The sequence below is a fragment of the Python bivittatus genome, unplaced genomic scaffold, assembly GCF_059951505.1.
Source record: "Python bivittatus isolate LINGU-HERP-01145 unplaced genomic scaffold, Pbiv_v1 ctg000070_np1212, whole genome shotgun sequence".
In the NCBI taxonomy this organism is placed as follows: Eukaryota; Metazoa; Chordata; class Lepidosauria; order Squamata; family Pythonidae; genus Python; species Python bivittatus.
In genome coordinates, this window is record NW_028277034.1 from 11,850,306 (window position 1) to 12,099,038 (window position 248,733).

General features: G+C 36.2%; 2 protein-coding genes and 1 long non-coding RNA gene across 6 annotated transcripts; 2 read left to right on the forward strand and 1 right to left on the reverse strand.

The window, feature by feature from the left end:
* The first annotated feature begins 94,108 nt into the window (after positions 1-94,108).
* Positions 94,109-150,922, forward strand: GLRA3 (glycine receptor alpha 3). Its single transcript, XM_088132118.1, has 9 exons — positions 94,109-94,188; positions 110,768-110,895; positions 117,600-117,667; positions 126,087-126,310; positions 127,800-127,882; positions 141,945-142,082; positions 143,522-143,736; positions 144,531-144,677; positions 150,641-150,922. Exons 1-9 carry the CDS (start codon positions 94,118-94,120, stop codon positions 150,920-150,922), a joined length of 1,356 nt encoding a protein of 451 aa, XP_087988244.1. The 5' UTR covers positions 94,109-94,117.
* LOC148216844 (uncharacterized) lies at positions 110,886-200,081 on the reverse strand. Of its 4 annotated transcripts, none has more exons than XR_015794412.1 (5): positions 199,809-200,081; positions 170,789-170,951; positions 169,123-169,693; positions 114,890-115,000; positions 110,886-112,428 (listed from the first exon to the last, which is right to left on the reverse strand). It is a non-coding gene; the product is annotated as an uncharacterized LOC148216844 (long non-coding RNA). The 4 variants fall into 4 exon arrangements; XR_015794410.1 differs by having other exon boundaries at positions 169,123-169,699; XR_015794411.1 differs by lacking the exon at positions 170,789-170,951 and having other exon boundaries at positions 169,123-169,699.
* Positions 200,082-200,803: 722 nt separating this feature from the next.
* On the forward strand, positions 200,804-221,341 carry HPGD (15-hydroxyprostaglandin dehydrogenase). The gene is made up of 8 exons (XM_007432067.4): positions 200,804-200,936; positions 203,523-204,116; positions 205,061-205,184; positions 211,359-211,465; positions 214,669-214,765; positions 217,899-217,975; positions 219,241-219,404; positions 220,687-221,341. Exons 2-8 carry the CDS (start codon positions 204,024-204,026, stop codon positions 220,802-220,804), a joined length of 780 nt encoding a protein of 259 aa, XP_007432129.1. The 5' UTR covers positions 200,804-200,936; positions 203,523-204,023; the 3' UTR covers positions 220,805-221,341.
* The last annotated feature ends 27,392 nt before the right edge of the window (positions 221,342-248,733 follow it).

Consider the following 248,733-nt stretch of genomic DNA (forward strand, 5'->3'; position numbering starts at 1 on the left):
TTCCAGATTAGAAAAAAGATTATAACCAATTTCTAGCTCAGGATATTGATTAAAAAATCCAGCAGAGAGTAGTGAAATTGCTCAAATGTTATATAAAATAAAACAAAAACATGGATTTTTGTCATTTGAAGCTTAACAGCTATACAGCATTGAGAAGAAACTTACATTTTGAGGCTAGCTACAAGGTAACCTTTGAGTTTAGTAGGATTTATTCAGTACAGCTGCATGAAATCAATGCACATTCATCCAAGAAGAATTTTTTAGATGGGAGAAACTTCCAAAGAGGGAAATCAGCCCTGAAGACTGATCAGATATCATCTAGGGAAGTATGAACATGCCTGTTTAGCATAAAGTTGAATATTAGGAAAAACAGTCTGGGATGTGGAGTCATCTTAGTTTGAGTTTGGCATGTTTTTTGTTTAGAGGAATGGTCTAGCAATGGGAGAAAGGAACCCTGGACACATCATACATGATCAATCCAGGAAACCCTACAAAATCCTACAGAAAGTCCTACACTACTGTGAGTTCATAAAATGTTGCTACAAAAAGAATGTACAAAGCAAGACCACTAGCTATTATGTGTTCTTCTGAAACCAAATAACCACCCTTACCCCTTACCACCTTACCCCTAAGTGAACCAGTTAGTGTATATCTGAATACTTTATTAAAAATCTGGAAGAAAATTTAATGAAAATATGTGTTTATATTTCTACTATATTAGAGTAGAAAGAAAACAGACCAGATTTACAGATTCCTATGAAGAAATAAGGCAGTTTTACCTTATCACTTTATCCTAATCCCACTGATTATACATACTGTCTTCTTAAAAATATGGACAAATCATGTTTACCTAGGATAAAAAGAAGAAAATATAACAGATCAGATTCACTTAAATCAATAATCACTTAAATACATTGATCACAGAGGCTCTATTCCAGTATGATTAAGTTTAAATCAAACACAATATATCTAATTGCTCCAATGCTGTCACAACAAAACAGAAAGACTCAAAGGCATTTATGCCAGTGATAAACTTAAGAAAAGAATATTCAATTTGTAATGCAGGACAACTTAAGACTATTATTGTTGTTGTTGTTGTTATTGATTGCACAGTCAGCCAGATGTTTAGACTGGATTTGGCATTTTTATCCACCTATCAAATCCTTCCTAAGGACCTGGAATAGGCAGATGTTGCTGCTGCTGCTGCTGCTGCTGATTATTATTATTATTAATATTATCCACTCCCATAGACCTCTGGGTGACTTACAATACAAGTACAAAACAATAAAATCAGTTAAAAACATAGAATCCCACAGGCAGCCTGGACTAAAACAATCATAACAGTGACAAATCAAACCAAGCCAAACCAGGCCCCCCACAAACAGATCAACCTGGGAACTAAGCTAGGTCTTTGGTGCTTTTGGGAAACCTAGAAGAGAGGGCACTGTCCATATCTTGCAGGGGATGCTGTTCCAGATGGTGGGGACCATGGCAGATAAATATTTAATGGTGCCTGAAAGAAGAAAAATGCTATGGGAACTAGCAAGAGAAGTCCGCAAACCTTGCTTTACTTTACTCAACAGCAAAAATTAATATTGAAACAACTTTTTAATGAATGTCACTCACTTCAATCTCTTTTGGGTTTGTGAGCTATATTCATAAGAATTTCACAAGCATATTATGATTTGATTAATTAAGCATGATGTGTAGTTAATTAGAATTATGTTCTAATGTTGGACTTTTGGCAATCAGTGCTTTCCTTATTGAGCACAAGGAATTTTAATATGAAAATATGCATACAGACAAGTGCAAGAACTATTTTAAGAATATTAATTTCAATAAGTGGGAGTAAAAAGATAAATTTTATCTCCTGCATACTTATTTTATGGGTGTCATTGTTTCTTTTTAATAGGATTCAAACATTAATAATACATATGGAAAATTGTTTCATAAATGTGTTAGCCTACTTAGTTGCTGTCATAAATCAGATAGTAACCTTTAATTGTCTAACTCTTAGACCAGCTGCCTTCAAGAGGAAAAAGGATTGTATGGGAATTTACAAAAATATTATACCAAGCCTTATCTTTGGCATAACTAGCTTACTAGCACTTATACCGACTGGTAGGGAGTGTCCAATCTTAACTGCAAATTAAACAGGGAAATTCTGCATAAAAACCTGCTACCTACTATCTCAGAGCTTTCTCATTCTCTATAGCTGATGAATCATACAAGCAGGGAGGCCAGTTAGAAATCCAGTAATGGGATTCTAGAAAAATAAATTGTGACTTGACTTGAAAGAGGCTTTGCCCACACATTTTATTGGCTGAAACAGAGCATAAGCAACATGCATCACACATGCCCTGCAAAAGAAGATCTAGAGTGTCCAAGGCTGCTCAAGCCATTTTGAAATTTACTGCATAAAATCCCATGAATCCCATGCAGATATTTCAATCAATATAAATATGGCAATAATAAGAGAAATAACATTTTTCATTCTACATTGCTGAGTATTACCAACTTGAAGCAGCTGCCCCAGTCTAGCTAATGGCGGTCCTTGATTTGTTTTAGGTAAGAATGTTAGAGATTATGAATTGTCCCAAGGAAGGATTTGATGCCTGAAGGTCTTTCATTTACTGGGTTATCCAAATGATTCCTATAGCTTTCCTAAAGCTGCCTTGAGTCAGGGAGCAAATCAGATCATGCTTGGAGTAAAACCGGCTTTAGGTTATACTTGTGGCATACTGACCATAACATATGAAAACTGATTAGTACTGTTCTTACCAATAGCAAGAAATGTTTCATGTGGCATGGCAACAACAGACAAATAACCTGGTCTATACCTTCTCTATCTTACTGAAAAAAAATGTTATGAGACACCTTCAATTGAGCAAAGCCATGATATGAGGCCGAAGTCAGTATCTATTGGCTCATCTGGTGGCATGGATGGATGGGTAAAAATGAGATGAGTGTCAGAAAAAGTGAAGGGCCCATTCAGTGACCCAAGACATAATAAAGAGTTTTTGTCCACTATGTTATCTGGAAGTGAAAGTTGAATATGTCAGAAAAAACATAAAAGTTGAATGCAGAATCATAGGCTAAGAAGTGTATGTGTGTTAAAGCAAGACAATGAGCTCAATAAAAGTTCATTGAATGAAAAAGAGAGAGACCATTGAATAAGAAATATGTGGACGTGGTTTGGTTGTATGGAAAGAATGAGTGATGATCAACTTGCGAAACAGGTACATCAGGGAAGAGTGAATGGATGGAGAAGAGGGGGAAGACAGAGAAAGACATGGAGTTGATTTGATCCTTAAAAAGAGAGAAGTGGGAAGTACAAAGAACTGCAGGCAATAGAGGAAAGGGTGGATGGATGTGGTGGAAACAAGAATTGGTTGCAAGGACAGACAAGCATGGAGAGGGGCAGTGAGAACTCTCATTATGAACTCGATTTAGCCATGTTTCCTTGTCTTTTTCTTACATCCTGCCTTTAATTTGTTTCACTATTTCTTATGCTTCTTCTGCATACTGCCTAACTTTGCTTACCTGACTTGGAATAGCAGGATGGGCACGTATATAAGCATGAGTGTCCCTAAAGGCTGCAATATCTAGGCCTGCTCCTACCTCATGAAACTGTATGATCATCTGCACTATCTGTTTAAAAACAGAAGTGTTATGTTTCTACTTGCTCTGTTTTTCTAAGACAAATCTCTAGCCCCCTTCCAGCTGTCGATGGTTTTGTGTTCTAAATCTTGTTTAAGAATAATGGCTATAAGGAAGGCTAAAGAGAGTGTATGACTATTTCATTAGCACTGAGAGTGGAGTCTATAAAGCACTGTAAGGCATAATTAACCACAGTCATCTACAATTAGTATTGGGCTTTTGGCTATTCTTGTCTGTTAAAAAGAAAAAGAAAAAGCATGACCAAAAGCTTTTTACATATAGTGGCTTATAATAACTGCATTATGTGAGAGTTATTATTCTGTTTCACAAAAAATTTCTTGCTATAAGCAGAGCTTTTCACTATATAAGACTGCGGCAGCATGAAGGCCAAAAAGGATTTGCGAGAATGATGTATTATGGCATGAGGTTTCCTAGGCAATTGTTTGCTTCATCAGACACATGAAGTGAACAAAGAGGGTGGAAAGTATATCTAAATAGACATGGACCAAAATACACTGGAGGACAAAACAAACAAAGCCAGCCTAGAATGGTATCTCCTTCCTTTCATTTACAAAAGCCTAGAGTATTTAATTTAGTAGGTAATTCAGTCTTCCTGAACAGTGATGTTCTCCACCATTCCTAAGGAAGCAGCAATTTAGGGAATACAGAGCAGGGTTTACAGCACTCCGCTCTCTTTTCTCAAGGAACTTGCTGCCACCTTCCAGAATCTGCCACTGAAATGATTGCACAATGTATAATACAGACCTGCAACTGAATTAATCAACGTACTATGCATAAACAAATGGAGAACCTCTACGTATGTAGCAAGACCTCTTGTTCCCATGCAAACAGCAGCACAACCTTTCCAAACAAATTAGGAAAAAGAATGCATCACATGTTAACTGTTGAATAGATAAGAGATTGTACCTCACACATCCCAGGAAGATACGGCATCTTTGAACCCTGTATGAATGGTAGAGACAGTGTGTGCCTGTCTGTGTGGATACAACGGTGTTTTTTTCTCCCCTCTATTTTTAATGTACATATTTTGTATATTTTTTTCTAACTTATTTTTGTTTTTGAATGTGATTGTTACAAATGGTATACAAATGGTTTAAAAAAAAATGAATGAAAGGTTGTATGAGTGGTTGGTTGGATGGATGGATGGATGGTTGGTTGGATGGATGGATGGATGGACACAGTATATACATACATACATAAGCAAACACTCCTCCATAAGATTTAATGCTGGGTGCAATTACTTCAACAAGGCTTTTAATCTATTTTACTACAGTTTACTGTATAGAAGGAAGAAACAAAATTATCCAAACTGAAAGGTAGTAGAAATAGAAATATCCAAGGATTACTAACAATATTGTGATTTGTGAACCACTCCCTGAGCAAGTAGAAAAATCTGATTAGAAGAATTTTCTTTCTGATTCCCAAATTCACACACGCAGTGCAATGAACTGGTTATATCAAATCATTTTTTCACCATCTAGGCACAAGGAATATTTCCACAATTAAAATAAACTATGTACCAGCATTCAAGGAACAACTTTACAGCACAGCTCAGAAAGATAAACTGGCATGCAGCAAATATCAACCTAATCACCAGAAAATGAACTCTATATGGGTTCCCCAGAGAATTGCAATACAAATTAGAGTTTAGAACGCTTCCATTCATAGGTCCATGTTAAGATAATATGAAGTATCATCTACCATGAAATCTCAGACATAGAGAATGGGTTGCTATCAACTGAAACAATACTGACCGTCATAATCAAAGGAGCTGGCAAAGCATTTGTAATCAATATGTTTATAAAGATAGTTGTTCTTTTGAAAAGTTTTGAGATGTTGGCAAGCCAAAAGCCTATAACATCTCTAATCTTTTAGAAGAATACAGAATATTATATCTGTAACTATCATGTGACAACTTGTGCATAAGCTCATCTTCCTGGTTCCATCTTAAATTCACTTGGGGCATGATATGCAGTGGGGCATGATATGCACTTGGGGCAAAAATGCAGTGACATGAATATGGAGAATGAATTAATACATTAATTAGCAGGACTTAAAATCACTAATGACTAGGATCTGTGTCAAGGGAGTTTGCACCTAGGATCGTAGGAACTCTGGTTAACTTAAAGATTGAGTTCTTTTTCCTTTAATTTCTCCTGGAGGTGAAAGAGGAAATTCCACCAGGCCAAAAAAAAAAAAAAAAAAAGTTTATTTTCTGCCATAACATAAAGATATGAGGAGCTGTTAAGAGTCTAGGACAATGACTAAATCTCTATATAGAGGCATAATGATAGTTAATGGAAATAACAACTGTAGTCCACCATAATTTATTGAAGGCCAAGAAGCCATAATTGCCATTATATATAAAAATTGGGGCCACATTTTATCTCATGTCCAAATCTAATACTTTATCCCTAGATGATTAGTTATCTACCTTCAGACACAACTGGCAACAGTTCCTGGTGTTGCTGTGTGAACTACATCCTATTACATTTGGTCCGAATTCTTTTATCATAAACATGTAGGCTGAGCTACATAAGGCTTTATATAACTTACAGTGGCTTACAAAAGTATTTGTTCTTCTATGACTTCCTAAATTGCAGTTTGTCAGATTCTTAGACAACTGAATAGTCTAATAGTAGCAATAGTAAAAAGTAAACATTTTATTCTGATATACAGAATATAATGATGCTTACTACCTCTAGAATCTAGTTCAATCACAAATTCTCCAAGGGGGAAAAATGTATTTGACATTTGGAACAGATAACAAACCCACGAGCAAAATGCACTTGCTTTGCACTTTAGCAGACTATTTTAAAGAGAAAAATTATCTTCATACAAATGAATTGGAACCTATATATTCATTTTCCAGGAACTCCAAAAATGGAATAATATTTATTTTACTTCAAATAATGGACATATAAAATGATTCGTGTATCTTGAAAGTCAGTTTCTGGATGTATATTTTAGAAAGAAAGAGATAATACTGACAATGAAAAAAATAAGAGTGCAAGATAAAAAGGTTCAGATGAAAGAGGTATATGGACTATGTAATGCCTACAGTACATTTGCATATGCAAAAACCAAATTTGCAATACAATAATTGCAGTGACTTAATTGTCTAAATAACTCTCCAACAAATTCAATGGAATGGCAAGCTATGGGGCTTATTACTTCTGTAGCATGCCCTTGTTTCAAAGAATTTGGAAGAGTAGAAATAAGCAGACCTTTTCACCTTCACCCCACAAAACCAATTGGATATTTGAACCTGTCTACTGACCACTTGAAAACTCCTGAGAGTTTTCTGCTTAGTACTTCATCTATCCCACATCTTCATCTTTTCTGCTTAGTAGTTATCTTCCTCTTAGACAGAAAAGAATAATTATAGGACAAACATGAAATAGCAAGTGATTGAGTGATTTATAAAATATAGGAGAAGCACCTGTCCTGTCAAGTATGCATTGCTTCCAACAACTTTCATAGCTGTAGAACAAAGACTTGAACCTTATATTCTATGAATTATGGAACACATTATGCAGCTGCAGCTAGTGAAAACCTAGGGGATGGAGTAGATATGATATTATATTGTAGTGCATGTCTATGAGACAGCCAGTATTATACTCTTCAAGGCATCATAAGGTTTGTGTATTAATTGTCTCCAGCAGCAAAAGATAGTGCCAGTACCATATGGCAGAATGAAGAGAGGTCTACAAGGCTCCATCTTTTCAAAAACTATTGCTAGTTGCATTGAAATCCCTTTATGGATAGTGGCACAAGATGCTAATTAGTGAGGAGTTTGGATGATGAAGTACAATTATAGGAAAATACCATTTAAGATGGCCTTATTTTCTAACGATGATTTTTTTTAAAAAAAATATACAATTTTAGATCAGCTAAATATATACTGTATGCATCTTAATATGTAATTGTATCCTAAAATCTGCTCTTTCCAGAATTTTGCAGTGTGATTTTAGAGATCAATACAAAAATATACAAGAATGCAGTTTCTTATAGAAAATGCATATATTATTTATAAATAATACAATTATATTATTTATGAAAAAATATCTATAAGACATTATAGGAGTATATTATATCTATATATCTATATGTATGATTTCTGCCAATTTTATAAGTGGAGAAGAAAATAATTTGTAATCAAGAAGATGTAAGTAGTAAAACCAAAATGTATAGAATTGCCCATTCCTAATTGGCATTTTCCTAAATGTTCTACATTAATTTCATCCTTGGTTGTGAATATGATTATATAGTCCATGCTTTCCTATAGTATTTTTGATCATTTTCCTTAAGTATACTTCTATTTCACTGAAGTATTTATTTGTGCAAGAGTCTTTCGACCCATTTGAAAATGTATCTTCTCCTTCGCTGCAATTTAACATTTGTTTCTTCTTTGTGTCATTACTTAAAAGGTACAGAGTCTGTACTGTAACATTTGTGAACTTAGTTATCAAATTATAAAATGTCACTATAAATCTAAGTTTCGAATTTCTTGACCTCCACTATGTACCAAACAGATGTTTTCATGAAACTATTAAGTATAAAGAATGTCTTCTTTCCCTAGACTAATTAATTTTTCAAAGTGTTGAATCTATTTCCCTTTCTGAAAACATAATGCAAGGAAGTAAAGATTAATTAATTACATGACTGGAGATAATACTATTGATAATACTTAAATTTTAAAGAAATGTATATAACATGAAATGCATTTTTGTCCTGTTTCATTTACTACTTTTTAAAATAAGTTTCCTGGAATGTGCTTAAAATCCTAGTATAATTTTTTTCAGGACCAAGTTATATAAAAAAGATTCTTATACTGAGAATCTAGAAGGAGAATATTCTAATTCATTTGAAACCATTAATGGCTATGATAAGCCTTTGATAAGATTTGTTTAAACTTAGAAAGCTTAGAACATTAGCACAAGGCACTGAAATTTTGTTATTGAAGATTTTATTTATGAAACACCAGGAAATGTGAAAGATTGTGTTACATTTACAATTAGATACAATTACACTTAGATACAATTAGGGTACAAGAAGGGCACAGTATATGTATTAGGGCTGCATATAGTTATAAAGTTCCAAAAGACTTCCAGAAATTGTTACCATATTGTAATTTTCATGGCTAGCAGAAGCAGTTCTTAGTTACAGAATAGCTGTGGGATATGTGAGTCTGCTATTTTATTTGAACATCTTCCCTGGGTTCCCATTCTTCAATTAAACATAAAATGAAGATAGGAAGCTTTTTCAGATCATAAAGAAGAATCCAAATAAGTTAAAAAGAACTGTGAGCACCAGGGAAAAATAACCTCTTGAGAAACTGGAATATATTCTGGCACAGAATTGATGTTTTTCATTGGTGAGCTCACGAGAATGATTGATAATGAGATTGTGGCAAATATTTTTTTGTTCTTCATTTGGAATGCATGGGGAAAATTCTACTCCATGGGTTACAGATTTCAGTAATAAGTTAGTGAATGTAAGGTTCATAAAGGTCAGTTAATATGTTTCTGAGGCAATCAAGAGACAGCAGTTTGAGTTCTTTCCTCATGACACAAGATATTCAAATATAATAAGAAAAAGTTAGCTTCCTAGAGCTACTTGACCTGTTCCTTGATCACATGTAAATGAACTCTCTTGTTTGTTTCAGACCAGTCAGTCTCTCTTAGTCCAAAATAATTTTTACTTTTAGATCCCTTAGGTGTGATCACCTGGCATCACTATTTGTATAAGGAAAGATTTGCAATGAAATATGTTGAAGCCATTCCTGGAGATGCAAGCTGACTCCTATGGAAAAATCAAATAAATGTGTCTCATCTGTTTGGGACCCTACTACAATTTTTCAATATAGGTTATCCATGTTTGAGTTGTGTCAATATGTTAAGTGCGAAGAGAGGACTCTTTAGAAAAGACCTTGATGCTGGGAAAGATTGAAGGCAAAAGGAGAAGAGGATGGCAGAGGATGAGATGGTTAGATAGCATCACTGAGGCAATGAGCATGAAACTGAGCAAACTGAGGGAGGCAGTGAAGGACAGGAAGGCCTGGCGCAATATGGTTCATGGGGTCACGAAGAGTCTGACACGACTTAACGACTGAACAACAACAACAACAACATGTTAAGTACCACCACTTAGTCTGGGTGGACAGGGGAAAGTCTTTGATCTCTTTGGTTTTTTAACTTGTTTATATTGGATTGTTTTTTACCTGTTGTGAGCCACCCAGAGTCGCTTTGCTAGATGGGCAGCTATACAAATCGACATCATCATCATCATCATCATCATCATCATCATCATCATCATCATCATCATCATCATCTCTGCCCACAAATAATAAAGTGACTGAAAGCCTGTTTGCCTGTTTGATAACAGCTTTATCTATTCAGCCTCTGTATTTCCTCCATGATGCTTAGATCAGCCAAGATTACTCTTCCATTCAAAACACAGGATAGGGTTAAATGATGAATTATTATGTGACATACAGAACATCCTTCCTAAGCAAAATTTGTACTAGCCACAAAAGCAGTCTGTGTATACAGGCAGATTGTGATTGATGTGTCAAGAGAGCAAACCAAGCTAAAGAACAGATTCTACCCTTTCATGCTATGTCTGTTTCATTTAAACACAAAGAGAGTTCACATTGCAAAATACAGTACTAGTGGAGGACATCATAGATTTATTTGTATCCACAACCTATATATAAAATCCTAACTGCCTGTGCCTCTCTCTAAGAATTAATATCTTGGATAATGAAATAAAGTGAAGATGAGAATCTCACATTATGTTTTTCTGCAGACATTTCAAAGAAGCATCTACAGTAGTAAGAAAAATACATGAATCTAGAAACACATATCTTAGATATGCACGGTGCTGACCAGCCTCCTGATGGTTTACTAAACAGATCCTTCAAAGATCTTTCACTTCTGTTCATTCCTTTAAAGACACTTAACACACATAAGGATATGTTCAAGCACTGGATCGATTTAATTAGAACAAATCTCTTTACATTGATCATGAGTCTTGAAGAAGTACCATGTGGAAGCACCTTACTTATTTCCAACCCTTGTTTTTTGGGGGGGGGGGTTGCAATCCTATCTTCCTCTGACTACAAATGCTACTTGGAAATAGGAAACGCATGGAAATTGTGTTATGAGAATAAATACAATTTAATGTAATTTTTTAAAAAACCAAAGACACCCCTCCAAGGTCCCCCTAAACACAGAAAATACAGAATACCTTGACACCTATCTGTGCAGCATGTGTTTGGACTATTTGCATCATCTCACTACCCTCTGCAGCTGACTTCTCAAAAAAATAAAAGTTTGATGTGACCCACAGCCATAAAGCATTGCCCCACCTTTCCTTATTTCCTTATTTATTCATTTATTAGACATCTGAGAGAGAGAGAGAGAGAGAGAGAGAGAGAGAGAGAGAGAGAAGATATAAACAAAGAGAAATAAAAGTCAAGTAAAAAGAATAAGAGGATAAAATACAAATAGCAAAATACAAATAAATAAACTGTGCTTCTGAAACTCTGGAAATCAACTACAAGGTCAGATGTTAATCTTTCTGAATGCCCTAAAATACATGTTTGGACTTTAAATAAACATTCTAATAAGTAGGTTAATTGTTTTTCATGCCATAAACTGATGCAGAATGCATAGGGAATATGTAGTACAAAATGTCCAGAAAGCAGCCTTGCAATCATTTTTCTCTAGTAAAGAGGTTTTATTCATCCCAGCTGCACTCCAAGTGTAGTCAGCTGAAGTTAAAACACAACTGTTATTTGGTGCCTAATCAGGTCCATTTAGTTCTTTTGCTTCTCTAGACAAGTTCAAAGCAAATTTTGTTAAGAACACATTTTAAGTCTCCCATTGTGTCTCAGACATGGTTCTTCCCCATGAGGCCAGTATCAGTAGGACTGAAATCAAGGTCTGCTTATACGTTTTCACATATTGGGCCAAAATATATTTTGTCCCTCCGGATCTGACATGTTGGATCCTTACTGACAACTTTGGATCATCCTGGCTCAAAGCAATAGGCAAAAAACTGGACCTCTTTGGAAATGGTGAAGTAGTAGATTAAAGATACTGACATCCAAACCTGGCAGCTCTTGTCAAGGATATAGTCCTGACCAGCTATCTTCCTTAGACCTGCTATATACTTGAGTTTATTTACAATCCCTAAATATAGGAGAGCATTCTCCTTGGATCAATTTGTGGCCATCTACTGCAATCCTTGGGCCAGCACTCTCCAGAGTGGCTCCTGGATCAGCCCCTGAGGAGAAAGCCAAGAGATTGCCAGGACAGCACTGGTAGGTAAGCGTTCCGGACAGTTTAAGTTGCTACCAGGGTAGTTTTATACACCAGCAGGTTGTGCGCAAGGTTTAGGTGGCGGTTGCTTAGCCTGTCACTCCCCTTCCAAGCAGGATTCAGACAGGGGCTGGAGGATGGTGCCAGGGTTTCAAACCTCGCTGCTGGTTCTCCGTCCAAGTGGGATACGTGGTAGAAGCAGCTCTGTCAGATCCTTTTCCAAGGGAGGCAGGAGCAAGACAGAAGGATTTGGGAAGAAGCAAAAGCCAACCAGCATTATGAAGGTGAGTCCAGCCATGGTGCCTCCCTGGACCTAAGTAGAGTAATTGGATCCAGGTTGTCTGCAGTTGTACATGTTGTTTGTGTGGTCTGCATGTTATTTGTGAGTCCATGTCTTGTCTCATTTTTGTTGTTGTTGTTGCTCTGTGCAGTTGTACCTTGGACTTCCCAAGTGGATTTCTTAGAAAGCAAGGATGGGGGGCAGCCACCCTCTCCCCTCTCTCTCACTCTCAGTTGCTCTGGGCAGCCACACCTAGGACTTCCCAGGTGCATTTCTTGGAAAGCAAGAGTGTGGAGCAGCCCTTCTCTCTCACCCAACCCCCATCCCCAGAAGAGAGAGAAAGAGAGAGACTATTGGGGGAAAAAAAACCAGTCCAAGTTTTCCCCAGGTAGCCCTGGAACCTTTATGCTGCCAAAGTATGGCAAAGAGGCTATTAGAAATCGTTTATGGAGCACTTGGACAAAGGAATCTGCTGAGAAACAGTTCCTTGCGGAAGGAACGTTTAAGCTAAGAGAGATGACTTATTTAAAAAGAAAAAAAATGTTAAAAAAATTAATCTAGCAAACAGATGTGGAAAAATCTATTGTGGGAAGGAGAATGTCACTTTAAAGATGCTCCACAGCCAGTAAATACCGAAAGAAAGAAAGAAAGAAAGAAAGAAAGAAAGAAAGAAAGAAAGAAAGAAAGAAAGAAAGAAAGAAATCAAATGACCTCCAACTTGCAAGACAGTAACAAAAGCCTAAAGCAGCAAAATGAAAAGTTAAAGGAACAAGTTGCTGAGCTGTGGGGCCACACTGAACCATCTGCCCCACCTGTTCCTTTGTCTTCTCCTAAGTACCCCATGGAATCCCTTGAGACCATTTAGACAAGTTCTTGTGTGTGCTTCTTGCTCATTTCCCCTCTCAAATTCCTAGGTGCATGTTCCCCTTTTCCTTAGCTCTCCAGAATACAAGTCGGGAAATGAGATTTCTTTTCAAAGGATATGTTTAGACTTTGGAAACCTCCACCCCATAACTCTGGATTTCCCTAAGTTTCAGCCCCTCTAGCTGAAAATGTAAGGCTGCTCTTTCTCCTTAACTTTCCTCTTCTGATTTATGCCTTCCTTGCTGATTTCCTTGAAACTGCTCTACCCACTCCTTCAAGCTCCTATTAGAAGTCCCATCTCACCTCTCCATGTTTTCTCCTACATCTTTCAGCTTTCACCACCTTTGCACAGCCTCATCTCTGTTCCCCACTCTGTGCCCCTGGTTGCTCCACAAATTCCTATTGAACTAAGCTAGCAAAAAGGAAAAGGCACCACCAAGCATAGCAATAAGCAATAAAATCTGAATAATCTTTAACCAATGTTTCCCAAAACAAATATCTTCTACTGCAGCCATAGGATCATGATTATCATACTTAAACTTGCAAATGAGGGTGTGCTTCAATACAATAGTGCTATTGGAAATAACAGCATCTCGGCTTTTGCATCACTTTTCCACCTCTGAACCTTTTCCACCTCTGAACCTTTTCCACCTCTGAACCTTTTGTTAAGTGCAAAGAAGAGAACATCGCAAAGAGAACTGTCCTTTGCCTCCTAAATACCAATGTCTGTCAACACTTTAAACTTCTCAAAAGATTTCTTTACCTTCCCATTTATTCCATTTGTTTGTTTGTTTTTGTTTCTGAGTCACTTGCTGCCTTTTTTTTTTTATAGGACTCCATGCCTTTCCCTTAACTCTCTCTTCTGCAAGTCTGGATGGAATTTGAGTTTTCTAATCTCTTCAGGATGATCTGCTAAGAATGCCCAGTGACCCATAAAGCCCTGTTTCCACAGTTTTCTCCTTTACCCACAAACCTGGGCATAAGGGGCAAAAGGAGATAGAAGCTTATATTTTATTCCAGGATGAGCAGTCCAAATGCTCAGACACCACAAGATCAATCCTGATGACCAGACCAAAATTCCTGCATCCCTACCCCATGGCTTCCCAGATGGATGTGCGCTCTCCAGATGACCTCACTATGAACCACTCCATGAAGTGGCTACTTGACACCAGCTTCAGACCAGCCTTGGAGCTACCTCAAGTCTAAAACCAGATCAACATCAAGTCTTCAAGTTCTCAAGAGAGAACTGCTCCTGTCTGTGCTCCTGCACTCTGAAGATGCCGGTCACAGGTGGTGGCGAAACGTTAGGAAACAAAACTTCAAGAACATGGCCACACAGCCCGGAAGACCCACACCAGCCATCTTCAAGTATTCCTTGGCTTCACCTTCCAGTCAAAGTGGGAAAGAGCTCTGCAAAACGTCTTGGCTACCAGAAGGCTTCAGGTTAGGGAAAGCTAAAGTCCCTTTCTGCACACTCCCACCCAAATGCTGGTAAGGATCAAAGAAGGAACAGCTAAGGCATAAGAGGCTAAACTATAAATAAGATATATAAGATATAAATAAGTTTTTTCTCTCTCTCTGTCCCATTTGGTTTCTTTTTTTCTTTACCACTGAAGGCAAGAGCTCCCATTTTTGTAAACAGTGTCCCAAGTGTTCAAGCTGCCTTAGTCAAACAATTGCAACACCAAGAAAAGGAGTCTTCCAATGTCATGGAGACATTATTCTTGTTTCCCCAGCCAGGTTGTTAGACTGGGTGAGTGCTTGTTGCTCATTCGCTGAGTTGGCACACAAGCTTAGAGGGAACACATTGGAAGCTGGGAGGAAAGGAAGAGTTTGGGTTCTCCTTTTGCCTCCCCATCTGGCGTTTTAGCACAGGCATGCGGTAACATCCTCCTGAAGACAACATAAAAGCATCTGATTGCTGGGCCAGGGCTCTATGTCCATCCATGCCAGGGGAGGGATTCTCATGCTTTAGGTTAGCTCCAATAAAATGGCATGGAATTTTATATGATGAGCTCAGCCTGCAATATTACCATCATAACTTTGTGTTCAGTATTTATTTTAGAACAAGTCGCATGTGATACAGCTATAAGACAATTGGCTCCCTACATGTAGAAATGCTAGCTCTGGGCAAATAGTTTCCAGAACAGGTTACTTTTAGTCTACATCCTTGTAGCCAAAGATGGGGTTTGTGCAGTAACCAGGACAGAATACTGTACCTTTGTACCTGATGAAAGAAATCCATTCTGCATCTACAAGACCCCAAAAGCTGTAAGAAGGTATGGACTGAATGCTTTGACTTGGGAAATCATACTGATTGTTGGAATCACCTAAGGTATTACTTCAGTGGGACTCTGGAGGCTTGGACTTGATCTTTCTATCACCTTTTGAGCTGAAACATGGACTGGGGAAACTCTTGCAAGGACCAATTCTTCTAAGCCTCTCCCGAAAAGGAGAACAAAAATGAGAGACCTGTATTTGCATGTCCTGACCTGTCTCAGCCAACTGCTCATCATGCTTGACCACTTCAATATCTGGACTTGTGCCTGTAGTGCAACTTGACCTTGTGCCCAGAGGGACCCTGGGTAGAAATTTATAAGTGGACCTCAGGGGGGAATACATACATAATGAGATGGGTGGTGACAAATTTGATAAATAAATACATAAATAAAAGATGCAACTTTGGGGGCTGGGGATCAGATTTCAAGACAAGCTTATCTACAATTTGGGCTCTTTCACATTCATGGATATTGGGACAATTGTGAATTCCTCTGACCCATACCACCCCAACTTCACTCCCCCCTAAATATCCCACTCAGTGTCATCTTCTATAGTACCAGTATCTATTTCAGAAACCTCTCCTCCTACTCTGCTTGCATATATCGGTAAGCCCTTTCCTCAAAACCAAAGACCTTTGGCTATTCCTAGAGTCACTGCTAGAAGCAGCAAAAAGGGGGAATTGTGATGGGAAAAGAATAAAATAAGGCTGCAAACTCTTTACTTCCCCCCTTCCCCCTACCTCTTTTTCTACCCCCCTTGCCTTTCCTGTTGCAAACTCTTTTCCCCATTTCCCTCTGTTGTTTCCTGCCTCCCCCCCCCCCCCCACTTGCACATGTAAAACAGGACCGGTCCCAGGCTATCACATGACCCAAGAATGACCTTGTTTCTGCTGCTGAAATAGCCCTCTTAACACTATCACACTACAACAATGAGAGGGCCATCATCTGTCTGCTTAAGGATTTGTCCAGGGGGCAGCCTCTATGAGGACTTCTTTGTTAAGGAAGCGAGAAACCACAGGAATTCCATTCTTATTAAGAGCCCGCCCCTGCCTTCTATTCTCCTTGGCAATGGATTCCTTGACTCAGCTGCTTTGTTACAAAGCACAGTTTTTGTTTCACAAGAAAAAAAAAACCACTTGTCTCCTGTTTAACACCTATCTAAAACTTGCTCCCAAATCAGATCCCTCAGATTTCCCGGCTCTCAGTGTATAAAAATCTCTGCCTTTCTATGGTTCGGGGTCCCTCTTTCTTGGAAAGTAGGCACCCTATGATCCTTGCAAGGAACATGATTCTTCTCTTCAGTGTTGTGCTCTTCTCTTCAGCAAAAATTCCACGACAATGAGAAATTAGAAAAATGATATTATTCCAGACATTAAGGGTTGGCTTTTGGAAATGTGTAATTTGTCAGTTCTGGAAAAAGCAATATTTTTAACTCATCAAAGAATGAAGCAATATGTTCTTCTCTGGTATAGATTGTATGATATTTTAATACTGCAGTATATTTTTTTGTGATTGATTACAACATAGTGTTATAAGGTATCTTTCATAAACTAGTGACTGCCTAGTTTGCCACGTATCTTAGATGCTTAGTATTGCAATTGTTGAATTCTGTTAGGGTCTTTAAGGTACTTTTGTGGGAGGAGGGTGTCTTTTTTTCTTGGTTTGGTTAAATTTTATTCTAGTGTTGCTGTGTATTCTGCCCCCCTCCCCTTTTTCTTTTTCTTTTTGGTAATCTTATAAAAGAATCTGTTCAGTTGTAGTCCCAAAATGGTTTCCAATTATAATTGAATTTAACCCCTTTTCTAAGAGCCTTAGTCATATAATTTACTGTAGCAATCTGGGGCCTAACATTAAATAGGTATATAAGAAATTACTTTACTGAAAAAAACCCATATCCCACCCCAGCTTCTTTCCTTCTTTCAAGATAATTCTGCCCTTGCCTCTCTTCTCCTTTTCTTGCTTTCTCACCCTTCTGGATCTAAACCATTCCTGGCAATCATAATTCACCCATAAGAAATCACCCAATCTAATAGTCAGTACAGAAGTCAAAATGTGGAGGTGCTAGTAACATTTTCCACTGTATAAATGAAGTTTTTTTTTTTTTAGCAAAACAATTTAGAAGTTTTTTATTTAATCATATTTAAGAGCATTTTTAAAGCAACATCCATATACATATGCTCTGTCTAAATGTATTGGAATTTTTCATAATAAATTTGGTTGCTATTATAATTGTAAAGGTATTCCTGCATAAGTTTCTCTTTGATATAATTCTTGTGACTTGTTGGCTACATTGCTTAATGAAAGTAATACTTCTAAATTCGTATCATGGTAATTTTTAAATACATAAAGCCCTGTCCTTTTTCTTAATTAGGTTTCACAGATTAAAGGAACTAACCATATTAATTCCATTTATTTCCTTTGAATTCTATTTGCCAGCTATTTTTAAAGGTTCATTTCTTGATCAACAGACAATGCTGTATTTTAGTTGCATTATTTGTGCTCACTGTAGAAAATTGCCTGACTAATCTTATTGTGTTCTATGTGAAATGACTGAAAATTGCCTTGAACTGCCAAAACATCCTACATTACAATCTCCTCTAGGGGGGAGAAATCACATTTTTAAACTGAGTTGTTCCTAACCTTTTTTAAAGTGACTTTACTAACATTCAGTAGGCCTTTGAAAAGTTTAATTAACCAAGTCCTTGTAGTTTATGGATTTTACAGCATTTTGTCTTGCAATTATTCTTTGTCATATAATAATATTTTGTTTCACTGCTGAATCATAACAACTGTTGCACATGAAAATATCATTTAGGGAGGAAGGAGGTTATTATAAGAAAATTCAAATATCCTCATATATAGAATTCTGTTTCGTTCCTTTCCATGTGAAATAATGAAAATTATTAATTTATTAATTTACTAATATCTATCTATCTATCTATCTATCTATCTATCTATCTATCTATCTATCTCACATTTATATAGCCACCCATCTCACACATAGTGACTCTGGGTGGTGTACAACAATTGAATAAAAAAGCAAATAGATAAAAACGATCATTATAAAAGATAAAAAAGTGATTCTTAAAATGCAACATTATAAAAAAGTTTAAAAATTTTAAATTTTAAAATATACAAACCCCACAGAGAGACCAGAATATCAGTCATGGTGGAGCCATCTAAGACTGTCTCTGGTTCTCAAAGAACCCCAAGCCTGATGTCACAACCAGGTGTTGATGACACAACCGGAACTTCCTAAATGACAGCAGGGAAGGGGCCAGCCTCACTTCAGGGGGGAGAATGTTCCACAAGGAGGGAGCCACAGCAGAGAAGGCCCACCTCCTGGGACCCACCAATTGCAAGTCCCTGGCCATTGGAACATGTAGCATACCTTCCCTGCCAGATCTAATGGGATGGGCTGATGTGATTGATAATTAGACTATAATTGGTGATGACTAATTATAATCATTCTGATCTTACAAACTGGATCAGAAGAGAACCATTTTACCTACTTTAAACATCAAAAGTTAATAATGACTGAGTTGCACTAAGTCATGGTTTCTTTACATATAGTTTAGTCAATAGACCAGAATTGGCTGGTTTCACACAACACACTAAACTAAACTCAGACAAACAACATTATATGCTATACATATATAATGCATAAACCCAACCAAAATTTCACTGATAATTAAGATTTAAATTAGTGATGATCACATCTTAGTAATCAGTGAGAATTAACTTTTGATGGATTACAATCTTTATAACCTACACATGGAAGGAATACATAATCACATTTTTCAACTTTTTTTTAAACTGTCTGCTGGAAATAGTTGTTCTGAGCTATATTTTCATGAAATTCTACTATTCATGATAAGGGAGCAAAAAGATCAAATAGGCTTCCTCAGCTATTGTTATTTCATTCCTAGGATTAATTAAGCCTGTTGATGTGTGGAAACTAAAATTTGACTTTGACATTATCTGATCACCAAGACAGATACAATTTTCCTTGTTCAGTGATTTAGAAAATATACCCAAATCTAATATGGCAGAAATGAGAATCTGGGAGCTGGAATTTTTATAGAAGTGGAAAGATTTATATTTTTAGTTAAAGGATATGTATTACAGGCTTTCAGCATTCTGTTCCCAACAGTTATGCTTTGTTCTGAAGTGGTATAAAGCTCATTAAAATATATATATATTGCATATGAAAACAAAGGATACTTTGTGTAGGAAAGCAGCCTTTAGGACTGAAGGAATAAATGAGCTTTGTGATATAAAATGACAGTTTGCTGTACTTTAAAGCAAACAGAGCCTTTCCTTTGAGGTTGATCTTGGAACAAACATATACATGCAACATTCATATGGTTCCTCTAATGTTAGTTTTCCCCATGTTCTAAGAGGCTTACAATAAGCAGGGGGAAATGCAGAGGGCAGCTCCTGTTCTATTATTCTGTATGTTGTTTCTTATGATCCTTCCAAATACGCATGGCAAATACAGCCAGGCCATCATCCAGTCAGTTAATTTTTATTATAATCTGCTGACCAGACTTTTCAAGCTGAGTAATTCTAGCTTCATGTGTCTCAGTTACCAGCTCTGCAATGTTTTGATGTAAAGAAGCAAATTTTGATTTAAATTATCATGATTTATTTAAGTTATCCTCATTTCATCCTCAATACTTAGCAAGCATTGTGAAACTCATCAAGAATGTGCCTTATCTTTTTTTTTTTTTTTTTAATTTCGTATTAGAACTATCAGCCTGTCTTATTATGCAGAGGACATTTAAGGTGTAACATTTCAGGTATAATACTTTATACCTGTTATAAACTGTTGTTCAATTAATTGGAGTTAGTTCCATATAATTACTATAGGTCTAATGTTTCTATAAAAAATGTAATAATACAGGTTTTAATTATTTATTCAATTAATTATTGAATTTTGAATTATTTTAAATATTTGGGAGTAGTATCCTAAAGCGGCTTTCCTCATCTCTGGTTTAAGTAGACACTTTTTCTTTATCCCAAATAAAGTTTATGCTCAGCTGATGCAGAAATGTGCATGTAGTAAAAAATTAATATTACTTGATGCATATATCAACTGGGATACTTTTCTAGTGTAATACCTTTGACTTATAGCTAGTGAACTGATAATATATTAACATTTTTTATGGAACGAAAAATCATTTGTTTGTTTTGTTTTGTTTGTTTTTACATAAATTACAGTTATCATATAGTGATGTGAGGTTCACTTTTATCCTAGGACACATATTTCAGTTTCTTTGTTTTATCCTATTTCATACTGATTTCAGTTTGTTTGCGAACACACGTGATGAAGTCCGAAAACCATTATTGGCATAATCAGAGAGTTGCTCTGTAATACTCCTGACATAAGGACTGAGGCTGGCAAGATGGGAAACAGGTCTCCTGAGGCCAGAGAAAGCCACATGTAAATGTCTTACAATGGCAAGAATTTTTGGCCACAATTCTTTTGTATCTTCTCTATTAAAAGCTGCGTGTCACATTTGGAAGGAGTTATTTGCTAGCTTCTTTGGTGTTATAAAATATAATGTTTTTAAGCATGATGCTATGATTATATTGAATGTACGCTAATAGTTATTATTCAATATCGCTGACAATTTTGATAAAGCATGTTTGCTGTAACCTGAAGTGCCTAAAAGCATTCTTAATAAAGAAATAAAGTACAATTTTTGACCCTTATTCACATAACAAACTTACACTTTGTGATAATCCTAGTCTGAAAATAGTTCAGGGATGGATGGATGGATTGATTTGAAGTAATGAGCAAATAGGGAACTTAGGTCAGCTTACTGTCAATCAAGTTTTAAATCATCTAATTCATTGCAAGAGGAATTCAGATGGCACATATCTGACAGTATATTCAATTCAACTTCTTCTGATTATAAGCCTAGCAATACAAAAGGAAAAAAAAATATAAGGGCCTAGAAATTATGTTATATAAACATAACACTTTCAAGAACTTTTAAAATCTTGCTTGAGTCTTCCCTTTCTGTCTCAGGGTCCAAAAACAACAACAACAACCCCTAATTCACATGTTGAAAACAATAAATATCAAGCAATCCATACAGGTAGTCCTTGGTTAGCAACCACAATTGGGACCAGCAAACCAGTCACTAAACCAAATGGTCACTAAGTGGGATATCATGTGACTGCAACTGTGCTTTCCGGCTCAAAACTGACAAGAATAATCAGTTTCACACATTTAGTTTTTGTTTGCCTCTCAACTACTTCCCCACCCTTTGGAATGCTCACCCCAGCACTGGATAATTAACAAGAAGGGAATTAATGTTTGTATTTACATTCATTGGAGAGAAAGGGGTTAGAAGAGACTAAGCAGGCACACAATGGGGAATACACATTGAAAGCAATGTGCTGGTGCCAGCAGCCATGAGCACATTCAGCAAACAGCCAGTGTATTCCCATTCTGTGCCTGCTTACTCTCTTCTAATCCCTTCCTCTCCTATCTTTCTCCCCCCCCCCTCACCCCCCTTGCAGTGTGGAAAGATCTCTAGGAGGACGATGTTTCAAAAGTGAAGCAGCAACTTCCACCCAGGCATCTTTCATTCTGGATGGGGCTGCACTCCCCCAAACTGTAATGGTATGTGGGAAAAATCTTGGGAGACACAGCCAAGAGATGCTGCCTAGGGAATGGTCAGATAAGACACAGCATAGCCCACAGTTGGGTGGTGGGTGGGCCAAGAGGCTCAGAAGAGACCCTACCTAGTTACTTGGGCTCTAAAGGAGACGGGGGGGGGGCTAGAATTGTGCTTTCAGACCTGCAAAATCCTGTTAATGTAGCTTTACAGTCAAGTAGGTTAGCTCATCTGGTCATGTTTCCTGTCTGGTCTACTTAGTAAGCCTGACACAAACAAAATGGTGTACAATTTGGGGTTACTCCTAGATTCATGTCTCCTGTTCAAGGAACAGGTGGCAGCTAAGGCCAGGAGGACCTCCACACAGCTTCCTGTTGTGTGCCAACTGCACCCTGTCTTGGACCACAAGGCCCTTTTCACAGTCACTCATGCCTTGGTCACCTCTATTGTTGCAATGCATTTTACATGGGGCTGCCATTGAACAGCAGCCAGAACTGATAGCTGGTACAGAATGCAGTGCTGCAGGCAGTTATGTACACTGTTTGATCAGTGCATGTTACATTTCTGCTCTGCAAGCTGGATTGGTTGCCAGTATACTTCCAGGATCAATTCAAGGTGCTGGTTGCAACCTATAAAGTTCTTCATGGAATGGAGCTGGACTATTTGAGAAATCACCTCTTCCCAATTATGTCTAACTGCCCCATTAGGTCCAGTAGAAGAGGCACTCTCTGGATCCTGTCTCTTAGGGAGTGCTATCTAGCAGGACCTGGGAAGAGAGCCTTTTCTACCATGAAGTCCACCCTTCATATAATTTCCCCAGATATCAGACTGGTTCCAACCCTGCAGGCCCTTTGCTAGGCTTTAAAGGCACACATCTGTCACTGGGCTGGGACTCAGGCTGAGCCCATACAATTGTTATGTTGATTTATCATTGATGAGTTTGTTTTTCACCTGCTGTAGTTTATACATGTGCTACCTTTTCCTGTTTTTAAATATTGCTAGCTGCCCAGTCATGAACTTGACATATAAACTGAATAAATAAACAAATACATTTTTGCAATAAAAATCCCACAAGCTTTCTTGGAAAAGGAATTTGTTCAATATCCTGTAACTTCATTTATAATCATGGGATGACAGGTATCCAAAATATTAATCAAACTTGGAGTTATATTCATCTTAATCATATTTATTTTAGTTGAGATACCTAAACAAACTCTGGACCAGTGTTTTCAGCCTTGGCAATTTTAAGATGTGTGGACCTCAACTCCCAGAATGCTGGCTGGATAATTCTGGGAGTTGAAGCTCACACATCTTAAAGTTACCAAAGTTGAGAAACAGTGCTCTAGGCTATGTAGACAGACTTTCTTTCATTTACATTCAGACAGTTAAGAGACTTCTAATGCACCAAAATGTAAGAAGACTTAAGTTAATTGCACATTTATGCAATTTAGCTAGACAAGGAGCAAATGGGTTTTAGCACTTGAATTAGATACACATTTCCCAGAATAATTCCAATAAGACAATGAAAAGTGAAGCATTTTAGTTATGCATAATACCTAATACAGCAAGTCTCTTCATGATAAATGATCTTAATCAGAACAACAGCCTTAGATACCTGACCCTCTAAGCTGAAAAAGCATTTATTAAAAAAAAGATGACTCCTTAAACATTGGTAATGTCATATATATCTTTTGGTTAACAACATATCTTTGTATGTTTTCTAAACAATAAAACTATTTGAAATGATTGGAAATATAGCAATTGCTTTCACTGTTAATACACTGGGGCCACATAATTGTTTTATGAATATTACAGTTTAACTTAGCATTAAAGCTTGTTTCCATTTGCAAAGCTTTATAGCTGAAATAACAGCAAGGCTTTGGTATTTTTTCTCCTTATTGCAGGAATACTAAGGTTGTTTATTGCTGTGACCTGATTCTAAGCTAAGATTGCTGAATTAATTCTAATTTTCATGAACAGTTTATCATTTCATCAGGTAGCCTTCATTTGTAAAATTTCTTACATTTGGAATAATTCAGGGTTGGGAATCAATTCCCTTTTATTGCATAATCAGTGAAATGTGACAGGTGAAAATGTAAGTCCTTCTGAGAGACTTGCAATGGTGGTAAGACTTGCAAGCATGGAGGTAAGAAAGTATTTGTTCAATTACTTTCATGTGTTATCTTTTTATTCTACTTTCTGTTATAACAGAAGACGAGAGACTCATACTGAGAAAAACAAACAATCTGAAATCTTGTTTGGTTTCAGCAGTCCTGCTTGGACTATTGCTGATTATATTCAGAGAGTCTTGGGCTCAAGTACTCAGTCCCCAAGGATATGTTTTTCTCCTGTTGGTAGAGGGTGGTAGACTTTTTGCCCCTCCATGGAAGTGGCTGTGGTGCTGCTGATGTTAGGAGACCACGGAGCAGGGAAGAAAAACGGGATTCTTCTCTGCCGCTTGCCTCTCCCCATGCAGCCCAGCACAAATCCAGCAACTTTCCTGCTCCTCTTTACTTCTCTGCAGCTTTCCATACTTCTGGGCACTCTGGAGACTACTGTTGCTGCCTCAACAGTAAAATTGCCACCATACTCAAGGAGTGGTGTTTGCCTGGGGTGCAGGGGTGACTCAGAACTGGTAGCAGTGGTCTCCAGCAAGCATGGAGGTAAGGAAAGAGGTGCCAGCCAGGAAGGTGAAAGATCTGGCTTGTCTGTTGAGAGAGAGGAGGAGTGAGAAAACAGAGAAAGTAAAAGATTTCCTTTCCCTTTCTTGCATTTTCTTTCCCTGACTGGACATCCTTGCCCAGGCGCTTGGCAATGGCGGAGAAAGCCAGGCAGGCTGTACAGAGGTTACTATTGGTAATGAACCCCCCCCCCCACTCTCTCTCTCTCTCTCTCTCTGTGTGTGTGTGTGTGTCTTGCAAGGTTCTGTCTTTCCTGCAGCCAAAGCAGAAATGGCCACAGAGGCATAGAGCTGTGTGGACACATGGGAGTTGGTGGTCTTGCATTGGTCAACTGAAGCATGTTTGTCTTGTTTTCCAACAGAAAACATCAGTTTCCTGCTGGATCATCTTGGGAGTAAAAATATTTTTTCTCTTGTTCTCTCCTCCTAGATCATGACTGCTAAATTATGCTAAAGAATGGGAAGGCTGAAAAGCAGCGTGTAATTCATACCTTTCCATAGTTGAAAATTAACTACAATATGGAATTGTAGAAGACTGATCCAAAATTTGTCTCATTTCTCTTGGGATGTGATTGATCTTCCTGCTTTCTCTTTCTAATGCCTCTTCATATCCTAACCTATCTTTTTGGGGATCTTATGGAAAGGAAGAAGTGAGGGAAGGATTGCAGATTACAGGTAGTCCTTGCATTACAACAGTAATTGGACTGGAATTTCCATCACTAAGTGATGTGGTTGTAAAGTGTGATGTCAGGTGACCGCGCCGCTTAGTGATGACAATCCCGGCAGTTCCTATTGCTGTTGTTAAGCAACGACAGCAGGTCATTAAGCGAGGACCTCATGTGACTGGGACTTGCATTGCTTCATAATCATGGACTATAAGTGTAAAAAATCACCAGGAAAGTCACAATTCTGAAATGTTAGGAAATCACATCAAAATTCTTCTCTAAATATCTACCTTTTCCTAGTCATTGATGTTAATAGCCTCCTTTCTTCACTTAGGATATAAATATTAACAGCCTCATATATTCTTGATTAAAGAGTCTGCCTCATTTTGAGACCTATTGTTGAAGATCCATGTTTTTTATGAAATTTTAAAAAGTGCAGCATTTATTTGAAGAGCTACAGACAAGGTGACTAAAAGTTGCTGATATACACCCTCCAACTTCAACACACTCTTCTGGCTATTAACATTTGAACATCCTTTAAATTCCCTGAGACTGGGACTTAGCCTACTTTTTAAGAACCTAGTCTATAAATAAAAATGTTTTCACATATTTTTGAGTGAACCAAGTGGATACATGTAATAGCTTAGTGACAAATTCAATTTGTGCAGACCACTTTTCAAAAGAAGTGAACTAAAGCTTGGGTGTCTGAGAAAAAGTTGCATTAAAAAGCTGCAGTGATGCATAAGACCTAGTTATATATTAGACAGCTTATTATGCCTCAATGGGTTTTCAGAGAAGTATAAATTTATTTGGGGAAGGGAAGACCTGATTGTATATCAGCAAGAGAGAGAGTAATTCCTAGTATGTTACAGACATTATAGAAGAAAATAGAATACACAGTAAAAATATTTAGATTTGATATTCTGCATTACTGGAAAAACAAAAACATCCTGCAAAAGCATCTTGTAAATGCATGCAGTAAATTAATTAATATTGCTGCTTTTCAAACTTGATAATTCGTCATGGAAAATAGTTCCTTTAGATCTGTCACTATTTTAAGTCTTGTGGTTTTATCACACAGATAAATCTGAAAGCTGTTTTATGCTGTAAATGTTTGAAATCTTTTACGAGATAGAAAATTGAAATATTTAAAAGGGAAGTTTTAAATTCTTTGCTAATTGTATAAGACTGTTAGGAACAGGCAGATTTTAATCTTTCTTTGCTTTATTAGAGCTCCAAGGTCTCTAAATATAAGGATTTTGGGGTCAGAATGGTATTACCAGTACCAGAACCAAATAAAATTCTTCCCTAAAAAAGATCTGCTGTCTCTTACTAAAAAAAAAAAAATCTTCATTTTAGAAGCACCCTCTGAGCATAGTTTTTTTTTTAAAGATTCTTAGAGGCCTGGGGGGCATTGGAGCCCCAGTTCTCACTGTTATCTTTTATCAAGGTAGCTATTTTTCTACTATGTTTTCATTTTCATTGAATTCTCTGACCCAATAAATGGGGATGAGTAGGAATATCCAATATGCTGAAATAACTAACAAGATGATTTTTAAACTGGTTACTTTGGCCAGTTCGAAAGAACTTATAAGCCATTTCAAAATACTAAAACATATCTGATGGTACTTTATATATGATATCTAGAGCAATATCCCTATTAACTCATTAAAACAATTCTAAATTTGTGTCTATGTCTGTATTTATGGTCTGTGTGTGTATATAAAGACAGTATCTGTTATTTTTTTTTATTTGTTAAACGAATACTGTACTTCCTTATCTACTGCTGATCCCCCAGCTAATATCTCAGTAGATCAAGATCCTGGTTAGCTTGCAGGTTTCCTTATTTACTTGCCCGCTTCTGTTCCTTTCTGTCCCCACCTTCCCTTTCCCATCTGACCTCATTTTATTCAAAAAAGAAAAAGAAAAAAGAAAATTAAGGTGAACTTTTTGTCTTAATTTTGGCATGGCAACCTCTTTGTTAATTGCTTTTATAACTAGGGTTAACTTTTATGACCAACACAGCTGGAGTTCAGTGGCTTTGTCTAATCATAGCTTCATAAATCTGAAGCCATTAGCAGCATGGAAACATAGACATTTTTAAAATTTTTATTATGTTCTATTGCTTCAAAATGGTTAGTGGGTTCAATCCATAATACATTCATTTATTAGCTTTTGCTGATAACTGAATCTCAAAACAAATTTTTATGTTTTTTGTTTCTAATTTTAAGCTATTGGTCAAGAATATTGAAATACTGAATGTACAGAGTATACTGAAATGGCGTTTTTTAAAAGAATGGATTGAATTCAAACTTGTGCTATGTAGAATTTCTTGGATCAGAAGGAAAGAAAATAGCTGACTCCTTCAGCTTCTTATGCCCCTAAAATCTGGTTTGGTAAATTACAACATCTTTTGGCATAGTATGAATAGAGGGTCAGAAACTTGCTTCAGAAGAAATAATTGGTAATAAATAAACAAACAAACAAACAAACAACTTCCCTTCCACTATGTTCTACTGTAATTTGATCATTCTTGCCTAAATTTAGTCAAATGTCTGTTCTGGATGTATACTATTAATTTTGCCATTTCTGTGTATTCCCCAAGTTTGGTTTTCCACTCTGATATTATTGACAAAGTATCTCTTTTCCCATGTTGGGTCAAATTTGCCCTCACAGTTTTCAGCATAAATCTTAATTAATTATGATTTTTAAATATTTGTTCTGGAAATATTCCTAGTAGAAAAATCTGACATTTCAAATCAAGCTTTGTTTTGTTTTTTTTGTTTTTTTGATAATGCTGTATATTTCTTTCCAGTATTTTCAATTTTTTTTTACATGACCAACTCATATGATAAAATGTTCCTTCTGTATCACAACATCTATTATTATATAATTTGTCTATTTTTGCAATTATGGATGGAGTTGCATACCATCCGTAAAACATTCTCTACCAATTTTCCCTTAAATTATACCTTGGAGTTATAATAAAATACTTTAGGTTATTCTGTGTGTCTGGAGAAGACCACCAAAATGGGGGGGGGGGGGGGAATGAAAGGACAAAAGAAAAAATGAAAGAAGAAACTGTGATTTGGATATATCTGCCATTAAAAATCTTATGCTGTTCTATGTCTAGTAGAGCATTTGCTCATATTGAACAGGGACTCTCTCTATAGACAGTATGTACTCCATGGTTATTATCAAGGGGTTATTGAGCTAGTCCAGCCTGATCTGCAGGAACTTCTTGTTGAACTGACAACCCAACATAAGATCAGGCATATCCTCAAGAGAATAAGGTCTCTGCTTGATTCTCCTGGAGACCCACACAGTAGAATCCTGCTACCAGTTTGTCTTGAGCTGAAGCAGTAGTCTTGCTGTACTTGCTTCTCTGGGCCCCCGGCATGGATTCCTATAAAATAGCCCATAAAATAAAACTAGGTAAGGGTTCTGCCTGTCAGGTTAACTTGGTCTGCCCCTGTTCTCCTGGCTCAGAGAGTTGCAAATTATTGCTGAAAGTATTTTTTGCCTAATTTAGATCATACCCCTAGATGTTTCCTCCTCTCCAGAATATAATAACTTTAATTTAAAATACAAGGAACAAGCCAGCCAGTTTATCATGCTTATTGCTGTGCATATTACATTACCCTTAATAAGTTGCCTTAACTTCTGCCTCTAGTCAAACTATTTAATTCTCAGATATTGGGGTTATTAAGACAATATGAATTTCTATTAGAAACAGAAAAAGTTGTACTGTTTCTGTTTGTTACTTTTACCAAGGATAGTAATAACATATGTTGCTTAATGCCAATATGCAGTGAAAAAAAGAGGGGTATTTTGTGCAAAGACTACCCTTGGCATTTCTGCTAGACATCAGTCAAACATGATCATAAATACATCTCTTCTTGTTCTTGACAACTCTCAAAGAGTCTTATCTTTGTTGGAGGGCAAGTCTAAGAAAGAGTGAGACATTGATCATTCTTCCCCACATAGTGTTCTACAGATGTGCCCTTCAGATGCCCTATAGCGTCAATATTGTCCATGGCTGGTTCTGAGCACATTTATAAAGCCCCAGGCTAAGGAAGGTGTACTGATATTTTTCAGCTACATAGATTTTTCCAGCATAAAAAACAGAAAGCTGATGTCTTAAACATAGTTACAGCACAAACCACCCAAGAAGAAGAAGAAGAAGAAGAAGAAGAAGAAGAAGAAGAAGAAGAAGAAGAAGGAGAAGAAGGAGAAGAAGGAGAAGAAGGAGAAGAAGAAAGAAAGAAAGAAAGAAAGAAAGAAAGAAAAAGAAAAAAGAAAGAAAAAAAGAAAAAAAGAAAAAAAAGAAAAAAGAAAAACAGAACAAAACAAAACACACTGGCTGAAACATAGCCAAAAACTATGAACAAATTGATATTGTAATAGAGAGCAGCATTCTAGTATAAACTGGAATACTTTGCAGGGTCCAAGTATGAGTCTTTTCACACTCCTTCTGCACTTTTAGAAACCCAAGGAGTTTCCATAGGATTGTTTTACTTTGCTGCTAATAGTATTTCCATCTACGGAGAATTTATTGGCTGTTTTAATAACCTCAGTATTCTCCAGCATGCAGTAATAATAATAAATTGATGGCCTCAGGCAAAAAAGATTCTCACCCCTGTATTCATGCCAAAATTGTACAATCAATAACCAACAAGATAACAGTACTGCAGCGATATGTCCACCTCCAAAATAAAATCAGTTTCAATAGAACAAGCAAGACCAAAAAGCTGTTGAGAAAAGCACTCTCAAGCTATCACTTTCTGCTGCCAGAGGCTTTGAAAATTGATCTTGTCCTTAAAAGAGAAGCTGCAGATAAAGTTATTATCTACCAGCTAAAATGACAGCATGAGTCAACCCTAAAAGCATGGTTGTTGAGATTACGTTCTTTGCCTTAAAGGAATCAAAGTAAAATAATAATAATGTCATCAAGTTTCAGAAAGCTTTAAGAGCTCCAAGTAAATGCATGAATATTTGACAGAATATAAAATAAGAAAATAACCTGTCATACAGCCATGCTTATATCAATTCTTCATGGAAAAGGCAATCACTCAAAAATCTTGCTTAATTTCAACCCGAGAAACAAATATGTAAGGTTCCTGCTAAGGCAGGGGTTGACAATTTTTTTATTTTTAATAAATTAATTAATAATTTTAATCTGGAAACCACACTTTCACTTTTTAACCTCTCTAGTAGACGCAGGAAGCAGGTTCAGGGATATCATGAGATCACCGGAGAGATATATGATCAGATTGCTGAAATTAGCATTATAGCTTCTTACAGTACCTATAGACTTATATGGATTAGATTATCCTGCTCACTTTGCATCATCATTTTGTACATGTAGCCTTCATACTCCCTGAAAATGTTAAGTGCCACCAAAATTGTTCCATCTCTGCATTAAAGGGTCATATATCAGCTGATAGAGAGATGTCTAGGTCATAGTACTAGGCTAGATGTACCAATAGTTTGAGTACACTAGATAGACTCTTTTTCTTCCCCCAGTGGCACTTTGGTTGGTTAAAAACTTGAGTTAGAGTTTCCAAAAGTATCAATTAAATTTACACCAGCATGTGTTTCAACATTATGCTCATGAAAATAGCAGAGTAACCAATTAGTTAATGGAAATTCTTATATTTCAGCTTTGATTCTTGAGTATCTCCACAAGAGCAAAATGCTTTTATCCTCATCTTCAAATGAAGCTTGCAATGATATGGCAGAATCTTCATCTTATTTCCTTTCACTGCCACCCCTATAATTTACTATGAAACTGGGCATTAAATTCCATGATTTATTCATATGAAGAGAATGAGTTGAGAATGAGCTGATACTTGAACCTATTTTGACTGTCATATGTAGAAAAAATAGCAAAGTTCTTCTTGAGAAGGCTGTAAAATCTATAAAAATTGACTTTCTATTGTCACTAAAATACAAATTCCAATTAGCACAATGTATTTGGAACTGCATTGTAGAAATTGATAAAGTTGAACAGCCCAGTTATGCCTTAAATCTGTAAAAATAAAATTCACAATACATTGTTAACAGCACGTAGCATGTTGGATACTAACCTTCCTCAGAGAATAGAAAGAAGCAAAATATAATACTGTTGCAGAAACAGCTGGGGAAGGGAGAAATTTTGAGAAATTAGTTCCTACAACAACTTTTTCCAAAGCCTTAGGCATTCATATTCATTGGAAAGTTTGTGGTCCAGGAGCTGAAAAACCTAGTGGATACTTCATGTCATAAAATAATTTCCTGCACTGAATTATGGAATTATAGTTTCATAATAATGTTGGCTTCATTTGTGATGATGAAGATATGAGCAATGGAGAAATTATTATCTTGTAGTCTGAAATTTGATAACTAATCAGAATTATTAGAGGTATATTTCTTAATGTTAATAACATATGCAGCATAAATATTGCATACAATTTTTTTATATGATTGTAAAATAATTTGAGGTATAAGTCCTATTCAGGCAACTGTCTAAATGTGAAAAGTCTTGAAGCTATATAGAGGATGGGACTTGTAAAGTGGGTCTCTATTTATACCATTTATACTTGTTTTCCAGGTGCCCAGAAACAAAAGTAAACTTGTGTGCAAATGAATGTGAATACAGTTTCTCCTATTTAATTGATATGAGGAAGTAAGGGAGAACAAGGACCAGGATAAAGAAAAGAATAGCAATAGGATATGGTCCAGCCTGCATAGTCCTGCCCTATATCCAGTTGCAAATGCTCACTGGCCCTAGGAAATATCTGAACACCATTCAATTGGCAATCATTCATTCATTCATTCATTCATTCATTCATTCATTCATTCATTCATTCATTCATAATAACAAGAAAAGAAAAAAAAGGGAATAAAACACAAAAATACATACAGTGTCAAATAAAAACACATAACAAGTGCTTAAAAAAGAAATAAGTGAAAAGAATACAACAGAAAAGAACATATAAAATGTAATATGTTGTTACAATAATAAACACAATTCTATATATAATTTTCTAATAAAAACATTATATAAGTGTGTGTGTGTGTGTGTATTTCTAATACATTTATATAATTATCAGGCTTTTTTTCCCCTTTAACCTACTGCATGTTGCATAAATAAGTCCCATATTTCATTGTACTTAACCATACAAAGTCTATCTATGGAGGCAATCCATTCATAGGTGGCAAATGTAATCAAATCTTCAATCCGTTAAATAAATGGGGCCATATATTTATCTTTCTGATCTGAAATATAAGTCTTTTAGCTATAGTAAGGGCACAGAGAATCCATTTATGTTGTCCAGTTGTCAAATTCCATGTACTAGGTATACAATATTTAATTGGTTAAAAGTTGGAACTGAGTTGTCTTTTGAGCATATTAAACAGCATATTAAATCTACTGGTACTGTATCAAAGACAAGCCTTGTTTCTTAATATTTAATGTTTAAAAGGTTGTTTTTCTGTTCAAAGATTTGTCTCTTTTATAGAAATGTAAAATAACTTTTCAATTGGTATGCAATATTGTTGGAGAACTGTATCTAAGGGCAAAAATAGTTCCTCACAGTGGGTTGCTGGCTGAACATACGCTTTCAACATTGTCCTATATGATGAAGGAAATACAGGTGGGCATTTTATAATGTTTTTAGAACAGGGACATTATGTTCAATGTTCCCCTGCACAAGCTGTTAAAAATTCTATTACATATCAAATAAAAATAGTGGCAGCATAGGAAACCTTTGCTAACATAAATCTAAATGGAAATATTCAAAATTTGTAACCTATATAAAACAATACATAAATAAATAAATGGGCACAACAGAAAATAATAAAAGCATTCATGAATACATAAACTGAGTTGTAGTTGGAAAGTGGTGATATGAAGTTGATAAATCTTTGCCCTTAGTAAAATATAATATTTGAAATTACGAGCATATATGCAAGAAAACTGTAGATAGATGGTAGAAGATATGACCAAAAGAAACACACTACAAATGCATTTACATAAGAGAAAAATAAATACATGTATCCTTATGAGGCTTATTTGAGGAGGGCATACATTTCTGAGACTATAAGAGCTAATCACTTTAAAAATAAGCAATGTTATCTAAAGTTCAGAAGGGCAAAATTTGTATCTTCTCTGTTTGTTTGTTTGTTTGTTTGTTTATTTATTTATTTATTTATTTAGGTATGGTGGCTGTTGCCTCAATTGCAAATTTCCAAAAGTTGGAAGTTGATCCACCCTATTCTGTAGCTAATTATTTAAAATCATTGTTTTGTTCTTAACACTAAAGCATAACTATTGAAATTGTAAAATTAAGCCTATAGTTCTCAAGAACTGATTTCACAAAATGCCATCAAATCACACTTATGTCCTCTGCATATTTCTAAACTGAGGCCTCTCCATTTCTGAAAAAATTTAGAGTCGGTATTAACATAGTCAGGATTGAATTAAATACTGTACCTCTCATATACAGATGGTTGGTAAAGGAAAAAGCATTTTTTTCCCTAGCAAATGTAGCTGAAGAACTCATGTTGTATGTCAAGCTGTATTCTGAAATACAAAATGGCTAAACTTACAGTTTTTTAGGTGTAACTGATTTTTGTTTTTATGGCAGAAATTTAGTAGTTTTAGTTTTCCTGTGGAGTTGAATTCCTGGTCTAGTCCACCTGACACATACACATATGATTTATCCAAAATACCTATGGTGTAACGTATTGAGTACAGTGGTACCTCTACTTACGAACGCCCCTACTTACAAAATTTTCAAGATACGATCAGCTCCGGCCCCCAAAATTTACCTCTACTTACAAACTCGCCTCGACTTACGAGCCATTTTCTGCCTGTTCCACGTGGTCTGCGGCCATTTTTCCGCCCATTCCACATGGTCCGCGGCCATTTTTCCGCCCGTTCCACATGGTCCGCGGCCGTTTTTCCACCCCTGACACGTGGTCCGTGGCCATTTTTTCCGCCCTGCCACGTTGTCAGTGGCCGTTTTTCCTCCCCTGACGCGTGGTCCATGGATGCCGGAACGGATTAACGGTAATTACATTGAACCTTATGGGAAAATTTACTTCAACTTGCAACCAACTCAACTTGCGATCAGAGTCACAGAACGGATTAAGTTCGTAAGTAGAGGTACCACTGTACTACCAGAAATAAACATTTTCAGTGTTCCTCTAGAGTGATACCATTTAAATTGGTCCTCTGTGTAGCCAGAAGGACTTGTGTTTCCTTGCATGGTTGTCACATGGAAGAAATGTGGTTTGAAAAGACATCTCCTATATCCATGGCAAAACATACATTGAACCAGCTGCACTTATACATTGCACTGAACCATGTTTTGACTTAATGTAATGAAGTTACTACAGCCAGGGCAATAAGCTATGATTAAAAGAACCACGGTTTGGTGCTCAGAAGTCAGTTATTATTTGGCATCATAAGATCTCACAAAACCTTAATTTTATTTGAATGTCTATTACTTTATTCTTCCTGACCACAATTACATTAAAATGATGAAATGTGTGTAATGTGCATAATGACATCATGATGCAAACTCTGCTTTTGGTATTTGCATCATGATATCACAAACAAATAAGGAGTTTGGAGTTTGTGCTGTAACATTGCAATGCACATTTCACTTCCCCCTTACACACACTCTCAGGACACATATGAAAATATTTTTAAAACCGTCCAAAGGTAATTTATATGGAAGTTGCAGGATTCCAGATACCGCTCAATAATTCCAGAATATCTAAGAAGCACAGCCAATAGTGAAAGTTTCTGAAAGTTGTACTTCAACAACAGTGTGACTATCATGTTTTCCTATCCCTAGTACAGTCTAATAACAATTCATTTTCTGTGAACCAGTCATCACAATTAGACGATTCACATATAACAAGAAGATATCAGTATGCATGCGGAAACCTAAAGTCCAAAAATAAATTTAGCAGGAAAAAAAGAAAAAAACGTAAGAGAGTAACTCTTGTCTTCAGAGAGGGGGAACAAAAAACACAGTGCAATAAACATTAAGAATCAGTAACCAGTGCACGTTTAGTGTATTGTGGAGTCCTTGAGCTTGGTTGTTTCTCCCAAATGTTTTGTTACCCGGCTAGGTAACATCTTCAGTGCTAGCGAGAAAACAACCAAGCTCAGAGAACCCCAAGGACTCCACAGTTCCACTCTGAGCTACACATATTCACTTCTATTAGTTTAGTGTATGTTGGAGCATAACTTAAAAAATTGCAGAATAAGGATGATGGATTAGACTAGAGAAAGATATGACTGGCTAGTTGGCTCCCTGAATAAAATTGCTTGCAAACTCCATTTGTTCCCTCTCTCTTTAAAATCTTAAAAATGTTAAACACCACTCAGGTGAGATAATTCAGCACAGCAACTAGTGTCTAAAGTTACTGCAAAAGGAAAGACTACAGTTGTACACAACCAAGATATCATAAGTTTGGAAAGCAGTTTAGAGTCATCTAGTCTGACCAATGCTTAGTGCAGAAACTACTGGAGCATTTCTGACAGGTAACTGTCCAACTTCTATTTGAAGACCTCCAGCAAAGAAGAACCCACCACAATGGCAGCCTGTTCCTCTAGCTCAGGGTTCCTCAACATTGGCAATTTTAAGACGGGTGGACTTCCACTCCCAGAATTCTCCAGCCAGCAAGGCTTAAAGTTGCCAAGGTTGAGGAACCCTGCTCTAGCTTACAGCCTGAACAGTCAGAAAGTTTTTTTTCCTGATGTCTAGCTTGAATTTCCTTCCTTTTATTTTTAACGCAGTGATTCTGGGCCTAAGCTCTGGGGCAATAGATGATAAGTCCAATCCTTCTGTGTGATACACCTTTAAATATAAAAAGACTGCTATCCTATTTGTCATTGTCCTTTTGAAATCGTTATAGCATTCCAAGTGGGGTCTGACCAGGGTAGAGTAGTACAATTACTTCCCATGATCTAGACTCTATGCCTCTGTTAACCCTCACCCTCTTTTTTTTTAGCGGTAAAAAAAAATTCCACAATCAGAATTAGTGGGAATGGAAAACAAAAGATACTTACACAGACTTGAGCTAACTTGAGTTTTGACAGTTTACTTTGTATACACTCATAGAAAGAAAAAGCAGAGAATGCATTTACCTTTTACTATTACACAATGATTTTTTTTTAATGCAGCTATACTGTAAAGTTTTATAACTCTAAATTTTGTATGGTGTATGAGACAGAGTGTATATGAACTATTGTGTGAGACAGAGTACATATGAACTACTGTAGTGGTAGAGCTACTATAGATAAATAGACAAATATATATTGCAGGTGTTGGGGAAGATAACATTTTCCAATCACAGAGTTGGAAAGAACTAATCCAGGCTGCAATCCTAAACTTACCTATTTGTAAATAAATTTAGAATTATAATTCCCCATCAACCTATAACTGCTCAGCCAATTGAGCTTAACAACGATGTACAAAGTAGAGATTGACTTTGAGGTTTTGATTAAAATATACTTCTATATTAACAGTTATACTGCAAAACATTTAATCAGAATAACATATATTCATTAACCCAGGAATCTACTTTGGGATTCCAAAAGAAGCAACTACAAATAATTAGATCATTTGCCATGGGAACTGCTACATATAGGTACACTTTGTTGCTATGGCAAATGATACTTAACAAGCCTAAATGGCTGTGAACAAGAGAGCATATTATAGGTATACCTGCAGGAATAAATGCAATTTAAAGGTTTTGTGTTACATCTTTCCACCACAGCAATGTACTCCAAAATTCAGCAAAGTCAGTTCCAAACCACAGTTACTGTACATGACAGTGCTCTAAATCATTTATCATATTAATCATATTGTATATTGTATTACTAGTTGGTAAATGAGCGCTCCAGTGGGAATGGCCAGTCACAAAATATCCATTTATTATAGTAGAAATGATCAGATAGCACCCCACCACACCCTCTAGCTAGAATACGACTTTAATTTACCCTTTTTTCCCCTTTTCAGGACAAATAGACATATTTCTACAGAAAGCACTGAACTACAGTCTCTCTCTGTTTTATATTGTAGGAGTGCCTATTGGATCTACATAGGTATGGCCAGTATCTGGAAATAAAGAAAGTGTTGAAAATGATGCTTTGTAGCATGCCTGTTTCTAAATATTTCTTTATTTCAGTTTAAAAGCATTGCTAAAAACTGGTTGGGAGGAGCAAAGAGCCTGGTGGGAATCAAGGGAGGTGTTTTGGCCATCCTTTCTCATGCTGGCTCTCGTGTGATAAACATCAGAGTGAGAAAAGATGGCCTATAAGCATCATTAAGTCATCTAGAGAACAATTATGTTAAGGCCCTTCTGGACTTCCAGGCCCTCACTGAAGACATATTTTTAAGTTCTACTTTTGCAACAAGTTTGCAAAATTTTGAAGAATATGCATTTAATTATAACTACAGCAGATACAGAAAGCCAGTTTGGTGTAGTGGTTAAGAAATCAGGCTAGAAACCAGGAGACTGTGAGTTCTAGTCCCATCTTAGGTACAAAACCAGCTGGGTGACCTTGGGCCAGTCCTTCTCTCTCAGCCCTAGAAAGCAGGCAATGGCAAACCACTTCTGAAATCTTGCCAAGAAAACTTCAGGAACTTGTCCAGGCAGGAGTCAACAGTGACTTGAAGTCACACATGCAAACACACACACAGCAAAACAAAGCAAAAAAACAAACAAACAAAAACAAAAACAGCAGATGTGGTGTTTCATTAATTATATCGGAAGTATGCTAGGTCTTCTCTTGTCACTTGCATCTATAATATAGCAGCTTTATATGTGCAGTGGACACTGCTGCTGGATACAGGTGGAACAGTATTTATAGGCTCCTTATTTTTATATAAAATAACTGGCACATTTATATTTTAGTTGTTCATCAAATGAAATATCCAGTTATGGGTGAAAGAAAGGATGTCAGACAGAAACAATATATACACATATATATATTAATGCATATATATATTCAGCTCACCTATTGAAATTTATAGTCAGAATAAAAATATTTTATTAAGTAGATTTTTCTAACCTCTTTGGATGAAAACTAACACAATCCAGCCAGCAATCCCTCAATCTTAATGACTGATGATGTATCATCAAGTTGTTAACTTTTAGCGACCACATATATAGATTTTCTCCATGACAATCCTGTCCCTAATCCAGTCTTTCATATCTTCCAAGGGTGAACTCTTCATCACTGTAACTGGCCCATCCACCCTACTGCTGGTCATCTTTTTTTTTTTTTTCCCCCTTTCACTTTTCCTAACATTAGAGCATTTGGACATAATGTGTCCAAAGTGGGATAATTTGAGCCTGGCCATTTTTGACTCAAGTAAGAACTCTGGGCTGATTTGTTCTATGATCCATTTGATTATTTTCTTGGCTGTCCACGGTATCCTCAGGAGACTTCTCCAACACCAAAAGCATCAATACTCACCCTATCCTGTTTCTTCAAAGTCCAACTTTGACTTCCATAGACTGCCACAGGCAATACCACAGCTTGCATAATTCTGATCTTTAGCACTTCAGAAATGAAAAGATGATGAGATAGTTCTATGCGATTCCTTGGGGTCATTCCTGTAGGGGAGGTTGAAATAGTATTTATTGCTAATATGACCAAACTCAATAATTTGTATAATATTAAACTATAAAAAGCAAGTCTATTTCCTAGCTTTTATTGAACAAAGCTTGTTGTTTGTTATGGGCCAATTATATGAAGATGATGCAGGTAAACTTAAAAAAATTGTAGCCTATATTTGTAAATCCCTGGTCCAAATAGACAAAAAAAATGTTTTTATTCTTTGAATAGCAATGCAAACAATTCACTTCTTTTAGAAAGTGAAGTTAGTAATAACTTTGACCATACAAAGTTGTATGTAAGTAGAGTGGTGGCAATAATTTTATCAGGAACACCTCTGGGAATGAAATTGCACTGCATAATTTTGTTTCTATGGTCATAGACGCAATGGTCATTCGAGGTCAAGAAAAATGCTGGACAGTCTGCAGGAGTCTCTTCACAAGTATAATGTAAAAAAACAAGATAGAAATATAGATACTCAGCCTCTTTACCTCTGTTAAGGTAAAGCCATGCAACTTTTTATAAGTTTATCTACCTTTCCCATGTTCACTCCACTGATTTTCTCACAAATTATTTGGTTTGGCAAACATGTCGGTGGAATATTTGTTTCTCCATCACATGGGACCGCTTTCACATGTGAGTCAAATCAATCTCCTCAGATTTAAAAAGCGATATTTTGCATGCAGCAATTTTGCTCCCTTAAATTTAAACCTCTTTGTTTGTCAAATTTAAAGGGGAAATTTTATCCTGGAGTAGGACGTAGAAAGAAATCACTTGCATTTCTGCTCTAGATTGGTTTGTTTTGAAAGGTAACCAACTCTGACTACTATGGTAGGAAAAAATGAACTGCAGTAATACATAATTAAGTTGTAAAAGTTGCATATTATAGAAGAATCACTGTTCTACATGTTTATGACTTCAGAGAATAATTCCAGGATTCACTTTTTTGGGAGGGGGGTCTTATATTTTTCTTGAACTCTACTTTATAAAATAAACAGTCTTAACAAATAGGAAAGAATAGAGGGTCAGAATGCTAGAGATTCAAGCTAATTGGAAATTGAGCCCATGGGGGGATTTTAACTTCTTGTAATAAATGTAATCCTAGATTGTTCTTTAAATAAAGCATAGGTGTATAATACTATACAGATGGTCCTTGCCTACTGGCTGCTTGCTCAGTGACTGTTCAAAGTTACAATGGCACTGAAAAACGAGACTTATGACCAGTCCATGAAGTTGCAGCTGTCGCAGTGTCCCCACAGTCACATGATCACTATTCAGGCACTTGGCAAGTGGCATGGATTTACGACAGTCTCAGGGTCCTGTGGTCATGTGATCACCATTTGCAACCTTCACAGCCAGCTTCTGACAAGCAAAATCAATGGGGAAGCTGGCAGGAGGTTGCAAGTCGCGGTCACGTGATGTCACACTTAACAACCTGCAGTAATTTGCTTAACAACTCCAGTGAGAACTGATGTCATAAGTCAGTGCAGTCACGTGATGTTTCACTTAATGACTGTGCTGCTTAGCAATGGAATTGCCAGTCCCAATTGCAGTCAGTAACTGAGGACTATCTGTACTCATAGACTTCCAGAGGTTACTGGGTTGCATTAACCCACTATCACAGATTACTGATCAAGCTGGCTAGGATTCATCAATTGCCCTTCCTTACTTGAGATTGTGTTACGATTTTTCAGTTAAAAATAAAGTATCTGTATTACAATTTGTAATCTGTATTATACAACTACTGTATAATTTCCATTAGATAAATGTAACTGCTTACTAGCAAGTAATATAATTCTATAATTAAGAAATAAAACATTAACACAGGTTCATTTTGTTTTGATAATATTTATAATGGTGCAAATGGTATTTCAGTGTGCAAAAAAAGATTGCAAATCTTAGCGATTTCAGCAAAGAAGAGTAGGGCTATAATCTCTCACTCTATATAATTGATGTTTGGGGCAAAATAATTGATTTTTCAATAGAAATAGTTTTTTCTGATTTATTTTCAAGGAAAATATTTAAGCAGGAAACATCCTGGTAATCAAGAGAAAAAGCCAGGCTCTGGCAAAGGGAAAAGCGTTGCTCAGTGAAACATTCCCATCGCTGGATTCTCATCTACAGTATCTGTTGCTTTGTAGGTTGTGCCTGTTGCTGAACTGACATCAATGCAACACCAAGTTGATTGTCAGTGCCAATCACTTAGCAGAATGGACTAAGTTGCTGCCTTCTAACTCTTGAAACAGGCCATCAGTCTAATTAATGACATCAATTTGTTTTATTTGAATAAAGAACCTGTGATATGTTGATCAGTCCAACATATATACTAGTGCTGCATTCATTCATATGTTATTCTGTGACAGAAACTGTTTTGGTCAACTCCAGTATCTTTATGGAAAAGAAATCATTGGTGGATTTCTCCTACATTCCTGAGACACAACACTGAGGTTGACTGTTGTGAGTGTTTTGAGGTACAACACTGAGAGTTGTAATCCAGTCACATCTGTGCACCTACAGGGTTCATTTTCTGTGGTCCAGCATATAATGGTGTAATATTATCGATGTCTATTAATATGTGAGAATCACTGGATTCAGTTCTCAAATTAATTAATAGTAAAGTACTACAGCCAAAGTCTTTATGTAAACAACGTAGCTAGCAATGTCATTAAAGGACCTCTAGACAGCCTCATTTTTTTTTTAACTAGGAGAAAATCAATATCTTGTTTATATCAAAAGTACAGGAAAGTTGAAAGCAGTGTGCAACACTAAATGCAATATGTCCCTTGGCTCCAAATAGCCTCTGTGAATCACTCTTCCTTCCTTAATGGCCATTTCTGCTTTCGCTATGATAGAGACAGAACCACTCTGGCAACCCCTTTTTTTTACTTGGCTCCAGGTAATATAGACCTCACTGAGCAGAAAGGGCACTATTGCTATCAACTGCTCATTGGCCAGAAAGGAATTATTGCTATCAATAATCTCTTTGCAGCCTGCCTGGCTGTGTCTCCTGTTGCTAAACATCTGGGCTATTGCTACTGTTGGGCAACCAAGGAATAGGAATGGGGAAAGGGTTTCTCCATCTTTTCTGTTGCCTGCCCCTTTCCTCTGCCGCCGAGCACAGAACCTTTGCCTTCCCTGCCCCTTTTTTACCTTCCTGTAATTCTGCATTTGCTGGAGAACATCTCTGATGGCCTGACAGTAGCCATGGATCATTGCCACACTGGGTATTGTGTGGATCTTCTGAGGGTGGCAGTTAGCTGAGTCTGCTGATGTTGGGCAGAAGCAGTTATCTTCAGCAACCACAGATAGAAGGTTGATGAAGGTAAGCAAAGGGCAGAGAAGCAGGAAGGGTGAAGGATTGATGGTAGGCCTCAGTAGATAGGAGAAGAAGACTTTGTAGGAGGAAAAGAATCCTCTTCTTCTTCCCTCTTCCTCTTCTTCTTTCCTCTTTCCTCTTCCTGTTTGTCCCCAAACAAAAGCAGCAGTAACCTATTTCTTCCCATGTCTTTCATGCATCTGAACTATGTTGCCGCTTATCACATGAACCAACTCTTCACCCCATTTTTCTTTCCACAGTCTCTCACACCAAGATTCTACTAGCATGTGTCTGCTCTGCACCTTTTTGTGTATGACAATCTTGTATTTACGGCGGGACATTAAAGTTAGGGAAAAGGTGGATTAATATTGTGGACAAAACCCATCAGCTCAACATATTTTTCTGCTGAAATGCTCCTTCTCCATTGCTTTTCTCTAGTAAAGGAGAAAAACAACTGAAATGGTATTGTAAATGTTATTTATTTATTTGGCTGAAATCCTGTCAGGTCTTACCTTGTTAGGCTTCAGGAAATCTGTTAAAAACAAAACTAGGCAACAGGGCCTTCGAGTTACAGATGTCATCTATTTTTGTTGCTTTTTGATTAGTTGTTTTGTTTTGATCCATGCTTCAGTAATTACTTCTTGTCATGTAACATTGTTTATACTGTGAATATTTTATTGTTGTGATTCTAACCTGCTGCGAATCAATGATGGATGATAAATGGATGGATGGATGGATGGATGGATGGATGGATGGATGGATGGATGGAGAGAGAGAGAGAGTTAGATAGGCAGGCAGGCAGACAGGCAGACAGACAGACAGAAACAACCAGCTAGAGACAACATGCAAGGGGGTGGACGTATTTGCAGAGGATTTCAGAGGGAAAGTCTTGGGTGGGTCAAAAGACTAATTTACTTTGAAAGCTCAAAGGTGGGACATAAATAAAAAGTAAGCAAGCAAGCAAGCATCCAGTGTAATTTCTTTGATTTTTCAGAATATATGCCTCAAATTTTCAACATATGCTATAAATATCCTCCCTTGAGTCAGTCATATACTCAGACAGCCCAGATACAGAGGCTACAACTGGCCTTTTACAGATGCAACCACCAATGAAATGGGATGCTGCATAAAAGAGATTAATTGAAAATGAATTCACATTACAGGCATAGCAATTATAATGACTGGCTTATCCATCTCAATGCCCTAGTCAGCAAAGTTACTGTTTGTATTAATGCCATTGAGTGATGTCTGTACTAGATGTTGCCAGTGGCAGTGATCCCCTTTCTGATCTCCCAGAGAGGTATAATCACATTTTTATAGTAAACTGCACCCATCTACGCTTAGGTATTCTAGGTTCGTATTTGATGCTGACAGTGAAAAGTGGCACTGTACAGAAAACTGAGACCATTCAGTGACTGCTGTTGTTTTTAGTTATACCTCAGTTTTAATATTAAATATTATAGCCCACAGACAAAATGAGATTGGGCCTGTAGTGGTGAAGTGATAATATGCAATTTTAACCATTGCTACTATGTACCTGACATCCAAACTAGAGCAGAAAACTATAACCCAAGATCTGACCAACAATTTAAAGTTTGGATCCTGCATTCAGACACTGGGTTGACTGAAAATCATTTCAAATCAACAAGTTAATTTTCTAATTAAACCCCTATTCATTTCCATTCTGTGAGTGATCCTTCTCCTGCAAGTCATGAAATATTTATTCATGTTCAAAGACATCATAGTTTTCAGCAAAAGAGGGGAAAAAGATCTTTATAATACACCAGCTAATGATGCTATGTGTTCTAATCATTAAAAAATAGCTTTGATTCTTCATTTGGACATTTCTGCTTTTTTAAAAAAAACACTGCCATATACAGTATTTTGTTTCATTTGTTAAAAATGTGGAAGATTTCAGAGTTTGATATATTTGCAGACTAATCAGCTGCCCTTGCAACAGTGAATGCTTTTTGGGTTAATAATAAAATACTAAGATAGATTAAGAAATCATATTCTCCAATAAATATTCCAACTTCGGTAGCTTGTGCCTTGCATATTGACTGCAACCTCTAATTACTAGTCAGCAAAGCTGTGCTATCTAAAGAGGATTAGCTTGTAGTCCCCCATATCTGAAGGGCACGTAGTTGGAGAAGACTGGTTTAAAAGCCACTGACCCATGAACAAGGGTGTATCATCACAACCCAGCCATATATTAAGGGCTACTGAAATAATATTTTGGATTAGTTTTTTCTACGTGCTGTGGTTCTCATATTTCCTTGGTTAGTAAAGCCTGCTTGGACAGTACTTGAATCATCAGCTTGCCTTCATTTTTCTTGATCAGTTTTAATGCAGTTGCAGTCATGCTAATATATCACTAAGGCATATGATGAGAACTTAGTGTTTTGACACAGCTGCTCCTTTGACATTACCAAAAACTCTACTTCATCTGGATATTTACATTAAAAATATTTTAATAATACAGAGGGAAACAAGCATGCTAGAAAACACACACACCAATATCATATTTACAGTATTTCCTAGAATGCTTCTAGGTTCAAGCACAACTCTATGGATCTGTGAGTTTTCTTAGAAATACAAATGATAAGCAGATACAGGCAGCTCCTTTGTTTGGAAGAGTGCCATTGCCCAGGAAAGTACAAAGGAAAGTAATAGTAGGGATGGATGTGAAAGGAGGGTCACAAATAACATTTGGCATATCAGTCACTTTGTAGTTGGTTAAATCCTCATGATAATCAATTTCTGAATGGGCAGGCCTCCACTAGTAGTTATTTTGTGAAAACTCCCACAAAATATTATTAAAATTCCAATATGTCCACTAGCCCAAAATAACAGGGATTCTTGGCTTAATGTCTAATTTACTGAGATCTTAGGCAATATCATGGACCTACCTGTACTAGCTAACCTGATCTAAAGAGCTTACAACAATCACATAGGATCTCAGGAAATAAACGGCAATAATATATCATTTCTGCTTAAGACATGTTAGATATTTATATTCTTTTATTGCTGCCTTGATAGGATTCAGATCAGAATGTGGCCCTCATGGAGACAAAGCCCATCTGGGAAGAAGAATATGTGGAGTGGGAAGACTAGAGATCTTTACCAATTCCCTATTGGAATAAATTCCTCACATTTTATGCTTCCAAAATAATGAGAGGGAAAAAATGCAACTCTGAAACTAAATTAAAATACAATATTGGTTAGCCGTATCTAGGGCTGTTTCTGCCTCATCCTTAAGTGCGGAAAAGCAAGCAGCATTCTAATGATTTCTTTCCTATTTTATAGAAAAAGCTACTTTGCTTTAGGCAATTATTTAGAACGGTAAAGAGACTGAAAATAAAAGGTGAAAGATAAATCAAATCAAAAATGGGATACAAGCTATTCCATAGACCATGTCTTTAAAGCCATACTCCTCTTCTGATATTTTAAGGATTTTGAACAAATGATTTTTTGGTCTATGCTTGGGATTTTATAAATACTGCAAAATTGATGTTGCTGTTGCATTATCTTTGCAAAGGTCCACCTTATTGAACCTTGAATTCCAGTTCAGTGATTGCTTCTACATCTAATTTGTGGACTTTAGACTACATCTCCAGTTTAGACTAGATCTAATTTGTGAACAATAATACCTCGTGTTTCCTTGGGTTTTAATAATGAATATAATGCTAAGCTCACTTTTCATGAATTATGCATGTAGGGTATACATGACCTCCTCTCTGAGGTAGCAGTGAAAATACAAGAACAGCTAAGATTTCCTGGTCAGTTATACATAGATACATAATCAGACTTGACCAAAAGGGTATATTTTTTAAAAAAAATGCTTGGGACCACAATCCATTCATGAGCCAAATTGAACGTTTTTGTGTTTTGGCCTTGCTAAAAATCTCCGTAGTGTTAAAATATCAAGTAAACAAAGTGAATTCAGAGAGGTTTGAACATGGAAAAGTCTACTTGGAAATAAAACAGGAGAAGTAAGAGAAACTATTTTAAGAGGTTCTCTGGACACACTGTACAGTAGATCCCGACAAACTTGCTGAACAATGAAAGCAGTAAACTATGCATACAAAACCAGAAAACTTCATTGAATAGACACACATATGTATGCATGTACGTGTGTGTGTGTATTTGCCTTCAAGTCAGACTTGTCTGCTGGTGACAAGTCCATGGAAGCTTTTAGGTAGAAAGAATTTGCAGAAGTAGTTTGTCATTACATTCTTCTTAGGGCTGAGAGAGAACAACCAGCTCAGAGTCACCCAGCTGGGTTTTGTCACTAAACCGGAACTGAAACTCAGGTTTCCTCACCTTTACTCCAGGTCCTTCCCCACAAAACCAACTTTACTTGGATAGTAATTTAAAGGAGCTGCTATTCATGTTTGCATCCTATGTTACTCTAACTATGTTTCTTTTTAGTCTATAACAACAATGGTTTTTACTTTAACCTCTCACTCATCCCTCATTTTAGTCTTAATCTTACCTCTGTTAATAGCACTTTGAGGAAAGATCTCTTTCTCTTCACCCCTCCTCTTCCTCCCAGTGTCTGACATCTGGCAATACCACAGCAATGTCAAACACAACAGGAAACACAATGTCAAACAGATTTTTCTTTCTTTCCACTCCACCACTACTGTTCCTAGCAGAACAGCATTGTATAGGCAAGTAAAATAAACTTTACAGGTAGTATATAATTTAATCCAGAATGCAACAGCCATAAAACCAATACCATGCTAAAATAAATAAATAAAAAGCCATCCAGCCAGTTAGGTTCATCTTAACCTTATAAAACAGGATAGTCTGTTAATCTTCCTGCTTTGTGAGGTGAGTAAAATTGTGTTATTACATCTTCATATACTCTCATCCACACCTGCACATAGACGGTTAATAAGCACCTCCAAGCCTCTTATTAGGTTTACAAACTAATTATAAGCAATTACATCAGCCTCTGCAATTTATGTTAATAATATTGCTGCGGTGAAACTTTTAAAAAACTCATCATAACAGATTATTGTGTGTGTGTGTGTGTGTGTTTTCAGTGTGGTCTTGTGGCATTTAATAGTTGGTGTATAAATCATACTAAGAATCTTGGATCCCCTTGCTGTCTCTCTTTGAACATTATATATGTACAATTGACATATACTCTGGAAAAACAGCCTTTGGGCACAGATATCTTTTACTAATGAGCTGTATCTGAAGATAAGTCTAATGCCTAGCAAATAATTATAGATGCCTTTAATTTTGTTTTCTTAGCATAAATAATATTTAATGAGGAATCACCATAATACTTATGCTCCATTATATAGAGTACCCATCCCCATCCTGGATCGTTCAGATATGTTGAAGCTGCAACTTCCAAAATATTGAGCAAGCACATCATGATGTTTTATCTAGAATCTCCCTGAATTTGTGCAAACAACAGAGATTGGTGATAGCTGTCAATATCTGTAAGTAACCTGGAGACAACGTCAGTATATGTAGGGAATTGACATGCATCTGTTACATTTCTGCAACTGTAGTTTTACCCAAATTTATAAGTGCTAAATCTCTTTCAAAGGAGCTCTGCAAAAGAAGATGCTATAAAACACGTGACTTAAAAAAAAAATTAGTATCATCTCAGCCTAAACACAACTTAAGTGCCTCTCTCCTGTGCTCCAGAATTAAACAATTACCTTGGGTAACTCCAAATGTTCTTTAATAACATCACCTCAGTCCTTCAGCAATTCCCTTCCATGATACTTTCACAAAGTTCACTTTGCCAAAACAGTCTCATGGAATTTTCTATGTTCTTCTTTTGGGAACCTGCTGGGCCCTTACTACTGCTTTAAATCATCTATGTTCTTTGGATTCTTTAGCAAAATATCATCCCTGGGATTTCAGCTGCTTTTCAGCAATACTGTTATGATCCTCCCACTGCCTCTCATGAATATACCTCTTGTAATGTAATGAGAACAAACGCAATAGTTTCCATTCATGTGGGGATTTCTTCCCATAATAACTTTATTGCCATAAAACACTTTCCGCCCAATTTATACTTGCTACTGTCTTCTTCGGTATGACCAACAGCTTCCTCATAATAACTTGAGCTGTCTAATTTCAGTTACAATCACCTTCTTTATATTTTGCTTGGTTGCTCAAAGATCCCAGTTTGAAATCCATTACCTATCTTAAACATTTTAAGAGCTAAATAGCGCTTCCCTTAAAATTTAAAATCTTGTAGAAGCAGGCTTTGTCTAGGGCAAATAAAGAGAAAAGGGAAACCACACGACAGCAGGATTTATCGTTCACCTCTTGTTATTCATACAGATACCTTTTCATAGAGTTGGAGAGCCATTTCTGGACCACCAGTTCTTAGGATTGCTTGAGGCTAAGGTGACATTGTGGTCTAAACTTATGTTGAAAATAATGTAACAATTGGGAGATAAAATTTATTTTTACTTTAAAATATTCAAAGAATGTTTTTGCATTTATACAGTTTGTGTTTTTATTGTAAATATAGACATAGATCATTTTACTGTTAGTAAGGAACTTGCATTTCAATACATATTAAAGTACACATGCTTCAGCAAAAGAAGATGGGTTCATCAATATCATGCAGGGAACTGTTTCAGAAAGATTGTCATTGGCTCTTTAAATCATAAATATGGAATATTTTAGTTCAATTGGATTTTTCTTTCTGGTATGAATGTCATTTGAAAAGTACAAATCAATGTACCAGGACATTGAACAGAAAGCTGCAGTATGTGCTTTTAAAAGAAGGCAAAGTTGTAACAAGTAGTGTGTTATTTTCTTCCTTATTTAAAAATATGACTATTGCTGTATATCATTTGCACCATTATTAGCTGACCTTAATCATTTTTGTAAAACTACCTTAAATCCAATTCATGTGTGTTGATAGTGATAGCATTACATCTTCAATACCTTCAAGATTATTTGCCATTATTTTTTGCTTGGATCCCACAAAAGTTAGGTGTGTGCATGACTTTCCTTAATTAAGAAACAGAGCATCAAACAGGACCCCATCTATAACATGGGATGTCAAAGGGTAAATGTAATTTTCATCTGTCTTGCAATGTTGATACAAATACACATTTCCCCCCCATGCTTTCTGCCATTTGGCACCAACAGTTTTACACATGCTTTTTACTATTTCTGGATCAAAAGCTGTGTAAACATGACTTATAATAAGAAAACTAGAAATGATTTATTTCAAAAATTCAATTTTCAGTGTGAAGTGCCATAGGTGGCATTCTGGCCCTGAGTCAGGATGGCCAGAGCTAAACTCTCTCTGAACTATCCACTTTCATTGAATGGCTTTCAGTAATCTGTAATATTTTGCATTCCAGCATAGGTGAATGCCGTGGGATTATTGTTTGCATAGCTTTAAAAAATGAAATAGTTATTTGTAACAAATTCATTGAACTCAGAAAATCGAAGTTTTGCCATCCAGATTTAAATTTCAAACAACTACATACAGGCATCCTATACAACCTATGATGACATCAAATGTATCATGACATCATAACAGATGTGATATCACTTCCCCCCTTATCCCCTGTGGATGTTCATGGCTACATGGAAATATCAATAAATCATTTGGCTAGATATGGTTTAAACTGTAATTGGTTTCTTCATTAACTTGGACACAATGCAGGACCTTTCTAAAATTTCTTCCACAGTGAGCACTAATTTATCCAGAAAATACTATGAATAGGATCTGGAAAACACATAAACTAGGATGTTCCTCAAATTCCCACTTATCCATCTGTTCTTAGTGAGAGGTGGAGTTGGGCAGGGAACAGCTAGGAGAATATCTAAAAAAAGCTCCAGAAGTGATGATAGCATTCTAATGTATTAGAATGCTCCTACTTCTTTTTGGTTTATCTATCGAAATAGGTTCATGTAGGCTTGTGATATTTTTATAGTCAGTCTGCTTAGGTTTCATTTGCATGGAGGTTGTGTAATATAATTAATTTCTTATGCTGCCACATTTGCCCATTCTGAAATAGTAATAAAATGGAATTAAATAAACAGAAAAGGGATTTCAGTCCCATAGGAGTTCTTCCCCATTGCTGCCGGAGTTTTTGTGGCATCAGTTTAGAGGGACATACTTTTATTTCATAGGCTGCCTGACTAAGCAGCTTGCATGTATTTCCAACACATTCCAATGTTTGCCTTTTAACAGAATTAGGGATGCTCATCCCCACCGGAAGCACTTATTGTTCCATACAACTAACCACTCATGAACAAGCTGGAGAATGTCTTCTGAAACATAACGTTCTTGTCGTTACTGGCATGTTTGGGCATTCATCTAGCTTGAAATCATGATAGGGTTATGAATGGTGAACTCACCCTCTCCACATCCAACTCCATTCCCCTTGTTCTCTTTAGCTCCTTGTGAGGACTGGAAGGGAGCTCTGTATTTATTTACTTAAAAAATAAGTCCAGCTCTTCATGCAACCTAGGACTGGACTTTATAGTGTTCTGTATCAGTACAGAGTTATTGATAATACAAATAAGAGAAAACTGTATTCCAGGAACACATGGGAAGTACAAAGAGAGGAAGGATGATATCCAGATATAGGAATAACCCATCATGTATAACCCCATCCCCTGGGCAATTTCACCCTAGAGATGTACAGGTGCTGGATTAGGACTAGCAAGACCCAGGTTCAAGTCCTTTTTTAAAAAAATCTTTCTATCCTGTACATAGCTTTCAAGCCATTGAGCCCTTTATACTTTATTTCAGAACTTATAATTGGCCCAAAATCTCACTTAATTTTTTATCTAGATATTTCACAAATTTAACAAACATAATCGGCTTGACCTGGGATTTGTTGCCTGGTCTCCAAATCCTCATGAGTGTTACCTAGTGAAATTTCTGCCCTGATGCTACACTGTGTTTTCCAGGTCAGAGATCACATTCCTTTCCTTGCACCATTCTGTGGGCTCCTTTGTGGCCCTGCCCATCCCTGGGAGACAGTTTTGTTGGAGTGAAGCCCAGCTTGTTAATAAGTATTAGGAAATCTAATAATGAGGGACCATTCAATTTTTCTATTACTGTCGCAAGAACCTATTATTCCAGAATAGAATTGAATATACATATATCCATGACACTTTCTATAAAACATTATTTTCAAAAATCACCTAAACAGTTAGAGGTGTTTGGGAATCATTTTTATTTTGGGGAGGGAGATTGGAAGGCTCTGCATCCATGGTATTTTTCTAACCATTCATTACCGATCCAATAATGAAGAAAGAGATCATTACAACTACTGTGTTTCTCCTCTTTTCCTATCTAAATATTTCTATTGAACAGCCCATAATTGATACACTGTGCTTAAATCTATTCTGAGTAATTCAGATCTAAGATCTGCAAGACTGGTATTCAAAAGCTGATGAGAGTAATTTAGATGCAAGTAAGAAACTTCTGGGAACAACAATATTGTAACTTAATTGTAAGAGAGGAATACAATAAATTTAGTTTTTACTGGAATGAATGCCTCAAAAAAAAAAAAAAAGTACACAGAACTTTCAGAGTAGCCGAAAATGCAAGACTTGTCAAAGAAAGCATGTTTACAGTTTGTCCAGATGTAATAAACACACAAATGTCTGTGAATCAGCTCTGCTAATTACCAGTATAATAGTGCCTACTTTCAGCTAAGCATATATACTAAATAGTATTACTGTATTAGAGATACTGGATTGTAAGTAACATATCATTTGCATTGTATTTATTAAAAATGATTAATCTAGTAGCAATTGTACTCCCTTTGCTTTTCACTTTCAAGGTGTAACTCAGATCTACAAATTGCAAAATTGATTAAAATTCTATTTTTCTGCTCTGCGTGTACCAGAGGTGGTTAAAATGTATTTTCTCTTTATGCCTACAACTTAAATCCTGCGCAATAAATGAAGCATGAGCATAATGGGGGGAAATAATTAATGGACATGTAATGAAAAGTCATTTCAATGACAATGACTAAAGTGTTTGATTTCCATTGCTCAGGCAGCTATGGCTGATATTTCAAATAATTGACTATGAAGTTTAAATTACATCATTGTGTATGTGTGTGGGGAGGGGGGGAAGTGGGGACATTACATATATTCATCTCAAATATAACAATCTGGTAGTCCAGTAGATTATGTTTATCAACATTTTATCACTGAGTACAAATGTGTTACTGCATCAAAAATGATTATTATTCAAAAATAGATGAGACCTATATGTTAGGTTGCTTTTAATGGGCAAAGGCTGTCCTATAAAACAAGTAACTTACTCTATTTAGCATATATTTCATATATTCCACATAAATATACTCCATATACATATACTCCCATTTTCTATACTTTCACATGATCATTGTGAGGGCAAAGACCATTTCTAATATTTCATGTTACAGAGAGTGTGATTGTACAAACAACTAATCAACACATTCTGTGATAATATTGTGGGAGCTGTACAAAGAACCTTCCCAGTCCTTGCTCTGACACATTGATTGACAGAGTGTCAAAAAGCTAACATCATGACACTATATATATTTTCCAATTCCATGCTTTGAGATTAATGCAGATTAGTTATGCCTATGCATTTTGCTGGACTTTGATTTGGGTGAAAGATACGTAACTGAATATTAGCTTAATCACGCCTTTTTCAGAACAATTTTTAAAAGATCCAGTGTAATTGAAAAATATATGCTGTTGCTCCTTGTTGTTTACTTCTGGTTTCTTCTGCATTCTAATCCTGATATAACTATGGACCCTGGCTTCAGAGTACGTAAACTCTGAATAGAATGGCATGAAAAGATTGGAGTCTGTCTGATTTCACAGAGTTCGTGATTATAATCACATTCACATAAATATTATTTTCTCCTCAGACTCTCTGAGACTGGGAGACTGGTTAGAAAATGCATTTCTTTTTTGCATCCATGATTCTTCTTCATGAATATCCAAAGAAAGTTTAGCAGTACCGTTAAATTTTACTTTTGCAGAAGTTGCTGCATTGAGATACCTCAGTTTTGGTATTCTGTCTTTACAGCTAACACCATCACCAACCTTGCAAAGAAGTCCCCAGAATGTCTTAATTCTTACTGGTTTATGGAGTCATACTGTATATTACTTAAACCTGCCTTTAAGAAAACATTAACAGACATAATTTTCAAAAGTGTCTTCTTGGAAGAGATCATCCCAAATGACCAGGATACTTACCATAAAGACATAAAGTAATAATTACATATGTTATTAAGGTACCTTGTTTGCCAGCTGGCAGGCACCGACAGTATATATATTCATTAATTTATACAAGAGACATTCAGAATTTATGTTGTTTTACTTGGGGCAGAGATGTTTTTTGTCCATGCATACAGGGTATGATTATCCAGTCCTTCCTGTTATTGGAAAGAAAAAATAAAAATAAAGGGGAGAACTCATGGTAGAACTGCTGGACCAAGGCTGGGAAAAAGTGGGATTTACCATCTTCCCATGGCCTCTAATCGAAATATGGAACCCCAGCAAAGGGGGAAGTCCAGGGAGAAGAGGAAGGAGAGATCTTTGCTTCAAGAAGAAAGGTAAGTCTGTCTAGCCAGGATTATGTGCCAGAGCCTTGATTTATGTTTCTTAGTTGTGCTAAAGTTTAAAACGTCTTGTCTTTACAAATTATGACATCAAGTGTATGATTTTAGCCATTTATTCATACTTCAGGCTGGAGATGAAAGTATAACATTTTCTTACACTCTTTTGGAATCTGTATATTAAACTGGAATCTCTGCAACATCTCTTCTGAGATTCTGCCAGACAATTTTCTATTTGTCATAAACCAGCACCATGGTATGTTTTGTTCAGGGTGCTATATTTTCTTTATGGACTTTTCTTTTTTCTTTTAATTAAGTTGCCAACGTTATAATTTCATCCTTGAATATTTGCATTTTAATACTTAAAAAAAAAGATGTATTCTTCCATTTAATATTTTCTTTTCTTTTTTAAAAGGCAGTTTGATTCTATTTATCTCTTGTGTGACTGGCCTGTCTCCTAAGGAGGTGAGATATGATGTAATCCTCTAGTTATCATGCCCTGTGCCAGGAGGTCACATGATGGAATTTTCTGTCTGTCTGTCTGTCTGTCTGTCTCCAAAAAGAAGAATGTCAGCTAAGAGCTCCTTGGAAAAAAGATGGCGAGAGCAGGATAGTCCAAGCACCTACCCAAAACCAGGAGGGCAACAAGATATGATGCTACAGCATAGCATCAACAAAAGCAGGTATGTGTGAGAATCACCACTATATTTTTACTGCAAGAGGAGACTTAAAAGAAAAAACAGCTCAGCTTACGTGTTGCTCTGAAAACAGCCAATTCATTCATTCGTCTATACACACGTGCACATATTTAGGGTATTAAGTTTCCTAAAAGTATTCAGTGGTTCAAAGAACTTAAGGAAGAGCAACTGCTTGTGGGATGCCAAGCAAAGAAAAAAAACAGGGTCTCCGAAATTAGATCCCAGCAGTGATAAGTAGACATGTTTATTTGCAAACAGCTACAAATTCTCAAATGGGCTAACGTAAAAGGTAAATTCTAGCTGTTCTGTCTTCTACAGATCAACATACACACACCTTTGTTAAAATCTATTTTCTGTTATAGCTTTCTTTCACAGTGTGGCTCCAGGTGTTTACTGGATCAGGGGAGTCAAGCCACACAATTTTACTACCTGGGCAGAATTTCATTTACCTATCAGTTGTTAGAAATTATTAAAGGAAAGAGGGATGGCAAGGATGAAATTACAGATTTACAGCTTCACCCAAATACTGAAGGAGAAAGACCATTTTTTAAAATATATATATATATATATTTCCATTAGGTCTTTGCAAATAAGCCCTGATTCAATGTGAATTGGAGATTTAAAATTAATTTGAACTTACTCTGTGACTTGAGATTTGAGGAAAATCTGTTTATTTGAAATCTGAGATTAAATTAAGAAAATTCTAAAACACACAAATCTTCATTTTTTGACAGGATGGGATGAAAATAGAAGGTATGATAAACATTTGAAAGAACAATAATCCTGTCACATTTCAGCTACAATTTTTGAAATATTCCCCATGTCCTTTTTCAATTTAAAAATCCAAATGTTCAAAAAACATTTTAAAAATAGGTAAGCATTTAGCTTTTCATTTGGGTGCCATAGGCTTATACTTTGCTGTTCTTGATCACTGGGTGTTCATGGTACCAGAGGGTCTGGTATAGTTGTTTGGCGGCCTTGTCCCTCACCCAATGAAGTGCATCCTTAACACTGCTCTTGGTGGGATGATAGGCTGGGCAGGGTACTTTGCAAAGATAGGTTTCTTCTGGCCATGTCAGCTTTGCAAATTGGTCCAGACAAGAAACACACCCAGATAAACTAATTCTACTTTATTGTAAGTTTGCATTAAGAGAATCTTGCAAGTCTGAAAGTACATTTGTCTGCTGTTGCATTTACAGTCCAAGAAACTAGGGAGGGTCCCTTCTAAGATGTTTGCTACACCCACATTCCTGCTGTGGGCTGCTGCCTTGTATCCAACCTTTCCCCTGGCTGCACCTCTTCCTCCTGTCCCCCAAGGCCATTCCCACATACCATTACAGGGCAGGACTTCAAAGAATGACTATCTACTTGTCTTTGTGGGGCACTGTAACTTTCTTACTTTCTATCAGCAGTTTTTCTGATGTCTAGAGGGCTAATATAGCTTTTTGGTAAGCTTGGCCCATCCTGGGAAGAAGGATCCTCTCACCACTACCAGGATTTGGTTGGATTAGAATTGTAGACTGTTGGCAATACTCAGTTGGTTAATTAGCAGAGGCAGCAGGAACAGACTGGAAAAGAGAGATACATATATCCATAGATCCACTAACACTCACTTTCTGGATTTCTAGATACCTTGAGTTGTGCTTTGTCTGTCTCTTTATTGTATTATTCAAACCTATCTTTTTAAGGCTTTTCACATTAATATACAGCTTACTGTACAGATGAGCCACCTTCTTTCTTTTCCAATAACTTGAGGCTTTTCTCTACCCTTTGGCATCTTTTCAGCCTTGCACAGGACTAGGCCGTGACAGATCTGTCTCTCTTGTAGCATTTTAATCATATCTATTGCAAAACCCTATGTTTTTCTTTTATATAGCTAGAGGGCCTGTCAGAATGATGTATGGTTGATTCATTTTACACTCCTAACTAGATTTCCCTGCATGTGTTACCATTTAACTAAGTTGCTAACTTCTCTTAGGTTCGTATAATGTGTCCCTTCAGGGAATCTCAAATTCTGTGTTTTAATGGTTTGAGTCCAATAAGCAGAAGCCATGTGAATTTATATATTATAGTTCAGCTATAAAATACCATAAATAGCTGAGCAAGGATAATCTTTCTTGGTTGGGTGGGTATGAATATCCTTGCTCTTATTTCTATGGAAAAAGGTAGTTGCAAGAGATACATTCTGTTTTTCTTCTAAAGAAAGCCAAACGTTTTTTGAAAACCAACTAAACTTTCTTACATTTCAACAGGAGTTTCAAGAGTTCCCTTCTTAAGTTAATCAGTTAATGTGCCATGCTTTGAAGGGTGTCCTGATCTTCCCCATGATATTGCAGATTTTCTCCATCTACGCCTATGTCAAATTCAGATTCTGCCTTGTTAAATTTCTATGAATATAGGCTTACACCAACTTGCAATTTCAGTCATTGACAGAATCAGGAGGTCAACATCAGCATCAGGAAGTGGCCATTGCTGTACCAATATACAAAAATAAAGGAAATAGACTTGACCCTACAAATTATAGGCCTATCAGTTTACTAAATACAATAAACAAACTTTATGCCAGATTTTTATATTTAAAGCTAGCGGATTGGGTACAAAATGAAAATATTATTGCTGAAGAACAGGTTGGGTTCAGAGAGGAACGTTCAACACTAGATCATTGTTTAGTTCTTCACCATTTAGCAGAAAAATATTCTACTCCCCCTCGTAGTTCCCTTTTTGCAATTTTTGTTGATTTTAAGTCAGCTTTTGATCTAATACCAAGGGAGAGACTGTGGGATAGTTGGAGAGATACCACGATTGACAAAAGGCTGCTAGTTCTTATTCAGTCGCTTTCCTCAAACACCTCCCTGAAAATTAGATAAATCCCCTTGGGGACACTTATCTAGAGCAGTCCCAACTCACAGAGGTATAAGACAAGGTTGCATATTAGCTCCATTACTTTTCAATTTGTATCTAAATCCAATAATTCCAGCACTTGCTGCTTCAGCCCATCATCCACCTATTTTGGCTGATCGTACAATTCCAGCATTACTATATGCCAATGATGTAGTCATTATGTCTACCACACAAGTGGGAATGTGAAGAGCACTTAGGGCACTAGCTTTATTCTGCACAGATCAAGAACTTTCAATAAATTATCAGAAAACTAAAATTTTAGTTTTTGCCTGACACTATCTTAAAAGTCACAAATGGCAAATAAATGGGACACCAATTGAACAGGTGCACACCTATAAATACCTTGGAGTGCAATTCTATGCTTCTTTATTCTGGAATGCACATTTTCTTTATCGGGCAAGTGTGGCACAGCACACTTCATCAGCTATTGTAAGATTCTACCAGTCAAAAGGAGCCCATTATATCCCTGCAGCTTGCAAGGTCTTTCAAGCTAAGGTAATACCTCAGCTCCTTTTTGGTTCTCAGATTTGCTCCCTTGCAAAGCTTAACAAAATTGAAACTATTCAGAATAAGTTGATTAGAGCCATTTTGATGGCACCAAAAAGTGTTAAAAATGCCATCTTAAGGGTAGAATTAGGTATAGTTTCATTGGATGCCAGAGCATGGTTTCTCCTTCTTACCTTCTGGCTAAAGTTACTTCTGTTTCCTATAGATTTAGCCCCATTAGTATTTAGGGATCATTTCAAATCATCATGGCAAAAACAAGCCTTAGATAGAATTCAATTGCCGGGCTTCTCTATGGAAAGTCTGTGCTTGTTAGGATTTGATAATGCTAGAACTGCCTTTAAATGACGTATCTGGGATATAGATCTACAAACAAATTTAAGTAAGGTGCTATACACCAATATTTGTCATTTTCTACCACAAGGGTTTGTTCCAGATTCTTATTTATTATCTATTACAAGTTTGAAATTTCGTAAAGCTTTCACCTTAGCCAGACTGGACGCAATGCCCTCAGTAGTTCTTTTTGGACATTTTAAGGGCATTCCTATGCACCTTCGATTATGTCCACGTGGAGATGGCTCAATAGAAACACTAAGCCATATGCTACTATATTGTTTCCTATATAAGGACTCTAGACAGACATATATATACCTGACACTGAAGAGATTTCCTGGCAGGGAGTGTGATTTCTATTTAATGTTACTTCTTTCGGACAAGGACCCGAAAATATCCTCCCAAGTTGCCCAATTTTGTGCTACCATTTGCACAGCACGCTCCACCATTATTTAGATCTAAAACTTCATAACATAGTATTTTACTCTGATATATTTTAGCATTTTTATTTTAATTTTTAGATTAAATAATATTAATTGTTTTGTTTTATATATATATACATAAATGTAAGATGGTTACTATTGTATATTTTGATTGTATCTGGCCTTAGGGCTGTAATAAATGTGGGTGTACATCAGGAAGTGAGATCAGTGTATGGGAACCTCTTACACAATAAACATATAAGAAAGGTGTCAATGTTTACTTTACCAGATTATCACATCAATAATTTAGGAAAACTGTAGAACTTCTATGCTATCAGCCTCTTTGTGTATACAATTATTTAAAGCCTTCCATCATTAACCACAACATTAATGAAAATGAATAGCCATGCATGCTACGGTTCAAAGAACAGTTGTTCACAATTTTCCATATCTATTTGTCACTTCCTCCCTTCCCTCTGAATCTTGTTATTTTACATAATAGACAAAAGATGTGGGCTGTTGTTTATTAAATATCCTTGCTGTGGTTGCTAATCATATCCTGAATGTCACTTGTTTGTCCTTGATAAAAGTAACATGTTAGAAAAAAACAACTGCTGGCTTGCTAATAGCAAATGGCCCACATTCTTCAGGTGAGCATACTTGACGTGTTTTGGAGGGTCTGGGCTAGGTTGGCACGTGGGCTCTCTCTGTGAGGTTTTATGGGTGTTTAGGGAGTGTTTGTTCCACTGGGATCAGCTACTTCTGTCTGGCTCAATATTTTATACCTTTGTTTCAATTCTGCATGCTGCCCAGAATTGTTGATGAATTGGGCGGCCTTAGCAATGTGAATAATAAATAAATAAACAAAATGAAAATATAATGAGTCCTGAGAGACAGTGAAAGCTGCTGCGATGGTTTCTATGGTTATTTTATTTTTCATTCCTTAATCCTGTCATGTATTCATCCAGTCAGTAAATTATTTAAAATATAAAAGTTCTCTCTCTCTCTCTCTTTCTCTCTCTCTCTCTCTCTTTCTTTCTCCCTCTTTCTCACACCATACATATAGTCACCTTATACCCTTTCTTTTCCTTTTTAATGTTTAAAAACTCAGATTATGTGCATAGTAGTTTCTGTCTTCAGGTTTTCAGATACTACATTTTATGGTTTTCACAAAGATAAATTAACTTATGTATAGAATAGTTCTGTGTCAAAAAGACAGCTTTTAGAAGAAAATCAATGAATAGTTTTAAAAAAATCTTGGCCTCATTTTTTCTGGTAACATGTTTTTGTTGTTGCTGTTGTTTATTTTCTTATCCTTTCTCATCTAATATTTTGTTGTTTGTTTTGTTTTTACTTACTCTTTCTTGGAGTAAGAAGTTAGTGTAAAAGCAAAATAATGCAAATTATACTAACATGGGAATTCTTCTATATTATCTCAATGGATTTCTTACATCAATGAAAGTCTGCTTCATAAATCCATGAGTAAAAAAGAACTACTAGTCACTTCCACCACTTAAAGCACATCTTGAAGTTAATCCTCAGCTCTTATCTAAAAGATTTCAGATAAGAGTCTTTTTAGTTACGGAACTAGACCTCCCAAACATAATACTGAAAAAAGCATTTCTCTTCATTGCAGTTTCTGAGAATTGTATCAGGTCTTGCCTTAGAAAAAACCAGCAAATGTGGCTATCAATTACTTTTTTGAAAAATCAATCCACAATATCACAGTGTGTTCACTGGATGCCAAACATACATCAGGAAGTAAATCCTTTTGAATTTCATAATTAAATGGTACTTTGGTAAGGATTGTGCTATTTGTTTTTTTAAAAACAATAACTCCACATATCTAAAAGCTGGAGGTGAAAGGGAGCACATCTTCAAGTCCTCCAGCAGCTGCCTCTTAAATAACCAACAGTTCCCAGAAATGTACCGAAACCAAGGGACTTTAAATAAATTGCCTGAAATCAGAATAGAAAGGATAAAATCTCATTCCTTGCTTATATATGGATTGTACAAGTGTGAACTGGGTTGCAGTCCTCATTACACTTTAAAGCAAAACAAAAAGGAAAAAAAAACCCGTTCTAAAATGTTGTACACTTGCATTCTAAATTTGGGAGTGTACCAGAAACAATGCATGGCAGTTGAGTAAATGCATGGAAGTGGTCAACCGTGACATGATGGGAGACCTCAGTAGTTTAATTGCTGAGAATGATATTAGTGGGAGTCTGGGGTGCTAGATGGTCACTCGTATGTAAGTATGTATGTATGTATGTATGTATGTATGTATGTATGTAAGTATGTATGTATGTATGTATTTAAAATACTTGTTTGGCTGCCCATCTTACATCTTATTACAGATAGTAATAAAAGAATAAAAACTATAAAAAGCATAACAAAAACAACAATCCAGAACATTCCTGGCATCCCAAACACAGCACACATGCACATATGCGTAACAACTGTAGAGGCTCCCTGGCTCCAGCCTCACATCACCCAAGGCTTGCGGGAAAAGGCAGGTCTTTACAGCTCTGCAGAAAGCCAGGAGGGGAGGGTGTTCCAAAGGGCAGAGGCTCCCTGCCTAGTCCAACTGGGTGGCAACTTCTGAGGGAAGGGATCTGGTGGTGCAGGTGGATATCCTCAGGGAGAGGTGACCCTGCAAGTATCCTGGCCCTGTGTCATTTAGGGCTTTAAAGGTGATAACCTTGAATTGCACCTGAACAGAAACAGGAAGCCAGTGTAGCTCCCACAGCAGTGATGCAACATGGGCAAACTGTGGGGTGCCCAAAACTGTGTGTGCCAGTGCATTCTGGACTGTTGTAATTTCCAGATGGTCTTGAAGGCAGCCCCATGTAGATCACATTGCAGTAATCCAGCTGGGAGGTGACCAGGGCATGTCAATAAAGTTGAAAGTGGGGGAAGAAGTTAAGTATAAATGATAAGAGTGAGGGTGACTGGAGAAGGAAGTCCAAAATCTGAAAGTAGGCCATGGCAAATCATTTTATTCTGTTACAAAGAAAATTATACAAATTTCTCTGTTTGCTAAATAACCAAGCAGGTTTCAGAAAAGGAAGGACATGAGATCAGAGAGCTCATATAAGATGGCTAGTAGAAAGACAAAAAGGTTATAGAGAAGACTATACTTTCATCTACTGACAACAGCAAGGTCTTTTATTGTGTAGATAATGCCAAAATACAGAACATATTAAGCCTAATGGATGAATCTGATTACTTATTTATTCTTATGAGAAACCTTTATAATGAAGAAGCTAATATAAGGAATGCATTGGAGAAATAGAGCAGTTCAGAATAGAAAAGGATACGAGACATGGGTAAATATTATTCCCATTAGTTTAACTTATTCAACAAATATAAGAATGACAGTTGGAAAAGATGATAGCTGGAACCTAAATTAGAAGTAAAAATATTAACAATTTCAGATACATAGACGATACCAAATTTTTTTATTACGTAATTACAAATTGAAAATGAAACGTCTAAATATTAAGAAAACAAGCCTAATGTCAGCCTGCATGCTTGGTGAACTTTCAGTAGACATCAAAGAAGTGAAGTTGGCAATTTTGTTTTTCATGGGCTGAAGAATAGACCAAGATGGACAGCAGAGCAGAAAAATAAGCATGAGGTTAATTCCAGTGAGAAAGGCAATTACAAAATTAGTTATAAAAGATAAGGATACTTCAATAATATCAAGCATCAGAATAACAGAGATACAGTAAGGTGTGGCTGCTGCTTTAAAGCTTTAAAGCTACCTTTAAAGTACAGATCTGGAGTGGCTACTAAGAGTTCCTTGTAATAACCTTGGAAAAGCCAGGAGTTGTTGCTCTGGTCATATTAAGATAATAAGCATTTGTCCATGCAGTCATCTGGCATAAGATGGGCACCTAATTAATTGACTAGTTTCCAAAGTTATGTTTTCTCTTTGCCTGCAGATCCCATGGATAGAATTATTTACCAATGTATATATCCTACGTGGCTGGACTCGTAAGTCAGTATTTGGCAGTTATATAAGCTCCTTTTTATTAATAATTAAAAAAACTTCAGGTGACAAAGCAAAGCAGTTTATGTATGCATATGTATATTTACGGGTCAGTGTACCCAGAGATGCACAGATATATGTTTTCACATAACTTCTTAGAGAGAAGAGAATAAAAGCAGAACCATACTTAATGAGACTGAACCGCTGGGAAATTTGGACTCTTCAATTACAACCCATGTGGCAACCATGTTATCCTCCAGATCTTGATCTGTAAATGCCAGTAACTCCAGTGTACCAGGTGAGAAATACTGAAACTTGTAATTGAGCAGATCTGGAGGACCACATATTCCTCAATCCTCTATTGCAGACTTCTTAAGACACAAAATGTCAAATTAGATATTGCAACAGCTTATTTACAGATACATTCAGGGATTTTACTTTTGCTCTCATTTGCTGCAATGATCATTTTATCCTCCTAGTATATCCCAACATCCATATTGCAAAGACCCCAGCTTGCACATGAAATGCTAAGTTCCCTTTTATACATGTTTAAATGCATTTGCAGATGATCCAGAATGCCTTAGACTGGCTCATGTTCATTGATAGCTTCTAGATGATCAGCCTTCCTGCCCACACATGAAGCTTATGTCTAAATACTTTGTTTACCAAGATTGAAGAGTGACTGCTAAATATAATTCTGCACACTTATGCATTGATTGCCACTAACTATTTCTAGGAGAAAATAAGATTGCTGTAATAATCACATGCCTTATATCACTGTTCCATCAAACACTGAGGGATTAGAAACTGCAAACTCTATTGGAGAAAAATGTAAACATTTACCCTCTCTGTCATTACAAGAACTCCCAGTGCTGGTCACACTCAGTGAGTCACTTTTTGCAGATAAATACCAGGCATATTTGCTGTTAGCTATTACAGTTAAAAGTGTTGCCTCCTTCAGTTTTACAAAAACAAAAACAAAATAGAGGATATGAAATGTTCTATTAAACACAACAACAAAAACAACACACACTCTTTTTCTACAAGTCAGGTTAATGAGGCATCCTTTGTTGCTATGGGCAATTTCTAAAATGAGATATCAACTGAATTTAGGAAATTAACATGGGGAACTTGTTTACAAGATCTTGGTGATATTTTCAGCTTTCCTCAGTAAATCCTCAAAACTCCAACTCTATTAGATGCTGAAACCATTATCCCATGGAAGTTGCCCTGATCCTCCCAACAGAATTACACATTAATTCACTAAGGAGACATGGATAATCTTCTGACAGCAGTACTTTGCCTTTATGTCCTGGGTCTAGGCTACAATCGGGGGTTGCATAACATCATTAGAATGAGTATGGACAAATTTCTGAGTTCATTTTTTCACATTGGGTTTTTTTTATAATTGGAATGGATACATTAAGCAGAATTCACGTTTTGCTCTTTGAAATCCCTAATGTGTGTAATATCAGTGAATACTTCAGAAGGCATCCAGAGGTTTTAAGGGGAAAAGTTGCATTTGGAAAGGGGTGGAATGGAATCCCTTAATTCCTCCCAACCTTCCACAAATGAAAAGTCAAAAATTCAGCCTCGCTCAATCATTGGAGCTCTGAATGTTGTAAATGGAGTGCTAGGTGAAACATGAAGCCATCATTGTTGGTTGCCCACCATTAATGGATATTATTATTATCATTATTATCATTATTATCATTATTTTAACTCAAAGCAGTGAACATGTATAATACTCCTGCCTCCTATTTTCCCCACAACAACTCTGAGAGAGTGATTGGCTCAAAGTTACCCAGCTGGCTTTCATGTACCATACTTTATAGTTTGCTTAGCTTTGGCTTAGCATGCTTTAAGAATCCCATCAATTATAACTGATAAAAAAAAATAGTTAGACAAATCACAATATAATGTGATAAGGAAACATAATCTAGATAAATACTGATCAATACATTTCCTTTGGCTTCCCTTTGGAATGATATGAAAGTAGTCTGTCTCCAAGCTGTAAGTGATTCTCAGCTTATTTTGACACTGTCCGAGGGTAGCATCAAGATATGTAAAATCTGTCAAGCTTTGTCACTCAGTGTGTTAGAAGGAAGATTGCAGTGGCAAGCAAGGCAGTAGAAACAGGATAACGATCAAGAACAGGGCAGCATGTTTCAGGCTGATATAGTTCACTGCTGATTTAATGACTGATGGAGAGAATTTCAGGTCAGGAGAGAAGATCCACATACTGTAGAGAGAACCACATAAACCCTATCCTGCCTGTACTCTGCTCCTGCTCTAAATAAAGACATTTTAAACAAGTAAAAACAAAGAGTATAATCGGTGGAGAGATAAATATTTATTTATTTATTACATTTCTCCCCCCCCCCATCTCCCCCTAATGGGGTACTCTGGGCAGTTCACACAAAACATTAAAACCATAAATACATATAAATACATAAAACATAAACATTTAAAAAACATTACTAAAAAAGTACATAAAACTATGGCTTAGTATAGTTGTGAATTAGCTCCTCCTTTTCAATGACTTTGTATCAGAACATGGGTGTTATTACAGCAAAATGACAGGTGTGCACTGATGCCACTGTGAAAACTCTATCCCAACATCTGGTACAAAAACATAGGTTGTGATTTTTACATCATACAACGAACTCATACACTAAATGATTTTGGCTCCCTAGAATACAGCCTTGTGCATATCTCTTTTGAAGTAGTGTTTTGGGTTTTTTTACTTTAATTATTGGATTTCATGCTTATACAAACAATGAATGGATTTTCTCCCTGTTAGTTGAATATTTACCAATTGCTACGAATTTTACCTAGATTCTAGTAGATTTTTTAAAAAGTAATAACAAAGTATTACTTGAATGACCCTTTAAATAAAAGAAGAATATATGAAACTACCACCTGCCTTCTACAGCTTTCTATACTGACATATATAGTTAAAGAATGTGTATAGTCTATAATATAAAAATATGCTATATACTTTCATTAAGACAGGATAGGACCATATGTACTGTAGGTCTTAGCCAATTTGCAGACTCCACCACTTTTAGATTTGGTTCTTCCCACTGCTGTAGACTTTGATAGTTTCCTATTCCATTTTAATAAGTTGCTAATGTGTATGCAAAAAAGTACTAGTTCTTTTCAGTTATTTACCTTTGCATGTTCTATCTAACACTTGAAAAACCCTGAACAGCTCCAATTATAAGCATGCTGGTGGCGTGACTAAAGAGATTGTCCCCATGTTTACAATTCAGTTGTTTGCAGCGGATAACCGATCTCTGCACACAATCGTTTCCTGTAATGTGAGAGATCCTGTACATGTTCTCTAAGCAGGGAGACTCTTTCATTACTATTTTCACTAGTGTGACTTGTAGACAGAAGGGGTTGCTTATGGCTGTTTCCACACTGAACCTACAAACGTAATGTCTGAACAGGGCTCTGGTGGAAACGATCTTCCAGTAGAAATTACGTGGCCAATACCGATTTATTTACATTGTCTTCCCTTGATTTTATCAGCATGTTTGATTATTGTCTATGTATTTTAATATGCTTGTTTGCATGGCTTTTTGTTTCACAGTTTCAACACTGTATATTTTTTATTACTATAGTAAAATACTACTGTTTAACAAGTAAACAATAGAGTTTACTCTAAATAGAGTGTAATGAGTTTAACTGAAAGGCTGTACAATCTCAGATCGGAAAAGTCGGCATCATAGGGAGTCTTCCTATACTTTGAGGACAGCTTTCATGGCTCATCCTTTTCCCCCATATAGGTAACTAAAGAAGAGCAGTAATGAAGCACCTGGGGCCATGATCACATTGTATAAACAATGCACACAATGACTGAGTTTCTGAAGAAAACTCTGTGCTATTTTCTAAACTGCTGCCATTGCTTTCACATAGCAGAAGAACAGTGCACTTTTTTTTTTTAATCTGGAAAGATATCCGTATGTATAAGTCTGGACTTTCATTTAGTTTTAGGTATGTCTGGGATCCACTGATGAACATTTAATTGATTTAATATAACATTACATCATACAAGTGTGTTATTACCCACAGATGTTCAATAGCTGCCTCTGTGTAATTTGTTATGAAAATCTGGGAAATGATATTAGGAATTTAAAGACATTGACAAATTGATATCATACCTAAATTTCTATACCTAAAAGTAAATAGCTTCCTTGCATGGGGCTTCAATTGTACCCTTAGAGGAAAAATGAAGCCCTTTGTATTCTTCCCTGTTGAAGCTGCTTTGCAGATTATGTATGTCAAGAGTGCTATATTATTAATTCCCTAACATGCTATTTGAAGAGAAAATGCAACGGATAATAAAACAGTGGATGTTTACCTATCCTTTAGATCAAACTATTCATTTGGTAACTGAGAAGTATTTAATTTCAGATGTTCCACTAATCTATTTAGTTTAAGATGATTTCATTTTAATCTACCAGCATTACAATCCTGCAGTCCAGGGAGATATCCTGTTAATACTGTAGAGGTTCAAAGGAAATGCACTTCATCTGAATAATATAACCTATAAACTGTGTGAAGGTGATGGTGGTGGTAGGAATTCTGCAATGCAGTTAAAAGCAGAAATACTACAACTCTTAATCAACAAGGTGGGTGGGCTGATCCCAGTAAAAGTACTTATCCTCATAGTGGTATACTTACTGATTGTCCTTTCAGTAATAAACAAAGATGTTTTTATTCTGTAACATATTTTAATCAACTGGTGTATTCATTTTTAAAGTACTGCTGTTTAGAAACCTCTTTTTCCTCTGCTGTGTTACATTTTAATCACTAGCTTTATAGTATGTTTAACTGATTTTAGTCAATTGCAAACTACTCTGGAAAAATATTTTAAAGGATGGTACACATTTTTTATTTTTAAAAAGGTTTTAGGTGAATTCTTTTATTAACACTGCTATTTATTTTTTCAGGCAAAGCATCTGTGCTAAGCAGGTTCATAAAACTATGTTTCGTAATGTTTCTCACATACTTTTAGAATTTTCTGAAATTTCACTGGTCACTGTTGCATGATACAGGCATTCTCATAGCACATGTCTATACATTCATAAGCGAAAGAATACATTAGCCACACACAGTTAAATACACACAATTAATATTGTGAGCTCTACAAAAGGGTGTTGCTTATTTACAGCTTCTTTCTGTATAATGATATGCCTATTCTTCTAACTGTACCTTTATTTAGAAATGTAGAAATCATTGCAAATATCTGGAATCTTACAAGTTTCTTTTAATATAATTTCTTACTCTGTTGTAAAGTAAAAGCCTCTCATAGCAACATACTATATCCTAGATATCGTTTCGTTCCTTGGACACTTAGCCAAAATCAATCTGGTATATAATACAGGAAAGCAATAACGTCTAGAACAGTGTTATTATGTTTCTTATAACTGCCTTTCAGAGCACTTTTATGACTGTGAAGATGTGAGTACTCATATCCAAAAGTCAAGGTTAAAATCTCTTTCTTCTATAGTTTCACATGCATTGTATATATATGTCTTCTTTCTTTCTCAAGACTCAACCATCAGTCAATGGAGAATAAATATCCTCCGAGGAATGAATTTGGAATTGTGCTAAAGTAAATCTCTGGTGTATCTAAGTCGAATCAAAACTAGGCAGAATAAAATCTGGCTATCATTTATTCTTCCCCGGGTGGGGGAGGGAAACATTGGGCAGGTTGAAGTTGAACTTTATAAACTTCACAACATAGTTGAGAATGATCAATTCTCTCTCCACTTTCTTTTACACATTTAAAGTTCTGGCAGCTTTCCAACAGTGCTGAATTCTTTTATCTTTTTCCCTTGCACTTCCAGGAATAACCATGAAACCACAGAACATTGTTAAATCACACTGTCACTCCAGGAACACCTAGAAACAACCTTCTGTTCTTCAAAAAGCCAAATTCCATTAAGAGAGAAAAAAAATTGTGCAGCTATTTCTATTGGCTGGATACTTGAGATCCTGATTTATGCAGGTGTGAGAGCTCTATATATTTGCTGGCCTTATCACTGACACAGACAAACAGAACATATTTTTAATTAAAATTAATTTAAAAGCATTTAATTTATGCTGTAATGCTTTATGCAAAGCTATATCTACGTTCCTGAGCTTTATAGAGTCATGATAACTATTTGGGGTACAAGTTTTTGCAGAGTCCAGTAAATACTGCAATTTCTGCAAATGCCAGTACTTAGTTTACAGATAAATTGCTCCCTGTCTACAGGTAGGAAGAGAAGAACCTGAAGTCTGATAGCCTTCAACCTACTTTCTCTTTCCATTGAGCACAAGAAAATTGCAGCCTGTCAGAAGCAGAAAGATTATGTGGTAGTTATGCCAAGGCACACAGAGCCATTATTGACCAAAAGGTACCAATTAACTTGCAATCTTTACACTTCCAGTTTGGAATGATATCACTATTATAATTTATTAATGTACAGTCCAAGATCACACCAATAAACATTAAAACATTTACAACTGAAATGTATACATGAAAAATTACATGAAAGCCCAAAACAATGAAAATTGTGAGGAAGGCATCAATTGATTTCTGTAAGCTAAAGCTTCAGATAGAAAATTTGCCACTGCCCTTGCTGCTTCTAAACATTGGTTACTTAAAAGGAATGCAGAAATCTCATCAAGAGGCAGATCAAAATTTCTGATAGCTAGAGGTATGAATTATTATCACAATTGCATATATAGTGGACACTGAATAGAAAATGAGATACATATTCAACCACTGTATTTGACAACCTGTCAGTTGCTGCTCTAATAGATAACACATCAGTTTGAGTCAGTGAAAAAAGCCTTCTGTGCAGAACGTAGAAACATATAAAATGTAAAAAAATAACTAGGAACAGTCCAGGAGAAAGATTTGACTCTACTATAATAAAGATGGGAAATTTTGCCCCTATCTAACTGCATATCTAAATCTTGAATTTTGTTAAGGTTTTAGTGAGGCCTAAGTAAAACTGTATTGACAGATCACAATATGTCAGATCTTGGTCAATTTGTGTTTGCAAAATAGATGCACTTCTATCATTCAGGAGAAGATGAACCAAAGAGGTCCCCAAAAGGATTTGCTTCACCCAAATCTTATTTATTTATTTATTTATTTATTTATTCATTCATTCATTCATTCATTCATTCATTCATTCATTCATTCATTCATCATATTTATATAACTGCCCACCTCACATAAAAGTGACTCTGAGCAACGTATAACAAGTAAAAAGAATAAATACATAAAAAGCAATAATTATAAAAGCACATAAAGCAGGAGGGGATAATATTAATAAGGGAGCCATTGTGAAATCTCTCCGGTTCCCTGGGACCCCCAGGTCTGATCACATAGCCAGGTCTTGTGGGACTTGTGGAATGTTGAGAGGGATGGAGCTAATATCACTTCTGGGGGGAGAAGATTCCACAAAGTGTGCCACTGCAGAGAAGGCCAGCCTCCTGGGACCCGCCAAATGTAATTCCTTGCAGATGGGACTGCAGCATGCCTTCTCTGCCAGACCTGATGGGAAGGGCAGTTGTAACTGGGGAGAGGTGGTCTCTCAGATAACCTGGCCCCATGCCAGATAACCAGGCACCAGCACCTTGAATTGAACCTGGAAGCAAACTGGCAACCAATGCAGCTCGCAGAGTAGAAGTGTAACATGTACCGCTCTAGGGGCACGCATAACTGCCTGTGCTGCTACATTTTGCACCAGCTGAAGCTTCCAGATACTCTTCAAGGACAGCCCCATGTAGAGCACATTACAGAAATCCAAACAGGAGGTGACTAGGTCAGGAGTGATAGTGAGCAGAGCCCTCCCCCCCATTCTAGGAATGGGTGCAACTGCTGCACAACGCAAAGCTTTGCAAAGGCCTTCCTAGCCACAACTGCCACCTGCTCTTTAAGCAGGAGATGTGAGTCCAGGAGGACCCCCAGATTGTGTGCACAGGGTGTGTCTGGGGCAGTGTGACTCCATGTAGTACCAAAGATGGCATAGCCCTAGCACCAGAAGGCCCCAGAACCCAAAGCCACTCAGTCTTGCCAGAGTTCAGTTGAAGCCTGTTTTTTCCCATCCAGACCTTCACAGCCTCCAGGAACCAGGATAAAACATTAACAGCTTTGCTTAATTCACCAGGGACAGAGGTGTATAATTGGGTATTATCAGTAGCTGATGATACCTCACCCCATGGCAATGGATGAACTCACCCAGCAGCCTTATGTAGATGTTAAATAGAAGAAGGGGAGAGTACCAAACCCTGCACCAGCCAACATAACAGGGGCCAAGGATGGGATCTCTCCTCCCCAACCACCACCAACTAGAATTGGCCCTGGAAGAAGAAGCTGAACCAGCACAACACATTGCCACCCACTCCCAATCCTCTGAGCTGATCCAGAAGGATACTATGGTTGATGGTATTGAAGGCTGCAGAGATGTCAAGTAGGGCAAGAATGGATGCACAACTGCCAGCCTGCCCTTGCCAGAGATTGCATGGGTGTGAGCAAATCCAAAGCTTCAGCTGCCCCTTTATTTCTTAAGTGACATAGTCTTGCACAGGCACCAAAAGAGATGCAACTGAATTCTAACTGCATGAGAGCATTGGAGATGAGTGACGAATGTGTGCTATTGTTTTTAGAAATTTAGATTGTATAGAATCAAAGACTGAGATCTTCTTTTAGATACACAACTTCATTCCATAGAGCAACATACTCAGAACTTTGTCCTTGAATAGCTTAATGGCAATTGGGCATCAGCCCTACAAGGTATACCAGACTAGAAAACCAAAGCCATGCATCCTAGTACTACTTTTATTATAAGGTTATAGTAACCAAATCATGCAGGTCTGAATGTGTCCCCCTCTCTCCCTTTATTTTTGTGAGAGTTAGGGAGGGCCTTGTCTGAGATGCTTATTCAGATGCTTATTTATATTTCTGTCCTGGACCCAATTTTTTTTAATCTGACAATTTTCTTGGTTGCAGCTCTTCCTCCTATATTCATTTTGCCCATTAAATCAGCCAAGGGTTCCATGTCAACTTATGCTAAGCAAAGTGTCTGTTAGGTCTTCCGATGGTGTATTTCCCTGAGAAATACCTGCCCCCCCCCAATTTCTCTATCAAAACAGTTTAATCAGTTATAGAGGTAGAAAATCCAAAAGCATTCCAGTGGTCTGAGGATTCAAGTTCTGTAAAATTTGATTGCAGTGTGCATGATCCAATAAACTACAAGCTTGCTGTTCAATATGAAATGGTGTTTCCACTAGCCATGATGATTATATGCACTTTGTGAACTAGAAGCAGCAGTCTTCTGGAAAGAAGTTGTGTGGAAGAACAGCAGGATATATCCACTTCACATCCTGCCTGTGGACATAGGCAGTGAAATGAATTTACAGTAGCAGTTTGAGATGGGAGATTCTTTCTGTTTATAGAATCTGGGCAATAAACACACCAGATGCTAGTTGAAAACTGGAGGATGATAGTTGGAAGCCTAAGGCAGACTGAAGAGGTTATCAAACCTATTTTTCTTGAAAAATCTACACCAATTTACATTTGCAGCTGGAGAGAGAGGAACTCACTTTTTAAAGATCCTACAGTAATATAGGGTATTACTAGTAAAAAGAAAAATATTGTTTTATTTGCAGAGGATCTGTGTCATATGTTTTCTATTTTAATTTAATTCTCTGAAAATATATTAGGTATAATTGGTTATTTTGTTAACATTCGGGTACTCCCTGAAACTAGGAGGATAGTTGTAAGTGCTTCCCACTGACATTTTGCTAGCTGCTGTTAGAAAAAGAATGCTCCTTTAGCTAAGATTTTTTTACTGATCTAGCAGAGCTGTTCTTATGCTCTGAAAGATATCCAGGACCCCTGACTCCCATGGGATTGAAATTTGGGAAATTTGGGAAATTTGTGGCTGCTTCAACACTGCTGTGCTGCCATGCCACTGCAGTCAGCCCAGATCACATAACCATCATGAGCATATCCCCAACCTCTTTCCCACCTCCCTCTGTCCCCTGCAACCAGTTGGCTGGGGGCAAGGCCCGATGTGTGAGGGTGATTGGCTGCTTTGGAAACGAGGCAGAAATGTTAAATCTCCTGACAGCAGTGGGTGTTGAGGGAAGGATGAGGGAACAACTCGGATGCCTGCTGGTGAGGTAGGGCTGGATGGGGGGGGGGGCACTGGTGGTCAACAGGTGAGCCTCTTCCTCCCTCAAGGAGGAAGAGGAGGCTTCACTGGGGTTCTCCTGAGGGTCATGAGGGGAGGGGAAAGGCGCAAGGCTACATTGTATTATATGTGGAAATGAAGGAGGGAGGGAGGAAGATTGCTGACATGCCCTGCCAACTTCCTACAAAGAAAGTCAGTAGGGAAGCCGGCAGCAAGTTGTAAGTTGCTCACACTCCAACTGCTTTTTTGCCCTCGATCATTCTGTTTCTCTGTTTAGGTAAAGAAATATCTCTGAAATGATGACCCAATGGGTCACAGGTTGTCTAGTACAGTCTAAATTTCACCCAACTTTTATTGTGTTATTTCTAATGCCATCAGCATTGTAGGCAAGAACTATTATGCAGGTTTTAATAATGTTTAGTTTGTTAAAATACATTCCATGAATATATGAACAGTTAAGTCTCTTGGGATATAAAGACACATGTTAAACATTTCAACATGGAACTGAAATTGGATTCTGTATGGTACCATCCTACCTGCTCATGGATATCTTTACACATAGTCAATAATAATGACCAATCTTTGGCAGTCTGCCAATTTCAGTCCATCCTGAAATTTTTAGAAAAACCAATTTTGCTCTGGTAGTATTAATTTAGTGACACGGAGCTAATCATATCAGTAGCTCAGTGAGCTCAAAGAGAATTTAATAAACGATGAATTCAGGTTTATTGGTCTCTAGCTATTCTCCTTTTCCCCCTTTGGAAATTTAGAGATCTGGAGTTTAATTTCTAGACAAGTCAAGACAATAGAAAGAATTGTGAATAGCATGTGTTTTTCATATAGCAAGTCTCTGGAATAGTGAAAGAAAGGAAGAAACAACAGCAACATTACCTTAGTCTGAGATGCCATTGATTAGGTGTCAGTCACAGTATTGGACTAGGAGATAATTAAGGTTACTTTCTAATTTTTTATGGGGCAATAATCACAATATAGATATTTCAACATTTCTGAATAAAATAAAACATCTATGAAAGACAAATACCTAAAAACAATATCTATCAGGCAAATGCTTTCTACATGCAGAGATCATAAATGTTCACAGTTCTGTGAATCACACAGCAGAAATTATGACCTTCTTTCTGTTTATCTGTCATAAGTGATGCCCTCCAAGCTTTGGAGAGCAATGATGCATGGCAGGAGCTCTAATCAAGCAGGGATTTTCCCATACAGCTTTTGTCAGATGTGTACTTGGCTTTCCTTGACAAGGATGAAAAGAGAGAGAGAGAGAGAGCAGTGGCTAGACTAAAGCTTCTGCATTGACATGGATGGGCTGAAAGATGGAACCTGTTAGATATATTTTTTTGAAATAGTATGCAGAGATTATAATTCAGGAAGAGTACTTTTTCCCCCCCACTAAATTAAGTACGATTTAGTTTTGTGAAAAAAGTAACCAACCGAATACTTGGTTTGGATGAAATGCCAGAGTTGGATTAAAGTATTTTTGCACTGCATCTATTTGTTTCTTTCGAATTCATCAATCACATTTGCAGATGCTTCTGAGAATTTCCCAGTGCTTTTGGTTTATCCTTATCAGCCCTATGACAATATTTCATTCACAAACTGAATTGGAATAGCGACCACCTTCAGTAATGGAATTTTGTGAAACAATGAAAATCATGTTATAGTCTGCAACCATACTGTAATATCAGTGCTGCTCATTCCCACTAATAAGAGCACCATCTTGCAAATATATAACCATCCAAATCCATATATAAGTTCATCACAATAAAGCCTCTATGTACCAAAATTTATTTTAATCTCTACTAATGTTTGTAAAATAGCAGCATAATGTGGTGTTATCTATGTTAGAAGTTCATAGTGATCATGTTCTTCATATGAAGATGTATTATACCTTACCAATGACTTTTATTTTCTGTATGCAGAAATAAACCAGTACATTGATAGAATTTCATAAATTGGATAGATTTCAAACATATTAACAGTGCAAAGTAAGTTAAAATGCATTTAAACCCTGTGAACTTCTCTGAGTTCCTCAATTATTTTCTTAAAAAGCTCCTCAGTATGATGTGAATTATATTCATTTCTCTCTGTGAAGCTTTAAATATATAATCACTGCTTTAAATTTTTCTCTGAAGAAAAAGGAAATCTTACTTCTGAAGTGGACATATTGTAAGCTAAGCCATTACTCTTTAGAAAAAGGAGAGACATGTGGGAAGTTGCAACCAAAGCAAGCGAAAGAAGGGAAAGCAAGAACAATGTGTTTTATGAGAGAGCTTAGCTAGGGAGAAGAGCAGGGGCAGGAACCCACCAACCAATCATTTCCAAAGACTAAACATGAGGTGAGCTTAGCTACTGGTGAGCAAGCCAGTTCTCCAGGTTATATAAAAGTATAACATGTGAAGTATCTTTACTTGGTTACCAACAATAGCTAGTATGATGATGGGAAGTGGATAGGGTAGAAGACACTTTCCAGTTTATTATATATAGTATCATATGTAAAACTATGGTGATAGGTCATGGGTTTTATTCACTGCCATTAGATCCTGGCTTTCAGGGAGCAAGCCCATTTCCATGTAACCAAGGTGGCTGAATTAAAGATGCTTGGACAGCCAAAGAGATACATAGATGAGGCAGTCCAGGAGGTGATGATTCATCCCACTGCAATATCTGGAGACAGCAGAATAGAAGAGAAAGAACTGGAGAAAATCACAAAAGACCTACAAATAAAAATAGAACAACTGTGGCAAAAGAAAGCAAAGATAGTATCAATAGTAATAGGTGCCTTGGGTGCAATCCCAAAACATCTGGAGCACCACTTGAGCACCATCAGCATTGACAAAATCACCATCAGTCAATTGCAAAAGGCAGCTTTACTTGGAATAGCTTATATCCTGCAATGATACCTCTAACGCCATCAAACAACATCTGCCTATCCCAGGCTCTTGAGAAGGACTCAAGAGGTGCATAAAAATGTCAGATCCAGTCTAAACATCTGGCAGATTGTGCAACCAACAATAATAATATATTATGGCTGCCCACTCCAAAAGACTCCATATATCCCCTCTTTCCAGATAGTAGATATAATGGAAACCTAATGGAAAGAAAGGAATTAGTGGGAAGTAGTCATTTCTGGATACAAACTTTATAGACATAAACAACATCTACACACTATTCAAAAGAGACAATAAAAAGGAAAACAAAACACCTCCTCAGCAGCAATCAACACCCAGATAAGCAGAGATTAACACCAAGGTTATCACCAGACATACAATCAAGCAGTAAACAATACCCCAATCAAGGAACTACGGGGGGGGGGGGAATAAAACAAAACCCCCACCAACACTGGCAGGGCAAGCCACTGTATATAAACAGAGAGCAAACCCCATTCCATTCTAGCACTGAAGATGTTACCTAGCCGGGTAACGAAACGTTTGCAAGAAAACAACCAAGCTCAGAGAACCCCAAGGACTCCAAAGTTCAACCCTGAGCTATGCATGTTCTCTTTCATTGGTACAAACTTTATAGAATGGACAAGAAAGAATCCTGGGGAGGTGTGGTTCTCACTATTAAGGTGGGCATAAGTTGTCTGAAACTAGCCAAAAAGAGATCTTGGGGTCCTAATGGGTAACTCAGTGAAGATGTCAACTCAGCATGTAGCAATATAAAAAAAAGCAAATTCCATTTTAGGAATCATTAGGAAATGAACTGAAAATAAAAATGCCAACGTTGTAATACACCTATAGAAATATTTGTTATATCCAGATCTGTAGTATTGTGTACAGTTCTGGTAACCACATTTGAAAAAGGGATTATCTGAGAAAAAGTACAGAAGAAGGCAACTAAAATTTCCCAATTTTAGAAAAGGCTAAAAAGTTTGGAATCGTTAACTCAAAAAAAAAAAAAAAGGCAACTGAGTGATGATATAATTGAGATGTATAAAACAATCCATGACATGGAGAATGTGGATAAGAAGTTTTTCTCCCTCTCTCAGAAACATTAGAACCAGAGGCCATTCAATTAAGCTTTTTGGAAGGACACTTAAAACAGATAAAGGAGCACTTCTTCACACAGGAGACAAAATGTGATGATGACCACAAATATGGATGGCTTAGTATAAAAAAGATCAGTTAAATGCATAGGGAACAGGTCTGTTGAGGTTTCGTGGCCTTGAAAACTCAGTTCTAGAGGATCAAAAGTGGGGCCTCTGACTGACTACTGTGAGAAACAAAAAATGAAACTGATGTGAGCTTTGGATTAATCCAACAAGACCCGTCTTAAATTATAACAATATATCTTTATATTTATATTTGTATTTTGAAAAGCAGGAGCATGAGTGCATTCACTCCTTGGAATGAATAATTTCTAATAGTGAAGTTGGTTACAGTTCGGTGGTTAATCCAGCATGATTTCTTCCCTCTAAGCTGAGAACTGAATGTAGCATTCTAATACAACCTGGCATTTTCTTCTGTATCAACATGTTTTTTTTTTAGAAAACACGAAAGAAAAAAAATAATCTGTTCCACATTATACATTAGAAACAGTAATAAACATTTAAAATATGTATTTTATATATTTACATAGGAGTCGTTATTAATATGAAACATTTCTATAGTACTGAAATAGTTTTTAAATGAAGTACAAGTGATTTGGTTTTATGACTGATTAAAATTTCTTATTCTAGTGCAAAAAAAAAAAGCACACAGAGTACATAACCCCCAATCCAACACCCAAATGTAGTACCAGATAAATATAAAAATGTTGTATACATTATAATAGATCAGTGAGCAGTAAGTGTCTCAAGGATCTAACCAAAACAGCTACTGGAAAATGTTATGGAAGAATCAACATGCTTGGAGGAAAAAGACAGGAAAAAAAACCTACCCCAAAATAACCAATGAGAATGAATATGGTTGGTGGCACTGGCTGCTGAGTGTCTGTAACTTTCCTCTTGGCAATGATACAGCAGGGAGGGCACGTAGGGCATCTACATGGTGCAGCAACAATAAAGTTAGTCATGGATTGTGATGTCACTTTTATGCAGTACATTTTCTCTCTATTACTATATCACCCAATAATGTTTTGTAATCACCACAGCTAATCCCCAGCCTTGCAAAGTCTCTGTTATTCTCCCTGACCTTGGAGATAGGATATGGTTGGGGATGGAGGGAATATTCCTGGAAGAGACACGGCTGGCCAGTTAACTGTCAGCATAAGCAGGTCCCCTTAGTTCGGACAATAGGACAGTGTAACCCCTAGGCTGCAGATAGTATTCAGGTAGACATTTCAGTGGTAAATGATACTGCTTCTAGCTAAACAGGGAAAAAAGTTAAACAATTAACTCGAGTCTGCTAGGAACTGTATGCAGTATATGCTGGGACAGATGTAAAGTCACTGGAGATATGTGGTGAGTAGTTAAGATATATTCCTTGGTGAAACACATGCTGCATGTTGGTGAAACGCATGCTCAGAAGCATACCCGTGATGATTTCATTCTTTTATTTCATGCATAACAGGTTAAATTGTAAATATCTCATGCCAGTTCAGAAATGCTTTCAGTTTTATTAACACGTTCATCAGCTTTCTGACAGCTTCATGAAATAAGGTGCAGAATCCTATACTATCATGTTATGTATGCCTATGTTCAGTATACATACCAATTAGCTTGGGAATCTTGCATCAGCAGGAACAAGTCAAAACAGGAAAATCCGTATAATTGAATTTCTAAAATCCTTATAACTAAATTTCTGCAAAAATGTTCCTGCACACTTTCTGAATAGGGAGATAGTCTTGTCACCACTCAACTTTCTTTTCATGATGTCCAATAGCCAATTTTACTTGCTGTTTTGGGAAGTATACTTAAGGCAACAGCAGGACTTACTGCTCCTCCTTGTATTTCATACTCCTCTTGCTCCGGGCAGAAAAAGTGCAGTATGAAGAAACCAATATGCAAAGAGAACAATAGAAATTGACTACAATACAAGATGGAATGGTATGAAGGGATATATGGACGGAGACAGCCTGAAGGAAAAAGAAATATAATTTTATTAAAGACATGAGTCTGAGCTGTAGAGGCACATAAGCCAGGCAGAAGAGAGGAAATACATCCTGAACTAGAAAGGTGTTATCATATCAGCAGATAACCTAAGGTGATAAAGAAGAGCTTTCAGGCTAAATGTTAATAATAATGTCTCCATCTAACATTATTCTGAGTACAGAAGAAATGCAGTAGAGGTCTACAACCATAGTATGCCAACACTGGCACTCTTCTGCCTTGGCTCTCTTCTGTCTTCTCAGGCACTAGCTGGCTGAGTGCCACGAAGTTGGTGCTACGAAGCACCAAGGTACTTTGTGACCATCCTATCATGTGCTTGACTGCATTTAAAACATTTACTAAAAACATATTTTATAAGCTGAGTACTACTACTTTATGAAATAAAAATTGACGAATTCATAGCCAGAGATCTCCCATCTTGTTAAAGAAATAAAAAGCTCTGTATAAGGAAAGCAAGCATTTTTGTGCATAAAGATAACAAAAAGGCACAAGGAACTGATTTTGCCAAATTTTAAGCTCTCTGCCAGATTTTAAGCTCTCTGCCAAACTTATTGGCTTTGTTTTATGGGTTTTCTATAGGTAGATGGAATGTCATAATCCAAACATCTTTGAACCATTTATATGCATGTGCACACACCAAAATGAATCCAGGAGCTTCACATTTATGAAAGATGTAGACCTTGGACAATAAAGAGGAAGCAATATTCAATATTCCCATTGGCTTGGGAATTCTGCTTTCTGTATATGGAACAGTTTCTATCATTTATAGCTGTATCACTTCCTGCTGTTTATTATATGTTTGCTAGCTTTATACCCTGCCTTTCCTTCTCCAAAAACTTAGGTCAGGATACACCATAGCTATGCAATTTATCCCCACAATAACAACAACCCTGTGAGCTTAAAGGTAGTTGACATTCCTAAGTACTAGGAATTTATTGCTTTTTAAAAAAAATTTAAATTTTATTGTTGTTTTTTTTTAATTTATTTGCCTATCATTCTTCAAAAGTATTCCTGGGGCAACTTACAAAATACTTGAAAATTGTGAACAGTTAATCATGAGCAGTTAAGAATATTATAATGGGTCCTTAAAATAAATGTAATGGGTTTATAACCCATTATATTTGATAAGGCAACACTCGGCCATCATCCTTTGCATTAGTTACCCACCTTGTTCTTTCTGTATCCCTTTCCCATTTAATTCTCTGCATTTACAGACATGTAATAGCAAACCCACCCTATCCATCTGATGAAGTGAGCTGCTGTTCATAGCAGTTCATGTCTCACAGAGGTGGTTGGTCTTGACAGTACTACTTGTCTCTGTGTCTGAAAATAATTAACATGTAATCCATAATCATCTTAAAGCAGTACATGATAAATAACAGAAATGAGAGTAATTAAAAGGCTCCATTATAGCATAATTGTTAAAAAATTAATACCATATATAAGCCTACTAATGATCTGAGAGAATATAGATATCTGCTTAACACCAAAAAGATATTGAAATATGTTAATATAACTTTGGAAGCTCCTCTCATATTTCAAGGATTACTCTCAGAAAATAACCAATTTACATAGGGTAAGTATGGCAACCAAAACAGGGGTTTTGAAGATGATCTTAAAGCTGAAGTAGCAACATTCAGACATAAGCCCCAAACTATTAAGAACATTAAACGTATCAGCCTCTTGAACTTGGATGAAAAGCAGTTGTCACCCAAGACTTTCGTTCTCTAACCATTTCTTGTTCCAAGAAAAATTACCACACTTTTCATTGTCATTATTTCAAGGAAAAGATGAAGAAGGCTAAATTTTCAGTGTTCTTGTAATTTTTTTAAAAAAATATACATCTCACCATGCACAAATATAAAAAAAATCTGAAAATAATGCTACTACTCAAGTTCAGATGTGAAGATTATTTCAGCTACTGAATTTTTTAGCAGTACTTAAGTGACATTCAAGCAAGCATGAAAAACTGATTACAGTGATTGTAATCAGTGCTAATATGTGGTCTATTGTGACAATTTTATATATTATAACTGATATCTCTTTGCACTGCTATTTACTACACTTTTGGAAATCCAGTTTGGATTCTAAAACTTGTAGCTCTTGGTGAGGTTGCTGTAGAACAAACAGGAACGCTATCTAGCCGGTTAGGTCCAGTTCATGTAAAACAGTTTCAGTTGTTAGAAAAAAATTAGCTTGATAACATTTAACAGCCATAGTGGGAGAAGTCAAACAGGAAAGACAAGCCTGACACCACTTTGAACAGGCACTGAATGAGTGGTTGCAATGCAAGGACTACCTGTAATAGCTTCCATTCTCACTTGTGGGCGTGGCTTTGCTGGAAATGTATATTTTCTCATGTTTCCTTGTTCCTCCTGATGCTCTGTGAAGTGGTGCACATTGGACCACATTGGGAGAAGTGATCAGAATTGTGGGTGTAACTGGGGGCGAGAAGGACTAATTCAAGCCTGCAGGGGTCATGGAGAAAAGAAAAGTGATGGTGAGAAGATCTGAGTGTCAGCAACTCCAGTGACAGAAGAACTGGGTACCCTCTGCTCTGTCTGCAATCCTATCGATATTATTCTGGGAGTAAATCCCATGACATATCATGGGGCTCTTTGAGTCAGAATTATCATTGGAATCCATTTTTGCCTAATTTAAATGACATGCTTGGGAATAGGGCTATGCAGCACTTTGGATCTGATTTTAAAAAATGGCCAAATGTAGTACCTGTCTGCTATTCTTTAAAGCAGCTGTATCTGATGACAATTTAACACTCAAATAACTGCATACAAATACAGCTATGAGCTAAGCTCATTTCCTGTCAGTGCTGATTGCCACATCTGTTACAGTTAGTCTTTCATTTTATTTTTTACTTCCATCTGGCAGTTGTAAATATAACCTACTAAAGCTTTCAGTAAGAAGTTCATAAGATTTGCTTCCCCCCCTTTTTGAGTTATTTCTTAGCAATGACAGCAACCCACCAAATATTTTACACCACCTACTGAGTTGCTTAACGTGTACAATATGTTGTGCAATTTCATCACAATAACTTTCTGTGGAATCTTTCTCATTACCTTAGCGTGAGTATATAAGTCTCTTAATGATCTAAAGCAGGGTTCCTCAACCTTGGCAACTTTAAGACGGCTGGACTTCAACTTCCAGAATTCCCTAGCCAGCAAGACTGGCTGGGGAATTCTGGGAGTTGAAATCTACCTGTCTTAAAGTTGCCAAGGTTGAGGACCCTGATCTAAAGGACTTCAGGCTGAAGAGAACAACTTTTTGCTCCTCTTAGTGCTATGAGACCCTAAAATTGACTATAATTTGTTTTGATTTGATTCAACCTATATCTTTTCTTACCATTATTTTAATCATTTACCTACATTTTCATTGTCCTGAGCTTTTCAGAAAACAGGAGCCTTTGCATCGCATCCAAGTAGAGTACACTCAGCCAACCAGGTCATATCCCAAATTGCATACAACTTTAGAAGAATCACCAGCTTTAACAGCTGGAGAAGATTATTTATGAATAATAAATCTGCACCATTTCAACAGACCCCTATCCTTGAGGAAATAACAGTACATGCAAATCTAACCCTGTTAGATGTATGTCCACATTTAATATTGTAGATAAATAGTATTATTTCCAGGGGCTATTATTTATTTGTTTCCTACTATTTTTCTAATGGTTTACATATTTTAAAGTATATGATCAATGAAATCGATAGTTACTTATTCAGCTTCATAGTCTCTGACAAAAACCCTTTTCAAAGATTTAGAAAGTCATTAAATACCTTTCTCTTTTTTATTAACCTTTTTGAAAAACTTGACAGGTTGGAGAATACACAAGGTGAATACAAGTTTCTAAAACTGATGAGAAAAAAATGAAGTGGAAAATATAAAAGGGCAAATTCTGCAGTCATGAATGCAAGCTTTATAAAATGTTGCAAAAGTCAATTGGCTAAATGGCACTTTTAAAGGTAGAATATAAACCATTAAATTTTTATCTTTAGTACTTGGTACTGGAAAAATCAGGCAGTTTTCGTGATTTTTGAATGCAAAGGACATGTCACTAAAGGAAGAGTTTCACCCCTTCCCCCTAAATTCCCCACCCTTCCTGAATATTAAAATGGTTGCCAAGATAGATGAAAAGCAGTCATTTTCCCCCAAAAAGCATATTAAAGAAATCTGTGTATAAAACTCTCTACTCAGAGAGCTGAATATATTACACGTGTTAAAATATTTTAGAATGAAGAGAAATTCTAATTTTTCAACAGTTTTTTTTTTTAACAAAAATAAAACATTGCAAAGTTTGAATAATAATATGTGGAATAATTTGAATAATAATATGTGGAATAATATACAGGATACAGTATTGGAATATTTTAATACATTATGCTATAAAATAATATTTTGTTGAAAGGCACACCACATTTTTAACTAAGATGCTTACCTCAATTTACAATACAGAAAGAAATTATTAAATATTGTATAATACTGCTTATTTATTGTCCTATTGAACTGCTTACAATACCTATTAGGAGTAATTTCCGGACTAAGGACCTCTCATAAACAGTGTTGGTCATGTTGTTTGTGATTTTAAAACTTCATGAAGCAATCCCATAAAATACCTTAAAACAATATGCAATGATAGTTAGGTTCAACATTAAAGAATTCACTTTAATTCTCATCTCTTCAGCCAGCCTCAGGGGGAAAAAAAAAAAAAGTTCTATCAGAAGACAGACTTCTCTGTGGTCTTTTTTTTTTTTTGGTATTTTTTCCCCCAAAATGTTATGTATTTAGTTGTGGTTATGTTTTGGAATAGCCTTGGGTTATCAGGCTAGGAAGACTACAGATCAGCAGTAGTGATTATACTAATTTTTTTACTTTTATTTTTAACTACTGCCCATGAACAACATTCAAAGGAATCTGGACCCCAATTTATAAGACATAGGAATACTGAACTTACTGTAGTTCTTTTCAGATGTCTTTACACTGGTTAATATAGATGTGAAGCAGATATCAAATTCCCAGTTCTTATTCAGAGCTGTTTCTTTTTTTCCTAGTTATTCTGTAAAACAATTAGGTGGTAAATCTATTTTCAAAACTAAGTAGTCTAAACACATACGGAGAAGCAGCTTGTAGTACAGATAGTCCTTGATTTACGACCACTCATTCAGCAACCATTCAAAATTACAATGGCGCTGAATGAGGGGGACTTACGACCGGTCCACGAAGTTGTGGCTGTTGCAGCATCCCCACAGTCACAGGATTGTGATCCAGGTGGTTGGCAACCAGCTCACAATTACGATGTTGCAGCGTCCTGAGGTCACCTGATCACCATTTGCGAACTTCACTGCTGGCTTTGAACAAGCAGGGTCAGTGGGGAAACTGGCAGGAGGTCAGAAATAGTGATCATGTGACCATGGGATGCTGTGACTGCATGGGATTCCCAACTCCTGCCCATGGCCTTCACCTGCCACCCACGGTCCCCAACACCTGCCTGTAGTCCTTGCTGGTCCACCTGTGCTCCCCAGCACCCACCTGCGACCCTTGCCAGCCCACCTCTGCTCCCCAGTGCCTGCCCATGGCCCTCACATGGGGCCCTAGCAGTGTGGGGAAGTCCATTTTTTATTAATTGTTGTGATAGTTTGGTTCTTTCCTGACTGCTATTTTTGTGGTTTATAATTTTGCTATATTGTTTTTATTCTGTTTTTAAGTGTTGTGAGTCTAGGTGAATCATGCATTTTGAGATGGGTGGCCATATAATTTTAAATAAATAAATAAATAATTCATTGTGAGTACTGCCACTACACACATGTGTATCTGTGAATGGAAATGTTTTGGTAAAATACAGCTAAGGAAAAATATGTGTATTCAAACTGCAACCATATGTTATTGTCTTTAACACACGTACAGTAAGTCATTCTGTGTGGTACATTTGTGTTGGAAGGATGGGTATAGATTGTTCCATCTACCAAGACAGTAAGAGAGAGGAGAGAAAGAGAGAAAGAAAGTGAGATAAACGTTTGAAAGATAGCATTCCTGTATGAGTCAGGGCGTTATTAAAAAGCTGGCTCATGAATCAAAGTACCCAGTGTTATAGAAGGCATTTAGTTATATCTCTTGGCTTTTATACTCTATTGTATCTACTCATTCTCTGTGTTCATAATGACTCATGCATTTATAGTTCGCTACAATCTCAGATTTCCTTCAAAGAGCAGAGTTAGTGCAGTAGAATGATTAGGCATGGAGTTTACTAGGTGATTTATGGTCTGTTACTCTTTTTAAGCTGAGCCTATATCACTGGGTTATTCAAGTAGGATGAAATTAAGGGAGATCCCCATATAAACCAGCTTGAGCTTTGAAAGCAAAGTTATAAATGTGTGTGTGTGTGTGTGTGTGTGTGTATGACTAGATAAATACCTGTCAGAAACAATTTAGTTTCAGTGGATCTCACTGCAGAACAGAAGATTGCACTTTTCTGACCCTGGAAGCCTTTCATGGTCTTATTATTAGGGTGCACAATATTGCAGTTAATAATTCTCTCCTTTTCTGAGAGTTCATTTTGCCTCTGCTTGAATAGTTATGACAAATGGGTCAATAGCTGGCAAGAACAATATGGAAAAAGTGAGTGAAAAAATTTAAAAATGATATTGAATGATATTGTGATTTCCTAATTATCATCAGGGGTTGTATACACAACACTCTAAGGAGCATTACTTCAGCCCCCCCAAAAATGACAAATTTATATAGATTAAAATTAAGAGGAAAAAATCTTCTGCCCATATTCCTTTGTTTTCCTCAATTTAACTCAAGGAGAATGAAAAGCACAGAAACACTGCAGTAGCACTGAAATGAAGATATTGACAGGGAGACTTTAATTCATTTTACTGCTAGTTTCGGTATTACAGGGAGACTGAATGGCACATAGCTTAATCCAGTATCAGACTATGTAATGCTGTGTGGGAAAGACCTCGGGAGACTGGGCACAGGGACACTGCCAAGGGAGTGGTCAGATAAAAGACAGCATAGCCCACAGCTGGATAGTGGGTGGAGCAAGAGGCTCAGAAGAGACTCTCCCTAGTTTCTTGGGCTGTAAAGGAGACGGAGAGAGAATTGTACTTTCAGACTTGCAAGATTCTGTTAATGTAGCCTTACAATAAAGTAGAATTATCTCATCTGGTTGTGATCCCTTTTGGGTTTACTCCACAAGGCCAACATCAATCAGTCTGAAAGTACAATTCTTCCCCCCCTCCCCCTTTACAGACCGAGAAACTAGGGATGGTCTTTTCTGAGCCTCTTGCCCCAATAATTATCTAGCTGCAGGCTATGCTGTCTCTTATCTGACTGTTCCCTTGGCAGAGTCTCTTTGTCCAGTCTCCCAAGGTCTTTCCCACATACCATTACAGGCCATGATCCCTCTCAGAAATTTCTTCCTGAGATTACTGCGTCATTTTGTTTGGTCTTACTGCCAATCAACTATATCCATTTAAGCTCAATCTCTGCTGAGTTACTTACTGACCATATGTATTAACTCAAATAAAATAAGCTTTATTTATCATAAAATAGAAAAGAGATATATACTGCACAAATATTAACTGACCATTCATCAACACTGATATTCCATTAAACTGTCAGGGTGTCACTTATACTGCATCTTACTATTCTAATTCCCTGCAAATTAGTTCCAGTTCTCAAACTACCATTATCTCCATTGGAAAGATGTCTTGTTATACCATTTATAAATAATTGCAATTGTGATGGCCACTAACAGATCTTAGCAGGTGTTGAAGTTTAGATGGTCAAAGCCTCTCCTATTTGTTTGTTTGTTTGTTTTCTTCTACTACCATTCATTATTTTAGCCTCCTAAAATTCTTGTGAAATTAGCCAAGTAGAGAAACAACCAATCGCTCAAAAATATTGTTTATGAGTAAGGAGGGATATGAATCCAGATCTACCTGGGTCCATCACTCCATGCACTCTATAACATAGACTGAAACCAAAGATTCCTAATAATTGGGGAAAGTTAAGTTCCCTACTGAATCCATTAGGTTTATTGTAAATTGCACCAAGAGGCAACTGTAACTAGAATGTGTATATAGGCTAGCATAACTAACGGAAAGAGTACTAATCATAGTCCCATTAATAATTTACAGTTTCTGAAATATAATTCTAGATTAGAATTCAGTTTTTAGTGGAAAATAATTAATGGAATACAAATCATTCTATTTATATACCTACTGGACTATATTTAAGTAGAGGTATATAGTTTGAAGAACTATGACTAATATGGAGGCATTCTATTCTTGGCCATTTAATTAGATGCTTTCACAAGGGAAGCTCTTAAATATACCTCTCTGACACACTTGCACACCTTTATCTAATGCGTTTTCATGTTCAAAGTCTTCAGTAACTATTCCATACTAAAAATTGGAAAGTGTTTTACTCTGGTCCTTTTCATCTTTTTTAAATGACTAATTTTAATCAAATACAATGCTAATTTTAATCTGCAGTTGAGGACTAGTTTCCCACAATTTGTTGGCTGTTGTAAAGAAGTATGGAGATAGCCTTGAGGATGGAATGCAAGAGCAGGAAGTAAACATCAGCTCAGCCCTGAGAAAGAGGAAGATGTGAAAAAGATTACCACCTTGGTTCTCTTTGGTATAAGAAGGGGCAGGGGGACACTCTGTTAAATTTTCAACATTCACTTATTATACCCTACAACAATAAAGTAAAATTCCATTAGTCTTTGTGGTGTCTGTTTCCTGACCAGGCCTAGCTCAAGGGGCTGATAGTTCTGACCATTAGAAAATTCACTAGTAGCAGCAGTTTACTATTAGGCAGTAATGAAATACTATAATGTTACTAACCTGCTGGGAATGTAAAGTTCCCAGTTAACAGGCAAAACATTGCAAATATATGTATATGTAGAGATACCTGGTCTACAAAGCAACATGAAAAAATAGAAAAGACAGGGGCATCTCATAGAACCTATCCATCAACCACTGAATGTTTCTTATTTATAACATTTCTAAAAATAAAACAAAACAGATTTTAAGAAATGTGCTGGCGAATTCTCATGTTCCCAAAATAGAACAGGGAATGGCAGGGAATCATATTTCGACTGAATATCAGGAAAAACTCTTAACGAAAGAGGTGTTTACTGAGACAGAATCAGGAGAAAGTGGATTATTTTTTCAATTGGCTTAACTGGCCATTTATTCAGAACACTACATTCTATCATCCTATTTTGTAGATCTGCATGGTGCAATTAGTTGAATTATATGATTCTAGTTCTATGGTCTCTTTGAACTAAAACACTAAGTTCCAGTTAGATGGAAATGTGAAGAAGTTCCTGCAGTTTTATTTTCTCTTATCTTTAAATAAGCATGGGACCTCATGTTGTCTCCACTTCACTCTAAATCTGGACCAAGATTTGGGATTGCAGTTTAGAAGGCTAAGGAATGACATATTAAAACAAATAAATTACCTTTGTCCAGTAATTTGAAGTTACTGGATCCTTCCTCTGGACACTCCAGGTCCCATCCTTTAAAAGTTGCCATCCTTTAAAAGTTGCCATCCTTTAAAAGTTGCCATCTTGCAAGAACTAAAAGGTGTGCCTTTTCTATTGCAGTCCCTGCCCTATGGAACACCCTTCCCTTTGCGATCCAGGAAGCCACTACCCTTTTAACCTTCCAGAAAGCATTAAGAGCTGGCTTTCCCCCAAACACTGAAGACAGAGTGAAATTGAGAGTGTTATGGCTGCATTGGGGAAGCTTGGTTGTGGTGCCCAGATTTTCTGATCTCGTTTTTATTGGTTTTTGTTTTTACCATTTGTACATATTGTTTTATCTTTTGGTTGGGAGCTGCCTAGGGTTTGGTTTTAAGATGGTCGACATGGAAATGTTTTAAATAAATAAATAAATTTGGGTCATAGTGGGAGGCACATTTAAAGCCTCTTCTCCTTGCTAGGTTTCCAGGCCAAAGAATGTGCTTGCAGTAACTTCATGTTTAAAGGGAAACAAAGCAGACAATACAAACACACAAAGAGAAAGAGAGGGAGGTGTGGCCTCTCATCAAAATATTATAATGTTTGAATCTGTGCTCCATTAAATCGAGAGAAAATATTTTAGAGGGTGTGTGTGTGTGTGTATGAAAAAGAGAGGGAGGGAGAGAGAGAGAGAGAGAGAGAGAGAGAACATGTTATCTACTGAGTGCTATTAACTGGGGAAACAGTAGCACCTCCTTAAACCCAGTGTCAGATTAATTTAAATGCAGATATACGACATAGCACCTCCTTAAACACTCAGCTATGGCAACTGTGACAATTAATAACAGTTATGCTACTCATATATTTTCTTACATTTTTGTCTGGGATCTGGCATTTTTATTACATAGATTATTTAATTACAAGAAATGATTTAATTACAAGAACAATTATGCTCTTTTTCTCTCTCTCTCGAGAAGACAATCACTATGCAGCAGTAGGAGATAGGGATCCAACAGGAACCGTTCTACCCACTTACTTGTATTGAAATTCTTACTGTATGTATGTGGGTGACATGGGGCAAAAGCTGCGTCAGGATGGATAAAAACATAATCACACATAGATTTATATGAAACTTTCTTTTTCAAGCAACATTGAACCAAGTTAGATTATTGTTTTAATGTAAATAGATTCATAGCTGTTCAAGGACATTTCGAGACTAACTGATAGGTGTTCATTTTCTAATAAACACAAGCATTTACTTATCTGGCTCTGGACAGATGCGCTTTAATTTTTTCTAAAGCAGTCGATAATGAGTGGATGAATAGGTGCTATTTATTCATAAAAAATGCTGCTGGATAGTGCATAATTATGAATAGCTATAGTGTCTAAGATTTTTTAAAAGGTTTGTAATTGTTATGGAGCAACTCTTTAAAATAATGTCTGCATGTCTATTTAATTTTTTCAACAGTTCATAATCCAAAATCCTAAAGAACTAGTTCCAGTAGCATTTTCTCATAATATACAGCAGCTAACCCTTGTTTTAATGAAAACTCTCAAAGGAAAAAAAAAAAAAAAAAGACTTTAACTGCCCAGAGAATGCTGTGACTAGGCAATATAAAATAAATGAACAGATACTATTTTTTTTTTTAAAAAGTTAAGAGCCAGGCTGGAATCTAGTTCCTATTACTTCTATCTCAGCTGATTTTCTTTTAATGAAATATATTTTCTTCTATCTATGATTGTCACAAACAGCAAATGCTTGAATAATTTATACTACATGTGCTTTAGTTAATTATTCATATTTATACATTAGAAAACTGACATATGGATGATGTCTTTGTTCTAATATTTAAATTCATACCTTGAACATCTTGGCAGATTAACCATGCCAAAATGATGATGGAAACCCTTGTTTTATGTCTAGTATGACTCTCAAGTTACATATTGTCCCAATGCTGTTTATCAAGCACTTGAAACCATTAGGAGAGATAATTGGAGTTTTGGATGATTATATTTATTTCTCCATTTCATCTAATTCTAAGAAGCCATGCAAGCTTCAGATCAATGACTAGATGAAGATTAGAAAGCTGGAGTTTATTCCAGACAAGATGTCAGTTGAAAAGGAGCTAAAAGAACCAATATTCATCTTGTGGTAGATGTAATAATAATATTCTCCTTGAAGACTCAGGTTTACAGTTTGGATGTGGGTCTGGATTGGCCAACTTCTATCAATGTTGGCCAGGAATGTATTCTTTGTGACTATGTCTAATATGTCAACTATAACCACTCCTGGAGATGATAAGCACTAGTGACATCTCATTAGGACTATTAATAACTATTTTGTACAGTGCTACTATTGAAAACAATGTTCAGAAGCATTATGCTGCAACCAGACAATTGATCAGTACATTAGTGCACCATTCCAATACAGTCTTTGATGGTGCTAGAGTTAAACCAGCATATCAGGCACTTTTATCTATTGATGTCACAACCTGAGTCACATTAGTCATTATTCATAAACGATTCACAAATTCATCTTAACTTGCAGATAATATATGATTAACAGTTATGGACTATCATTTTACTCTAACTTCATTGCTTTGAATTACAATAGAAACTCTTTGTCTTCATTTGTGGTTACAAATTTCCATTGCTTCCTGATACATATCCCATTAACTAAGATTTCCCAATGCTCCTGATGTCTGTTACCAACCTATGTCAGGAACAAGGATGTGTGAAAAAACAAAAAAGGAGAGTTCTTTCCTTCCATACTTATGTGAAAACACCTAAGAAACAAGGAGGTAAGGCTTAGAGGAAAGATGGCAGGCTGAGTAACTCCACAGTATAGATTCAAGTTGGAGCTAAATAAGGTAGTTATTATCATATTTTATTGGTTTTATTAAAAATGAAGCATATTACAAATCAGAAAATTACACAATACAACTTTTCTAAGGACTGTCATGCATCTCAACATTTTGCAATGTTTGGGGAGCTGTCTAGAGCATTTAGGAGCAATGGCCCATGGTAAACAGTGATATATTTTAAAGCACTCATTATGCATTCAGTATGTCCTTGGCCTAGGTGATAATAGTTACATGCAATTGTCTTACTACTCTATAATGTTGGTTCTGACATTGAGCTTGGCTAAGGTAAACCATTCTTCCATCAAATAGGAGATTGTTTTTCTTGTTAGAGAAATATTGCACTGAATATGTTTTTTTTTTAAAGAATTTTCTTTAAGTTGCAGCTGTGTTTGATTATAAATGTGTGATGAAAGCTACAACTGAATATACATTCTAGAAATTTTTAAAATGGGTATTCATGAGCATTTCACAGCTTTTTTTTCTTGAAAGAGAAGGTCCATGTCCTATATTAAAAAGCTGCTTTTAAGAATTCCACTTTAAAAGAAAAAAGAAAAAAAAATGGTACTCTTCAGTTCAGACTGTCTGAAGACAGCAGTAATCTAGTAAGTCATCTTACCTGTATGTAGTGCAGAATTTAGGATCCACAAATTATAGGAATGTATGATTAACATGCATGAAGAATAAGTAACAGAATACAAATAGTTGCACAATACAGCAGTAGTAAGTACTTTTACATCTGACATGCTTTTCTTTCAAAAAGTGCTTAACTTATTTGCATTCTTAACTTAACATCTCAAACCAAAATGATTAAAGTAGACTGCAAAGTCTTGTTCTGGATTTTTTTCATCTGTAGTGGATATTTGTAATCCTTCATCATCTGTTTAGTGTGACATACTTAAAAAGGAAAACAATCAATACACCAATTCAAAATATGTGAAATGAAGCCAAGAATAAAATAAATTACTACTTATAGCACAGTTTCTTACACAGTATTTTAGGACTAGTGAATAATGCATATATAATGCAATGCTATTTCTACAAAGTAGAACCTCATTGTGTTTACATTCGAAATCCCATCATCTAAGCTTTAAGTAATACTATGAAAAGTATTACTGAACACATTAGTCTCTAAGGACAACAAGATAAATTAGTTTTCTTTTTTAAAAAAAGTGCATAAAAGGTATCTAAATATGCTTTCGCCTTTATTGTATTATGTGTTTATGGGTAGTAATAGTACTAATTTAATTTGGGTGGGATTTGTGAATTTCTACTTAAGTGATAGTTGATGGTTTCTTTAAACATGATGTTTATATGTAAAAATAATGTTTACATTACATACTAACAGAGTGAAATTATAAATGGGATGTCATTTACAACATTATTCTAATAGTGGCTGCTTCAGATTCAACCCTAAAGCAGTGCATAAGAAAAGGCATGCCTATTTTGTCATTATCCACATTTGGAATATGTTTTATCATTTAGCTGACGTGTGTGTGTGCATGTAGATAGATAAAATAGAATATGCATCCTCAAAGAAGGCCATTTATGCTGCTTTATTAGTCAAGTATTTATGCTAATCATTTATTAGTGAAAGTTTTACATCTCCAGTGCATTCACAGAGAGAGGGGGAGGGAAAGAGAAAGAGACAGAAAAAAAAGGGATTCAGTCCCTCTCCCACCGCCCTCGCCCAAAGTCTTTCAGATACACTAAAGACTGGTGACAATTCTCCTTCTATGGAGCTCTAAGATCACACATTCCTTCCCTCCAAGGAAGAGTTGCCTCACCACAGGTTTCCTCCAGGCTTATATATCTAAGCCTTTGATATAAATGTTGAGATAAATGATTCTCAGAGTACCCAGTTTCCATATCTGCACATTAGCCATGAGCATCTTTTATCCCGGAAAACTCTGAAAAGCTATCTCTTTCAGAAGTCTTTCTTCCCACAGATTCTTTGTCCCTTTCGGCAGTTCTGTTCTTCCTCTGATCCAACTCTTTGATGAGACTTTCCTCTCTCCTCTTTTTTGCTAAAGGATACTCCTTTTGTGGGGATCCCTATCCTTCAGTACCAATTTTGCGCCTCCCCCTCCCCCCCGCCCTCACTTTTGCCTGTCGTTCTCTCTTTCTCTTTAGTAAAACAGCTCCAGCACGGCCTTCTGTCAGACTGGGAGCTCCCTGACTGGCTGGAGGAAGTCCACTGCTTTGATTCTGGCTCCGCCTCCTTCTCTTTCCTTTCTAGCCTTGCTATTGCCAGTGTTCAGGAATGTGGCGAATTGGCTTCTGGACAGAGAAGGAAAGAAGGGACAGAGGAAAGCTTCAAAGTAGGTCTACTTTGCTGCGGCTTGCCTTTTCTGGATGCCCTTCCTCGGCTGCCTGGTCTTGCCCCCTGGGATTAGCCTCTCCCTTTAAATGCACAGTACAAACCTTGGCGAGCTGGTTGCCAACAACAACCCCAAAATGCACGACATCCCAGACGCCGGCGAATAGACCACCCTGGGGAAAGACGTCCTCGGTTTATACAGGTGCTCTCGATTGTCAGGGAGCTCTCCAGGGTGCTGAAAACTCAGCAGCTTCTCCAGTCAGCATTCTCATTCCGAACTCTCCAATCCTTCAGGAGCCTCCCCCTCCCCTTTTTTGGATTCCCTTATGACTCGGACACATTCTTTTGGGAGGAGGTTGTAAATACCTCGCCATACCATGGCCCAGATTAGATACCTGCGTGCTGCTGTCTCGGGATTCTATCTGTGGGAAGCTGCGGTGCTGCTCAGGTGAGTCTCGTTAATATCACCAGGTATGCTTTGGCTGATGTAAATGCATGAGAAAAGAAGTGTGATGGTAGACAGAGCTCTAAAAATGTTTTTTAAATCCAGTATCCCATAGACATTGTTTAGCAGAATGACTTGGTAGAAACTGCAATATTGTTCTGTCTTAATCTCTTGCCCTAATATTTGGTTTGTTTGGTGGTAGTCCACTTGCTTCTTGTATCCCTTCACCCTTGATTCAGATACACTTCTCTTTCCTGTTTTAAACTCTCTCTATTCTCTTAAAGATCACTGCTTCATAGTGCATGTGTGTGTGTGTGTGTGAAGGGGGGACCAGCCCAAATGGAGCAAGGCATGACAAATATTCAAAAGGGACATAACTTCCATTCTCATATTCTTTGTTAGTACTGTAGAACAAAAAGATGAGTGTCAATCAGTACTCAAGGACTGATATTTGGTACCAATGTCTAAATATTGTATATCTTGTAGTTTAAACTACATGATATACTGTTTTGATGAATATATGAGAATGATGGTGTCTCTTCCTAACCTGCCCTTCAAATTTACTTGGTATAGAACAAATAAAAAAAGAATAATCTTTAAGAAAAAAAAATATATTTTTCATACATGAGACAATAATAACAAAATATGGTTTAAGTTTCTCTGTAAATCTTTTCTATAAATATCTTCCCCAAATTGAGACATGATGGAATATAATACAAAAGCTTCCTTTTTGTATTTGAATATATTATTAAGGCCATCAAATATATTTAAATTTCTTAGGACTGACACCACAGTCACTTTTAAACTAAAGTGTTTGGGTTTAAGACAGTTTAATTTTATTAAAATGAAATGGGACAAAACTGGATTGTTTTTTTAAAAGGTTACCTTAAGTAATTTATGGAGGTATTGCTGATTGATACGGCTCAAACACTGTAAAACTGTTTCAATTTTACAACTGAACATTGTAAAAATGTTCAGTAATACGCAAGATTTACAAATCATGTAGTATAAGGAATCTCTCCCATGAAAATTATGTGCCATGCTGAGTTCTAGCTATTATTAATAATTTTAACAAGATATATGAAATATGAGTCTGTTCTGATGCTTTGTTTTCAAGAACTGATTATATCTTGCATAACATATATGCATGAGTTACTGAAAGGAACATAATGAAAACTATCTAAATAATAGCCCCTTACATGTACAAAAATTACAAAGGTAAGCCCTTTTAACAGTTATTCTTAACATTGAAAATTATTAGATTTTCACATACTTGAGAGAAAAAAAAATCACATGTGCTAATGCAAACAATACAAATTATATACTTCTATTTAAAAACCTGAATTGAAAAGTCTGTATTTAAATGTTTTCATTCAAAAAGTTAGAAATATAGTAATAATATCTGTAAAAGTGTTTCTGATAGCAAAACAACTTGTCTAGTTGAATAAATGTTTCTGTCCCTGAATGACAGCAAAAAATAAGAGAGTGTGTCTCAAAGTGAGCATGTAATGATTTGGTTTCTTTGTATGGTCTATGGAATGGTTTTCACTCTGACACATCTGCTGTCATCTAAACACTTTTACAACCAATTAACTTGTGTTTTATTTAAAAAAAGAAGGAAAGAATATATTCTAAAAACAGTCTTCTTTATACAGTTTGTTAGCACAGTGAAATAATCTTGTGGTTGTTTCCCAAAGATTACTAATCCTTATTGATGCCTTTAGATTCAGAAGTGTTCACTCTATAAATTCTGGTAAATAAGCAACAACTATATAGAACAAAATAAAATAAAACATGGTCCATGTACATATTAGGGAGGAGGGGTTTGTACAAAACTGCAACTAAAAAAAAAAAAAATCTTGTAATAGCACTGGCTATGTATTAGCAGGCCTTAGGGATGGAAATGTTATGAGCTTTTCCCTCTTATAATTTGGGAGATTAATTGAAATAAAGTTATTTTTTAATCTGTGGTACTAAATTATGTGGTATTGTTTTTTATAATAGATATTGTATGTTTTTAATCTTATTTATCCAAATAGGGTATGTAACCTGCTCAGAGTAAGTTTCAGTTGGAGTGGTCTACAGCCCTGTAAATAAACAAATAAAATAAAATAAAATAAATATTTATATAGAAACATCTAATGGTTTATTCACTCAAACAGTAAATTCAACTAGTGAGTGGTAACTTGACAGTGCTCAGTAAAAGATACTTGAAAAACAACATCAGCATTGTCAAAGCATGCAGAAGTAAAAGAAACATCATAGTACTGCATTACAATGTTTTTGTAAGATCGCTTATAAAAACATAGTAAAAAATTGCTAAGACAAATAAGAACCCACAATGAAATGTGTGCATGATGCTTCTGTGCAGGACTCCAGCCACTCCAGAATCTTTCCACCCTACTGCGTTTTGCTTTTAATTATATTTTAAAGGCTTTTTAAAAATGAGGATAGACACAGTCAAGCTCAATAGCTGTGATAATAATAGTTTTGATTTTTCTATTGATTATTTGCACTTTTTTCTTCTCAGAAAATATCATGGGAAGGGCATGAAAAGGTATGGATGCAACTGTATTTTAGTGCACTCAGGCTTCTAAAGAGCTCTTCTATAGAGATCCGGCCAATCTGATCCATAGAGCTATGTGGGACCACAGCTTAATGTTTGGAGTAATTTTCTGGTTCTGGTAACTGTTGCACTACTCCATATGTTGCCGAACTGCACTTACAGCATTCTTCATCACTAGTCATGCTGGTTGTAGTTGTAGTTTGAGCCGTAGTTCAGCAATATCTGTAGTATCACACATTCCCTACCTCTAGTTTGTGGAAGACAATTTTCTTAACCTATATTTACTCTTACACTCCTAAACTCTCTTTCCATGTATAGACTGTTTTGGACATCAGGGATTCAGTAGCTCCTCCTGTATAGCTGCCCTTAATATTTGAATAGGCTAGCAATTATACAGAAATGACTGGTTTTGCCTGACTGGTCTGTTTCACTATTGGGCTAAAATAGACAACATAGTGGATTAATCTTTTGGATGAGATCCTATACTACATTAGTCACCCATTAGTCTCATCAAAATGGATATAATACATTAACTATGCTTAATTGATTTCAATGGAACTAAAGTGTGAATAACATTGTTTAGAGATAAGCTGCACTATATATGTTAATAATTTTTAATTAGTGATTTTTAGAATGACGAACAGGCTGGTATATCACAGTAACAAAATGCTGGTTTTACCAATATTCTTCATATTATTTCCCTCATTTTACCCACAATATTTGTATGAATGTTATAGAATACAATAATATGGTCACTTAACATGCAATGCTGCTTTCTTGTCATGACTTGACAATGCCTTTCCTGTGTGTTGCAGTAAATAATCATCATTTATTCTTTGCTCAAAACTGTCAAGCTAGAGCTATTTCTTAGCCCTGAGGCCAAGGGTCAAGAAATAATCTAAAAAAGTTATTTATTCATTTCATGGTCTATTCATTTTGATGTCTTTTTTTATTTTTACATTCCATTCTTTTCTCTGAAGGGTGGCATCCTAAAAACCATAGATGACAGTATAACTCATTTCATGATAGAATGGTGCTGTGTCCATATATGAAAACAATGATCTCTGTTCAAATGATGAGTACTAGAGATCAAAGAAGACATATTCATGTTCATTGAGAGAACTGACTCTGTTAAACTTTCATATCAAACACTTGATGTTTTCACTTTCCATGCCACCCTAAAAGTCTTATGGCATTAACAGTTATATGGTGCATTTTCATTTGGACCATGCACAAAACCTGTTTTTCTGCATGTTTACTCGTGGGAATAAATGGATCATTTAAAAAATTGACCTTACTATATTGCATTGATTATAGGTCCATTTAGCCTGTTATTATCCTCCCTGACTGATAGTGATTCACCTAAATAGGAACTGGTAGGGCTACATTATGAATGTGGAAAGCATTTCATGGATACTTTCTCAAAATATCTGCCCTGGGGTGGGGAGAACTTGAATATTCACAAGTCTGTCAAGAAATGATGCCAGTCACAAAATATTTATGTGCCAAAAAGCAAAATGGTTTGGACTTTCTACAAATCCTTTACATCCTGTTTATCACTACTATTTCAGTTGGGCATGATCATCAAGCATCCAGTTTGAACCATCACTATTATTACTTCCTAAAATCTATAAGTCCCAAGGAGGGTCCTGCAGTATTCTGAAAGAAAAAGATGATGCCATAAAATGATGCCATTTTGCTTTGCAGCATGCTAGCTCCCCACCTTTCCTCTGGGCACATTGGCACTCAGATTTCATATAGCCACTCCTTCTTCAGCATATCAAGGAGCAGCTTTTTGTAGGCCCTCTGTTCCTTTTAGCAAGGGAGGACTAAATCCAAGTAATTTTTCAGGCAAGATGTATGTTGCCAGTATCTTCCTCCCAGTATTTTTGAAAGGTATAAGAAATACATTTTTTTCTGTCGGTCATTTTTGAATCACTGGGCAAGGGAATGAATATCCTCTAGATAATAAAGTAATCTTTAAAATAGCAAAAAAAGAGCCAGAGGCAGGCATAGGAGTTCCTAAAACACAGCATGTTTTTGCATGAAAAGCCAAAGAAAACTATAAAATACCTCCAGATCCTTGAAATTAAGCATAAAAATGTAGAAATAACATTGAAGTCTTCCTTCTTGAGATTTAGAGAGCAGGAGTGATCATTCTTCCACTTCCTTGTGGTAATATCCTAAAAGATTCTTTATGACTATTTGTACTGGTTTGTTCCATGTTCTATTTTAATGACTCAAAAGTGATGTCTTTCTTTCTTTCTTTCTTTCTTTCTTTCTTTCTTTCTTTCTTTCTTTCTTTCTTTCTTTCTTTCTTTCTTTCTTTCTTTCTTTCTTAAAAAGATATTTGCATTTACTGATTTTGCATTTAAAGAATCTAGCTTGTTTAACTATTAGAGGTGGCAGCTGGGTTTGCAGCTATATTTCTGTACATAAGTTCTTTACTGCCAGTTTCCAGATACAGACTCTCTGTCAATCATTACGACTGAAAGGACCTGTATAAAATGAAGAACATGGTCTCCCCTAATATGCTATAGTCATGCATTTTTGTATTTGCAGTTAATACAGTGGAACCTCGGTTTACGAACTTAATTCGTTCCGTGACTCTGGTCGCACCCTGAATTGGTCGCAACCCGAAGGAAATTTCCCCATAAGGTTCAGTGTAATTACTGTTAATCCATTCTTGCGTGGAGGACAGGGAGGCAGCTATTGCTTGGAGGGAGAGTCCCCCTCCCTACGACCATGTGTCAGGGGTGGAAAATGGCCCTGGACCACGTGTCAGGGGCGGAAAAATGGCCGGGGACCACGTGTCAGGGGTGGAAAAATGGTCGCGGACCACATGTCAGGGGCGGAAAATGGCCGCGGACCGTGTCACGGGAGGGAAAATGACTGCGTATCCTGTTCGTACCCCGAGGCAGAGTTTGCAAACCGAGGTAAATTTTTGCAGCCAGAGCTGGTCGTAACCTGAAAAGTTCATTAACAGAGTCGTACGTAACCCGAGGTACCACTGTATATGTAAACAGCCAGTTACTCACTTTGAAAGTCTGTGTATTGTGGTAAAATAACCCTGTTTGAATAACCCTGTTCAAAACTTTCATGACTTGTAGAATCTGTTTGATGCAATTTGTTCTCCACTTGCTGCCTCTTTTTCATTACCTTGTGGGAGGGATAGCAGTCAGTGGAAAGCTCCAGTGAACATGGGGGAGCTTAGTGGGCTTTCATGTGCATTATGTTCCAAGAATCTGTCCCAACAGGATTCTAAAAAGTCCAGAAACTCAGCATTATATAATAATCCTGTTGATGACAGTAGAAGTTTCTTGCTGACTGGGTGTTAAGGCTTCTAGACAGCTCTTTTCTATGCCCTGTCAATATTTGAGCTGCATTAATAGCCTACCTGGGGAAAATAGTATTCTTGAGGGCACATTTATCCTTTGGAATTCTCCCTGTCTAGGGATTCATCTATCCTCCTTAATCCTGATCTTTGTTGGTAGGCAAAAATGTACCATATAACTCATTTGTTCATTTCATTTACCAAGCTTCCCAATTTGGTCTTATATTGGACTATGAGAGAGGGCCAATAGAGGCAGGATGAGTCAGGATTTCCAAATTCTAAGTTTATGAGTAACATTTGTCTTTACTAATAATGAAGTTTTAGATAAAACCTTTCAAGTGAAAAATAAGCAAGTTATTTTTGTAAGAAACTATAATGAGGCCAACCAAGTTATTTCTAGAAGACAAATTGAAATTGGCTTTCTATTTATATTTCACACCCCATGCTGTATTAAGCTCATTTTCTTACTGCCAGCCACACATAATATGCCAATCAAACTGAGGTGAACAACAAGTAGAAGGAAGTCATATTGGAGATACTAATGTTATTCTACACAAAGTCGAACTACAAGCTAAGCCAAATAACAATTGGAAGCTGAGAACTCCCAGCTTGTCTTAATTGTTACTGGATTTTTGGATTTGTTACTTATCCTTTTTTTTTTTTTAAATTGCACATCAAAGAATTGATTCAGGTGTGCATACGTAACATGATAGTACATATGTTTTAATAAAAAATACAACAGTGAAATAATCCTATACAATGGTTTTTTTTATTGTTATTAATTATTCTAAAAATGTCTGTTTTGAAATTGTAGGATGTGTGCAGAATGAATATGCTGTGTGTGTTTGATAACTATATAATTATCAAATATAATTATCTGTACAATTATCTCATTGTCTACTTTATGAATAATTAAATACAGTTTAGGAATTGAAATACATTTATACCGCTTTTGTAAAAGTAAATTGTTATTTCAAATTCAGAAAGGTAAGAATAAAGTGGCAACAAAGATGAAAAGTATTCCATTTTGTAAAAGGTTATTCAGCCATGGATTTGTAAAACATAACCTGCCCACCTTATAACAGAGGCATCCACAGCAACCAGGAGTGTCACTAAGATAATGAAATCTATATGTGATGTCATAATGCAAGCTATACTCATGGAATACATGTGCGTCCTGATGTAGGTACAACATGATGATGAATTTGTTATTTCCCTCCCTCCCCATTAATGTTCACAGACACATACAAATATGTATTCAACTTCAGAATAGACATCCTCTTTAACATGTGTTCCTCCCATTCTTGAGTCAGCAGAAAAGTATGATGACATCAGTCACGCTTTCTTCAGAGACAGGCCTTTATATAACAGTAATGAAGGCAAGCAGTGGTGCTGTCCTTACTATTATTTAAAGTAAGACAGGGTTGGGTAGTGATTGGTGGATTCTATGCCATCCTTTCTCCTACCACCCAGCATCACCCATCAGCAGGATCAACCACCTGTCGCTCTCCAGGATTTGTGCTGCAGTAGGGCTTGAAGGATTCTGTGTACTCTATGATTTTGGGGGGAGACCTCCCAGCTTGTCTTAACTGGGGAGGGTTTTGCCACAGAATTATCAGTAATTTGAGATCAAAAACCTATTGTGGAAAACCAACAACCCAAATCACAATTACAACCCATCCATCTACCCACCCCCGCAACCAAGTAACAAAGTCCTCAGGCTTCCCACTTTCAGGTTCAACAAAGTTCTACAGGGTATTGGATTATAAAAACAAGCCGATATGCATACACTCAAAAGAGATTTTGCAAGCCAGGCCACTTGTACTGGTCTTGTTTATAGCCAGGCTTAGAATGAGAACAGAATAGCTGTTGCTTAGTCTGGGGCTTAATTGCTGGTCTGCCCAGTGATACCTGGGAAAACCTCCAGGCTAAAACTGACTTAGGGAGGGGCCAGAGGTCCAGCTCATTAGAAGTCCACATCCTTTTCTCCAATTCTAACAAAGGGGATCCTTTTCCTGACCAGGAACCTTTCCAGTGTTGCTTTTTCATGTGCACACACACCCACCATTTGAGTGCTGTATTATTTGAGTCATGGCTGCTGAAAACAAGGTGAATATGCTGGTCACATATGAGGATGATCAGAATGGTAAGAGACCTGAAAATAAGTCTTACAAAGAACACTTAAAGGAACAGAGTATCTTTAACCTGGAGAAAGGAAGACTTCATGGAAATATAGGCAGGAGATGAAGCAGATTTTCCCCCAGTAATGTCATAAGGCCAGGTTGGAAATTGCAAAGAAATATGGGCTCAGTATTAAGAAACATTTTATGATGGCAATAAAAGAGACTACTTGGGGAAATGATGAACAATCCTGACAGTCTTTAAGCAGAGGTTAGCAATCTCTCTGCCAGGAAAGCAGCAGTTGGATCCTAGCTCCTCTTGTTACCTTATTCCCTCCCCCAAACTAAAGTGGGGAAAAAGTATAGCTGTCTCAGAGCAATTCTATTGACCTCTAATCTTTGTTAAAACTGCACAGAACAGTACTAGACTCCTGATATTGCCTGCAGACTCTATGAAAGGAAATGCCTTCCTTATCTTAATGAGGAAAAGATCTATTTTATGTAAGACTGGTGATTACCACTTCTTCCCAAAGGTCTAGCAAGATGCTTGTTTAAATTAATGTTTGTAGAATATAAAGTTTTCCATTTATCCTTCACTGTCCGATGGTTTAGTATCTATTCTAAAAAACTCTTTGCTTATAAATAAATATTTTGATTTGTTCATATAAGTTTCAGGAGTGCATATAAGCTTTGCATTATACATTTTACAATAATTACAAGCATCTTAAGTACTGCCAAATAAAAATATTTTGTAAATGGATTTGTTTTACCATTTCTTTCAGTAAGATGTTTAGGGAACAAAAGGGGTGAATATGATGAATACCTATGGGAATATCTGACTTAAAAATACATATATGCCATTTTGTTTTTCCAGTAAATAAGGTATTTCCCCAGCTTTCTTATGTACTACCAGAAAAGCCATTTCTACCTTTAATACAGTAAAATATAGATGCTGAACTTGAATTATTTTCACGATAAATAAATAATTATATACAATTTTGCACAGGTGGCCCAACCGCAAAACTGTACTATCATAAACATACAATTACATAGGACCATTCAGGCCATTGATTTTAAATGCAAGTATAGTGCAGGAATCCCAATTAAAGGATTGCATACAAACAGCTACCTAGCCTCTGCTTGAACACATCCAGTGACAAAGAACTGTTACCTCTCTGGCTAATTGTTAAAATACATGCTGGTTTCTGGTAATTTTTCCATAGTTTTTAAGGTCCTTACAAATGTATTTATTTATGATTTGCTCTAGAATCTTTCCCGGTATCAGTATCAGACTGGTTATTCTGTAATTTGCTGAATCTTCCCCTTTTTTGCAAATAGGGGCAACATTTGTTGTCCTCTACTACAGAATAGTTGATCCTCATGTGCTGTTTTCTACCCTTTGACATAGAAAGTAATAGGATAATGTTGTAATTAGAAGTCTGTGGATTGTGTAGCAGAATCCTGGGTTCCAACTCAATTAAATACAGCTCAGCCAAACATTTAAATTCTTTATACACATATTTGTTAACCTGGAAATGTAACTGAGCTAGAATAAATTGTATAGCATTTGAGCATTAAGGTGTTTTTATTGTACCAAGTACTTAACAAGTAGGTAACATAACCTGGTGTGGTATGAGGAGAAAAAAAAACATTTTTCTAGTAGCATGAATTTCAGATTCATAAGAATATTTAGATTAAGAAAAAGAAGCCTCCTACATACTTCAAAAAGATATAGAATCAAAGAATGAAATCTCTGGGGTTTGGATTTGCCATTAAATAGAGATTAAAGGAAAACTGACTTTACTGGGAATGGTATAGAGCAGGAAGTAGATGTTACAAATATGTGTCTCAAAATTTGAGGATCAGTACAGTTCCCTTCAGCCTCTCAGAGAAACAAAGTTCCTTGATGTTCAGTTCTACACAGTGACATGTGGTACTGAAATCATTACATTTAAAATAAAATAGCTAGACAGAAATCATGTAGTCTACTCTAGATGTTTATTTTAATTGGGGGGGAGGGAGAAAGAGAGAGAGACTGTTATTGTAAAATCTTAATCCATCAATAGGTCAGAGATAAGTATAGAGGTCACAGGTTTCATGTTTTGGGACAAGAACTGGGCATATAATTGATGCAAATGAGTGAGACCAAGTTTTAGGGTTGTTGTTTATATTTATGGAGGTTGTTTTTTTAAAAACTAAACTAAACTAAACTATGGTCAGTTATTCAGGGATTCCAGAACAGCTTGTATTGAGTTTCCCACCTCAAATTGTAGAAAAGTCGCTTGAGAGCCACACATGGTCTTAGATTGCCTCCCTGCAATATAGATAAATTCCTATATTCACATATTTTCAAAAAAGTGGCATAATTAGTTTGACTGTTAATTTGTTTGTGAATAATGGTGATTGCTTACTAAATCCCAAAGTTAAAGTACATAAAGACAAAAACAATAAAACCAAATAAAAAGAATACCAGCAGCATCAAAAGCATGCAAAAATCCCTCTATTTGAATTGAAACACTTACCTTATACTGGATAAACAAATTAGTTTTTTGGTGGTGCTGGAATCTATCAGGCTCAGTGTTGACCATAACTGAGCAGGGAGGAAAATTTAAAGCAGTGTTGTCCAAACTTGGCCACTTTAAGATGAGTGGACTTCAACTCCCCATGCTGGCTGGGGAATTCTGGGAGTTGAAGTCCACTCATCTTAAAGTGGCCAAGTTTGGACAACACTGACCTAAAGTATATTGGGAGCATTCTTTGGGATCGTTGCATAACAAATTCTTTCCAGATATGCCACCATCAAGATGGGATGTTCTAGTAGATCTTGATGGGGAAAAAACCCAATTATTGTTATTAAGACAAAGGAAAAATAGCTTTAGTTCAAATAGTCTAAAATTCTAGAATCAAATCCCATCAATCTTTTATTCTATAAAATCTGTGTCTTGCTCTGTTTTGCAAAATATTCAGTCCCATTCCATCATGGTTTGGGGAGTTTTTTAAGCAGTCTATACCATTTCCCAAATCACTAAATTTCTTTTCCTTTACAAATATCAGATATATTTGGTCCTTAGTATCCTTGCTGAATCCATTGCACTTGTCCTATATTTATGTTAATAATATACAAAAGACTACAATATGTGAATTCATTTCTTTATAGATGTCGTTTTATCATTATGTGATATATTTGTGGCTCTGTATTTTTATTACCTCAAATGCAATAACACTGTATAAGAAGAAAGTGCTCACTATTCCCAAGAATGGAATGGAGTTTTTTCTTAAGCTTACAGAAAGTTATAAAGCTTTCTCTCTTTGTCTCTCTGTGTGTAGTTTTATATATGTATGTAAAAGTATTGGTACTCTGCTTCTCTCTTGATAAAGCTTTGAAACCGTTTTCATACCTAAAACATTTTCCTGCTCAGTGTAAATCCTGTTTGCTATACTTGGCTTCTTCTAGTTGCTCTTGGCCACTACAAAGTAGTATACTGCTGGATTTATGTGCCTTTGCTCCGATCCAACATGCTTCTTCATCTTAAAGCTAGTAGATCTCAGCTGCAAAACTCCAGACAGCCATTAAATGTCAATAAAAAAGCCATATAAAACAGTGGTCTGGCATTTTGCAGCACAGATCTGGTAGCTCATTGCCTACATTTTTATTGTTCGATCACACTAAAGCTCCAAGCTAGTAGCAGAATTGTACTAAATTTGCTATTTAGTTTTTATTAGCTGTCTGTGCTTCAATGAACAATATTTAAATTTGCTGAAAGGACTAATGAAGCACAAATACTTCCACGGTGCTCAGGGCATAGGCATCTAGTACATACTGTAATGATGGGGAAAGGAAGAAAACATGCATTGCAATGTCACAAAGGAAACTGGCCATTTGTACTTGTACTCCACTGTTACATATACTACCCAAGTCATATGTTTTGGATCATGACAAGCTTTTAAACATTTCATCATTGCTTCCCCATGCCCTCTGGATGCCTATTATGTATGGTGGAGAACAACTGGTTGAACCAAAACTAAATATGTTAACTTTTATTAGTTCCTAGATATTTTCTTCTGAAAGGAGTCCGGTTTGTATGATTCAGTCCTTTCATTGGACTCAGGGACTTTTTCTTGTTGAGCCCCACATGTTCACTTACTTACTTTCTGTTTTAACTTCGCTAAACATTTTAAAACATTTCAGTAAAGCTCATAAGACTTGGCACCCTTTCCTTTTTGTACCTAGCCAGGGTGCGAATATGCCAAGTAGCATGTTTTTCTTTCATGTCGTCATGATATTGCCTTCATCTCATCTCCACTCATACCTGAGGCAATGTATAATATAGTTGTTAAAGTAGTGTTTTCATTTTAAAAAGACAAAAAGCCATGGGTGCAATCTGATGTCATAGTCAGGTGACCCTAGGAAGTAGGATCCTACCCAGACACCTACTGGCCAAATATAGAATGGTATGGGTATACCCCTGCTGTCTCTGGAATTGTCTTGCAGGCTTTTCTGCTTTGGACAGTGCGAAAGTACCCTGTTTTCCCATTTCTGCCAGATCACCAAGTCAATCCCAAGATCAGAATCAACCTGAACATTAGCTGATCAGCAGTAACAATGGGAGAGCTTCACAACAGAACTCTCATTGTGTATGTCAGATGTTGTTTGGGGTGCTTTTGGAAACAGATTCATCATCTTCTGGAATAACAAAAAAACTTTTCTAAAGAGCTTAACTATGTCAACAAGTAGGGGACAAAATTGCTTGGTCTAGAGATAGCACCAATACATTAATTGCCCACATAAGCTTTGCTTAAGAACTTGCAGAAATGAATACAACCATACAAGGAATGAAAAATGCCAAGGCAGGCAGTTATGGAAAAGGCAGAGGGACATGAAATCAGGTAGCTAATATAACGTAAAATTGATGGGAGGAGCAAGAGAGTTTAAGAAGATTTATATTTTCTTTATTGATTATAACAAGGTTTTTGTGTAGATCATGCCAGAGTGTGGAGTATATAATGATCATGATCATGCCAGAATATCATTTTTCTTTTGAGAAACCTTTACAATGAACTAGAAGCTAAGTAAGACTTGAGTTTGGAGAAACAGAGTGCTTAAAAATAGAAAAAAGAGTGAAACAATGTTGTATATTGTCACAATATCTGTGTAAATTTGTTTATGATTAGCAAGTAGAAACATGCCTAGGTAATGTGAGGAGAAGGTAGAGTAGAAGTCTGAGGGAAGTAGATGAAGGGAAAAACAGTGGAAAGGAACAGGACTTCCATCCACCTTCAGCAAAAATAGTGGATGCTGAGGATGAGTGAGATGGAAGACATCTTACCATAGAATCACCAGGAGCTGTGTCTATGACACTTAATTTACTAACTGTGATGCAGGCAGGAACAGCATATCCTGAACAGCATAATCAAGTAGCTGGCATTGAGTAAGGAACATCTGCACAGTGTATGGGCTAGACCCCAAAGTCCAGATGGGAGATTCCACAGAAGGTCGTGGAGAATAACAGGACTAAGATCCTGTGGGACTTCCAGATCCAGACAGACAGGCAGGTACTGGCCAATCAACCAGACATTATGGTAGTAGACAAGGACCAGAAGACAGTGGTAGTGATAGATGTAGCAATGCCAAGTGACAGCAACATCAGGAAGGAGCATGAGAAGCTGGAGAAGTACCAGGGCCTGAATGAGGAAATAGAGAGGATGTGGAAAGTAAAGGCCAAAGTGGTCCCAGTGGTGGTAGAAGCATTTGGGGCTGTGACTCCTACGCTGGGAGAGTGGCTCCAACAGATGCCAGGAACAACACCAGAGCTCTCTGTCCAGAAGAGTGCAGTGCTAGGAACCACTAAGATACTGCCCAGAACCCTCAAACTCCCAGGCCTCTGGTAGAGGACCCGAGATTGAGGAAGACACATACCACCCATAGGGGTGAGAGGGGAATTTTTTTTATATATTGTAACAATTTTTGTTACAAATGCTTTTCTGTTTTGGATTTCCTTTTCTCTTTAAAATATATAGTATACATTTCCCTTTTACTTTCTTACATAGGCACTTTGCATAGTTACAAAAGGCTAATAGAAGATGAACAAGCTAAGGCTGTTAGATCTGAGCTGTAAAAATCTAGAAGGACTGCTAGATAGTAGCTCAAAATGACAACCTTCCTGTTAAAGTTAAAGGCATATAGTGGCCAACTGGATTTTCATAAGTATTGGGTTTCTTTTTGCCATTTTGGTGCTTTATGACAATGTTGAATATGACAATCTCTGATATGTATGATTGAATTCAAGCCATTTTACATTTTGCTGTATCCATTTATTCCTAAAATAAATGAAAGGTGTGAAGAGCCAAATTCACACTGTAACTGAGTGTGTGTAATATAGTGGGAATGAAAAAAAACCCAAACTTTTCCCCCAAACTATAGCCCTGATCTGGAATATATATCCTGTACCTACTCTAGAATAAAAACAACATAAGCTAGAATTGCTACCTATTTTTAAATTAACATGTTCTTATGCCTTGGATTTGTTACTGACATTTTGCAAAGAATATAGGATATGTATCAGAAAAAAGAAAATGCATATTACACTGAAATATTTATATTTGGAATCTTGTCAAGCCATTTCTTTTTCTTCAATTTTTTAATGGACTTGTTCAAACGGATTTAGAATTATGAATTTTTGTAGAAGGCAATGAACATTTGAGTCATTCCTAATATAATGTACTAATATTCTGATTAAAATCATTCAATGCACATGATACCCAGTCTAAATAACACTGGTACCAGATGATACTCCGTTACAGGTAGTCCTTGGTTAACAAACACTTATTCAGCGACCATTTGAAGTAGTGGCGACATTGAATGAGTGGTACTTATGACTGATCCTAGAGGTGCCGGCCATCCCAGAACCCCCGCGGTCATGTGATCATGATCTGGGGCTTGGCAACTGGATCATACTTATGGCAGTTGCAGCATCCCATGGTCACACGATAGCCATTTGTGACCTTCCCTCCTGGTTTCCCACCAGCAAAGTCTTGGATTTGTATAACAGTATTAACTTTATTAATCACATTTAACTGCATATTTTCAGTCCCCAAAGTGAAACTCAATTTCCTGGAACTAGTTTTAAAAAATAACATTATAAATGTTCTTTTCTATACAAACTTTAGCATATAACCCCCAGTAATATTAAGAGCAAACACTCATCAAGAAAAACCACACACACACACACACACACACACACAATGACTTGTAAGATTGCAGGTTGAATTGTTAGCTGTTAATCTGCTACAAACATTTCAAATATCTCTCCAACTTGCTGATACCTTAATCTAAATTTGTATCTTTCAACTGTCTCATTGTACTTAAGAATGCCTCCTTGAACTTTGCCACTAATGCTTCATAATTAATTTTCTCTCCAGCAGGAGAAGTTTTTCAGATTCAGAATACCAGACCCTGCCACGTTCAGAAAATCTGTTATTTTCTGGATGTTTATTAGTCAACTGACTGCTTACACAAATACTGTATATGTAATTATTGCTTAAACCTTTTCTAGTTCTCAGCAGCTTTATGTAAGAGACACAGAGTATTACAGATTCAGTTTTATAAAATCATGTATTCACTCACCAACAGATTCATACTTGATACAATTTACCATTTATCTTTCCATGAAGATCAGCAGGATGCTTTAAATGTTAATAGTATTAATAGGTAATACTTTTACTATTTACAGCAGTTTATCTTTTTTTAAAAAAAATCAGTCATAGCCATTAGCTCATTGCCAGCTGTGTCCTAACACAACATCCCAAGTTCTTAAAGAAACAGTAACACATTTATTATATTTATTTACTCAAAAGATTTCTATACTGCTTCTCTTGGATAAACTCTAATTGGCATACAATTAATAAATCCATATATAATGAATCAATAATTAAGTAAGAACAAGAAACATTTGCCATTACAGTTAATAGAACAAAATCTCATTTTTATATGATAAAAACTATGAAAACAAAAAATTGATTTTTATAATGTAGGTTCCTAAGGCCACCTAACTCAACAACAGTGCTCGACAGAGTACAAATTAAAAACAGAATCAGAGTACATGAAACCAGTAAAAGTAAAAGATTTTCATAATGAGGGGAACAGACATATACCATAAACTAACCCAACATGGTTCAACCCAGATGGACATTCAAAACCTGAGGAAAAATCCAGGTCTTCAAGGTCTGTTTAAAGGATAGCAGAGTCAAGGATGTACAAATCCTAGATAACCTAGGCATAAATGGCTTTGTAGTTGACAACCTGGCCCTTGAATTGCATCTGAAAGCTCATTGGTAACTTGTGTAGTAAAAGTGTTACAGGGACATGTTTTGTTTCAAAAGCAATAATGAGAATGGTAAAAAAAATACAAAAGAAAAATCTAGCACATGGCTTTTTTGGGTTAGCTTTGATTCTGTGAATTGTGAATTGAAATGATGAAACCTTAAACTCAACTAACAAAGATATAATTGAGACCTGAAAATGTTGGTATGATTACACTATGATGAAAATTTTGCTTTTTTTAGTTTGGTGGCCACCAAGGAAACTGACAGTGCAAGATCTCGTAGTATGCCAATGTCTCCTTCGGATTTTTTAGATAAATTAATGGGAAGAATGTCTGGCTATGATGCAAGAATCAGACCAAACTTCAAAGGTAATTTAATCTTCTAGGTTATTTAATTCTAATGTTTTCATTTGTGCCAAAAGTTGCTTCTAAATTACTTTCTTAGAAAGTAAGTTTAGCTTAATAATTTATATTATGGCCTTGATTCTTCACATTTCAGTAAACAACTATTCTTACTGAAATTTGGGGAGACTTTGCAAAGGAGAAGCTTAACTGAACAGGAAGCATATTTTATTTTTTTTAAAGGAATACAGCAGATACTGAATGAGTACAATAAAAATATGCTGTTGAACATTTTTTTGAAAGGAGAGTTAATTTCATATTATCGCAGATATGTATAAAACTATAAACTAAACTATTTTTATCATCATTTTTGTTCATCAATAACACTAACCTGCTGGGGAAGGAATATGAATTCTGTTAATCCAGGAACAATATCATAACCAATTACGATGTAATCTGGGGCCCTTTGCAGGTATTAAAATCCTTCTATTTTTACAATTAAATTAACACCTTTTTTGTATATTAGTACTAGATAACACAACCAAAAATCTGGCTATGAATAGGTATATAATGAAAACAAATGCATTATACTGAAAGTAAAAAAGAAATTTAATTAATGCATTTATTCCTTTTACAGGCTCCAGGTGAATTTATTTTTTAATTTTTTCTTATGGATTTTTATTTTATTTTTATTTATTTATTGACAAACATCTTGTATTTCTAGAATTTCACATTCATTTTATTGTGAATTTATATTGCATTCATACCCATTATCATTATTGCTGTTGATTTTTATCCTTATTGTGCTGGGTTCTACTTTGGTTTATAAAACCCAGCACAATAAGGACAAAATTCTAGATAAATGGATAAAACTCTATGAATTTATCTTATTATTTTATGTTTTGACTGATTTATACACTACCCAGAAAACTGCATTACTGGTCAAAGCTGGAAGCATAATCCATCATGGAAGATAAAGACTGCACAGCACTTAAACCAAAAGAGGAAAACTATTCCTAAAACTGATGCTGGAATAAAAAATACAAGATTCCTCAGCAACTTTTATTCTGTAATCCCCGACAAAAATATAATTGTCAGAGTCTGCACACTCAATCCCAAAGTTCAGTAAATCCTCTGGAGTCCAAAGAGTTCCATTACAGATTTCTTTATTTAGGAGAAGCGCACAGCATCATAGTTTGTTGAGTCTGCCTCAACATAGCAAAGCCTTGTCTTTTTAAGCCCAACTTCCCCCCCTTCTAGGTTTCTATTCCCAGTTGCAGCTCTTCGCGCCTTCCACCAGTTCTCACACGTCCTGGCCTTGGATGTCTGGCTCAAGATAGAGATAACGGCACCTGGTCTCCTCCTTCCCCCCCTAATGGCAGGTCAAGCAAATGGTTAGAATAACATTCCCAGCATTACACTATTGATCTATGTTTAGCAATAAAAGCAAAAGTAGAATTAGTAATTAAAGCATATTAAAACAATTGAAGAATCTGGTTTGCGTAGATCCTGACATGTCGCCCTCCAACAGAACGAATGTTCCCACATTCGGAAGAAAATCTGAAAAAGGAAATAGAAATACAACAATGAACATCAAAATGGTTACTTAGGCTTGTCAGGGTACTTTGAGTGAAAACGATGAAGTAGTTTAGGTGCTTTAACATTAATACTGTCCACCCATTCGTGATGGGTTTTGGGAGAATGTTTCCATTGAATCAGGTACTGGAGTTTGCCTTTATGTTTTCTAGAGTCCAAAACGTCTTTTACTTCAAAGTGACTTTGTCCTTCAATCATGATAGGTGTTGGTGGAGATGGATCAGGATGCCATGTTTCAGAGGGTTTGAATGCTTTCAACAAATTTGCATGGAAAACAGGATGAATATTTCTATAATGTTCCCTTCCCCCCCCTAATGGCAGGTCAAGCAAACGGTTAGAATAACATTCCCAGCATTACACTATTGATCTATGTTTAGCAATAAAAGCAAAAGTAGAATTAGTAATTAAAGCATATTAAAACAATTGAAGAATCTGGTTTGCGTAGATCCTGACAATAATAGCTTTTACATTGTTCTAAGAATCGTTATGTTCCAAACTGATATCAATTAGAATGGTCAAATGTCCAAAAGCAGAATTGTTGGGACTAAGGCCTCAGCTGCAAAAGAATGGAAAGAAATCACGGTTTTTAAAATTAATTGTGATAGAAAGGGAAACTGACGATTTTCTCTAATCAGCAAAGGGCATAAATTATTTAATAATCTAGTCCCTGTGTATATAAGTTTGTTTATCATGCTAATTTTGGGGTTCCAATTTTTAACAGCCACATAGCAGGCAGTTAAATCATACTCCCATTTATGTTGGGAATTTAATATATATGTGTGGATGAGAATTGCTTCAGTTGTTTTGAATGTATAAGAGATGGAATACAAATAACATGAGTTTTTTCAGTATTTTTGGTTTCCTCCCACATACTTGCTTTTACTGGGCTGTCTTTAATGGATAAAGAAAAATGGAGAAAAAGAACTGCATAGTCCCAGGATGAAATGGAGAAATTATGTGGAGGTATTAAAGGAATGCTCCAAGCCTGTTGGGATCTCATAAAGACTTTGATAGAATCAAAATCAAATATGAGAAGATGGAAATAGTTTTAACTAAGACTATAAATTTGTGGGTAGGCTGATCTACTTCAGTGTGCTTTCATACCTATAAATTCTAAATTACAAAGCCAATATAGCTTTCCAAATACATTAGCAGGGAAATATAGGAAAACAATATTTTGAAATCTTCAAGCAGAAGAAAGCAAAAGTTAGAAATACCCTAGGGCAGTGTTGTCCAAACTTGGCCACTTTAAGATGAGTGGACTTCAACTCCCAGAATTCCCCAGCCAGCATGGGGAGTTGAAGTCCACTCATCTTAAAGTGGCCAAGTTTGGACAACACTGCCCTACAGTGACTGAATCTTTTGATTATGTATCTACAATGTAGAAAACACATAATTATTTGAGTTAAGCAGTGTGGTCTAGCATGTACAAAATGCTGCCAAAATGACTCTAAATTTCTTTAAACGAATCCTTATGATGATTAGATCTATGCAGTAAATAATTTTTCGCAATAGCCTTAGAGCAAAGGCTTAGAGCAGATTGAATTACACTGCTCCATCTGCAGACCAGCCCAGCAAATCATACAAATACTGTGGATACACAATACACAACAATGGGAGTACCCATGTGCTGCTATACTGACCCTCAGAGTATTAGATATAAGTTGGGACATGCATGAACCTCCACAATTACTTAAGATGAAAGATACTTCTAATATTGCTTTATCATTTCAGATCTGTATTATCTTCTTAACTACATTTATTTCCATACACTATCTCTGCCATGACTTAAGCTGTTCTTATTTATTTATCACTGTTTATCCCATCAGCACATAAACTTCCAGTTCAATCTAATGTAAAGCTATCCTGAACAGAAGATTATTTTGAGCAAATAATTTCCCCTCCTTTCTTTGTGTTTTAAAAAGATCTCAGAGAGGAGGATATTAATAGAAAGCTTAAGTCTTAGTGATTCATTTAGTGGTTGGATTCTGGAGCTTAGAATATACACAGTAAAGTCACCCTGACCTACTATATTATAGTGAGGAATGGGAGAGACATTTACCCATTAATGGATTTTGCAACATCAAAAGATGCAGGACATTGATTTATTTATTTTTTTTGGCTGAAATTTCAAAAACATGCATTTTAATTTGAAAATTCTCTGTCCTTATTCTTGTGGTACAGTTGGCCAATATTCCGAATGGTTATGAATTTTAATCTATAAAATTCTATTTAGATTAGCCAACTGCAAAGGGCAAGCTTCTTTTTGCATACTTGTGCTGGTTCGCAATCACCATAAAAGCTGATGTTGCCAAATATATTATCTTTGGGACTGTATAGCAAAACAGATTTTCAGAAGATAAAACAAGGAAGTTTTCCTGCTTTACAAATTTAGAAATAAATATATATTATACATAAAAGATACCTGTTGCATGGTTCCCAAGTACTGCAGAAAATCAGTGAGATTTGGATTTCATCACTCTAAATCACTGAAGATTATCAAGAACTTAGAAGCTTTGTAAATTCTTCACAGATTCTGAAATGCAGAGTGGCAAAAATTTTAAAAATCCCCTAACTTTCCATGTAAGAAAACACCAGAGTGAACAGAGAAAAAGAAAAGTTTATGTTTGTGAGTAATAACCATGGCTTCTAAACACAAAGAGGATTTTTCCTGTGTTTCTAGTTGTGAATTAAATAAAATAATGGCATGCTTCATCCCTTCTTCTTTTCTCCGTGCTAGTTCTTTTTATTTGTTTCGCACCATCACTGCTAAGGATGTGTTCTGAAGGTTTGGGATTTTTGTTATTTTTAGAAGTAGTGGATGTGTGCGTGTAACTTTGGATCAGAGTCCAATGGAGTTGGGCAGCTAATACATTTACAACAACAGCAGCAACAACAACAATTTACAGGCATATACTGCAAATTAAGTAACGTACAGAATATATCATGCTCCAGTATATATTGTGGATTCATGTACCAATATCATGGTGCTGTAGTTCCAATAAATCAAAAACAAAAATACTTTGAAAACATTTCAAACTGTTTTTGATTCTTCTGCAAATTAAAAATCACTTTTTTTAAAAATTGGCTAGAGAAAATTATTTTATCTTTTTTACATATACACAGAGACACAAACAGCAGGGGAGGAAGAGTAATGTTGTGAAATAGAAACTGTAGATGTAGGTCTTGTATTAAATCTTCTTACACCTATTTATCTAAATTCTCCTAATTCTGCATCTCCAGAAAATTGGCAAACAAGCCAGTTAATTGTATTTAATTCTACTTCCAATTCATTCATTCATTCATTCATTCATTCATTCATCCATCCATCCATCCATCCATTCATTCATTTCTATAGCACATTTTGACAGAAAATGTGGGGGGATAAATGTCCCTCCTTTTTTTACCTGTCTATGCCTTTGAGTCAGTTTGAACTCCTGGCGACTGCCTGGACACGTCCCTGCAGTTTTCCTGGCAGGAGTTTGGAAGTGGTTTGCCATTGCCTGGTTCCTGGGGCTGAGAGAGAATAACTGGCCCAAGGTCACCCAACTGGCTTTGAATCTAAGGCAGGACTAGAACTTCCGGTCTTCTGGTTTCTAGCCTGATGCCTCAACCACTACACCAAACTGGTTCTCAAAAATATCTCCTCTAGTCCTGCAAATTTTCAAATTAGATTGATTTTGTGAAATAAATAAAAACAAATGAAAATTATGGTCATTTCTTTTTTTCCCAGTGGTAGGTAGTGGTATTTCACAAGTACTTTGGTACCAGTCAGTCAGAAAGCAGAAAACAAAATAAGCAAAATGTTATAGTTACAGTATATATCCACAGTGTTATATATCTGTAATAGAAAACAATGTTGTGGGAATTATCTATATTCAACTAATTTAATTAACTCTATTGTTTAATTTTAAGTTTAATCAAAATTAAAAAGGAAATAACCATGCTGCAAAATAAAACATCAGCCTTCAGAATTTTTTTTTTTTTAATTTACTTAGGCCCAATCGCCATTAGATTTTAAAAAGAAGAAGACTGGCTCCAGCATTTTTTATTAGTATGTACCACTTATCTCCACAAAAATGGAAAAAAAGCTGTAGGTTGATAGCGGGTATCCTGTAAGGATGGGGAAAGTGGCAGAGAGCAAGCCCGCCAAGTTTCTTTCTAGTGAAGTAGTGTTTTGTGACTGGCCATATTGATTGGGCAATTATTTTGCCAGTGGGATATGCTCATGCACACATAAAACATGGAATGAATATTAAGAAGGGCAACAAATGATGAGATGATCATCTTCATTTCTCTAAGAACAGTGTTGTCCAAACTTCGCCACTTTAAGATGAGTGGACTGCAACTCCCAGAATTCCCCAGCCAGCATGGGTAAATGCTGCTCTAAGAAATATTGAAGCATTTGGGAAGATTTAGACATCAGAAGAGAATAATGGATTTAACTACAAGAAGGAATGTTTCAACTGAATCTTAAATAACAGTTTAACACTAAAACAATTCCCCTAAAAGTGGTAAATTCTCTTTCACTGGTATTTTCAAGTCATTTGTTGGGAATATTTTAATTTTTATTTGTGCACTGAACAAACTATGATATAATCAGCTTTTAAATAGAAGAATTGTTACCTCTCTAAATGTTTGCTGTTACAGAACAACTTCTGTGGATCATGATACCAACATGAAATTCCCTCATAGCTTGTCAGAATTATTCAATATGATTAGATTAATTAAAGAAATAGCTTTGTTGAAATAATGTCACTTTTAGTTATTGTGCTGTAAGATTGCATTGTCCATTGTATCTCTGAAAATGACAATCCACTATTCAACATTGTGTGTTGCACAAAATTATCTTTTCTGAAAGCATCCGGATATTTGAATTAGCTTTCATGAATTCTTTATTGTTTAGAAACAATACTTCTAGCAACTTGGACAATTGCTAACAGAAGTCATGAATTATCAGCATCAATGGTAGATGCATCAGCAAGCCAGTATAATATTCAATATTCAAACAACATCACTGTTCCTCAGAATACTTTTCTTTTCCATTGAAATTTAACCTGTTAATATATTTTGAAAATAGTACAAACTTTAATTTCATGTAGACATTAATTTCTTCATCCCTTAATGTTTTGTAGGGCCTCCAGTAAATGTTACGTGCAACATCTTCATTAACAGTTTTGGATCCATTGCAGAAACAACAATGGTAAGATGCTCTTTATTGAAAACATTTAAAATTCAACATATCTGAGCTGCAGCTGTACATAACTGACTTGAAAATAAGTCCTATCCATGACTTAATATGTGTAAGAATAAATGGCAGAGCAACTAAAGATACTATGCATTTATTGCAGAGTAACTATGCATTATTCTGTGTGGTTCAAATGCTCCTTAATAAATATACATTTCCATTCAGTTCTTCAAAAAGAAAAATTATCTTTTTCCCTCAAATCATCCTTTCCTCAATCCTTTTCACATTGCACAACAGTACCAACTGATTGGTCATATACAAAGCACCAAGTTTATTTTCAATTTTTTTTAATCTCATCATCAATCATTTCTAGAAACGTATCACTTTTTGTACAACACTAAAACAAAATTGCACCTTCTCCTCTGTAGCTGTCTTCTGTTGTTAAACCTGAACATATTTATGTATTCATTCATTCTATTTGTACACTATTTCCTATTATTGTTGATCTAACCTTGATATCTTCAATTCTGTCTGTCTATTCCATGTCTGATTCTATTGTGTGTGTGTGTGTAACACTTCCCTCCAAGTTCTGAAATAGTCCCATGGTTTAAAATGAATAAGTGTAGCAGTTATTCTGAATGTTTAAAATAATAGATTTCTGATTGTAGGCCGTGTTCTACTATCTTCCTCCATCTTTTCCTTGGGCCTCTTACTGTCCCTTTCCTTAAGCTTTATTTATTCAAGATTATTAGCTCACCTGACCAGAATCTCCTGCTTTAATCGATCAATCAATCAATCAGTCAATCAATCAATCTTTAATAAAGATTCTTCTGTGTTTATTTATTGTTTGCTATCATGTTCATATTCTTTCTCAGTCTCTCTGTTCCTTCATAGATATCCCTGGTTTTTTAGATTAGAATTAGCATTAATTATTCTAATAAGGATTATTGACAATTCAAAACAAAAGTGTAGCTTGCTACCTGTGTTGCTAGAATATACAGTAGAAGGTATGGGGGATAGCAGAGTGCCCATAGATGCTTCCCTGTGTCAATATTTAATGATTCTTTAATTTTTAAAAAATAGAAGGCTGGCATATTACAAAGCAAAGCATCAGTGTCTACACAGTCTTTAGTATGATCTTAATTTCCAAGAATCTCTCTGGACCCCACTGTAGGTGGCTATAGTTTTGTTTTGCATCTAGAAATATGCCCACTTGTCAGGGGGAAAAATACAAAGATAAATTGGACATGATAGGGAGCATCGTGTGGGACTAGAGAAGGGTAACACATCACCCTCACCAAACTATGAATGGGAAAACCTGGCTTATTGCAGCTAACTTGAGAACGTGCCCATGACATGGTCTCAGAATTCCACCTTTAATTCTATCCTGTACCCACTTATCTGGTAGTTAAGCCCATACATACACTGGACTGAATTCTTAAATACAATAAACAGAGTGGACTTTTTAATAATACAGTACTGTTATTTTATTTATTTTTGTAAAAAGGCAAAGTTGGTATATGCCTTTTTGTGAATGTTTAAAAACTTAACGATATGCACATGTTTGGAGCAGACACAGGGCTGGCATCATTTTTCTTGATTAATGAATTGTGCCATAAGACTTTGTACAGCAAATATAAACAGGCTTTAAAACATGCAGGTTTTCCTAGACCGGAGTATGAGCAATACTAAAGTGTTTTGTTGTTGTTTTTTCTTTCCTGTTCTAAAATTTCCAGTTACTTGTTTGCATCAGAAAAACTGGCAATGCTAAATTACCCTGGAAAAGGTTGTATTGCTATTATCATTCAAAATGTTTTAAAAAAGGAACTTTAGTATTGATATCATCTGAAACTATTGTAGTTCAGACTGAAAAAGTAGGCCCCTCTAGTTTCAGATCATATCAGAACTAAAGTTCCTTTTTTATAAATTCTGAATGATAATAGCAATGCAAAGCAATATAATAGTCAAAGATTGTGTTACTAATATGTTCAGTCTTTGTACAATACAACTTCTGCATGAATCTCTTTAAAAATAAACCCATATGTAGTAGGACTTATTTATTCCTGTATTGATTATTGACAGTATAAATGTGGAAAACACCATATCTGAGGATAACCCTGCAGAGTTTGCATTAAGTTCCATGTGTAAGAACCAACTCAAGGCCTTTGCAAACATTTTAACTGAAAACTAATTTGGAATTCTGTTTGAATTTAGAATTTCCACTTAGCATAGTTTTCCCATTCAGTCCAGTGGAAAGAGCAATTTTCAGTCTGCATTCTCTTGTCTAGAATGAACCTTAGTGAACTGAACTGAGGTAATTTTTTTTTCAACAAGGTTCAGTGAGAGTCATACTCAGAATACTATTACATAGATAAAGAGAAGGGAAGCTGCAAGGACTCATAAAGAATATTTTAAATATAGTAACTTGGAAAAAAATGTCTTTTCCATATGGGAAAGGAATTCCTTTAGAAATAGTCAAAATTGTCCATGCAGAGTGGGAGTAGATAGAGTGATAAACTGGCAGGAAATAATCCTTGTGCTTGTTTAAGAAAGTGATGAATGCAAAGACAGCTTTCTTTTAAAAATCTGGTTAGATGTGTAGCACTACGTATATTATCTCAGTCACTACATGATTGCTCAGATTGGTAAGGAATAATAATAATAATAATAATAATAATTATTATTATTATTATTATTATTATTATTATTAAACTTGAATGTCACCCAACTCTCAGTGACTCTGGGTGATTCATAACAATCAAATAAATTACAATAAAATCAATAAAAGATAAAAGATGACAAGTGCAACAGACCAAATGGAATGAAGTGAGGGGTTCACTTTTCTTCGCCAAAGAAAAGGGTAAAGATCCAGGTCTTCATGGCTCTTCTAAAGAACAGCAGAACAGGGCCATTTGGATCTCAGGGGGAACCTTGTTCCATGTGCTGCTTCAGAGAAGGTCACTTCCAAGGTATCAATAGAAGACATTGTTTAATCGAAGGAACCCAAAGAGTACCAACCCTATGGGATTGAATCAGCTGAGCAGATGTTATGGGAGGCAGGCAGTCCCTTAACTAATGAGGTCCTATGTTATGTATGGCTTTGTGGGTAACAACCAGCACCTTGAATCACACCCAGAAGTGAACTGTCAACCAGTGTAGCTTGCAAAGCAGAGATGTCACATGAGCATACCAAAGCATGCTCCTTCTCCTTCTCCTTCTCCTTCTCCTTCTCCTTCTCCTTCTCCTTCTCCTTCTCCTTCTCCTTCTCCTTCTCCTTCTCCTTCTCCTTCTCCTTCTCCTTCTCCTATTACTGCCTGAGCTGCCACATACTGGGCAAGTAGAAGTTTTTGAGTAGTCTTCAAGGGCAGTCCCATGTAGAGTGTGCTGCAGTAGTCGAGCCATGAGGTGACAAGAGCATGAGTGGCAGTTGGAAGGGTCTCCTGATCTAGGAAAGGGCACAATTGGTGCACCAGATGGAGTTGTATGAAGGCATTTCTGGCCACAGGACAAAAGTATAAAAAAAGTATAGTCAGATGAGATGGACTCAAGTGATGATGCACAGAATTTAAGAGAAGAGCAGTGAAAAGCCTTAAAGAAACATTAGGCTGCCATATCTAGGCTGCAAAAATCTGGAAAACCACCGGATGGCAGCAAAGAAATATTGAAAACTGTATCAAATATTATGGTCTTAGAAAAGATATCTATTGATATTCTGGTGTTTGGTAATAAAATCAAAATGTTTGAACATTTTATATATGTAGTTTTAATACATAATTTAATATCCTGTTAGAAGATAAAAAATATCACTAATAACATTTTGGTACTGTGGAAAAGAACTATGCATTAGAGAATATGTTCCTCTATCTACCCAATACTGTTATATTCAGTATATAATAGCAAAGAACAATTTAATGTACTGCACACAGTTAAGCAAAAGTGCTAAAACTTCCATATCCAGTACTCAGCCTCCTTGCTTCCTTTGTTTTCCTTTTATAGGCAATTCTGCAAAGGATACAAATGGATTATTTATAATTTAGGAGTATTAACTTTCCCTTCTTATGTAATTAAATGCAGTACGCTTTCAGATCATTCAGACTATTTTAAATGAAAAGCAACATTTTTGTTCCATTATTTTCAAAGACCATTATATATATCATTATTTTTTCTGCCAGCTATATGAGTTTTACCAATGACACAGGGGGACTAAACATTCTCCCACCCTGAGGCTATTCTAACTGTATCTAAAAAAAAAAAAAAGAGTCTTAAATTCATGAAAAGCAGAACTTCATCATTATTATTATCTCCAACTACTGTTGTTGGACAGTGGGCATCAGCAAAGTTACCAAATGGCTGTTGTATGTATTACACATATTCTTCAGGTCCTATTTTACTTAGCTTCAACCTGAAATTGAAACTGCACTTTTCCCTTAGGGTTCTACTAGCCTGAACAATTTACATATGTAACATTACTTAAATACTTGTTATTCTTATTTCTTTTTTTCTATGTACATCCTCAAGTTTCAGATAGGCAGAATGTAAATGTTTTAAACGAATAAAGCATACTACTAAAGTCTGATGTTCCATACGTATGAAGAATCCTCCAGATATAAAATAAACGTCTCCTATCTCATCCACCACTTAGCCACTTTTGACTGATTCCAAAAGCTAAGCAGGATCAGACCTGATTAGTACTTAGGTAGGACATCATGAAGAAATCCCAGGGCTCTAACTGAACTGGGATGAAAAACATTTCCCAGAAGAATGCAGTGAGAAACCACTCCTATATTGTTTCTTGTTTCCAAACCTGTCTGAACATGTCCATGCAGTTACTAGAAATTGTGCTCAACTTCCCTGCCCCTGCCTTTTCAGGCAACTCTGTCTCATGTGGTTATGAATTCACTATGTTTTTTACCATAATGACCAGTTCTACCAAATTCAGTCTTAATGAAGTTAATTTAAAAAAAATTGAGATCAGTATGCATTCACCCAATTCTGAATAACTAATAAAATTGGAAATCCAGGGGGTGTTGGTAATTGTGCTTAGGTAGCTAAAATTACTGTTTTGAAAGAAAAATCAAAGCCCCAGGGAAATCTGTGATAACTGTGAGACAAAAGTGGGAAGAGAAAATGGGGGAGAGGAGCAGAAAAGATTCATTGAAGAGTCAGTTCAGCAGCAAAATCTATTGTATAAGGCATGGGAATCCATTTCTGAAAATGAAACAAGGCAAGAACTGTTTACTTTGTGACTTTGAGCAAATTAATATAGTTATTATGAATTACTCTATGTTATCCAATGCTATCCTGCCAGCTTTTGCCATGCTCATTAGGAATTTCTGGAAATGAAAAATATTCTTCAGAGAGATTTTGTTCTCAAGTGAGCACAGAAACAATTTTATTATAGAAATGAATACAAAAAGCGACCAATTATCTTCTGTCCCATAATGCTGAATGGCTTAAAGGTACATACATAATTTTGGATAGGTCACTGAACATATATTCTATCTCAAAGAACAGCAGGGGAGGTCATATCTAAACTCTTAAATGTTCAACTGTCAATGAACATTATCAGAGACTTTATTTCAGAAAGTGCCAAAATTGCCAGAAGGATTTTAATTCTGCCTTCATGACTCACTCAGTAGTTTCTATGGTTGGAGAGGCTGTCAGAATTTATCAGGTGAATGATCTCTCTAATATAGAAGAAAAAATTGAGGGCTGGGGAAGAAAGGACTTTTGTTTTTTTAAGTCTTAAAATATATTTTTTAAATGGAATGTCTAAAATATAGCTACTGCATTAGCACCTGCTTTAAGACATATTCCTCTATTTTTTTTAAACAGGAAAACCACGGATAATAGTAATAGCTTCATATACTACCTTGAGACAAACATGCTGTTCTTGTGCTTCACCATCATAAGGCAGCTCCTTAGTATTTCATCTATCTTCATAACTATTGCAATATGAACTTACAAATATATGTACATGCATATGCTCAATCCCTTTCTCCAATATATATGTGTGAGAGTTTATATGTCTGTCTGTCTGTCTATCTATCTGTCATATATAATGGATTCAACTTTTCCACAAATACTTAAAGTACCCCTATATACTTATAAAGTACCCCTATATCCCATATATATTCACAGATAAGCCCATCTGCTGATAAGCTGAGCCTTGAATTTTTAACCAAAATACCATGAAACTGTGCCACCCACATATAAGTCAATTGTAAAAATTAAAACATACGGACATTTTGAGGGTCAGCTTATCGGCAGGTGGTCCATTTTTCATCATATTTTGGTTAAAAATTTGAGGCTCAGCTTATCTGCAGATGAGAGCTGGATTTACCTGTCTTCCTCTGTAGCACATGTTGCTTCTGAGTTTTATTCTGCTATGTTTTATCTTGCCAACTTCTGGAGCCCACTCTGACCTAATGGCTAAAAAAATGTGATTATAGTTCTGCCATTTTGAGCAGGAACTACCAAAGAGCAACGTTAGACCTAAACTAGGCTTAAAGCAACTTTAAAAGCAGAGACATTCTCTCTCCAACCCTCAAGAAATGAAAAAAAACAAAAATCTTAGCCTTTGCGTTTCCATCACAATTCTGTCCACTGCACTCTTCAGCTCTTCCCAAATCTCAGAAGCAGAGTCTGCTACCAAAATGTTGCCCACCCATAGCAAAAACCAAAAGGTTGAAAACATTTGTGGACAAGAAACACTTACATAGCCTTTACAAAAAGTAAAAGTAAAGTCCGTGTAGAGTCAAACTCAGCTCCTGATGACCAGATGGACATATTCATGTTGTTTTCTGGTCAACAGGATGAAGTGCCTTTCATATTATTTTCCTCTGGGATTCTGTTTTTTCTTCTTCAATTCCCAGTCTAATCCACAGCCTGAGATTTCCTGGTGGTCTCCATTCCAAGTACTGCAGGGGTCTGATCCTGTTTAGCTTTTTTTCCAGAGCAGCCAAGTTCAGTTGCCACCTTAACAACAAAGGTAGAAATGATCTCCGCCCATCAAGAAAAATGAATAACCATGGCCACAAAACTAGACCCCTGCTATATGTTCTGGCTGTGTGATCTCCTATTTTGTACAGGGTCATCATCTACAAACAACTGTTTAAGCTCCAAAGTTGGAAGCAGAGAAAGTCAGCTTCTTCTAACTAGACTATTTTCTGCACAGGACCAATACTAGCTGCCCAGGAGGAAGAAGCTGACTGATGCTATTTTATCCTTTATGTTGATTGATTATGTACCATCATGTTGGTGCTACACTTAGTGACCACACAGATTTCATCCATGATTGATTATATTAAGGCATAATAATTAAAAAAAGGTTATGAATTATTACTAACTATAATAATTAAAAATAAGGAAACACAGTTGAAAAGGTTTTGCAAATGGACAACCAATTATACATGCAAGATTTAAAATAGCCTAGACTGCTTAATTTGGAAAAGAAAGTTACTGGTTCATTTCATTTTAACCAGTTTTATTTCCAAGCAGCTTCCCCCACTGCACGCACTCAGTGCCCACATTTTGAGGTAGGTTATGATTCTAAGTGGCTTAAGGTGGCAGATTTCCTAAATCAGTCAGCTGTAGCTTCCTCCTCCTCTTCACCCTCTTCCCTCTCCTGCCTTGACACGACATTCAGAAAAAATGGAAATAGTTCATAGCGGTTGTAATTTGAACCTGGGGCTCTGCACTCCTAATTACTTATTAGACCACTGGAAATCAGATCCATTATTTCCCCTCTTGAAGAAATCCTAGCAAATATCCAGGTATCAAAGCATATTTTTCTCACCTGTCCCAAACTTATTTCCAAAGTCTTATTAAGAACTTCATACACACACAGATATACACACGCTATAAAAAGAGAATGGGCTTGTAATGCAACTAAAAGGAGGCTTGCTTGTTTGTAGCTTTGCGTGTTGCATGAACCCAGCAAAATCGGCTTATTTTAGTAAAAGACGGTTAAGTAAATTAATGGCTTGGAACAATATCTGAGCCCAATCAACTACTCTGTTAATTTAAGAAGGTAGACTTTACTTCTTTCTCATAAATGCAGAAGGAAAAGAGAAGAGAAGAGTGAATGTAAGGTTTATTTAATAACCACTTTACAGGAACGTGAAATTACTTGTAAATATTCTGCTCTGTGTTTATACAAAACAATGCATTTGTCAATCATTTAGACAATATATTCTCTAGCATTTGAGAACTTTGCTTCTATACAAATTCCTGGGGAAAATGGAGATCAGTATGTGCTCATTCAGTGCGGTTAGGTTTCATACAATAATATGCTTAGTATTTTAAAAGTATATCTTTAAAATATGTATAAGGCTAAAGAATTTGTTTACATTAATCAGACAAATACATATTGTTCCATTAAACAAAACAATCAAAAGAGCTATTCTGTTTTCATTTTTTGCTTTTTCTTTAGGATTATCGAGTGAACATCTTTCTCCGTCAGAACTGGAATGATCCACGCCTTGCTTATAGTGAATATCCAGATGACTCTTTAGATTTAGATCCATCTATGCTGGATTCAATCTGGAAACCTGATTTATTTTTTGCCAATGAAAAGGGTGCCAATTTTCATGAAGTAACCACCGACAACAAATTGCTACGAATTTTTAAAAATGGAAATGTTCTTTATTCTATCAGGTAAATTGCTTAGTGCAGGAATATGAGGTTATGGCACGGTTTCAGGGCAATCTAAATTCCATTTAAGATAATGATTGTGGCTTTTATAGATTGTAGATTGTTTACGTCAATATATATAAGAATATAACTTTGTTTTCAAGATATAAAATGGTCTCTGCAATTACTGAGGATTGATTCCAATTCATAAATTATATGAAAAGTGTAATTGAGCCTCAAAATCTTATTATCAATTTTAATTTTGAAAGCAAAAGGACAGAACTTTGCTAAATATAAAATTTACTAATTCTACCTTTCAGTTAACTGAGTAAAAACTCAGGTATGGGAGGAATATCTTGTGATAATAAAAGTCATAATTTTTACACTCTTGTTCTTGGGAGAATTGGGCAATTTTTCTCCATTAACTTGTGTAATCATGATGTAAACAAGAAGCACACATGGGCATTCCAGCAACCATCAGCATTTCTTTTACACCCCCAGAATCCTCAATAGTAGGTGCAGCCACAATATTCAGAATTTTCTGCATTTTTTTGGAAGGGGAGCAAAAACCTTAGTAGGGGTTTTTATTTCTCAAATCCCCCCAACTCTTCCTTTAAAGAGTTCCTGACTATCAGTCGTCATACAAAGCCAATTTGCATACTCCTGCTGAAAGCCATCTATGTTTGTGGCTATCAACAGGCTGACATTTAAATACACACATTATTTAAAAGTTCCTCCTTTTCCCTAAATATTCCATAGCTTCACTTGATACATGAAGTTTAAGCTACAGTTTATTATCATACAAGACATTGCAAAATACACATGTTGTAGATTGGGTTGTAATGTAAAACCCACATTGATTTTGAATAATACTTCTTCAATACTCCTGTGCCTGTTCAGAGATATTTATTTTTTCAAAATGTTTCTGGATTTGGGTTTCTAATCATTTGTTCTTTATATCCTCTATTCTCTATCAAAATTTTTCCATTGATTGTTTCAGATTTTTAAATCTACAGTGAACAGAGGATAATATTTCAGCTCTTACTTGAAAGGAAGGATTGATTTTCTTTGTAGCAGAAATGGTTCAGATGGCTGTTATTTGAAAGACTGAATATGTTGTTTTAGTAATAATTTCACAAACCACTAAGAAAGAGAGATAGGATTAGTTTATAATGTCTATATTACTGAACATAAGCACAAATTGCATTAAGAGAATACTGTAAAAATATAAAGCCCAGGCACGTTTATTCATAAGTAAGCTTCACTGATTTTATGAGGTTTGTTTCTAAAAAAGATTGATAGAATTGCAGTTTTAAAATCAGTTCCAAGTACTTGGAGACTAATATAAAGACAATTTATATTATTCTTTAAGCACTTAAATGAATTTTAGCATATTATTTTACATTATTTATACACATATGCTGGATTTACTAGTTTCCTTGCATAGATAGGTGCAAGAAAATATATGTGAGGAAAATATTCTTTTTGGTCTATTTGCTTTGCATTCTTTCAGGTTGACTTTAATACTTTCCTGTCCAATGGATCTCAAAAATTTCCCAATGGATGTCCAGACCTGTATAATGCAGCTGGAAAGCTGTAAGTATAAAATTAATCAATTCACAAAAAAGTCATGTGATACATTAACTACTACTATTTGTGATAATATGAACTTTCAAGTGCAGGAAGTTTCTTTTTCCATGTTCAGATTATTCTTCTACAGCTCCCAGGATTCCAAGCCAGAGAGGTAGGGAATTTGGTAAGCTGAAGTCTCAGTGCATTTAGTGGTCACTCAGTTGGGGAATAATGATTGGAAGGACCAAACATTAGAGACTGCATAACATTAGTAGAGAAGAATGTTTCCTAACACTGAATGTCCCCATTGGTTATAGGGAACTCATTAGTTAGGGAGCAGAAATATAAATTATTCAGTTGTTGATCATTTTTATAAGCTACTGTCTAGATATATTATCTTATATATCAGAACAATACATCTTGATTACGAACACTAACCACAATAGCATACAATTTTGTAGTAGGGTCTATAAATTAGAAATGGAAATACATAAATATCACTGATTAAATTAGGGAGGAAAGTAGTATGAAAATATAAGTATTAGAGAACTGAAGAGTGAAATGCTTAAGACTAAATCCCTACATTACTTGGCAAAGGTATGACATTGGCTGAACAGCACCACATGGTTCACAGCTTCTACTGCTCTTGAATAGCAGGGACAAAGTCTCTCTGTGTAGTGAATACACTGATATCTTCTTCCCAGTAAGGCTGAAGACAATGTGTTAAAACATTATATGCATTGTTTTCTGTTTAGCAACTTCTTTAGCTTTGGGAAAACCCAATGAATGCAAGGCTGTTATAGATGAGCTAATATTTTGGCATTTCACCTTCAAAATCTTCTTCCAAGTTGAGTAACTTATCTAATAGTGTCAATGGGTCTAGGACTTCATGGAAGAATGCCAATTTAACCAGCATGTGCTCTTATCCAAACTCATGCTTATGCCAAATGATGTCTTGACCTTTTTGCTAAGATCAAGTATGGCATCTCCTCTTATTAATTTAAAACTTGTGGAGAAGAGTGACATGAGATGTTCATGTATGCCCAATTAATGAAATGTTAGCATACCTGTCTTGCAGCAATGCAGACAGAAGGATGTTATGCCTGTTGTTGTTGTTGTTGTTCAGTCGTTAAGTCATGTCCGACTCTTCGTGACCCCATGAACCATATTGCGCCAGGCCTTCCTGTCCTTCACTGCCTCCCTGAGTTTGCTCAGTTTCATGCTCATTGCTTCAGTGATGCTATCTAACCATCTCATCCTCTGCCGTCCTCTTCTCCTTTTGCCTTCAATCTTTCCCAGAATCAGGGTCTTTTCCAAAGAATCCTCTCTTCGCATTAGGTGACCAAAATATCTGAGCTTGAGCTTCATTATCAATCCTTCCAATGAGCAATCAGGGTTGATTTCCTTTAAGATTGACTGGTTTGACCTCATAGCAGTCCAGGGAACTCTTAAGAGTCTTCTCCAGCACCACAGTTCAAAGGCATCAATTCTTCGGCGCTCGGCCTTTTTTATGGTCCAGCTCTCACAGCCATACATTACTACCGGAAAAACCATAGCTTTGACTATGCGGATCTTTGTCGGCAAGGTGACGTCTCTGCTTTTTAATATGCTATCTAGGTTTGCCATAGCTTTCCTCCCAAGGAGCAAGCGTCTTTTAATTTCATGGCTACAGTCTCCATCTGCGGGGTGATCTTGGAACCCAAATAAATGAAGTCTGTTACTGCTTCCATTTCTACCCCATCTATTTGCCAGGAATTGATGGGTCCAGATGCCATGATCTTAGTTTTTTTAATGTTGAGTTTCAAGCCAGCTTTCGCACTCTCCTCTTTCACCCTCATCAAGAGGCTCTTTAGTTCTTCTTCACTTTCTGCCATTAGGATGGTATCGTCTGCATATCTGAGGTTGTTGATGATTCTCCCTGCAATCTTAATTCCGGCTTGTGATTCTTCCAGCCTGGCATTTCTCATGAGATGTTATGCCTAGCTTTAAATAATGCTTTCTCAGCTTGGGAAAAGTGAGAATGCATAAATAATGTGCTGGTTCCCATATAAATTAACAACCCAAATTCTATTATTCTGGGACAACCTATTTACCTCAGCCTGATGCTCCATATCATTCAGTCTTTGGCTTAATGTTTTCTTAGCCTGATTGTATCTTAATGACATTAAAAATGGTGGCTAAAACTCATATGATGCAAGCTTCTGCTGTACCAGCAATTTCTAATTTGAGGGAAAGGTGGCAAGCCTGAGGGGAAAACATTTATTTTTCAGCCAATAATTAGCCATCAGACTCCAAACTCATACCTGAATTTTAAGCATTCTTGTATCCAAACTAACCTTGGGTAATGGCTGTCCCATCAGGATAGCAAATATGGCTCTCAATAATTTTGTTTGCACTTAGACCAGTTTGTCCGTCTTGGTGTAAATTGCCACCTGCACCCCATTTAGTGTTTGGGCCAAAAATCTGGTCTCAGAAAGTTTTAATGCAGCAGCTGGTATTAGTTGTCTACCTTTAGTAAGAAGAAGCACTTAATAGCAGTTTTTGAACTGGAGGCTAACTATGCTACATAATCATGATGTAGTCTCAAAGTCCCTTTGGAGTAGAAAACCAGCCCAGGACATTTGAAGGTCCATTCTATTTCCCTCTGTTATCCAGCTTTGCTGTTTCACTCTCCTGGTAAAAAACAGGATTTTTTAATTTTTTGAAATTAAGAACCAGATTATTTCGCTTGTTATAATGAAGTATGGCTGTTATTGCTCTTTTAATTCCATAGGGACTTGCAATATAATAGCAGCAGCTTTTGTGTAAACAAGTATCGGGACCTTACACCCTGTTTTTTTGGGAGCAAGAAAAATAGGATGATATAGAATATTCATCATAAAATTAAACAAAATATTTAAAACAAAGATTAAACAAAGATTGAGCTAGGATATATCCCTGATGAATTCCTTTTTGCATGGATATGGTGCCAGAAGGGGACTCAGGTGAGTTACACCTAACTCCTAGAAAGTGTTTAAATATAAATTCTACAGCAGAAAAAGAAAGGCAACTATAAATAGATATATTTTTAAGTTTTTCCCAAAGGACAGTTCTAGATGTTGAATCAAAGGTAGATTTAAAATCTTAAAAAACTACATACAGGGAGGATTTCATTTTCTGAGCATCCTTTTGTATAAAATGGTGAAGAACGAAAATATGAACTATCATTGACCTCCTGTCTTTAAATTGCTGATTGTTCATGCCCAGTTATACTTTCTATCCAATCTTGTAGGTTGTGATTTAAGTGTTTATACTTTGCTAACCACACTCAAAAGGCTAATGGGTTTATAATTCATTGGGCATTCTTGCTGGTATGATTATTGTGAACCCATATATCTGGAAGATGGCCAGTTTGATCAATAAATGTAAATAGGAATGTGAGGAGAAGCACCCACCAATTTGAATTCATTTTAATTGTCTCAGGTAGGACATAGTCAAAACCTGGGGCCTTACCCTCCTTCAAGAAGTTAATTAATTGAGTTACTTCTGTCACCGAAACTGGAGATCAGCTGTTCACTTGATCAGGATAGGTGTATATATTTTATAGTTACATGCATGTGTGAGAAACTTAATGTTGAATGAAGATGAATGAATGAATGAATGAATGAATGAATGAATGAATGAATGAATGACTATTAACATCTTCCAAACAGATTGAAACAACCAAACTGGTTTAAAAAAAAAAAACTAACACAAACACTAACATCCACTTGTTTTCCACTTTTTCACAGTGTAGTTAAGGTCATCTTAAAGAATCTAGGATAGAATTAGTTTAAGGACTGTTAATCTTTAGACAGAGCCTCATGTTTTTGCCTCTCCTGAAGGCATGCTGAAGGTTGCAGTGCTGGGAAGTAGTATAAATAGTATAGTTAACAAAACAGTAATATTTTTTAAACACAGCAGAATGCCTAGTGATTCACTGAGTTTCAGACATAAAGCAAAACTACTTTGGAACATGTGCCTAAATAGTAAATTGCAAAAAAAAATTAAATTGAAGAAGAGCAGAACTCAAATAATGTCAGATTCAGCCTAGCGCACACTGTAGCCAAGAGCCATTGGTCAGTTTCACCACCTCAGGCGAAAGGTAATCAGGCCAAGTAAACAATGAAACCACAAGTTAACTACCGGCAGGGGGTGGGCAATTAGAAGCAGCAACACTGTAGCACAGCCGGCTTCCCAGGCGCCCCAGGCAATTCCGGCTTACGATACGCCGGGAACGCAGCAATCAGCGGGCATTCAAACCCAGATTAAAACAACCACAAGAAAAACCCCAGGAATGCAAGGGCAGGAAAGACAAAAGTAGCAGATCAGAGCACAATAGGAACTGGCTGAATTTGCCATCAAGGTGAGGGGAAGGAAGATCGCCACGAACAGATGGGCAGCCCAGGGCAAGGGCAAGAGGCGGAACTGAGGGGTAACTGCAGGTCAAGGGGGAAACCCTATAAAACAACTGTAAGGAGCCACGCCAAGCCAATCCTGGCTTTCTCTGTAACCGCCATGCATTATGCCTGAATAAACTACCTTTCGTCTGAACCTGTGCCTCGCGAGGTTCTGTTCAGCACCGAATGCAGCAAACCTTACAAATAAGACATTGTGAATTAGAGAACTATAGAGCAAATATCTAATCAAATTGAGGTTTTTGTGAATAATTACTTACAGTGGAAAAACATTATTTATTCTATTGTATACTTAGTTTACAGTATATGACTAAGCAAAGTCAAGAAGGTGGTATATAGTTATTTAAAAGAAATGTTGGCAAACATGAATGCTGTAGAAACAGAAAGAATTTAAAAAATAAAGCTAAAAAACAATAGGTCTTGAGTAAATGTTAAAGATGATATAATTCAGGCCTTTGCATAAGACTACCAGTTATATTAAAAGCAAAGATAGGTTTTGTGGGGTGCAGATAGGTTACCCACATTTTCTTAGGCATTCCCTAAGAAAAGCTTCTCTTTGTAGTCACATTTCATGCATCTCCTGAACAAAATCATGTCATAGAGAGGGAAAGTATGACCATACCAGTCTCATAATCATTTGGTGCAATGTACCCACTTTGGATGTGTTGGTCCACCCTTGTATAATAGAGTACAACTAGTTCTCACATCTGCATAGGAAATCAGTGCCAACACAACCACAGCAGGTACAGTGTAACTTTTCAAAGGAGATTGAGTTTTCCCTGAAAGATTGACCTGCAGACAACAGGTAACTGAAGTCTGGGGACAGTGCAGGCTGATCGATGGTATGTTGCTCATCAATGGTATTTTGTATGTCCATGCTACACAATCATATCCATTCCATGATGCTATATGGATTGTTTTGCACATCCCCACTATAGCATTTGTCCAATACAACACTAAGTAATATTGTTAATAACATTACTATTGGTATTCCTTAAGTAGAGGGACATGAAATTACAACAGTGAACATTATTTTGTGATACCCAATTACCTAAATGCTCTAGATCTGGATTTTGGGGAATGAGGTAGACATAGCCATCAAGGTTTAAGAAGATGGATCAACCAGAAAACAAGTACAGCCCCGAGACAAAGAGCTAGACATACATTTCTAGTGATTCCTGCTACCCTACAGATCAGACTGATCCTGAAATACATTTGCAGTCTTTAAGGGATTCTGGTTGCCAAGGGCAACTACACTGAAACTTCCATCACATACAGTGTGGTGGAAAACACATCCAAGAAATGCTGACAGCTGGACAGGACCCAAACAATTGTTTATTCCCAAAGTTAGCAGGTTACAGTAAGTCACTCGTTTCCTTCATCCAAACAGACAAAGAGCCTCAAAGTTTCATGGATCTTATATAGACTATTGAGCAAAGAAAATTCAAGCATGTGCAGAGCTAGTAAGACTCTTCATCCCAAAGAAAAATTATTTTTCAATTGTTACAGCTATATGTCAACAAAAAGAAACAAAGGGATTCATTAAAGTGTGAGGACAAAGCAGTAAAATTTAAAATAATGCATGGAAAACTTATACTATCATTACACCCTCATACAATTCACATAATTGTATTCAGAATACAATTCACATAATATTCAATATTCAAGTGAATAGAGGCATCCATTCAAGTGGATGCCTCCACATCCAACCTTATTTTTATTTGTTCAATAGAGAACATGTGATATATTGGGGCATCATGTGATATATTGGTGGCATGGTGACCATTCACCTTCTGGGACAGACAGGATATACATACATAGCAACAAGTGAATAGCACATAAAACAGTGCTACGAGATGTAGCATTCACACAGATATGTGTTAATGAGAAGCACCTTTTCCCCAGGTTCTTCACTTGGGAATGGAGAAATAAATCATCTTCCTTTTGCAACTTGTATACAGGAAAAAATGGAAAAAGGAGAAACAAGCCCAGACTTTTTTTGAGTTAATAAGATGCTTCAAGGAAGAGCTCTAGGCAAGCTTATGCCTATTGCTCTTAATGTTCAGGATGACTTTGTAGTTCTGATAACATTACCTTAAGCCAAGATCCCTTTGCTACATATGCCACTGTTTTACCAAGAGCCAGCAATTAGCAATGTAAATGGGAAAACTTGAGGGCAGATACATACACAATCTTAGTTGAAAAGGTCAGCCTTGTGTCCTTTTTCATATTATCTTTATTCCACATTGCTACTAGAATTGCTGTACACAGGATGTAATTAAAGACACCATTGAAGGCACTCATTTTTTCCTGCAAAGTGGGATCCTTTTCCAACTAGACAGGCCTGCTAGACTCCTTCTCATGCATAATGCCATCAATTTTATTACATAAGGCAACTGTTCCATGTAATCAGTGTTTCTGACTTCCTAGTTTGAACACAGTATTAGGTTTGCACAAACCTTGATCCAAACTGAGGGTACAATTTAGAGAGTGGGGCAGCAAATCATATAATAGCAGTTATGCTCTGTTCTCTCAACCTGACCAACACTGTTAGCGTTGACACTACTGATGGCAAATTCTTACAATCAGGGCTCAGGAGTATGCTGAACCTGTACAACTCACCATGAACAATTATTTAATCTTCTCATTACATTTTCCAATAGCCTTGGGGATGGGCTGGCTATAAACTCTTAAGCCATATATCACTGGGACAAGGAAGACATCACTTTTGATTCCCTTAACGTCAAACCTCCATCAAACATAATTGTCAGCTTTTATTATGTAGGCAAGAATGAACCACTTAAGCAATCCCACAAGAAATCCAAGGACTATAAATAAGAAAGAGTTAAAAGAGGAAGCAAAACCTCCATTACAATATAAACTACCAACAAGACAAACGACCTGATCTGTGGTTGAGTTTGCTATAATCATGCCTCTATGTGGATGTTGTCACATCAGTTTACCCACGGCTATTTATTTATTTATTTATTTATTTAACTCATACCCACTGTCAAACACTTCCTAGCCATCCTCAAATCAAATCAAACCAAACCAAATCAGCATCAAAATATAATACTATTTATTTATTGTATAAATAAACCCAGAAAGATAACACCAATAAAATAAAATTAGTGGTATGAATCCAAGCTCACAGATTTGTCACATTTGCAACAGTTGCCTTTTTTTCACTGCAGCCACAGAATATTTGGCTTCTGTATTGAGGGTAGCATGGTTAGAGTCCGAAAGAAGAAGATGACTGTAATACATTTCTGTCCTTCCTGAGAGATATTGCAGCAGGGGCAGTATATAATCCTTACGTAGATAGCAGAGACGCATGGATAGACGCATTCTCTTAGTGGTGTTTAGGTGAATCTGCCCTGTAATAAAGCAGATGGGAGCACATTGTGCTTGGCTTTAAAAAGCTCTTTTTAATCCAGCCCTCTCCCATTCTAGACAACTTCCATTTTCTCCATTAATTTTTACCCATTAGGTAACTCCTTAAGAATCACCTGCATCCTGACAAATCCACCTAAAAGTACTCTATTGATTATCATCATCCGTAGGTCCCAGTTATCATTATGGGAGCTCATGTCTAGCTTCCTACCAGTTTTCACCCATCCACACAACTGTTCAATGTCTGAAGGCTCGACAGGTTTATTTTCTTTCCTCGCCTCCTTTTGTTGTAGATATCCTTCATTTTATAGTTTGGGAAATACAGTTAATGGTAACTCTGTGGCCTAGACATGTTTCCTCTGAGAATCTCTGTAGACATTATTTTATTTTATTTTAATTGCATTTTCTCTATTTTTTTTTTCACTTATATTCTTTCACTGTTATACCTAAATTTTGTACTAATTATTTTTGAATGACTATGACTCCAGCTGTAGTCAGAATTTATTGTGTGTGTGTGTGTGTGTGTATTGTCTTAATATTTTATTCTGAATTACAGGTTTTTCTTGTGTTTGAAATAAAAAACCATTGCTGTTAACTCGCTTGCTATCTGATATAATAATAATTATTTGCATTTGTCACCAGTGACTTATTTTGAATAAACTAAATATTCTGGTAGGACTTGCTTGTTCTGTGCTTTCTTTTCTAATTCTCTGAATGGCCTGGAACTATCAACTCAAAACACTGCAGCTGTTCTACACACTACTGATGCCTTAATAAATTGAAATAGGAAACGAACATGACTTTTCATTATTATGACATACAAATTCCATTTTTCCTTGTCACTCCTCCTAGATAAACTTACAAGTATTTTAAACATTTTCAAGTCAGTTCTGCTGACTTCCTTTCCATATACTTTTGGTTTCTACCACTCTGAGTAGCTTAATGTCATCCATAAACTTGGCCAGCTTACTGTTTACTTTTAAGGCAAGTTAATTTATGAACAAGTTAAAATACACCAGTTTCAGGAAGATCCTTATGAAATCCCACTTCTTACTTCTTTCCATTGACAAAATTGTCCATTAATTCCTCCTCCGTGTGTTCTGCTTTTAACCAGTTAATAATCTATCAAGTGATAGGCCTTCTTATCCCATAACTTCTAAGTTAACCCAAAAGCTTTTGATAAAGAACTTTGTCAACTTCTGGGGAAGAAGATGGTCCCATGCTTCATGGAGCCAACAATTACAGCTAAGAACAAGGAGCTGACAAGTAGGTCAGTAGGTCAGCTCCTTAGACCCTCTCTAGAGAAAGAGAAGATGTGAGATTGCCTATGTTGTGCTTCATATGGTTACTCCTTATGAGGACACTGCAAGGCAGTGATTTCAGGAGGGTGGGAGAACCGGGAGACAAGGGAATTGGCCATTCTTGCTGCAGCCGCAGTCGGAGCCTTCAAAGGACACTACGTTTGTACTTCCTTTGCTAATCACCTTGGAAATTGCCTATTATCTGCTTTAAAGAAGTTAGACACCTTCAAAATGACAAGACTGGAAATACCGGGTGAATACTTTCAATATAAGAAAATGAAAATGTATCTTTATAAGCTTTAAGAATTCAAAATAAACAGCAAAAAGCAAGACAAGGTTTTGGTTATAGAAAGTTTTAAACAGATTAAGGGCTCAGAAAAAGTTAGAATATTTGATTTTGAATATTAAGACTTTGAAGTTAATTTTAAAGAATAAATTCAGTTTCATGGAAAAAAATATTATTTTCAATATTGGAGACATAACAAGATATGCAACTTATAATGGCATTCAGAGATATTGTTGAGGAATGGCAATGGGACTTTGAAACAACATTGTCAGCTATATTGTGTGTTTTTATGAATACCCTGTTCCAGAAGAAGTTGTTACACCAGAAGATGACATGATTATGGAGAACATGAATAAGAATTTATCACTGGATATTAAAAAAAAAATCAAATGAGGGTCTAAAAATTAAGAAAGAAATAAAAATGCCAATTCAAGAGAGTAATTGGAATAATTTCTTCCTGCTGGACTTACAAAAGAGGCTTGTTTTGAAGTTTTGAAGAAATTCAAGACCAGGGATAATGATCATTCAAATGGATTCAAGAGCAAGATCATTTTATGTAAAAAGAAGGAATATAATGTTGGCTTATTTGATCAGGGTTCAAATGGGATATGTTGTTATTTTGGGGGATTCTTTCTGGACTTGCTGACATCTGGATTGGAAAAGACATTGTGTGCATTTACTTACAGTTAAGAGTTGAGATATGGAATGATGAGTTTTATATTTGTTAATGAATGTGATTATTTTAGGGCTTTGTTTGGACTTTTTGCTGACACCTGGATTGAAAAAGACATTTACTGGACTTGCCTATAGTTAAGAACTGAGTTACGGGATCAAAAACTTTATATTTGTTAAATAAGGGGAGGTGAAATGGTTTATACTTGTCATCATGAGGGTGGGAAGTCACTCTATTAGGTTTTTTTTTCTTTTTCTTTTCTTTTCTTTTCCTTTCTCTTTCAACTTTTACCTTCTTTTTTTGCTTTTTTGCACCTTTTATTATTTCTGTTTTTCTTTTTAGTTTGTATTATCTTTTATTATTGTAGTTAAAACTTTTAACGAAAATATTATTTAAAAAATGATAAAGAACTTTGTCCAAGGCTTTTTGAAAATCCAAGTTCACATTGTTGACAGGGTTAACTGCAACATTTCTGTTGATGTTTTCAAAAAACAAAACGAAACTCATCCTTGAAAAGGTTGGTAAGGCAGGATTTACTTTTGCAGAATCCACGCTGCTGTTCTTTCAGCAAGACTTATTGCTCTTTATGTCTAATGTTTTTTTTCTTCTTTGAGTACCAGTTCTACCCCTTTGTCTGGAACAAACACCAAGCTGTCTGGCTCATAATTACCTGGATTCCCTTGGATCTCCTTTGAAATGAATATAACATTTCTCACAAAGCTCTCCATATAATGAAAATTCAGGGAGGAGGGAGGATAGGAAAGCTGTAGCTTTGAAACTGAAAGTTATTCTAACCAGAATGAGGGGATTCACAAGTACTTTCTAACTGCAATGGGGGTGGGGGTGGGGAAGGGATGTTGAACCAATGTATTACATAACTGTTCCATTAAGTAGTATTCTTTGAGATTTTTTTCTAGGAGCAGAAATGTTAAAAGTATGTTGATGGAGTCAGATGAATGAAAATTGTACAATTTTTGTTGTTGCTGTTGCAAGAACAAAAGCTAAAGTATGTAAAACATTATGAAACTTTACATGCTTCATCCTGAATAGAATATTGTATGTGGAGGATGCTTTGAAAGAAGATGTGAAAGGCATTTCCAGGGCATTTTTAAAACAAATTCTGTTTTCCCTTTTGTGGTTGTTTTGCGATATACTTTGTTGTGTACCTGCATTATATATACCTCAATGCAAAACCCAACACGATTAGATAAAACGTTTGTCTTGTTCCATATATTCTTTCAGAAGAACAAGGCAATTTCTTCTGTCTCTTTATAGCTGAGGAAAACATCTAGATCATCACTGGGTTGCATACAAAACTAGGAGATGGGGTGGATCTGAAGGGCAGTTGTCGTTCAGTTCTTTCTGCCCCAATGGAATAACTTCTCCAGGAGTGTCTATCAGTAGCAGTTTCACTGAGCGCTTGTGAGCTTGTTTTGTTTATTTATTTCCTTTTTATAATTGAAAAGAAGAAGAAAAAGAAAAAACATATAGAAAGTGCTTTAACAGAAAAGTGAAAGAAATACGACAAAGGGGGGAAAAAACATGTTCATATGTCATTGTAAGCTTATGCTTGTGAGAGTATCTAGCCACTTTGTCTTCTGTCAGCCTTTCTTTCAACTGCTTTCAATTTTCCAAGCATCAGCGTCTTTTCAATATCTCTTGACTTCACATTATATGTACAAAATAGTTGAGCTTTAGTTTTGCTATTAGTGCTTCCAGTGAGTTGTCTGTTTTCTTTTATCTAGTACTGAATTTTTGTTTTTCATGCTGTTATTCTCAACCATTTTCTTCAGCACCACAATTCAAACACATCATTTTTTTTTGTTCAGGCTTTCTGATGATCCAATTTTCACAGCTATATATTATAACTGATAAAATCATAGCCTTGACAATACATATTGTTGTTGTCAGTATGATGTCGTTGCACTTTAATATTTTGTTTAGATCAATCATAGACTTTTTTTCCATGAAGCAGATGATTCTTTTTCATGGCCACAGACACCATCCCCCTGTGAACTTTTAAGCCTAGCAAAATAAAGTTTAGGAATATTCTTCCATTTTTGCTCTGTCCCTTGTACTGGGTCGACATTTCTTCTTGACAAAATCTTAATTATTTTTTAATACTGAGCAGCAGACCAGCTTTTGTACTTGCTTCTTTCACCTTCAACAAAAAATTCCTTGAGTCTTCCTCATTCCTAGGTATCATTGTGGTATCATTAACATTAATTTCAATTTCAGTTCTTCCTAATCCAGCATTTTGATATATTTTGCATATAAGTTAAATAAATGTGATTATATGCAGATTGTCAGGCCCAGCCCAAGAATAACAACGAGGCAGTCTGGTCCAGTATGGTTCCTTTATTAGCTTGCACCTAATAGACAGAATCTCACCAGACTAAACCTATGCTAAAGCAACTAGTGGATATACCCTGTGAGACTCGAGGGAGGGGCTAGTCTCAGCTTCTTCATCTCACGGTTCTGCTGCAGGCCGAGGAAGCACTTGCCCTATAACCTCTCCAGGAATGCGCCCCCTCCATCCTGATAACCTTGATCCTCCATTCCAGTATCGTCCTTACACATGCCTTCCATTACACAGATTGATGCAATCCTTTCCCAATTTTGAACACATTACTTGCTCCATAGCCTATTTTAATAGTTGCTTCCTAGCCATTACAGGTAATCCTCAACTTACGACCACAATTGGGATTGGAACTTCAAGTGCTAAGTGACGTGGTAGTTATGTGAATCATGCCCAATTTTATGACCTTTTTTGCAGTTTAGTGAATTACTGCAGTAGCTAGGAAATCATGCAGTCATTAAGTGAATCCGGCTTCCCACACAGACTTTGCTTGTTGGAAGCCCTTGGGAAGGTTACAAATGGTGACCATGTGACACTGGGATGCTGCAACCATTGTAGATACCTGCTGATTGCCAAGCGCCTGAATTTTGATCATGTGATCATGGAGATGCTGCAATAGTCATAAGTGTGAGGACCAGTCATAAGTCACTTTTTTCAGCACTGTTGTAACTTTCAATGGTTGTTAAATGAATGGTCGTAAGTTGAGGACTACCTGTATACAAATTCTTCGACAAGTGGCCAGGTATGCCCACATTTCTAAGGGGTACTTACAATGTGTTGTGGTCTGTACATTCCAAAGCCTTTGTATAAGCAATAAAGGAAAAATAGGCATCTTTCTGAAGCTTCCTTGAGTTTCCCATTATCCACTGAAAGTTAGTAGTGTGATATTTGAAGCCCCTGCCTGTTTCACTCCAGCTTGTACAACTGCCTGTTTTGGTTCCATTTGTTGCTGAGATCTGGATTGTAAAACCTCGAGCATTTCTTGGTTTCTAGGCCAGTTCCTTAACCACTACACCAAACTGGCTCTCTGTAGTTCCTGCAGTTTTGTTGTTAGCAATATTTTATAGGGCCCATTTAATAACACTTTTAGAATATCTGGGTCTAGTTCAGTGATTTAGAACTTCCTCTACTGCTTTTGGGGAACTTGTGATCCCTATTAGTAAAAATCACCTAGAGGCAGTTCAGAATTCATCCCAAAATAATGTACATCTCTAACATCATCACTATTAAGATTAATGGACTGTTAGCCTTGAATTGGTCTAATTATAATTAAATTTTACATGTGACTTATCATCACAATAATGCTACCTTTCTATACTATATCATTAGTTGGATCAGGTTGCTTTTAAGTATATGGTAAGGTTATTGGCAAATCACCTCCATCAAGGTAAAAGCTTGTCTTTTTCTGCATCAGAATTAATACAGCAGATAATATTACATGACTAGTACAGAATCTATACATCACTCCAGAAATTAATACACTTTAAGTCATAATTTTATAAGGTCCATACGTAAATGATACAGAGATTTTTATCTGACAAAATTCTTTATGATCCTACGTATCTTGTTTAATTTGGATAAATATTTGGCACTAAATGCATGTAATTTTCATTCAACATTTTTTACTTTCTTTCCTAGTTGGTTATACAATGAATGATCTTGTATTTGAATGGCAAGAAAATGGTGCTGTACAAGTAGCTGAAGGACTCACTTTGCCACAGTTTTTGTTGAAGGAAGATAAAGATCTTTGTTACTGCACCAAATTCTACAATACGGGTGAGAAAACTATTCAATGTTTTGACAAATGAAAGAACATTTGTAGCTCTTTGTTCTCCAACAATATATTCAAACATGTATGTAATCACAGGGCAGTAATGATTCTTGGCCAGGGAATATTTACATGTAAGAGAAGAGTTTCATAATAGGCATCATGGTTGTCACATAATGTTGTGATAACATTAACTATGAAATATTAGACCATACACAATCCAGTATTGTGAAATAAATAAACTCAAGGCATAATTTTTTGTTTGTGAAAATTGTAGAAATTAGAGAATTTGCATGAATACAAACAAAATTAGGCAAAACATTATAGGTTGCATTCTTGAGAGTCCTGTTTTATAGTATTTTGAAGGTTTTGTCCTCAGTTTCAAATACATTATTCTTTTTACTGGGACACTTTCATTTATTTATTTTTTAATTTGCTACCTCCAGAGTCAGGGACTTTAAAGATGATCATAATGTGTAAATAACAATATTTTTAAACCACAGAGAATGCTGATTCAGGAAAAGAGCTTTCTAACTTCTATGTCATTATGATGCAGTAATGATTCTGCTGCTGCTCCCTTATTGGCTTATTTTTCATATAAAAATGGTTTAGATCTGGACTGCTACTGGATATTTATCAAAACAGGAAATCAAGCATCTTTATGTTCACTGGGAACAGCTGTGCTTTTCCCACTGTTGATTAAAGAAAATGATCATAATGTAATAAATAGGAATAGTCACATGTTGATTAGTGTCCTGATTTCAAAGAAACTCACCAAATTTTTGAATTATATTTTGCATGTATTTTTGCATTCCTCTTGTTTGTTGTTAGCATCAACCCTACAACCCTACAGAGGAAAGTGAGTTTTAGGCAGCCAATTATTAATTATTAACATTATTACTGAAGTGGATCCATCCTTAATTATGTTTACAATAAACCCCTTAAAAATAATGTTATTTGATTTAAAGTCATTTAAATGGATACATTCTATGTAAAATTAAATCTGGAACCATCCTGGAAATACTTGTAGGATATTCTGCCTCATATGCCTAACTTTGGGTACTGTGTAGAATTTAGATATAGTCAGGTTGCTTACACAGAGTTTGATCATTATAACCATGCAATTTGACAGTTATAAGCATGCTATTCCAAGCAAAAATGGCTTAATCACATTGACTGAAATTCACAAGCAGGTCATTAAAAGCTCTTTCTTTTTTCTTCCAGGATTCTGAATGAGAACTATAGGAGTTGTAGAGTAGAGATACAATGAATGAATGAATGAATGAATGAATGAATGAATGAATGAATGAATGAATGAACAATTAGCGAAGAATGTTATAATACATTACAAGCAAAACATAGTTAACGTTATTCTGTCATTGTATCAAATGCATCTGATAAAGAAATATGTCTGGTTCCTCTAACAGTTCTTTTCTATTATAACTAGGCAAATTTACCTGCATTGAAGTTCGATTCCATCTGGAAAGGCAGATGGGTTATTATCTCATTCAAATGTATATTCCCAGTCTCTTGATTGTCATACTGTCATGGGTGTCATTCTGGATCAATATGGATGCAGCTCCAGCCAGAGTGGCCCTAGGTATAACAACTGTACTTACAATGACAACACAGAGTTCGGGATCACGAGCTTCACTCCCAAAGGTAAGCACATCTGAATGCTTCCTTTTTGGTTGATTATGGAGAATTGTCTCTCACACATAGCCATCAAAACTGTTCTTCTTACATTCTAATAGCTATATTGAAATTAATTGGATATGGAAAGGTAAAAGAAGCTATTGTCATCTTACAAGATATATATATTTTTCTAAAAAAGGCATATTATTGCTGCAAGTTTTATGATACCGTATGGATTACTATTTACTTTTGTAATATGGCTCTGTGTGTCCTTCTGTAATCTTAGCTATTATTGAGAAGTAGCATTAGTCAAGCCATTTCATATCCATTGCCATAAGAAAAGTAAGTTGTTACTAAAAAAAAGTAAATAAATAAATTGTAAATAAATAAATAAAATTTCATTTTTATAGAGAACATATTGTGGCAATTATGTCAACTTGATTTGTATATCTGATCATTCTTGTACTGTGTTGAATGATGCAAGACATAAAGCATCATAAACGGAGTACCACGTATTCAGTTACTCAGGTCAAAGTTTGTTCCCTTGTACTATGAATAAACTGTGGTGATTACTTCAGGTGATCTAACATATTTCTGCTTAATATGGAATGTCATGGTAAAGTCTAAAGATACTGCTCTGAGTGTAAAAGGCCTTTCCAACAATGTTGCTTTTAAGATGTATACATTTTTCTCTTTTACCCTTCTAATGTAGCTAACTCTGACTATGATTTGGGCACATCTTCTTCCCTTGAGATTTGGAGACATTACACGTCCTATCTATGTTTTTACACCAGCAATCTTCTACTCTGTACTATTTATAGGTATCATATGTCAAGGCTATTGACATCTGGATGGCTGTTTGCTTGCTTTTTGTGTTCTCGGCACTTCTGGAATATGCAGCTGTAAATTTTGTGTCAAGACAACATAAAGAACTTTTGAGATTTCACCGAAAGAGGAAGAAGAATAAGGTATATATGACAAGCACACATTAGAGAAATATAAGCAGCCAGAAAATTCTGACAGTTTTATAACAATGGTAGATTTTTCTAAAGTGATTTGTATAAACAATGTGTTGATCTAGAATGACTTTTGGATAAGGTCAGCACAAAGCATATGTAATCCACAAATTCCTGTGATGTCTTCAAAGTAAGTATTTTAAGTGAAAAGTCTTGCAGACGTTTCTGCAGAATTTAACGTCATCAAAATACTAACAGATTGCTTTGTTATGGAAACTGATGATTTGAGATATTTTAACATTATTTCCAAAATTATCACATGGAAGAAAAATAATAAATACGTCTAGCTTTTTAAGTGAAAAGAAAAAGCAACCTTACTTCACAATGCATTTCTATTTTTATGTGGGGGAGAGGCAAGAGGTTTTTTTCAGATCAAATAGATGCTGCAAGCATGCAAGGTACAAGCGTTCAGATTACATATTCAAAACTATTTATTTTTTTATAACTCAGAATTCATTTTAAACAGTGGTGCAATAAATTGAAGATAAATCTATGTGCTGTTGACAAAATAACAATGGGATAGCAGTAGGCAAAATATCAAAGAATATAATTGTAAAATGGGAATTATAAGTGCCATGGTTGATCTTATGGCAACTGGGGGCAGAGGATATGCAAGGGGAAATAATGTGTGGATGTAGAAGGTTTTTCCACATTAAAGCATATTTTTTTTTGATTCTGTGGTAAGTACCTTAACGGAAGGAAGGGCTAGAGAATTCATTTTATCCTAAAACAATATCTACAATCCTTATGCATTAAATAACTATGAGATTTCTGCATACTTCTGCATGGCTTATAAATTCTTAGAATGGAGATGTCAAAATAAGCAAGGATTATATCTGGATTATAAAGTGCCAAAGTCAAGCGGCAGCAATGCCTATGTATGGATGATGCTTTTTTGAAATTCTAAATCATATTTTTTTCTCAGACTGAGCTCATTACATGACACGGATACAGATTATTTATGCCTCATACTGTATTACTTCATATTTGAAGTACTGAATACAGTTAAACCCATTTTCCTTCTGCGCATACAACTACTGGATTTACAGTCTATTAAATATTAAATCACAGCAATAAAAAGGCTCTTCAATATTTACAGATTGTTGGCTGATTTAAAGAGCTTGCAGATTTGAAAGAATATGTGTAGTTTCTTAGTTTACCATGTTCCAACTTGCATGTCTACATCGACAATCTTTTTAAAGAATCAGCATACCCTGGTCTGGTCCCATACTCAATATTCAGAAGGTAATATTTGTCTGTCTGCTATTGCAGTGACCAAACAGGTTCTTCCAGATCACTTCTATGTAAAGGGCACACATATGCTTAACACATTATACACATTAAATCAAAATGATTTAATATGGCCTGATTCATTTATAACCATTCCTCATCTTTACAACATGTGGATCCCTCAATGGTGACTGGTGATTGTGAGGTAGATTTTAACATTTTCACCAATTGTATCCTACCACTGATACCCTTACCTTAAATATTACTCAAGCAGGTACTGTCAGAGTCTGCACACTCAGTTCCCAAGTCCAGTAAATCCTCTGGAGTCAGTTTGTTTCCAGTAAAGATTTCTTTATTGAGAAGCAGCATACAGGATTCCATAGATTGCTGAGACTAACCCTCCCCATCCAGGGCTCTCCTTTTAACCCCCCTCTATTCTAATTTTCCCGCTTGATTCCTTAGCGCCTCTTCTTTGGTCCCACAGTCATCTGGCCTTGCTGGTGCCTCTCGGGGAGAAAACGCTGCACCTGGCCTCTGTTGTTTATTGTCCATCCTCCCTCTTGACTTTTACGGCAGGAACAAGAAAGCGCATATACAAGTTATGGTTCTTGTCTAAACTAACATTTGTACCTACTAGCAATTTAGTAACTATTTGTCTACATTATAATTTTTCTAATGACTTTCTAATAGCCTTTCGATAGTTGCTTGCGTAGACCCTGACAGGTACTTCAGGATGCTCCCAAATAAAACTTGTGTTTTACTATTATCTTCTTCCAGCAAAGATTTGTCAACTTCCCAGTCTCACATAAAGCTCCAGAATTTATTTTTGGTTTCCATCTAAGTATTACATGAGCCTGACATGCTTAGCATCTAAGCCTAGACAAGACAAGCCATATACTGCTAACTGCAGAAAGAGTAAAGAAATTATTATTGCACTAACTATGGTTAAGAGACCATTATGAATAATAAAAAGCATAATGGCTAAGCAACATCTTCAAATTTAATACAAAACTCACTAAAAAATTTTAGTGAACAGTGCTTGCTATATTATAGCAAGATTGCCATGCCTGCTGGACTGAAGATGATAATAGTCAATATTCTTTGCAGAATTGGAATTTATTGTTCATATAGTCAGGACTATTCTGTGACTTTATGGACAATTGCCTGTTATGAAGTACAGCAAAAGCAGTCCTTCACATGTTTTAAAGGAAAAACAATTTTCAGTTGTATAATAAGCATTCATTTTATTTTTATTTTCTATGTCTGTGAGTCATATCTATTTGTTAGTAACCCGTGGTTTGCTTTTCTGTCTATCCATCCATCCATCCATTTATTCAAAACATTTATTGCTGCCCAACTCAAATAGCACGACTCTGAATGGTATACAAAATCACTAAACAAAAATACAAAAGAAAAACAACATATACAATTATTAGTGTCATGCCCACTTTAAATTTCCTTCCATTGGTTCTGTGGGCTTCAGTAGTTGCAGGAAGCCCATAAAAGTGTTTTGTATGCTTGCTGTTGCTAGCCACACATGTGAATTTCTATATTAAGTTTACGCTATTTTTTTTAATTGGTTTGGCTCCATCTTCAGGTTTTCAAAGCAATTTTCTATATGGCTGTATTCATTTGACTGTGTGATATAAAACATTTTTAATCAATCTCAATTGTGGATAACTCATATATATATGCAAAAATCTCCTAAAAACAGTAGCTCTTTAAGAATATAACATATGTCATGAAGAAATGATATGGCAAACTCTCTGATGTGATGACTTGTCAAAATTAAAATGCAAATTGGCCCATTATTAAACTAGAATCAGAATCATAGTTTGAAATGGGCATTTAGGTGATTGAGTCCTGCTCAGTGCAGGAATCTAAAATAAAACGTCCCCAACAGATGGCTATTTTAGCCTTTTGTGAACACATTCAGTAAAAGGAAACATACCATTTCTCTGGGTAATTGGTTCCACTGACAAATACTTTTTACTATACAGAAGTTTTTTCAAGCACTCAATGGAATCTAGCTTCTTATCATTTAAATAAACTATTATGTATCTTGCACTCTGAAGGAAGACAGAGAGCAAGTCTTGATGGGACATCCTTTTACCCAGGCATTTAAAGAGTCTTATTGCATTGCCCAGGCCCACCCCTAGCCACACCCTTTTCTTTTCAATTTCTGTTCATATGACTTATTTGCTAGTCACCCAACTTCACTGCCTTTTTCTAAACTTGTTCCAGTTTATCTAGACAAAGGTGGAATCTGATCAAAGTGGAATCCAGTAAAACTATCACATCCCATATTTTAGAAACAACACTCCTTTTTAAGCAGCCTACAATAGCATTTAACATTTTTGTAGCCACATCACATACTCTGAGTCATACTCACATTCCAAGACTTTTCCCCCCCATTTAGTGTCTGAGCCAGGTATCAGCCCTTCAAGGCAGACCAGGTCAGGAAACAGAATCAATACTGGAACTCTATTGATACAGTACAGAATCCTGAAAGCCTGATAGCGTTTTCTCTTCTGTCCTTCTTATAAGGAAGAGTCAGTTTCAATTTCCTTCTAATATTTTCTTCCTTTCTCTGCCTTAATTAACATTTTGTTAACTACTCCAAGGTTATCTCTGTAGTTCTCTATACCAAGTATCCCCCTCACTTTCATTTAAACCCTACATAACATATTGGTTAAGGTTTTGGAGTAGGATCTGGGAGGCCAGAAGCAAGCCGGCCTTCAGCATGAGAATTTACTAAGTGACTTTGATCTCTTCTCCAAGTTGTTGTGAGAAAAAAAATGACAGGGGACTGCTATGCAGGCACCTGAGCTCCTAGAGAAAAGGTGGAAATAGAAATCTCGTGAATAAATATAAATTAATAGCAAATAAAAAAATAGACCTCTAGTAGTCCAATTCTAGCACTGTTTTAGATACTCCTCTTCCAATGGAAGAAGCACCTAAACTCTATATTTTGAATGGCTCTTCATAACCTAAAGGAAGAATCAGACTTTTAAAAAGCAGTTCTTTAATAGGTAGGACCGAATCTGCATTTTTGAATCACAGAACTGTGACCCAAATGGAAATAACAGCAGCACGGCAGCTGGTATTATCATTCATTCAGATACAGCTGGGGGGGGGGGTGGGGGAAGAATTGCAGAAAGGGAGGCAAGAAAGTGGCATACAGCCAAAGATGTCTGCAGGATATGGTAAAAAGTCTTACAATGATGGAAGATACACATAAAAAATAGGCAGAGCTTCAATGCACTGTCACAGCCGTCGTCCTCACTTTTTTTAACCACATCCTGCAGACACCCCTGTCTAAAAATTTAGTTTAAATACCATATCTATGTGAAAGGAAAATGATTCTGAATTTAAGATGATCCCATCCCATAAAGGAAGAGCGGACATTCAAAAATAGTATAAAACTATAAAAAATCTTGGGCGATACCCAATATTCATCCTGCTAACTCTGACACCAATTCTTGAGATTCTTTTTCTTAAAAGTGTGCATCTGACACTTAATTTTTTATTGCTTTAGTATACAAAGAGAGAGAGAGAGAGAGAGAGATTGAAAAAAGAATAAGAGGTATTAAAATGTATTGCTCACCGAGAAAATAATTCAGCTCAGTTTTTAAACACATCATAAAACTCTGACCACAGAGGATAATATTGATTAGTCATTCCATTACATCAATACAGAGCCAGTTTCTAATCAGAAAGCAAATACTTATTTTTTAATCCAAGATTGCACATCTGGGATCACATCGTCTTTCTGACAGTGCCATCTTTTCTGCCATGGCTCATGCTCAGTAAATCTGTCATTCTTCAGAGAATGATAAATTCCAAATTTGTGGTATGTAATTCAAAGTATATTCACATTTTTAAACAATATGGACCTTCTTTAACACCATATTAACAAACTTAAGGATATTAAACCAAAATGGGGCACTAAAAGGAGAAGCTCATGTCATATGAGTAAGGGTACACCACCTATTTTCATATGTGACAAACTTGTATATATATCTATGATTATATGTAGGTATATATGTGTATACCTTCCAGAAACGATATATTGATTTGTTGGAAAATAATTGATTTCTCCATCTGCCAATACTAAACATTCTTTCTCACATACAAAATCACTCACATATGTACACAAGTATATATATTTCTCTCTTAAAATCTATTTACTTAAAAAGGAAGTGGGGAAAAAAACAGGTTGGTGATGAAGTAAAGGAAAGGAATAACTGTTCATGGAGAGGGGGAAAAGAGAAATAGGGGAATCTATAAAAGCAAGAGGATAAATAGGAAATAAGAGTAATAGATAACAGGACAGGGACAGGAAAAAAAAATACAGATAAACCCTATTTAGGAGGTTCAAAAGAATTAAATTTAGCAGCCAAGCAGCAGCTAATCTTCAATCTAATATTTAAAGGCATTTCCCACACTTTGCAGCAGCAATGATTTTGTTTTCAATAGCTTCTTTATTTTTTATGAGGGATAGCCATCTTTCCTCAATTATAGAGTATTGTTTAGAAAAAGAAATCTTTTTTTTTTTTTTTAATAAACACAGGGTTTGTTTTTAAATGAAGATGTAAACTTGGCATAAATATTTAGGTTCAAGAATCTCTAGTTAATGTTCATACTTTGTTTCTGTGTCTGTGTATGTTTGGTTTTTTTTACAGGATGAAGATATCAGGGAGAATCGGTTCAGTTTCACGGGCTATTCAATGGGACCACCATGTATACAAGCAAAAGATGGAGTGGTTCCAAAGGGGCCCAATAATCCAGTTCAGTCCGTATCACTTAGTCCTGAAGAAATGAGGAAGGTATTCATTGATCGGGCCAAGAAAATTGATACCATATCCAGAGCCTGTTTCCCTTTAGCCTTTCTTATATTCAACATTTTTTACTGGGTTATCTATAAAATTGTTAGGCATGAGGACATTCACCAAAAACAAGATTAAACTTTTCACTTTTCGACAGTTCTGTTTTTGATTACAGTAGTACAAGTCAGTATCGAAATACTTCTTAGTGCGCAAGAGCTTGGTGGGAAAAACAAAAGAAAAAACAAAATACTTATTTGACTTGCTATGCAAAGTCACAATGATATCGAGGAAAAAAAAAAAAGACATCCAATGAAGATACCGTATAATCTGCCACAGTATTTCTACTTGTTATTAACTTTAGTTTTGCAAAGTAAATGACAATGCTGTTAAGTACAATTTTACTGCCAATCTTTCTACATATTGTTACATAATAATATAGTATTCTTTGAAGTCCTTGTTATAATTTTTAATCCAGCTGTATTTTTTTAATCTATGAAAAGGAAGTTCCCAAAGTCCTTAGATAAGTGCCATATAATCAAGCCTCCTTTAAATTTTATAAGTGAGATCTATTTTGAGCCTTGAGTCTGAAAAATGTTAACTATTTTACGTAATGAAGCTTATTTTCTAGATTTAAGGACACTGCCGATGGCTTTTGTATTAAACACATGATGCATTTTAGATAATACGCTGAAAAAAAGAAGCAGCGTACGAGTACTTCATAATGATGCAATCCACAAATCACTTATTCTGTGAGATTATACTGATGCTTCCATTAATGTGTCAGTCCTACTCTGGAAAAGATAGACTGGCAATTGCCAGCCATATCACAAATATGACTGACAACTGATTTCTGAGGTCAGACTTTTGAGTATATACAAAAAGGTAGGTTGTGTCATTGCATATTGTTCAGCACGATGTTAGCAGTTTAGATCTTCTACTGAAGCTGGGGGCGGCGGGGAGGAGAGAAAGAGAAGACAGCAGCCTTCTGAGAAGATGAGAAGTTGTAAACCTTTTATGTTATCCTAATAAAACCAGTTAAAATGTTATAAATTTTAAAAATGTATTTATTAGTTGGCAGTGCAGCACTTCCAGTTCAGTCCAATGCCTTTCAACAACAATCTTATCACTGCAATTTGTGACATACCTTTGACAAATAAAGTGGCCCTAGTGCAACCTTGTGGCGCTATCTATTGTTGAGGCCAGCTTTACCCCGGCATTCAAATAAGCATTCATAGTAAATAATATTGACCTTAGAATATTAAACATGCTTAAAACTATTCAAATTATAGGTACTTTATAAAGAATTAATTATTTGATATACCTACTTGTAAGAAGTTAATGCCCTTGGAATCAAATAAACTTCTTTTGAGGTAAATACATTTAAAATCAACCTGATCCACCATTCATTGACAAGTCTCATAATAAATACTTAAATACTTTTTGAATAGTTTTTTCCAAGAAAACAATCAGCACATTTCAGGATAACAAAATGTTCCTAACAAATCTGTGCGTATTGGCTGAGAAAAAAGACACAATCTTCTATCCCAAATAGTGTCTGAAGATTACTATGGTACATTTTTAATCCAATATTTTCCATTGAAAATCTAAATAATCTCCATCAAAAGCCAATAGGCTCTTGGTTTGTTTGTTTGTTTGTTTCAATACTGAAACTTAAGTGGATCGACCCTGAACCAATGTTTGTTGGAAACATTAAATCATTTGTTCAATCAAAAACTTTTCTTGGATTAAAAAATATTCTAATGATAGATTTCTGAGATATTTTATATTCTAGATATTGTTTGCTTGTTTACAAAAGCTGAAATTTGGGAAATTGCTTACTACTGTTCAAAATACCACAATACAGGTCTACTTCTGAGAGCAAATTAGTTATTCTTTCATACATCACTACATATTTAAATTATGGAAACCCATTTCCTATATCTAGAGTTGTATAATCCCTTTGATTTATTTTTTTCATGAACTATTATTGATTTGGTAATGGGTTTGTGAAAAAGGAAGACAACTGTACATCTAGAGATGTCTAACAGTCAATGGCTGCTGGCATTTGCAAGGAAACTCCTCCTTCTCCTTCTCTTTAAATCTGAATTCACCAGCCATTCCTCCTAACAATATCCAAAATCTGGAAAGCCTCCAATTCCCCATCCTGTTCTGATCATTCTTTTCTCAAACTATTTCCTGCCTCTTCTAATGTTAAACTTTAAGAATACAAGAACATCCTCATATTATCCTTTTTTGCATAGACATCCATGAGTAAAGCAAGGGGGAGTAAATAATAAAATGAGCATTGTGGGGTCAAAACACAACTTTCCCCCTTTTATACATAAGTCCATATACAACACACATATAAATAAGACAGTTTGTGTCATGACATCATGATGCACATTTTGCCATTCTGGCTTAATCTCTTAATTCAGTGGATGCCTCCTTATTTGCAGATATAAACTAATGTCCTATGTGTAGCGTGGATATTTTTTGGTGGGAGAAGATACACTTCTGAGAAAATAAAAATGTATTCATATGGGTATTCTAATTTACCTTATAAGAGGGAACATTCAAACAAACTTAATTACTCCAGCAAATTAAGATAATGTATTCAGTGGGACAATTGACATGAATAGCTTCTTCAGCACAGAATATTGAACACATATAAGACTGTTTATGTGTTAAATATAAAGTAATAAAAGTTCTATTTTGTGTATAATAAAGAAACCTGTGAGGAAGAAAAAAAAATACTTCCAGTTAAAAAATAATCCCATAAAATGATTGGAATTAATACATTTGATGTTGTTTGTACAAAATTCATACATGTCAATTCATTTATTCTTCCTCTTCTCCTTTGGAAAAATCCAAAAAGTCCACACACTGAAAATTGGAGGAGCTTCTCTCTAATTTAGGCAACTAGGCAAACACTTTTCGTCATGTTGACCTTCATTTTGTGAACAGCCACAATGAAAATGAATTTGAAGCTGAAAGTATGTCAGGCAGATTGATAACACAACAGGTGACCTTTGTACTTTTTAATACATGGCTGAAATTCCACTATCTCTTAATGTAGAAATGAGGCTGCAAATATATAAAGTTACTTATGGTTCAGCTCTAACTTCATTCTTTCTAAAGAACTTTGTTTGACATCCTTATACAAGATACCTTGACATGAATAGAGACATCTTGGTCATCTTTTTCTGGAATGTTAGTCTTGATAGGACAAAATAAATTTTGGTGAAAAAAACTGTAGAATTGGTATCTGAATTTGGATCCAGTAACATTTCAAAATGTTGTGAGATTTCGGCCATTTCAATTTTTGATTTTTTAAAAACCTTTTTAAAGTTCCTCTTAATGGTCTGAGGCCTACCATCAGCCACTTCAACAACCCCACTATAGAATTTTTATATTCACATTGATTCTTCCACATGTAATTAGAAGGCTTTATTCACAATGAGAATCTTCTATATATAAAGCTTTCTGCAACTTCTGGCTTTTTAACCAAAGAAGTCAGACAAACATTGTATCAGGGATAGTTGTTGTAACTTATTTCTTCCATATTCATGTCTTGACCTTTCATAAATAGTTTTTCATAAATAGCTTTTCAGTTTGTATAGACCTATCAGTTATATTCTTTGTTTATATTAGTCTTCACTTGCTCAACAAAAAACCATTTCAACTCTGAATTATGATGAAAGGGAATACTCACTGTATGCAAATCTTCAAAAACTAATTTAAATCACAATGTCCTCCCTATTTTGGCTTCTTCATCTATTTAAAACGCACCACCACTACCACAACAGTGAATTTTGGACAGAATCTTAATTCTCATATCTAAAGAAAAGTGTGCTTTAAAATATGGCATATAGAGATCAACACCAGATTGACATTATAAGTGAAAAGTGAGGTTTAATTTAATTTAATTCAGTTTAATTTAAACTGAAAAATAAATTGAGTGCCATTCTACTCACACATGAAAATAGGACAGAGTTGAAAGCAATCTATTTACATACAAGGTTGCCAATAGAAAGTGCAGAGTAATCACTGTGAGATTTCTATTAAAAAATAGAATGGAAAATCCCTAATTTGTGGAAGATTCTTGAGCAGTAATTTGGTAGATACATTCTGCTTCCAGGTGGAGTTGGACAGCCAATAAATATTAATAAATAATAAATAATAGTACTGAGGAAATGGGGAGAGGGAAATATCACCTTATTGATTTCTCCCTGTGTAAATTGATGATGATACCTTGGTAGCATACATTCCTCAGGAAAGAATTAGCCACTTTGACTCAGGACTATATTTCAGTATAGTTTTCAGAGCTACACATCTGATTAAGTGGACTGTGTCCACAAAAACAGGAGATAATAACATTGTTGTCTTTAAGGTACTGCAAAAAGCTGATTATCTCTTTGGAAACCAGACTAACTTTTGTGTCACAGAAGAGCTAGGCATATTGCTAAAACAGGGATTGGTCAGAATTGCAGAGTATAGGATACATTTTATAAGCAGAAGGTCTTGGGCTCAAATGCCAGGATCAATTATTGGAAGGAAGCGAAGATGTCCATGACTTAGATAATAGTTTGAATCTATAAAAGTGAAGGGAACCAGGCAAGTGAACTAAATGTTCATATCAAATCAGGAATTCAGAAGCATGGATCTTGCCTCTTTCTAAGTGGATTTGAAGGACCTACATGGCTTTGGAATTATTTCATTGCAATTTTTCCTGGATGTGAGCAGTATTCCTTTATTACAGTATTCCAAAATTTAAAGCAGATCAGTGTCTGTCAACTTAGTATAGATTTAAATGCAAACTATGGCAAGACTGTGTTGATTTCTTACACTACAGTTGCATCCTATTCATCATGAAGAAAAATATTATTTAAATATTATATAACTGCTATCAAAATGCACTTAATATGACTTGAAAATTTTTTGAATCAAGTGTCATTTGTTTAAAGAAGACAATATACATGACCCTCTTTTATCATTTAATAATATATATTGTCTTATTCAGTTCTCTTTGATATAGCATCTTTACAAACTATATATTTGAAAGTATAATTTTATATTAGAAGCAACATTTCTCTTATGAGTTCCATAAAAACAACACCAATGTCCATTTTAGGATAAAGGAGAGAGAGATATGGTTCCACTCTGCTTCTTATAGAATTGGTGAGTGATCCAGTTAATGACTTGACTCTCACTAACAAATAGCACAAATAATGGTGATCATAATAAAACTGAATGATTCCTTTAATTTCAAAATATAAATATACATTCTATTTTTACTTAATAATATTTTTACTATATAAAGGGGGTTGATATGATAATTAAAACCAATTTAAATCTGAAAATATAAAGTAGGAGCACAAAATGAATACACTTTATATGCAAATTCTGCTCATGTTGTGATTTTACTCTTACATAATTTTATATACCACCTCCTTTCACAATTCTAGGTAGCTTACAATAAAATAAAAACATACAGATTATAACACGTTAAAAGAACCCTCAGAAATACAGCACATCATATGGCCTCTGAACTAGATAATATAATATTTCACGGAAGCTGTTGCTTCCCTTATGTTACATCCTCTGCCTTCCAGGTCCACTGGAAAAGCACTGTCTTGACTGCTTTCCAAAATGATAGCTGGGAAGGGATGATCCTAAACTCAGGGGCAAGCTATTCCAAAGTGAGGAGGCTGCTGCCAAGAATGCCTTTTCCAGACTGCTCTTCTTGATTTCTCATGGGGTAAGGATTCTTAATCTGCCTCCTTGGCACATAGGAAGTTGGGGAGGGGGAGGAGAGAGAATTTACCTAGGTTAGATGATTCAAAGGTTAATAAGAAATTTGTTGTTGTTTAGTCGTTAAGTCGTGTCCGACTCTTCGTGACCCCATGAACCATATTGCGCCAGGCCTTCCTGTCCTTCACTGCCTCCCTGAGTTTGCTCAGTTTCATGCTCATTGCTTCAGTGATGCTATCTAACCATCTCATCCTCTGCCGTCCTCTTCTCCTTTTGCCTTCAATCTTTCCCAGCATCAGGGTCTTCTCCAAAGAGATCTCTCTTCGCATTAGGTGGCCAAAATATCTGAGCTTGAGCTTCATTATCGATCCTTCCAATGAGCAATCAGGGTTGATTTCCTTTAAGATTGACTGGTTTGACCTCCTAGCAGTCCAGGGAACTCTTAAGAGTCTTCTCCAGCACCACAGTTCAAAGGCATCAATTCTTCGGCGCTCGGCCTTCTTTATGGTCCAGCTCTCACAGCCATACATTACTACTAGAAAAACCATAGCTTTGACTATGCGGATCTTTGTCGGCAAGGTGACGTCTCTGCTTTTTAATATGCTATCTAGGCTTGCCATAGCTTTCCTCCCAAGGAGCAAGCGTCTTTTAATTTCATGGCTGCAGTCTCCGTCTGCGGTGATCTTGGAGCCCAAATAAATGAAGTCTGTTACTGCTTCCATTTCTACCCCTTCTATTTGCCAGGAATTGATGGGTCCAGATGCCATGATCTTAGTTTTTTTAATGTTGAGTTTCAAGCCAGCTTTTGCACTCTCCTCTTTCACCCTCATCAAGAGGCTCTTTAGTTCTTCTTCACTTTCTGCCATTAGGGTGGTATCGTCCGCATATCTGAGGTTGTTGATGATTCTCCCTGCAATCTTAATTCCGGCTTGTGATTCTTCCAGCCTGGCATTTCTCATGATGTACTCTGCATATAGGTTAAATAAGCAGGGTGACAGTATACAGCCTTGTCGTACACCTTTCCCTATTTTGAACCAATCGGTTGTTCCGTGACCGGTTCTAACTGTTGCTTCTTGGCCCGCATACAGATTTCTCAGGAGACAGGTAAGGTGGTCTGGTATTCCCATCTCTTTAAGAATTTGCCACAGTTTGTTGTGATCCACACAATCAAAGGCTTTTGCATAGTCAATGAAGCAGAAGTAGATATTTTTCTGGAACTCTCGTGCTTTCTCCATGATCCAGCGAATGTTGGCGATTTGATCTCTAGTTCCTCTGCCTCTTCGAAACCCAGCTTGTACATCCGGTAGTTCTCGGTTCATATATTGCTGAAGCCTAGCTTGTAGGATTTTGAGCATAACCTTGCTAGCATGTGAAATGAGTGCAATTGTGCGATAGTTTGAGCATTCTTTGGCGTTGCCCTTCTTTGGAATTGGAACGTAAACTGACCTTTTCCAATCCCGTGGCCACTGTTGCGTTTTCCAAACTTGCTGGCATATTGAGTGCAGCACTTTAACACCATCATCTTTTAGTATTTTAAATAACTCAGCTGGAATCCTGTCATCTCCACTAGCTTTGTTGTTAGCAATGCTTCCTAAGGCCCACTTGACTTCACTCTCTAGGATGTCTGGCTCAAGGTCAGTGATCACACCAGCGTGGACATCAGGGACATTAAGATCTTTCTTGTATAGTTCTTCTGTGTATTCTTGCCACCTCTTCTTAATCTCTTCTGCTTCTGTTAGGTCCCTGCCTTTTTTGTCCTTTATCATGCCCATCTTTGCACTAAACGTTCCTTTCATATCTCCAATTTTCTTGAAGAGATCTCTAGTCTTCCCCATTCTATTGTTTTCCTCAATTTCTTTGCATTGTTCATTTAAGAAGGCCTTCTTATCTCTCCTGGCTATTCTCTGGAAATCTGCATTCAGCTGCTTATATCTTTCCCTTTCACCCTTGCTTTTCGCATTCCTTCTTTCCACAGCTATTTGTAAAGCCTCATCAGACAGCCATTTTGCCTTCTTGCATTTCTTTTTCTTTGGGATGGTTTTAGTTGCTGCCTCCTGTACAATGTTACGGACCTCCGTCCATAGTTCTTCAGGCACTCTGTCTACCAAATCTAATCCTCTAAATCTATTCATCACCTTCACTGTGTACTCACAAGGAATATGATCTAAGTCATACCTGAGTGGTCTAGTGGTTTTCCCTACATTCTTCAATTTAAGCCTAAATTTTGCAGTAAGAAGCTCATGATCTGAGCCACAGTCAGCTCCTGGTCTTGTTTTTGCTGTCTGTATAGAGCTTCTCCATCTTTGGCTGCAAAGTATATAATCAATCTGGTTTCGGTATTGACCATCTGGTGATGTCCATGTGTAGAGTCGTCTCTTGTGTTGTTGGAAAAGAGTGTTTGCTATGACTAGCTTGTTCTCTTGACAGAACTCTATTAGCCTTTGCCCTGCTTCATTTTGTACTCCAAGGCCAAATTTGCCTGTTATTCCGATTACTCCTTGACTTCCTACTTTAGCATTCCAATCCCCTATGATGAAAAGGACATCTTTTTTTGGTGCTAGTTCTAGAAGGTGTTGTAGGTCTTCATAGAAGCGGTCAACTTCAGCTTCTTCAGCATCAGTGGTTGGGGCATAGACTTGGATGACTGTGATATTGAATGGTTTGCCTTGGATACGCACTGAGATCATTCTGTCGTTTTTGAGGTTGTACCCCATTACTGCCTTTCCCACTCTCTTATTCACTATGAGTGCAACTCCATTTCTTCTAAGGGTTTCTTGCCCACAGTAGTAGATATAATGGTCACCCGAATTAAATTCACCCATTCCCGTCCATTTCAGTTCGCTGATTCCCAAGATGTCGACGTTCAATCTTGTCATCTCATGTTTGACCACATCCAGCTTGCCTTGGTTCATAGATCTTACATTCCAGGTACCTATACAATATTGTTCTTTACAGCATCGGACCTTCTTTTCGCTTCCAGATACATCCACAGCTGAACGTCCTTTCGGCTTTGGCCCAGCCGCTTCACTCTTTCTGGAGCTACTTGGAAATGCCCTCCGCTCTTCCCCAGTAGCATATTGGACACCTTCCGACCTGAGGGGCTCATCTTCCGGCATCATATCTTTTAGCCTTTTAACATTGTCCATGGGGTTTTCTTGGCAAGGATACTGGAGTGGGTTGCCATTTCCTTCTCCAGTGGACCACATTTTGTCAGAACTCTCTGTCATGACCTGTCCGTCTTGGGTGGCCCTGCACGGTATAGCTCATGGCTTCACTGAGTTACGCAAGCCCCTTCGCCACGACAAGGCAGTGATCCATGAAGGGGTAATAAGAAATACTTTCAATGAATATAAATTCTAGATTAAATCCAAATTAATTCTTATTATTCTCTTATTCTTATTTTTTATCTAACATAGAACACAAAAAAGCCTATCATTTAAAGTACAACAAATATTGTGTTTAAAGCTGCAGTTCTTTATACAGCTCATATGTAATACTGCTCTGTAAGCTGAAGTGTGTGGGTGAGCATCCCATCATTCTCTCCACCAGCATTTTTAGTTTCTCACAATTAAATCCCAAGGAAAGATGTGGTGAGGGAACTTCTCCCATCAGGATTTTCCATATCAAAAGCATTAGTAGGCAGGGAGTTGCAGCACAATAGAGTATAGCAGTATATTTCAATGGAAAATAACAAAAAATGACACATACTATCAACTAACGATCGTAAAGAGAAATCAGACAAAGAAATCCAGAAGATCTCTAAGGCTGAGGAGGATGAAAAGAAGAAGTTTCTCTCTCACCAGGAAAGTACCCTTTCAGAAAATTCAAAGACAGATTTGGCACAATATTAATTGTTTTTAATGAGGGTAATTATGCTTTTATTTGTGACCTTCCAAACAGTAGCTTGAAATGAAGCTGCATATTAAGTTAGTTCAAAATGAAGATATGTGCAAACAGATTTCATTTGTTACCTGGTAGCTGCTTTTTCACTGAAAAATGGTTGCAGCAGCCAAAGTGTGTGTTGTATAGTGACCTGTACACTGTAACTGGCTTGGGTGGTTTTTGAAAGAGAGAAGAGACTGAAGGAAGCGTTTGGGTCAAAGGCTGTAAAATGATGCTGACACTATTCTCTTGATATGCTTCAATATTATTGCATTTGTTTTTGGCCATCTTCACAAAATATGCAAAAGCCTCGGGCCCTGGATTTGCAACTATCAGTGGAGACAACCAACTGACATATCACATTTTTGGATGTTTACTTGTGAACTACATTACAGAGTTGTGCCATAAGCTTTTAATATGAAGTTTAAACATTAAATACAGTAGCTTGTGTGATAGTGAGCTTCACTTACAGCTTCCTCAGAATGTGACCACCAAACCAACCAGCCAACCAACCAAAATGGATATAATAGTGTATTTATTATGTCTGTAATTTTAAACATATCTTTCTGTGAATTCTGTCTAGACAAGAACAAATACTAGCTTGTGTCTAGAAGTATTTCATTTCAGTAAAATCCAATGAAAATGTTGTGCATGAATTTAATTTTTATTTCTTGTATTATTTCTATATTCTGCACTACTGTGAACATGTTCTGCTGACAGAGGTGTTAAGATGTATGCAGCCTATGATGTTCATTTAACTGTAAATATTTTGTTCTTAAACAAGAATAAAAGCCACATTTTTTTCATGATTTTACCCAGTCTTCACCACCATTTTAGGCACTGGCTACAAAATGTCAAAAGTATAATATCTGAAAGGGGAAACTGTGTGGATGGTAATATCTAATTCAATGCAGAAGCAAGTTTAGCATGAAATTTTTAGGAAAGCAAATGCTAAGAAAATAAAGAACATTTTAAGAGATGGATTTTAAGTTTTGGATGAAGATTTAGGGAATCCTATTATTATTTCTGCACCATTCCAGATATAAAATATTGTCTGGGACATCTAAATAATGAAAGATTCAAAGTATTTTATTTTATTGAGAGGTCATTAAATTTACTGTCACCACAATCCACTACCTGTTGCCATGACAGTACAAGGATATCTATCATTTTTTATAATCAGGATAGTCCAGCCAAAACCTTATCCAATTTTCCTTCAAAAAACTGAGAGAATGTAACAAATTCTAGAGAATTAAGTTTCAAAAATGGTTGCCCTATGATGCACTGTTCCACCCACCTGAAGGTTATAGACGCAAGAGTTTCATTAGTATTGTCAGTATATAGATGAAACAACTGATTTGTAAGCTAAAGCAGTAATTACTAAAAGTCCACATTTCATTTCTTAAGAATTAGTCTTGTCAGGCTTAACCTATTTCTTTTTTTGATCAGATAACTCCTTCATAGATGGTGGAAAATCTGTGAACATAATATATGTGACTTCAGCAAAGTGTTTGCCAAAGTAGCCCATAACATTCTGCTTAGCAAGCTAGTTACATATGGAGGATGATGTGTCTCTACAGCCACAGGTGGCTTAAAAACCATAGTAAAAGAGTGCTTATATTATTGTTCATCATCAAATGTGTTGTTTCAATCCTTACTCTTTAAAGTCTATATTAATAATTCAGATGAAGAGATGGAGGGAATACTTCGCAAAAGAGCAGCTAATATAATTTTGCAGGTGGATGGGAAAGCCAATATTCTAGAAAAGGGGTCAGCAAACCACAGCCCGCAGGCCAAATCCAACCTGTTTTCATGCAGCCGGGAAGCTAAGAATGGATGGGTATGCGGGCAGCAGATTACCAGGCCCAAGTCTCAGATGAGCTCCCAGAGCGAAGAGTGGGGCCAAGGGCCAGAGCCAGGGCATCCTGGGCAGCAGTGGCCTATCAGCTGCCCAAAGGAGAAATTAACAAAAACAAACATATTTACAAAAAAAGTTTCCTTAGACCTTCCTTTATGTTACTACTGGTATTCTGTAGAAAATCCACAAGTCACATTTTAAAGAGCAGTTTGACATTTTGGCTGAAGAATAGTCAACGTGACAACTCAGTGAAATACTCTTGATGGGAAGCCCCTCAGGGGATTTGATGGAAAGTGGAAATAATACACATATTTCCCAAGAAAACAGTAAAATATTATACTCCTCTGCGAATGCGTGTACTAGGTGTGTGTGTAAGAGAGAGAGGGAGAGAGAGAAGTCATTCATAAAATCATAGCTGCGAGACTTTACCCAGGCCATACAAGTGTGAATGTTATATGTGTGTGTGTGCACACGTGCATGTGTATTTCCTTGTCCTAATCTATTTCTAAATATTTCCATATTGAATGTTTTCATTATTGTAATTTTACACTATTCATATTTTTTTATTTTTTGTCCAATGAACACTGCTTCAAAATGTCTTAGCTATTAGAACCAACAAAAAATAGAATAATAAAGAAATACAAGATATTAAAGTGCCAGGGAAATCAGAAGGGGGAGGACCAAGCAGAATTACAGGGTTACCATCACTCAATTTTTATTTATTTATATAAAACATTTTTTCAGCCTATCCTTTGTAGAAAAATGATTTAATCTTTTGCATACAAGACATTTTTTTTTAACTTTTAGCTTTTTTACCTTTTTTTGCAGATTGGTCCTTCTTTAAACATCAGTGTGCTGCAAAGATTAAGAAATATTGGCAAAACTTTATATATCTTAGAATTATTCACAAGCAATTCACTGTTCATAAAATGCTATGAACAGTTTATACATACATCTTACCTGTCAACTTTCTTATATGAATGAAACAGAGCTCAGAACACTTATCTATTTTTTTTATTCCCACACGGTTAGTCCTAAATTGCTATTTGCCATAAAAACTTCTAGAACAATGTACAGTATCCCAGTTTTAAATATCTAATGGGATATAGATAGATTACTTTTTATAAGTAATTTTTCACATATTCACCTTCAAAGATGCGAACATCAGACAATGACAACACTAATGAATCAAATGCTTTGCCGACCACATCATCCACTAATGCTAAAGCATGAGTAAAATGACAAAGAATAAAAATGCCCCAGATGCAAGAGCTGACCACAAGTGCTCCATCTTTTGGCAATGCAAAAGTGTCTTTGTGGAAGTGTTCCTGCTTTCTGAAGTGGGTGAGTGTTTTTATTTATGCTGCTCCCAATCTATGCAATGCACTCCACCCCATGTCTTCAGCCATGGCTTAAAACAGTGTTGTCCAAACTTGGCCACTTTGAGTGGACTTCAGCTCCCAGAATTTCCCAGCCAGCATGGCTGGCTGGGGAATTCTGGGAGCTGAAGTCCACTCATCTTAAAGTGGCCAAGTTTGGACAACACTGGTTTAAAAGGTTAATGACTCTTTCTTGTCAATACATTTAAAATGTATTCATTGCCTTCATTTTGTATTTTATATTTTTCTTTTATGTTTATCACTTAGGGCATTTTAGAAATTGAAAGCTGAGATACTTTATTTATTTATATCAATTTATATGGCTGTCCATCTCCTCAATGTGATTCTGGGTGACTTTAGTTTGTTGTTACCGTAATAAATCAGTTAACAAAGATGAAATATGAAGTTATTACAATACAGCAGTACAATACAGTTACAGGGATTGACCCAAACCAGATATATCAGAAATATAAACTTAACTTCCATTTTTTTACATATACTCCTAATAAAAATCCCTGCTCCTGGGTCCAATTGGGGAAAATATTTCCTGAAACTCTTCATAATAGATCACAGATACTTAGAGATATTTTTCAGAATGTAATGAATGATTGTTAAAACAATAGATTATTTTGATGAAAATTTTGATCCACAACCAGGAGAAAATTACAAATGGATTTCAGCTATGCTTTGTTTCATTAAACCTGTCACAGACTACTTTGGCTTAATTACATTCGTTAGACTGTCATTAGATATTACATAGGAGACCTGTTACATATCCAGACATAATATATCTTAGAAGAGGAAAACATGTATGCAATCATATTGGGCCATTGGATTTCTTCCTAGTAGCTCCAGGGGTAATTTATATTGCAGCTGGCACATTGATCACTTTCCCATATTATGATTTAAATTTGACCTAAATTTGGATATGCACAGCCCTGCTGATGTTTTTCATGAAAGTGATTGATGCTGAGTTATCAAAGTCCATAACTCTTTCACAACAATATTTTGTTCCTTTGACAGAACGCAGCTATTGTAAACAACGATATACTATGACATTTACAACCTTGGATAATTCCAGCTATGCTTTCACTGCTAATCTTCTGAAAACATTTTGAATACTCTGATACATTTATATCTGTAGACTTTAAAAGAAATCAACTACAATTTACAGGAGGTGGCAGTATTGAGCTGGCCTTGACTGATCTCAAAAAAAGCTAAGTGAGTAAATTAAGACATTATGAGAGATTACCAGGAAACCTCAGGATTGTAGGATAAACTGGGACATTACAAAACATCCAGAAGAAAATAAAAATAAACTATTTTCATATTGCTGCCAAGAAAACTACATGGACAAGCCCATGTTGTCATCAGGAGTAAATACTTTTTAAACCAAGTATGATCAATCCCATTATAACATACAACAGAGAAGGTTGTAGCTTTGAACTGATTTTATTTAATATACATATATGTTTAAGCACACTAAAAGATTCCAACAATTTCATACATTACTCTGCTCGATATCCATTACTGTGCCATATTTGCTTCAGTACTATTATCTGCAGTTAATTCATATGTACACATTACATGAATCAGATATATTTGATTCTTCCTCCTGCCTTCCCCAAGTTATCCTTTTCCAAAAATGTCAGTTTATGACATTTTTTTAAAAAATTAAAGCTATACTTGCCAGTTTAGAACTAAATTCACCACAAGATGGCTCTCTTTCATTATCTCTTAAAGAGTAGTTCTATTCGACAATTTTAAAGTATCTTACTATACTCATGATGAAAATGTCTGGCTGAAAAGGTGACTCTACAAGCCAAAGCAAACTGCGTGCTTAATTTGAGCTTCCTGTTTCTCTAGAACAGGCTTCACCTCATCCACCAAAAAGATAAGACACTTAAGCAAGACATTGCCTTCCTGCATGCGTATCTCCTCTCGCATTCTAGCCTTGGTAAATTTATCAGGCACACTTTCCAAATGATGCAATCAGAAAATTTCAGTAGGAATGCCTCTTTAATTATGTGCAATGTTGTCTTAGAATGAGCTCAAGTGACTCACCAAAAATGGCATGGCACCAAGGGGAAACACACTGACTTAATCAAAAGTTCTTAGAAATCAGAAAACAAAGAAAACATTTCAGTGAATTAACAGCATAATCTGGCACATGTCAGCTCAAAACTATGTCCATTTGATTTTAATTGACCCAACTCCCAATTTTGTGTTTATAGAGTTGCAACCTTAAGGTATAATCACATAACCAATTCTTTGGCATTGCTTATGTTGTTAATAATAGGTTAGACCTTGCCATAGTCATACTCAGAAAAGATATATTAAAATTAATGGAACTTGCTGGTCATGTCTAACTAAAGTACATTTGATTTCAATTAGTGTTCTCTAAATATGAGCAAGCAACACATGGTTTATTATCTCCTTCAAGCTAAATTATGTCATTGGGTAAATCTATAAGAAATGCACTTTTATTTTATCATTCTAAATATCTGTACCTGATGTAGCCCACTGTTTTACTTGAACTTAATCATAGTACAATAATTCCTGGACATTAGCAATTTCCCCCTCTGTTCCCGTGACACTGTCTTCATTTTGTCTCCAGTCCATGATTGAGACAGACTTCAGCTGTCCTTGGTTATCATGGTATTAAAGTAGCATCTTCCCCCTTATTCTGGCACTGTCCAAAGGCCTCAAGGTATGTAAAATCTGTTAGGCTTTGTGGTGCTGTACATTTTAAAGAAGTCAGGTGACTGGCAATAGAGGTGAGATAGGGATTCAGCAATGAAATGTCATGAAGGCCTAGTATTCTACCAACTCAAAGAGAGTGGATAGCACTATAAATCAGTAGTAAGGAAAGGACCTTAAAGTAGACATTGGAAAACTTGAGAACTAGTGTGGCATAATGGTCAGGAATGGGAGATCCAGTTCCTAATCCACTCTCAGGCATGAAAACTCACTGACTGACTTTGAGGCGGGTGCTGTCTCTTAGCCCAACCTCTCTCACATTATCTTTACTGCACTAAGCACATATGTTGTTGTTTTTAAATTAACTACTACTAACTTGAAATAAAATTGTTTCAAAAGCTTTTCTAAAATAGATTACAAAAGACAAAAACTACATCCTAGAAGAGCAAATTACAAGGAATCTAGATACAGTCCAGATATTAAAGAAATATTATTTTTATAGATATAAAAAGTGTATTTTTATATTTATAAGTGACTTATAGATAGTCATTATAAAGGGATGGCAAGTGTAAAAAAATTCTCCTTGTTTTTTTGTTACCTTTATGTCAGTTTCTCCAACAAGGTAACAGCCAAAAGGAATATATTCATTTTTTCATATAGCTAATTTTTTAGTGTTTTCTACATTGTAAAGTTTTGAGTCAATATAATCAGTATTAAACCATTGCAAAGTAGATCCTTTTGTTTTTCTAAGAAATTAATAGAAATGTGGCCTACCAGATGTGGACTTCAGAAAAAGAGAGCCTGAAAACTCTAACTCTAGTCATCTGGACTTTTACAGGTCTTTCTGCTTCCCCTCCTTCTTTTCCTTGCTATCCATGGGTGAAAGAAAAAGAACAGGGAGAGAAGTGGGGATCTTGGCTCTTTTACTGCTGGTTCTCCCATTCCATGTGATCAGAAGACACATTGCCCCATTCTGCCCCATGAAAAGAAAAATAAGGGGGACATAAGGGAAGCAACTGGGTTCTTTTCTCCTTATGGCAGGAGAAGCAAGGGAGAACAGCTCCTTCTCTCTCAATTCTCCAATCTTCAAAGTAATCCCTAGCACCAAAGGTGGACTTCCTCATTCTGCTTTTCTACTTCCTGCAAGCTCTTAATGTGGACAGAACCCCTTCCCTACTTTTTGCCAAAGGACAGTAGTGGGTGAAAGTGAGTTCAGCATGTCTTTAAGCCAGCATCGGTGTTGGCCAGCAAACACATTGGATAACAGCATTTCAGTGCTGACATGCACGAAAGCACACTCTGTCCTTAAAAAATTGGAATATGTCAAAACAAGATTTATATTTCCAAAATAGGATCTTTCTAAGGTGGCAATATTGTGCCCCACCTATGTTAAGGACAGATTAATAATCATTCACAGAGAGATTCTTTTTAAAATGTAGACTATCAACTTCTCTGAATGGAAATTAAGGTCTGATCTTAAAAGTATGCATTTAGGTAAGTAGGTAAAAATGTTTTGTTACAACATGCCCAGAGAATAAAGCTGCTACAAAGGAACATTAAGGTCACAGTGGAGTTATATACAGAAATGTGTACATTGTGTTTTGTAGGTAAAAAGAAGACTATAATCAACAGAAAAATCATCACTCGTACTAGGCTTTATATGTAACTGACTTGAATAAAAACACATTGCCTCGCTTAACTGGATATCAGTGGGGATTCACCTAACATCCAAGGAGAAATATTGTTCTGTTTACATAATAGAAACATTTGAACTTGCTTTTCATGTTACATTAAGAGGAATGTTGAAATGACATCAGCAAATCAATTTATCAAGATGCTGATTTAATTTACCGAGAAGGCTGGTTTACACATAAAGAATTTCTAAGACTGTATTTACACTTAATACTAAGCCATAAGAGGTGGGTTTACACATTATACTATGACTCAGTGGGGGAGGTGTAAAATCACATCCAAAAAAGTAATGGGTAAATTTGATTTCATTTCATTTAAAATGAAATATAATGAATATGATTACACTTTAATTGTGTACATATACTTCTTGTTCTGCAACTACAAACTCCTCTATTGTTTAGCATCATGTGTGGATCAGACCATGCATATTGAACTACTCTTAATTTAGATGCTGATGATGAGAAAAAGAAGGTAGGCATGGATGAGAAGATACAGTAGAGAAATTATATACAGGTTTTGTGTTTGTTTTTTTTAAGTCCAGGTTTGTTTTCTTTAAGTCCAAAGAAAGCTGTGTTCATGATTTTACTAATAACTATCTTTCGGGAGAAAGATGTCTTTGAAGTTACTAAGTTCATTTAAATAGAACATCGCAGACGTCATCTTGCAAAGACTAGATCTGACTTGATTCAAATGCTATTTTATTTACAGTCATACTGTAATGTGATCCCTCTGATCTTCCAGCCACTCTGAGTGTTGATTTAGCTTTAATACGTCAGATCACATGACAGAGCTGATTACAAAATCTAATATAGAGTGCATTTGTGGAAAGCAACAAAAACAGAGCCAGTCAAAAGCCAATTAACCAATGCTTTTCTTAGTAAATATTATGTCAGCAGCGTCTAATGCTGAACACCATATGCTGATCAAGAAAAACGCTGAAGTCCTGCTTTCTGTAAATGATTCAGCTAGGATGATTCATTTGCCCTTTGCTCATGAAATCATAACATGGCAAAATGTACTAACTGTCCCCTCCTCTTTAGTGTATCAGTAGAAATTTAATCAGCATCAACACTTACTGTGCCTTTTAGCCAAGCTGCACCTAAAGAAAACTTTCAGGTTCATCTCCCTGCCAGTTTGAACATTCCAGCAAGAGTTCTTCTGGTGCTTCTCAGCTCTTTCTTTCTGTATTTGGGTTGTGCACAGGAAAGAGTAGTTCAATTACATAACAATGTGAAGGATCCTTGGGAGCTATGTTGAGGCCAAACTAAATAGTTAAGTTGCAGTTGTTTATCCATAAAATAAAATTCATTAAATAATTGATAGGCACAAATGTCCTTTTAATGGTGGCTGGTGTGGGGCTGAGAGAGAACTGCTCCTGTCTGTGCTCCTGCACTCTGAAGATGCCGGTCACAGGTGCTGGCGAAACATTAGGAAACAAAACTTCAAGACCACGGCCACACAGCCCGGAAGACCCACACCAGCCATCGTATGCCGGCCGTGAAAGCCTTCGACAATATATCCTTTTAATGGCTTCATCAACTCTGTGGGCAAGGAAACTGGAGAAATGGTTTTTCTTAATTTCTCCAGGAGAGAAATTCAACAGCTTCTCAAGAGCAGGACCTCTTGTTAGCAGAGATGGTATTACCACTGCAACTGAAAAAAAAAAACACCCTAAAATAATTCTGGAAACTATATTTCATTCATCAAATTGAATGAGAATCATTGAAAACATGCAGGAGAATTCATCTGCCTAGTACTAGATACATGTTATGTAGCTTTAAATAAAATACAGTTAAATTTCAGTATAAGAAGCAGTTTTCCCTAGAGAACCTTCCAGCAACCTAATCATGAAAAATTCAAAAGTAAATAATAGAACATGGATTTTGGAAGAGAAAAAGCCCTAATAAATAGGCATTATATTTCTATATGAAACAAGCTTAATTGTTTTAATTCTCATTCCTACATAAAATCTGCTTCAGTTACTTAGAATTAAAATGTGTAAAAGGTCCAATATATTACTTTGCCCTAAACATATAGAATTCTTATACTGCATTCTAGTGCTTGGCTTAAAGAGTTGCTTCACATCAACTACGGATAAAGGTTTAATAGGTGAAAGGACAAAGGGAGTTAATAAATTTTTCCCTCTTGATTTACATGCAAGTTAGGTCAGATGACACATAAAACAAAGGATTGATTAGCTTTTCAGAGAAGTTGGTCTGTAAATCCCAAACCTGTTAGTTTGGGAGTTACATTGCTTATCTCTTGGGCTTATCAGAAGTACACTCAAACTTCTACTCCAAATTGAAATGAGATATTTACTAGACAACCCACTGAGTCATCATTTCAGAGATATTTCCTTACCTAAACAGAGAAACAGAATGGCCAAGGGCAAAAAAACAGTGGGAGTGTGAGCGACGTATGACTTTCTGCCAGCTTCCCCATTGACTTTGCTAGTGGGAAGCTGTCAGAAATCCTCCCTCCCTCCCTCCCTCCCTCCCTTCCTTTTCCACATATAATATAGGCATGTGCCATTTGCCCTCCCCTAACTACTCTCAGGAGAGCCCTCGTGAAGCTGCCACTGCCCTCTCCTCCTTTCCCTCAGCTGACCAGCAGAACACCCTGACACTTTGCTGGGGGGAGGTGGAAGAAAGGGAACTGTGGAGTGTGAGGAAAACTGCACCCCTGCTCCCCATTCTGGCATGTTCCAAAAGCCCCCTCCCTCAAGAGTGGAACAGGGCTCACCTGTCAACCACTGGTGCCCCCCCTCAGTCAGCTCGACCTCGCCAGCAGGCATCCAAGTTGCTCCTTTGTCCTTCCATCACCACCAACTGCCATTAAGAGATTTCAAATTTCTGCCTCTTTCCAAAGCAGCCAATCACCGCTTGCAGTCAGACCTTGCCACCAGCTGATTGGGCACAGGGGACAGAGGGAGGTGAGAAAGAAGTCAGGGATATGTCCATGACAATCACGTGACCTGGGCTGACTGCTGCAGTGCAGTACTGAAACAGCCACAAATTTCCCAAATTTCAATCCCATAGGAGTAATAGGTCCCAGAATTTGGACGCCTTCTGTAAGTTAGCCCATTTGAGGTACCTTGGTTCAAAAACTGTTGCCCTTTGATACATTGCTTCACCTAGTTGAAGGTTATAGAAGGAGAATTTTAGTAGTGAATAGATATACAGTAATATGCTGAAAGATAAGAAAGGAAAGGTGGAATAGGCACTCCACCCAACAAAGGACAAAGAATGTGTAAATAATTTACTAGGCTAGGCTAACACTTGGGAAGAACTTATTCAACTATTGGCGTCAAAGGGAGCATAATAGGATATTAAGATAAGCCTGATACAGTGATCAATGTGACTGAATTTGCCACTGGGACAAGAAGTGAAAAATCATAAATTCCACATTTATGCTATGTACCAGAGGTAGGATGAGGAAAGTGGTTCCCTCCTTCCTATTCGCCAGCCAGGTATGCAGCAGGAAAATCTTGTTTCTCATTTCCTCAGGCTTTGAGATGGGCTACAGAAAGCTCTTATCACATTTTGGACCAAGAGGTGGGAACTAGTAAACCATAAATGAAACAGGAGAACTTTGAGCACCTCTGACCGAGTAGCTATAGCAAGAGTTTTTGTGAGCCTTTGAAAATCTTGAGTGATGCACTCAAGGCAAGTTATGGATGACTGCCAACATAGGGAGGGATGCCTGTAATTATAAACACACTCAATCTGCAAGGCACTTCACATCATAGCTTTTTTTTTTAAGCCTATCATAGTTAAAGCTGGGACACAGTCCAACAAATAGCTTGGCACAAAAATCAATGTGTTTAACTGTGCCTTAGCCTTGGTATTTGTCATCAAGGCATAAAATGTCTTTTGCTTCAGTCACAAATATATGCAAATATATACAAAGCAGTACAAATAATTGTTTACATTTTGTATATTTCTCATCTGTGTTAACAATACTGAGATTTTAATGTGAACAGAGGCAATATAAAGATCAAAGACTGCCAAATGTTCTTGTATTTAAAACAGCTAAAGGGAAAGGGACAAAGTGGACCACAACACTGATAAAGAGGTTGACCTTTATTCCCCAGCATTTCTCTATCCTTCTTGTTTCTCCTCTCATTTCAATCTCAGAGTGTTTAGCTTTAAAGAAAAAGAAAAAGGTTACTTGGACTAGTACCCCTTCCCCTTTGCAACTAGTAATAACATCAATTTCAGAGGCAACTATGCAGCAAATCAGTTTTATAGACAGGATGTAGTGGGCTTTATATACATCTAAACCTGTGTCTAAACCTACTTTAGATGGCCATGTTGTGCTACTTCGGTCATGCAACAAACTTTTCTGTTTACCAGGTCTTTCCTCCATTTTACAGTTTAAAGCTGTTTTTTTAATCAACGCAACAAAAGGCAATTTGTAATTTTGATCACATGAAGTCTCACACCTCAGGCTTTCTTAACTCATGATGCTAACGTGATCAAAGGATAAAAAGCACTTCTTCTTTCCTAATATAAAGCACATGCAGATTTACTTTGAAATAATCATAATTCCATTATAGATTTAAAAAAAAAACTAGTTAGATTAGATAGATAGATAGATAGATAGATAGATAGATAGATAGATAGATAGATAGATAGATAGATAGATAATATACAGACAAAAATAATGGCTTTAAGTAGGATTCTAAATTAAAAAAAATAGAGAGAAGATATGATATACTCTAGGAGAGCCAAATATCACTATTTTAATAAGGGTTCACATGGCAACTGTTTGATTTTGTTGTCTACCATCTTCCACAATGTGGGTGGACATTTTGTGAGGCTACAGACATTGGCCCCCAAACTGAGTCTTGGCTGAGTCACTTTTTAGAAACATAATTTGCATTTTCCCAGTAACATGGAAGAGCTAATATCCTTTCCTCAGTAATAAAGGTTGTCACCTTTAAAGCCCTTCATGGCTTGGGACCATCTTTTCCCAGTTGTTTCTACCTGTCCAATCCAGTCTCGCAGGTTGGGCGTGCTCTGGGTCCCATCAGCCAAGGAATGTTGGCTGGCAGGGACCAGGAGATATGCCTTTTCTGCTATGGCACCTGTTCTCTGGAACATCCTCCCTCCTGAGATTAGGATGGCCCCGACCCTTTTGGCTTTTCGGAAGGCCTTAAAGACCTGGCTTTATGACCAGGCCTGGGACCCCAAGCATGGGAAGGGCCCCATTTCATGGCTGTGCTGATACCTGTGGTTTTTAAAGATCTCTTGGCTACATTTATATTTATACAATGTACTGTTTTAAATGTTGGCTGTTTTTATTGTTGTTAGCTGCCCAGAGTCACTGGTCTGAGATGGGTGGCTATATAAATTGAATAAATAAAAATAAAAAAATATAGCCGGAGTCCAAATTGGAGGGCGTGAGTGAGAAGAAGTCTTGCTCATAGTGGAACAAAATGATCCTGAGAGATCTAACTTGGGCCTTGCCATACCACTACCAAATGTTCTTCCTTTTTTCTTGGCCTTTTTACATTTTATGCCTCTGTAGTTACTGTATTTATTAATGGAGAAAAGTATCTTCAAAATAAATTTGTAACAATTTTAAGTAAATTGTCTCAAATATTATACACACACACACGCACGCACACACATTTCTATTTAAATCATTGCTGTGAAGTTGTCCTAACCCTATCGCCAGGAATCACACTAATGGAAACTTTCTGTTGACATCTCAATGGTGATAGATACCATATGTTTCAAACTGTATTTAGATATCACAGTTACAAGGTCATTTGGAACTGCTGACATGTTCAAACCAGCTCTGTGTTAAATGTGCCAGAATTAATGATTATATTGTTTGAGCCAAAACAACTTCCTTCCCAATAACTGTTATGAAAAGCAATATTTCATTTTCCCAGCTGTTTTCATTACTGAACAAAATACAGGTGTGTGATCCAACACATGCTCTTATCACTCACATTTATGCAGGCAAGACATTCACAAACCAGGGTTGCCAAGTTCTGTGATTGCAGCTGAGGCCACTAAAGAAAAGTGGTAGTTCAGGAGCAGCACCTGATTTTGTGGAGTAAGGACTGCTCAGGGCATGGTTTCTGGTGACTGCTCCTCTTGAATCAATGCAAGTATGTGAGAATAAGCCCGTTTATAATCATCTTGTGTCCAAGTAACACACACATTGGTTTTCAACAGTACCTTATAAATACATTTAAGACATTGGTATCATGCTTTTCAATTTCAAGTCAAACTTTGAAAAGCCATTCCCAGCAAATAAATGATAAAACTTAATAACAAAAGGCACCAGAATGCTTAAATAGCAATAATAACTTAGTGTACAACAAATTAGTTTCCCATATCATTATACATATGAAAAACAGTTTTAAAACATAAGTAAAACAAATACTGATACCTTTGGGAATCTTCTTACCTAAATACCTTCTTTAAAAAAACTTTCTTTGTAGCTATTTTTACATGCAACATAATTTAAATGCAGCATTGATTTCTAAGATCACAGATCAGTACTAACACTGCAGTCTTATGCATGCTTATTTTTGAAATAACCACTCCTTTCAATACAGCCCAAGCCTAAATCTTCTATAATTCATGAAAATGTGGGCAGTTCTTTGGTTCAGCAAAGCTATATCTAACCACAGTTGTTATAAAATTAAAAGGCCATTCTTACTCTTGCATTTAAAATATGATATTTTTAATACACTCATTTCTTTTTAAAAATACAAATGACAGTTCAGCAGATGAAGAGTTTTATTCTTAGCATAGTATTCAGCTGACTAGGGGTGAAAGTGTAAAGATGATTGTTGAGGACAGTGATCATGATGATAAAAAGGGGAAGCAAGTCCTGATTTGTTTCAGTGGCAATGGGAATGCTTGTATTCTGAGAAAAGATGGATCCATAAACAGGCTGGGTACCAAAGAAAAGACAGCTTCTCATATAGAGTTAATGCTTTTAAGTCTAGAAGACTAGATATAATGTGTTTCTAGAATCCAACTTTCTATGCCAATATAATGCTGATGTAGCTCAATAGTTAAACTATGAACTATAAATAGCCAGTTATAAAGGCTCCCAAATATCTTGATTTTTTACAACCTTTCCTCCTTCCTGCTTCCTATGCTACCAGATCAAATGTAGCACAAGGGAATTGTTCCTGTACATGGATCCCAAATTATCATTCCATGATAAAAGTTTTATTCCCACAGTTACATAAAAAAACTGAAATTAGAAAGTGCAAGTTTTAGACATAAGCCGCAATTGCTAATTAAATGCGCAAGAAATGGAATGAAGATCTCTAGAAGGCAGATAGTGGGTACCCCAGTTAATGTCTATGAAACCAGCATCTCTGGGATAACTCTAGATTATTACAATGATTATAAGGCTGAGCAATACATTTACTGACTTGATTCTAAAATACCATGTATTTAGGAGACTTAGAATTTCATATAGAATATGAGATAGATAATACTACAGTTACAGGATTATTATAAGAATGACAAAGAATCAGTGTTACTATACATCACTTAAAATATATTTGAACAGCAATTCCTTATATAACTCAGCCTTGCTTGATCTAATGTAATCTAATCTGGACAGCTTGGAAGGCTGAATTGAGAGGAACAAGATGTCCTTCCATGTCCAGGGGGGAATGAAAGGCATTACATTTAGGGCAAACAGAAAGTGGGGATTAATGGTTTGGAAGCACTAGGCTGGAGAAGGATGTGGGTGTGGTCACTAATTACAAGCTGAACATGTCACCAGCAGTGTAACAGCTGCTAGAAAGGTTACAACAGTTCTGGACTTCATACAAGCATTGTAGCAAAGAAAGGTGAGATCCTATCCCCCTCTACTCTGCGCTGGTGAGATCACACTTGAAGTACTAAATATGGTTCTGGGCACCACTTTTCCATAAGGCTATCGATAAGTTAGAATAGCTTCAGAGAATGACAACAAAGATGATACAGGGATTTGAGGACATGCCTTATGGGGACAAATCTTCAGAAAAAGGAGACTAAATAGAAGTCATAATATGAGTTGTCTGATTCTTAATATGATACCCTAGTAAAAATAATCAGAAACTATTTTTTGTTGCCACAGAAACTAGAACCAGAAACAATAGTATAAGTCACAGCTACCTAGATTTTGTTTCAATAAAAGGAAAATTTTCTGATGGTAATATTTGTATAACAGTGGAGCAGTCTACCTACAAAGTTGTGGGTTCTCTATCTATGAAGGTTTTTAAAAAGAAGATAGTTTAACTGTTTTTTTCTGTAGTTTACAAAGGTTTGGACTAGATGATCCTTGTGGACTTTAAAAAGGGGTGGCAAATGTTTTGTTAGAAAGTATGGGTGGAATCTGGAATAGTTATTTTAAATCAATTATATGACAATTATTATCTTAATGGTTTTTCTTAACTTCAGATAGAATTTTATATCTCTGATTCTCAACAGTGGCAATACAATCAACTCAAATATCTTGATGGCTCAATCTAGACCAGATGCTTTGGCTGCTTCTAAGAAACCTAAGGTGTTTTCATTCTGAAACTAAATCTACATTGTATTTATATTAAAAAATAAGGAATATTTTAAAAGTTGATATTAATGACATTTATGGCTCAATGGCTAAAAAATTGGAACAGTCACTAATGAAACATCAATGGTTGCAATTCATAAAAAATGTTAAAGCAGTTACTTAAGATTAAAATTGATTTATCAAAAGATTCTATTTTGAGTCTACTAATAAAGTATTTGAAAGAATAGAAACTGGATTTTCTCTGTTGGCAATGTAAAAAACTTGAGGCGTCATTGACTTATATGTTCTGGTCTTGTGAGTCACCGACATTATTCTGGAATAATATTTTAACATGCTAGGGATTTATTTTTTAGTTTTTAGTTAATATTATGTTAAATTATATCCCTAAGATCTAGAATATGACTATTTTTGAGAAATTATGGCTATACTGGGCAGGAGGTATTGCTAAGAGGATTATTTTGAGAAATTGTAAAAGTAATAATACTCCCAATTTAAGGGAGTTTAGATTCAAGATATGTGTAACCTATTTGTTTTTAAAAAGACAGTTTTATCTACAAATTAAAAAATAGCAGAATATCTTTGGCACAGATTTCATAACATTTTATAACAATACTATTATCTATATTTATTATATATTTTTATGATCTAGAATTTAAAAAAAATTAATATTCAATCCGTATATGATATGCTTACATAGTCTGTAATTATTTTATTTTTATTTTTCTTTATCTAACAAATTAAATGTTAAATAAATATTGCTTTATTTTTTATGGGGGTTTTTTCTATTTTTTCTATTTTTATTTTGTAAACCAAAATAGAAGTTTCAGGCGGTCACTTCCAGCTCCAGACTTTTATGATTCTACCATTCTCTGATCTCAGAAAAGCTAAGGGGAGGCAAAGCTGTGAAACCTCATGGCTGAGATTAATTTGGTAAGAAAAAAAATTCCAAAGGAAGATAGTTAGAACCCCTTCTGTACTGTTACCAGAAAAGTTACTTATGTGCTAAAATTATATCATCATCATCATCATCTGTAAAAATGTTTCTTTTATCAGTGCCCATGTTTCTGTCTATACTCTGCTCTTAAGTGTCTACTGGGATTTGGAATAGCTTTGGTTTATCTAACAATGTCAATTTCAAAATATTCTGGTGTATCTGATAATGCGTAATTAAGTTTTTAAAATATTAGCCCCTATTTTTTAAAAAGGAAGGCTTAATCAAGGAAATAAATATCTAAGTTAGAGTACAGAGTATTATATCATTTTTAATTTGAACTTCAGAAGAACTATACTGACTTAAGCACATGGGTTAGTCCAATCTGTACAATGTTATCTGTGGGTTTGATTCAGTAAATAATGTACCCCAACAAACTGCTGGAATCATAGAAGGTCAAGCAAGGTACTTTTCTGCAGAAAATAAAGAAAGCTAGATTATCTTATCCGAAGTATTCCTAAAATGGAGAAAAGTATCCCACAAACCTTCTGCAGTATAAAAATGATCACTGATGGCAGGAAAAAAAAAACCAAACCTAAAATAAAATGGACTAGTGAGGCGCTGTTGATTAAAAAGTACAACCAGTTTCTCAGCATCTCTCAGAAAAGCTGGCAAAGTTTTTGATTTAGCATTCAATTCTGTGCTGATGATCTATTGAGCCAAGTCTTGAATAAGACTATCAATAGTACTGCATGATAAGGAAGAGAAATATATTATTTCTCAAAAGCATTGAGGATCAAATGTTACAATTAACATGTTCTAAATTCAGTGTTTTCTTGACAGGATTCCATAGTTTTAAAGAAGGACTTGTCAAGTGGAGCTTTAAATTGTGGGGGAGAAATGAATAAATTACAGATTCTATATATTTCTTCAATAATTTAAACTGCATACAGTAGGCAAATCTCCTGTTTCTACCAAATAGCATCTAGGCCCTCTACTCCTACAAGTATTAACGGGTTCTGATTTGTAACTTTCTAAACAATTAGAATGTTTTACCATAAAGAGTAATTTACCTTCTCTTTCACATTTCTTTGGAGAGTATGTATTTCACCAAAGCAAAAATTAGTTTCTTTAAAGTTAAAATATTTATAAACTTATTACTTTTCAATCCTACAGCACAGTATCAGACAACTGTGATGGTTCCCCGATTCCCAGGATGCTGGAATATTCCTTGGGGATGCTATTGACCTAATTATCATATTGAAGCTTCCCCAAATAATGCAACTTTAATTTATAGTGAGTTTAAACAAGAACACAATTCTCTTTATCAGACAGTTTCTTTTAAAACAAGCTTGCGCTATCAGCTCCTGAAAAAAACACTTGATAAATTGCTTCTTCATTATGTTCTGGTGAGAATGTTTGTACTTTTGCTTGTTCCTAACTTCAGTTTACTTTGGAGATCTTGCAAATGAGAACACTGATAACACCGGTTGAAGCTGGGAGCCAGACTCGTATCACTTTCTCATGCGACTTTACTAATGAACTCTCATTAGAGTGTTGACATAATCATGCTTTTTCTTTCTTATTCAATTCCACCACTGTGCAAAACTTTGAAATGACTTGTGGAATCATCCTACAAAATCCTCCCCCCCTTTCTAAAAATAAAGGGAAGGCATTGCTTCTCATTTCTTTGAGCTCTTTGCTCGTACAGCACTTCTTGTCGCTGAAAGAGGATTCTGCACGTAAACAAAAGCGTCTTCTGATTCCTCCAACCAGCTGGTGGAAATGCTAGAAAAGGCTTTTATTCATTTGCAAGAGAAGCACAACAGCTCTTCTGCGCATTGTGATTGCATATCAGGACCTCATGGAATTGCTGGATTGCAACCATATAATGCAAATAAATTATTTGCTTTCAGTTACTTCCATGTCATATTTAAAGTAAGGGTGATATAGAATTTTTCATGGCAGCAGTACTGAAGAATACATTTAACATTAAGAAAAGGTTGTTTTCTTCATAAAAATTCTCACTTTTATTTATTCATTTACTAAGATAATTATATACTGGCCCTAATCTCATGATTCTGGGCAATGTACAAGAATGCCAGCAGCCTTGTGACTGTGATGTCAACCATACTAAATGAACACTGACATCAATAAAATAAAAAATATAAAAAAGATGGCTATCCTCCTTCCCTGCTAGGCCTTAAAGTCATTAAGGCCTGCTTGAAAAGGAAAATTTCAAACTCTATCTAAAAGCCAGGAGGGCAGGAACAAACATATCACCAATAGCAGCTTGTTCTACAGAGTTGGGGTCACAACTGAAAAAGACTGGCCCACATCCCCCTCACTTCGTGTAGTACCTGGAGAAGGCCGCTCTTGATTACTTGACTAGATAGCAGACCTCATCATACGGTCAAAAAAGTTAAGGTGGCAAACAGAATGGTGGGACAGAAGATCTGCCTAGTTTTTATGTATACCATCCCTTGTACCATCTTGACTTTTTTGACCATACCCTGTGGACATTCATGCTGGACAGATAGACTTACTGTGGATCAGGTTGTGCCTGAGATAACTGTATAGAGTTTATAGGTTAAAAACCAACCTTCTGAATTGGATCTGGTAGCCAAGTGGCAGCCAACGCAGCAACCAAACAATGTTATTTTGTAATGGCTGCAGCAGTCTAACTATACAGTGACAAGAGCATAAGTCACGGTCACCCATGGATGTTTATTTCTGTAGAAAGCAAACATATTATCTTTGCGTTTACTTAGTGATATTGGCAACTACTAGGAAGGACCAGGCAAGGCATGTTTCTTCCTTTTTTTCTTTTTTCTTTTTCTTTTTCTTCCTCCCTATGTACATCTTAAGACAGAATAGTCAAATGCCTGTTAATAGCAGAAAGTAATGCCTTGTTCTTTGACAAACATTAGCTTCTGCTGAGTATGAATTTTTTGGGTTCCTACGCATCCCCTTTTCATGAAGTGAAAATGAATTTTATTAGTTTCATTTCTGCATTTTGTTTAGAATGAATGCAAATTATATTACATTCACTCACAGTGTCAAAAAAAGTTCTTCGCAAAAAATAAGGTTTCTGGCTGCATTTCTCTCACAGGGATATATATTATTTCGCTTTCAGCAAAAGATAACAAACTGTAGAGAACTGTAAACCTTAGTCAGATTTTGAAAAAGGAAACTCTCTTTTGTTGCTCTTTGGGTGTCTCATATGATTAATGAAATTTAGAATAAGCTCAGCAATCATTTATTCCTATTTTAATTATTTATAACACTACTTTATCAGATTCCTACCTAAAGAAAACAAAGGCAGCAAAGAATATTTTAAAAAATATCTAAAACATAATTATATTCCTAATCTTTAATTCCAGAATAGTATCCTTATTGTAATCTGCTTTGACACATTTAACAGGAAATAGTTTATAAGTGTTTTAAGCAGGTAAATAAGTATATATGAAAATAAACAAGTGAATACAATTGATTCTAATCCTGCACCAGGCTTCTATTTACAGTTATGTTTTGAAAAAGTCTATTACATCCTGCTTTTGGGCTTTGTGGGTGCATCTGTGGCCGCTTGGAAACAGAATGGGCCTCTGCCCTGATCCTATAAATTGTTTATGTCAACACAAATTCAAATCAGTTATTCTCCACTGTGCTTGATGCTGTCTAAAACCTTTAAAAAGGTCTAACAGGGTATATAAGGGTGTTTCCTAGCATCTCATGATGTAACTATAAACATTTGCATTTCAAGATCCTCTGTTTTACTTTTGACTTACTGGGCAAGGCTAACGTGTTTACTGTGACTTTGCCAATCGAAATCAAACATGCTACCATGATGTTGCAACCAACACCAAAGAAAAACTGCAAAAACACAGCCTTACCCTATATAGGTAATGCTGAAAAAAGAATCCACCAATCTATGGTGACAAATGTATCTCAACAGATTTTATCTCATTTTTTTCTGCTGTTTCTGTTTTAACCACTCTCTGATAAATAGTCTCAACAGCAAACCATCGGAATAACTATCTTCAGCGTTCCACAATTAGCTGACTGCAGTGAAACACCCTGGAGATAACTAGGCAGCCCTTTATGTAAAGTTTCTTTGGGCGTGCTTTGGGTCCCGTTGGCTAAGGAATGCCAGTTGGTGGGGTTGGGATGGCCCCAACCCTGCTAGTTTTTCATAAGTCCTTAAAGACATGGCTCTGTACTCAGGCCCTGGGGCCCTGAGTGTGTGCGGGGACCCATTTCATGGTCAATTTAGTCATTATGATGGGTGATTTATTCTTGGCTGTTATGTATTTTAATTTTTGTAGTATTTTAATTGTTTTTATTTTTCAAATTTTGTTCGCTACCCAGAGTTACTTGGTGAGATTTATTATACAAATAAAATAAATAAATAAATAAAAATAGATAAATATTCCTGAAATAAGGAATATCAGGTGCTCAGATTAACTTTCAGTTGGCCTATACTAACGTAAGTAAATAAAGTTCTCTATTCTTACTTCTCTCCCCTCCTTAATTTTTCTTACTCTTTAGCTCAGACAAAGAAACTGCCTAGAGATTTCTCATCTGTGTGTGACTGTGATTGGGCAACTTCCAGTCTCACCTCTATTCTATTTGCAAGTGCTCAGTTTGCTTTATAGTGGCTAAATTCAAACCAAGAGTTTCTTGTGTTGCTATTATCTGCTTTATTGTAACTCAGAGTTTAATTCCTGGAGTGGTGACCTTAAGAGTTAGGGCTTTTATCTATGGACTGTATATGAGTGGGGTGGTGGAGAACCAGGAGTTAAGGAAAATGAATTAATTGGGGTGTTTGGGTTCTCTTACAAGATGGATGTGGGAATTTCATTTTCATTTGCTATTTTGGGTAAAGGAAGGAAAAAGGCCAAGAGTTAAGGAAACATAGAAAGCATTTTTAATGTAACTAAATCAATGGGTATAGATGTTTGTTTGTCATGATTTCGAGTGGGAGAAGACAAACAAGTCATAATGAAATAGGTAGCATGCTAATTTGGTAAATGAATAAATACGTCAGCAGATACTAGTGAAACTATTTTAATCAACTGTATGCCTTGGTGGCAAAGACATCAGTAGGATATTTATATGTTTGTTTATTATGAGAAAAAAAAGGGACTAGAGAGAATAATATAGTCCCACTTTTTAATGTTGGGTCGTTATCTGCTGAATGTATTACCCAAACCACTCTGTGAAATATGGCTCCTAACAATAGTAAAAAAAATTGAACACACAAGTTTACAACTTCAATTGGCTAAATTCCTTATTAAAAACAGACCAGGGTTGTTGCAGCTTTCAAATGACCTTACAAAGTATGGATCTGCATTTCTTAAGATTAGCCTTTTAGTTGAAACTATATTAACAATTCTAAATGGTACTGTAATAGTTTAATGTGGTTTTACTCATCTAACATCAGTTTTATGTCTAGAAAGAGCTGTAAATGCAAAGCTGACCTTGTTTTTTTAAGTTACAAGAAATAGACTACTGGAACATTAGATATCAATGAGTTTGTTCTGAATTTTGCAGAAGGAAAGTTCAGATGGATTAGTTTAGATGTATGTAGTATAAAGGCCCAATTATCCAGAATACTTGAATGCTGCATACTGTAAACTGCTTTCATACAATACTCTTTGAATACTGTATGCTTATACATCTTCAACCAACTGGAGAAAATATTTTATTTCTAAAATGTAGGCTTACTTCCTTAGACAAATCAATGAGTCATGGTACAACACTGAGTTAGCTGGCAACCAGCCAATTACCATGCATCTAGGAAAATAGGACTACTTGTAGAATATTGATTTTTGTTTTGGTGAGCCTAAATTGAAATACACCAAATATATGGTTTTAATCAAAATTTAACATGTTGACTTAAAGCTTGTCTGAGGACTGGTTAATATGTCTGAGAAGCCCTTCCCATTCTCTGTCTCCTCCCCCAATACTTTTGGACAAGCTAGAGGCCTGTGCAGTTTTCATGTTTTGCAGATTAGAATCTGCTAGTAAAATTCTGTAATACTGGCTATGTGTTGGCAAAATATTAAATTCAATAATCTTTTAAGCATGAATATCTTCAGACTGGAGAGTAGGGGGTAGTCTTGTTTGGTAATACAAGGTTGAAAAAGTGGGATAAAACCATAAATCAGTCTAGTTCCAACAATACTATTTTACCTGAGTAACTTGTGCTTTATTTTAACCCAAAGCAGTCCCCAGAGTTGAGAGTTTCATACAGGAGAAAAATTGTTTAGCTGTAATTTTCTGCCCAAAATGAATATTCCTCTTTCTGACAGATAGATAGATAACATATGGGTGATCTATTAGTAATTTTTACATGGTTAAACATAATAGTTTGGGTTAAAGGTTAAGCAAATAGGTGAATATTAAGTCCCATGTTCTCTTTTTTTCCACCTCTGGCAGTTTCTCCCAACCTTGTGCTCTAGATATGTTGGGCTTCAATTCAATTGAGAACTGCCATATCACCAACCATTCCCTACATGTAAATCCAGTATACTTTGTCTTTGAGCATGAAGTGTCAGCTGGGAGGCAGGAAAATGTGGCAACAGTCATTGTCTAAGATAAGAAGACAAAGCATGCTACTCCTGGGTGAGGAATGGCTACCTAACACATCTCCAAATGAGCGGAGACGACATCACATCCACAATCAAAGAACCAGCAAGTAGACCAGTCCTATGGAACCTGTCTGGAAAAGAAGAGGACGAGATATCACCCACTTGTGCTCCAGACAGCTGCTCCATGTGAGGAGACTGCAGGACAGCAGTTTCCCACATGTTTGAGCACCAGGAGATGAAGAAAAGCCATCAAGCTCTCAACTGCTGCAGGGCTTTTTTAGGGACATGGGGTTCATTAACCTCACTTTCTAGCCACTTTTGGAAATTAACTATGGCACAAACAGCTTTTGTCATTTACCTTCCCTTGATACTCACTGTAAATGACTCTGACTAAACTGTACATTTCATCCAATGCAAAGGTATGATAGTAGAAAAGGGCTGGTTCCTGAGTTTGCAGAATATCTGTTTCATTATGTGGTAAACCAATCTCAAATCAATTAAGAATTGTGGCAGCTGAAGTTAAACACATCTGGAGGGCACTTGGTTGAGGAAAGCTAATCTTATGAAGCATTCTGCCTAAAGGCTGCTTTCAATTAGAAATAAAGGAAGCAGGCAAGGAAATATGGAACAAGAGATCTACACACTGTTTCTACTAGTCTTAATTAACAAATGTAGGTTGAGATTATAAGTCTCCACTGTGGCTTCCTCCCACTAGATTGCTTTGAAATAGCATGTGGCAACATGTCTCAAATCAGAGGCAGATGGTAGGGAAAAAGAGGCTCCGTGCAGGTATGAAAAAACCTATTTGGAATTCAGATCCTGTTTTTCTTGAACAACATTAATCAGTTCAATTGAGGTGAGGTGGCCTTTCATTGTCATACCTTAATGATGGCGCTTTTGCAAAATGTATGGTTGTTAGACTACTTTTAGAAGTGTTCAACAGTTCCAGTTGAGGTTTCATAAACTAGTGACAGCCTTGCCACACAGCTTTGGTTTATAGGCTCATGTGAATGACCTCACTTTCTCTTTTGCAAAATCCAAACAGAACTCTGAGTTCATAATGAAAATTCCTTCTTATTACTTTGCCATCACAACAATAACAAAGCAGTTTTAGTTCCCAATTTTTACAACTTAAATGAAAAAGAAAGATAGCTTAGTCTAATTATTTTATTTGATCAGGGTGTCATTTGACAGGCAGATTAAATAAAACTATGTGTGATACTTCTTGAGCCAATTGAAAGGCATCTTGTCAAACATGCTATTGACTGCTTGCCTAGTTTATGAAAGAGGATTCATTCTCTTAATTTCAAAACATCTGCATGTGAGAAACAAGATAGTCTGTTAAGGAGTGCTGGGCACTACCCAGTTCATATCAGAGAGGAGGAGGAGGAGGAGGAGGAGGAGGAGGAGGAGGAGGAGGAGGAGGAGGAGGAGGAGGACCAAAGTATTACTCTACAAGCGCTCCTGGAACGTTCTGTAGATCATTTTGCCTGTGATTCACCCCTCCTTCTAACAAGGAGTTTGTTTGCATTACACAGTTGGATATAGTCCTGTAATGATTGCTCTTTTGTATTGCATCAGTATAGATACAGTATGTATATCTGTTGTATAGAAATTAGCAAAAGATGCAAGTTTTTTTAACCCATTGGTGGGAAGGGAAATGATATGTATTCCTGCCAGTCCAATAATCTTTTATATACTATTTATATGAAATTTCAGCAACAAGGGGAAAAAAATCACAGAATAACTGTCCTGTTCTATTTTCTCTAGTAAAGACAACATTTTATCCTGAGAATACTGACATCAAAAGAGCTCCAGTTGTCAGCCTAATGTTCAAAATGTTAGTACTTACCTTTTAAAGCTTAATGAAACTTGGACCCAAATATATTAAGGAATGCATGGATCTGATCAATACTGTTTTTATGCAGAACAGTGTACTATTTTGCTGAATAGAGTACAGTACATGTCTTAAATAACAATAATAGTATAGAAATATTTATATACTATATAGTATTAAAACAATTGTATATAACATAGTATTAAAACTATTTTTTAGTGTTTACCACTTCTAAAAAAATGGTTCATTTATTATAGTCAGGTAGCTAATAACCAAAATGCAGTTCAATATCTAGAACATTATTCTTAAAAGGGAGAAAAGAGAATGAGTTTAAAAGAAACAGCATTTAAAATTTTTATTACCTACTCAGTAAAAAAATAGTTATTGAGGATGACATTTTAAGCTCAGCCTAGATCAAATCTTATCAGAAGGTGAGTTACATGATAAGTCACATCATACATTTTCTAACATCCATAATATTTTAATGCTAAATGGACTAAAATAGTTATGAAAAATAATATGGAGCTAATTTATCATATAGATAAAAAAAGTTGCTATACAAAGATAGCCAAAGGATATTCAGCATTGTGATTTATATAAACTTTTAAAGAATTAAGTTGGGATGTGAATTTTTTTCCCCCTATGGACCATCTGTGCACAGAACATCCAATTTTAGTTGCCTGATGCCCAATCTTAGCATACATGTTTCAGGTAGAAGTGTTTCAGAGTGGGGAAACCAGAAAACCTTTCATGGCATGGATCCGGGTTACTTGAGGTATTGCCTCTCCCTGATCTCATCTGCCTCTCCTACGAATCATGTTATGGTTCCAACACTTAGGGAGCCACATTTGGCAGGCTCTGGGCAGCAGGCCTTTGCTGCTGTGATGTCCACACTGTGGAATCACCTCCCCCCTGAGGTGAGATTGGCCTCATCACTATTGGGTTTCCAGAGGTCCCTCAAGACCTGGTTGTACCAGCAGGCCTGGGGACCTCAGGGGATGGGTGATCTAGTTAAAAATAATCTCCGTTATTTTTAACATCTCTTTGCTTATTTTTTTTTGTTTTAGTTTGTTTTTAATATATATATTTATACTTTTTAACGTATTTATTGTTTTTTAACCCTGTTGTACACCACCCGGTCACTTGGAAAAAGTGAGATGGGTGACTAATAAATTGTGTAAATAAATAAATAAATAAAACAAGGCTATCAGCAGAGCTATGCAACTAAACAGTGTAAGAACAAAAATGATTCTGGGAAGATCAAAAAGAGAGTTGGTTGGGCTGGTTAGATATCCTGCACTTGAATTCAAGTATTGTGGGAGCACAGGGACAGCTAAAAGGAGGGGGAAAAGGAGGTGCTGCAAAATTATCAGGTAGGTTGGTGGATAAGCTTACAGATGATGGGAAAGATGAGGCAAAGCACATTAACTTTGTCTTATTAGTGTTTATGACCCCTCTTGAATTTAGTCCACACTGATATAAACTTTCTGGGTTTGTGTTCAGTCAACTTGTGTCCTGGCACCTGGAACAGTTCAGTCAAACTTCTAAGTCACAAAAACTTTGCCTTGAGTTCAAATACATTTCTTTCAAATAAATCTCTAAAATTAAGCATAATCTTAGTTCACAGACTGCTTCTGAATCTGGATCTTATTCAAATGGAATCAGCTGCAACCTGTTCAGATTTCAATTCAACTCAATGAGTTAGTAAACTTGTAGCATAACACTAATAAACAACAAAAGACTATGGACTGAACCTAAACTTTTTGAAGTCAGCAGAATTATATTAGTGATGACTAAATTAAGTCTCATTAATTTCAGTATGTCTGTTTAACTTAATCTGAGTCTCATATGCAATTTTTCAACTTCTTTTCTATCAGATCTCTCGTGAGCACTCAATGCAGTGAATAAAAATTAAAAAGAAAATCAGAATATAAAAAGTTAAAAACATATTAAAATGAATAATAGAACTAAGTACCAAAAGCCTGTCCAAAGATACATCTTTCAATAGACTTTCTGAGACAGCAAGAGACATATTCAGGGTCTATTTCAAAATGCATTCCAGAGCCTGGGAATAAAGTAAGTGAGGTCCTCTCCCATCTTCCAAACAGACCACTGATGAGAGTGGGAGGGCTGTAAATGATATCCCCTGCAACAATTTTGTTCATGTCAGAAGAAATCCCTCTGTCTCTTAAGGGGATCCTTTTAATAACATTAACCTGGAAGTCCAATTTCACTTTTAGAATTCCTATTGGTTGTATATGTATTTTTGTACTTCAGCTTTAGTTGTATTGTTAAATGAAAATATCCAACGAATCTACGACATATATTTAATTAATAAGATGCTGCTTACTCATTTAAAATCATGTGGCAAAGAGAAAAAAAAGTGTTCTCCTAGAATTATTGTATAATACCCAAAATAATTTCTATTTCTAAAGGTTGTTATTAATTTACTATCCAGAATTTTCCTTTTAGTGCCTATACTAACAACATCCCAAACAAGTTATTTGGTATTTTTCTTCAGGCGCTCTTCTGACGAGTTCAACAGGAATTTTCAGGAAGTTATGTCCAAACTGCCTTTAACACTCAAACGCTTCATAGCCAAATGGCAAATTCCCTGGTATTATTGTTCACCTTAGGAGCATGGACAATCACAAGATTTGGCTCCAAATGTACTTGAACAATTCAGAAAGCTATCTCAATCAACATTACTCAGAACTGGAATTAGAATGGATAACCCAAAGTTTCATTCTTCCATCCCATTTCTTGACCACCACTAAGAAATTGACAGATGCTAACAGTTTTATGTATTGTCGAATGCTAACAGTGTTGTTTCTTTATTTTTACACAGGACTGATTAAATGTTACTGATATACTACACCCTTTGTACTAAATCAGTACAAAGTTGCAAGAGCTCCAACTCCTTCATGATTTGGAAGGCAATTGGATAAGTGATGCTACGCAGGAAATCCAAACATTATGAAAAATTCACTTAGTGAAAGTCATTGTGTGAGCAGTTTATTTATTTATTTGTGCCTTTGAGTTAGTGTTGACTCCTGGCAACTGCCTGGATTAGCCCCTGCACTTTTCTTAGGAAGATTTTCAGATATGGTTTGCCATTGTCTTCTTCCTAGGGCTGAGAGAGAGTGACTGGCCCAAGGTTACCCAGCTGGCTTTGTGCATAAGGTGAGACTAGAACTCATAGTCTCCCACTTTCTAGCCAGATGCCTTAACCACTGGCTGTCTGAACAGTTTATTACTGGGTTTATAATAAAGTGCTTGTTCATACCAACCACTAAAGATTATACTGTATTTGTGTATGTCATATACAGTATATGTATGCACCTTAAAATGCATACAGAAGGCAAAGGGTTATGGTATAGAGACTAATACAGGCAGAGATGGAAATCAAGATACTTAATCTATGCCCAAATCAGTTGCATACAATTTTTCTTATCTGGGTTACCTTATTTTCTTTATTCTGAACTATTCAAGTGGAATTCCATTCCATCTCTAAAGAATTATCTAAACTCTGGGTCACAACAATAACACAGAAAAGACCTGCCAATATTACTTACTAAGTTCATACATTATCAAGACTGGTGTTTGTTTAATGTTGTAGGATATTTTTTTTTAAAAAAAATATTCTTTTGTACTGTGCTTTGAGAAAGAAAATGAAGTGTATCCTTTCATGTTCAAGAACAAACATTATTATTGTTAGTCACATAGTCAGCCAGATGTTTAGACTAGATCTGGCATTTTTATCCACCGATTGAGTCCTTCCCAAGGACCTGGGATAGGCAGGTGTTGTTGTTTGATGGTGTTAAAGGCATCATTGCAGGATGTAAGCTGTTCCAAATAAAGCTGCCTTTTGCAATTGACTGATAGTGATTTTGTCAATGCCGATGGTCTTCAAGTGGTACTCCAGATGTTTTGGGATTGCACCCAAGGCACCTATTACTATTGGTACTATCTTTGCTTTCTTTTGCCACAGTTCTATTTCTATTTGCAGGTCTTTATGTTTTGTCATTTTCTCCAGTTCAGTTTCAGTTTTTTATCATTATTATTATTATTTGGTTTTACATTCTGTTAACATAAATGTGCATGTTTATTTGTTTTGAATGTTAATGAATCATTTCTGTGTTACTTTTATAGTTTGAGTACAAAGATCTGTTTCCATTTATGGATCATTGTCTATACTGTGCTGTATATTATGCACGTATGTTTTCTAGCATATGCTATATTAGAAAGGTAAAAATTAAATTTATATAAGTCTCCCCCAAAATGCATACAATTTCATATACTTTATGATCTTTTTTACCCATAAAGTATTATGTTATACTAGATCAAAAAGGCCACAGTTTACGCCTAAGGAATGCAGACAATATCAAACTGAAATGTTAGATTTAGTAAGTGAATTTTGGACATTACTTGAGCTTTGGACAGTAGAACAAGTGGTTATTAAACTGCTGCATAATTTGTGCACTTTCTTTTTAAGAAACTGTAAATGAAGCTAGAAAGAAATCTCCTATTTCTGTATGTTTTAAAAATAAGATTGCACTAGGGCTGGGGTCATCCTGGTTTGGGGCAAGAATGTTGGGCTTTGCAGGCCCAAGTGTCATTCTGCATTTTCTTTAAAGCAATTCCTTGGTCCAGTTTATATCTCATTCTAAAAAAAGTGTAGCAGTCACAGTGCCTACATATGAATACTGTAAACTATTTACCAGGGCAGAATGGTTTCATGATTTAGTTTATGAATCATTATACTTTCAAGCTAACCAGCTAATCTTAATCTTTTAGTTTACCTAGGAAAAGGGAGTATTAATATCCTCTGTGATAAAGTCAGATAAGTTTCTCAGGAGTACTAACTAAATATATATTTCTGTCAGGTTATTGCACATTTTGGCTTCCATATTGTCCTGTCTGTAATAGATCTAGCCTCATTCACAATTTAATTATGGACAAACATGGCAGTCCAGGTGTGCATCACCAAGACCTGTTGGAAAAAGAAGGGGGAATTCCCTCTTACTGAGATTTGGCTAAATGGGTTTAATGTGCTACATCAACCCTGACCTTGATGCAGGGAAGATGGAGTAGCAGTTCTGTACTGGGAGACACTGGTTGTTGTGAGAATCCCTATCCACAAGTAATCTGATTGTGAAGTCAGGCCAGTGGAGTAAATGGAACTACAGCTATATACCATCTTCCTAGTAGCCATACTTCCTGTGCTACTTGACCTCATTGCAAGAATAGTAATGGATTTACCTAGGCTACTCATTCTAGACAATTTTAACATCCCATCTCTGGGGTTGGACACAGTTTGAAAATGTATGGCCCCCATGACAACTATGATCTTATCTCAGGTCACCACTGGCCAGACTCGTGTAGCTGGTCAAATGTTAGGTCTGGCCTTAATGCAGAGCAGATGAGATGTGATGTGATACTGAGGATTTTTCCCATCAAACATTTGTTATGGATAGATCAGTTACTTGTGACAATGGGCTTGATTTCAGAAAGATGGAACCGATTAAGATACAGTAGTCCATCCCAGATGCCCAACTGATCTGGAAGGCTTCCAGAGAACACGTGGGGATATCCCACAAATCTGAAAGACAGCTGTGTTAAGTGTTTCTTAGTCTCTAGAATATGGTAACCAGGGTGATAGGCAACAATTTTCCAGAGTGGCACTTTCCCTGTGCCTGCTTATCCTGGGCAGCTTCTTGGCTTTACAAGGAAGTATGCAAGATGAAACCAATGAAGATATATCTGGAGCAATGCTGGCAGAAAATGAAAAGTGAGTATGATTGGACATTGGTATGAGCTCAAATGCAAGTCTGCAGAATGTTTTCCAGCTGCACTATTTAAAGTGTGACTAACTCTACAAGTAAAGGATGGGTTGAAAGAGCCAGCTAGTGTGAGTTGTAATAATCTAATTGAGCATTTCATGCATAAAATTGTTTGTATTAACTCTGCTGAAAGCCAGATGTACAGCATCTATTGAGATAACAGAGATGATACTTTCTAATGTTATGTGGGAAGTCTTTGAGTTTATGGAACTCCAGGAAGCTGACACAGTTCTATTTGATGTTAGTTCCACCATATGTGGATTTTTTTCCTGCTCCATCTGGCTAGTTAAGCAGCCGGGAATGGGATGAGGAACTGGATTCATGTAGTAATCAATACTTATTTGAGGAAGGGGGAGATTCTGGTTGCCTTGAAACAGGTGCTGGCTGCCTAATCCTCAAGAAGCTAGTTCTGGATCCAATGTTACTGGGATGCTACTGGCTTATTTCTAATTTCCACTTCTTGGGGAAGGTTACTGAGAAGGTAGTAGGCAACAAGTTATACAGAGCACTGGAGTATATGGATTAATTGGACCTGTTGACACTCTGGATTTAGACCTAGACATGGTGTGGAAATTGCTGTTTCTGATTTAGTGCCCGGAAACTGTCTAGATATGGAAAGGAAGCCTGAAGGAATCCTAAAGCAGGGGGCCAATAAATATATAAAATATAAAAACTCCCAACTAGGTACCCTGTTAATTATTATTGAGAGGCCTCAAAAGACCATTCTACTAACAGTTCTCATATTAATAATGGGCTGGAAAGCACGTCCCATTTTCACCCAAACAACCAGATGGTATTTTTCAGCTTTCTTCTTTTCATTCCCATTGCAGAGATTACTTAAAACAGCCTGTAAAGCAATAGTACTAGTAGCAGCTGAAATAACACAGCAGCGTGGAAGGAAGTTCAGGAGGGCTAATTTGGTCCTTCTCTATTTCATCCTTCCTGATTTATGATCAACTTCCTGCTATAAGGAGAAAAGATTTTCATATTTACAACAAATACACCACAAATCTAAATGATAATACAGGCTTTCTTTATAAGCTTTCTCCATAGTAAAAGGTTTTCTCTGTAAGGTGAGAATTGTGAGAAAATAATTATGTTCTCTTTAGGTCAAAAGCAAGCTAAAGATTTGGGGTAGGGATTTCTCCTGCTTACACTAATTAATCATAAAAATGATTGATCAGTTCCAGTTTTTAATACTCCAGTTTGTGTGGAGGCATTTTAATACAGATTTTGCTAATACCTTTGATATTCCATATTGGTCATTTTCACTGAATATTCAGGAAATAGAAATGTCTGAGAGAGTACAGATGAGAAAAACAAATGGAAATCTTAGGATGTGGTGTGTGAAATATATATTTTCCTCTGCTATTTAACAGACATGTAATTAATGTTTGAAACATATATATAGGCTACATTATATGGCCTTAGGTTATCTTTCTATGAGTCAAATAGTTTGGAAAACCTTCTCTGACACCCTGCATACACACCTGAAAATTAAGAGCAGAAGGAAGAAATGAAGGCAAACACAAATAAATCAGTGACCACATGTTATTGAACTGTTATTTTCTGGTCAATAATGAAGCCCCAAATTGACTAGAAACTAACATCTCATCAGAGGAAAGTTGCCCTTCAGTTTCAAGTACCACAATATTGTACCTGCACATGTAAGGTGGGGATATTTAAGCCAGTTATTATTGTAATTATGGCATATCTTCACATAATCCTTTGAAACTTGTCTTCGGACTTGGTTTCAATATTTCACATTGGTAGATCTCCTCAGGAATGATTATCAGAGGATCAATGACCTAAAGCAAGATGATGTATGAATTCTACTGGTGTATGTATTCTACTGCTAGGCACTGTTCACGAACCAGCAACCAATAGAATAGAATAGAATAGAATAGAATAGAATAGAATAGAATAGAATAGAATAGAATAGAATAGAATAGAATAGAATAGAATAGAATAGAATAGAATCTGAAAGTATGATTAGTTTTTCAGCTAAATAATCACCTGCAAATTATACTGTCAACCTATATTCATTGATAAGATGGTAATAGAAGAAGCTGTTGAAAGCAAACAAATGGCAGGAAATGCAAACAATGAAAGCAAGTGATTGAAACAGAGTATGACAATTGTTATCATCCCATTAAGAAGGAGTGGAACTAATACACTTGCTCTTTTTTGTTATATTCTGGTCCTTATATGAATGAGAACTTAGGAAAACTAGAATCTAGAGTCCCCATTGACAAAATAGTTTTTTACTGCAAATATTCACTGTCTACACATGAAAGGTAATGAGAGGGAATAAGGTTAATGTAGAACTCAATGGGTCTTACCACATATTTCTAATTTGTGGTTCATTCTCATAGCCTCTTTGCCCTGGCTCTAAGATAGCCCACTTACACATTGGAAGTTCCATTTTGTTAGCAGCCCATATTGAAGAAAGCTGAAGCCTGGAAACGGCAGTTTCCATCATAATACAAAATATATTTCCTATGCAAACTTTCTATATCCCATGTAGAAGGAGTGCTGGTGACCTACAATGCTCCATTTGGTCCACTGCACAACTGCCCATTCCCCTTTGGCCAAGGAGTTGTGCCTTCGTGGTCATTTCTGCTTTGGCTGCCAAAGAGACCATCCACATGCACAGTGATAATGTCAGAGAATAAACTGTTCCAAACTGTCTCACTCCATTCCCTACAATTATGATTTTTGTTTCGATTCTTTACGTTACCCTTAATTTAATCTGGCCCAAAGAAAACTTAAATAATTTCTGGGGTTGGGTGGGATAGGTTGAAGGATTAGAAAAGGAAATAGAGGAAAGACAAAAATGTCCACTGGGAGGAAAATCTATTTAAAAATAATGCAAAAGAATGGGAGATAAGAGGGAACACTGATGTAACTGAATTGCACTGAAGTCAGAAAACTACTTACAGCAATTAAACTGGGATGGTTGCTAAAGGCATATAAGGAATAGTTCATTTTGCTCTTCATTTGTTATTTAAAATCAGTGTATACATTTATGATTAAACAGGGATGGAAACCATGCATGTTTTCTTCAATAAAGTTATAAAAAACAATGATGCCATTTGGGGCAGGCAAAGACAAGCTGGGATGGCTACAGCAGAGGCTGAAGGGCTAGGTCAGAGATTGCCAGGGCAGAGGCCAGTAGAGTTATAAGGAGTTTTGTGGATGTCACTGTTGACTTGATTGAGGCAATGAGAAAATGTCTGTTCATCAGTAGAGCTGTGTGCTATTGCCTATGAACTGACATTGGTCTTTGTACTTACCAGGGGGTAGGCAAAGGTGGGTGATCAGTTGTTCTCTGGATGAGAGACAAGAAACAATAGCAAATGGCTCCCTTGGATGGTTCAAGGGTATACCAGGTGCAGTATAATGGAGACTGGATGTAGTTTTAGTTTAGTGTGTTTGTGGTGGTGAGTAGGATGACTAACAGAGGTGAAGGTGGAATGCAGGGTGGTATAGTAGGAGGGTTGGCTAGTAGGACTGGTATTCTCCAGATAACTAGGCCACCTGGGGATGTAGTTGCAGGGGGAAGTAGAGAGGTATCCATGTGGAAGGCTGCTGGTGGTAATGCCAGAGGGATAAGTCAAGGCTTTTATTGGGGAGGAGACAGAAGATGTATGGTGGGAGGTGTTTGAGCTGGCTAATCAAGGAGAAAGGAGGATTAATCATTTGATTCCAGTTATCAATTTTAGTCCAAATGCCTCCTTCCTGGGTCTGGGAGTCCTCAAGCTGGGTTAGTGATTGCTGTTAGAGAGACAATACTCATTCATGAGTTGGTCATGGATGAGCAAGCCGATCTGGTATGTGTTTCCCAAAACTGATTGGGAGAGGCAGGGATATGCCTGAAATTTGCCTTCCAGGTTTCAGGTGTTTCAGCACCAAACAACTCCTAAGCAACAGAGAGAGGGCAATGATCATCTGAGACACCCTGGCTTTGATTGGAAGCCAAATAAGAGATACTTAGTTCAAATTATTATTATTTAAAGTAATAACATATCAATTATTATTGTAACTGTTTTAATTATTCGATTACAGTTTTAAGTAATATGCTGCTGTAAGGGAATGCTTACTAATCAACTTGACTGAAGATCTATATATTCTGTGGTTGTTCCAATAATCCCATGTGTTAGCCCTTCGAGCTAGTCCAGACAAGAAGCACAACTATGAGTACTAACTCTGTCTTTATTGTTAGGTTACATTAACAGGATCTTGCAAGACTGAAAGTATTAAACCCTTACTCTCCTTTTATGCTCTGGAAAAAGAGAAGGTCCTTTCTGAAATGCTTCCCACACACACACCCTCCTTCTGTGGACTGAGATAGCTTTTATATGTTGGTTGTCCACTCTGTGGTTACATATCAGCCCCAGATCATATGTTCTGCAGATAAACTTTGCACCTGAATAAGAAAATCTCCATAGAAAGACTTATACACCAAGTTTTGCTTTTGGTGGGAATGCAGATTGGATTCCCCTATCCTAGTATGTACAGGTGTACTGGTGAAAAGAAGCAAATTCCAAAAGGAATATGTGTCATTGAGCTTCCACACCCTCTGTTATTTGCACAAATTTTGGGTACAATAGGATGGGGTTTTTTTGTTTTTTGTTTTTTACCATAATCCATAATTAGCAGTTTTAGGGAACTAGAGCTTTGAGAGTCATTTATACATTGTTCAGAATAAAACAAAACAAAGATGACCCTATAGTCCTGAATTAGCATCCTCCATTTCTCAATCAGTGCAACTGAGCCCTATATGAAAACCCACACTATAGCCCAACACTGAAAGCTATTTAGCAAGGAATTGGCAAGGAGAGTTGTTGGAGTAGGGTTTTTTTTCTTCTTCAGTCCATCCTAAGTCAACTTAGCCGATACATTCTATTAGCAGTTTCTTTTGTGGTGGTAGTAGTAGCAAGGCAAAAAACAACTGATGAAAGCATAATACTTTATCCTGTCTCCAGGTCTTTTCCACATGGACTCTTGGGCCACCTCCATTATTTGCAGGAATAATTGCTGGGAAGCTACAAGTACAATAGAAGCATCTATTGAGGAAACCATGGGGAGTTCCCAAATGCCTGTTTGAAAGTTAACATTTGATAATGAGGAATATGATCTTGTAACCAATTAAAGATGCTGGCTATTGCCTATTATGCCCTATAAAACTATGGCTCTTCAGGGCTATCTTTTCCAGGTAGAATCTGCCCATCCTCTCCTACTTGATATGGCCGGAAGAAGATCCTGGAGGTAGCCACTCTTAGAACAAGGGGGAGAAAATGGCATTTACAACAGCAGTCCCTCACTTTGGAACAGGTTACTGTCTGAGATCAGGCTAGCCCCCACCCTTTTAACCTTTAGGAAGCATCTAAAAACCATAATCTTCCTCAGGGCTTTTGGGGGGGAGTGAGTTTGAATGGATTACAGTAGTAAATTTTTAAAGACTTAATGATTTCAACATATATGAAATAATCAGTTGCAAAATGCTCCAAAGAAGAAAGGATAAAAGTATAATGAGAAGTTTGCTTCTGACAAGGAAATTAATTTTGGCTCCTGTCAAAAATAATATTTATACAGGATTTGCTTTGTCTCCTAAATTGCCAGATTCCTACATTCTTTGAGGAGCAGCACAAGAGAAAAGGGGTACATTTTTCTGTTTGTTCAAACCATCCATCTGGGAATTTGAGCTCACCATCCTTGGCTTCACAGGTAGAAACTGTTTATCTTGACTACTGGAGTCTGTGCTGGAGCAACTTATATTTTGTTTTTGGTTTTGTGGAGAAAGAGGAAGTCAAGAATATCTGCTGGCAGCTGAAAAGCATGACACAGTTATGTTTTTGATAGGGTTCTCAGCTTCACTGCCTCATCTGTTTCTTCTCTTCTGCCACTGTGAACTTACAGCAGTTCTGCAATAATTCAAAGCATCCAAAATTGCTTTTTGCATCTCTGCTTTTTCAGATACATCATACTTCTGGCCAAGTTGTCAAGAAAAGAAAGGAAAACAAAGCAAAAGAGAGGAAAGAAAATCCTAAGATTATCCAAGCTTATCTCCTGATCAGGGGTATACAGAATAAGTAATTTAAATTAATACAGAATTTAGAGATGCTTCCCCTCTTAGGGAGTTCCAGTTCACTCTGACCATACTGTTTGCTACATACTGAAATGGTTCCGCCTCCTGGAGAATTAAAATGAGAAGGCGAATCATGACTACCCATTCAAAGACGGGGTGTCATCCTGAGATTAAAGTTGCCTTCATGAGTCTCTGGAGAAAAAAAGGATTTTGTTCCATATTGTTTCAAATTCTGGTACTTTGCAATTAGCTTTTTGCTGTTGTTGTTGTTGTTGATTTCTCCCGCCAGCCATCAGAGTTGGAAAGTGCATTAGCTAAGAAAATGTTAGGCATAATTCTATCTCTGTTACAAATGGTTGCAGCTCCTTGAAGAAAAAGGAGATTAGGATAAAGGAGAGTCAAGCACATTCAGAGACTGAGCATAAGTGTGAACTATTGCTTTATGGAGTGACATAAATTGGAGATCAAAGATAAGCTTGGAGGCTGAAATTTATAGAGAAACAATTGTTGCCTAGCAAGGCAACCCTTTCCTCCATCCAATTTCCTGCAAGAATTAATCTGTACTTCTAACTGATTAGTTAAGCAGTAGTGAGTAGTGAGATTTCCTCTCCCCCATCTCTCTGCTTCACATTGTCCTTAAATTATTTAAATTTCTACATCTCCCACCCTACAGATATGGTTGCCTTGTTTATTTGGGTAGAAGAACTGTAATTCAGTCAGATTGTGTGACTGTATTAATACACAATGTGCAGCAATGTGCTGGTCTGACCTACCACTAGAGATAGATTGAAGGTTATTCCCTCCTTTCCATACCACTGGCATCCACTCAGAGCCCAGTACCACAAGATAGTGCATTAGAAGGAATTCAGAATGACAGACCAGCCAGTATGACTGACTGTCTGCTCTAAGGGTAGTAATATTTTAAATTCTTTGCTACGGAGAAGTTAGAGTTCATACAACATAATATATTCTGTGTATTCTTTGGGTGTGCATTCCCTATCTTATATGAAGTTGCTCTGTACTAAGCTTCTAGATTGCAAAATGTAAATACTACATTGCTTTGCTTGTTCAGTTTTAAGAGAATGCCAAATATATGTATTGGTGCCTATGCATTGCTTCAAGCCAATAGCAGAAAAGTGTATTTTGTTATGTTCACAGACTTTGTTAAAGTGAATCAATTGTTAATTGTTCTTTGCTGAACTCAGGTTTTGGTTGTCTGTGAGGAGGACTACAAAAAGCATACTTAACTGTTTTCTAAAGTTTGCTATTGGCATTTTAAAGCATTATTATTATTATTATTATTATTATTATTATTATTATTATTATTCCTCTTGACAGTCATTTTAAGTGGGATTGTTTTGTTCTAAAGTAAGACCAAACTTTTGTTTGTTTTGATTTTGTACACATTCCTACACCATTAATAAACTTAAATTCTGCTGTAGTTAAGGAACTTCATCCTGCTATTCACAATAATACATCCAAAATACAAGTTATTTATTACAGATAGGAAGATCCAATTTACACTGGAAGAAATATTGCTGAATTCAAAGAAGAGAGCTTTCTGATGTGGAAAGGGTTGATTTCTCAGACAGATACCATGCTTATCTGCGTCATGCTGCTTCTTGAACAGTTCAACAGCAACTGACAATTCTGTTCTATACAGATAATTCAACAATTAGACCAGAAATTTATTACCACCTGGAAGACCCATTATGGACATAGTAGGGAGAAAAGCCACTTTATCTCCCTTCATTACTATTTTGTCACCCAACCTAAGACAATATCACTTCTTTGGAGAATATCAATTTTCAGAATCACTTGTTTGGGGAAATAACTTTCAGGCAAACACAAATTGATTTTTACCAATCAAAAGACCTATGGATAATGTTTAAAAATATAATGGCATATTAGTTTCAGAAAACTCACCACTTTACTGTGCTGTTCCTCTAACTGCTGATCAGCTGTGGGTAGCTGTGCTTTGACTGCAGGTTTAGTGCTGTTTTAAAATTCTGCACACCGGACAGCTGATCTGCAGGATAATGGAGGCAGCACTTTATTCTGCAGCTCAGCCTCTCCTACATTCAGCTGTATAGCAGGGTTGTTTGGGCAGTAGATTTAGTGCCTCTTTGAAAGAACGCTATACCTGGGTTCGAAACAAGCCTGCTGGGCTTCATCAGACATTTGCCCTCCTCCCTCAACTTGCTGTTCAATAGGCTTGGGGAAGTATGGTTTTGACAGTGGGCTAAAGCTGCGATGGTGTGCTTCCCACCAACTGTTGATGTTCAGAAAAGTGGACAACAACAGACCCAGAGAGTTTAACTCACTGCTTCCCAAACCTGGGTAAATTATCCAAAATTGGGTAAAAGTTATTTTTCTTTGGGTAACGACACACAAACCCATTCACAACAAGGACATTTGAATTGACTTAAAGATTGCCACGTGTACTAAACTATACTCAAAATCTGCCAAAGTATTTCTATTAAGATGAAAATCAATGAAATTACAGGTAGTCCCTAGGTTAAGAACGCCCAGGTTACAGATGATCCATAGTTAAGAACAGAGCCTATTGTAGCAAAATTTGAGTTAAATACACAATGGTTCAAGTTCATTACACAATACTACTTATACAGTATTATACTGTAATTTGGCTTACATACAAATTCGACTTAAGGACAGACTTTGAGAACGGATCTTGTTCTTAAACTGGGGACTACCTGCATCAATGGTAATTTGTTGAAATGACATAAAGATCATTCAATGATATTGTTTTTATATGTAATAGAGGCAGTCCTCAAGTTATGACCATTCGTTCAGCGACCATTCGAAGTTACAACGGTGTTGAAGGAAGGGACTTATGATTGGTCCTTGAAGTTCCAGCTGTTGCAGCATCCCTGCAGTCACGTGAACAAAATTTGGGTGCTTGGCAACCAGCTCGCACTTATGACTGGTTGCAGTGTCCTGCAGTCACGTGATCACCATTTGAAACTTTCCCTGCCCTCTTCCCACAAGCAAAGTCATTGGGGAAGCTGGCAGGGGAGGTCGCAAATTGCTCAGGTAAGTTTCCTCCACCCACCCCAGCCTTTCTTCGCTTGCATGCACCACGGCCTCCTTCCCCCTTTCATTTGCATGCATATACCTACCAACACCCTCTGTCCCCCCTGAATTTGGGGTAATGAAGGAAAAAGTTTGGGAGGCACCAGTTTAACTAATACCTTAAGTGAACCTTTTTAAGTGAACCGTTGGAAAGGACTGTCAGTAGAGCATTTGAACATCCAGATCTCTTTTATATGCTAATTTTTCACTATCCAGTGAAATTAACACTACTCCAGCTTCCTTTTTATGACACTAAACTTGACTCTTTTGGTGCTTCTAGTTGTTGTTGTTCAGTCGTTAAGTCGTGTCCGACTCTTCGTGACCCCATGAACCATATTGCGCCAGGCCTCCCTGTCCTTCACTGCCTCCCTGAGTTTGCTCAGTTTCATGCTCATTGCTTCAGTGATGCTATCTAACCATCTCATCCTCTGCCGTCCTCTTCTCCTTTTGCCTTCAATCTTTCCCAGCATCAGGGTCTTCTCCAAAGACTCCTCTCTTCGCATTAGGTGACCAAAGTATCTGAGCTTGAGCTTCATTATCAGTCCTTCCAATGAACAATCAGGGTTGATTTCCTTTAAGATTGACTGGTTTGACCTCCTAGCAGTCCAGGGGACTCTCAAGAGTCTTCTCCAGCACCACAGTTCAAAGGCATCAATTCTTCGGTGCTCAGCCTTCTTTATGGCCCAGCTCTCACAGCCATACATTACTACTGGAAAAACCATAGCTTTGACTATGCGGATCTTTGTTGGCAAGGTGACGTCTCTGCTTTTTAATATGCTATCTAGGTTTGCCATAGCTTTCCTCCCAAGGAGCAAGCGTCTTTTAATTTCATGGCTGCAATCTCCGTCTGCGGTGATCTTGGAGCCCAAATAAATGAAGTCTGTTACTGCTTCCATTTCTACTCCTTCTATTTGCCAGGAATTGATGGGTCCAGATGCCATGATCTTCGTTTTTTTAATGTTGAGTTTCAAGCCAGCTTTCGCACTCTCCTCTTTCACCCTCATCAAGAGGCTCTTTAATTCTTCTTCACTTTCTGCCATTAGGGTGGTATCGTCTGCATATCTTAGGTTGTTGATGATTCTCCCTGCAATCTTAATTCCGGCTTGTGATTCTTCCAGCCTGGCATTTCTCATGATGTACTCTGCATATAGGTTAAATAAGCAGGGTGACAGTATACAGCCTTGTCGTACTCCTTTCCCTATTTTGAACCAATCGGTTGTTCCGTGACTGGTTCTAACTGTTGCTTCTTGGCCCGCATACAGATTTCTCAGGAGACAGGTAAGATGGTCTGGTACCCCCATCTCTTTAAGAATTTGCCACAGTTTGTTGTGATCCACACAAACAAAGGCTTTTGCATAGTCAGTGAAGCAGAAGTAGATATTTTTCTGGAACTCTCGTGCTTTCTCCATGATCCAGCGAATGTTGGCAATTTGATCTCTAGTTCCTCTGCCTCTTCGAAACCCAGCTTGTACATCCAGTAGTTCTCGGGGTGCTTCTAGTAGAGAGGCTTAAAACCAAGGCAATTTTCATTTTATTCAGTTTTATTTTAAGACAGTTGTGTCGTATTATATTTTCTATAGGAAATATTCCAAACTGGGCATTGGGCACCTGAAAAAAGTACCGTTTGACTATGGGAGAGTTAGTGCTCAGCTCTTTTGAAATGGTATACATGTGAAAACATATGAATCTAAAAAGAGCCCTGGATCAGGCTCAGAATTAGCTCAGAATTCTCAGAGTGGCTAACCAGATATGTCTGTCCAAGGCTGTCTGGAGGCATGTTGTTCCCATCCTTATTCCCAGCCCAGAGGTACCACTAAGACTTTAAGACCCTTGGTGGATCTCCATGAATTTATCAGTGACATCAGCAAAAGTAAAAACTGAGAAATTAAGCTTTAACTTGAATAACTGGGACATCAGTTCATACTACCAGTGGAATGTGCCGACAGATAGCCCTATTTCCTTTCCAGGTTAATTTTAAAAATGAGTGCAGAAGGGGGCAGACAACTATCAAAGATGGAAGAAGGAAATCATACATTTTTATGGGATTATCCAAGCAGCATTCTCTGTTTTACATGTATTTTAAGATCAAAATGCTAAAGTTCCTGAAAAACAACATCCTAGACATTTCTAAGTTTTGCCAGTGGCCAAAATGCTGTTTCAGGGTTGTACTACTGCCATCAATCAATCACCACAACTTTACTTTTAGCGGACATAATTTCAGTTTCAGAGGCCACATTCCATGGTCAGGGACATAATTCTTGATGGCTATTATCCCAATGCCAGGCTGTCAACAGAGGATATTAATAAAAGATAAACTGATCATTAAAAATTAATGTATCACAACAATTTCTCCAACTGTGACAGGAAATAGACCTCAGTGTGAATTTTAAAATAAACAGAAAGAGTTGGCTATAATTTTCCTCAGGGACTACTCATTTTTTTTTCATAGTCTCCATTCCTTGCTGTATTTTTCACACAATTATTTATAACGATTGGAGGTGGTCCCAGCCCGGTCAATGATCCTTCTGCGCGCTCCTTCTTTTCCAGGGCTCTTCAGCTGCGGGGCATTTTCCTATACAAATGCCTCCTTTCAAAGCTATGGCATAACCAGCCGGGTCGTCCCTTGCTGGAGCGCAGGAATAGCCTCAGACTTTTGTTGGCTCATCGAAATGGGGCAGAGGAAGAGCGAGATAAAATGAGAAGGGCACGGGAGGACAGAGATAGCCTGCTTTTTTATCTCCGGAAAGAAACAAAACGCGAAGGCTGGCACACGAAATTCAGCCTGGGGACAGCCCGCCGGACAATCACCAGAAGGGGAAGCTGCGAGTGGAGGTAGAGGAGGGGAGGGGCAAAGGGAGGCAACTTCAGTGCAGGTGACACCAAGTTCAGCTTGGCCGTGCCGGATTCGGTTTTCCTTCAGACCTGGCTCTCCTCCGCGCCTGGAGGCTGCGGGGAGGTGAAAAGCAGCAGCCGAGGAGAATCGCCGGAGCGACCGTGCAGCTCTGAGCGGAAGGGACCCTCGTGGACAACAGAGTAAAGAGAAGGAAAATGCACCTGAAGGACAAAGTGGCGCTGGTCACTGGGGCAGCTCAGGGCATAGGCCAAGCGTTCGTCGAAGCCCTGCTGGAAAAGGGCTGCAAGGTAAGCGCGCCGACCGCGGGTTGCCCGGGCACAGGGGAGGGGAGGGAAAATGCTCGCTATCACTGGCAGACGCGCCACGGTCCTTCGTTCCTCGACCGCGCTGGGGAGCAATGATAGAAGTTTCTCTTGGAGTTCGTAGGATCAAACTGACTCCTCCTTTTTCTTAAACATGTAAGTATCTCAAAGCTATTGGTTTTGTCTCTCCAGTAGTGTGAGCTCCGCAGCTGCTCTCTGTGTGTGGGTGTGTGGGTGTGAGAGAGAGAAAGGGGGGGGGGGTAGAAGCGACAGAATGGATGACACAAGTTTCAAAGTACAGTATATAGTTGATATGTGCAGAGAATGGGTAAAATCCTCTTTTAGTCCTCTTTAGAGAATGGCCAACATAAAACCCATTACTTCCCTGGGCCTGTTTGAAACAGGATTTGGTGTTTGTCTTCATAGTTTCTAATATTAATTTTTTTTTCACATGCATTGATAAAAACAGGCATGCATGTTTTCCCCAAATCTCTGGAAACACTACTGCTCCATATAGTAGACTGGTACTGCATTTAATGTCATGCCAAATTCAACTGGGTTGCTGTCAGGGAATTTTATATTCCTTCATTTTTATGTAGTAAAATCTAGAATTTCTAGGGAGTAAAACACTGCAAACAGTTGAAACTTACTTAGCCTTCCCTTTAAAATCACCAGGATTTATGTCCTCAAATAAGTTATATTATAGGTTAGGTAATATGCTTGTAATTTCTACCACGTTTGTTCCATATAAAGCTACATATTTGTACAAATGTAGATATTACATCAGCTAATCACCACTCTCTAAAGCACCCCTCCTCTCCTTCTCTGTTTTATACCTAAGAAAGGCTCAACTAATTCTTCCAAATTCTATATCAGGATATTCACCTACTTTGATAGGCCTGTGTTGAACATTGTCTGCTTTTTCACAGGTAGCACTTGTAGATCTGAATGCAGATGTAGGCAAAGCCAGCAAAGATGCCTTTGATAAGCAGTATGATCCACAGAGAACTCTCTTCATTCCATGTGATGTTTCAAATGAAGAAAAACTTAAAGGTTAGAAGGCTTTTTCAAAAAGTTTTGTAGTGTCCTATTTTAAATAATAACAAGTCTTGATCTCCATCTAGCCGAAGAGATATGTGTTGTTACTTCTATATGCAGAAGCTGTATTAATACTTTCTCCCACCTTAATAAGCCTGGAAAAAGTGCTAAAATCTCCTGCCATTTATTATGTGGAAAGCCTACTAATTATGATAAATAAAGGTCATCATTTTTTGCTAAAAGGTACAGAATTTATACGCAGCTGATAGATGATAATCAAATTGAACAGGTCAGGACCTTGAAATAGGAGAAGGATTTTATGTCCATTGTACAAGGAGATGAAATTAGAGCATGTTACAGAGAGAGCAAGAAGGTGTGCCGTGGCAGCATTAACATTCTTCTGTATAGCAGGAAAATCATGTATTTGCAGCCTTAAATATAGTCTAGGAAAAAAAGAATGAAGCAGCTACCTAATTTTGTCTGGAGGGACAAAGAGATCAGCGCTGGGTTGGGGGGTAGAATTTCAAACCATTAGAAAGAGTACAATCTAAATTCAAAATAAGTATTTTAAGGATGTTCCCAACACAACATCCACTGGTTTTTTGTTTTTTTTTTTACCAGTAAAACAGGCCAGGAAACAGAAAAAGCAAGAGCTAGGACTGTCTTATTTAAGTGGCTAACTAAAATTACTGTTTGTCGTGTTTGGACTACTGCCTCTGGTATAATATTATGGGATAGCTACTATTTTTCCTGGAACAAGCTAAAGAAGCAAAATTCCACTAGTATGGATTCACTCTAGTGGCTATGACCACACTGAATAAAGAGGTAATAAACGAATGAATTAGGAACATTGGTGTTCAAATGTCTCACTGCCAAACAGATATATTGTTTCTGATCCTAGACAAAGTTTCATGACAGAAATATATTGACAATCTTGCAGTTTATTTATTATGAAATCTATAACCTGTTTACTGTATATGTATTAAAAGAATAATAATAAAATAATATAGAAAGAGATACAAAATAATATAATATAACAGTACAGTAGAGCTGATTCCAGCATCAGTGGCTCTAGAATCATTCCCAAAAGCCTCTCTGGGAAAACCAAGTCTTTGCAACTTTCCAGAAGGCTATAAAATTGGAGTCACCCGCATCTCATGGGTAAGCTGTTGCACAAAATGTGAGACTGTACAGAAACTGCTTGTACCTGCTTGGTAGATGGGAAGCCTGAGTACACATTATCTGGCTGTTTGATTGGGTAGGCAGAATTATTTGGGAAAGTTGGTTTCTTAGATAGCCAGACTCTGAGCCATTTAGGGCTTTAAAGGTGGTGACCAGCACCTAACTGCACTCAGAAACACACTGTTATTTTGGACCAGTTGAAGCTTCTGGATGATTCTAAGGCAAACCCGTATACTGCAATTTGCAGTAATCTAAGCAAAGATGACAAGACTGTTCTAAGCACATCCTGTTCTAGATAAGGCTGCAACTGGCAAACACGCCAAAGCAAAGAGTCTCTGGCCATGGGCCCTACCTGCTCTTCTAGCAGGATCTATAGATCTAGAAGGAACCCCATATTTTGAGGAAGAGGAAGAAGGTACAGTGCAATCAGACTTGCAAGATTCTCTTATTGGAGTCAGTCTCAATAAAAGTAGTTTCAGTCTTCCTGTGGGATTGATTTCCTGGTCTGGTCTACCAAGTGAAGCTGACAGTACATCACCCTGAACTCAGTGGGTGACCTCACCAAGTGGCTTCATATAGATATTGAACAGGAGAGAGGACAAAGCTCTATGGCACCCCATAACAAATAGTGCAAAGGCCCAATCCCTTCCCACCACTGCTACCACTGACTGGACTTGCCTACTTAGGACAGAACAGAACCATGGTGCTTCCAACTTCCAACCATTGCAAGTAATCCAAAAATATACTATGATGAACAGTAACAAAGGTTGCTGCAAGATCTAGGAAGAAGATAGTTGTGTTCCCTCCATCTAGTTCCCATTAGAAGTTATCCATGACAGCAACCAATTCATTTTTTTTTTTTTTTTGCTTCATTCCAAAACTGAATCCAGATTGCCTTAGGTCCAGATAATCCATATCCTCCAAAGCCCTCTGAAAGATAGCCTCAGCACTTCTCAACAATCTTTCCCAGGAAGGAGAGTTTGGCGATATAGCAAAAGTTGTTCCACTTCCAGGGCTGAGTGGATGGATCAGTGTCTTTTTCAGAAGTGCTAGAAGGTCACTGTGTCTCAAGCAAACTTTGAGTACAGCATGTATCCAAATCCTAGTCCCCTCATTGGCTCTTTTTACCAGTCATATGGGGCAGGATTCCAATGCACAAGTGACAGAACTAAGGTCAAAGATAATTTTATACATTTCATTGATATCCACATGCTCAAGATAACATCACAAGATGTAACTCCTGACACCTCAATAAATTCCATCCACCCAGCTTCCAACTTGGAATAAATGCAAACAATTGGACAACTAAAATTGATATTAATTTGTTATTCCAGCCCATTCTTCCCTAAAAGGGTCTAGAACATTCAACAAAAGGTATAAGAACAGAGAAGTGATTTTACTTTGCTATCCATATCTGTGTGGAGGAGACTCAGTTTGAACTCATACCTGTGCCCAGTCATACTCCCTTGTCATTTTCCATCATCGCCAGGCATCCCTTCACATACTTCATTTCCTAAAATTCCCCAGAGAAGCAAGGAGCTGCTCAGGATCAGTGGCTGGGGAGAGGCCACTCAGGAGCAATTGTGCTAAGCAGCGTGGTCACCTTTGTGTTCCAGAATCTAACAAGGCATCCTACAGAACTCTGCTCCAGATTGCTGGGTAATTCCACAAATGGCATTTGGAAATATTCTAGATCTGTCAGCAGTTTGGGGAGCCATCTTAATCAGGCTCTCCTCCTAAAGAAGTTCATGCTTCCAGTTAAACCCAGCATCAGCTTCCAGTCAATCCTTTAGGATTGAAGATTCAAGGGAATACACTATTCAGATCAGTGTTTTCGATATGGAGGTGATAAGGTTGAAATGGTCAATTAAGTTGCTACATTATTCAAATTCTAGAGATGACTATTATGACAGTATTGTCTCTGCTAGCTAGGCTTCCAGGAAAGTCTGAGGAATCATATGTAAAAGTTCTGTAAAAGACTGAAGAACAAAGAAAATGGCCTTTGTAATAAAGTTTTGTTCTTTGTAATAAAGACACTTGTCCAATATGTAAACTAATTATACAGATATATCTGTACCAGCAGGCAGTGGAAATAATACATATTTTGAAGCATGAACACATGAATCTTAAGTAAACATAGTCATATTTTTATTACTTACTGGTCATAAACTACAATGATGTTTTCTAAGTCTATCATGCAATTATAGTTTCTAGAAAGAAATCTGCATCTAGCTAGGATTTATAAATGTAAAATGTGAACTATTAGCAATACTGGCACATTATGAAGAAAAAGACATTTTAGCATATTTGTGACCTTTGGAACAAAGTCTGTATGTGAAATTTAAAACAATTCAAATACATACTTTTATTTTCCAAATCTAATACTATGAACATTGAAATTTAAATTTCATATTCTATTATAGTCATACATAAAGAAGATACCATTCCTTTCAAAGATGTTCTTTAGAGTTCAGTAGTTATAACATAAAAAAGTTATATCTTCCCTTTAAATATCCACTTCTGCCTGCTTCACAAACCACATTTGAACTTCCTCAAGTTTTAAAAATGGTTTAAAGTAAAATTTAAAGGCAAGTCTGTAAATGGTGGGTGTTGGGGGGGGGGAGAATCAGTTCTGCTGACAACTGTGTGGCTTGGCATGATCTTAAACCTTTAGCAACGCCCACTTAAACACTTAGCAATGCCCACTGGTTTCAATGGGCTTTTCAGTGCTTAAGAATCTGTTGTATAGGAATAATGGATTTCCATGAAAAACTGTTTAAAGTCAAGATGAAATAGGACAACAGTTGAAATACATTTAGCCAAGAGGCTTTCCTTGAACCATGTAGTCTGAATCTTCTTTTCAAAAGTTCTAACTCTTACCATTTGTACTTCTTATCTTCCTGAGACACCTTTCTGAACAGTTTCCAGAGGAATAACTGTTAATCTGCTGCAGAAAAAACAAGAGTCATGCTTTGTGTATAATTTGTACTATAAGAATAATAGTTTATTTTTATTGGCTTATAAATGTATTTGTGAAAATGGAAAAACGTTTAGAAAGTTTTCTGAACAGACGTAATTAGCACTTAAGATTAAATCCTGAGTTTACCATCATTCATCTTCATTGAGTGATCCTAATTTCAGCTTTGTGAGATATGGAGAAAAAGAAATAACATCAGTTTTCTCCACACAATCCGTACTTTTCTAAGTCAAATATTCCCAACATTGTCTCCTTCAGTTCCCATTCAGCTTCAGCTCTTTCATCATTTTGGTTTCCCTTTTCTGACTTTTTTCACCTAAGTATTTTAGACATGCTTCTAACTAGGAATTGGTGAATCTGTCAAGCCAGGTTCTGTTCAGTTTTCAATTTTTCCAGCTTAAGTTCACAGATGTGTTTCATACTTCCCCTAATGTCCAGATGTTTATATGTATTTTTTAAAAAGCAGCGAACTCTTGTGGATATTTTCTATAATTGAATTCTAGTTCATTTCAAACCAAATACATTTTTCTGCCATGCCTACAGGAACTATTGGCAGTACTCCAAGTATATTCATTCCATATATTTATGTGGAGGCATTTTGGTACTAGCATTTTTTAACCTTCCTTTCCTGCCTGGCGTTTGCCTTTCTCCCCCAGCAGTTGCACAATGAGTCAACATTTTCACTGAGCTTTCCCTACTGTCCCCAACTCCCTCTTCTGGTTAGTCACAAACAGTTAGGGTTTCTCCCTCAAATGAAAGCTGCATGCTATATTTTAATACCCTTTCTGAATATATAGGAACTCCTTTTACTTCTCTTTTTCCAACTTCAAACCAAACCTAGGATGTAAATAAAATTCTTCTTCTTCACCTATTAGAAAAGATACTGATAAGATTTCTCCCAAATGAACTCAGCAAGGTAACACTCAGTATTTATTGTAGTAGATAATACAAAATCTAATATGTAGTATTTTAATCCTATCACACTTTCCGAACACACTTGTAGTCCCTGCATTCACTCTTGTACTTTACTCTTTGATACAGTCACAGTAACAGCATTTTTCTAATCATCAGGTATAGATGCAGTCTTCACACTTAAGGAGGTTTATACAGCCACTTCTTAAGCAAACCAGATCCATATTTTAACATTTCTTCGGTTGTGCTGTTATACCTGCAGCATTACCATTTTTCAACATTTTCCCAATGTTCATGACACCTTTTTCACTGACACTTTTTTCTTAAATGTAACATTTGTAACATTATCTTCTAGTCCATTCTTCATTATATTACCAACTATCCTATAAGTATCTCTAAAATCCTGCTCCTAGCATTCCCTCATTTCAGTTCACACAGCTTCTTTCACTTCTTTCTTCCAAGTATCCTTTTTTATACTTTCCACTAGCCGAACTGCATGCATTAGATTGTCACTTGAGTCTTTATAGGCTGTCTGGGAGATCTGACAGACTAATTTATGGGCTGAAGGTTCCCCATCTTTGCCACACAGAAGTAGCTTGGATTAAGCTCCACTGTATTCACTGGGGCTTATTTGTGGAGATACACACCAACACATAGCCATCATTCTCTTTCTTTTTGAGCTAATCAACAGAACCACAGAAAAAGAATGAGTAGTAACCTAAGGTAATTTAAAGGCAGGTGATAAGAGAAAATAAAATGAACTCTAACTATACTTAGTTTACACAAATATCATTCACTATACTTTTTCATAACTTTCTATCCTTGCAAACCATTTTTGCTTCGACCACATCTGTTCACCAATGTGGATAGATAAAAGATGGTCTATAAATTAGGGTATCCATTCTATTGATAAAAGTTATAATGCAGATCCAATATATATGATGAATGATTTGGAAAGTCATATTTATAACTGTATCACTGTGGATTCACTTTGTTAAAGCAAATCCATAGCTCTGATTGTATAATTGTCATCAATCATCAATAAATCATTATAATATATGTTATTCCATGGAGATAAAGACAGCTTTCCCTGTACTCATACCCAAATTTACTCACAGATGCATTTAAAAACACAATTCAACATTTTGGAAATCTGGATATTCTAATTAATAATGCTGGAGTGAATGATGAAAAGAACTGGGAAAACACGGTCCAAATCAACTTGGTAAGTTTAATACATACAGTATTTTTAAAAGGGAAAAAAATGAAGTAAAGAGTAAGAATGTTATATTTTTATGGGTTATTTTTTTGTTATTTCCAAATATATACAGAATTAGTAATATTTAGATATTTGCATTTATTTTCTTTAATGCAAGCAGGTGTTTCTTAAATAACTTGATTTTGGATGTCTGAAAACTGCTGAAGATTTTTATATTGAGTCAAGCTTCCTGAACTCTTAGTTTTCATGTAGGAACCTATTAAAAACTATTCTAGAACTGTGTTATATAACAAATCTGATCACTTTTGCTTTATTAATGTGAAAATTAATTTGACTTTATGTCACTAGGAAAAACAAATTAAGAAACTTAGTATGTTGCAGTATGAATATTTGTTTTTATCCTGTTTGTTTGTATCCTGTTTTTTTCTCTGAAAATGTTGTCTCCAATCAACATCTTTATGAGGTAGGTTTGGGGATGAAAATTCAAAGTCAGCCAGTAGGTTCTGTGCATAAATAAGGATTTGTTTCTAAGAGTCCCCTTTCCAAGTCAAACACCTCAAGTGTTACACCACTGCAACATACTACTATTTGCAAAATAGTGCTAACATGTTTACCATTGGAAGTATATTCCAACATTTCTCCGTCATCAAACCCATAAAAATTCATTTTAATTTATCATACTAAAAGTATACAGAAGCAGGATTCCCTTCATAATGCTGGACATAATAGTTGAGGTTTAATTCATTTGTACATCAACTGCAGAGTGGAAACAAGGGTAGAAAGTTGAAAAAAGTGGCTATCAAACTGACGCAGATTAAATTACTCCAAACAATATTTATAAAAAGACTATTTTTTTTTTCTTTTTTGCTTTTGGCTTCCTTTTAATAAGGTACTGGAAGTTGTACCAATCAATAAATATAGCTATAAGCAGGTGAAAAAGAAATGCACAGAGAATGTGATTTTAAAACAATTGTTAATAATACTAACATTGATTTGTTTGTTTGTTTATTTAATTTCTATAGCCACCCATCTCAACCAAGTGACTCTGGGTGGTGAACAATTCTAAAACAATAAAAACAATTAAAAACAATACAAAAATAGCTATATACAGCAGCTGAGAAAATTACCATAATAATTATCAGTATTATTTATTTTATTAATGAATAGTAATAGTGAGAGGACCAATGGCAATGATGATAATCATGATAAGGTCTACAATACTTACAGTGAAGATAATGAGGAGGAAATAATGGCAAAAACAGTTGTAATATTGCCTACTTTGGCCTCATTCTTTTTCTACTGTGGCTCATACAAGCATGCTCTCTGCACAAATTTAATGTTCAGCGCAGTCCCTAAGAGGATTGCTACCCTTCTTACACATTCAGTATATAACATGCCATCGGTCCAACTTAGGAATGAGTAAATACCATCAACAAGTAGGAATCTTCATCTTCTATAGGAGTATTTCTGACAAAATATGATCAGATGTCAGTTTTCTCTTCAGTAAGGTAATAATTGTACATTTCAAAACAAATAAAAACAATGTCTGCAGTGTTTTTATGGAAGAGGGGAGAGCAAAGTTGTACAGGAGGATGTGACTATGAATAGACCTCTTTCATAGTTCACACCATATCCATACACCATATTCTTCTCTCTAGAAATTAAATGCAGCTGTTTCAAGGACACAGCACAGCTAGATATGAAGTTTGTTTTGAAGAATGCAAAAGAAGACATATATGTGCATAAGCTTAGCCTACTGTAAAATGTGGGATCAGACTTTTTTTTTTTTACCTATGGCTAAAATCCTTAAGGGCTGTTCAAGTCCTAAAGCCACATTTGATATCATTTTGGAATGAACAACAACAAATAGATGCCTAATAATATTAAATGGAGATGCTTCTAGTCTTGCAGTAAAGGTTATAAGTAATTTCCACATGACAGCCACTCTGTCAAACCACTTCCAAATGTTGCCAAGAAAATTGCAGGTACTTATGCTGGCAGTTAACAGGAGTCAAGACTGACTTGAAGGAACAACCATGAAAAAAAAGTCATAAAACTTACACTAAATCATAGTCAACTTTAAATGTATTAATAATTATTCAACTAGTCTTTCTCTCCTGTAGAGAGAAAAATATAGCTATCTTATAACAAGTTAGCTTAGCACTCAAGACTCTGAATGATAGAAGCCTTTAGGTTCTCAGACCTTTTCAGCTGATTGAAGATTTCTTTGAGCTAGGAAATCAAAATTAAACCAAGACAATCTGAATGCAATGTTTGTTTTCTTCTACGATGATACTGCTGTCCCACAAAGATATTTATTTTCCGGTTACTTAATTGTCTCAAGTGCTGACAGATGAACTATACAGGGCTGCTCCTCCCAATGTATACTGTTGCTTTTGCTTGCCTGCTCCTGCTCTTTCATTATGACAAATTATAGTTGCATCAATTGGATTATCAAATCCATCCAAAATGATTGGTGAGAGAGTGTTTTATTATTTGATGACTGACTACAAACAGTTCTCCCACAACTATCGTCATTGTTAAGAACAAACTGTCCCAGAACTAGTCATGACTCTATTAACTTGGCTCAGGAACATCAGCAGAAGAAATAAAAAGTAATCTTCTGATGAATTAAGTAATTAATTCACTGAATAATGTACAACCATTATACATTGAATCGCCAACACTTTCACAACAACTTCTTCAATACCTGTTTGGTTTTGCCTGCTTTCCCATGTGTTGATTTTTTTCCCCTATGTGATCTCCCCAATTATGAAACTGTTTAATTGTCACTATAACAAATGCTATAGCATAACAGTGACAATGGTTTTTAAGATTACTTATTTTAGTTACAGCACACAAGGACTGATAACATTGATAAAAAGCTTGAAAATCCTAAGTGATAACTACACATGCGTGGCATTTTGAGAGGTGTGGAGTTCTTTCGTAGTTAGCTGGCAGATATCGGAAGTGCCTCAGGCATCTATTAAGCAATCAGAGAAAACTCAGAATCATATATGTATTAAAAAGAAAATATATTACAAGGTTGGAAGCAGATCAAAAGAAAGATTCCAGTTAGAATGAGAAGTAATGTTGGGATGTGTGGGCCACAAAAGAGGAAAGAAGCATTCTTAAAATTATTCAAGATTTTTAAAAACAGATATGAAAATAAAATATATGTGATAAGTCCCTTGTATTTTCTACATCAGATTTCAGTAATTAGAGGAACATATATTGGACTAGAATACATGAAAATTGAAAACGGTGGCAATGGAGGGGCTATTATTAATACAGCATCATTAGCAGGTAAAAATACTGTGTGCTTTATTTTATAGTATATGTGCTTTTCCATAATATTTAATTCCCAAACACATTGTAAAATCTAGACCCAAAATCACTGTAATCACCTACAGCAGCATTAAAACCATCAGTAATTAAGATTTGAAGGGGGGAGGGTAGAAACTCTAATTCTTCCTCTTTTCTGATTCTCTTCTTATATAACTTAGGCACGCTGATAAGTTGTGTCACCATCCATCATGCATTTAGCTATCCCTTATTTGTGAAAGTGTGAAGCATGGAAAAACAATATGATTTGGTCAGTCAGCATGCTGAAATATTTTGGGGAAAGCCTTATATCTAGCTTTGCTCAGACATTTGTGATAGGAGGCAAGAGAAGACTATATGGTATATAATCATAAATCCAAGAAGTAACAAGAAACCTGATAGGCTGGGTTCTGCATTCAAAAGAACCTTCTTACCTATCTCTGTCCATAATGACCAAAGCTAATGCAAATACATTTAGCCCAGTAAAGCCAGGATCTCAAGCTGAGTGACTTTGCCTAGATCCTGCTCCCTTATCCTCTCCTGCGGCAGTTAATTTTAACATTTTCTTGATCTTGGTCAACTATTTCTTTCAGATGTATTAGTCCTTCTTTGTTTCTCTGAATCTTGACTTCTGTCAGACTTTTAACAATGCCTCTACCTTCTGCTGCCGGATCTTTTCTTTGCTACTGTGATAAGGCATTTTATCCTTGCCAGGTTTGGATTACTTACCCATGTCCAAAGATAATTGTTATGAAAAATATGCTTGTAGGAAAGAAGTTACAGAAGTTATCTAATTATGAGATTAAATATATGATATAGGAGAACATTTTAAAGCATTAAAAGTTTTTAGTGGGGAGGTAGGCTGTTCTAATCCCTAGGTTTATGCAGAGCTTCAAAGGAAATTTTGCTTCATAAGGTTTTAAGAGAAGCATCCCTTTGAAACTGCTTTGTGGAGCAATCTCCCAACCCACTTCTAACAATCAAATCAAATAAGGAACCTTTATTACAGCCTTTAGGCCAGAAAACACTACAGTAAAAATGCATAAGCCTATAATTAATAAAACTAAAAAGGAGACATAAAATGCACTAACATTACATAAAATAAATTAATAAAGTAACAATAATACAGATAGTGGCAATCACAACTTTTGTACTAGTCTTCAGTTGTAGACTGAAATGGTGGCACAACATCAGACAAAATTGAGAAAGATATATTAAGGTCCTGGTCAGATAGAAGCAGTGAGAGATCAGCCTAGTGCTCTCTACCAAGATAGTTCTTTAAAATGGGATTGATACATGTCTACTGAGATTCCTGTAGAGAGGAACACAAGGCTTAGGGACTCCACAAAGCCATCTTCATATAGGCTGAAACATTGCTGAAAAGGAATATAGGACTGTACTGAATATAGTACATCCAACCTAGACCACCTTGTCTAGGCCCAACAAAAATTCAGAATTAGAATTGAGGAGAGAGAGGTCCTATTGAAGTCAGTGGTATTTTATTTTGAGTATACATGAATAAGATTCTGCTTTAGATATGAAGTGCAAAGAGGGCTGAAAAAACTTATTTTTTTATCGTTAAACTTCCTGACTTTTGAACAAAGTATTATTTTGTTCAAGTATAGCTTGAGACTATGCGTCCATTAAAGATTATTATTTCCAGTTCAAGTAAACACGGGAAGTTATACTAGTAAAACAAAACCGTACATAAATGCCAAAAAACTAATAATACCAGCCACAGAAAAGTGAACAGGATGTGGTTTACTCAGGCAATTATAGATGAGAATCACAATCAACAAGTCAAAAAAAAAAAATGTTAGTTGGCCTGAAAGCTTTTAAGGACCAGGAAATGTTTTGTCAATTCTCCTTTGCGCAAGGATAATTTTTAAGATGGTTCACTGTTCACTAGCCATGTCCAAATGTCGTAGCATTCTAGGATAATGACTTATGGAAAGTAAAATCCAGATATTTCAAGGAAGAACATTACTTTATTGGTCAAACTTGAATAGTCTATTTCTGCTTAATGTTTCTGCTACCAAACGCCATCACTTTTGTTCTTCCTTAGTTAATACTCAGAGTTTCTGTATCTGTATCTCATCATTCTTCTAAAACCTAAGTTCACAAAAAAATAAAATAGTCATATCATCAGCATATATCGAAATCAGGGTTTTATGACTATTAAATAGTAGAGAAAAGTAATCACATGTAGTTTATTTAAGGAAAAAAACCCCAGAAATAATACCAGTAAACAGCCCGGTTCGAGTCTTTTATTTTTAGAAAAGGAGGCTGATGGCCAATAGATTGAAGTGGATTTTCCATGAAAGCTTTACAAGGTAGCTGCCAATGTCTGTATACCTATGCTTTTCTTATAATCTATCAATCAGCTGAGTAGACTATTTATTTAAAATCAGTAAATGTACAGGCAGAGCATTTCTCATTTCCTTGCCCTATCTTTCTATTTTATTTCTTTCCATTTCTGTAGTTTTCCATCATACAAAGTTAGCATTATTTTGACTGCTGCTGTATCATATTACTGTTCTGCTACTCATTGAAGTTTTTAGGACTGTTTTATACAGGCTAATCAGTTAGAGTTAGCCACCTATGGCTCAGTTTGAATTAACACAAGCAGAAGACACTATCTTGTGTACCCCTTTATAGGTAAGCTTCCGGAAAAATATTTTTTCTGGAAAATCATAGCCTTATAGCCGTTTCTCTCCTCCACATGTTTTCACATGAATGATATTGTTTTGTAATATCCATTTTAATTGCTTTTTTGAGTGGTCATAAAATAGGAAAAACAAGAAGCGGTAGTAACAATGGCTGTGGAGCTTAAGATTCAGGTTCAGTCTCCAAAAGGCATGGGAAAAGATTCACCTACTTTAAAGTATTGAAGACAGGTTGCTCCTATGTACTCTGTACACTTTTGGAGATCAAGTGCTGAAGAATGCTAGCTTTAACAAAAATGAACCATCTGTTGACCCTCTTCTATAATTACTGTCAAACCTCAAAATAATATTATAAGGAAGCTATATACTTTCACCAGTAATTTTTTTTTTAATTTTATAATATTAAAGTTCTTTAATATCCCTGAACTTTTTTCTTTTTACTGTTAAAGGGCTGTGGCCAGTTGCATACCAACCAGTCTATTCTGCTTCAAAGCATGGGGTAATTGGATTTACACGTTCAGTGGCTGTGAGTATAGTCTGTGAAAAAATTCTTGCTTTCTTCTTGATCAGCCCACTTTCTATTTCCTTCGTGTGTGTGTGTGTGTGTGTGTGCGCATGTGTGTGAATTCCTAATTCTTCAAATTTGATTAACCAAAGGTTCTCCGAGGTTCTCCTTTAAATGAAAGCAGTGCTAAAAGCTTCTGATTTGGCAGGAACATAACTCACAGATGATAGACTTATTTCAGCTCAAAGAATTATTTTGTGACAGCATATAGGTGAAAAAAGAGAATGCAAAGGCCAGACTGGTCAAAAGAAAAAAAAAAGTAGGATTATGTCAACAGGCAATGCTAGTCCAATACTCCATTGCAAATAGGCAAAAAAGCTGAAGTAGTAACAGACTTTATATTCCTAGGTTAAAACATTCACAAGGATGATGATTGTAGTCATGAAATAAAGAGATGTTTATTACTTAGCAGAAAGACTATATTATGATATAGTATGAGAGATCTAAACAAAATATTAATATGATGTAAAGACATCATACTGACAACGAAGGCCACAGTTTCCTAGTTGTAACACGTGGCTATGTAAGCTGCATCCTCAGAAAGACTGAAGAAAGAAAAACTGATGCCTCTGAATTGTTGGGATTACCCTGTAAGAAAAGAAAACAAATCTTCACTATTTGATGAAGTAAAAGCAGACTGCTTACTGGAAGCACTAACAATGAAGCTAAGGCTTAACTATTTTATACGCATAATATAAAGGCAAGAATCAATGGAAATTGATGTGTCTTCACATTATGCTTGTAGAAATTGAAGGCAATTGAAAAGGAGGCCAGCAGAAGACTATGTGGTTGAATATAATCACTGATGACAAAAATATGAGATTACAAAAACTCAAAGAAGCAGTTACTGATAGACAATCCTGGAGAACGAGGTCCACTGGATCACAAAGAGTCAGGAGTGACTGAAGGACTAAGCAGTAACAACACAAAAATATAAATGATAAAAAGAGAAGGTATTATCATTTTAAATATTGATTGAATGAAACGGTATTTGTACATACAGTAGACAATACTTAAAAATATAGGAAGTTCTTTTTTTATTTCAGATCAGATTATTTGTTCTTCTGATATTGCCTACTGTGCTCCGCATGGTTACCAGCATGACTACTTAATGTTCCTTTGAATTAAATATGCCAAAGATAGAACCTGATATTTTTTTTCCATGTAAAAAATGTTTTCTTACTACATCACAACAGTAGCACAAAATATACTTTCCTGTTTTGCAGATGGCTGCTACAGCAAAAAATTATGGGGTACGAATAAATACTATCTGTCCTGGTTTTGTCAACACACCAATTCTTCAGACAGCTTTCAAGGAAGAAAAGATGGGTTTATATTATTCATTCAAAGAGGAAATCAAAGATAAGATGCAATTCTATGGCATTTTGGAGTGAGTAAAGATCATGCAGTTCTACTTAATGTCTTTAGCTCAACAAGAATTATATACTTCTATATTGCTGCCAAGAAAACTACATGGACACGTCCATATAGTCACAGGGAATCTAAATTGATTCAAAGGAATCTTTATTTTATACTGCTGCTTGGCTATCTCTAAGCATTTATATGCATGACAGGCTCTTTTCAAAGCATCAGAACCAGTGCCTGGGATTATACAGATCATAGCTTTATTAAAGGGCTTTGCATTCACCTGCCGGTTATTCAATCGTTGTCCATAAGATACAAACCAGGCATATACTGTTTTTGTTTATTTAGCTTACTATTTTGGGTAAGCCCAGCTATTGTGTTTTCTATATAAGCTTTTTATTGGAATGTATTTGGTTTAATGGTGTTTTCCATTTTTATTTTTAAACTCTTCATTTGAACAGTTTATATTTTTATATTTTTTTAAAAGTATATGGGGGATTTATTGGAAATAAGGAATTGAAGCTTGGAATACATCTTTAAGGAAAATTGCAGATCAGTGATTGCAGCTTCAGATTACTCCCGCATGACAAGTTATATATATGGGAGGTAGTGACTTTGACAAATCCTTGAATAGTATAACACTTAGCATTACCTCTAAATATGGTTCCTTGAACAGCCACAATGGCCCAAGGAGCAAAAAGTACATATTAAGTAACCCAAGATTGCTTAACCCAAGATTGCATTGCCCAACAATCTTGCATTTGGCAAGCTTAGTTAGAATTAGGGAATCCACAGGCTCACATCAACATTAAAGTGGATTTTTTTCACTACACTATAATAGACACATATTCAGATGGGAAAAGTTGGAGGCCTAAAATAGTCACAAATTTTCTGGTACTATCCAATATCATCTAGTCTCTATATCACCTTGAACAGGATTTTATATAATTAGTTCAGAGACTGAGTGAGGTATTTATAAGCTTCAGGCCTGACTTTTATTTCAACTCTTGCAAGATCCCAGAGACAAACCTCAGGATATTGCAGCTAGTGTTAAAACTACTGTATGATCTGTGATGTACAATGTCTGCTTTGTTATCATAATGATGGGAAAAGGAATAGAAATAAATTAGATCCAACTATTTGATAAATGATTATTTACCTGACTGGGCCTCAAGTACATTTATCCTTGCACAAAACTGAAATTCATTTGTGTTTCTTTTTTCTTTTAATAGTTTAGGAAGTATGAAATAACTTCTAATATTTTTACTCACCTTTGTCTAATTCATGTGATATGAATTTACTTGTAGGCCATCACTAATTGCTGAAGGACTGATAAAACTCCTTGAAGATGATTCATTAAACGGAGAAGTTATGAAGATTACAAAACAAGGGATTAATTTTCATGAATATTGCCCACTTCCATAAAAATAAAGCTTACTATTTTTTTCTTAGAATAATTCGTAATATTTGCTTCCTTACTAATTGTTACAACAAGAAAATCTTGATTAATGTTAACAGTTCATTTCAAATAGTTCTGTCAGTATGTGAAGGATTTTTGATATTAGAAATTAGTTATTTTTACATCAATTAATATTTCAAATGCTGTACAAATATGCTATATAATTTTATTTGTGGAAAAATACAATTACAAATGTGATGTTTATGTAGTGATAACTGGTTAAGTTTCAATTTAGTGTTTTTACAGTATAGATTTAAGATAAGAATAGTAGCAGTACACATTCTGTCACTCACAGATCAATCCATGTAGCATGGAATCTTGTCAGGGTCTGGTGTACATTGTACAGGATTGCATATTTAAGATTTGATTCAAATTAAATAATTTTATATTTGTAATAAATTTTTGCCAAGTCTGTTTTTCCCGTTTGTACAGGCATATTTAACAGTATATGAAGTCATTGTGTTAAATGTAGGATTGTTATATATTTTCATTAAAATAGAAAACGCTCATCATTTGGGTCACTTTTCTCACAAAAGACACTTGTACTAGGAAGACAAACAAAACAAGCTTTCTATGGGAGTGTGAGTGATTTCTGCTGGCAGAATCTTTTAGAGACAATCACATGACTCAGCACAAAATTTTAAACATTTGGAATACAGCATCCAATTACAGATTTTTATTTATTTATTTTATGTGCCTTCAAGTCAGTGTTGACTTCTCATGACTGCCTGGACTAGCCCCTGCACTTTTCTTGGAAAGAGTTTTGGAAGTGGCTTGCCATTGCCTTCTTCCAAAAACCACCTTAGGTTCGTGCCTAAGGTGGGACTAGAACTCATGGTGTTCTGGTTTCTAGCCTGGTGCCTTTACCACTACACCCAACTGGCTCTTACATTTACATGATAAATTACAGATTAACAATGGACAAAATCCAAAGAACTGTGAAACAAAGTCCTTGAATCCAATGGCAGTTTGGAAAATATTTTGAATATTATATTTTTTAACAGAGCACAAAGAAACAAAGAAAATAATCTCAGCCTAATATTCAGAAGTGTCATTTTATTGCTATATGCATTGCAATGATACTTTTCAGAATCAAAAACACATACAGTAAAATAATCAAAAATCGTTTCTAAGACAGCAACTTTATTACGCCAATTTACAATATAGTTAGCAACAAGGACATGTTACCAATAATGAATTTATTAGTACTGAATAAGAGATGAATAGTGCATTAGATGAAATCTTTAGTTAAAATTATATTTTATAATACATACATTATGAATTTCTTTTAACATTGGGAAAAATACACACCATAGTAAAATGCAGATATACCAAAGAAGTTTCTTGACGCTTCAGTAGTTATTGGCAGGATTAAAATCTGACTAAATAGATCACATAACTCCATTATGCAGTAGCTATAACATACCAAAAGAATTAAGAGATGGTGAAGGTGAATCATTTAGGTTCCAATTTTCTATGAATGCATTGATTGGGTTCTCACATCTCATTAAACCAAAACAAACAAACTACATTTTGGTTGAGTTAATGTGTGGACCCAGTCACCATATAACCTAGGAAAAATTCTGCCTCCAAAGTTCTATTTCTATTTATATAATGGCAATATTGTATAACCTACACAATGGTAGATTATGACAAAGAAAACTGTAAAGGATAGGAAATATTCTATTGATTTACTTACCTGGTTTATCTTCAAAGTGAATACTCAATATACCTTACAATTTAAAATTATGCAAAAAATACTACTAAGCACAAACAATAGGATCACTGATTTTTAAAGGTAAGTTAAGACATGGGTCTTGACATATTTTCTGAAATCAAACTGGCCAAGCAATTCCTAAGGAAAGCATTTATAGCTTGGGTGTAATGCAAGAAAAGACCTACACACCACTAAGATGGTGGGAGCGCTTCAAAACAGTCTTTTCTATAGACCTTAATGGTTATACAAGTTTGGAATGGGACTAAGGTGATCTAAATAAACATTTGGAATAAGTACAAATATTTCAGCATAGATATCAAGTGATCCTGATACAATTTGTACCAACTGCAACTTCTGTATACTTTTCAAGGGTAGCCCCACCTACATTTAACTGCATTACATATATACAGGAGAATGTGATCAAGGTGTGAATAATTGTTGCTAAATTCAATTACTGTTGCAGTTGCCATAATTGTGTAAATGTGTTCCATGCCATAGTCACTATCTGGGAATCCAGTGACAGATGATGAAGAAGCAGCACTCCTTGATTATAAGAGTATCTGAAAGTCATACTCACTACCAATGGTGTTAGACAAGGATGAATTCTGGCCCCAATGCTATTTAACTTCTATGTCAATGATATCCCAGGATGCCTCTGCTCTCATGATTTCCATATGACAAAGATACTTAATAAATCTATCAACATTCTTATGTATGCAGATGATATTGTCCTTATACACAGTCCTTATACACAATCACAATCCGAGTTGGCCTGAGGAGACTATCCCACAAGTTGGATGCTTGCTGCTCCATTCATTCTTAGAAAATCAATAAGGCCAAGACCAAACAGTATTTGGAAAGAGGCATACTAAATACAGCTGGTACTTGGACAAGAAACCTATAGAACAAGTCAACTCTTTCTCATAACTAGGGGTGGTTTTCACTAACATAGGGTCATGGATAAGCCAGCTTAGTGCAATGAGGGTCTCAGCCAGCTATAAAGCACTTCTGAAATTACTTAATTATAACTACTCAGGTACCCTAGTCCTTATATTAAAGGTCTATAAGGCTAAAGTAAAACCTCTAATGACCTATGGCTGAGAACTGTGGGGACTGTCACAGTTATTATTACTTGGACAAACCCAGACCTGCTTCTTAAGATCTATTCTCGGAACAGACAAAAACACTCCGGCCTTTACAGTTAGAACCGAAGCAGGCATACACTCCATCCATAGCTCTTCAACAATTCAAGCTTTCAACTATTGGTGGAAGATACCGATGGGACCCCATCAATAAACTATCTTACTCCCTCCAAAGTACAAACACATGGACGGTAAGAAAGACTGTCAAGTTTATAGCTAAAGCCATTCAACTGAGAGTTTCCAGTCTAAATCAGATTGGGGTCAACTGCCAAGGATATCATCTCACCTGATTAATTCATTGAATATCTTTTATATCCCAATGCACCATAATATTTTATCTTATTTTATTTGATATGGTCATTGGACTAATTAATAAACCATAAACTGAACACTATCTGGAAATCCAGAGTCAGGTGATGATGAACCATTCCTCGATTATGGGCCTTTCTCCCAAGATGAGTGAAATCTCATCCAAAGCAGACTGAATGCAATAATACAATATACTCTTTCTTATTGACCAACAGCATCTCCATCTTCTCGACATCAAACTTCCCCTTGTTATCTCCCTGTTCATGAAATATTTTGGGAAAAAGTAAGTTTAGAGGAGCTCCCCTGGGATTGTTTAATCTGAGATCTTCCCCTAGATTGGAAGGTTCCAGTCCTTTCTATCACTGTCCAAGAAAGATTTTGTTTAAGTTGATTCTAAAGTTATAATATAAACTGGCTGGCAATTCAAATTGGCTTCAAACATACACGCAGGTAAATAAATAAATAAATAAATAAATACAACAATATTGAAAGCTGTTATAGGAAACATGTAAAGTATTCCTAACCTTTTAAATCATAGTTTCAATACCTGAAATATTATTACCAGCTTAATACATAGATTAATTTTATCTAATTAATTACTAATTTGAACTGCTAAGTACAGTTCTAGGCTTTATTGACATGTTGTCTTAATTAAAAAATGAAATCATTTCAATCCTGACCTGAAAGCAAGTTATATAATTCATTTCACTCTGATTCTAAGAGTTTCATGAGTTGGTGTGCATAAGACTATGAGACAAGGAGGTTTACTGGGAGTTTGGGATGAGAACGTTCAGTACAGTTTTTAGGAGGTATTTCAACATGGTTTCTTCAACATGGAGAACAAGTATTTTTATTTCATTTTTAGTCAACAACCAGTATTCTGGCTAGTATTATGACCAGCTAGTATTGTGTCCAGTATGTTATTTACAGTACTAAATAATTTCATGGATTAAGTCATGACACTTTAATTGTGACTGAAGATAATTAAACAACTTTGCTTTCAAAAATAACTGAAAGTAATCAGTTACCTTAACCTAATTTGGCAGTGACAGATACTGAATTTTTTATGAGCCTAGTAAACAACTTCCAAACAATCACTTTTTAGTAAAACATTTTTAGAAATGTAATGATCCTTTTTACTTATGCCTTTAAAATATTTCCTTTTAGAAAGGGAAAATCAATAAAATGGCAGGAATCAAATGATCTTGGTTGCTATTTAGGCCAATTAAAAGTAAGACATAAAAATACTGAACTTATAAAACTTTATTAAACTTTGCAGAAGAAATTATGTTCCTTGAAATATTGTACAGAGGAAAAAAATCATTCAGTGACTAATAATATTTCTTAGAAAAGTATTCTTCCATTCGTGAGTTGTTTAATGTAGATAACAGTAGGTAATCATTTCAGTCAAGAATAGGGATGGATTTTGTTACTCTTATTTAATTGTAGTAATAGATAGGACTACAGTACAATATTCCTCAATCAAATCTACTGGTTGTTTGTCGTTGTTTTCTTTTTACATATATCATTTTTAAAAAATGGTTAAGCAAACAATTCTGAAATATGACAAACATTTGATTCAGAAGCTTTGTTCATGAATCATAGTATCATTCTGGGACATACCTGGTTGTACCTTTTGGCAGGAATCTTGTAAACATGGCCATAAATATGTAAATGTTTTCATGCTTTAAATTTTTAAAGTTGTTTTAAGCTGCACTATAATTATTTTTGGATGCCAGAAATATTGGTGATAAACATTGGAACCCATTTGGGCTACTTCAGATTGATTCTTGATTCAAGGCAGAATTGGGCCCAGTTCTAACATAATTGAGACCACCGTGTACGATTCAATATTTTATATAATTATATAAAGATGGGCATTGCATCTAAAAACCAGCCAACCAACTTACACAAAATTTTTAACTGTTGTTTCTCTGTAAAATAACAGAGTCTAAATGCCAGGAAACAGAGGATTCAATCAATTCTAATCATAGAGAATCATTCATCATTCAGTCACAATATTTGGGATTGGGGGACATATAGTATTTTTTACCTCTAAATGCCATCTAATTAAATCCAAACTGGAAATGTTATAAACAGCGTCCTTTAAAAAAAATAAAAATAAAAAAGGAATTGGAATCTTTGAACATAGCTCCATAACCTCCACATCTGCTGAAAACTGGACAAACTATAAAATAGAGTGGTCTATTTCATTTGTAAGTATCGTTCAATTTCCCTGGAAAATAGTCCATAAAGTACAAATATAAAATAGTTGTATACTATTGAACTCAGTGTGTTGCAATCTCAGTATCTGGAGGCTTGCCAGAGTCTCCCTTAGCCACTGCAAGAGTTTCCTTAAAGAGGCAATACATTTTCAACCCCATAATTTATACAAAAATGCATAGCACATATTTACACAGTCCAACTCTTCCCTTAGTAAGCATACTGAATTGCAGCTGCCCTGCAAAAATGTTCATTTGGACTTCCTTGCTGGCTATTCCAGACCCAGGCAGTTTCTTCTCTCTGTCAGTCCCAATCCTCTCTCCTAGCTGTCATGCACTGAGTTCTCCTCACTCTCCCGGCCATTCTGTCTCCAGCTCACAGGCTAGATTCCTGCCGTGGGTCAAGCTTGCTGGCCAATCCACCTCTATGCTGTAGGTGGGCAGATAGCATGGCAGAGATGAAAAGTTTGTGTTTTTTCTCTTTACCTCTTACTCACAAATAATGTCTGTCACTCCTCTCCTTTTCCAAACTGGAACTCTTTTGTCCTCTAAAGACTCAAGATTAATTTCTCTCTCACTGAGCTGTTTCCCCTCTTACTTTCAAGTAATCTTTCTGTCTCACTTAAAATGTCTGATTCCTTTTTATTTCTGCAGGTTTCTTTGCTAAGCTAACTACTTCCATTTCTTTTTCTATCATTTCTTCCCTGCTTGGTCTCTCTAGGAGAAGCCTGTTTGCACCAAGCAGAACTACTACATCTCCTCCTTACACCTAAGTCTCTGTTTTCCTTGCCCCTAGGTTTGTGGGGTTTTGTGCCCGCAACTCTGTACCTTGTACAGTATATCTTTTCTTTATTTCAATTTTTCCTTTATTTCAATTTACTTGCAGGCTCCGTTTCTCTATTAAGGAACCTCATATCTCATCTTGAATCTACCTTATTTTCTTCCTGTTTCATTTACATTTTGCTTCTTGTCTACATTTTGCTACTTACACCCAGATTCGTAACACTGAGGTTATTTCCTTGGTTCTCCTAGCATACTGCAGTTCTACCAGTTTACACCACCCATTTCTCCAACTCTACAGTAACCCCTGGCTTACATTTAAAATAGGATTTTGCCTTTTTCAAATGTATCATCACTTAAGATCTGGAGATATCCAGAAAATTTATATTATGACTAATGTAACAGCCCAGTTATTCAGATAACCAGAATGCCACAAACTGTAAACTGGTCTTGTGCTTCTCTAAAGCTAGTTTTGAATGCAATTACAGACCTTCAACTGACTGGTGACAAACTCTTTAAAGTAAAACTAAGTCTACATTTTATTTCTAAATGTAGGCTCAGTCCCTTGGGAAAAATGATGACCCACAGTATAACTTTCAGTTAGTCAGAGAACGATCCAGTTTTCATGCATGCAGTAGATAAAGGCTGTTTACTGTAGTTATTTTGTTTGGGGAATGTTTTACCTTTTTTATTCAGCGGTACAAAGAAAGTCAATGTAGCTACAATTGTTAATAAGCATAAATTGCAGTAGAGATGCAAAAGCAGGTTTAATAAAAGTTTATACTCTTGCCGTATCTGCATATTGGTGAAAACAAATGAGTCGGCAACCCAGTTTTTTGACCAACTACGTCTCCTGATTGTCACCCCAAACTTTGTAATAGGTATTATACCGATAATGAAGCTGCTCATCTTTCCCCATCTTGTTTGCTTTTGTTTACTAGCACAAGCTTACTCTTGTTTTTCATGTAAACTATTCCTATGGAGAAAAAAAGGTGATGTGGAAGATAATATTATTCTTTTTTAATATTAAGGTTAAAATGTATATGTCAAGAAAGGGTTGATTAAAAGTAAGTGTTGCATAAAAGTAATAGAGATAAGATATAGGGTGCCATTTATTTTTATACAAAATGAGCCCTTTAAAAAAACTTACAGGCAGGTTCTCTCTCTCTCTCTCTCTGTATCCATGCTGCTGTGTTATGTGTTTATTATTTTAGCACCTTGGCTGAGGAATCCAACAAAAGACAACACATGAAAACACCCAGAAGGCGTCAGAGAGGTCAGAAACAAATTGTGTATATATTTCTTCCACTGATTAAATTAAGGGAGTTGCTTCCATAGAACTGCCAAAATATGCAAATGCCTGCCTGATGTCCGAATCATCACCTATCCTTCTAACCCTTGATAGTAATTCATTCAGGCAACAATTACTGGTATCTTCAGGAATGGAGCATTTGGCACACTTGAGTGTGCAAACACACTCCATGCCAGCAGGAAACCTCAGCATCCATATTCAAGATTGAATTCAAGAATACACCCAATCTGTAAGCTGTCTTGAGGGAAAGTATAAAAATGCCCAGCCCTAATTTCTGATTTTCTCTTTGACTGATCAGAAACTGGCTAGGGCATGCTTCAATTTCATGTGACACATAAAAATAGACAAAGCTTCAATCTCACCATTGTGGCTACCATCTTTTTTTTTTTTACTACCCCGTGGACACCCCTGATTGTCAGGATCAGACACCTAATTTGAATGTGGGAGCTTTCTCATACTGAAATGGAGAAGAGAGAGAACGCTGGGTATCATCAAAATTCTGACACAAAAATCCTGAAATCTCTCCAGCAGATTCATGGATATATATGACATACAAAGACAAGATGACACCATCACAGGCCAACAGTCATAGGCCTAGTTAACACAGAATGTTAGTCTATAATGTTTGTTTGTTCCTGTCTTTGTGTGATATATTAATCTACTTCTCATGGCTTAGCATTATACACAAACCAGACTACTACAGTTTAACAAATTACTTAAAAATATGACTTAATGTGATATGTGAACTCAGCCATGGTGCCAAAAAGAAATCTCCCAGCACCAGCTTGGAATGCAAATGCATCGAAGTCTAAAATGAAGAGGATAGAACAGCTGCAGCAGCTGAGAAGTTATACACGGATGTGAGCTGAATTGGTGCTTTGGCTGCAGACTTCTGGTAAGAGTAAACTTCTCATTGTGTGAAACTATTTGGAAGTGAGGAGTATCTCATGGAACAAGAACTCTGGAAAAGAAAGATTTCTAAAAAAGGGTGAAGATCACATTACTAAGTCATAATTTGTAACATACATTAACTGCACAAATGATTGGACAAAACAAGTAGCATGCAGATATACAGAAACTGAAAGTAGGTGAACAAAGCCATGATAAAACATAACAGATCATTTTAATTGCAATGCATTGTCTTTGTTAGTTTGTCGACCAGCAAGCGTTTAGTTATTTCAGTGATAAACTCTATGACAAAAGCCCTATATTACTCTTCTATCTAAAATCACTAGGAAAATTAAGTTATGATAGCAAGCCAAGAAATACAGAGGTTTAGTCCATAAGTATATGGCATGCAGAAGGTTAGGAAAAGAAACGACAGCAACAGATAATGTGCATTCGAGCGTATCTGAACTATCCAGTGCTTGTAGAAACAACTAAGAGATCTAAAACCAAACTACAAAAGAAAAGAGAAGGTAGTATAATTGGAAACAGACCTGAGATACATGCCAATTTTGCTCACAATGTGACCTATTTTCTAATCAAATACATTCCTGCAAATAATCCTTATGACTGGATTTACAAAACAGCTTGATATAAAATGTATATTATGTTTCTAACAATAGGTAAATTGGAGATTAACTTAGAGACTCCATACTGATACATATTTAATAGAGGTATATCTATACTTGTACAAAAATGAACATCATTTAAGGCTGGGTAAATAATTCAGAAGGATATACAGTTGTTCATGTTATGCATTAGACAAGAGATCAATCACAACATTCTTTTTTCTTATGAACACTTCAGAACTTATTTAATCATTTATTTATTGGATTTCTACTCTGCCTTTCTGTTTTTTTTCCAGCAATCAAGGCAGTTTACAGTGATTAAAAAGGAGCATGTTCCACAACTAGGGATCCACATGAAAGAAGTCCTGAGTAGTATTTTTGAAAGTTGTGCTTCTGGCAGCTACAGGGTTTGGAGTTTTTAAAAGGCCTTTTCTGGTGACCAAAATAGCTGGGCAGGGTCATGAGACAAAGGAAGTTCTGCAGATAGAACCCCAGCCCTTAAGAACATTAAAGGTCAGTACTAATGCGCTGAATTGTTCTCAGAAGGACTTTGGTAACTGATCTTTCAGTATAGGCATCATATAATCACTGTATTTTGCACCCATTAATAGCCTGCCATATTTTACATCCATTACAATTTACAGACACTCCTCAAGAGTAGAGGGCATACAATGCATTGCATTTATTAAGGTAGGTTGTAACCAGGCTGTGGATAACTGTGGCTAAGTCTGGCTAGTTCCTTTGCCACTTGCAAATCCAGGAGTATATAGTGATCAAGGAGCACTCCCAAACTGGGGATGTGCTCTTTCTAGATGAACATAGTCCCATCCAGAGTAAGCCTCATATCAATTACAGAAACCTGCTTTTTCCTGCCTAAAAATATTTCCATTGTGTCTGGACTTAGTTTTAGCTTGTTTTCTCTCATCCAGCCCGTTACGGAGATTAAGCAACATTCAATGGCATTGTCTGCTCCCATGGAAGATATATCAGCACTGCTCCCTACTTACTGTGTTGTAACAAGATTAGGAAAATACAAATTTGCAACACTGATACTGGGTAATGCTGGGTAATAGGTATACAGTGGAATTCAATTAAAGGAATGTTAAAACAAAACAAAAAAAACCCTAATATGTGGCATTCGATAACAGTAAAATTAAATTAACATCTTTATCCCTGCTGAACATTCAGTGACTATGAATGTTTTGTGTGTGTGTGTGTGTGGATATGCAGATAGTCTGGACTATAACTTTAAACTGTATCTCATTAAAAAAAACATGTAAACAGTACAAAGTACCCCAGCATTAGCTCTATCTTTATTTACACAACAGAGCTGGGTTCTGCAATATATTAATAGGATACTGGAAAGTGAATAGTGGTACAGATGGCTTACAAAAAAAGGGAATAGCTCTTTTTGAGAAACTAATACATCACAGTGAATTAGTCCAAGATATGATTAAATAAGATTAATTTGTGAAAACTGGACCCCTTCTATTACATTTATATTGCAAAATCTACAGATTAGCTTCCACTGTGTTCTTAGGTGCCTGTCTGAAAAAGTATTATAAATTTTTTGTTGTTGTTCAGTCGTTAAGTCGTGTCCGACTCTTCGTGACCCATGAACCATATTGCGCCAGGCCTTCCTGTCCTTCACTGCCTCCCGGAGTTTGCTCAGTTTCATGTTCATTGCTTCAGTGATGCTATCTAACCATCTCATCCTCTGCCATCCTCTTCTCCTTTTGCCGTCAATCTTTCCCAGCATCAGGATCTTTTCCAAAGAGTCCTCTCTTCGCATATTATAAATAGTTAAGACTAATAGATAAAAAATTATTTTTCCCATAATAATAGAGATTAGGTGCAAAGAATTATTTTAAACAAGATATAGGATCCATGGTGTGCATATTAATACTATTTATCATTAGACAATATTTAAGCAGTGATTCAAACAAAGAAGCAAACATTTTGGGTGCTAATTTGAAATGGAAATAAGTTTAATTTGATTATTTTGGGCTTTTAACCAATGTATAGCTTAAATATTCACAAACAAAACTTGATTCTCACACAAGAACAAAAGATATCCTGCAGAGAAAATCTATATCTTTTTCCAAACCAAGATTTTCTTAAATTTGAGAGGCAATTCCCCCTTATTTGTCAATAAATAATTTATTAACCCATTTTAATCAGGGTTTTATGTGGGTCATTTTTCTTAATTGGCTGTGGCCAATGATTTGCTGGTGGCTGAAACAAATCACCAGTCATCTATATTAGTGCTTCTGGAGTTGTTTGTGGTATTTGACACCCTGTTATCTTATCCCAGTTCATTAGGCACTGATACTTTTTCTTATGTTTTACATTGTTGGCTAAGGAGAAGGTCTCTGCTCAGACCTTCCAGTTTTCTGCAAACTTCCTTATGGTTCAGATTTAATTCCATTGTTGTTTATTTTGTAAACCTTGTCATTAGGCTCATGTCCAGATAGTCTTAGTTTTTTTGTTTTTTGTTTTTTGTTTTATACACCCCTCTTCTCCTTTTATTAATTCCTACATGGTCTTCAGGAATATTATCAGTTTAAATTGCAGGCACTGACCTTCTGGGTTATTTGAAAAACTTAATTATATGTCATCATCTTTGGTTCAATCATGCAGTCAGGGTTCATTAGGGGTTTCTTTCCCTCATATTAAAATTGCCATCTCAGGTTTTAACACTTTTCCCCATTTGGTTCCTACATTCTAGAATCAATTCCCACTTGAAATATGCCTGGAGTCTGATCTTCTGAAGTTTAAAAGGCCTTTAAGCCTCTTCTTTTTGCATGACTTTTATGAAGCCAGAGAAACCTTCCCTCTTGTTAATTATTTTAATCTATACTTTGTTTGTGCAACTGTTAGGGAATTGTTTATATCAATTATCACTGTGCCTTAGGAAACGGGTTTCACTGAATATTATATTGTTTTATTGAGATATTGATTTATATTATATATAATTTTGGTTTATCTGAAGTGGGCTTAATGCTTTCCATCTTCCAAACTTTCTGAATCCAAAACTCATCCAAGATTGAACCAAGCTGTTTAGACTATTTCTTGACCTTTGCAAATGTTGTGAGGACAGGAATCTCTCTCTCTCTGTTTCTCTTTCTCTTTCTCTCTGCCAAACAGTGTGGAATCTCTTTTGGTCAACTCCTGAACGTAAGGAACTCCCAATCCCTTACTGCTTTGTTGTTGGCTGTAAATAACTATCTTGAGTTGTCTTCCCAGACTTTCAGCTAGATACATTTGCTATTACAAGGAAAAAAGGGAAGTTTCTCTGCTGGCGGGGGGCAAACCTCTGCTCCCTTAAAAATGCTGGTAAATTGAGATTCTTATATTTGTATTCCTTTATCAAGCCAAAAGCTGATGGGGAAATTATTGTTGGAAGGTAAGACAGCACTATGTTCTTGATTCAAAAAGTAGCAACCTCTCCATTGAAACTTTTTTCCCATCTGTCAAAAAGATAAAAGAAAATTTGGAATGTATTATAATTGCAAGCCTTCAGCTACAATGTTATCTGATCTCTAGATGGGTTCATCTCAATATATCATTAGGAATATGCCTATTAGTCAACAGCACTTTATTTGAGCAACTCTTGAATTCTGTAAGACTCCTGAGTCAATCTAAGTCACTCCCATGCCAATTCATATTTACTACTACTTAAAAACATGTTTATGATATTACTGCATTACAAATTAATAATGCCACTTAATGTAATTAACATCTGAACTCTATGCATCAGATTGTATGTCTAATCATTTACTGTGGCTCCTAAATGTAAACCAGGTTATCCTATAACATGCTACACAAATGGTTAACAATGTTTCATCTAATAGAAGAGAATATGCGTAGCTCAGGATTGAACTGTGGAGTCCTTGGGGTTCTCTGAGCTTGGTTATTTTCTTGCAAGTGTTTCATTGCACTGGCAGGGCATGCTGCTGTATATAAACAGAGAGCCAACCCCATTCCACTCTAGCACTGGAGATGTTACCTAGCCAGGTAACGAAACATTTGCAAGAAAACAGCCAAGCTCAGAGAACCCCAAGGACTCCACAATGTCTCATCTCTGGGGAAGGACCAGCTCTGCCCCCCATATTCTCTCCCATGTGGCAAATCTGTACTAGAAATAGAAAGATGTGGGAGACAAAGTGAAAAACCAAATGTAAGCCAATGAACAAATGTGCTGCTTCTTGGAGAAATTTAACCCAATAAAATTAGAGGACACACATGAAAATTACTTCTCTCCATCTGCATACTTGCGTGATGTAAAGAAAATTATGCCAAAGATTATATCACTACTGGGATTATATAACCCACGACATCACATGAAACAAGAGCATCCCTTTAGAGGGTTTCAGGGTGGACACCGGAGTAGTTCAATCCTGGCATGAAATATTGAAACAACAGAACAATTCAGACTATTAGTGACCATTGCATCTACTCCCAATACTTACCCAACAGGCAAACTGAACGATGGAATGTAATTGCAGGTGGATAATCAGAATTTTTGCCCAAATGCCATGCCATGCCATACTAATTAATAGAAACTATCCTGGGTAATCTGTGAGCTGCTTCTGTTTCCTTTCCTGTCTGTCTCCTGTGTTGCTTTTCTCTGTCTCACTCCTCCCTGTGTATACAAAGATCAGTGTCACAGAGTAGAATATAATTACAAGGGCTTTCTTCACAACTCACCCCAAAACGGGGAATTAATTTCCTTAATAGCATTATTATGTACTCCTGTTGTCTATGGGATATTATATCAAAGAATTATGATTGGATTGATTTTTAAACCCTGGAAGGCTTCTGCAAAGAGAATCGGCTGCCCATTCCTTAACAATTCATTCCTTAACAATTTGTTAAGGAAAAGAAATGCTTTGGGGGCTTTCTAAATAGCAAGTATTCTGCAGAGAAAATAGGCTGGCATCCATCCAGTTAAAGAAATGAAAAGAAATTAAGTTTTCATTCTTGCCTGCAGAACAGTCTGATAGTATCTCAAATTAAGTATATATTTAAAATATCACACAATGAAGCAGTGACCTTTCCCCAAAATTCAAGTGCTGCCCGCAATGCTAAAGCCAAAATATTCTGTGGAGATACAATACAGAGATATTTAGCAACACTCTTTGTGGGGGAAAAAAAGGGGGGGGGATACAATTACAGAGAGAAGCAGAAGAGAACAGTGGACAAAGGGATGGTATCCATTCACAGCTCTTAGAAGAAAAGAAATATTCCATTAGCCACAGTGCAGGTAAATAATTTTGTAGCTGGGCTTAATGGCTTTATATTTCTCCAATGTCACCCCTCTCATTAAGATAACCAGAGATGTGAGCCAGGTACTGGCTCCATCTTATTATGGAAAAGAGTAATGTATTTCTAAAGTAACAAAAATAACACAAACATTAATAATTGTGTTAATGCTTAGTCACCAAAGTTCTGCATCTCAACTCTCTCACACACATACTCTCCTCTTTTTCCTCATAAAAAAAGTTGCAGTGAACATTATCAGCTCTATGGGGATTTAGCATGCCCAAGTCAATCCAGCCAATCCCTCATCACCTGCCACACTCTAGAACAGAGTTTCTCAAGCTTGGCAGCCTTCAGCTGTGTGGACTTCAGCTCCCAGAATTCCCCAGTCAGCTATTGTTGAAGTCCACACAGCTTAAAGCTGCCACAGTTGAGAAACACTGTTCTAGACGATCATTTAGGGCTACAGGAGGATATGGGGTCCAGGCATCTGCTCCAAGGCCTTAGCTGCCACACCGTGCCTTAATCTACACCTTCAGAATAAGTCAGCTCATGAATGATAGCAGACCTTACAATAAGTTTAAGTCAGCTCATGAATGATAGCAGACCTTGCAATTTTTATTCATTTCCATGTATCATGCTAAATTCTCATACTCTCTGCAGTACCCAGAAAATTTACTATATTAATATTTTAATATGTTTAATATTATTTTAAAAAAGAGATAAGGGCACTTTTCATCTACTTGACACCAAATGTGTCTTCTACAACTTGTCCTTTTCTCGTCCTTCTTAAATTGAAAACACATAGAACAGGACATTTGTTCAGTTATTTTTAATTCAGAGATTCATATGGGAATGTTCTTTTCTTCTTGGGGGCAATGTGATTCTCTTCTTCATAATCCTATTTAGATCACATTTAAAATAATAATATTCTCATAGTTACCTTTTCAGTCATGCCTATCATTTCTCCCATTCAGGTGATATTTGCAACAGTTACTGGATTACTTCAACAGGCCATGAATTTCTCAGAACAGGGGCTGTTCTATGTTTGCAAAGCAAGCTTAGAGTTTCTAAGTGTTCTGTTCGCCAAATGAATAATGGTAATACCTAGTATGCATTGGAAAGTATATTTACAAGTCCTTTATTGTGTGTAACAGTAGCTTCCTGCATACAACATATTAATCATTGGTAAATTAAAAACCCGCTAGGAGAAACCTGGAACTTATTTCAGGTTTATGAACAATTTGATCTATAAGACTTTGGCCAGGCTGCAAAAGACCCACCATTTCCCAGTCAAATATTTAAGCCATTGCTTTCATGTTACTGTTGCAGTACACTGTAAGTGCTTCAGTGGAAAGTGGCAGAGTGGAAAATCATATCCAATGCAGGCTTTTTTATGTGGGAAAAAACGTAATCCAACTAATGTTGAATTTGATTCAATTATGTTGAATGGGTCCAGAAAGTCGCAAGGCATTCTAAGAGCTGTTTGAGTATTTCAAGAGCCAATTAGAATATTCTCAATCTGATGGGAAAGAGCCAAACATCTTTTCCTAGCTGCCATTCATAATTTAGAAGAACAATATAAGTTCTGTAGTATTGTGGCAAAAGGGTATAACTAAAGAAGTCTGCTTAAGGTCAATTTAAACTTTGCAGGAAATGATCCAGAAATTAAACAAACTCCAACTGGTATGCCCATATCTACTAAGCCTCAACACATCTTGTACTAGGCAATACAGTATATAACGGTATTTAATTATACAGTACATTTTTCTCAATTCCCACAAAACTCAAAATAAGCAACTTAGGCTCACACACAGCCTTGTTGTAGCCTAGTAAAATTTGAATTTTTTAAACCTCTTATGCATTTCCCAAATTGCCTTTTTCCATGCATATTTGGACAATTACGACTGCTCACCTTGCAACTCAGAATATATATTTTTTCAAAATTGCCATGCAACATAAACAGTTATTTTTTGAGAAGGAACAAGGGTTAAGCTAGCTTGGCGTCATGGAACTGCTTCTGAATCCATTGGATCTTGGCCCGCATTTCCTGCTGATTTAGCTTTCTGTTAAGCCTATTCACCAACAATGCATTTAATATATAAGACAAAATCGCTTGCTGGCCACTGCCTGTTACAAAGAACTGAACTTTGTTCTTTCCTGCTCTGTGTTTATCTTTCAAGCACAGAATAGTGAAGGGAGACAGCTTTTTTCTCCCCTTAAAATCACTCAGGAAAATGAAGTAACTTGTTGTATTTCACAAACAGGAAAGTTACTTATCTTAATTGAATCTCCTGAGTACTTTGGGTGTAAATGTCAGCTGGACATACAGATTAAATGAATTCCAGATAGATAGTTATTTCAGTAAGTTGCAACAAACTTTCTTTAAGTCTCGTGCCACTTAAAGATACTATGATATTTAGTCGGAGGTAAATCCCGCTGAACTCTGTGGGACTTACTTCCTACATGAGATCAGGCTTTAGCAGATTTACTGCAGCAAATATTAAGACCAAAATATCAAAATGTGCAGTCTATCCTTTCATGGTAAGAAAACTTCAGCAAATCTGTGTGAGTCTTTATTGCCGACACCCCTTTCCCCTTATAACCATGCTTCCTGCTACATCCCGCTGAAGATCGAGCAGAGAGATACCCTGTCCTTTGTGGGCAGCTGATTCCCAGTCACAGACTGTGGAAGATGCCAAATCATTGTCCTTCTTCACTTAGTTCTTACGAAAAAAAAATAATGACCACTTTACAAGAATTGGATTGAACTGGCTAGATAGTGCCCTCAGCTATAGGCTGGTGTTGCAGGAAGTAGCCATATATAAATATGCTAAATAAATAAATACGAACAGGCACATAATGTTCTAGCACAAGATTTGTGTACACTACAGGTTGATTTGCTCATTTTATGTTTTATTTTACTGCTTTTTTTATTTATTTATTTATCATATTTATATAGCTGCCCATCTCACACAAGGTGACTCTGGGCGGTGTACAACAATTTAAAAAATACATAAAAGTGCACAGCTTTTTTTAAGAAAAGGAATGGGAAGGGAAACCATGAACATATATATTCATAAGGAAGGTTTTTAAAGATGTGTGCATGTCTGTGCTGTGATTTAAGTCACACTCTTTTTTCATAAGGAGATGGGATGATCCATAGCCAACAGAAATCATACTCTTTCTCAAGACGATATATTTCTCAAGACTAATTTGGTATGAGTAAACCTTTTGCAACCATCTGTAATTCATCATACTTAACTAAAGAATGTTTGAAAGCAAGTATCTGCACCTTTCTTCTGACAGGCAATTATTCTATTAATAACTAGTTAAAACTGTTACTAGATGAATCACATCATATAATACGTACCTATGATACTTTTCAATCAAACAAGTATAATTAATATGATTGTTACTCAACATTTGAAATATGCCATTGTGGGAGCTATAAACATTTTATTGCTATTGGCTTATCACAGGACATGAAACTGGGTTTCACTGACTCACTGAGTTTCACAAATCTGCTATTTAAAACTTTTTAACAACTCATCCTACAGTCTGACATAGTTGATTTATTTCAGTTTTTTTTCTATTTTCTATTTAATAGCTTTTGTAAATTATTTCACCAGCGAATTGCATAAAATTCATATCTACATTCATTCTATTTCAGTAAAACATTTTTGTTTTATTTTCTCTTAAAGTAGGGTCAATAAAATACAAGACTGGTATGGCATATTGGACAAAGTTCTCACATTCTATTTTCATCAGTAAAATAATATATCACTGTGAGTCCATCACTCACACATCTAATGACAAAGGTAGACCACTCTAAAGGCTATAGGAGTAGCATTTTCTTCTGTTAATTGGACCTGTCTTTGGGCTTTTAATATTAGCAGGTTTCTTATATCAAACTATGTTTGATATAACTATGTCTATGTTGCTCAGGTTTGTCTATGCTAGTTGAGAAAGGTTCTCCACCTTTCATCCCTAGTGATGCCAGGAATGTATTTATTTAAATTGTTTGTTTGTTTGTTTGTTTGTTTATGCAAGAACTACAACACTGAACTACAGGTCAAGGTCAAAGTGCAAAAATTATGCAGATAAAATTTTTCCATGTAAATTGCATTATTAGAAAAACTATTACCAGTGACCGATACTGCATCCTATTAAAAGTTCACTCTTGCTCAAGGCTAAATGCCACTGGAGTTTAACTTAGAACCCTTCAGCTTGCCCCAGTCCACAATCAGTACCATGCTTGGGTCTCCTACAGTGCTATGGAGCTTGTGAAGCTCTTTACTAACAAGTCCATTAATCATCTCAGATGCTTCTCCAGAAAAAAAAGGTTGCAAAAGAATTCTTGCAGCATTTCTTCTGGAGCTGCAGGACAGGTGATTTCTTATTGGCAGGAAGATCTTCATCCTGCTTTCCTGGCTCCTCAGAGATGGTAGAAGCCCTTTCCTCCTGAAATCAAGTTTCCACCTTGTCACTGTATCTCCTCCATTCCAGTTGATCTGAAGGGCCCCTAGAGTGCTTAGTTTATTATTCTTTTCCTTGCTGCAAAAACAATTACTGAAGGAAGGAACAAAAGAGAGGACGGAACATTTCCTGAAGCTCCATTTTTGAACTCCTCCATTTACCAAAAAGTTACTCATGGGGCAGAGTGGCTGCCATTGTGATGGTTTTATGGACAAAAACAGCAGCTGTGCAGAAACATCCTTATTCCACCCACTGTAGATTTTTCAGTACTTCTCATTCTGCACCAAATTATATAGCACTCGCTTTATTTTTCAGTAAATGATTATCTCAAGAAAGAGTTATAAAAGGCATACTACTTGTTTGGTTCTAAGATACAGGGAAATCTTCCTGCCTTTTGCCTAGTTTTAAGACCTGTGTAGCTTTCACGCTGCCTGTTGCCCAAATAAAAGGAAGTCTTCTTGCAGAAGTGAAATTAGTAACTTTGAGAGAAAACCATGGCTGACGCTCAATTATCACGGTCGTATCAAGGTGGAAATGAATGGGAATAGATCCAGAACTAGCACAGCTGAGCACATTCCATTCATTTTTCTATTTCTTGGCAAGAAGGTATTTGATGCTTCCATCAAAATATTATTTTATTTATTCATACCTCTTATTAATAACTTTTATGTTATTATTTGGTCCAGTTCATTTACTGGTTTGGGATGGTATGTGGAGGCATATTGTTTCTACATCCCAATAATTCAATTTAAATCTCTGCCATGATTCTGCTCAGCTTCCTCCCTTCCCCTCCAGGGTAACAGTAATTATCGTGCTAAAATAAAGAAATGGGTAACGCATACCAGACGTTCTTTTCCAAAGTTTAAGTAAGTAGATGTTTGGTTTTTAAAATCTGGTTATCTGGATACATATTAAGTTGTGGTGCCAAGGAAATTTGTGTCTTCTCTCATTAGGGCTTAGGATGTTGTATGAATACAACCACTGTGGTTTATTCAATCATTTTTGGTTAAAGCAGTCACAGCTGAGCAAATATGGGAACTCAAACGCTGCCTTCCTCTAAAAGCAAAATCAGGTTTGGGCTGCAAAAATGACCCCAAGCAGTTGGCTATGAAGTCTTGGCACGCTCAGTACTCACAGAATATGGGAAGCTAAAGGGCAGGACCTGGAGGAGGGGGGACAGTTTATTTCACATTCTAACAGTTTATATTACCCTGGATATGGGCATGGCTTCTGATAAGGAACTCAGGATACAATGCAACATATTTTTGCAGACCGATCCAAAAACGTGGGTGTAGAAATGTTAACAGAGTATTGTATTTAAATGGGTGTTTGTTCAGTTGATCTTGGCCTTCGGAGCTGAGTATTTTTTGCTGTTGTTAACGTTCCTTTACTGCCACCTAGTGGGTGATTTAGTATATGTCAACATATTTTTTTCTTCCTTATTAAAGCAAACGTGTGTCTACCACAAAATATGTTGCAATGCAAAGAATTGCTATTCAAACAAACCATTCTATTGATTATGTGCCATCAAGTCATTTTCAGCTCCTAGCGACCACATAGATAGATCTTCTCCATGACCTGTTCTTTGAAGTCTCCCAACAGTGCATTCATCACTACTGTAACTGAGTTTACAGTTGCTTGCTTCTGGTCATCCTCTTCTTTTCTTTCCACCTTTCCCAGCATTACAGCCTTTTTCAGAGAGCTGGGCACTTGCATAATGTGTCTGAAGTAGGACAATTTGAGCCTGGCCATTTGTACCTTGAGTGAGAACTCTGGGTTGATTCGTTCAATGATCCATTGGTTTGTCTTCTTGGCTGTCCTTAGTATTCTCAGGAGTCTTCCCCAATACCATAGTTAAACGGTGTTAATACTCTTCCAATCCTGCTTTTTTAAAGTCCAACTTTCTTTTCCATAGACAGGGAAGAACATGCCTTGCATGATTCTGACCTTTGTAGATATAAACACACCACAGCATTTGACCATTCTATTACCATCTTTTTATTTTTATGTCATCCCAGTATTCCATATTGACTGAAATCATCTGTTTTCACTGAACTGTTTTGGGGTCTTCCTTCTCAAAAAGATTCTCCCGAAATAATTTTATATTTTCCTCATTTTGAAGTTCCCCTGGCTCCAATGACATATGCCTCTTGTGCATGGATTATAGTATTCAATCAACCAATCAGTTTCTTGTTGTGACCACAGGGATCACAACAATATTACACAGGGGGGGAAAGGAAAATTAGTAATAATAAGGAAAAAAACCCCTCAAAAATGTATGTTGGGGAGTTGAATTAAGACGGAACCATTACTAACGTTAAGAGCTTAAACATTTCTTATAATTTAAAAGAAAGCATGGTAAAGGTAGCAACATGGCTACTAGTAGCTGGAATCACATAGTTCAATAGTAAGATATTATTTTGACTACATAGGTACAGATCTGACACTTGATAGTTTATTTTTTTTTATAGGAACTTTATTAAATTATAAAAAGCATAAAGATAAAAGCAAACAAGAACTAATAATCAAAGAGAGAAGTAGAGGACAAGAGTTAGAAATAAAGAATACAAAAGTGATGGAAAGTAAAGAAGAGGGAAGAAAGGAAAAATTACAAAAAGAATGACTTCTGACTTATTCAGCAGATATAGATAAATCATATAAATAACCTCTTACTCTAAAACAACATCGTAAGATGCATATTTTGTATAACGTATTATTTTAACTAATCATCAAATCTATATATGATTTCATTTTTTTTTTTGTCTCCTGCAAAAAGTCTAAAAGGGGCTTCCAATTGGCATTAAAGTTAGTCAATGTTTTTTCTCTAAGCAAAGCTGTCAATTTTGCCATCTCAGCCAACTCCATCATCTTTACCATCCATTCTTCCTTTGCGGGTAATGTCAAGTCTTTCCACCTCTGAGCATATAAAAGACATTTGGACAGTTTCAATTACAATTAGTTTACATGAATCAAAAATAATTGCCTCCCCCCCCTCAAAAAAGTTTTCCATACAAATATATATGTGATACGTTACACACACAAAAAACACACACACACACAAACAATATTGCTCACCCATTATTCCATTTCCTCCTTCTATTATATATTTCTATATTATTTTATGGCACAAGCCCCTTGGAACAAAAATTTATACTATCAGTCTTTCATAAAGTGTCATAAATAAATGGTGATATATAAGAAAATATCATGAACAGCATTTATTGTAAGGAAGAGTGGTGCCTAATAATATTAGTCTTTTCCAGTCTGATGCTTTTAAAATGTGTTAGTATCACAATTTTCATAATTTTTTGCCAGAAATTTTGGGAGTGGTAATCTCAACACATTCTAAGAGTATGAACTTGTGGGTTAGATTAACACAATAGTTGATTATCATTATCCGATTTTCAATATTAACCCAATAGCATCTGTGCTGAAATTCTAACTCAACTTGCATATATGATAGTCTGTTTGGAACTATGGACATTGCCTGAGGATCCAGAGATTCAGCAGATCTTTTGTGCTTGCTTTTCTTCGAGTTTAGCTTTACTGACCAGATTAAGGCGAACAAAATTCAGAGATTGTTGCCTCACACCATCCTTGCTCTCAGACAAGCCACAGCTGGCAAAGTGCAATAGTGAATTTTATACAACAGTAGCTTCTGTTTCTATATTCTCCAAACAATAGACTATTGCTTTTGGGTTACAAAGCACTGGAGATTTAGGTAGTCTATAATAATTAAACTGATCAGTTTCAGTTTAATAAAACATTTGAATTTCCCATGTGCAAATTGAATATCCAAAGAAATGATAAGCACATCCAGCCTACCATATTTAGCTATTCCAAAGTCCTACACTGTTTAGAACCTCTTTTCAACATACTACAGTCAACTTCAAAACTATTTCTCTCTTCTGTTATCTCTCTTTGGCTCTTGTATGTTTTTTTTTCTCGTAAATTTGTCTGATACTATAAACATTACACTTCACTAGCTACTCCTTTATTTAGGCTTGTTAAATTTGCTTCTAGGATCACCATTTAGGGCCTCTCCCATTAGGCCATTTGTGCACTTACATTTCAGCTAGCCAACTGATGCTCTGTAGAATAATTTTTGCTTAAAAAGAATTAAGTGGCTAAGTATGAATGGCAAAGGACAAATTAAAAAGAGTCATACTTTACATTAAATGGACTGCTGTAATTATTGAATATCTGAAACAATCATTATACACATTCTCATGCACCATTTAATCTTCAATATACTCAGGAGTGAAGGCTTTTTAAAGAATGTTGCCCTAATTAGAAATCTAAAATTATACAATAATGGTTTTATAGCTTTTTCACAGTTAAGGCACATTGGGATTTAGACAAAACTTACCTGACATAATTACTAACTACCAGAACTGTTAGATAGACAGACAGACAGACAGACAGACGGACAGGATTAAAATCAGTTGGACAAAGTCTAGACTTTAACTGAAGCTCCATATAGAGTATATTGCAATAATTTATTTGAGTTTTATTTCCAGTTTTGTTCACATATTTGTGTAAGCATGGTTAAATAAACCACAACTGGCAGGATTTGCACATCTTGCTAAATCATTCACCATTTTTATTAACCAGAGTAACTGTATTAGAACATGATAATCCCATACTAAACAAACTGTATGATGGCTTATGAAATGCAGCAAGGCTGGTAATAGCCACTGTTTACAAGCTGAATTCTTCTGATTAATTTCTCTATTTCCTGATAACCTCCTTTCATCTAATTCCTTTGAAAAGTATTGAGTTACATGCTCTTGCTTATCAGGAGGATTGTAACCTAATATATAGAAAACCAAATTGAGAAAGGCCATTCTGAAGCCTGGGACTGTGTGGGACACTGTCAAAAAGAAAAACATTTCTGTCATTAAGCATAAAGAGGAAAAAGTAGACGTACATATCTAATGAAAAGATCATTAATATTACCTAAGAATACTATACCTCTTTCAGTATCAACATAGATTACAAATGGAAAATAATGATGAGTTGCATTATCTTTTCTACCTTTGAGTTTTGGGGTCTCAAAACCTCAGAAATACACAATAAAAGAACCATGATTGTACCATGGTTGGCTGGAACTGGTGCCATGTTCATAACAATTTCTTCAATCCACTCTTGAACCCCTTTCCTCTTTGAAAAGTATGATGGAGGTTAAGATAATTAAGGAAAGTTATTGGCACCATAGCCATTATAAACTTAGAAGATTGGAACTACCCTGGAAAAAGATATCCCCTTGCAAAACAGGCAGTGCTATCTCCCTACAGTACAATGTCCGTTTCAGAACTTGACTGCTCCTCCTCAAAGAGGCTGTCCTGGTTCAATACATTTCCCTAATTTCCAATATATGTGTCCAGTGTACATTTTACTAATAATGTTATGCAGGTTAATGGGTCTATAATTGGGATGAACCAACTGCTGGGGCACTTATCCTGAAACACCTATGGGATTCACCTTTTTCCCCCAGTTATCCACTCAATGCAGCTGCTCAGGAAGGAGTGGAACCTCCAGCTTCCATTCTTTGAAGACAGCCAAGGATACTGTGGTTGACAATACTGAGGGCCACCAAAAGGTCTAGCAGGATCAGTAAAATTATGTTCCCCCATTATTCCTTTCAAGACAAAGGGATGCTATATAAGTGATTAACAAATATACCTTGTTCCTGTAAATCCATTTCCACTCATTGACAGTAAAAATAAGAAAATCATATATTTGTACTATGACTAATTCACACATCACCCAAAATGATAATGTGATTTGTTTGGTTTAGGGCTTGAGCAATATGTGAATCCATCTATTTCATTTTTCAACTATAATATATAGTTTAGCATTATGTATATATACTGTTTTATTGAACAAATTGTTAATAAGAGAAATTATGGTTTAGGACACTATATAAGCCTAAAGATTATGTCTGCACTGAAAACTAAATTCTACTAGATATTAGGTCCACTGTGGAGTCCTTGGAGTTCTCTGAGCTTGGTTCTTTTCTTGCAAACGTTTCATTACCCGGCTAGGTAACATCTTCAGTGCTAAAATGGGATGAGGTTTGCTCTCTATTTATCTGCTGTGGCCTACTTTGCCAGTGCTGGTGGGGGTGGGGGTTCTGTTTTGCTCTTCTGGTAGTTCATTGATTAGCGTATGTTGACTGCTTGATTGTGTGCCTGGTGCTGACCTTTGCTTATCTGGGTGATGATTGCTGGAGATGATTGCTGGTGATTGAATGCTGGTGAGGCAATCTTCTGGTCTTTTGTCTCTTTTGAATAGTATGTAGATGCTGTTTATCTCTTTGTGTCTGTTAATTGCTGCCTTGTCTGAATACCAAGCTTCCAAGAATTCTCTTGCATGTTTGGATTTGGCTTGATCTAAAATGCTGACAGTTTCCCAGTTAAAACTGTGGTTGAGTCTGTCCATGTATTGTGCAATTAAGGAATTTTCATCATGTCTTCTGACTGCTAGTTGGTGCTCATGGATGCGTTCTGCTAGTCTTCTGCCTGTTTGTCCTACATAGTGTTTGTTACAGTCCTTACACTGTAAGTTGTAGATGACTCCTGTTTTTTCTTCTTGGGCAACTGGGTCTTTTGGTTTACTTAGGATGTTTTGGAGTGATTTTGTTGGTTTGTTATTATATTAGGTCCAATTATATAATAGGTGAAATCTAAGTGAATGTGGAAACCTGTTGATATGAAAAGTAAAGTTATGCATAGCTAAGAGACTGAAAAAATAAATCTTCAGATTCTTTTAAAGACCAGTATTTGATGAAAGTAAATAGCATGACTAAAATATCTCCAAAGCAACTTCATGTTTTATTTGCCTTAAAACAGAAGTATAAAATAAACCAACCACCCCACTTCTTTCCTTATCTTAGTAAATTATAAATACTTTTACTCCAGTTTTTGGGTTTATCTTAGTCCCTTGTGTCCATTTTGTTCAGCAATGCATTAACTGCTACACTAACAAGTGCTAATGTAGATCCTGCCTTCTCTCCAAGGAGCTATAAAATGCCAGTGCTTTCAGGATTTAAGCACTGATATAAATCTTGAAGCCAGGTGTTTCTAAATTATTTTCTGTAGGTTGCAAATGGTGCCAGCTTTTTCCAATCCTAGCAAAATTCTGAGTGTTGCACATGTTTGTATTAAACGAATGAAGATGTAAATAATAAATAAAATAAAAGGCACACCAACAGATTTCACCTGAAGGAAAGCATGTCAAATTACTTGAAGAATCAGATTGGAAAAACCAGATATAAAAAGATATGCAAGAATGATAAATGAAAAGTGACACACCATCCTGTTCACAAATAACATAGCAAGAAAACTATAGAGGAGTCACAATTTTTCCTTCAAGTGGCATTTCTTTTAATTTGTGACTATCAGAAGTCATCAAATTTTTGTCTGTTGTGATAATTCATGTTTTACTTAATTTTCCTTCTTGAGTTTGAACATTCAAAACCCTTCAGTACTGAGGTGAACAGGAATATTTTGAGCACTGCCCCTGAAATGTAGCAATATGAAAATTGCAACACTAATTTATTCACTTACTTTACTAATGCAGCATTCACTTTTATGTGTTTCTTCACTGCCTCTGAAAATCCTTCTCATTGCACTGGCTCCAATTACCACACTACTAAGTAACTAGCTTTCTAGACCTAGTCCCAGGAAAGTAAAATATTCAATAATGCAAATTAGTTAATTAAGTGGAAAATTATCTCATGTAGTCAACACAATCAAAGGCCTTTCTATAATCAATGAAGCACATGTTAACTTTTTGGTATTCTTTGGGTTCCTCAATCGAGTGCACTTCAGCAATAATGTCTGTTGTTCCTCAGCCTTTTCCAAAACTAGCATGAATATTTGGCATCTGTATTTCCATGTAGAGCTCTGTGTTGGAGTGTGTTTTAAGCATTATTTTGCTGGCAGATGAAATTAAGGATATTGTACAATACTTTGCACAATCTGTTAAGTCTCCTTTCTTTGACTAGACTCCTTTCTTTGGTATTCAGACTCTTCCAATATGTTAGCCACTCTAGCCTTCTCCAGATTTGCTGGCATAGTTTGGTTAGAACCTTTATTGATTCTTCTTCTGCTGGTCTTATTTCTCTAGATTTTATTGCACAATTCCTCTATCAGTGAGGTTCAGGACTTCAAAATAATTCCTGATACTGTTCTTGAAAAGTGTGGGTATATGCTCAAGATCATAGTATAAACTGGTTGGCTTTGTTTTGCTTTAGCTTGACTTGGAACTTGTATGACAGTCCATAATCTGCTTCATAGTCAGCCCCTTGCAACACTTTTGCTGTTATAACTGAGTTCTTCTACTTCTTTGAACCCATAATATAGTTATTTTGATTTCTGTGTATTCCATCTGGTGATGTGGAACAACATACCAAGATAAATTATTTTAGAAAATCTGATTTCCAAACATGGAGAAGGAACCTGTGATGTAACAACAGGGACTCTCTCATTCATTGGCCTGATTCTCATAACATATTAAAGCATAGTATAGTTTGTTTCATTTAGCTTTAAGGATGTTGAGTGACTCAGCCATTATGGCTTGTTGAAAACTATAACAACATGTTGTGCAAACTCAATTATATTGTTAAGGTAAAATTGTGAATGACTTAGACTGAGATATGACTTTAAGACAAGTTCACTAAGTTTTCAACTGCTGAAATTCAGTATACGTGCAGTTTCCCCATGACATTAAAATCCTTTTTATTTGCCATACACAAAGGATACATGGTCTGCCTCATAAAGCAGTTTGCTAACCCTACTGAAGGTCCTCCACATCATTATGCAGAGGTATGATTGATTGATTTAAAGGATGTAAGATTTATGATTTTTATGTAGGGAAATAAAAACAGTAACATTTTGTCGGGGGACCATATGGATCAAGTATACATTCCAGACCTCATAAGCTAGGCAGGGATTTTTTGGAAGTAAATTTGATGTGCACAAGAAAGAAAAAGTATATGCGATGGTTTACAGATGGAATCATGTAGCCCTTCAAATATTATTAATCTCCCTAATATTTAGGCAATATGGCCGATGATGAAGACTGGGAGCTTCGTCATTGAAGAAATATCTGGGAATGTGCATATTGTCTGTTCCTGATTCCAACAACCTGAG

Bases quoted from the DNA above. Each gene is read 5' to 3' on its own strand.
- GLRA3 (XM_088132118.1), top strand. From the start codon at position 94,118: ATGGCCCAGATTAGATACCTGCGTGCTGCTGTCTCGGGATTCTATCTG. The intron at 94,189-110,767 runs GTGAGTCTCGTT...TGCTTTTTTTAG, and splicing joins GAAGCTGCGGTGCTGCTCAG to TTTGGTGGCCACCAAGGAAA. The intron at 144,678-150,640 runs GTATATATGACA...TTTTTTTTACAG, and splicing joins GAAAGAGGAAGAAGAATAAG to GATGAAGATATCAGGGAGAA.
- HPGD (XM_007432067.4), top strand. From the start codon at position 204,024: ATGCACCTGAAGGACAAAGTGGCGCTGGTCACTGGGGCAGCTCAGGGC. The intron at 205,185-211,358 runs GTTAGAAGGCTT...ATTTACTCACAG, and splicing joins AAATGAAGAAAAACTTAAAG to ATGCATTTAAAAACACAATT. The intron at 211,466-214,668 runs GTAAGTTTAATA...TTTCTACATCAG, and splicing joins ACACGGTCCAAATCAACTTG to ATTTCAGTAATTAGAGGAAC.